Source organism: Zootoca vivipara, chromosome Z1 (assembly GCF_965207765.1).
Source record: "Zootoca vivipara chromosome Z1, rZooViv2.hap1.1, whole genome shotgun sequence".
Classification (NCBI taxonomy): domain Eukaryota; kingdom Metazoa; phylum Chordata; class Lepidosauria; order Squamata; family Lacertidae; genus Zootoca; species Zootoca vivipara.
Genome location: NC_142583.1, coordinates 46,975,967 through 47,191,800, shown reverse-complemented (window position 1 = coordinate 47,191,800; position 215,834 = coordinate 46,975,967). Strand labels below are relative to the sequence as shown.

Sequence of the window (215,834 nt, the reverse complement as noted above, 5' to 3'; positions counted from 1 at the left end):
AACGTATGTATGTAAGCTGGTATATAAAGCCAACAGAAGAAGGGTCTAAATTGAACAGCCCAAAGCCATCTTCACATCTGAGCAGGGATTTTGAACATGGGACGACTATCTGAGATTTCCAGAGTTGTTTTTGTTTTTGTTACATTTGTATCCCACATTTATTTATGTTTTTTTGTTACATTTTTTATCCCACATTTATTTTGGGTTTTTTTTGTTGTTACATTTTTATCCACATTTGTTGCATTTATATCTCAGTTGTTACATTTGCAACCGTGTATGGTACATTTTTTTTTTTTTTGCATTTGTATCCCATCAATTGTAGTTGGATCTTAAATGCTGTAAAGGCAGCAAAGGATTGACCTGCAAGGAACTCAAAGCAATGGTTTTGCCTCATAGTAAACCTTAGTCTATACAGTATTGTTTTGGGCCAAGAGACAATTGCATGTGCAGGACCACGCTGCAAGCTTCCTGTAATAAGTCTTGAAGAATTTGAATCTGGATTTTCCATCTACAAAACCGTGAAATTAATTATTATTATTATTATTATTATTATTTATTTATTTATTTATTTCTACCCCACTCATCTGGCTGGGTTTCCCCAGCCATTCTGGGCGGCTCCCAATGAATATTAAAAGCACACTACAGCATTAAACTTTAAAAAATTCCCTAAACAGGGCTGCCTTCAGGTGTCTTTTAAAAGTTAGGTGCTTATTGCCTTGACATCTGATGGGAGGGCGTTCCACAGGGAGGCACCACTACCGAGAAGGCCCTCTGCCTGGTTCCCTGTAACCTCACTCCTTGCAACAAACCCACTTTAATGAGTTCACCAGAGTGCAACTGAACCCCGCCCATAAAATAACAATACTGTAGTCTGGAAGTGACCCTAAAGTCCACAAAGTTTATGCCAAAATAAAATCTAGTAGTCTTTTAGGCACAAGACTCTTGGCTGTGTTTGTGACAACAGAGAAACATCTGTGTCTCTCTGGAAAAAGTTAGAAAGGGCACTAACCACTGTCTCTTTTCCTCTACATTGGCTGTACAGTATAGTTCTCACATCAGCCCCCCCCAACCTACCTTAACTTTTGCATCTTTGTAGACAATATGGCATCTCACAGTGGACACATTTCAGCAGGTGTAAGGCAACAGAAAAGATACATAGACATGTTTGCCAGACAGATGCTTGAGCTTTTTAGCTTCTGTTCCTACAATATCCAGTATTCCAGATTCTTCTCTACAGAGTTAGTGCATTCAGTTTCAGTGATGATAGAATCTGCATATAGTCGCTGTTGCCTGAAATAGCCCTGTGCATGGAAATCTCCAAAGTTAACATATTAGCACAAGCATTCCAATAAGTTTTCTATGATTTCAAAACAAAATAAAAAAAATTCCTTCCAGTAGCACCTTAGAGACCAACTAAGTTTGTCATTGGTATGAGCTCTCGTGTGCATGCACACTTCTTCAGATACACTGAAACAGAAGTCACCAGACCCTTATATATAGTGAGAGGGGAGGGGGTATTACTCAGAAGGGTGGTGGGAATGGGTGATTGGCTGATAGGTGTGGCAAACCTGTTGATGACTGTTAACGACTGCAATTGGTCTTACAGGAAAAAGCAAGGGGTGAGATGGCTAAAAATAGTTTTATCATGTATAATGAGATAAGAATCCAATGTCTCTATTCAGACCAGGTCTCTCCATGGTTTTAAGTTTGGTAATAAGTTGCAATTCAGCAACTTTCCAGTCTATTTCCGAAAGTGTGCAGTACCTTTAAAAAATAAAAAATAAGACCTGTCAATTTTATTTATTGTTAATTACCTGGATACCTTAGAAAAATGGGCTCCTTTGTTGTTATTTAAATAGAAAAGCAGGCCATTAATGAATACAAGGGAAGTTAGTGCCAAGTCCTTATGGGGAATAGTGGCAAAGCAGGGGGTCTTGGCCAGTGCCTCATCTGGCCAATAACTGGGGCCAGGCCTTCATGCACAGGATTGTAATCTACTAATGCATCTTGAACATGTTTATCTAAGCTATTTTGATGAATATTTCATATTCCCAAATTTGGGAAGGAAACATATTGACAATTGTTTCCCCTCTAGCAGTCATTTAAACAGATGCATTAAATCGTCAGTACTTTGCAAGCTCTTTCCTTACAGGATCCGCACCAAAGGCCCTTCAATGGTGCCTTGGAGCATGTACATTTTATTTCATAGAATCAAAGAACTGTAGAGTTAGAAGGGGCCCGGAGGATCATCTAGTCCAACCCCCTGCAATGCAGGAATGTCTAGTAAAGCATCCATGACAGATGGCCACCCAACCTCTGCTTAAAACAGAGGAGTTTTTTAATGCTCACATCAAACCAAGTTTTACAACAACAAGAAGATGACTTGGTAAAGGTGAGCTGCATTTTTGCTCTTTGGTTGCTGAATTGCTAAGGTTCCATTTTCCAGAAGGCATAACAGATAATCCCAGGCTTCAGTGGTGTCAGAAAACATATGAGGAGGAGGAGACCCAAAGAAAACCTTTTTGCCAAATACTCCTCTACGTAGTAAAACTAAATACATCATTAAAGACAAAGTGCACCCAGTTGGAACATTACATTTAGAATAATACTATACCTTGTCCCAGTTTGAACACCAAGCTGTAAATCACATTTGGTTATTTTGCTAATATTGTATAGTATCCACTAGCAGTTTTCTGAATGACAGGGGGACCTGAAAGTGAACTCACTCTATTAAACAGATTAATTTAAGATGGGAATTCAATCCAGAGTGCTCGTATTATTCCTGGGTTCGTTTATACACAGTTTATCAAAGTGCAGATTGTAGCTGGCCAAAGATTGTTCTTTTCCCAGCGGAGAGATGTATTTGTTTAAATCTGATTATAAAGCTGAAAGAAAAACAATGCATTTGGGGGAAGGCAGAGAGAGAGAGAGAGAGAGAGAGAGAGAGAAAGAAAGAGAGAGAGAGAGAAAGAAAGAGTGGGGGAAGGGAGGTGAGGAGAAACTGACAAACCTGTAGTATTTAAAATTTTAAATTTAACACTGTGGGCTTACATCTTATAATTTTAATTACTAGGCTGCTCCAGATTTGTTCTTTTGGCTTATGCTTTGTTACATACGCCCTCCTTTGACATGGCTACCCTTTCAAGCACACCAAAGGGTGCAATTACTTCATTCTCTTTGCTGTCATTTTGAGACAACTGCAGATAAAGTTACGCCTGGTACAACTGGGGGGCTTGAAGAGCCTTGTAACTCCTTCTGAAGTCAAAAGATAAGGAAAAGGGCATACAAGCTGGCCTTAAAATGCAAACCCTTTCAGGCTTTCAGCAAACCAAATACAGCGGGTTACAGACGCTTCAGGTTACAGACTCCCCTAACCTAGAAATAGTACCTTGGGTTAAGAACTTTGCTTCAGGATGAGAACAGAATGGTGGCGTTGCGGCAGCAGCGGGATGCCGCAGTAGCTAAAGTGGTACCTCAGGTTAAGAACAGTTTCAGGTTAAGACCAGACCTCCAGAACGAATTAAGTTCTTAACCCAAGGTACCACTGTATACAGACTGTGGTATCCAGGTGTATTTAAAAAGGGTATGTTTGGATGCATGTAGATAGATAATCTAGGGTGCATATGGTGGCTAAGTTTGGACTTCCAGGCCGTATGTCAAGCCTTTGGGACTCTCCCCAAGCCACACCCTTCAATGACCCAATGTCTTCCCCTCCTGGGTGTTGCTGTCTGGCTGAAATGTGTCCTTTAACTCCCAGAAAGCATCTTGCTGTGACTGCATTTAGGAATTAACCAATGGTATAAAAGTAAAAGTATAAAAGTCCCAGTAGTGATGTATAGAAGTGAGAGCTGGACCATAAAGAAGGCTGATCACCAAAGAACTGATGCTTTTGAATTATGGTGCTGGAGGAGACTCTTGAGAGTCCCATGGACTGCAAGAAGATCAAACCTATCCATTCTGAAGGAAATCAGCCCTGAGTGCTCACTGGAAGGACAGATCCTGAAGCTGAGGCTCCAATACTTTGGCCACCTCATGAGGCGAGAAGACTCCCTGGAAAAGACCCTGATGCTGGGAAAGACTGAGGGCACTAGGAGAAGGGGACAACAGAGGACGAGATGGTTGGACAGTGTTCTCGAAGCTACGAACATGAGTTTGACCAAACTGCGGGAGGCAGTGGAAGACAGGAGTGCCTGGCGTGCTCTGGTCCATGGGGTCACGAAGAGTCGGACACGACTAAACGACTATACAACAACAAATATTCGTAGGATTAGGCCTGTGCCCCAGAGAGGCCACTTTGTGCTAATGCAGCAAAAACAACATGGGAGGCAGCAGTTGTGAGTTACTGGTCTCTGCAGCCACAGCAGGCACTGTGATTCTCCAGCGGTTCGACTTCACCCCTGGAGGAATATTCCATTGTCTCTTGAGACAGGTGGATGACAAGAACAACAATGATTCATAGGATCAAGGTACCTGATACATTAAACAGTGAGATCTAAACCTGTCCACTAAGAAGTAAGTTCCATGTGGCCTGTTCCCAGGTTATTAGTACAAGCTATCCACTTAAATGAGAAAAATAGCCTTGCCTACTCTCTGGGTGACATACACACAAATGGATTTGCAAAACATTAAATACCAGCCAAGTGTAAGAATAACTATGGCATACAGTACAATAATGGTATACATTACAATAATGAGACATAGAACAGATTCTTTATGCGTTTTGTGAGCTACCAAAATGAGTCTGACCAAACTGCAGGAGGCAGTGGAAGACAGGAGTGCCTGGCGTGCTCTGGTCCATGGGGTCACGAAGAGTCGGACACGACTAAACGATTAAACAACAAATAAAAGTAAAATTTGCATTCACTGCTGCACCCTCTTTTGCCACTGGCACAGTCCGCTGTTTACATGTTTGCGCCCAGAAGAAATGCATGGGGCTGAAACACTTGCCAGTGTGATTGTTCCTGCCCAAAGACAGCACCACAAGGCAAAAAGCAAGCAGTTTTATTGGGGTCAGTAAGCAACTATAAGGGTGGTAAATGGGACACTTGGAGAGCCTCCCACAATAACAGCTGTTCCAGGACCAAAGCTCAGGACTGGAACCAGGACTGGCTGCCCATGGACTGCCGAGCAAAGCAACTGCAAAGGAGCCTTTGGGGATCTGCTTGCAATTGGCGTAATGAGAAGGATGCTTGCCAAGCTGACCGACTGCTTTGAGCTTTCTAATTGCCTCTCCTGATATGCAGCCCTGCATCTATCCTGATGAACAATGTTTGGTTTGGCCAGGAGCAGCAGCAGACACAATGCATCCTTTTCCAATTTACTTTTTTTTGAGTGGAGGAAGAAGGAATCTCGATAATATTCAGGTCATCCATTATAGCCAATATTCCTGACAGTATTTAATATTGCAGGAGTGTTCCTGATAACTCTCTACATAATAGCTCTGTAAATGTGAAAATAATCCTTGTGTGTCGAGTTGTATTGTCCCCCAAGAAGAAGAAGAAAAATTTAACAATTTGCTCTGTGTGTTATGCATATGCACACAATTTTACTGAACTGTTAGGGAAACAGTTTTAGATCACTTGGCCATCTGACAAAGAGGAGGAAATGGAGAGGGGAAGAGGGGAATACACTTGTTGGAGAGCAAGGCTAAATTGTAGCATGCCAAGGACAAAAGCTATGATCACATTGGCTGAGGACAGTGCACTCTCTCTCTCTCTCTCTCTCTCTCTCTCTCTCTCTCTCTCTCTCTCTCTCTCTCTCTCTCACTCACACACACACACATCTCATTCCCTCAACATTTTTAGATCACCTCTCTTTGAGGATAGCTGCTTCATCTTCTTCTCCTACAACATGAAGATATGAGATCATTTCTGGTTACCTGAAGCCACCAATGTCCTTGTGCTGCCATTCTTTCCTTTTCTTGGCTGTTTCAGGTTCCCTTTTGCAAATGGGAAACATTCCAGGAAGTTTTTTTGTTTGTTTTTTAGGATACTAAGAGTTGGTGTTTAAGGTGTAGCATAGAACCTAGGCACGTACTCCATTGCTCAATTTGCCACATCTCTTGGCAGGTCTGATTCCTCAGGAACAGTTCTATTAAAGAAAAAAGCATATGAAAATTAGTATTTCAGAGTTCCTGCAAGGAGCAGAGAAGTCCACGTCATGTTCCTCCAAATTGCTTCATGCACTTTAAAATGAGCCTTCTGTATCCATTCCTAAAACATTTTCCTTGCGCCAGGATTGATGGAGCTCAGGACATTTGGAAGCAAATTTTGTTAAAATGAACTCAATATAAAGCACATGCTGTGCTACTGATTTTGAACTTAAAATCCTTAACAAGAAACCGAAGACTTGCCTAAACAATTAAGCAGCCCCTTTGGCATATTAAATGCAAAATTAAGCAGCCCATCCAAAAGACAAGTGAGTTGTGTTCTTTTACCACCCCTCCTATCATGTTATTTGCTTTATCCTCAGTTCTGGTGATTTTGGAAACATATGTTACTCATCCTTTAATATACGTTGACTTGCTGGAAGCAAATTTCTTCTACAGCTTTGAAAATGGCTGGCATTTGTTAGATAAAAGTAGCTTTCCCCAAACCTTTTGGCATTAATTAGCATTTCCATTTAGGTTGTCGCTCTAAAAAATATTTCCCCTGCCATCCTTCAATTGCTTTGTTATGGAGAATTAACAAGCAATTAAATATGTAATTGTTCCTTAGAGGAATTTTGTGACAGATTGATTGTTTGTTTTTCAGTTTACACAGTTCATGGCATATCTTTATTTTATTTTTAAAAATGAATAATGTAAAAATTTACGGCTCACTCCAATCAGCCACTGCACCAGAAAATCAAAGTGTTGAATCACAAATGACATTCCAAGCTGACACAAAATGTTTGGTACAGAAGAGTGGATCAGTTTTAGTTGGTTGGCAGCAGTCTCTATTGCCAAATCCAAGGCAATGAGATGGCACAAAGACAGAATACAGTGGAGAAACAGATACACAAAAGGGTTTGTGAGGTCTATACTCCATCGGCAGCAGCCAATTTTGCATCTCACCTATACCTTGCACGTGATGGGTACCACTCTCATTATGCTACTGAGAAATGCCCATCAGTCAACTGACTACGTACATCAACAAAGAGTACTTGCTTGCAGTTAAGCAGACACAGTATACCATATGCTAAGAGCTATTCATTTAGAAATAAATTCCACCAATGCTGATGGAATTTACTTCCAGTTCCAAATAAGCATGTTAAGAATTCTAGCTTTAGGCTGAGTTCAATTAGACTTTTCCCCAGCTGTTGAATTCAGAACAAACTGAAATGAAAGCAGTAGATTAAATAAGAATATCCTGTTTTAATTGAACAATACTTTGTTGCCAATGGCTTGGGATTTTAAGCAGCTTTCACAAGTGACATTAAGTGACTTTTTGTCTGGGATACATTACTTTTGAACACTGTTAATGCTCCACATAAAACTGAAGGAAGCTGTTTTGAAGCTGAAAGTACTCTCTGATCAATGATGTTCTTCCAGATTATTTACAGACATATGCAATTCAAAAACCAATTTTAGAGTCCCCTGTGGAAATTCCATCAACCCAAGAAAGAAAATAGTTTAGGTACTGTCATCTACGAGTAACAGATTTTTTCTCTTAAAAGTTTGTTTTGAAAAGTGCAGCAACATTAAACTCAAGAGATTTAATTATGACTTTTGTATACTACTTATACAGTGTGAACATTTGTTCCACTTTTTGTTTATCATATTGTTTCAACCTCATGGCAGATTCTTGGTCTAGCTGTGGATTGACTGGTTCAATGAAAATCAGATTTAAATGGTTTGTGGAAAATCGAGTTATATTGCTCTTTGGCTGGAACCAATGCCCTACAAAACTCTAGTCAGTCTGAAGCTACAGAAGCTTGCTTGCTTCCACCAACAGAAAACTTTTAAAATAAAACATGGTGCAGAAAGCTTGTTCAAAAACGAAAACACAAGGCACACTTCAGAGCTGTTTTCCATCAGTTTCTGCAAAGCAATGGCTCTCATGGTGTGGAAATAATACTTTCCTGGGCACTGTATTAACGGTGTCAGAGCCATAATTGAAAATGGTGTTCCCAGGGTGCCAATACTTTTCCAGGGCTTGGTTTCCTTGGAATGGAGACCAGTGGAGACTGTGGGATCTTGAAGATATATGGTTTTATTTACACATATATACAACCTGAGCATAGGATGTACGGACTCCCAGCATTAACACTCCCTTAGATATTGCTTCCCCATTAGGTTTCCAGGGGAGCACCAAAGTCCAGCACAGAGCAAGACATACTTTTGTCTCTACAACTCACAGCATCCATCCTCCAGCAACTCTGACTATTGTTCTTCTATCTAGGATCACAGGACATCCAGCCTGGTAAGGGGAGTGAGGGAAAGAGCCACCCATTTGTTTCCATGGCATAGAGCAACTTTGTTGGATATGTTAAATTGCGGTAGCTAACTACGTAGCTCAGGCATCCCCAAACTGAGGCCCTCCAGAGGTTTTGGCCTACAACTCCCATGATCCCTAGCTAACAGGACCAGTGGTCAGGGATGATGGGAATTGTAGTCCAAAACATCTGGAGGGCCAAAGTTTGGGGAGGCCTGTGGTAGATCATCAGAGGCATTGCCTGGCAAAGGAAGTGGTTTGGCCAGCTTCCTCTTATACATTCTACCCTTACAGGTGCAGGATCTCACACTGGGCTCAGGGTTTCATCCAACTCAGAACAATATTTTTATTATCATGGTGGCATAAAGGAGCATATTAAGCTGCAAGCCCTGTGAGTTCTCGTGCCATTTCAGCTATTGTTTATGAGCTCTGGAGGTGAAGGTGAGGGGGTGGTGTATTGTATTCATAATTTACTTCTTGGCATTGCTATTGTCTTTTCAAAGGCTCTGAAATGGATGTGGAAGTCAGGCCGGAATATTTTTATTTAAGACAATTGTTGAAATTCCATGTTGTTAAAGTTCTCATTTAAATCGAGATAATGTAACATGAGGGGACAAGCATTTGAAAATGAGCAAAAATGGCATATGACACCAATGAAATTGTTTCAAATGAAGATATATAATTTGAGACTATTGTGGAGCAAATGTTAGGAACTAGGGTCATTCCAGTGTATGTAATGGGCTTGTGAAAAATGTGTTGCAGTTTTGGTCTTTGGATAAATTGCTAAAATGACTGGACAGCAAGCACTGAAATCTCTGGAGCTGCCCCTGTTAAGCATTTTTCAAAACAACAATGGGCTATCTTCTTGCAGTTGCCCAGCTAGTTGTTGCTCAATATTGGAAGGATCTAAAGAGCACCACTTTACCTAATTGGTATAAAATGGTTTGGTGAGTCAGTTTGGTGAAAAAATTAAAAAATAATCTATGGCTGGCTTAAGGAAGGAAATATAAAGATTCTTTTGTGGCAGATTGGCACTCTTTTACTGTTTATGCAAACAAAGATGAAATACAAAGACCTCTCCTAGCAGCATACAAAACTTTCTGGCTGCTATGAATATTGTGGACTTAATTTTGATACTTCATGGTGGGTTGTTCTGACAGATTAATGGTTTGGGTTCCCTTTTTTTTTTACTTTAGACTTTCCTTGCCTCGTCTACAAGATGAGGAGAGGTTTGTTCTGTACTATGAAACATGTGTTAATGAAAAAATCTTTTAAGAATAAAAAAAAACATAACTGAAAGGCAACAATGGGACTGGAAAAAAGAAAGAGACAGTGAATTGACTGGATATACTGTATAGGAGGGAAAGCCAAGATAGGTTGGGGGGAAGAGAAGAAAAAAAGAGAAGGAGAGGGGGCCATGTGTGAGAAAAAGAAGTACGATACCAGAGAAAAAGAGAAGTTGGTTCCAGTAAATGGATCTTTTTGAAACTGCATAGTTTTCCCCCAGGATTACCCTCTCCCCTAAAAAACCAAGAGCAAGACTACATCTGTCTCCATTGACTGAACCATAAAAATCAGAAATCCAGTAGCACAAAAACATGAATGGGGGACGCTTTCGGATCCTCAGCCCCCACCCTGAAGAGATCTCCTCAAAATCACCAACAACACATAAGTCAGCTCTTTGTTTACAGATGTATCCTGGGACTTCTTGGTGGTTTTGTGGTCAACTTATGTAAAAATTAGGGACGCAGGTGGCGCTGTGGGTTAAACCACTGAGCCTAGGGCTTGCCGATCAGAAGGTCGGCGGTTCAAATCCCTGCGACAGGGTGAGCGAGCTCCCGTTGCTTGGTCCCAGCTCCTGCCAACCTAGCAGTTCGAAAGCACGTCAAAGTGCAAGTAGATAAATAGGTACCGCTCCGGCGGGAAGGTAAACGGCGTTTCTGTGTGCTGCTCTGGTTCGCCAGAAGCGGCTTTGTCATGCTGGCCACATGACCTGGAAGCTGTACACCGGCTCCCTCGGCCAGTAAAGCAAGATGAGCGCCACAACCCTGGAGTCAGTCACGACTGGACCTAATGGTCAGGGGTCCCTTTACCTTTACCTATGTAAAAATTAAGAAGGTCTGTGCCTTGGATCAATGTGTTTTTTTGTAGTTTGGGGGCCCAGCCGGCCTGGCCAATGCACCACGGCGGGGGGCTGGTAAGCTGGGCGCCGGCCTGGCAAGGAGGGCGCCGCGCAGCAAAGCCGCGCGGAAACCAATTGCGCCCTGCGAGGGCGGGGCGGGCAGCGGAGCGATCTCCGCCCCTCAGCACCAGGGCGCGCGATCTGCTGAAGACTGCCCTGAGGATGATGGGAGTTGTTGTCCAAACCATCTGGTTGGCACTAGATTGGGAAAGGGGATGAGGAGTAGTGGCTTGAACAAAACATATCACTTATCAAGTCTAAAATGGTGCAATTATGTGAGATCTAAATTTAAAACATGCCTATTTGCAATGCTTCTTGAGGAAATGTTGGCTTCAGGAAGAGAATGTGGACTGGTGCACTGGAAAATCTGGCAGAGTCTTCTTTAGAAGGGGAAATGTAATTGTGCCAAATGCAACTGTCTGCTAGAGTTATTAATATTTCACTCCTCCTATTAGCATGAGTTCTACATCCATGTGTGTGCCATGAATTAAACATTTACCTTTAGGAGCTATTGGCCTCATCTTTATTGTTAATAGCTCATGCAGACATATGGCTTATAGCTTGAGTAAAAACACTTAAGACATGGTGTTCAAAATCTACCCCAAAGCAAAAGTCTGCTTTAGCATCTTTCACAGCAGCTACATCACGTTTGTTGAGACCTTTATGGAAATCACTGTTCATGCTCTGATTTATGGAAGCTCACCATTTCACCTCACCAAGGCCAAATGAAGGGAAGTGTTAGCCTGTCAGCCGAGTAATCCATTTAACCCATTGCTGGCTTCCCGTTCTTATTAATAGACGACAAATTCCTTAACTGTTCTTAAATTCCTTTGCAGTAGTGCAGACCACATGGACACAGCCACTTGCAAAGTTTTTGGCTGAGGGCTTCTCTTGGTCACTGTGCGATGTGGAGGAGTAATGATGAATGCCAAATAGGTTCAATTTCATGAATGAGATCGTTTCAGAATGGCAAGCTTTTGAAGCAAAGTTTATAGGCTTCAAACTCCAAAGAAGATGAGTCGCATAGTCAAAAATTAATCTGCTTACTAATAAAACACACACATATACACACCCTTTCAGACATATGTACTGTTGCAGGATTTAATAAGGTTGTAGGCAGATGCCTGTGGCCTCTTTGAAAGGGGAGTTTCTGCTTATTTCATTTGCAGGAGAAGAAACCGTTTTTTGGCATCGAGGTTTCTTTTCAAACAGTTAAAGAGAACACTTGAATAAAGTAACCATCAAAGCAGCCACAACACTGCAAGGAAAGGAACATTGCATGTGCTACCCATGCCCTCCTCAATGCTATGAAAGACTCCAGCACCAGTGATCCCAAGACTGAGAGTCTACTTGTTATGTTTAATATGTAGCCTGTATGCGTGTGTTTTTTAACTCAAAAGAAAGTCCACAAGCAGCATACGACCACAAAAGTACACAGCCTCCCCACCCCACATTGGCGGTGGGCTGCAGGAGGCTGGCCAGTGGCTGTGCTAAGGAGCACATTTTGAGACAGGGCTGGGGCATCCCATTTCGCCGCTTGATGTGAAACACAGGAAGTGCTGCCTTGCTCTGCCACTGTCACCACGCCTGCCACCACCTGTCTGCTGCTGCCGCCGCTGCTACTGCTGCTACATGCCCTGCCACATCCACTGCTGGTGGAGAAGCACCACCACCATTGGCACCCATTATGGGCAAGATCATGCCGATTTGGGGTGAGATCTCACACAAAAGGGACACCATCTTGCACAAAATTGGCGCTGATGGGAGCGGTGCTTCTCTGCTGATGCTGGGGGCTCTGATCTGAGGCCATCAGACTCTTTTGAGGGTTTGTGAACATTTGCCAGCATAGTTAGTTTCTGCGTCAAACTCTGTTGTGATCAACCATCACCATTCTTTTTTTTATAAAAAAAAAATCTAATTACAACAAAATTACACAAAACCCATTAAAATATGCAAATAGTGAATGAGTACATTTGACACATGTGTAAAAAAATCAATATATATTAGTTGAATTAATATTACAACACAGAAAAGGCTTAATTTCATCTTGAAATGTGTTATTGTTAACAATAATAGTAAATATTATTAATAATAATGTCTGCCATTGAGAGGTATTTCAGACATTACTTAGAGAGGCAGTAGAAAAATCTCCATTTTAAAAAATTAATTAAATGGGATTGTTTTCTAGCGTCGATCTTTAAGTGACTCTTACCATATTTAGAAATACAATGTATGGTTCTTGAACATTCAAGCTTGGGGATTTGAACTAGATTGCATAACTTAATGCCCTGTTAAGTAGCAATTTCTTAAAAGAAGCATGACTGAATGTTTAAGACCCAGAAATAACATCTCCCCAAACTCATTAAAATGCAGTCGAGGGAGGCTTGAAACAGATGGTATTTGTGTTTTTTTCTATTGTTTTCTCAATCGCCCATTACAAGCTTCTAAAAAGCAGAAGAAAAGTGAAATCCAGTCATTTTGCTTCAAAAGAAGGGGTGCGGAGAGAGGCTGAATGACACACCCATTGGCCTACAACACATAATATATGACCCAAAGGAGAAAGAGGTGTGCCTTATAATAACAGCGTCTTAATTCCCAAATAGCCATAGGTATAAATCTTTCCCATATCTATTTATTATTTTTTGTCATGGAAAAGAAAAGAGCACTCAATAGCAATAGCAGAAGAAATAGAAATGTATCCCTACCATCACCAGGGCTAACCCAAAATAGTTTTGCTGCCTCAGGTGTAGCAGAACATTGTTCCCCCCCTTCCTTATTTCATGGTGCCCAGGGGCAGAAAATCCTCCAAGCACCTCTTCCCTCTCCCTTGCAGACAAAAATACAATAATCATGAATCAAATAGTTAGCAATTTGCTCTCTTCTTGTGATACCCACAATCAGATGCCTGAGGAGGCTGCCTTGCTCTGTCCCAGGCCTGTCCAATACATTTTGCAGCCTGAGGCAAAGGAGGACGGCCATTCCTATTCCACGAATAGAAGCTGACTCGCACAACTAGCAGCTGAATTTTATTCAACACTGGTGATGCGATAGCATCTTCTATCACACCTAAGGCAGCAAGTTGATTTGTGGCCTTGGCCCAGTATACCTGAAGGAGCGTCTCCACCCCCCATCGCTCAGCCAGGACACAGAGGTCCTTCTCTGAGGGTCTTCTGCTGGTTCTCTCACTACGAGAAGCAAAGTTACAGGGAACCAGGCAGAGGGTATTTTCGGTAGTGGCGCCCTCCCTTTGGAATACTCTCCCTTCAGATGTCAAGGAGATAAAGAATTACACGACTTTTAGAAGACATTTGAAGGCAGCTCTGTATCAGGAGGTTTTAAACGCTCGGTGTTTCTGTTATGTTTTTAGATATGCTGTAAGCCACCCAGAGTGGCTGGGGAAACCTAGCCAGATGGAGGTGTTGTTGTTGTTGTTGCTGCTGCTGCTGCTGCTGCTGCTGCTGCTGTTGTTTTATGGCCAGTAATGCCATGTGACTTACATAGCTCACCTTCCAACAGAGGGAAATGGTCAGGGGACCTTAGGAAGAGCAGTCAGGGTATGGCAGCTGTTGAACCCCCCAGCATTCGCCAGTCCAGCTGGGCAGTGTCACCTCACTTTGCCTCAAGGAAAAGCCTGCTCTGTCTAGTCGAAGGGAAGCCCTGTCCTCCATGAGTGGTGATTATAGCCATTAAGGATACTGGAGGGAATTGTTCATTACTTAATATCAACGAGCCACTATATTTAGTGGCAGTCCCATAGCTGAGTAACACATGCTGTAGCTCTAATACAGTCACACCTCGGTTTAAGTACACCTCGGTTTGAGTATTTACAGTTTAAGTACTCCGCGGACCTGTCTGGAATGGATTAATCCACTTTCCATTACTTTCAATGGGAAAGTTCGCTTCAGGTTAAGTACGCTTCAGGTTAAGTAGAGATTTCCGGAACCAATTGTGTTTGTAAACCGAGGTACCACTGTACATACCAGAATTCCACTTCCTTTCTTGCAGCACTTAAGTGGCTTATGGTTATCTATAAAGTCCCACAAAGTTTGGCCACCTCTTTCCCCCTCTGTCTTTTTCCATTGGTGAATCCTTAAGCAGATTGCAAAAGTGCTTCATGGACTTACACAGTTTCTTAAATCCATCTATTTCTCTTATTCAAGTTCTTTGTATAACTATCAGTCCTTTGCACCAGATGCATTCAAGTCAAGTCTTCAGAATTTGTTTGACATTATTGAAGTTTTATAAAAACAATGATTTTTTCTCTCTCGAATCCTGGACGTCAAAAGGACGTCAATACAAGTTGCTTGCGCAACTCTGGGCTAAATGCAGCCATACACATAACCGTGGATAGATGATGCATACTTGAAATGTGGAATGACAATCTGGGACCAAAATATTTTATTATTTCATGCAAAGCATGAATTTGTAACACAAGCTGGACTGACACTGGATGTTTATAAACCACTTTAAAGACTGCTTTGTGGAGGAAGCTGAATCGTTTCCAAATTGTCCCACTTGTTAACCGAAGCAGACATTTGCTTTTGTCCCAAGCTATTAAATGTCCTGTAAAATCTGTGTTGTAGCCAAAGAAGAGTAATGAAAGACTTTTCGCAAGAACCATAATAAACATTAGAATACCGGGGGGGGGCATTGTAGGAACAGGAGGAAAATAGTAAGAATCACTAGAATTAAAATACGTATCAAAAATGGTTGATGGTGTTGTTTGCATACTACACAGAATGAAACAACAGTTAGAGAGAACAAGTAAACAGAATGAAATGTTGTACAAACAATTTTTTTAAAAAAAAAATCTAAGCCCTTTCTATCTATTTTTTCCTATGTTCAAATGCTGAGAAACTTTTGTTCTGTATGCATGCATTCAAATGATTTAAAATAACCCCAAGCTCAATAGCTTGCTTACATCCCTGCCATCGATTTCTACTCTTTTGCTAGAAAAGTGAGATTGGAAAAGTGAGAAAACTGATAGAAACAGGAATTGGCAGATTCATCCATCCCTACTTGGGACTTGGGATTTCATTTTATACTCAGGCATCATATTCATTTTCAACAAAGGTATTGGAATTCTAGTCAAATTGCTCAAATGGCATGCTAACTGCAAAGAGATTTCACATTCCCCAGCCCTATTTCAATATTAACCGAAGCCTAGAAACAATATTTGAAGCAATAGCAAACATTGTGAAATTGAAGAAGTTATAAAAGAAGTTAATCCCTCAGAGGTACTCTTGTCCTTCTTAACTTTCCATAGTGGTCGATGAAGCTTCTGTAAACAGCAGCACCCCGAGGCTTATCAAATATTTTCTTTGCAAGCCCAAGGAATTTCTGTGTGCATTTTAACTGTGACCTCCAAGAATGCTTCCACTGTAAAACTTGGAAGAAGGAGGAAATTGAGAAGACAAATGGTGTTCAGTGGTTGTTTTTGTCACCCAGAAAGCAAATGATGGCTAGAAATAATATTTAAGAATTCAGAGCTTGCTTAGAAAATGCAATGTAACTTTCATAGAGATCTGCTGTTGTTAAAAGCCGTGCATCTGAATATAATGAGTAAAATATACACATTTTGAAAGTTTTCAATGTTCATATAAAACTATTTATTGGAATTGAATTCCTAGATGAAATATGAGCAAATTGTGACTTCCCCTGCACCCCCACAAATGTCCCCCACTATTGCCACAGGCCAAGCAGTGGGCCCATTGACAATGTCAATGCCCCCTGATGTTGCTCCACCTCCTTATGAGTGTCACTTTTGCTACCTTTCCCCCTCCAAGTGAGTAAGCAGTGGCAGAAGCGAGGAGGAGAAGCAGCAGTCTCTAGTCACTTTTCCCTCACCTTCTGGGTGGAGCTGCATATTGGGCACCAAACAGCAGGACAAATGAATGGAGAGCAGCAACAGTGAGGAGAAGGAGGTGGAGATACTTGGAGAGGGGGACCTGAAGAGCATTTTCTTAAGGGCGCATCAATACCTACTGGGATTTGACACTTAACCATGTCCTGCACATTTACGCAGTCACAACACGCTTGATAATAACATCTGAATTCTTGGTAACATTATTTAGTAGAGAAATTCCATTGTTTTAGGGGGGACCTTGGCAAAAACACATACTGTACTTTCATTGCCAAATGTTGCTATCAGCATATTTTGATGTAAAAGAAGTGCTGTTTGGGATTACTCTTATTAAATAGTGATGAATTATACACAGATGAAATATATTGCCTACTGCTGTTTGTGATGCCCACTGTATAAGGATGCTTAAGATATATTAATTATGGAATTGCTTACAGTTTTTTCTGTGATGACTCATTGTGACAGGCTTACTTATTGATTGATGTTCATGGAGATGTTACTAACAATACAGCAACTAAAAAAATGGGGACAGGTAAATTAATGGGTGATCAGTTACATTAGTATGTTAAGAATGATTCCAATATATTTGATTTACAGGTTAATTTGAACTATACATCTTTAAATAGGGTACTGAATCACACTTGAATTTCATTTCTCCATATTAATAGTCCCCCTCCTTTAATGATTGCCTTTCATTTTAACAAATAAAATATTAATTGACAGATTTCCCCAGAAATGAAATATTGTGCTGGAAAATCAGGGCTGAAAAAATGTGACTGCTCAACAGTAGAAACTGGATTAAGATTATTGCCTTATTCTCCTTTAACAAATTAAAGCTACCATGATATTGAGGCTAAACTGTTGGGTGTAGATCAAGGAAGTGGGTCCAGATTTTTGTTTAACCATGAAGTTTACCATGTAACTTTGGGTCAGTAATTCTTTATCAGCTTAACGTATTTAATAAGAGTACTGTGAGGATTAAATGAAATGAACTCTTAAGGACTTGTCCAGGCAACCTGCTCATTCAGCATTTATCTGGATTTGCTTACACGATAGTTAGACTATGTCCAGTCTTTACTGAGCATTCATTCTGATTTGTTTGCTGGGAGACAATTAGCATTCATCTTGCTTGGGTTGTGGGTTGTTTATAAGTCTTCCATTAATCATTTGCTTATCCCACACTTTTAAATGCATTTCCCTGTCACTTTCTAAACTGCAAAAATTCTACACTTTTTTTAAAAAGTGGATTTGTTGTGCTAGGACAACAAAACACTCCAATTGACTTTGTGCAAACCTAAAGTTCTGGTATGCACTTGAGCCCTTCCCACAAAATAGTGAGTCTGGAGGCAACCTCAGACAAAGCTTGCAACATAAATGAGATTGAGTACAACCCTACGCATGTCTGCTCAGACATATGTCCTATTGAGTTCAATTATACACACACACACACACACACACAACACACACACACACACACACACGATAGCAACCTAAATATGCACACAAAAGGGAACTGCCTTGAAAGACCCTTTTTATTGTCAAAAAAAAGTGCTACACTACACCACTGCTAGTTTCATCAGAGCCAAGTGTTAATGATTCTTGGTTATTTGTCCAACCTTCACACTATCTCATAACTAAGTAACTACAGTTATGAAGAAAAAGCAGACATTTGCACTACTGCGCTATGGTCAGCTATAAATATTAGAAGTTCTGCCAAGTAATATAAAAGGAAACTCAGAGAAAACTTGGAGGATCTCCCATCACATGTGCTGGATTGAGTACAAATATTTGCTGTGGGGAAAACAATCTATTGATCTATGGTAATGATTTTTGAACTACAACAAATGGAGTAATGATGCCATTATTAATCTATATATGACCAAAACTGCTTTCATAGCCATCCTTAAACTTTTCTAATTCATGAGCCGTTTTCTCTTATGCACTTAAAACTTGAAAATGTAAGGTTGCAAATAAGCTTTCCTCAACCCGGTGCCCTCAGTGTTTTGGCAATAGCAGGTGCACAGTGGGGTGCTGGCACTCACCTGGACTTAAGTTGGTCATGTCACTGCTGCTTACGGGGAGGTGGCAAGGTCAGTGAGGAGCGCTGCGTTGGCTCTGCTAGGTTGTTTGCACTGAGCCAACCTTGCCAACGCCTCGCAACTGAAGCTGCTCATAGTCTCTTTTCTTTTCATTTGCAGTAATTGGTATTGGTTTCATTTCATTTGCAGCAATTGATATTAGCTGGGGAGGGTAATGCTTTTCGCTTATGCCATGGAAGCTGGAATGTGCATATGAATAGGTGCATGTAGGCCCCTCCATTAGTCATAACACCATCAAGACATGCACACTAAGCAGTGAACAAGGTGGAGCGGTGGAGAGGACATTGGCTGAGCCATACTGTACCTGAGGAACAGACTCAAGCAACTAACAGACAGGAACTAATGGTGTAGACCTATATTTGTCAATGAAAACCACTGTATCTTTTGATTTGGTCTAATTCATCTAAGTTTTGTGGCCTGTTCCTGCCTTATGTGCTGTGAGTTGTAGAAACTGATTCATTTTAACCATACCCGTCCAAACCCCACAGCAGACTTTACATGCAACTCATGTTGTATGCCATGTGAAACCATCCTCCCAACAAAATAGTAGTGTCTTGAAACCCTCAACAGCAAGATTGCTTAATAAAAACTGTTTAAATGTCACAGTCATTTCCCTTTTATTTGAAAAGTGCCCTATTGACCATTATATGCTTTATAGAAACAGTATGTCACATCCTGGCTGCAGTGTGTATGTTCGAACGCTGAACTCATTCCCGAAGATGAACTGGAGCATGTTCAGATTCTGAGCTCATTCCCAGTGATGAAATCCATGGGTAAGATTTTGGCGCTATTAAAATTAATGGGAAATTTGCCACCAACTTCAAGGGACTGGAATTCCATATACATGATGCTAGTATTTACACCAGATGTCACACATGATAACCACAGCAGTCAGATATGATATCAGCATGATAAAGTGAAGTGCTTGCTACTTTGGCAGCAAGGGGCTATTCTAAAAACCAATATATCCTTCCTTCCCATCAATTCATAACTGCAGCTGGAACCTAAATTAGGCCAGCAAGGGAAAAAAACTCCATGCCTACTACATTTTTGAGCTGTACAATTTTAGATGACTGAAGAGCACCTGTAATGGCTTGACACAACCTAGCTAGACAAGGTTTATGGTTCCCAGTGACTATAAAGTTTTTAATTTTTAATTTATTTATTAAATTTGTATAACACCTTTCATCCGCAGATCTCAGGACGGTTCAAGAATTGCACCTTTACTTAAGGTTAGAAAGGACACTAACTATCAGGAAAAATGGTAGCTGCTCACCTTAGTCAAGATTTCTAAATTTATTTATTTCATATAATTTATACACTGCTTGATTGTGGGTGGGTGGTGAGGGGGAACCCTCAAAATGGTTTACAAAGATTTTGCTTTTTGCAATTCAGTATGTGGGGATGTGCTCAAGTTGCTTTGATATTTTTCTTGACTTTATGAATTTGTACCTGCTCTTCTTTCCAGAACTACTTTTTGAACCCCATAATACTCAATAAAATACTCACACTAAACCCTGCTGGATCCACATCATAATTCATGTTAAATGTCAATAAGAAATGGCGTATTTCAGCCATAGTGAAGTGCATTTTTAAACCAATGGAAAATAATATATAAGGTGAGCTTAATTGTCTCACTGAAATAAATGGGATTTAAAAGTGCCCAACTTTGGCACATCAAGCTCAAGTTAATTATGAAATCGTAATTGGTATAACTGAAATCTAATTCATGAGTAAACACTTGAAGCAGAAGCATTACAGCCCCCAAATTTGTATCTAATTTTAACTTAAATATTTCATTACTAAGAAATATATAACACATAATAGCTCAAAACTCTATTACATTTAAGGGAAACCCACGTATTTGAATCACAAAAGTTTGAATTAAGGTAAAGTCCTCTGATTTACAAAACACACACAAAATACTCAGAAGTGCAACTTTTTGAATCCAGACAATTTTTCTGCTCCTAGGCTTCAGCCTGCAATCCTATACTCACACCTGGGAGTAAGTCCCAATGAGACTTAATTCTAAATCATTTGTTCTAAAATGTTTCTAAAATGTTTCAAAAAGCAGATGTTGAAACTATTTTTTAGAAAAATAAATGAAAACAAAAAGGGTTATGTCCCACAAGCATGTTAATTTTAATCAAACTGATTTCTGTGGAAATGCAAAAAATAAAACTGTTATAAAATGCATTTTTTGCCTAACCTTCACTTGTGAATTGCACCTACAAATTGTCCTTCAGAGTATAAGCCACTAGGTACAATCCAAAATTGAAAATAAAAGGACATAAATTGAATTGTGTTCAATCAAATTTGAGTTGATTATTTACTCTGGATTTTGCCCAGCGTATAAGGGCAAGTAATTGTTGTGTTATTGTTATAAGTTAAAGAAGAAAGGAATCTACCAACCCCAAACGAATGATTGATCCTATTATTTGTAAAAGCCTCCATTTTTAAAAGCTTCCATTTTCAGGATGCTAGTAGCTGAAACAGATTTTCAGATATAAAAGTTTTACAAATTTATTAATGATGCTCAAAATGCATTGGAATGGATGAAAAGGAACATATAATCTAATATTTAAATTTTATGTACAGGAATATAATGTCTGACAATTTTGTACATGAAATACATACAGTATTTAAACATTTAAAATTTATGAGATAGGAATTTACATTAGCAATAAAACTGACTTCTGCGTAGTCCAGTTAATACTTAGTTTAGATCTGTGTTCTAAGAGGGGGAAGATATTTTAATAGTTTACAATCATGGAAACATAGACATTTCAAACAAGACTTTATAAAATAATTTACATGACCCTATAGCCTACTAAGAGATAGAGGTTGTGTGGGAGTTTTGTTTCTGTGTGCATAAGAATAAGGTAACTGAATGACTGTTCTTAGCCTTTGAAGTAATAAAATAATTTAGAAGCACTTCATGCAATATGGAAGCGAAAAAGGCAGTTCCTTCAATATTTCCTGCTACTTTCGTTATCTACTGAACTTGGACCACCAGACGCATGATAATGCAACTGTCCGATACCAACGAAGAGCACCAGCCTCAGTCCCTTCATTTGCTCTTGTAAACATAAATATAGATGTTAATATCTTCTCTACATAGTACCAATACAGTTCACAACTCCTCTGCTGTGTAAGTAGTCAGTCCATATGCTTAATGTTCTGCTGATTTTCACATGGGAAGTGTCACTAACATAATTTCCTTGTTTTCACAATTTTACTTTGATACTTGACGGAGTTCCCTCCATGTCCTATGACATAAACATCCAGAAGGTAGGATTTGCCAGGCTGTAGACCTTTAATTGTCTCTGTGGTAACTGCTTTTTGTAAGTTTTGGCTGTGGAAATATTTACAGAGGACTTTTTCTGATTTCTTCCTCAAGTCTGGCCCCAGGCACTGATTTTGTTCCCTTTTCTTTTGTTCCTCATTATAGTTGTCACCCACTTCCTTTCTGTATATGCAAAATTTGTTCCTTTCCTGTGTACCTAGCCATGCAACTGTGACTGAAGAACACGTGCGAAGTTTATCAAAGGCTTTAATTCGTGTGTCCTCGGGAAGAGATGGAAACGACTGTTTATTAGGCCTTGTGGTAGCCAAAATCTTCAGCATGGAAGCACCTCTTTTATTTCCTTTCAGTCGAATGAGGTATTTAGCTTTCGGCTTTCCTCTAAGTTGGAACTGACGGACGCCTTCAACATTTTGAGACAACAGAAGTTTCCCATCTCTTCTGACTTGGATCTGTACGGCATCGAGGCATGAATGGACAAAAAACGTAACCTTTTGGTGTGATGAAACAGGAGCAAACCGCAAAAATTTAGAGCCTTTTCTCTTGACAAACACGTCTGTAACTTTCCCATCTTTGAGATCAACTGTTTTCTGCTTGGCCTCTTCTTTGGTTCTTTCAAAAGTGCCAACATAGGCAGTACTCATATTGGTGTTGACATTCACGGCAAATATGTCAAAGTAGTACTGTGTATCAGGTTTCAGGTCAGACACAGTAAAGATGTTCTTGTTCCCAATGCATATCTTTTCAAGGTCAACTCTAGGCTTTGAGTAGATCTGTCGCCCAAACTTTGATGGCGATTTTAAGAAGCTGCGCTCTTTCCCAGAATTACTGTTGGATGAAAACCCAAAATGGGCAAAGTCAAATGGGCTGAAGTCCAGACCAGGTTTGGGAGCTCTCATAAAGGCATCATCAGCACTCTGCTTAGCTTCAACAGCACAGAGGCTTTTGAAATTGTGCTCTTTATTAATGACCACACAATATTGCATAGGTTGTTTCAGTAACGAAGCTGTAGGGCTTGGTTTCCATGCCAAAGTGACAGTTGTGCGGCCAAGAGAAGTGACATCAACTCTTGGGTCATAAGGCAGTTCAGGATATGGTTGATCTGACTCTGGAGTTGTTGTGGCATACACTTTAAAGTGTGTGTCTTTCTCTGTTGACAGGAGTTCCAGCTGGTACAAACCAGAAGGTGAACTAGAGGACACAAAATACTCAACATCGTTTCCTCTGTAGGAGAACAGCTCTGTACCTTCTTCATTGAGAATCTGTTGTTTCTGCTGTTCGAGTGGCTCAGGTTCACCTAAAAGACACACAAAGGGATTTTTTTTTAGGAAAGGTGGTCTCAGAGGAAACTAATATATATGTTTAAGTACTAAAATCAATGATTGCTTGGTGGAAACAATCACAAAACAATATGGTTTATGGTTTACAATCCATTCAACTTTTGAATAAGTAACACTGCAATTCTATTGCTATATTGCATTCATATATAGAAGAATAAATTACTATATTCTGCTGCTTTAGTAAGAAAATTTAAGGGCATTTAAGACTAAACTTTCCTTCATTGAAGCTTAGTTCTATGCTGGATTCATATTTAACCATCTCTCAATGTTCCCATTCCTGTTCTCTTTATAAACTGCTTAATGTGTGTGAGAAAGAGAGTTAGAGAGGGAGTGTGATAATCTTAATGCATTATTTTGCTATTACAAGCCCTGTTCATAGAAGCAACCATTCTATGTAGCAGAGTCTAATTTATCAAACTAATTCTAACACACAACTGGTCAGGATTCCTTTAAGGCAGTCACTGTAGATGGAAAGTAAACATTAATCACTCCAGCTGATTCATATCTGTCATAAAAACTAGAATTTTATCTGAAATTTACCTGAGCCATCTCCACTGGACTCTTCTGGAAGCTCTTGCAAACTCAGCTTCCATTCCAAAGGAGCATCACAAGGTGTTACTGTAACTGCTAAAGGTGTGTTATCTTCCTCAACTACAAAAAAAAACCTAGGGAAAAATTAACAAATCCATTAATTTTTTTAAACTTTCAGTACCTTCCAATCAAAATAAATGGATGTATATTTCACATCCTACCATAAAAGACAATCAATTAGCAAACCCTGGCATTTCATTTCCTTAGGGCTTTTATTTAAGGTTACTGTGACATATCTGAGTGGGGTCACTGGCTGAAGTTTTGGGGTGTGTTGGCAGCAGTATACTGATGACACACAACTCTATTTCGCCTCTATATCTGCAGTTAAGGCAGTGGATGTGCTAGACTAATGTCTGGCTTCGGCAATGGATTGGATGAGTCAATAAACTGAAACTCCATCCATATAAGACTGAGGCACTGTTAGTGGGTGGTTCCCTAGACTGGATGAATGGGAGACTGCCAGTTCTTGAGGGGGTTATGTTCTCTCTAAAGGAGCAGGTACGTAGCTTGGGGGTACTCCTGGACTCATTTCTGTTGCTTGAGGCCCAGGTGGCCTTGGTGGAGTCAAGTGCCTTCTGTCAGCTTTGGTTGGTGGCAGAACTATAGATAGCCCTATCTGGACATGGGTAGCCTAACTTATGTGGCCTATGCTCTGCTAACTTCTAGGTTAGATTACTACCATGCTATACATGTGGGACTGCCTCTGAAGATGGTTTGGAACCTTCAGCTGGTGCAAAATTTGACAGCCAGGTTGCTCACCGGGGCAAGCCAAGTTGAGTATATAACACTGATCCTGGCCCAACTGCACTAACTGCCAATTAGTTTCTGGAGCCAGTTCAAAGCTGGTGTTGACCTATAAAGCCTTAGCCGGCCCAGGATCTCAGTACCTTAACGACCGCCTCTCTCAACCAAACCAACTTAGACCCTGCGCTTGTTATTATTATTATGTGATATAAATAATCTTTTAAAAGTTGTACACCACCCTGGGTTATTTGGATAAAGGGCAGTATATAAATTGAATAAATATGAAAAAAGAAATACATATCTGGCCATACATCCATTTCCTTAGTAGGAACTCTCTAGCTATATACACCTCATTATAATCCATCTGACTGAGCAACTTGATATTTTCACATACTGAGTAAGCATTTATCAATATTTTGGTTTCTTCTGAAGACAAGATATCAGATTAGCAGAACCTAGTAGTATATTCATCAATAATATATTTTGCTACCAAGCCAGGTTCAAAGTTGTTGTATCAATTTACAAAGTCCTGAACAACTTAGGTACAGGCACTTCAGGGATTCCCTAAACCCTTATATCCCAACATGATCACTGAGATCATCTGTAGGAGCATCATTGGTCATTCCCTGAGTTGGTGAGGCTTATTTGACATTTCATGTCATCAGCCCAGTCCTATGAAATAATCTGTCCAAAGAGCCAATCATACAAAACAGTTTACTCAGGATAAAGGAGATATTCAGCTGTGCCTGTGAATATCTCTTATGAAATAATCTGCCAATAAAGATTCAGCAGGTGCCTTCTGTTTCACCTTTTAAGCACCTGCTGAAAACTTCTATTCTGCCAAGCCTACACACAGGCAATTGAGAATACAGTGGTACTTTGGTTTACGAACTCAATCTGTTCCAGAAGTCCGTTCTTAAACCGAAACCGTTCTTAAACCGAGGCTTGTTTTCCCTAATGATGCCTCCCGCTGCCGGTGCCCTTCCATTGTTCAGATTCCTTTAAAGCCCTAAATGGTCTTGGTCCAGTATACCTGAAGGAGCGTCTCCACCTCCATCATTCTGCCTGGACACTGAGGTCCAGGACCGAGGGCCTTCTGTGGAATGCCCTCCCAACAGATGTCAAAGAGGAAAACAACTACCAGACTTTTAGAAGACATCTGAAGGCAGCCCTGTTCAGGGAGGCTTTTAATGTTTAATAGATTATTGTGTTTTATTTTTCTGTTGGAAGCTGCCCAGAGTGGCTGGGGAAACCCAGCCAGATGGGCGGGGTATGAATAAATTAATAATAATAATAATAATAATAATAATAATAATAATAATAATAAATATTAAACCGAATCGTTCTTAAAAAGGACTGTTCTTAAACTGAGGTACCATTGTACATATTTCCACAATGGTTAATTGATGCCTGTTTTTAACTTTCTATAAGTGTTTTATTGCATGTTTTATGTAGTATTGCTATAAACCACATATATTTTTTTCTTATTATGGTATAGTGGTTTATAAATATTCAAATAAATCAATAAGAAAGAAGGCCTGGAAAGGAAAAGGTCATTTCAGCCAGGAATATTTGAAAGAAACGTTGGTTTAAAAAGATATTTCTCTTCAGAACTCAACACTTACTATTGGGAATATGATTACATCTTTTGCTAGTCATTGAAATATTTGTACTTAAGTACGGTACTTTAATAGCACCAATGTCCTTTACAGTAATATTAAAATGAGATGTTGCTCATATTGTGACTGTTTAAAACATATGATGTCTTTCTCCACCTTATGCTTTTGAAATTTAAGCACGATTTCATTTCTAAGTAGAGAACTAATATTTCTATTCTCCATGCATGAACCCAAATTAAATTTAATTACAAATCCGTATAGCAGCTCCACCTGTAACTTCTGCCTCTCTCTGAAAATTTCATTAACCCAAATACCTTTTGGGTGTTTCTCTGAAGAGATAGCTGCTGATTTCAGCTCCATCTGGAAGAACTGATGTATCGTGGAAAAATGTTTTGTCCTGGATCTGCATCTGAAAAAGCTCTTCATCTCTAGTTGGCAGCTTCTGTGTCCAGGAGCTAAATGGTAGCAGCAGCAGAAGGTAGGACATGGAACAGTGCAGCAAGAGCATCCTAAAGCAAAAGGAAAGGAATGCATTGTAAATGACAGGGATAGTAAATTTTTGTTGTAAAAAAGGGGAAGTGTTATCTCTTATACTATAATTCAATTACATTCAGTATTTGTCTAAGTGATCCATCGAGTCAATAATCTTTATGATTGAATGAATAAAGCATTTTAAAATTTCCTGCTAGTGGTTTTCCCAACTGAGACATCTAAGCTTTAGGATCTAAAGGAAAAGGGCTATAGAGGGGAGCACTTCGCCAATGTCACCCGTTCCCACTGACAACAAGTTTCAGTTACTTTCTCCTGCCAGCCAGTTTTCAAGCAGGGCTGTTCAGAAGAATGGAAAGACAGACTCGTTTACAGACATGTGCAACAATATTACAGAAGATCAGGAGACGGCTAGTCTGTTGTCTATTGAGTCTTGTAATTAAACTCTATAGGAAGCCGAGAGAGAACATGTAGCTTAATTTGTACTTAATTTGCTTTGATGTTATAAAAGAAGGAGCGGTTTACAACATTCTGGTACTCTACAGTGTGTCCTCATTACAAAGTCTTTTTCCTTTGATCATATTTCATGAAGTGTGTATTTTTCTTTCCCCAGTCATTGAATTATTCTGTATAGAACAATGATCACCGCAAGACTAGGAGCAGCAGTGTAATGTAATCTATTTTTGCTTTCTTTCAGCTATATAAACACTCATCTCTCTCTCAGAGTATCAGAAGTATCTTCTTTCCCAAGATCAGGGTTGTATGTGGTAGACATTAGGGAGCTGATTTGCCATTGGTGCTAATAATTCAGGACCAACACCGCCATATCTCATGCTACAGAATTCCAGTAGAATCCCCTTATTCAATTGGACTTTCTCTGATGTAGGAAGGATTGCTGCCTCAGACATTTTTTCATAGAAATCAGTGTACTGTTTATAAGCCCAAAATAGGTTCAAGGTGTCTAAAGGATTGCTTGTTTACATATCAGTGAATACCTACCTATCAAGATACTTGGAGAAGGCTGTGCTCTATGTCCCACTATTAACTGAAAATAGGCTGGTGGGTACACAGGACAGTGGCTTCTGGGTGGTGTTATTTAAAGTACATGTAGATCCAGTGTGGTGTAGTGGTTCAAGTGTTGGAGTAGGACCTGGGAGGCCAGAGTCCAAATCCCCACTCAGCCAAGAAGTCCACTGGGTGACCTTGGGCCAGTCACTATCTCTTTGCTTAACCTACCACACAGAGTTGTTGTGGGGGTAAATGCAGAGGGGGAGAAAATGTATGCCACTTTCAGCTCCTTGGAGGAAAAGTGGGATATACAGTATATGTAACAATATTATAAATGAAATCCTGATACAGTAACAGCAACACAGTTGAAAATAAAGAAGGAAAGGAAATTTGAGCATAGAGATCACAAGTCAAAATATTTGATAATTTGATTTACAAAACTCATTGAAATATATTTTAAGTATCATTTAGGATAAATTATGACTAAAACAAGATACTTGTTCATTAATTTTTCAGTCAGTATTTGTCTGTGATTAATCAGAACTACAGCAAATTCTCTGGTGTTCTGAATGCTTATGATGATAGTGTCCTTTCAATGAACCACTATAAGATCTTAATAATGAATATTCTGAGTCCTGGATTCCAGTGCAATTTTGGTTTTAAAATAAAGGTTATAGGGTTTTCCAGATTAAGCTTTGTTTCTCAATTTTGTTTTTTAACCAGATCACCCACTTTATAGGCAGGCTTTTGGATCAAATTAACTACTATAAATTAGGTAGGTAGGATCTTGTTTTAATTTACTATAGCTACGGTAATTATCAGGTTATTCCTTCTGATAATAATAGCATAAGTCTTATATTAAGTCCAATCTTGCCTACTTATTTAGGCATAACACATAAGAAGTCACTTTAGATTTTGTTCAGTAAGTAAGCATACATCATAGATAAAGTGTTTGTTAGGTTCTTCACTTTCTCTCACTAACATTACACATGTAAACCTGCATATTAGTGAGTAGCCATCAGATATAACACATTTTAAGAGTTTCCACTTTAAGAGTTACCCCCCCTTTTTGCTGATCTCTAATTCAAAATTGCTCACTCCAATACAAAAATATTCATTAGTTGATTCTAAACTGCAGTACCATAGCTGCCAAGTTTTCCCTTTTCTCGCGAGGAAGCCTATTCAGCATAAGGGAATTTCCCTTTAAAAAAGGGAGAACTTGGCAGCTATGTGCAGTACACTGTTGTTACATAATGCTTTCATGCTGAATTTATTTTATTTATTTTTACAGCCCTTAATAACTTGCTGGCATGTGCATTCCACCCAACTTTTTAAAATAAAGTTCCTTGTTTGCAAGAAAACTAAGCTGTGAAACTTAGCCCCTGGTGTGAGAACTGGCACTTGGTCCACCATTGCAAAAAAATTGGTGGGACAGGTTTGGCCTTTTGTTTTAATTCCAATTAATCTCAGCTCTTCTTTCTTTTTAAAGCTAATACTTAGCCCTGAAAGTTGGAAGACAACTAGGAAAATATTACGGTACCGTAGAGTCTGCTTTTTGTTGTTTCTGCCTAAGCTGAAAACAAGCATGATGTTGGAGATCCTTGATCGAAACTCCCATGCATGTCTGTGAAGGTTTAAAGCAGCTGTGGTTGTGATGGTGGTTAGGGCTCAGTAATCGAATTATTTTATGCAAATGTATTTAATTAAAAAATTTATACCATTCTTCTTCTACACTCACTACACTGCAGTTTGCAAGATTTAAAAGCAATACAACCACATACACCTAAAACCAGGTATAAAATATGAGACCATGTGGGAGAAACAGTAGAGGATTGTGAACAAAATCCACAGCCCCCAGCTACCACGTCCCCTTATTTTAGTTACATTATGGGGCCCTCAACAGCCTTCTTTAAAAGAAAAAATTCAGTGGATTCTGCAAAAAAGTAAGGGGCCTGGTGCTCTTGGACCCTGTAATTCAACTTCATCAGAGGGATTGAAGAGAGGTAATGACACAAAGGCTCATTCATGTAACACCAAACCATAATTTAGTGTTAAAGTACAGACTGGGAGACATACACAGCCTTTGAGTCCTCCAGAATGGGGATTCTAGAATAACAAAACCATTACAGGGAATAAAATTCCCCTCTTGTACCAAGAAGGCAAAGGTAAAAGTAAAAGGTAAAGGACCCAATGCGTCAGTTTATTGCAGTTTTGTTTTTGCTTTCCCTTCTATATGCGCCAATATTTGTATTTAATATTTTGGTGGATACAAGCCCTTACCTTGGCTGCCACCTTGCATTGGTATCCAGTAAAGATGTGAGGTCTCCTTGACTATGCTCAGTAGTGAGCCTTAGGCACTGGGAAGAATCTTATGAAAATAAGAGCTCTTCAACAGTTGACCAGACTCCCTTGAGTGATGGTGGAGGTTTTTAAGCAGAGGTTGGGTAGCCATCTGTCAAGTATGATCCAATTGAGAGTTCTGCATTGCCGGGGACTAGATGACCCCCGAGGCCCCTTCCAAGGCTACAATTCTATGATCCCATGATTCTATAATCATGGCAGCTTTAAAGTGAATTTATTTTGCTGTGGCTCTTGCAACTGTATCTGTTGACAGGTAACAATATCCTGATTCAAGAGCAGGGCCGGCTCTAGGGGTAGGCTGGGTGGCACGGGGTCGGCAGGGGGGCGCTGCATGGCTAAGCCGTGTGGAAACCGCGCTGCGCCCACCCACCAGCCGTGGGAAGAAACGGGGCGGGGGCGCCGGAGCGATCTGTGCACCACGGCACCAGGGTGCCCGACCTGCTTAAGACAGCCCTGTTCAAGAGCACCAGTCACAAACTGATGACAGTGCCTCGTTCTCATTCTTGTACATATAATGACGATATCCTCATCTTCCCCAGCTGCCAGTTGCCTACCAGATTTCAATGTGGTCTCCACTAGGAACAAAGGAAGCTGCTTATACTGACTCAGGCCACTGGTCCATCTATGTCAGCATGTCTGCACCTACCAGCAGCAGCTGGCCATGATTTAAGGACCAGGGCCTCTTCTGGCCCTACCTGGAGATGCCAGGGACTGAACCTGGGATCTTCTGCGTACAAAGCAGAAGCTGCACAACTGAGCTATGGTGCTTCCTTTAATGAGTAGAAGAAATGGCTGTGAGTCCTTCTCCTGCCCTAGTAAGATTCATCTCTAAATAACATTTTACTCACTTCTAGATGTTTACCTTGTATCATCATCATAAATTTTAAATTTGTAGGGGGAGTAAAGAATTAATTGGAACATCACCACTGACTTGAAATACTTGCACATTGTTGATCCTGACTAAGTGAGAGCCAAAACAAACAGTCCAAAGTGAAAGAACACACATCTATCTTAAAAAAAAAATTTAGGATTACAAAAGTGCCCTCTAATGGCCTTTTCTCTCTCTTTCTCACTCCACCCCCACAAACTACTTGCTTTCTAGTCATTGTCTATCTAATAGTACAGTATAAATCTGAGCATGAATTTGAATGTCTGCTCACACTCTGTGGTTCTGGTCTATAGGTTTTGGACAAATAGAACTGTAAGAAAAAACTGAGTAGAAAACAAAGCACATTCCCTTGATCCTGGCTAGGTCAGGCTGCAAATTTCCTACTAACGTCTGAAAGAAAGAAATCCCATGGCCACCTCTGAAAAATTCTCTTTGCAATCTGCCTCATTTACACCAAAGGACCAAAAGAAAAATATAAAGAAAGCAGAAGAAAGCCACAAAAGTTTTACTTGACAATTCTAGACTGAATACACACAGAAGCACACACCCTGCCAGATGTAGCTCTTTCATAAGTACAGAGTAATGCCTTGAGTTTATGTTTTGCATGCTACTAAGATAGGTACATAGAAAACACAAACACGCAGCAACCATTCACAGAAAATAGCGGCTAACTTCCTACTTATAACTTTCTTATACCACACAAAGTGAATATGAACCTGCAGGGACTGCTACTTCTAGGCTTGCAATAGCAACTCTTGTTTATAAATCACCATCAGCAATCCAAAATTAGGAGCAAGCATGTTTGACTATAGCAGAAAAGACAACGATGCCATACCAGCAATCTTGGGTTTCTTGAATTATTGTTATTTACAATATACAATACAAGCTGCATTTTAGGGTAAATATGCTCACAAAGCAGCTTCTGTAGAATATTAAAATACATTAAATCAAATAACAGCAATACAAGAATCATCACACCATGGCAGGAGATATCTATTAATGAGGCCAGGTTTCATAATTGAGTACCAGAACAGACAACTCTGAAGCCTAATGTTTTTGTAAAGTAAGTATGGCCATTTGGTAGTAAACTGGTAGTAAACTGATGAGTGATGACCGCTAGTACATATTTTTAAAATGTGCTGCTGAAAATATCCAGTGTTTGCTTTTACAGCATCTATTTGCTGAAAACACAGTTTTAGTACTTTATACTTCATTGTCCACAAAGCATTCCCATTTATATATTAGTAGGTGGAAGCACTAAAGCAATAGCTTCTTGCACTATATTTTCACAAAACACAAATCTACTACTTTTTAAAGCTAACAGTTGCATCAGCCATTTTGTTCCTGAAGGAATCACAATACACACCACCTTCCAAAATTCCATAAGAAGCAGTCACCAGTGGATATGTTGCAATCCAAACCTAAGGAAACAATTCACTTTTATTTTCTGACAATTTTAGGTCCCTGAGACCTGTAAAAGATCTACTACAACAGCAGCAAAAGGTCTGGATTTACTTGAAGCAAATACATCTGGAATAAATAAAACTAAATGTTTAATTACAGAGAGTTGAAAGTGCATGATTGTAATTTAGTGAGGTTAATTTCAAAGAATGGCCTGCCACAGGCATTTGCACGTTGTATTTCTATAAATGGGTGGAGGGGTGTGTGTAATTTTGTATCCCTCAAATCTTATTTTTAAAATCAAAAGCACTGACTTTTATTTGAGTTACTCAGTGCCCCATTTGATAATAAATCTGCAGGATACTATTTAACTTTTGACTGTAGCCTTGGAGAAATCAAAGGGGATCATGTGAAGGTGGCAAATAATTGCTCAAACTAGGCTTTAGGGACTAGGTCTTATTCCATTAAGCAACCTCTAAGTCTTAAACTTAATGACTTTATCTGTACAGATGCAAACTTAGACGTCATTACTATAATTTAAAAGGAATACAGTTCATCTCACCATAGAGAACAAGATTGTCACTTGTGTATCTGCTTAGTCTGCTGTTCAGGTACTTGCTGTAGATGGGCAAAGTAAGGTGATTAAGGTTTATCTGAGATTAAGCCCCATTAATCTCAGTGGGACTTACTTCTTATTAGATATGCATAGGATTTCTTCATAAATTTGATTTACTTTTTTGAATATATTAGAACACAGGGAAGAAAGAAAAAAACCTGACTTTTTAAAAAAAGTTTGACCATGTGTATAAATTATTATTATATCAAACAATACAGTATAACTTTCTCCTTGCCCAGGACACACCTGCGACTTCTCACCCAGATGTGAATCATCATTATCTGTGGTTGTTGTCTTTTTTTTATTAACAAAAAAGTATATAATGTCTGCCCTTCCATTTGCCACTTGTATCCTACAGAGATGTTTGGCATCCCAACTCTAATTACTTAACTTGGTGTTCTAAAGCAGTTCTAGGTCTGCACTGGAAACATGTCGTGAGCATAAGCACTGCATCACACACACAGTAACAGCAAGCAACTAGTTCAATTTTAAAGAGAGTTAAATTCATCCATGTGCCAAAGAAAAAAAAAGGATTTTAAAAGTTCAAGACTTCAGTTGACTTCAGTGCCATGTAAGCAATAAAAAAGTTATACAGCAAGATGGTGAACCTGTGGCCTCCAGATGTTGCTGAACTTCCAATCAGAACATCCCTGATGACTGGCCATGGTGTTCCAACATCTGGAGGGCCACAGGTTAGCCTGCCTATAGTACAGTCCCATACACTGTGCTTTGTACAACTTAACCTCCATTTACCCTACACTTTATTTGGTTGTTTATTCCCAACCTTGTTCCTCAGTGGGTCAGGGGCAATAACAAGGCTGGAGCCAAAAGTACACATGATTTTAAATTTGAAACTAAATGTTGACAGCCAGCCTCTTATGTTGAATCAAAAGTAAGACCAGAAAATTAATTATTCAAGCCTGTTTCTGATTTTATGCTGTGTTATTTTTATGGGATTGCTTTGTTTTTAATTGTAAGCTGCCTTGAATGAAGCTAACATATTGGAGAGGCAAGGTATAAACTTTCAAACTAAATAAATCAGAATGTTGGTTCTGCAGGCCAGCACTACTGCACTGATAAATTCTAAACCAGGCATCCCCAAACTTCGGCCCTCCAGATGTTTTGGACTACAATTCCCATCATCCCTGACCACTGGTCCTCTTAGCTAGGGATCATGGGAGTTGTAGGCCAAAACATCTGGAGGGCCGCAGTTTGGGGATGCCTGTTCGAAACAGCTCCTTAATTCTTTTCACTGAAATCCAACTTGTTTCAAATTTATTCATGTATTTATTAACTAAATATATATAGCCAACCCACAATATAAGTGGCCCGCAAAACAAATATAAAAATTAAAATACGACAGAAAATGATTGATATCATTTAACATTAAAAACACAACTGAAACACATTTTTAAACTAGGAGGACCATATCCTCTTAAATAACACAAGTTATTTAAAAGGCCTGGATAAACAAGGAAATCTTTACTTGGGACTGAAAAGGCCAGAAAGATGGTGTCAGGTGAACCTCCTTTAGAAGGATGCTCCATAACTGGGGCCCTCTCTCCAATGGTTGCCCCATACCCCTCAACTGTCCCGCTTTGAGTGGGGCATCTTGGAATTACAGAAGCCACCCTGGCTTCCGATTGCACCCCAGGCACAGCCCCCAAAGGCACCAGTTTTGGGGGTCATGCTCTCAAGCGAGTTACCTGGCTTCCATGAGACTGCAGCCCCCAAAAGACACACATCCCAATTTTCCTCTGCAGCATGTTGGAGGGTATGTTACCTATCTCATGTTGTTTGGCAAGGGCACTTGGAGCAAGGATTCAGACCAGTTCCAGGTAGGGTGCAATGAAGAGTACGGTATCAGTGCAGAGCTATGGGATATATCCAACTAAGTTCCTTCAGAGTAGACCCATTGAAATTAATATAGCTTAGTCATGCTCATTTGTTTCAATGGGTCTGCTCTGAGTAGGGCTAGCACTGAATATAATGCAACCCCCCCCCCAAATAATAATAATAATAATTCTGGCATGACATATTATAAATGTGGGTGGGTATATATGTGCTACACTGTGCAATAAAATAACTGAAATTTAAGGATACAGGTAGGTAGCCGTGTTGGTCTGCCATAGTCGAAACAAAATTTTAAAAATACTGTTTCAGTGTATCTGAAAAAGTGTGCATGCACATGAAAGCTCATACCAATAACAAACTTAGTTGTTCTCTAAGGTGCTACTGGAAGGAATTTTTTTATTATGAAATTTAAGGAGTAACAATGGATCCTTTGACGATTTTAGAATCTTAATTTGTTCAAATACAGTATGGGTTAAATAGGACTTATTTTACCATTTATTTCAGAATGTGTATTTTCCTTTTGTTGAACAGATTATTGCAACAACGGAAATCACATCAGCATTTCAAAGAAATATTGTAAAATAAAATACCTTAACAATTGGATTTATTTTTCTAATCCATCCATAAGTATTACCATGGGGACCTGTGCTATAGCTACTAAGAAGTTTTGTCAAGACCACTTCTGGGAACACTCAGTTTAGTTATACTGAACAAGCCAAAGGTCAAAGAAAACACCATCTGATCATCTTGAAAAGGAATAGTTAGGTTCTGAAAGTCTTTCCCCCTTTTCTTTTGATGGCAATGTGTGTTTTGTTTTCAGTTTTAGCACTATATTGGAACACCCCATTTACCTCACTAGCCAGGTGGCACAGGTGCTTTTTATCTCAAAGTAGATTTAACAGCCAGTCTTTGTATTTAAACTTAGATTTGTCTCATTCATTTAATAAGTGGTGTGTGTGGCTCTGGATGATCCAGTTTCAAGAGCAAAGCAGGCATATGGCTAATGATTTCTAAACCCTCCCTCGCAAACCACTCATTTTCCTGAAGCCACTCTTCACAAGTCTTGTCCCATCAGAATAACTTCCAGGATTGGGCTTCTGTTGAAGGAAAAGTGAACGGCATGAGGTGCTCTGGGGAAGTGATATGTGAGTTGGGGAAGGGATCCAGTACCTCTCACCCTTTCTATCTCCTGTCTTCTACGTGACTGTGTAGTTTAAACATGCAAAGCTGCCACCATCTAGGTTTGATCCTATCTTAAATGACACAGATTCAGCATTATTTTTCATGTTAGAAGCACTTAAAAGAATTTACAATATGAACAAGAAACACATTGTGACTAAAGCTATACTTTTTGGTCTTTTCAGTTACCTTAATTGCCACCAGCCTCTTATCTTACTTCAACTGATCTGTTTACACAATCAATTCTGTAAACAAACTGAGTTTGTTTACCCAATTAAAGGGGTTAACCAAAGGCTGAAGATGGAAATGAGCCCTTGGATAAGCAGCTACAAAGGCACTGAAAAAGTAACAGTGGTTGGGGTTTTTTTTTTTTAGCTATCCTACTTGTGTGTAGGTATTACATCTGAATGCAAGGATGGATCTAGGGCATGGTTTTAAAAAATAAATGGCTGAAATAGGCAGAGGGAAAAACAACAACTGAATAATATCTCAGTGATTGCCTGGTAGCATATGATCAGGAACTCAACTATGGATGTTTTGCTGCTAAATTCTAGCACATTTTAAAAGAGATACTCTATTTTCTATATATTTTCTTAAATATTTTATTTAATCTCCCAGAAATGAAGAAGCAGAAAGATTACAAATTTTCTCCTTCATGGTTCCTACTAATAAAAGGAGTTTCAACATAACTGACTTAAAATCTCATTTTCCCTTGAGTTCCCTTTAGGTTTGTTGTTGTTGTTGTTGTAGTTTAGTCATGTCCGACTATTCATGACCCCATGGACCAGAGCACACCAGGCACTCCTGTCTTCCACTGCCTCTCGCAGTTTGGTCAAACTCATGTTAGTAGCTTCGAGAACACTGTCCAACCATCTCGTCCTCTGTCGTCCCCTTCTCCTTGTGCCCTCCATCTTTCCCAACATCAGGGTCTTTTCCAGGGAGTCTTCTCTTCTCATGAGGTGGCCAAAGTATTGGAGCCTCCAGTGAGCACTTCAGAATGGATAGGTTTGATCTTCTTGCAGTCCATGGGACTCTCAAGAGTCTCCTCCAGCACCATAATTCAAAAGCATCAATTCTTCGGTGATCAGTCCCTTTAGGTTACAGATCGACAAATCTTACAGCTTCCATTAATTTTGTCCTCCAGAAAGGAAAGCCCATGTGGAAAAAGTTTCATAAATACAAAAAAATAAAAGTAGATTTTGCAGGAAAGATATGTGAACAGAATACTAAATTCCTGCCAGCTACTATTCATTGATTTTCTCTGAAAGTTCCTATAGGATTTCGTTACAAAATACCCCCCCCCCTTAGGAGTAATGTAAGATTATGCATCAATTCCCCTATCTGCACACAGCTGGATACTGAGAAAGAACTTCTCTGCTGAGTACCTAATAAAATGACCAAATACCATAATGTATCCTGTTATATGACCAATCCCTGTTTTGAATGTATTTTAGGCTATTGTAATTAATTACAAAAAATTAATAGAAATAAGCTACATTTCTTTCTACACAGTAATTTAACTAAAATTTCAGAACAAATAGAACTAGAAGTGATTAAATTGTATAAATGGACACATATAAAACACCAAGAAAACATAAGCAACTACAGTACAGAAAGCATAAATATAAAACAGCAAAAACATTCAACAGCATCAAAACCATAAAACAGCAGTTGTCAGCCCAAAGCCTTCCTAAAAAGGAAAGTTTTAACCTGGTGATTAAGGTCATCACTGAAAATGCCTTTATAGGTCTGTTTGAGGTAGTTGTATCAATGGACAGGCAGCCCCCCCCCCGATTTATGTGTGTTTCCTGTGTGTGTGACCACGCATACGCACATTGCGCTGAACCCAGACGTGAATTTAAAAATTGCAAAAAACGGCCCTAGAAGAACCCAGAAAGGGCAAAAGGTGCCAAAACAGTGCCTAGCAATCCCATGAGCCCTTGCACTGACCATTGAGGCTTATGGAGAGTTGGATTTTGAGCAATGAGGTTTGGAGGGAGTGATAATGGTGGAGTTTAGTATATGCTGCTGGCTTTTTAAAGGGGTTTTCAAGAGTTTCGATAGTTTTTGAGATGCTTGCACGCTTTTCCAATGGTGTTTCAAATCTACACAATTTCACATATGTGCGTGATGCCTCGAAACATAACCCCCACGTAAATGGAGTGTGTGTGTTTTGCCTGTACTTATTTAAAGAGAGTCACATTTATTTCAACGGAACTTGCTTCCAAGGAAATATGCTCTGAATTACAGAATCAATTAGCAACTACATTTCATATTCCAGGGTCAAAGGTCCGGAAGCAAACAATTCTCTAGACCTCACCAAACAAATATGCACATATCAGATCTGAGTTTTCCTATCCCAAATCCAACCTCACCAACTCAATGTCAGAGGAATTCCTAAAAGACACATTCAAACAGGACTGGGGAAAATATTGTTACAGTGCAAGATTAAGAAGTGTGCTGGCTGTATTTAGTCTGCATGCTGGCTTACTCAATCAAGTGTGCTGCTTTCATTTATTATATTAGCTCTAACCAAGCATCTCATATTTCCTTAAATTTCTTCACCCTTTCACATCTTCCCTCATGAGGGTCTTTCAATTACAACACAATTTCTGTATAGGCTAAGTAGGCAGCTTCCGCATGCAGTGTTTCAACTTCAGTTCTTTCAAGGTATGTTCCCTTCTGTTAATTTCTTGCCTGCTGTTTGATATGATGCAAGTCTTCACCTATTTTTCAAAAATCATTTTTTATACAGTACCGTTCCTCTGATAAATATTTGAAAGGGACAGTACATCATAGCTGCCATTATCACATTCAGATTAGGGGTGAAATGCTAACCCTAGATTTGCTGGGATGGGTTAGATGTGGCAGATCTCTAGCTCAGCTGGCTGGTTCCAGACTCAGCTTGGCTATTCTGTCTAAGCTGGAGATATGCCAGTGTAACTCTTCCATCCTGTCTCAGCCAGGGTCCAGCCACCTGAGCCAAACTTGGCAAAATACTTGCCAGCTTAAGCCCTGAAAAAAATGGGTGTTCTGAGGGAGTGGTGGGGGACTCTGTTCTGCTTGGTCACTTGACCGGGGAACACCAGCAAACTATCTTGATTAAATTGGGACATCCCATTTTTGGGCCCCTGCTCTCACCCAAAAATGTGTGTTTTGGGGCTCCATACTGTGATGTGGGTCACATGACTTGCTCTGGTACATGGCCCAGTTTTTGGCTGCAACATGCTGGAGAGCATGAATGCATATCACTTTGATTGACTTGGGCAGGCTCAGGCAGCAGTAGCCCTGCCCCCTAGACAGAATGGATCTGCCATACTGTATGCCAGCGTAAGTTAAGACACTGTAATTTAAGGTGACTTCCCAAATTTAGAATTTCTTCCTAGATTACTGTACTGCAACATGCTCTAGCTAGCCTGGCCCCAAGTGCTCAAAAACTCCTGCTGGTACAAAATGTAGCAGCCAGGGTTTTATCTGGGCCCATCATTTCTATACCATTTAATCTGAACTCATTTACCTCAGACATATCTTTCTTTTTACTGCATTTACTGCATTGTAGTTACAGACCAGATTATTCTTTTCTTTGCGTTCAGCCCTGTGTTAAGAAACAGAAATCATGTGCAAATAAAATGAGATCAGATTTTGAACTCAGTGACTTCAAATACAAGGTAAAGCTAAAAATGGGGTAATGTTGCTTGGCCTACATGGCTTTTTGATTTCTAAAGCCAGCTGGTTCTATAGGTTGAAAACAACATGGGGCTATCTAGAATGTATATACTGTATATACTTTCTGATTTCCTCCCTGTTATTCTCACTTTGGGAACTTAATGTAGCATTAATTGTCGAAGCCCAGGGAAATTATCTGTAACTGACAAGTCAATGTGAAGAACAGTCAGAGTGGGTAACCATTGTCATTTTACTTCCCATTCACTCAGTTTGGAGAGATCCTTCAGAAGCTCTAAACAATCCCTTATTGTTTTAATCGCTCTGAACAATTTTGTATAGTCCACAAACCTGGATATTTCACTACTCACCCCTAACTCTAGAACATTTATGAACAAGTTGAGAAATACTGGTCCTTGGAGGACTCCATTTATACACCCCTCAATTGGGAAAACAGCTTCCTGTTCCTTAATCCATAAAACCACCTGTCTAATCCATAAAACAAACTGCTAAGCTTTACTGTGGCGCTTTCTCAAAAGATTTTTCCAAGGCTAAGTACACAATTATTATTATGTGCATTTGATCAAATGAAAGGTTTTAAAAGTTTAGAAGTGAGCTGGAATTCTGGACAGGAAGCTGTAAGTGGCAACCATGCTACTGTGCTTTTTGAGCTAATCTGAAGGCCCTTCTTTGGTGTTCCAGTTTGAGCCAGTCTAAACTTGTTTTGAACTAATCAGGGTATAATTTCACTTCACCTCCATCTTTCATTCTCTAGACCCAACCTAGCTATTAACTCTCTGCGATGTTATGGTTTCTAAACATTTCTTCTAATCATGTACAGAAAACAGTCTTATCTTGACCAAGAAATCATTTTTTGCAATGGTTTTCGTTTTTCAAAAATAATATGTCTTGGCTATGCATAAAACGGTGTGATTAAGAGCCATCAAAATCAAATGATCAAAGGCTTTATACTTGCTTGTTCTGTGTTTATTTGTCCATGGTAGGGGAAAGGTTAGTCCTTTAGCGAGCTACTCATGAAAAAAAGAAAGAGGGCATATAAACAGGCACATAGGTCAGCGTACCACAGATGAGTGACCATGACAACAATCTGGAAACCTTCAAATCCCCCAAACTTTTTAACGATGACTTTAAGAAAGAAGTACTAAAAGAAAACAATGTTTTGGCAGGGAGGGGGGTAATTAGTTCAAAGTTCAGGATCTTCATGCTTCTGGAGCTGTTGGGGGATTTGGAGGACATATGTAGAGACTAGGAGGTAGGAAGCTTGCTTGAGTTGCTTTCCTGTTCTTCATTATTATTTCCAGATTAAGTGGGGGTTGGAATGTACGTCAAGGGAATTCTATTTTTCAAAGGTAGAAGATAGACTGAGTTGTGTTGGGGGCCCAATTATCTGCTTCTGAGAAGCATCATGAGATTTAGCAAAGGTTTCTCAACCATCCTTAGATGAACATTACTCATAAACATAAAGCACTATTACTGAAGGCATTGCACCAAAAAGATGATAAAGAAGACACATATTTATTACTATTACTTTCCATGATTTTATCCAGAGACCTTAAGCATGTCAATGGCATGTTTTCAGGTTTTTAAATATCATGCACCATATTAAATAACGGATACCTTGCCAAGTAGGAATTATATTTAGTCAAATGATTTTTCAGATTTACTTTATAAATGTAATTAGAAAGGAATATGAGGAGACATGAGGCTCAATTAAGACATGGTGTAATCGCTGACCTCAGAGAATTTGCTTTTTACTTAAAGTAGAGCACATTGGTTTGGTTTGTCTTCAGAGCTACAAGGTACTTTTTCTCATGGAAGAATTTGAAAGTTAAATTAAATTAAATTCTATTGTGACCAAAGAGGAAGTAGTTAACACAGAAGTTTCATTAAAGACCATTAAAAACAAAAATAGAATTTTCCACTGACCTAACTATTTGTCAGAATTCCCTGTAATAAATGACATTTCAACACAGACTATGGGTTGAATCTAACATTTTAGTGGAGTTTGTACAATTCTAAATGCATTGAGTGTATCTAATGCTGTCCATCTGTGAAAAGAATGGACTTCCACTTATGGGAAGGGATTTCATGTTCCTCTCTACCCATTGCAGCCCCCTCCCATGCAACCCCAAAATATGCTCTGGGAAGCCTTCAATCCACAGAGCAGATTTTGAGGCTGCATGGAGGACTACAGGAGAAAGACAAGAATATGAAATTCCATTAAGTGAGTGGAAGTCCACTTTGCACATGCATGGACAGCCATGGATATATTGCTTAACACATTTATTCCCATGTAAATTCTGCCAAATTTGTCTTAATTATCTGTATCTATGTTATACAAATGTGTGCCAAGAAGTCATGCTATAATTAATTAAGAGGAAACTTTTCTTGTTGTTTTAATGTAGTTCAGAGGGTTTCTCCTCAAGTGGTACATAAATTTATTATGAGATCTTATTACTGTGTTATGAGATTTGTAAATTGAATAGATGAATCTGGATTAAGTAAATTGGCTGTATTGTTTACACAAAGAGCAGCATGGTTTCATTTTATGTTCTGTGCCAAAACAAAGGTGGAATGCATTTCACAAACTTTTAATGCCCCACAAAAATGAGCCCACCCCTTTCAGCACCTGTTTATGAGGGAACTAGTGCTGGATAAAGGAGAAACACATCCCTGTTGCTAACCAGGCTGAAGCCCAATCACACTAGGATGCAAATCCAAATCCAAATCTTATTTCAGTTAAAACAGTTCAGGGGAATAAATCAAAACTGTGCATGTGCACAATTAGTAGAATGTAGCGGGTTTTCTACAAGCATGTTTTTTGTCCCTTTCTGATCAAATGAGTCAAAACGTACATGGCTTAAAATGGCTCCTACCATGTTTTAGGGTTACCTTCTTCTCTGGGGAATCACTCATGGTTGCTCTTTACAGCCTGATGGTTTGTCTCAACAAAATGCAATCTAATTCCACAAAACGAGAGAGGTTTCTGCCTCCTTATGCAAAGCTGAATGAAAAAGGGGCTCTGATTTCCAAGGAAGATCTCCTGGTTTTTACAACCCTATCACCATTGTAATCACATTCATCATTACATTTCATCCAAGGAGCCCATGCCGACATACATGGTTTTCTTCCTCCCGATTTAACCTAACAACAACCTTGTGAGGTAGGCTAGGCTAAGATACTTTGACTGGTCCAAGATGCAGCTATTCAAGCACCACTTACATTTCCACCTGCTGGTAATTCTAAAACATCGTAAGTGTTCCACCACCATGTATTTAAAACAGCAACTAGTGGGAGAAAGACTAATATTTGTGGATACATGTCCAAACACATGGACTTGGATTGTAAATGTGCCTTCTGAGATGGGTTTCTTCTGTTCATGGAAGGCTAGTGGATGATCCCAGGGACAGGGGTAGAAGGGGGTAATTTTTGTTGATTGCCCCACTTCCTGCAGCCTCCTCATTGGTTGGATATTCAGAACTCTACCCACAGGATGCTCCAGCCAAGGGAAGGAAACACAGCATTATCACCACTTCAATTCTGTAAACAGTTTAATTTGCACCAGGTTTCTAGATTTCAACAAGTCAATTCAGACAGTCTGAATGCAAGCAAATTAGTGTATCTGAATTAAATAGGAAACAGCAAAGCACTTTCATATTCATAACAGCATGGACATTTTGCAAAATGATTTCATAACTTAAGCCTCTATTCTAGTCTATGGTGACCTGAAACCCTGTTATTCTCAGTTATTAGAGTGGATCCAGGTTTATAGTGCGATACTAACTATGCCCTATTTAATCCATTGGGGCTTATTCCCAGCTTGGTGGATTTAGAATTGCAGCCTTAGTTAATTTCAAGGGGTTTACTTGTAGCATGACTGACTAAAGTCCCACTGATTTCATTGGCCCTATAATGCGAGATGAGCGCGCAACCCCGAGTCGGTCACGACTGGACCTAATGGTCAGGGGTCCCTTTACCTTTATTCTAAGCATTACTAAGTCTGGATCTAAACCATTCTGTTCAATTGAGGTGCAGACCCTGATAATTGGAGTTTCTGGAAAGAGGAAAAGGGTTGTCTTGAGTATTCAATTGTTGGCTTAATTAATATTACAGCATTTATTTATTATTGTTGTTCATTCTTATTATTTATTCTTATTCTTATTATTTTCCAAAATGTATAGGAAAGCAATAATTTTCTCTTTAAATCAAATACAAATGTAAATAAAGCAGAAGAATGCTAAATGTACATACCTGAGAACAGCTAGGCTACAATAAAGCCCCAGAGAAATTGGGGCTACTGTGAATATCATCATTATAATGATGATGATGATGATGATAATGATAATGATCTGGTAAAAAATGTTCCTAAACTGTTCTCAGTGTTCTACTATTTAAAAATTCCAGATGATTCAGAACACCATGCTTGTTATTTTATTATATGACACAAAAGTGGTGGCCATGCTCCCTGTTGCAGGGAAATTTCAAACATTGTTAGTTTACACAGCATGAGGAGTATTCACCTGTGATGTATGGCAGGGGCAGCTTAGCAGTGCAAATGGAACAGAACCTGCTTCTTGTGTCTGTATATCTTATACTATGTGTCTACCAGCAGCAAACAAGGGTAACCTAGAAATTGTATCCAACTCCATCACAAAGCCTAGGGGTAAATTGTAACACAGTAAAAGTGTTTAAGAAGGCTATTCTACATAGCTACCTCCTCATCAGTTTATCATAGCTGCCAAGTTTTCCCTTTTCTCGCGAGGAAGCCTATTCAGCATAATGGAAAATCCCTTAAAAAAGGGGATAACTTGGCAGCTATGCAGTTTATCCGTCTAAAAGCTTTTTTTGCATAAAAAACACACAAGGCCAAAGAGTCAAATTTAACTGAAAATGGTAATCTATTGGACAGGCATTTCTTATCCATATTAATCTTATCAATAGCACAGGTAGTTTAACCAAAACGACCTCATTATTATCACAAACTAACAGCAATCACAGCACCACTGTTCAGTGTTCATTGTTCTGGAAGCCTAATCTATCTAATAACACACTACAGTTTTTTCTTCTTCTTCATATTCATATTTGTTAGGAACAGCAGGTCTTGGGAGAATGTAGACCAAAAATACTATTTTTGTTCATTTATGTTTCACTTATCTCTACTACTTATCACTACATCTTGTGTATTAAGGCCCTATCAGTTATTAGATTTTATTCACAATATGGTACGGTACTAATTCAATTAGGATAAACAGAAGTTACCACAATGCCCTTTAAGTAGCAATTATAATCAATTAGCTGAATTCATTCTGAGTTCCCTGTGGGACACAGATAATCAAGGAAGAATGTGTAAGCTCCATTAACAATTCTTAGTTAGCCATAGTGTATCCAAACACAAAAAATTTGATTCCCTGGGGAAGGAGGGCAACCTAGGTATTTAGAAACATACGGTATACCATCAGCGGCTGTGTGCTCCACAGAGAAAGAAAGCACATTGCCTCCAAACTGGGGTAGGAGGGAGAGAGATTAACGAGTCACACCATCTGGTAGGTGCTCAGCCATGGTCACCATCCAGGATCCATTTTCATGTAATAGCTTGTGGATGGCGGGCACATTTTTCTAGCATCTCAGTTCTGCAGTTCTGCAAACCAGCAGAACACCATGTTTATTTCCCCACAAACCTAGCAAATCTACTATACTCCAAAAAGCTCCTTTTATTTTTCTTCAACACAAACCAAGTGCTTGCTGATGATTACCAAACACAACTATCCCAATCTGTACCCTACTTTGCCATCATAATAATCAGTGCTTTTTTACCCCAGTTGCTCACTTACTGTAACAATTTCATGGTAAGTACTGGCACCAATTTTTCTATTTAAAAGCACTGGTAATACTCCGTAGTAATAAACTAATCTGTACTTACTCATTATGATGCATCAGAGCACTTTCCTTCCTTGCACAATTGCATACTTTATGCACGTGTAATTTGTGGTACAAGCTGCCATTTGTGTAAGAAGCTGAAAAAACTTCTGTGTAAGTTGGGGGGGAACTACCTCTACCTAACAGAGTAAAAAAAAGCTACCAGTATCTACTACCACCTTTTAGAAAAAATGAGGTGAAGTAGAAGTATCTAGATTCTTAAGAAACTCACCAATGGATAGCAAGGATTGCTGTGACCTTATTAATGAGGAATAAATCATTAAGGATTAATAATAAATTGCTCCTGGAATTCAGCTTAAACTCAGGGAGAGACTGCCTCTTCATTGGCAAGCCAGAAGCTTCAACAATCCATAGAAGTATTAAACTACCAATTGCTAATGTTTGGGTACCTGAATACATGCCATTTCATTAGCTGAATTAAATTGAGGTAAACCATTTACCCTAGCAAGTGCAGGGTAAATTTATTAGTTTGTAGGACACAAGATGTTACAGTGCAAAATGGCAATGTAAAATTGAAAAATGTATTCAAAGCTGTCATGTTCAATATAGAATAGTTATACATAAGTCTGTTCTCATACAATGTTAATCTTCTAGCGTATTGTTATTAAATTTATTTATATCCTGTCTTTTTCCTAGATTGAGATGCAAGGCTGCTTACAGATAATATTTTTTTAGTTTAATTTTTTTAAATCATTTATGTAATAAATATTAGGTTTTATTCTTTGTCATCTTCTGTAAGGATGCAGTATCTGAATTCCTCTGAATGCAAGGCATCCCCATTCTTTGGTTTTGATTTCCTCCCCTGGGCAGTTCATCAATTTCAAGAGCAAATACTTCTCCCTGCAGTAAGATACCCCACTACAGTTTTCTAAAATAATAAATCATCTCCTCTTGTTTCATGCTACTTTATAGTATCCTTTAGCTTAGTTTGATTCCAGCCAACTACCAGAAACTAGCAGTTTAAAACTCGTTAAATAGATCTGTGCATACAAAACATTCTCGTCTCAAAAAAATGCTCAAAGCAAGGCACTTCCTTCCAGTCATTAAAATCTATTGGCAAAAGGTGAAAGCATCCCAAGACAGCATGAAGCTTATGTGTTCTCTACACTATCAATCACTGCTCCAGTAAATATCCTCCAGATATGTGGCAGGCATTTTTCTCTTATGGCTGCAATCCTTAACTCATATTTATTCTGGTTCTATGCACATTATACTCAGAAAAAAGTCTCACTGAGTTCAGTGGGGCTTTCTTCTACGTTGTGTGCATACAGTTGTACTCCCAAAGCCAAACTACATGTGACATTAAAACAAGGACTTCACTTATTCATGAGTCCTCCGTAGAATTATTTGGGAATTCAGGTGGTCCCACTACCTTCTGTGATTTACTGGAGTGTCTTAGTAGATAGTTATCTCCCACAGTGCCTTGTGTCCCCTGCAAATTTTGCTTATGCATTGAGATTGCTTTCATGTCCAAACGGCTCTTCTGATGTATTATGGATAGAAGAGGACCCTAATGCGTATTGTCAAAAAATCATTTTTGCTTATCTCAAATACTCTAGGAGATGTTTTGCCTCCCAGTTTCATTTAGAGTGAAAGTAATCAGACCTAACTATTCTTCTTTCTAAGTGCATAACATTAGTCACATGTTTAAACAAGCATGCTTAATCTGGCTGCCTTTATTTTGGTGGGAAAGCAGACATTGGGCCCTGGAATGTGATCCTGACCTGGAATGTGTACCTGATGTCTCCTTCCTGGCTGGTTTTTGCCATCAAATACACTGTTTACTGCAAACAGCATCTATGAGAGAAAATAGGAGAGCAGCAGAATGAACTGGTGTGGGGCCCCAATCTGGATCAGGATCACATCCTGGATTTGGCCCTGCACTGCTTTTCCTCACTTATTCCACTCTTGGTAATAAGATGATACAGGCTAGACCCATTAAAATCAATGGGATTTGCTAATCAGGGCTAACTTAAGTTCCATTGATTTCAATGCATTTGCTTCATGATTAACAGTCAGAATCCTAACCATGTCCACTCAGAAGTAAGTCTTATTGAATTCAATGGAACTTACTGCCAGATAAGTGGCATTAGGATGCTAGGCTACTTAAATGCAAAGCTTTATGAAACCTTTGACATCCATTTGTACATGACAGTGTACAAGCCAGGCAAGTGTTAACTTAAGTGTAATACATGACAGGCTACATTGCAAAGTCCACCTAAACTTTTAGCATTTTAAAAAACCGAGTAATAAAAATAATGCTCCTCAAGAGCAGACTTGAACTTATATGTTCAACAGATAATGTATGAAAGTATGAATTATTTCTACTTCTATATGTATCAGTAACCAATCCCATCAGCAATGACATAAAAGATAACATACAAAACAAATATAAACACATATTTTTCAAAAAGTAGCTCCATAATAGTTTTCTGTGCATGAGATAAGTTAGAACATACTGTTTCTATTACCTTTAGTTTTAAAACCACACACATAAAAGTTGCAAAAAGAGTGTGAACGGCTAAATATAAATTTGGTAATGAATAGATTAATTAGTAAGTTCACCTTTTTTAAAAAAAAAAAAGCGCTGAGGAAAGGCATGATAAATACCTGCTTAGTAACCAAATTAGATTCAGCATCCACCAAAGTGGCAAAATTCAAACAGAATGCTGAAAATAGCCCCTTGAGAAGGGTGGCAGAAACTTTTTTAACCTTTAAAAACTAATGCAAAATCTAATGGCTCAAAATGAATGCACAGTCAAACAAGGCATGCTTTCCCCTTAAAAAGCTCTACTGTAACAGAAGCTAGGGCCCAGATGTTCTGTGGTTAAAGCTGTCGCTTCATTGCATGAAGGCACCGCAGGAGTGAAACATAGCCCTAGCATTCCTTCATCTAAAATTCATTTTTTGGCTTGTTTTTCTAACAGTTTCTTAAACTGACAAGCAAAGTCTAAAAGTTTTTCTTTTATATCATCATGAAGTGTATCCTTTTACAAAATAGGATTTCTGACGATGTGTTTATTCACTATTTTTCATAACATATTTGACACAAGATGTTGAGGAGAGAGAATAGAGCTTTCAGAAGTCAAGGGTAAATACTTTGACACCTTTCACATTCAAGAAGCTTCTGTGTCCAGGATCCAAACATGTTTTGCAGGGATCATGTTTAATATAATGTGTAACCGTAAGAATGTGGCAGCTTGTCCAACTGTATTTTTAAAGACCAGATCGAAAGCGTACTCTTCTATTGTCTCCCTAGCCAAAGAGATGCCAACAACAACAGCAGCAATATCTAAAACTATATTTCAGAGATATTCATCAGCCTATGGATGGTTTCCAGGGTGCCTCCAAAGTTGTCTAACAAATAAATCCAAACTCACATGTAAATTTGCCCCTTTGAATTAATGAATTTCTATTTCCAACCACCAGACTAAAAAAAACCTCTGTTAACTCAACATTATTTGGAATTACTTTTAATTTAATTTTTTCACAACCTAATTTTCCAAATTAAATATTAACTTTTCAATGGTAGTGCCAACAACAACAAAAAATAGGTACTAAAATCAATTAGCAATGTCAAGTTGCCAACACCAAATCCTGAGATATACTACCATATATAGTGCCTACATTCAAAATTGCACTTTTCTCGTCACTTTTCTCCATAGAACAATGCTCAATTGTCTCCAGACACACAGTCATATGGATAAACATAATGTACACACCAAGAGTATACATAGACATACTAATCAGCAATATTATCATTCTGGCAGCATTTTTGGAGCCGTTGTCATGAGAGGAATTGCATGCTAAACCTATTCGTGTATTATGGCAAGAATGGGCATATTCAGAACTGGAGAAAAGCAACCAAGAAAATGCTTGCCCTAAATGATGAACCCATTTCACAATGCAGTCGACATAAAGCACTAGAATTTAACCCCCTTCCAAGCGTGTTCATAATCAATAGAATTTACACAAGTTTAAATCCCCACATTCCAGTTTAACGGTGTCTGGTCATTATTATCAAAGCAGCATACAATAAGAAAAACAAAGGGAGAGATACAGATTCTAAAAGCAATAAAACCTTTCCTACTATTATCATGAGATAAATTATGTGTTTCCAAGTGGTTTAGGTACTAACAGCTTGCTCTTATTTTTGTCTGCACCAGTAATTACATGTTGAGGCTGAATAAGCGCTGTCCCAGTGCATCACAAAAATAATGCTATGTAATTGGCTTGGCAAGCAAATAGGCCTGTGATAAAAGTTTAGGATGCATTGGACCTGGAGCCTTCAATGTGATATCCATGAGCGCTGCAGCAACCTCATACATAATACTTAACACTCAACTAAGGTTTCCCTGCCCCTACCAATTTCTATTTTATTTTACAAATACTAGGTTTAGAGGGTTTGGTTCAGGGTTCAGGGAGTAGCCTTCTTCTTTTTTGTCTGTTTTATTTGTTCTGTGATGTGTGCAGGTGTTTTGCTTTTGCCTTTTTGGAGGAGGCATGGTTCTGAGCATCACCAGTTTTTCTTCTGCGAAACTGGCATGCTGTGGTACATACAACAGTTGCTTAGATTTCCAGCTGTGTCCCCAGGTGCCCAAAAGCTGGAGAGCTCTGATCTACACAACCCACATTGGGTCATACCAGAGTTGCAGTTCTGCACCTTCGAATTGGCAAGCAAGGCTTACTTTTCTTCTTGAGTTATTTAAACAGCTCCTATTGAAAGCTGTACCTTTTCACAAGCACAATAGTGTTCAAAATAGTGTTCAAAGGTCCATTAGATTCTAGACCCTAAATTTGCCAAGTGCATGTCTGAACAATGAACAAGCATGCAAAAAGCATCTCTGGGGACCATGTGAAAAATTTGTTTGCACAAAAGTTCATCGTCAGCTGTACTGACATGCAACAGACATAATGGCCATGTCCTGGATTAAAAACCTGTGTTCTTGTTTTTCCGGAAATGTAAGTGGCATAATTTAACTCAACTTCAATTTGGGACATTTTCTAACATAGTATATTGCCTTATGTTGAATCAGCCCATTGGTCCATCTAGTCCAGTACTCATTACACTGACTAGCATCAGCTCCCCAAAGTTTCAGACAGGTGTCCTTCAGAGCCCTACTTGCAGAAGTCAAGGACTGAACCTTGGGTCTTGTGCATGCCACAAATGAGCTACAGCTGATAGCCCAGGAGTTATGCTGATTAGCCACCATACCTTCAACAGATGTTGTGGGACAGATTTACATCAAACCCTCATTATATCGAAAGACATATGGTGCATAATGCAGCAGGGCAACCAAACCCTGAGGTCCATAGGGCAGAAATGCTTATCGGACTTGTTTGTTGTGTCTTGAGTTTAATTTTATCGTAATAGCTACTTACTGCATTCATCTGACTCGTGTCAGGTTTTTAAAGCATGTACACATAATTAGCATGTACACACAGTACACCAGCTTCAAGAACTGTGTGCCTCAGACTCATATCTGACTAGCTGGGAGTATTAAGATAGAATGCAGCTCTGAGTGTGTTTAGAATCGCCGGGACACATAGTGTTATATATAGAGAATATCTGAGAGGTTTAAGATATGCAAAAGGGGGCACTTCATTCAACATCATGTTGCTTGTGTGCCCTCGGAGCATCTGTTACATAGCACCTAGAGTCATTAAATGCTACTTCTGTGCTGCCATAAAGGTCTGGTTTTTTTTGTGGGGGGGGGGTTAAACCCCTGTCATCTACAAACTAACATCTGTCTAACATGCATGTGACAAATTTAAACCCTCAAATTAGAAAAATATGTCTTATTATGTTGTATGCTTTACTAAGTGTACTTTTTACCCCAAACCAGTGATGAAAACACTACAGCCATCATGTTCTTCACAGAAAGCTGACATATCTATAGATGATGCCAACTATTTTCTCATATATATTATGGAATTTGTTCAGTGTGAGAAACCATAATCTTTTGAAATATCAGAATGTCAGAATTAAGGAAAAATTGGTACGCCGCAGTATTTTAAAAACAACATACAGAAACAAAAATCTGCGAATGGTATTTCCCACTTTAAGTTTCTGTTGGTTTTAAAATCAAAATACAAAGCAGAAAAGAGTAGCAAACATGCGCCAGCTTTTAACAATCTTACTTGCTTTGCAATCACAGAAAAACCTAGTGAGTTTCAAATCTATAAACCAGCTTTCTGTTTAACATATATATTTTTCTTCACATCTATCTTAAGTAGACCAGAGAAGAGGAGTTAATCTTGTCCTCCACTGTTCTGTAACTTGAATTTTTTTATTCTTCCTTATACTGAAAATTGCATTCCTCTTACACTGGACACACTGGTTCAAAATACTCATAAAATAAGAGCCTGGTAAAATCAGTTATTAGTCATTTTCTCTCTCTCTCTCTCTCTCACACACACACACACACACACACACACAGGGGGGGCAGGGGGGAGGGGGAAAGAGATGATGTTTCTCCCAATACATGAAAAGGCTGGTAGGAACTACAAATGGTAGAGTTTAATACACTACCACACGGTGAAGTTGAGTAGGATTCCTGTGGAAATTAGTGGGTGTAGGTGTAAAAGATTGAAGCAATAATCAAAAATGGTTGTGGGAGCTGGACGTAGGATCACTGATATGTCCAGATCCAGGTCCCATGAACACCTTTGAGAAAGTTGTACTACATATTCAGCAAGGGTTGAAATGTTTCTCTACAACATGTACGCCAAAAGCTATTCTTTGGATGTAAAATGTTGTGTCATATACGGTCATGAACAGACTAATTTATATTGTTATTTATCTGTTTATTCAATTTATCTCCCATCCTTCTTCCTCAAGGAGCCCAGGGAGGCAATTACCATATACTTTATATATTTTATTATAGTATCCGTCATTGTGACTAAGCACATCACTGAAAAGTTATTTTATGTAGTGCAAAGATCAAACTGGCAACCCAATCCTATATATGTTTACTCAAAAATGATCACAGGATTGCAGCCTAAAACCTATGCAGACTTATATGGGAAGGAAGCACCCTTGTGCACAACATCAATCTACTTCTGAGTAGACATGCACTGGCCTGAGCAAGACTTATGAAGATGATGTATACATAAAATAATCTATATCAGATAAAGAAGCTGATACTATCAGCCTGCTGCAAATTTTTATTGCAGGTTCCCCACCAAGTTAAATTTCTGAAAATGTGAAAGAACTCTGAAATGTGAAACAACTCTGGAAAGATTGGTTTCATTAGATCTGAAATCTGTGGCACATAGCTGGATGTAAGTACTAGTGAATCAGGTCCCTGGTGGAGATTCTCTGACTTGATCCCATTATTATTACAACCCTTTTGTTTGGGGACTGAATCATAAACAAGCAAGTTCTGTACTGAGCAGAAATTATGCCATTTTGGTCCCGCCTTCCTTCCTACTGAGCATCTCAACAAAGCACAGTAAACAAATCATACAAGAGCTGTGATTTTGTAGGATCATTTCAAATGACTATCTGATTTGTAAACATATACTTTACTCACAATTGCCACATGCTACTATATACTTTACTTTTGGGGGATTTTTTTAAAAAATGGCATAGCAGGGAAGTGGAGATACCAAGAACAGAATCATCTGGTCCCTTGACTCAATAGTCAGCTCCCCTTTTCCAGGGTGACCCACAGTGGTTGATTCAAAGGCAGCGTCCTCTTTCTGTGGCATTGGCAAGGATATTGCATTTATATATAACAAAAAGCTAACCAGCTTGAGGAAGGCATAATACTTTCCCAGAGGAGTGTTAAATGGGTCCAGAACAAATAAACTTGTGGTGAGGGCTGTTTTTTAGAGCAGGGATACCCTTCAATTATATGCTCTTTGAGTGATAAAAGGCTGTATCTGTAAGTGATTAAGAGTTACTTTATAGTCATAGTTTCAGCTCTGTTGAAATAAATGTGTAATACAAGCCACACATATTTCATCTTCATTCCATCCAGTAACATCTTTCTTGTTTTGTTCCTTTAATTGCTGTGAACTGCCAGACCCCATTGCTAGACTAATCCACTGAATTTTCCAAAAGGTGCAGTAATAAAAGCAAACAAAACCATCTGGAAACACACATTTGTTTCTCTAGAATATTTTGTTTAAAATATTACTAGTTTTAAAGACTTATGGGGAGTTTAAAAGAAACTTGCTAATAATAATATAACATCGATCATGAGCAGTTCTTAAAGAAGAAAATAGTTTAATTACCCCCTCCCCCTTCTGATCCTTATATAAGAAGTATAACAACTTTTTAAAACGCACACAAACTAAAACTGAAATTCATCTCTAACTCCAATTTGGAAAAGGTAACCAAATCAATGAAGTCAATTAAGATGTTTAAACTTCAGCTTGAAAGAGCTTGTTTGAGTTTTGCTTTGGTTAAACTGTGGTGGTGATGTGGGTGGGGACAAATGCCAGAGCCCCATATCCTGCAAGTGGTTAGGCTGCAGGAAAACTTTGGAGGAGACTACAGGATCACAAGCTGGAAGAGGGAGAAAAGAAGCTATTTTTAAGTAATAGGCAGCCTCTGGGTTATTTCCAGCCTTCTTCCTTCTCCTGGTCTCCCTTAGCCTCTCCCACAATTACCGTCTTCCAGAAGATCACTGTGCCACTACAAGGAGAGGTTTCAGGGGTGCTGCGGCAGCAGGTAGATTAGAATAACCGAATGCTCCTTCTTTGGAGTAATGAGAGGGTCCATAACTTTGGATAGAAGGGGAGGAAAGGAGAAGGGGAACCCACCTAAGAACCAAACTGTCATGCCATGCGAGAACAGGCTTCAAACAGGAGCCCTCCCGAAAACTCATCGCGGGTGGGGAACTTCTCCTGACGCGGTTCCGCCAGCCAGAGGAGATTTGCTCAGCCCCTCAGACGCTGCCCCTTTGGAGCGACGGAGGCGAAAGGAAACCTTGTGGGCAAGTCTTGTGAAGTTGCGCCGCTCCCCCGCCCTCACCCCGGCGCAGAAAAAGAAAAGCAAGTTGGCTTGATCTCAGGTTCATGCCTCTCTTTCCCCTCCAACAGCACGAAGAACCCTTCCCAAAGTAAAGAGGATAATGGGAAGATCAGACACGGGATGAAGCAGACTGGCAGCAGGCAGATTTGCCTCATCAGATGACGAGAGAGAGAGAGAGAGAGAGAGAGAGAGAGAGAGAGAGAGAGAGAGAGAGAGAGAGAGAGAGAGAGAGAGAGAGAGAGAGAGAGAGAGAAACGGGGGTGCAGACTAGTATTTGGCCAACCTGAACTTACAAAAATCAAGGTCAAAACCCCCAGATTTTAATGGGTGAGATTGCCTTAGCCATTCGTCACCTCAGATTCGGCGTGAGTGCGTGTGTGAGACAACAATCTACTCTGCTAACTTTAGTCCTGTCCCCAAATTTAATATCACTGCTTTAATTAATCCGGCACGAGGAGTTATCTCGATATCTTTCACAGCAGCTACCGTACTAACTTGCATTGGATCTTGCGCTGAAACTGGGGCTCTGGGCTGGTGTGTGTGTGTGTGTGTGTGTGTGTTAAATCGGAGAGCTGGATTTAAAAGGTGCCGAGAGGTAACTAATCCGCTTTAACTGATCTGACATCAGACAGCAAAGCAGATTCGAGGCTATTGCGCTCCAGTCATCTACCCCCCCTCCTCCCGCGCGCTTTTTTTCTCCGGTACGGATGCTCGACCTGGGTGCATTTTGGAGCCAAGGAGTTGGACTGTCTGGCTCCACAAACAGGTGGAGAGGGAAGTGAAGACGGGGCGGGGAAGGCAGCTTTCCAAGAGCCAGCCTGTCCCAGGATCTCTCGCAGAGGGCGCTGGATCGTAAGGCTGGGCTTGCGCGCGCACAGCTGAGTTCGGCATGTGTGGGGCACGGCAGCCACCGCTGCCCGAGGCACGGGCTGCCCTTACCCGCTGCTCTCCCCTCTCCGAGTGTCCCACCTCAAGTGTCCGTTGCGCGCCATCACCCCCAAACCTGCTCTGCCCCCGCTTAGGCTGCTTCTGTCTGAGCTCCTCAGCCCGGCGAGAGCCGAGAGCACAGGGCGCCCCTCCATGGTGCGAAGCCTCCAGTCGCGCAGCGCAGAAAGCCCCGCGCGCCAACCTCTCCGCTTTCGGCTTCTGCTTACCTGAACGGGTCAGCCTTGATTGGCCCGCGCCGACTTTGCCCCAAGTTCTTCGCGCGCGCTTCTGAGGCGAACCAAGAGGCTAGGCGGGCTCTGAGGAGAACCGAGCGCGACCGAGGCTCCTCGTTGCCCGCGAAAGAGCGCGAGGAGAGGGATTTAAACTTCCCTCGAAGTCGCGTTGCCCCGATGCTAGAGTTCCTTCGTCCGTTCCCTTTTTCCGTTTTTCAGCGGGAAGAAGAACGGCAGGCAAAGCCCGGGCAGGTCCTTCCCATTCTTCAGGAGGAGGAGAGGAGACCAAGTCAAGAGGGGCGAGGGGCGAAATTGCCTGGCTGGAGAGGCTCCCTTCGCTTCTCCCACAGTTGTCTTTCTCGTGTAATGTTTCAAAAACGAGCGAACAGCTCAGCGCCGAGGAGCTGAGGGGGATGGCGCCTGTGTGCGACTCGCTCGCTGCCTGCCCGGCTGAGTTAGGAGTGTGTTGTTCGCGCTGAATGTCACTTGAGTGCAGCCTGGGAGAGCCGCTCCCCCCCCTACACCCCCCCCTACACCCCGCCCGCTACTTTCCCTCCCTGGCCCTGCCGCCGCCGCCACACACGCGCTCTCGCGCACACACAGCGCGCGCGGGGCCACCAAGCACCAACCAGGCGCCTGGGCAACGCCAGGCAAAAGCCTATCGCGCGGCCGCCTCCCCTCCTCCCCTAAGCCTTGCCAATTGTCCCGGAGGGAGCGCACGCGGCAGCCCACCCCTCTCTCTCTCGCGCGCGCGCCGCTCTCTCCTCGGCAGGCTTTGCCCTCAGCCGGGGAAAGCGGGCAGGCGGCGAAAGCGGCGGAGGGGATTCACGATTCCTTCTCGCCTGCTGCCTGAGCTTAAACTCTCTCAGGGACGACGGTTCCCTCAGACCTGGGATGGCCGAAGTCATTCAAGCTGAGGCAGGTGCGGTAGAGACACACAGGCACAACCGGACCCACACAACTCGGGGGCAGAACTTGAAAGCAAAACGAGGCTGCCCTAGAGAGAAACAGGCCATTCGTGTCTCTGTCACAGGATGGCCTGCTGAGGGCGGCAGAAGCAGCTCCCTAAGAGTATCTTCATCCCCTGTTAAGGTACATGATCCTTTTAAGGTGAGATTCCAGGGAGGAGCCTGGTGTGCGTTATTGGGTCTTCTACAAATATAAAAAGTGTGTTTGAGCTGCTTCACGCGCTTTGGGCCACGTGGGAGTGTGGCTAATGTCAGAATGTAGAAGAGAACGTCAGGTATGTTCTAAGACTGACGTATACATTTAGACATATACACACACAAACCAATTAGCCACCTATGATATCTGGACGTGTCTACAAAGATAGTTCAGTCTGGTTCAGCCTCCTAGCAGACTTCAGTTTCTTTCACAGCATGAGGGTTTTTGTTGTTGTTAATTACCTTCTAAACTGTCTCAACGCAATTTACCCATAAGATAATTTAAAACAATTAAAAACCCCAAAACAACAAATATACCTGTATGCTTAGGGTGCATATAAAGATATAAAAGCAGCATGTTAATATAATTTAAGATTTGGATTTTATATTAAGGAGTAACAACTCCCAGATTTCTTCCCAACAGTTTGTGAAAATAACATGTTAATATAGGGGCAGACAATGGTGTCAAGGTGATTGAAAGTGGTTTGAGAGAGGCTCTGTTTTCCATGATGTTCACACTTTTTGGGGGATTCAGACTGTCATATAAACTGCGGTCAAACAGACTTTTCTCGATTTTGAAATTATACAAGAACCCACAGATTTGCTTACCAGAGGTACAGATTGCCACTCCCTTCTTAAAACAACCCTCAACTATCTGGTGATGGAGTCTGTTTTCCAAAAGACAGTACATTAAAATTTTAAGTTTCAGCTGCTTGAATTGTAGTGAAACCACCCTCACAGTTTCACTTATTCTCCCTTCCCCTCCCCTCCCCACACAGTGTACACACTTCTGGCATTACATGTTCTTAGCTTTACTACATTTTGAAATCCACTTGGAGAAGTAGCTAGGAAATTAGCATGTCGTATAATTTTTGATACAACTGCATTGTGTGATGCAATTTTATTGTTTTCTGCTTCAGTAGTACTGTGGTGTTTTCTGCCCTGGGAAGAAGGGCTGATAGAAATTTAATTATTAACAACAATAATAATTTTCAACATTCCTCCCCTAACAATTTACAGACCAAACCTTAAGCTTTAAAGGATTACAATGCCACTCTTCTGATTCTGAAAGTTTAAAAAGAAGAGTTAGAATATAAAAAGAAATATGGCATAAAACACATTTTTAAAATTACGTATCTGTATATATTTATCAATATGTTAAGCACCATCTGTGCCTATCAGGCCACTGTACCTTTGGGCTTATTTTTGAGTTTCTTGAATAATCTCCAGCATATCTGCACCCCTGCTTTTTTTCATGAAGTAGGGAAGGATGGACAGCGGTACTAGCGTAGTAAGTAGAATTAAAAGTAGAGTGGAAAAAAGTGCTTGCCTTATTTACAGCTGTGCATAATCTCCATGTGGCAACTTGGCAACCACCCAAAAGCAACAGTCGTCAATATTCATACATACCTGAAAGCAATGGAACTTCCTTCTAAGTAAAGGATCAGGCTGCAAGTCTTACAGGACTGGCCACCAGCTTTAGCATTGAATTACACTTACTAAGGCAGAATCTATTTGGAAACATGCAGGTCCTTGTGAAACGCAAGTGCAGGAGAATTTCCAGATGGATTTTGCTTGATGTCTTGATACCATGCCCCTTGGTTTACATGCAAATCATGAAAGCCAATTAGTAAATAATTTTTTAAAAAAAATGTGGGTGTGGGGTTTTAAATCTGGTTACTTTTACAGTAAATTTTCAGGGGGTTAGTTTTTGTTGGGACAAATGTTGACAAAAGGAGATAATTCTAGTGTGTGCAAGCAGTTGCACAAGTTTTGGAGTGCACATCCATTCAAACAAGGAATAGTAAGTAGAAATTATGTCACAAGGCCCATGTCTAAAATCAAAACCATTTTACACACAGCTCTTTCATGTCTCTCCCCACGTCCCCCAGATGAATGTCTTGCTTAGCAAACAAGGTTGGTCTCTGTGTTATAGCAAATCAGATGGCACCACAGCTCAGGCTATATGTGTATTGGTCATTATATCACATTTGTTTTGTTTTATTCATGCTATCATTTATAATGACAAGGAGAGTAAAAGTTCTGAGTGTCCTAATAACAATATCAATTAAATAAAAACAAATGGTAATCTGTTTTGGCTTTATAGAAGCAGGGAAAAGGCACTATTCATTAAAAAACCCAATTCATTGTGAAGTATTTGATCCAATGCACCTTTAATGAATGTTCCAGATTTTTGTTATGTACATATAGCACAGCACAAATGTCACTGCCTATAACATTCAAAATGCACCAAGGCTCCTTTGGAACCTAAACAAGTATTTGCAAGTTTTAGTATGAGAAAAAGCCACAGATGGGGAATTCCTCAAGATGTCTCTTACCAGAAAAGAACCAGTCTGTTGTTGCTCCTGTGGAAAATAAAATCAAACAAGCCACCACAGCAAGAGCAGCCTGAAACAATTTAAGAACACTGGCTAATTAGAAGATTATAATCTTGGGAACTTTTCCTTCTAAAGAACTGCTAATTGAAAATATCCACAACTCCACAACACCATCTCATCTGTCTCACACATAAAATTCCTCCTCAGAACTAATTTTTGCTGCAGTACCTACAAACATATCAGAAAAGGTAGTTGGTACCTTCATCTGAGATCATGCCCACTGGTTATTGGCGTGCAAACAAACCCTTCGTGCATCCAGAGTTTCAATCTGACCTGTTTCTTTCTCACCTGCTTCTTTACATTTAAGCCCACTTCATAACAACAACCCTCCTGTATGGGGGGGGCACAGGTGGTGCTGTGGTCTAAACCACTGAGCCTCTTCAGCTTGCCAGTCAGAAAGTTGGCAGTTTGAATCCTCTGTCCCAGCTCCTGCTGACCTAGCAGTCTGAAAGCATGCCAATGCACGTATATAAGTAGGTAAGGTAAACAGGATTTCTGTGTGCTCTGGCTTCTGTCACGGTGTTCCATCATTGTTCCAGAAGTGGTCTAGTCATGCTGGCCACATGACCCAGAAAGCTGTCTGTGGACAAACGCAGGTTCCCTTGGCCTGAAAGCGAGATGAGCGCTGCAACCTATTAGTCAACTTTGGCTGAACTTAACCATCCAGAGGTCCTTTACCTTTACCTTACCTTCTGGGGCTGATGGGAGTGGTAATCCAAAACACCAAGAAAGCTATGGGTAGGTGAATGATGAGCTGCAGACTGTTGACTGTAACTTGGGCAAAAGCATATTGTGGAGAGGGGAACAGAATGCCCTCCTCCTTAACAGCTTCTAGTACAGTGGTACCTCAGGTTAATAATTAAATTCGTTCTTGAGGTCTGTCCATAACCAGAAACTCTTCTTAACCTGAGGTACCACTTTAGCTAATGGGGCCTCTCGCTGCTGCCGTGCTGCGATTTCTGTTCTCATCCTGAAGCAAAGTTCTTAACCTGAGGTACTATTTCTGGGTTAGCAGAGTCTGTAACCTGAAGCATCTGTAACCTGAAGCGTCTGTAACCCAAGGTACCACTGAACTTTGGAGGAGTGCATGACTGGTTGTCAGGAAGGGACCCTGAGTAAGGAGCGGTCTTATGAAGAGGTGACTATATGCTACCACATTTTGTTGCAGGTTCCACTTGTCTTTCCTTATCTTAAATGTAATTAATAACTCTTATTTATTTGCAGCCAATCTGTATTAATACTTAATAAATGCAGTCTTTGCATGGTAAACACTCCTTCTTTTTGTTGGACACAAGGCCAGCCCTTGCTGTAGTGATATCATATTCCTGTAACCTTGATGATTTTTATTTTAAACAGGAGAGTTTGTCGCATTACTATTGAAAAGTGCTAGCATTTGTTTTAGTCTGCCAAATCTGATTATGATGTTATAAAATTAGATCAAAGATGAATGGCTTTACAGTAAAAATCCAAAAGCTGCATGTGCAAAATAATGAGAAACAGGGTTCCCTTTCCTTGCTACAAACACAATTTCTGAAGTTCTAATTATACCCTGTTGTGGGGAGAAAGGGGGAGGGGGGAGATTAAAACTGTGTTGTTTGGGGTTATTTAAAGATGGCTTGAAACCACTTTCACAGCCAGAACCTACACATGCTTACTCAGAAATAGACCCCACTGATTTCAATGGGACATTTCCAAGTATGTGCATATAGGGAGGGTTGTAGCCATGCTGCAGTACCTCTGTATGTACATTAAGAAGTTTCACTAAATTCATAGGGACTAAATCCAACTCCAGGGTACATGTCATGGATAGGGCAATAGCTTGTTTATCTGACAATGAAATGGCTTAAGAGTTAAGCTCCTCCCAGAGAAATTGCAAGTAGGAATGTCTCTAAAAAATTAAGAGAGTTTGTCAGATATAAGATGGGCTCCCTATTGGGTAGAAAGATGTACCAGTACTTTTGAAAGTGGCACACACACTTAATCTGATCTGACCTGAGTGAAATTGTCATGTGATCTTTACACAAAATAAAAAATAAAAATCCCACATCACTTGTTTCTGAAAATGTGCATAATACCTCAAACTGAATCTTTTCCCTAAAGAAATCTGAAAGCAAAGTGCCGCTGAATGTATGGCTTCCTTGTGAACTCTACTTCCCCATTAGTAACTGGCAAAATTATTTGGACATCCTGGTAGTCCCGTCACTTTTTGGAATTAAATAGAATGTATTGGGGAGGGGGCTGTTCCTTGCAGTGTTATGTGGCCCTTGAGTTTTGTTTTCATGCTGGGGCTGCCCTGAAATATATACCTTATTGGCCCGAATATAAGCCACACTCCCCCCCCCCAAATTTGTGAAAAGTTAAAGTGTGGCCTATATTTGTGACCTTATGCCGTCGGCAAAGCGGCATGGCTCCCCTCCAGGAAGCAGCCTGGGTATTGTCTTTTTTTCTCCCCCCCCTTTCAATTTTAAAAGTGTGGCTTATTTGCGGGTGCGGACCAATACAGTAAAACAAATATTGTCAAATATCCTTCAAAATGTTTCGCCTGAATAGAATCCTCCAGAATTGCTTCCGTTTTATCTTTCAGGGACCACTACTTCACCTAACAACACTTCTTTCCAGGTGATCACTTGCCTGCGGTTCAAACAAGCCTGCTTAACCTGGCTGCTTCTATTTTGGAGAAAAAGTAGCCATGGTCGTCCTGCTTGAAATACATCCAGATCAGGGCCCTGTGCTGGTTTTCTCGTGGGAATTGCTCCCTTCTGGCTCCTTCCTGTTCTTGAATGTGCTATTTAATGGGTGCAAGCATGGTTGTTTAAACACCTGACAAATGTCCTCATGAGAGGGAAAGAGGCTCCATTTCTGTTCTGGGCTGGCTGGATCATCTGCACAGCAGCTGTGAGGAGATCAACACACGCACACATTTCATGCAATGTGGCATTGGCGCCTGTGTCCCTCTTCAAGGAAGAAGGGATCTACAAGGAACGGCAGGAGGCAAGCATTTTTGTTCACAGTACACACTATTCACAGCAGAAACATCTGCTCTACATGACACATGAGGTCACCACAAACACATGAAGACTCAATATGCATGTATGTGCCGACATAGTTTACTTGCATGCAATAGCAACTGCTCTGGCTGGGAATTGTTCTATACAATTCTGGCTGGCTAGCCAGTGCTCTTGAGAAGCAGCAGCATTACCTAGGTCAAGGACAGGGCACTGTTTTCAACCTGATGAGTGAAAAGACTTGGTTCACATATAATAATACTTAGCTTAGGGCTGGCCCTAACTATGAGGGATAGTGAGGCAACAGCAACAGGTGGTTGACACTTGGAGTAGCGGTAGCAGCCTCTAAGCTCTTCCTCCTGGGTGCCCAGCTGTTCCCTTCAGTTGTCACATTCCTTTCCTGAGCCCCTGAACCTGGCCTGCTTTGTCAGGTGTGCTGGTGGATGCTAGTCCATCATTAGTGAGAAGAATGCTCAGTCGGCTTCTAGCAGTGGAATTGAGAGAGGGTGCCATTTTGTCCTTATCAAGCAGCAACATGTATTGGGCTGGCCCTGGCTAAATCATGTTTAGCAAGTGACAAATTAAGTTGTTCCACGGATGATCAAGCAAACCATGAGCACCTGGGGTGCGATGGCCAAATAAACCATGGTTAAATTTGAGTTCTGGGTTCACACATAACACTAGTCCACATAGGCACCAACTCTTAGGGGTTGAGGCAGTGATTTATGTGCTGCCCTAGTATAGGGACAGCCACCGGTTATTTAATGATGAGAGAAATACTTTCTGCAAATGCCCAATATACCCTCTTGGCTTTATTGCTGCAGGCTTAGAACCAAGTCCTGAAAAGCAAAATCATTCCTAGTGTTCAGAGCTTCAACAGCACCGTGAAATAGTCAAGGTAAGTTGAATTTAAAACACATATATTTCTTTTTGTGTATGTGCACATGTATAATAGCATTGTGCTAGATTCTGTTCTCTTATAGCAATTCCTTATGTGGATCACCTTTGTTTGTGTCAAGGGCGTACCCACCACGGGGCAAGTTAGGGCAGCTGCCCTACTCTAGAAGCAGGGCTGGTGGGCAGAGGCGGAGCACAGCCCGGCGGAGCGCGAGTTCGCCATTCCCGCCGCGCTGCGCGGCACCCTCCCTCCAGCTCCCCGGTGCGCCCTCAGGCAAGGCCAAGCGCGGCGGGGAACCAGGGAGCGCGGCGCGGTGGGCGGGAACGCCGAACTCGCGCTCCGCTGGGCTGGGCTCCGCCTCCGCCCACCAGCCCTGCTTCTAGGGAGGGGCACAGCCCGGCGGAGCGCGAGTTCGCCGTTCCCGCCCACTTTGTGGCCCCTCCCCTTCTGTGCCTTGGCCCCTCCCCTTGCCCCCCCCCTAGTTTTGATCCTGGGTACGCCCATGGTTTGTGTGAATAAAATTACAAGCAGGAAGTTTCATTTTGCACACCTAAGCAATCTGGCAAAGTAAGGCGTTAAGAACTAATTTTATGTGGTGCAAATTCATGTATGCAGCGTGTAGAACTGACAAAAAAGGCACAGGGAACAAAAGTATGACATAGTACTTGTTAGCAAATAATAAAAATACATTTTTGAGTTTGCATTTATCCAGATTCATTTCAATCTGCTGCAATGTTTTAGCTCTTTTATGTTATTTTAGTATGTATGAGGTGAGCTACCCCACTTTCTATGAGGAAAACCAGATTCTTTTTACCGCTGCTGATTCACCAAGTGTGTGGAGCGGTTTCTGTTTGAATCCCACTTCCACCATGGTACATTTATTTTGAAACCTTCTTACTGCTGCCACCATATATCTATACCATCTCTTAAACTATGACCCAGTAGCTGTGGTACTTTTGAGGTGGTACAAAACCAGACAGGCATTTATTGTTTCTTTTGGGGTGTTATACATTTAGCCTACTGTTGTTACAAATGGACATTAAGTTCAACAGACAGGCTCCTGTTTCTATCCCCTGGCCCTACCTTTCTGCTGTGCCCAAGGGGAGCCAGCTATGATTAATATATTGTTGCACGCCACCCCAGTCTCCAAGCGGTGTGAGATTCCAGGGGTTCCAGGTGCTTACTCTAGGAACTTTTTTATATCTGTGTTGTTTTAAATGAGACCATCTTGGCTGTGAGCCCTGGAAGACCTGCAGCCTGCCTTGCTGCCCCTTTCCTATCTGGCCTGGGAGAGTGGAGTGTTGACTGACTCCAGCTACAAAAGCTGAAGCTGTTGAACAGATTCTTGGGCTGGAGTATTGTTTATGGGAGGTTGAGAGAGCTGTTGCTGTTATTGATATTACTGTTGTATCTTTAGTTTTAGCTCTTACGATTTACGTGGAAATTGTTTCCACTTGGTTGTGTACTCTCTGATGTGTACTTTTTATTGTTTCTGATTTCTGTTATGTTTGTAATTATGTAAATCTTGCCATGTTGTAAGCCACCTTGAGCATAGTTTCAACTATGGAAAGGTGACATACAATTAAAATGATGATGATGATGATGATGATGCTCAGGGTTTGTTTTTCCTTCAGAATGCAGTGTCTTCATGATATGTGGCTTATTTACACATATATACAACCTGAGCCTGTGATGGAGGGGTTCCCAGCATTAACATGCCAAGAGAGCCTTGCTTCTTCCATAGCCACAGCCTTGGATCTGAACAGAAGCCAAACATCATTCTGTCTAACTTGGTTTGCAAACTCTCTACTCTCAACTCCAGCTTTGTCCTTCTATCTGTCTGTGAGTTGAGGGAGGGGGCCATGCCCATTTACCATTTCACACGGATCCACTTACTTTGTTCCCCTTAATGGCCCATCTCCACTGGCGATCACCTCACTAGGAAACTAACCTGTCGTATATTTTCACACTGGCTGGATCCAGGGGTTAGAAGGATCTCAGCATGTAGCCGACTTTCTTCCCCCAACTCACAACAATATAAAACTGGGTGATACTAGTGTTGGACCACTGGTCGATCTAGCCAGTATTGTCTATTCTGATAGGCACTAGGTCTTCAAAGTATTAGGCAGAGATCTTTCTTCCCAGAACTTTCCTGGGATGCTCTGCATAGAATCATAGAATCATAGAGTTGGAAGAGACCACAAGGGCCATCCAGTCCAACCCCCTGCCAAGCAGGAAACACCGTCAAAGCATTCTTGACATATGGCTGTCAAGCCTCTGCTTAAAGACCTCCAAAGAAGGAGACTCCACCACACTCCTTGGTAGCAAATTCCACTGCCTAACAGCTCTTACTGTCAGGAAGTTCTTGCACTATGCATGCAAAGCATAGTGTTGTGTATCTGCCACAGAGTTATGGTTCCTCCTGTACAGTAGTTCTACCAGATTGTTTGTTTCATACTTAGTCTGTCTACAAAGATGGAACTTCTGATGTACTGGGAACCACGTGTGCAAAAGGGCACCTGTGCACCTGATTCCTAAGACTAAGTTTCTGCATCTAACACTTCTGAGGGGAAATGTCTAATTTCCAGCATTGGATCTGGAACTGCATGACAGGCACAGAACATTGGATAATGCTGCCAACTTGGACACCGTATGGAAAACGGGATAATTAATGCTGCCCCTTGTTATCCTTGACAGGGTGAAAGAGTAGCCTGGAGTTAGATTTCACACCCTTCCAAGTCTGAGACCTGCATTTTCAAAACTGACAGCATTAACGGACTCCTGAGTGGGCAGGAATGTTCAAATACATATACATTTAGCCTTGTTGAAAGGCCATTGCATATCACGGGATGAAAGAAAAGTGCAGCTGAGCCGAATAGTGACCTTAGGTTTTGTTAGAAGGGTGGATAAACACAGCCAGGATTCCAAATTAAAAATGTTACAACAAATGCAACACAGCTTTTGCAAGATACATTTTAACATTTTCACTGTCAAAATTGGCATTTCCTTAAGAAAGAGAAAGGCCATACCTTAACTGAGTAGATTTTCACAGAAAGTCTGTAGATCCTGAGAACAAAATACAGCCTTAATTACGGATAACATGCAATGTGAACTTCTTGACAAGCTAAAGTTAGCAAGAAACATACAAATGAAAAACAGAGTGTCGCACGCACAACGGGTGACCAGCAAGACCCTTTGAAGCCCTTGTGTTTGTTACTGAGTTTACCAGATGGCAGCACCCTTTAATATCTCTCCGAGGTGCTGACTTGCATTGCATCATTCCATCAGGGAACTGAAGCACTGTTATTTTGATTTCTTTTTGCAGATTTTTCACATGATAATTTCACTTTTGTGTCAAATGCCACAAACACTGAGATTGCCTGTAATGGCTGAAAGAAACTTAGAAGAGCCTGTTTTTAGGAAAAGAAACTTTTATAACATTTGCGTTTTCAGCTTTGTATTTAATGTGGTATACAGGTGTTTGTTAATAAGTAGAAGGGTCAGGCTGTTTACTAGTATTATTTTCTGATCTTCACTGAGTGGGATTTTTCTAGCCATACCACCCATGTTGATAATTGCAGTTATCTTGGGTAAGCTGTTATAAGAATAATTATGAATCACCAATTCACTCAAAAGTATCATGGTGGTGTGCAATGAAATAAAGAAAACATAGTAAAATTATAAGTTCCTGGCTTCCTGTTTCCGGTGGTGAGAAATGGCTGACTCCCACATGATTGCACCTCAGCCGTGCGAGTAAATTAGGGTTGATATGGGGGTAATTAGCCCTGGCAGTCTCCCCATGGTGGGGGAGGACTGTCTCATAGACCCGCTGACCGTTCGAGATTGTCAGCTTGCATCAAGGTGCAAGTGGCAGGACGCTGGGTCCCAGAGCACGACATGGCTGGCACTCTCCAAAGTCACTCTCATAGCCAGAAATATCTGTTTGATAAAATAATTAGATTTGGACAATAAAAAGACATAGTCTGGACCGAAGAAGACTGAGAAAAAAACCTGCAGAACTGCACAGTCCCTGTCTTTAAGCTCAGACTTCAAAGAGATTCTCCTCATGGTGTTTGGATTACGGAGGTGATTGGTACGTTCTTTTTTCTTCTTCTCAATACCTAAAATTGTTTTTCTATGCCAAGCCTTATTAAGCAACCTTTCTCTTTTTTTGAAAAGTACAGATGGACCTCTATTTATAATTAAGTATTCAATTTTGCGCAGCTTTACTTAGACTTGAAAGACTTGATAAAGATAAAAGAAGAAACAAGATGGCACTTGTTAATATGATGCAGCACGGAAAAATGAGAATTCCTCCCTTTTTCGAGGGAAGTGGAAAATATTTGCTAGCTGACTTTATAATGACTTGAGACAACAATTTGGGATAACATACAGTGCACCTGTTTGCAGAATTTCTTCATTATGAGTGAGAAAGAAGGCTAAATGGATGTCTAGCAACCCCCCTTCTAGGGCCCAGAGGGGGGGGACTGTGTGGGCTCCGGGAAAGCTGATCGATTGCCAAATGACTTATATCTGTGGAATACAGTTCATTTACATTGTAAACAGTATGCTTAAAAATTAAAGATTAGAACAAATTAGAAATATATACAGATAGAATATACAAATACAATGTATAGCAAAAAAGTAAACAAATACACACACACACACACACACACACACACACACACACGGAGGAAGTAAGAGGATATAGGAACAAAAGAAAGATGATCAAGGTTTAATAATGATATGAAGAAAGACGAAAATAGACTGAAACTATAAGGAATGTTATACCGTGTAACTAGACATATGAATTTAAAAATAGCAGAGGAAAGTAATGTGGAAGTTGATTTTGGTAATTTTGGTAATTTTAGGTTTGAAGTTTAAGTTTTTCAATATTAAGTTGAATTTCTATCTGAGAATTACAGACAAATTGTAAAGATAATAAATGTAATGAGACAAAATGTTTGATTATGTAATATGCTGTATGTGAAAATCAATAAAAATCAATTTTTTTAAAAAAATTAAAGATGGGAAATCAGTAACAACTTAACAATGTGGAAGTTACCACGTCATTAAATTTTAAATGACAGGCTTGGACAACAGCCTGGATTGGAATATTTTAACAACTTGGGAGTTGCTGCATCATTAAACTTCAAACGATAGACTTGGACAACAGCCCAGATTGGAATTAAGTCAGGAAAAGCTGTACTGGCAAATAGACAGTTGAATACACACACACACACACACACACACACACACACACACACACACACACAAATAAAGCTGTACTCGATGGATGAAGGGATATATGATTTCTGACATGATTGAGAATTGCATAGCCAGGGGCGAAGAACTTTAAAGCATTAAGATCGGAATGTGGAAAATATGAGAACAAGAAGAGGAAGGCAGTTTTCTTCCCAATGTCTCAACAAATGAAACTGATTCGTAAAGATGTTACAAGAGACGTTGCACATATTTTTGTAACTCAAGAAAATCTTTAATAATAATAGAACAAAGATATTGGAGATGTACTTTGAGGTCCAGACTATGGGAAGCCCGGAAAAATTAATAATTAATAATTTGGTTGTTTTTTTATTTTAGTTTATTGATTTTAATTGAGTTATGATTATAATTCGATGGATATGTTAATTGGCTGTTTATATTGGAAAATCAATAAAAATGATTAAAATAAAAGTTCCCAAAATACAGAAGAAATGATGGACACCAAATCAAGTTAATTTTGTAAAAACACTTGTGGAAATGACCATGAGAATTGTAGGTGCCTCTCTGATTTCAATATCAACAGGGCCCCCAAAGCCTTAGATAGCATAGAGATTAAATGGATATTGTTAGGCACGTTTAAATAAGTTTATGATACATTAACATGTTTGTATAGTTACATAGGCTACAAATGGGGTCTGAAATAGGAGTTTCAGAGGAGGGAAAAACTAGTTGTACGAGAAAGTATACACCAACAGGGAACTTCGAAAGATATATGGTGTCCGTGGTGTGTCAGCATTTGTGGAAAAAGCTGACAGGCAGGCCTAAAAGTCATTCAGCTCTAAACCTTGTTTTCTTTGCCACACTTGAAGGTTTTATTAGCTTTCTGTCAGACGCTGCAGGTTTAAGGCTGAGGGCTTTGCCCTCCCTGCAAATTATACATTTTCCTCTCTCACCCATTAAGCAAGCGGTCTGACTTCTGTCAACTTTCATAATTAAGGTGTTTTTAACTCCTTTACATCTGTGATGCATAAAGAAGGGGGGGGCTTTCAATGAAAAAAAATGACCTCTGGAAACATTCAGCAAAACTGAAACCCATACAAAATAGAGATTAAAGGATCAAGAAAGTTTGAAAATGTCACTTAAGAGTGTGACAAAGTATTTATTTTTTCAGACCCTAAACTTTAAAGTAAGCAGCGAGGTCTGCAGAAAACCGACATCACAGACAAGTGATCAAAAACTGCTGAGTTCCATATACAGAGAGAGACATGTTCTCTGAGAACCCAGCCTGAAAGTTCCAGCAGTTCATTTAGACAGCATCATTTAAAACAACACCTCCATCTAGTGGTTTTATAACAAAAAAAAAGTTAGTAAATTCTTACATAGGCTTTCCTGAGTGTTTTCACCCATGGACCTCCGTCATACATAGTGTCCTATCACCTGATCATTGTTCACTAGAAAATAAAAAGTGGAAGAGAGGCTTTTGTAATGCAGATGAGTGTTCTGGCCAGTTTAGTTTGCAGTCCTGTAACAAACTTAGAGCAAAGTTACACATAATGTTAAATGTGGGTCTTTGCATCTAATGTAGGGATGGCAAATCTTCCAATTACTGTTTCTCTCAGTTTTGAATTTCTTTTATGTCTTAAGTTCAGTTTCCCATATTTGCACATCGGTTTGCACTTTAAAAGAATTTTCCTAATATCTGCACACTTGCCACAATGTATGCATTTCTCTACACATTACTCAACATTGCAAAATTCAAAGAAGGTCCAGTTCTCATGTTCCATTACCTCCAGATATAGGCAAATAATTCAAATCTATAAGGTTTTCATCAGTGTTTGGTTTTGGAGAACCTTTATCTTTGCACTCAACAGCTACATCACCAAGAAGAGAGGCCACTGGTGCTTGGTTTTCAAAAAATATTATAATTTCTAAGGTATCTTTTATGAAAAACTCACTGAATTTATAAATAAAAAGCAATAACAAACCTAGACAGCATCTTAAAAAGCAGAGGCATCACCTTGCCGACCAAGGTCTGTATAGTTAAAGGTATGGTTTTCCCAGTAGTGATGTATGGAAGTGAGAGTTGGACCATAAAGAAGGCTGATCACCAAAGAATTGATGCTTTTGAATTATGATGCTGGAGGAGACTCTTGAGAGTCCCATGGACTGCAAGAAGATCAAACCTATCCATTCTGAAGTGAGCTGAGTGCTCCCTGGAAGGACAGATTGTGAAGCTGAGGCTCCGATACTTTGGCCACCTCATGAGAAGAGAAGACTCCTTGGAAAAGACCCTGATGTTGGGAAAGATGGAGGGCACAAGGAGAAGGGGACGACAGAGGATGAGATGGCTGGACAGTGTTCTCAAAGCTACTAACATGAGTTTGACCAAACTGTGGGAATCAGTGGAAGACAGGAGTGCCTGGCGTGCTCTGGTTCATGGGGTCACAAAGAGTCAGACATGACTAAACAACAACAGATCTGGGCCCTTGAAGGTAACCACTGTATGGGCAAATAACAACAAGTGAACATTTTGGATTTAACATCAAGACATCAGGAATGGGGGTGGGGGTCTGTTTCTGCAATAGGCCACTAGCCCAGACATTTTTATAGACACCACTGTAATTGCTACTTTTTGTTTATATTGTTATAGTTTGGGTGTTGAGTTTTTTTAAAAAATATACCTTTCTTTCAACAATATTTCCTGCCATATTAAGCAGGTTATTCTAATGTCAGAGCAAAATGCACATCAGCATGCTTCCAAAATCTGCCTCCCCTACTAGCTGGAGAAAATGACACCAGCACAATCACTTTTTACAATACCTAGTAAGAGAGCAATTGGAAGCATTTGAGAAACCTGGTCCATATTTTCAGTACCTCATAACTTTATTTCATAATGCAACAGACAGCATTCATAAATAAAAGGTGCTTTACCACAAATTATACTTGTTCACACCCTTAGCCAGGAGCAAATATAAAAACAGCTAGAATCACATCATTCCCCACCCCCTCCCTTACTGATTTCATGTTTCACAATGTGGTCTCTTGGCCCTGAAAGCAGGAGCACCTGTGGGTTCCCTGTTTATAGAGCAGGTGACAGCAGCCCAGAGCAGGCAATGGATGCTGTAAAGGGGAAGAGTCGACCAGCAAGCCATTGGTTCATATTGGGAAAAGGATTTATTTATTAAGAAGACTTTGTGATGTTAGTGATGTCTGTTGAATTAAGGTCACATCCTCACCATAACTATGGAAACCATACCTGGCTTTTTCCAAAGAATCCTGGGGAATGTAGTTACAGGTAGGTAGCCGTGTTGGTCTGACGTAGTCGAAACAAAATAAAAAAATTCATTCCAGCAGCACCTTAAAGACCAACTAAGTTTTTATTTTGGTATGAGCTTTCATGTGCATGCAACTTAGTTGGTCTTTAAGGTGCTGCTGGAAGGAATTTTTTTATTTTGTTTCGACTGGGGAATGTAGTTTAAGGGTGTTGAGAATTGTAGCTCTGCTGAGGGGTAAACTACAGTTTCCAGGCTTATTTGGCAGAAGCCATGACTGTTAAAGTGCTCTAAATGCATGGTGTGGGTGTGGCCAAGGAGTCTGGTGACTAAAGTTGTGCCTCCACTGACACAAGGCGCTTTGATCCTCCAAAGGTTTCCATCAGTGAAATTGGGAAGGAGGCAGTTTTTGCAGATGCCCATCTCTCCTGAACCCCACACCTCTAGGTGTCTGGAGGACCTCTCAGCACAAGGTAAGAGGTGGTATGGGAGACTGCTAGATCAAAAATTATTTACGCAGTGGAGAGACACCATTGGATGCAACCATATAGACGGAGTTGCTATAAATTTATAAAAGAAGGTCAAAACTGGATTCTTAATTGCTAAAAGTGTTCCCGCAGCCACTAGAAATGACCTATTATGTTTGGTGTACAGTTACTTTAAAAAAGAGAGTTTGCTATCTTTAAAAACAAACAAACACTAACATGGCAAACTGTATTCATTAATGCAACCTTTGACAACCTAGTGCCCTCCAGATGTTGTGGACAGAAACTCCCACCAGTTGTAGTCTGGAGGGTACCAGGATAGGCAAATACAGTGGTACCTCTACTTACGAATTTAATGCGTTCCGAACACACATTCGTAAGTCGAAAAAATTGTAAGTCGAATCCCATAGGAATGCATTGGGAGAAAAAATTCGTAAGTAGAAGCAACTCTATCTAAAAATTCGTAAGTAGAAAAAATCCTATCTAAACCGCATCCAAGATGGCGGATGGAGCTCCATTCGTAAGTAGAAACATTCGTAAGTAGAGTTATTCGTAAGTAGAGGTACCACTGTATAGGAAAGTAGGAAGCCACCTTCTTGCTCAGTATCATACACACTGACTTGGCATCAGCTCTCCAAGGTTTTAGGCAGGGGTCCTTCCCAGCCCACCTTGGAGATGCCAGGGGTTCAATTTGGCTGATGCTCTGCCACTAAGCTATACCTTTCCTCTAAGAAGTCCTTATACATGTTCTGCTCTGGCTACATTACTTTAGCTGTAGAGCTAAAATTACATATAATTAATGCATTATTCCATAATGGAGGGGTGTGGGGGGGAGCTCTCCCCTCCAAACCCATTGATGTCTTCAACCTCACCAGTTTCTCACAATTTGTCTCACTAGGATTTAGGTGACTAAATATTTGCTGGGTCAGATGTTTGGCAGCAAAACATTAAAAGGCAGGTGCTGACACTAAGAAAAGAAAAGCACCCTGAGGCTGCAATATGCCTGCATTTCTCCTCCCCTCCCCTAGTTACTCCAAGTAGCTGGCATATATTCATCTCTGTTTTCATGAACCCTAATGATAATGAGTTAAGCTTCACAAATGGAAGACGAAACCCTCATAATTAGTTGAGCTGAAGTGTTGAAAGGAATGAAATGGGGTTTGTTGGCTCTAACATTGGATACACAGAGGCCTGTCTGTTTGGTGTATTCACGACAATCCTGAGTCTGGGGTGCTCTTCCCACAAACACTGGTCACCTGCTGAGAGCCTGAATTGAATTAGGTTACATTATAATTGGATTTTCCTAAGGCGCTGCATTAGCATTTTCCATGATCTCACCCTTATTAGCCAAATCACTAATCAGGAATAGCACAGTTACACTGCCTGCTAGTTAAATTATCTGCTGCTATAGTGACTATTTAATCCAACTTCCAACCCATGCATAGAGACCAATCTTTCCCATCTTCCTTTAGAGGGAATTCACATTATTCTCTCATGGCTGAAAGTACAATGTGGTTTTGAGTTCCACAAATACATTTTTTTAAAAAAAAAAAATACTCTGGAGAATTGTAAGTTTTAAGGCTTGTTGTACAGGTTCCATTATACGGTGTGATAAGGTCAGGGTGATTTGTCTCCTTGATAAATGAATGTAAAAATGAAGCTGTTGAGGGAATTTGTTTAATTGCAAAGAAATCCCTAACCATGAATTGTATTCCATTGTGGCTCAAATACTTAACACACCTAATCCTTTAAGATTATTCTTTTAATGCTACAAACTCCATCCATTAACTGGAATACAAATGACTTAAAAAAATAAAAATAAAGTGGCAATTATGTCCAGTATAGTGGTACCTCGGGTTACAGACGCTTCAGGTTACAGACTCCGCTAAGCCAGAAATAGTACCTCGGGTTAAGAACTTTGCTTCAGGATGAGAACAGAAATCGCTTGGCACTTGAACACTCCTTGGCAGCGGTGCGGCAGCAGTGGGAGGCCCCATTAGCTAAAGTGGTACCTCAGGTTAACAACAGTTTCAGGTTAAGAACGGACCTCCAGAACGAATTCTTAACCCAAGTTCTTAACCCAAGGTACCACTGTAGGAAAGTACTGTAGATGTGTCTTCCACAACTGGACAAGTCCTGACAGTAAGAGCTGTTCGACAGTGGAATTTGCTGCCAAGGAGTGTGGCGGAGTCTCCTTCTTTGGAGGTCTTTAAGCGGAGGCTTGACTGCCATCTGTCAGGAATGCTTTGATGGTGTTTCCTGCTTGGCAGGGGGTTGGACTGGATGGCCCTTGTGGTCTCTTCCAACTCTATGATTCTATGATTCTAAGTCTACTATAGGGCGGTTGGTGGAGTCCAGAAGGATATTGCTGCATAAAGTTAGATACAGACATAGAAAAATTCCTCATTTGGTAAGATGGTCCAATGACTATCTGGCCGATACAGTGCCTGAGACCAACTACGCTAGAAGTCTAAGCTCTGATAGAATCCTGCAAGGACTACCCCATTAGGAGAAGAAAAGGTAATGCCATAAGCAGATTAAAATCTGCAGTATTTCCTCAAACATCTGTCATGCTTATTTCTTTCACATTTTAAAATGCAATTACATTTAGGTGCATTACATTTGTTCTCAAATTGTATTTCAAGGGAAATTATGATTAATGTTATTAAAGTGGGTAAAGCAAAGCCGAGCTGCTGACCCAGTCTTGTGTGCTTAAATCACATTTAAACCATTGTAGGGGTTAAACTTGCCAAACTCTGTTCTGGCCTTAATCTTCAGCTCAAAATATTACAGTAATTCTAGAAATATTTCATTTACACATATATCACCAATATGGTTTTAATTCTATATCATACATTCAGATTTCCATCTGCATTCAGTGTAAATGCAAGCAAGTTCAGGATGCATGTGGGTTGTTTGTTGTTGTTGTTCTCTTTTTTTTTACCATAAATTTTAATTCTGGCAATAGAAGACAAGGTGTTATTGGGTATTTAGGTTGCAATATTGAACCTTACCAGTAGCTATACTGATATGGATTAGACTGTTCTGAAGATTTGGCTAGAGGAGACAGCAAGCATTGTCACAATCAATACAGCCCAACGTGACTACTGACTATAATAAACGGTTGATGGATTGCTACTGACCCACCAAATCAATTGCTGCCCAATCACCCTCTAAGGTGGCCCAGCAGGACTTCCATGAAACACATTTGTTCTTCTGTCTGCAAAGGGTTGCCTAAGTACAGAGACTGTTAATCCTCCAGCAAAGCAACAGTGCATGTCTGGTTGGCTACGTTTGAAGTGGTGGATCACACACACTGTGCAGGCCAGTTTAGCAGACTAACGTACTCAAAGCGATGCACTTTCAGAATGACGACGAGATGATTCTTAAACTAAAAATGGGGACTGAAACGCAGCCCAACCCAATAGCAGTAAAACCAAATACAAACATTTGCTGCAGCAGCCAGTGAGGCAGGTTGCTCACAAAAATGCTGGATTGCCATGTGGTGGCCGTAGAATCTTACAGTGAGTAGGAAGTTTAAAGGTCATCTGCTCTGACTCCCTAGCTCAGGGCAGGAATCTGACAATTAAAGCATATCTAAAACATAGAGGGTGACAGAGAAAAAAGAACCCCCACTTGCTTTACTTTTAGGCACTGAGTGACGGTGAAGTGAGGGGGTTACTACAGTCAACCCTGATCAAATGCAGGGTTATAGACTACACAGTAAGCTCCATGTGGATAGGACAAACATCCCATTAGCCCCATTTTATATGCACAACTCTGCTTGCAATACCTCACAGCTCCTCTGGTGCCCAAAGGTAAGGACAGGATTCCCCTCCCCTTGATCCACATACAGACGTTTTGCCTTGAAACCACCATAACACCACTCACTTGCACATTTCCTAAAACCCTTCAGACATTTATTTATAATTGAACAGTTGCAACTTGTTTGGTACAGTCTATTTTAAAAGAAAGGGATGAGGGAGGAAGTCTTTCCACAACAACAACTATAGCTGGAAGTGAATCTGTCTCTTTGCCACAGTCATAGAAATCTCCCATTGTGTGTATGTTATATAATGGTATATCATATAAAACAGAGTGCAATAGGACATGAAAATGTAACGGTGGTTACAAGGTGATGTCAGGATGGCTCTTTGTCTTTGCTTCGGTTCTTTCTCTTTGTATGGTACAAGTGGGGACCTTCGTTTTCTGAGGAGGCATCTATAAATAAATGGATACATATGTGAAAGAAAATTAGACACCTTTAGTTCTCCAGCTTCACTGTCTTAGTAAGTATACCCTGAGCTGATTTTTTTTTCCAGGACTAAAAAATATCAATAAACTAATATTATGCTACAACAGCAACAACAACAACAACAACAACAACAACAACAGGAATCATTAATATTCTAAAATAAACCAAAAAGAGAAACAAGGACAAATTGGCTCGAATCCAGACTAAGTCAGTCACACTTATTCCCATTAAAATCTGGAGAGATGCTACCAGCCAGCGTAGGCAATACTAAGCTTGATGTTCCAATGGTGTGACTCAGTATAAGGCAGTTTCCTTAGTTGTACTTATTTCTCATTGATACCAGTGGGACTTAAGTCATGACTAAAATTGTTCCACTGATTTCAGTGGGACCTACATCCAACTGATGTAACTTGGATCCAACCCACTGACTTTCTGGATTAGGTTAATTTCTGTTTAGAAGAACCTGTCACAAGAACTTGATTCAACCTGATGATATTCTTAGTCGCCCCACCTCATTATTATAGGCAATTTCCCTGTGATATTGCTAGTATAAAATATAAATCCTTTCCTAAGAATTCGTCTAAGATGCTACTGTAAACATGGCAGTGGTGTCTTTACCTCTCATGGAAGCAAAAGATTAAATGAAAAACGTGAAATATTTCAAGGAGTCCTGGTTTTGCCCATGAGAACAGTTTACATCTCCAGAATGTTACATCTATATAAGCTTGCTGCTCAACATGTGGATTTACAGCCACAATGATATATGTTGCACTCCAAGCAGAATAAGCAACCAAGCATTGCAATCTGAAAAAGGTTATACTTTAATCAGCTGAAGAAACATATTCATTTTTCCTTTGAGGTATGTGTACATCATGTCTTCTTATAAAATGTATAGGAGATATAATGTATTCCATCCATTTTCAACCCAAAAATGCTGCATCAACTGAATTTATATTATTACAAGGAGAAGGAGAATTAATAGACCAATTAATACTCTGCACAATCACTATCTAGGGCTGAGCCAAGAAGGGTGCCATTTCCACTGGTGTGAATTCATTCCTTTATTTTAGTTTTTTAAAAATTTATTCCCCCCAATACTTTAATAATTTGTTTTTGTTCATGCAGATTAATAAAATATAATCAAAAAAATTAAAATAGGGATGCTGCAAAAAGGGACCAAAGTGTTCAATCCTTTGGAGTGAAGGTAGGAAACATTCTGTTTCTTCTCATTCTGATTTGGCTTCCTTGTACATATAACCAAAATTGACTGGTGACATGGTTATCATGGATTCTACATGACTGGCTGGCTGGGTTCATATTCCCAGGAAAGAAAAGAACACATATAACACTGAAGCAGCAGCCCACCAAGAAACAACCCCCAAAGTTTGGGTAGCAAATAGTTAATTGAAAGGGAATTCAGAGACACTTTGCCTATGTCCACAATTGCACACTTCACCCTGAAATATTCCTAAGTGAACACTTGGCACAACCCTGTTGAAACCTACCTAGTCCTGAGGCAGGTTCGTTGTCACTGGTGTTGTGCAAGTTAATATGGACTTATAGTACATGAGAATGAAAAAGCAAAGTCTCAAAAAGGAGCATATCGGTTAGTTTAAGGCCCAAAGCATCTTGAGTCAAGTGACCAGTTTCTTCAGAAAAACTCCAACAGTCTTACATGCCAAATAGGCTTCTTGTACTGGTGCCTTCATCCCCCCCCCCAACCTTCTCAGTTTCTGATACATTAGAGAGTTGGGAGCAGAGTTAATCCTGTGCTAGAAACTCAGAAATCTCTTGCATAATCCTGGTTGGATTGTCCATTTATTTCACATCTTTTGGCTGCTTAAATCAGCCAAGTATGAGGAAACACTGCCATAAATGAATGTCACACAAGCAAAATGGATCTGTGCAATGCAAGCCATTGGTGGCAGTTTGCCAGGCTTCTATTGACAGAGGCAGAAAAGGAATTTTTAGGTGAATAACAGTTACAAAAGTATGTGTTTTCCAGTGCCAGCTTAGCATACAAACAAAACCTAAGGCCTGCCCTATCCAAACCACATTCAAAATGGGAATTGGAATGGGATACCGGTAATGACTGAATCAATACTGTACATCCACGTTGCTCGTCCTGTCCAGAGGCATTTAACTAATTCCTCTAGGCCAGTGTTTCTCAACCTTGGGCCCCCAGCTGTTTTTGTACTACAACTCCCACCATCCCCGGCCACTGGTCCTGCTAGCTAAGGATGATGGAAGTTGTAGTCCCAAAACAGCTGGAGACCCAAAGTTGAGAAACACTGCTCTAGGCTGTTGCAAACAGACCACTGGTCACATTGCATGACTTGCTCACTTGCATTCTGAAGACTTCGTTCATTTTGTAGATGGTTAAGTAGACACCTTATGTGCCATTGCTGCTGAACTGGGAAAGGAGCAGTACAGATGCAGGGGCCAGACACAAAAGAGACAAGGAACGGAAAGGTGGAGCTGAAAGAGGGGTTCTATGGGATAGAGAAGTAAAGTATGGGATACGGAAAGAGAAAACAGAGGGGCAATGTAGATTGTGGTGCAGAGAGAAGCATGGTGCTGCAGGGAGTAAAGAGAGAAAGTGATTGTGTAGAGGGGAGGGGAGGGGAGCAGATGGGGTGTGGGGGAGGAAACACAAGCACAACACATGGGAGAGATAAATAACACTTCCAGACTGTCACTATTTTGGGATAGGATTCAAAAAACATACCAGCAAATTTAGGTTGCACAATTGAAGTTGATTTGGCACTCTTGTGCAAAAATCCTCCCACTTTCCCCCAGAATTGAACTTTTTGCAATAAGGAATTGGGTGGTGGGAGAGCATTGAAAAATGTGGGATATCAATGGCTTGATGCAACAACGTATATACTCCCCACAAACAAATGGCAATAAATGCTCAATAAACATGACATCTGGACGTGACCGAAGACACGGTGAGCTCTATGGAGTACAGAGGAAGAAGAAAGATAATGATAATGTTTTTTTAAGAAAGGGAGAGCACAAAAGAAGAAAGGTTAAAAGAGAAATGGGTACAGAGAATCCACTGGTGACACAGAGACAGAAGGGGAAGCACACTGTGAGTGAGGAAAGAACCAGGAGGATTGAAAAATGGCTTTTCATCTAAAGTAGTGAGGCAACCTTCCTGAGTTAACAGAAATGTAAAGGTGATTGAGTTGCATGTGCCCCTAGTATAGAGAGAGCCACCAGTTATTTAATGATGAGAGAAATGCATTTTGCAAATACTCAAGAGTCCCTCTTGCCTTTATTGCTTCAGGTTTAAAACCAAGTCCTGAAAAGCAAAATTGTTCCTACGGCTGCATTCTGAGCATTAATGGCACAGCCCTCATTTAGTTAAAGACAGCTGAAGACTAGAGTATTGCATATATGGATTCCTTGGCCCTCAGAGTTTCTTGAACCCAGTTGGTACTGGCTTATTTTGAAGTATCTTTAAGAGAGTAGGACTTGGAAGGGAGAATTGCACATGACCACAGCTGGAAGTGAAGGTACAGCTCCCATGCTAAACATATCTACCATGAAGTACGGCTCATTGAATTCAGTGGGACTTGCTTGAAAAAAAATGTTTAGGATATTAGGATCAGGCTTCAACTATGGAGGAGAGAAGAATTTAAATATTCAATTCAATTCACATTTAAAAGTGATCCTACCAAAAAAACTGGGGGGGGGGGCGCGACGGACAAAATTGACATTTGATCTATCTCTAGCTGCAACAAATCTTTGTTGCTGTCCTCAGATCCAGATACATTTGGAACACTGGCAAAGTCAGAAACAGATGAGAGAAAGATGGGGGAAAGGCTAGTCTTTACTTAAGCAGCAATTGCAACTGTTTCAATTTAAAAGGTTAAACAAATCAAACACTCACAACTTCAACTCTTTCAAGGTTGTGGCATCTATATTAGTGAACAAATAGCATGGAACTAATTTTGTATCCCCTCTCCAGATAATGGATGAGAAGGCAAAGACTTTCCATATGTTAAATGAATGCCTCATGAAATCAACGGGGGAAAATACAGCCCATTAACATCTGGGAATTTGAAGTATATTACTAGAATACCAGGATTACCAATGCCATATGCAATTTCAATGCAAACCAGAGAAAGACATGTTCGTATAAAGATGCTTTGATATCTTCCCTAGGCATCCTGAGTCTCATACCAGATAATCATTATACTTGAAACTTTTTACATTCACCTTGACCATTAACTGTTAAACAGGAAAATAATAAATCTTAGAACATTCAATTCCAAAGGATGCATTTCTGAAACCATACTACTGTTTAAACTGGGGGTACTGTTGTTATTTTTTTATTGTTGAGCTTCCTTTTGGGGGCACTTCCTTCAGCAAAACTATGACTGTAACATCAAAGCTATTTTTGAATGCAAAAAAGTGTGGTATTCAAGGAAGTACAGTTTCAAACACATGGGTAGAATAAAAGTAGATTTAGCAGTGGAAAAGATAATGGATTTAAGTATAAAGCAAGCCTTTTTTGTGTTGTTTATCTCATTCACTAATGGTTGTTTTTAAACTATTTTGATTCAAAGGGTGTGGATCATGGGTTTCTTGGCTCTGGAATTGTATCTAGGAGGAGATAAAGTGTGAGATCAGGGCATGTGCAATTCCTCTCTGGCTCTGGATGGCTACCTCAGGCAGAAATGGAAACCTGAGCTGGGAGATAGTTCCTGAGTTTATCTGAAAATCTACTTACCCCATTACATTGAACTATCTTTCGTTTTATTTATTTATATTTATATCCCACCTCTTTTTCCATAATGGTATTAAAGGTGGTCTCTCATCCAGGTATGGGCCAGACCAAGACTTGCTTTAGCTTCAAGGAAGCAGACAACGTCACATGCCCTCATGCCCTGGGGACATCCAAAGTCAAGGATATCCCACAGACAGCTGCCTTTGCCCCTAACACCATGAGGAGAGTGATGGCCAAGAAAAGCAGTGTGCAAAGCTAAGGCCAATGCCTAATCTTTGTTTGGATTAAAACCTGGTGGCTAAGCAAGAAGTGTGTCTACCCTTTGTACAGGGGGTAGAACAAGGTGGCACCTTCTTTCCATTCCACATGCAGAAAACTGACCAGACTGGCAGCTCAGTGGTGATGAGACAGCAGTACCTGACAGCAACAGGCAAGCTGAGGGAGTGCAAGGCAAGACACATAGAGCTGTGTGGCCTATCTTCTAACACGTTCTCACCCTCTAGCACAGTGTTTCTCAACCAGTGTGCCTCCAGATGTTTTGGGACTACAACTCCCATCATTCCTGACCACTGGTCTTGCTAGCTAGGGATGATGGGAGTTGTAGTCCCGAAACATCTGGAGGCACACTGGTTGAGAAACACTGCTCTAGCATATGCTGCCTGAGTTTGGATTTGATATTCTGCTTTATCACTACCCGAAGGAGTCTCAAAGTGGCTAACATTCTCCTTTCCCTTCCTCCCCCACAACAAACACTCTGTGAGGTGAGGGGGGCTGAGAGACTTTAGAGAAGTGTGACTAGCCCAAGGTCACCCAGCAGCTGCATGTGGAGGAGCGGAGACGGGAACCCAGTTCCCCAGATTACGAGTCTACCGGCCCCTCTCTGCCTAACAATAATGCCATCCCTGGGTGCTACCAAGTAAGAGACTATTTTCAAACCACAGTGACTTTATGCATATGCCCCTGAAATTTGATGTTGGCTCTTTTTTGAGGTACCTTTCACCCACTTCTGGTTCAATGTACAGCAATAAATCAGTATGGAGGACGTAGCTCTACTATGGCCACAGCATAATGAAAGCTGCCATCATAACTAATGATGTCAAGGGATAGATCAAGTCTCCCTCCACTGTCTATTAGGAGCTTGGCATTCATCTTGATTCTTTTTACAGAAGCTGCTGGGAGGCTGTGCTTAATGAGACTAGAAAACTAATTAGTCCCAGCTAAGTTTAATGAAAATCAGGAGGGTAACATAGGAGTGCATTGTGACTCTATTGTTGTAGGTTAGATAATGTACAAAGAGCCTCGCCAGCTTTCAGGCAACCTAACTTCAATAGCAGATGTGCTGAAAGTTTTGTGCTTTATCTTTAACTGAAAGTTTTGCGCTTTATCAGAGGCATCCAATGTGGCCTTTGAAATCTCTTTAATCCCTGCCACAAATTTGCACCAACACTATGATGGTCTATGGGCAATCCTCCCACCCCTTCTTTTTTGCTTTCATATCCTGAATATCCTTCCTATACTACATTGTGACTTTTCTCTTGCACCAATACATCATTTTTTTACACAGTTACCCACCTGTAACCAATACATCAGTGATGGTTTCTGCAGTTGCACTAGGACACATGTAGACCCTGCCATGGCTCAACAATAAAATATGTGATCAGATTTAGTGCCCTGTGATCAAACTTTATTGGCTCTTCTTGGATGCACTATAATTATTTTGAAGGAAGATCCTGTTGGCTTATGTTGATCTTCCATTCTTCACCTCAACTTGACAAAAGAAAATTAAAATTCTTTAACTGAATTTTGAATCAGAATTCACCTGCAGAAATCAATATGTGCGCATGTATATTATATTATGTAGTCCAGCTATGGAACCAAAGTTATCTGGTAAGAAGACAGCTGGAGTGAACTTTAAAGGTCCCGCTACGAACTTGAAATATTTTTGCAACATCAGAACTGCTCCTTAGCTCTTCTGATTTTCCCCATTTGTAATCCCACTCCTAACTCACTAGGCTTGTATAGGCAAAATAAGTCACTAACGCCCTTGAAAAGATGTGTTTAGAGGAGAGATTAGTGGTATCCCTTCATCTGCGCACTGTGAGCTATATACTAGCCTTAAATAATAATAAAATGACACATAGTCAAATATTTAGCAATAAGACACCCAGTCATTGAATTAAGGTTTTCATGGAATAACTGTGGTTCCCAAATATAAGTGCTGGGGGAACCGATCTTATTGTACGCCCCCCACTAAATGGACTTTTGGAAGCAAAACTGACATTGCTTGCCAGAATCACAAGTATGCAAAGAAAGCCCTGAGCAATAAAACCTCTTTCCCAGAGAATTTTTTTTTATTAAAAGTAGGTTCAGGGGAAAGCTCCAGCCCAATTTTTAAGCTGTCTCGTCAATTTTGCACAGTTGGAAAAGAAAGGAAATCATACTATCCCACCTGCCAAAATAAGCTGATACTCATAACACTAGTTGGAATTCTCTTGTCCTTTGTTCCTGAATCCTTTGTCTCCCCCCCCCCCTAAAAAAAGGGAAGCCATTGTCAAGGAAGGGTGATCACTAGCTAGACTAAAAGAAAGTCAGTTAACTTTTAGATCTTGTACCCACCAAAATATATGTGCAGGAAGGATAATACGGGCCAAGGAAAGAGTGGGTGAGATGTATAAGTAAGCATGACTCAGAAACCACACTTGTGATACCAGTATCCTCTTGCCCTTTGTTTGAACCCACATCTCTCACCCACAAACAGATCCCATAGATCTTTCTCCACATTTCTCTATTTTTCAGCTGCATAGGCAGCACACATTTAAAGCACAACACTTGCCCCAGAGAATCCTGGGAACCATAGCTTGTCAAGGGTGCTGAGAACTGTAGCTTTGTGGGTAGCACACTACAAGTCCCAGAACTGTACTTCACATGAAGCCATGTACTACATATGTGCAGCATGTATGCAGCCTTTATTTCACACACCGTTGCAGGAAAGGTGGAAGGCAACAAGTGGGGAAACCTCTTTCAACATATCTAGATTTCCTTTTCAAAATCTCTCCCCTAACCCTGCGTGGTGAATAAGAACACCCTACTACAGTATATGCTAATAAAAAAAATAGTAAAAGAATGGAATAATATACAATGTCCAGACACTCCCATGATTGCTATGGAAGGCAGCCAGTTCCCTAGCAGCAGCTGTGTGCAAAGACTGTCTAGGCTGTAGGGATCAGAAGGGAGTGACACAGACACCCTGTCCCCCACATCCTAGCCACCAGGATGTGCCTGGGGTTGTCTCTTTATGACGCAGTAGCCTAAAGTAGGAAGGCAGGAGGAAGATAAAGGGAACGGACCAGGGAGAGCAGTTTTATGGCTTGCATTCATCAGCATGCCTTAAAAGAGCCCCCATAGCATGACACCGTACGCTACCCAAAGCCATGGAAATGCCTTTGAGTTAATATCCTGCATATGTGAAGGGCAGTAAGTGGATAACATGCATCATTAGAGAAGAGGAGGAAATAATGGTGCTTAAAAAAAAAAAAACTTTAAAGTGGTTGTTAAATTGTCTCCATAGCCAAAAGCTGGAGACAGCTAATGCTCACTCCTACACTTTCTGCTGGGAGGGTGTGTATTTAATTTCTGGATCTTATTAAAACACTTGTTTCGAGTGGGCCATGAGCTGAGTACATGGATAACTACTGATAATATCTTAAAATGAAACCTTAGCTTGACTGTTCCTGCCTCTCTAGCCACCATCCTGATCTGAGTTGTGCTGCCTCTCCCTTCCCAAATGAGTAGTGCAGAGTCAAAAGACCTCTTTAGCCACATCAATTGGAACAGTAATAAACCTTGATACATGCATGGATAACACAGAGACACACTTCTTTCAAATCATGTTCCTCATATTCCTAGCAATTTTTTGAAGTCTGCCTCGTTGTGTGCTTCTGTTAAGAAAACAGAATATGCATCAAAACCCGAGTTTAGACGCCTCAGTTATTATACTGGTCAAGGAGGGCAGTAGAGATGGGGATTAAATTTGATTTAAACTGTTGTGAAGAGGGGAAAGAACTGCTGCATTATTCACTCATGCAGCATTTACTACCAATATGCTGCATATGAGCATTCAGATGCTTCTTTCAAAAAGGATTTAAGAACAAACTTTTGAAAATCATGCAAGCCCAAGTAAAATTAATTACTGACAGTAGGCAACACGTTGCCTCTTTTCATACATTGGGATCAGCTGCTGGCTTCATATTGTAGTCTGTAGTCCAATATTAAACAGTTTCCAAGTTCAGTTGCAACAGGAAACTGTGGTTTGCCAAGTGCAAGAAGTTTTCTTTGTATTGCATAAGAGGAGTGTGTGAGGAGGGGTGTAATGGCATGAGACCTTGTGGGGTTAAACCTTTCCTTCCCAACTTATTCCCAGTGAAATTCACCTACCCCAAAGCTGATAATACTGTGAGAATCATCCTGTATACACTAACCTGGACTCTGCAATCATAATAGAATCATAAAACTGTAGAGCTGGAAGGGATCACAAGGGTCATCTAGTCCAACCCCTTGCAATGCAGGAATCTTTGGCACAGTTTAGGACTTGAACCCATGGCCCTGAGATTAAGAGTCTCATGCTCTACCAGCTGAGCTATCCCAGGATAATAATAGCCACCTGAGGCCTTTCTTGTGATTCCTCCATGAGAGGTCCAAAGAGTGGTAACATAAGAACAGGCCTTTTCTGCAGTTGCTCCCCATTTGTGGAATGCTCTCTCTAGGGAAATAAAAAAATTCCTTCAGTAGCACCTTAAAGACCAACTAAGTTTTTATTTTGGTATGAGCTTTCGTGTGCATGCACTCTCTAGGGAGATTCAGCTGGAACCTTCATTATACATCTTTAGATGTCCAGTGAAAACTTTCCTCTTCTATGTCCTTTTAAATATGTCGCGCGGGGGGGGGGATTATTGGTTTGTTTTGTTCTTGTTATGTATTTTCTGGTTTTGTTTTGTATTTTTATGCTGTGAACTGCCCTGATATCTTTGGATGAAGGATGGTATAAAAATTTAATAAGTAATAATAAATAAATAATAGTAATTCCTCCAGGAGGAAAATTCAAATGGTACCAGTGAAACCATCCTCTCAGAAACTAATAGCAGCGTCAAGGGGTAGGGAGTGAGACTACAGTAGGGGAGAAAAGGAATGTTCTGGTCCTGCTCATCCTCTGCACCTGCTAATGTAATTTCCAATGAACTATTTTAAATACTAAGTGAAAAGTTGAGTGTATTGTGGCCCTGAAAGGTTACTGAATCTAGGTTGTTCCCCTTTCCAAATCAGAACTCCTTGTTTACGTCTACTAAATCCTTTTCCTCACTCCTTTGGATTGTCCACAACTTGGTTCATCCCTGTATGCCAGAGATAACAATTCTAAGGGGGCTTTCAAAGGGAGGCTTAATATAATGGATTGTTCGTGTATTGCAAATGGCTTTCTGGCAACAGAGTATTGTTGTTTTAAAATACTGGGTTTTTCATGGACAGGGCAAATCTGGATTAAATTGGGGGAGGGAGGATATACAAGTTGCCATTTTGCTGCCACTGATGTGAAAAACATGCATGCATTAGGATTACAGATTCGACAATAACTACCCTTCTATATGTACACTTATTTACTTGGTCACTTATTCCAAGATTTTCTCCCCTTTCTTCAGGCTCTCATTTGCAGATTGAACATGTAAACAAATCAAAAGGTCAAAGGAAATTCCATGCACTTTTCCAAATGCCTTTTCCCAAAGCTGAAGATTGCTTTTCCTTGTCAAAGTCATCATGTGTTTCCCCGGGGACAGCTGGCCCCCCAAACCACAACAACTTTATAAACTGAAGCTTTTAAGCACTTAAAGGCTTCAATGCATGCAGCCAGCCAACTTGATCTCCTAGGTTAGCTGGCTCAGCAAGGCTAAGCTTTACGCTCTCAAGTTATTAAGTACTTATAAGGGCTGCAGAGTTTTCATATGGAGAGCTTACCAGGCAATCTTATGGCTAACCAATTCATGGCTTGTAAGGAGCTTTAGTTCTAAGAACAACAGGCAGTTTTCTGGATATCTCATGCTTCATTTGTGAAACAATCTGCAAGGGACTGTTGTAAAATTCTGAGCAAGTGGGACTCATCAAAATACATTTGCACAAGGTCACAGAAGGGTTTGGAAGTGCATAAAATTTCACTTTCTAACCATCTACACGTTGGGGTATTGCACCGATATCCTTTCAATGACAGTCTGTGCCTCTATAAGGAATCACTCCAGCATGTTTTAGCCATGCAGTCTTCACAATTGGATTTCCATTATCAAAGTGAGAGATCTGGCAATCCCAAGGCTATCTAATGTCTGCAGTACAAAATTGTGCATGGCTCTAATCCCATCTTCTCTCCCCGTTTGCTGTCCTATAAGCAACTCAAAATAAATGCCTCTTGCGCCTTCTAGTACAGAACCTACTTTTGCAATTCTCAGACTTAAGTGACTCTGATAGACTCCCACCCCACAACTAGTTTAGTATGATCCCAACAAGCCTACAAATGTCCCAAACTGCAAATCCATTTGTCCTGCCCATGACAGTTGCTTATGCTTCCTGCATTTCTTCCTGTTCTGATAAGATGAGGGATAGCAAAATATGTCCTTCACACTCACAGAAGAGGTGGGTTACTATCAGTCTAGCATGTTCTACTTTTAACTGTATGGACCAACAGTTGCCTAATGCAGCTGCCACCTTGCTCCAAATGGTAGGGCTTGCTTTGCTGGGAGGCAATACCAAGTAAAGAAGGACTGGCATGCAAATGAGCAGTAGTGAGCAGGTGGTGGCCTGTTATGGGGAGAGTCCACTGGAACAATCTTGCTCATGTGCCATGCCACATACCCCGCTCCATTTGAACCTGGAATCCATGCTGATTAGGATATTTTATCAGTTAATGCGCAACTAGCCCATTTTACCTGTTAATACTCCATGTTGAAAGAGCCTGAATTCTTGTTTAAGACTTTTAGAAAACATCTGAAGGCAGCCCTGTTTAGGGAAGCTTTTAATGTTTAATAGATTATTGCATTTTAATGTTCTGTTGCAAGCCGCCCAGAGTGGCTGGGGAAACTCAGCCAGATGGGCGGGGTATAAATAAATTATTATTATTATTATTATTATTATTATTATTATTATTATTATTATTATCATTATTATTATAATATAAGTGGTTCCTGTATAAGATCAAACTCCACCTAATTCAGTATTCTTTGCAAGCATCCCAGCAACCACCAAGCATTCAGTCAGTCAATGTTTATTAAGGCAAACAGCCAGCATAGACCACCAAGTGTTAACTGGCCCACCATAAAGTGGCCAAGGGTTTATTGGTGTACCAAATTCTACTTCTGTCCACCCCTACCATACAGCCTCTGAAACAAAAACATTTTCCTTCTCCAGGGGTGTTTACAACAAACAGGAAAGAGTAGGAAAGGAATGTGCAAACAGAGAGGAAAATGTATTAAGATAGTGTGCAAATGCTTCAGAACTAATTGTACAATTACTTGACAAGCAAACAAACAAATTAAGTTGCCCAGGAGCTTCAGCTTAGCCTAAGAGAAGCCAAAATGCTTTGTGTTTCTAAGGAAAACATGTTCCTTATTCTATAGGGTTGAGCTGAGGCTGAACCAGCTACGCACTTGAGAATGCAACAAATAGAATTGGGTAAGATATATTGGAAATCGTTTCTCCAGGATTTTGGGGGACCCTCAGATATGACGTCATCTGTGGGTCCCTTAAACCAGAAGAGTTGAGGTGTGTGGACTAATAATTATCTTGCATGGCCTTTGAACTTATTTGGTGTGAAGACAGAATGGTGGCAGTGTTACGGTAGCAAAGTCTTAGCTAGCTTTGACGTCAGTCACTGTCCTCTCTACTGGCTGTAGGAAAGCCCCACGGTGGCTAGACTGAGCTCCTTAGAGACCATAGATTAGACACACCATTTGCTCAACTGTCAACCAAGTTATGAATGGAGCACTTCAATTCCAATATCCTTCATTTTTCTTAGGTGTTCAGTAAGAGATTTATATGATTCTTTAAGGCATGTTAGATGGTTTAAAGTAGTTTTGGCAATACCAAAAACTGTACACAAATGCATTATATTTAGAATCCACAGCCTTGGCTGCATGCATGTATTGCAGTTGTACAAAATAGAGCTGTAAACAAATCACACACTGGTTACTTATGAAAGTTTACTACCGATGAGAGAGAGAGAGAGAGAGAGAGAGAGAGAGAGAGAGAGAGAGAGAGAGAGAGAGAGAGAGAGACTCCATTAAAAAGAAACTCTTAAAAAGTGTGTTCAGTACAGCTGTTGCCTTACCATTTGCCTTGTGCGGCACATCTGGCGGAAACCGGTTGGGAACATACCATTGATAGTCTGGCTGCGCAGAACAATAAAACATTATTACAGCAATATGGACTTCATAGACACTTCAAACAAAAGAATAGCAGCATGGTAAATATAATTATACTGTGAAGCCTTTCATTAGTCATACCAAAGTAATTTACCCCCAAAATCTCCTTCTTATTTTGATCAAATAATTTTTTTTCTGATTAAGTTATTCAGCTGTTTTTTCCCCTTTTTATTGCTGTGTCTTTTGGATGGGTGAGCACAATATTAAAGAGTTGTGTGAAACCTCCTAGATCCCACAAATCAAAACAAACTTTATTAACATTAACAAACCAGATTTCCGAGAGCCTCGTGAACCTTGAAAAAGAGCAGGAGAAGACAGGGTGAGATGGAATGCACCTGATTCTATCATAAACAGTTAGGTCTCTAACTACAGCCAATGTCAGCTGTTAAGAGGCTAAGAGAAACCTGGTGTGCATCAACATGACAGGTGAACGTGTTCCAAAGGGAACTTGCTCACAGTTTGCTAGGATTCTTTTAAAACCCTGGTGACCTCACAAAACAGAATTCTAATCTTCCACTCTAATGGCAGCACGTCAGCATTTGAACTTTAAAATGATTTTTTGGGGGGGGGGAGGATATTATTGTAAGAAAAAAATGCTTTTTACAAAAACATGCAACGTTTCAATCAAATTCTTATAGACTTTGACAGCTCCTAATTACAAAACTGGAATAATTTTTGCAAGGCAGATTTTCAAAATTAAAAAAGAATAATACAGCATGCCCATTGAAATGTCACCTTAGCTCTCCAGTAGTTCAAGGATTGGGGACCTGCAAGCCTCTAGATGCTGCTGAATAAATTACTATCATCCCAATGGCCATGCTGACTAGGGCTGATGGCGTGTGGGTAGAGGGCTGTATAGAATAAATAAATTTTTATTTATTTTTAAAACGAGAGTTGGTGGTCCAACAATATTTGGAGGGCCACAGGTTCCCTCCTCCTGCTATACTGAGCGTCTGAAAAAAGAATGGAAAACTGTTATTGGGATTATATTTTTAATATTCTTGATCTGTTTACAGAAGAAAGTCATTATTGCAGCTGATCCTTCCTCTACACTTCCTTATCGAAATCATTTAATCCAAATTGTAAATCACCCTGCTCTTCTCTAGTTCACAGGCCAAGGAAACCCTATGTTGATGCTTACGTCACCAAAGCTTGATGCAGGACTCCAGTGCATTCCACACACAAAGCTTCTCCTTCTTTTGAGATTGGGTAGGCGGAACATTTCTGGTTGCTTAACCATGGTTAGACAATCAAGAGCAGGCCACAAAAGGCCCACCTCTCTCTATTATGGAGCACCATTTCCCCCTTAGGTTCTAACTATTGTAAACTATTACACCTGCAGTGGTGTTATTTTTGTGGTTATAGAGGGCGAGGTCTCCAGAACAGGAAACAATGTTTTAAATATGGTTTCTGTTGTGTATTGAGTCAAAGGATTTTATATCTGTATTATTATTGTCTGTATTTGCATTAGGATAAAGTAACTGCCTTTTGGTTCCAGAGGGTACAGCTACTATTGGTTCATTTAAGCTGCTGTATTTGGATCCTCTGTCTTATTGGTTTCCTCCAAAAGGCAACACTGTGATTGCTTGATATTGTTCCCTCCAAAATGTATCCCTTCCTAGCTAGTCCCCTGTCCCTATAAATGTAGCTTTCCTCTCCTCAGTCTTCAGTCTTGTTCACTTTAATAAAGAGCTGTTACTAGAGAACTGTCTCCAGCATGTTTTGTCAAGAGAGCTGAAATCACAAACCCCACGTCACAACAACTGGCGACGAGGATGGGATCCGGAATGCTGAGGAGCGGTTAAACACAACCCTGCCTCAGAGTCCGGATTGCAGCTGAGAACAAGACTCACTGGCCAGCTGAGAAGACGACCCTGCCCGCTAGGACAATGGAGAGTCCAAGGGTATTGGAGCCCTTCCAGCCATCAGAGCCCCACACCTGGGAAGACTACGTCGAACGCTTCGAGTTCTTTGCAGTGGCTCAAGGGATCACCGATGCCAGCAAAAGAAGGGCCACATTCCTGAGCTACTGTGGGCCCGAGACCTTCAAGCTGGCCAAGGCATTACTTGCTCCAGCGAAGCTGAGTGAGACATCTCTCAAAGATATTCTTGCCTGCCTAACAAGCCACTTGGCGCCTACTGAGACCAAGATGGCCCGGCGGATGGAGTTCCATAAGAGGCAGCAGCATGCTGGGGAGTCTGTATCCACATTTCTGGCTGAACTCCGGAAGCTCGCTCAGCACTGCGGCTTCCAAAATCTGGAAGAGACTCTCCTGGATCGGTTTATTGGTGGTCTGAGCAGCAAGAAAGCCAGAAGACGCATCGTGGCTAAAGAAGAGGTTACCCTTGCTTCAGCCTTGAAAGAGGCCACCGCCACGGAGAATTATGAAAGAGAGGAGCTTGATGCCAGTCGCAAGGCCACTAAGCCACAGATAGAAGTTGCGCATGCCATGGACGAGCTAGAGGCTACTCCGAGCCAGAGCCCAGTCCGTGGGGTCGAGTCGGTGCGTCAGGCCTGCACAGTGCACAGAGATCGCCGAGGCAGTTGCCCAGGTTGTGGCGGAAACCATGAAAGGAAGAGTTGTCGTTTCAGGGATGCTATCTGCCGGACGTGCGGAAAGACGGGTCACATCGCCAGGGTCTGTAGATCGGCGGCGTCGGGAGCGACAGGAGCACCTAGACTGGAGCATCGCAGACCGCCCACAGCAACTCGTTTTCTAAAGGACTGCCACTACGTAACGGAGATCAACGGGAGGGCCGTGCAGTTTCCAGCGCAAGGCAAGGCACACGTCAAGGTGAAGATTGAGGGTCAGCAGTGCGACATGGAGGTGGACTCCGGATCCGCATTCACCATCGTGTCGGACCAGACCGCGAAGACATTCTTCCCCAGGGGTAAGTTGCCCCCTCTGGAGCCCTTTCCGGCAACCTTGCAGTCGTACTCAGCAGGCCGCATCCATGTTATGGGAATGTGTGCCGTGAGAGTACAGTTCCGGGACAAACAGGCTGTACTCAAACTGGTGATTGCGAAGGGCAGTCGCCCCAGTCTCCTGGGCACTGACTGGTTCCCTGCCCTGGGACTGAGTATCTCAGGGCTTAATTCAATCCAAACCTGCCCTGAGATGAGTGAGGTATTATGCAAGGAATTTGCTGGTCTCTTTAATGGAAAACTGGGTTGTTATAAAGGGCCCCCAGTTGACTTCGAGTTGGACCCCGGGGTGGCTCCAATCCGACTCAAACCAAGGCGAGTGCCATTTGCACTGCAACCCAAGATCGAGGCAGAGCTGGATAAATTGGTCAAGCAGGGAGTTCTCTCACCCGTGGACTCTGCTAAGTGGGAGACTCCAATCGTCACACCCCTTAAAGCAAATGGGGAAGTCAGGATATGTGCAGATTACAAATGTACTATCAATAAGGCACTCAGGGGAAACTCATACCCCATTCCAGTCGTATCACATCTGTTGGCTAAACTGGCTGGGGGCAAGGTGTTCGCCAAAATTGACCTGGCACAAGCTTACCAACAGCTGCCAGTAACCCCACAATCAGCGGAAGCACAGACTATTGTCACACATAAAGGGGCGTTCAGAGTTAACAGATTACAGTTCGGAGTTTGTGTGGCCCCAGGGATTTTTCAAGGGCTCATGGAACGCCTGTTAAGAGGTCTGCCGGGGGTCTTGCCATTTTTTGATGATGTTTTGATTGCTGGAAAAGACCCACAGGAACTGGTTGCGCGTGTCCGTGCAGTGTTGCTCAAGTTCAAGGAGGTGGGGTTGCAACTGAAAAAAGAAAAATGCAGTTTTGGGGTGCCAACTGTGGATTTCTTGGGGTTTAAAATTGATGCATCAGGCATCCACCCCACAGATGCTAAGATTAAGGCCATCATCGAGGCACCACGACCACAGAACAAGACGGAGTTGCAGTCATTCCTGGGACTTATTAACTTTTATCATTCGTTCTTACCCCAGAAAGCTTCGGTAGCTGAACCATTACATAGACTATTGCAGAAAAAGAATGTGTGGCGATGGGGGCGGGAGCAGCAGAAGGCTTTTGACTCCTTGCGAGGAATGCTGAGTAGCAGGAGCGTCCTTGCTCATTATGATGAGTCAAAGCCGCTGGTCCTGGCATGTGATGCCTCTCAATACGGTCTGGGGGCTGTGCTGAGTCATAGGGAACCGGATGGGTCGGAAAAGCCCATCTCTTTCTATTCCCGTACGTTGTCGCCCACAGAGCGCAACTATGCTCAAATTGATAAAGAGGCACTGGCTATTGTGTCCGGAATCAAAAGGTTCTATGATTATTTGTACGGTCGCCATTTCTCCATTGAAACGGACCACAAACCACTGTTAGGGTTGTTCAACCCAAACAAACAAACGCCACAAATTCTCTCCCCCAGAATGTTGCGTTGGTCAATATTCCTGAATGGGTTCCAGTACACCTTGACCCATGTGCCGGGGAAACAGTTGTGCCATGCTGATGCGCTGAGTCGATTGCCCCTTCCTGGCGGGAGCAATGAGGATCCTGCTCCGGCGGAGCACATTATGATGCTAGAAACACTTCCGGGGGCTCCTGTAACAGCTACGGATATAGCTGAGAAAACTAGGAAAGATGCTGTTCTCTCCCGTGTGCTCACTTGGGTGGGGAGGGGGTGGCCAGGTGGTCCGCATGAAGAAAAATTCAGGCCTTATGCGACAAGGCAGCACGAATTGTCCATGCATAAGGGTTGTCTCCTATGGGGAGATAGGGTGATAATCCCAGCACCACTGAGAAACAGGGTTCTTGAGACGCTTCACATGGGACACCCGGGAATGGTCAGGATGAAGTCGCTAGCCCGATGTTATGTGTGGTGGCCTGGAATGGACCAGAACATAGAACAATGGGTACGAACATGCAAGGCATGCCAAGAGGTGCGGCCAGAAGTGGCCAGAGCACCAGTCCACTGGTGGGAGCAGTCCAGGACTCCCTGGAGCCGGCTGCACATAGATTTTGCTGGGCCATTCCAAGGGAAGGTCTTTTTGGTTATCGTTGATGCATATTCCAAATGGTTAGAAGTGGCGATGGTCCCTAGCATGGCATCAGCTGCCGTAATCAAGGTGTTGAGGCAGCTGTTTGCTACCCACGGGTTACCTGAGACCATTGTATCAGATAATGGGGCAGCTTTTGTATCCCAAGAATTCAGGGCATTCTTGGCTGATAACTTTATAAGAGGGGTCACATCCGCGCCCTTTCACCCATCCTCCAATGGGCAGGCTGAGCGCATGGTAAGAACAGCCAAAGAATCCATTGCGCGCTTAATGGAGGGTAACTGGTCAGCTCGCATTGCGCGAATGTTATTTTTGCAGCATGCGACGCCGTGTACTGCGACGGGCAAGTCGCCAGCCGAGCTGCTCTTAGGTAGAAGACTGGTAACGGTGCTGGATTATGTCCACCCAGATAAAATGCCAAACCGTAATTCAAGAGCAACCCCCCAGGCTGAGACTGACACAACAAGGTATCTCGCCCCTGAAGATCTGGTCTGGGTGAGGAACTATTCACGAGGTCCGCGGTGGGTGGCCGGTGTGATCACCCGGGCTAGTGGACCTGTGTCCTATTATGTGACCTTGGAAAATGGGCAAGTTTGGAAGAGACATATAGATCAGCTGAGGCGCCGGGTGCTCAGCAGGGAGGAGTCAGATAATTCATCCCTGGCTAATGACCCACAGCTGCAAGACCAGAGTGAAAATGGTCCAGAGGTACAGTCTCCAGGGGCTTCAGCAAATGAACCAGGGTCTGCTAGTCCTCATGATGACGAGGTACAGGTCGGGGACCCTGAGATGTCTGGGACTCCATCTGTTCCTGATGAAACCCCTATAGCAGCCCCTCCACCACAGGTAACACCCAATCCAGAACCTGCAACACCTGTTGTCAGGAGATCAGGTAGAAGTTGTAGGACCCCACAGTACCTGAGGGATTACGTCTGCTGTGCTCACTAGGGGGGGAGGGGTGTTGTGTATTGAGTCAAAGGATTTTATATCTGTATTATTATTGTCTGTATTTGCATTAGGATAAAGTAACTGCCTTTTGGTTCCAGAGGGTACAGCTACTATTGGTTCATTTAAGCTGCTGTATTTGGATCCTCTGTCTTATTGGTTTCCTCCAAAAGGCAGCACTGTGATTGCTTGATATTGTTCCCTCCAAAATGTATCCCTTCCTAGCTAGTCCCCTGTCCCTATAAATGTAGCTTTCCTCTCCTCAGTCTTCAGTCTTGTTCACTTTAATAAAGAGCTGTTACTAGAGAACTGTCTCCAGCATGTTTTGTCAAGAGAGCTGAAATCACAAACCCCACGTCACAACAGTTTCAGTTCCTGGATGGAGAAGTAACCACAATTAGGTAGCACTGCTGCAGATATAATGGTTAATGTAACTGGGTTGTTGATGTAATAGTTAAGTGTTTGGGAGTTTTATGACCTGGTTCATATGCAATGCTAAAGCATAGCATCTTATTATGTGCACAAGCCTTCTTCCCATTTCTCCAGCACACTCACAATGGGAAGATCAGAAGCATCAGCTTCCATGTTAAAATACCTGCAGGTTGTCATTTCATCTGGGAACTGGGAGGGAATCACAGTTAATTTTAACTATGGATATCTAAACAAGCCAGAAACCAAAGTTTGATATCTCTTTGGACAAGCCATAATTTAAACAAATCACACCTTTTCCCAGAATAAATGCTCAATAAACAGGTTGTCTGGAGGAGACCTTATTGAGATGTTTTACAAGGAGAAAAAAATGGAGTCAAATCCAACCTTGCTTTTTGTTTACACTGGCATGGAGAAGTGGTTACACCTCATGGGGAACCACTGAATTCCAGCAGCTTGCTATCAAATAAACCATGTTACACAAGCACCTGAAACTTAATTTTAAAAAGGGTATCATATAACAGAGCCAGGCTAGATGGCCCAATGGACTAACTTAGTTTGTATTATAAATTATATTAAATATATTATCTCTTAACTTTTTATTTTAAGCCTCTACCCAAAGACATCAGGGCATGGACGGGATAAATATTCAATTAAACATGCAAAACGCTCCCTAGTAAAATAAGCCATACTCAACTACAAACATATGATGTATTCTCAGAGACCCAAAGAACAATGTGTGAACACTACTGCAAGGCAGTTAACATAATTTTTCACAATTATGATCTTGAAAGTATTCCAAAGGATAAAGAGACATGATTCACAATCAGACTAAACAAAAGATTTCTCGGATGATTGAAAAGTAAACAGTAAATGTGAGTTAGGGGGGGGAAAGGAGTAGAAAGTCAAAATAAAACGAAGTATCTGTACTATATTCCATACGCTGAATCTACACACTCACTCAATTCTAACACCTTTCACATTTGATGACAAATAGCTTGGGAATTATTATTTTTTTAAAAAAAAAAAAACCTGCTGGAGCCAGCTACACTTATATAAGAAAACAATCACAAAAGAACTTGGGAATAGATTTCAAAACAACCAATCAGCAAAGGACTCCACCCTTCCAGCGGTCTTCTAAAGGAAGGCAAAATTTATAAACCCCCAGGATGCACTGCACAGCTAGAAACCCAGATGGTGAAAGCTCTAGGACAGCGGCCAAAATTAATTGGGCCTCAGTTTTAAACTTTAGTGAGAAACTCCTTCCCCCCACAAGCTCATATAAGAGAAGAGAAACAGGAGGGAAAATACTTAAATGAAAGCTCTGCTTATGTATGGCTCTTTCCTTGCTTTATCTAAGCTTAAGTATGTGTGGTCCTTGGCAGGTTCTATTCACTTCCATGGTGGTTTATGCAAGAGATTGTCCTGGAGAAATAAGATTATGCCAACTCCATCCATGTTGCATTCTTCATCATAATGTGAAGGAATGCAATTGTGGCAACCCGTTTGCACAACCATTATACCCCTAGCAGTAGCCTCAATCTCAGCACAGTGTAGCTGTCGAATCTAATGTGTGTCTTGCCCTTGCACAAGGTGGTGTACAACTGCTAGAGTTATTATACATGGTGACAGCTTGTGAGTTACAATGCTACTTTTGCTAACATTACCTTAGGTGCCAGCGTATAAAAATAACTAAAACTATTTCCGGCAAATGAACAATCGGTTTATAAACAGCAAAACCCAGTTATCAGTCCAAGATAAAACAACTCGAAGCAAAGTTATTCAGAGCCCATTTGAAGACCTGAATTGATGGGGTCTCAGTTAGGATAGAATTCCACAAATTGATGTGGGGTCAACCCTATAGCGCTCACTGAAGCACACACAAGCAGGTCCTCAGGGGCTGATCTCAAAGGACAGGCAGGTTTGTACAGGTGAAGATGATCCTTCAACCAGTGTGGCCCCCAACTCATTAATAGTTTTAAAGATTATTACTTGGAATTGGGCCCTAAAGCATACCAAGAATGCAGTAAAATATATTTTGTTCTGGTCAGAGAGAAAAAATGGAGGGTGTTTTTTTTAAAAAAACCAACTCAGCAGGAGATGTGAGCTATTTGAAAGATGATGGGAATATGTACATTAAGAGTTACAAAAACAGTTATTTGAGAAAAATCAAAAGAGAAAAATCAAAATGACAAGGCAAGAAAGAGAGGCGAGTATTTACATTTTACAATGCACACATTATTCTACTCCTGCAGAATCCTTGCATTTGTGGTTGTACAATGTTGATTTCTGTTTTGTGAAATGGAGGCTGACAGAAGTATTACTTACTGGGCACTGCTGCTTTCTGTGAATGCTGCACGAAGCCAACCTTATTTGAGGTTCATGGTATGGGTGAAGTAACCCACAGTTCCTGCAACTAAAACATGCAGGAACAAACATCTGATGTGGAAAGCCATGTTTTTCTGTAAGTGCTTGGAGGTCTCTTGCCTATACAGTACAAACATTGAATGAATGATTGATTGATTGATTGATTGATTGAATGAATGAATGAATGAATGAATGAATGAATGAATACTTCCCCATTAAAACAGTAACATCTTAGTATTTCCTGTACTCCTGGTTTAATACTGCAATGTCCAACTGGTAGCTGGTGCCTTTCCATTCTGGTAGTTGCACCCTTAGTTCTAAGTACCGTCTATTCTGGTGTATAAGACGACCCCCAACTTTTCCAGTTAAAATATAGAGTTTGGTATATACTCGCTGTATAAGAAATACGACCTGGCATATAAGATGACCCCCGACTTTTGAGAAGATTTTCCTGGGTTAAAAAGTAGTCTTATACGCAGGAATATACAGTAAGCTACACAAGACTGATAACAAGTTTGCCAGTAGTGGGACTACAGCCTGATACACTATGAAGCATTAAAATTTAGCACAACAAAAGGGGGGGGGGAATCTAACCTGGATGAATTAGGCACAAAAAAATTTGCATAAATTTGCTTAATCAACATAATCTGTTTTGGATGGTCACAGCGAGGGATAAGGCCCTTCCCTGGGCTACTGGAAATTGTATGGAGTCCACCATTAGCTTAGAGATTTCACCAGATATTGTCCACTTAACATGCAATTTGGTCAAAGCAGCCAAATTAGCTGGAACCTTTAATCTTCAAAAAAAAAAATATTAGCTGCAATTTAGGACCATGTTTTGCACTTTGTATTTGCACAAAATCATGGCATGCACTGAGTCCTGTAGAATAATTCTTTGTTCATCACATTAGCAAAATTAGTTTGGTTGGATTGAAAGTAGCATGTACTGTGTGTCGTTTGAGCCTCCTAGAAAAAACAATATCTGAAGTACAACACACACCTGTTGCTTTACTTTCTTCTCAAGTAGTTCCCTTTCTTCCTGGCAGTCTTTAACCTGTGTAGGGGAAATTAATTGCATACTGAAAAAGTGCATGCATGTATGCATAGAAGCACGGTATGTTATCAAAAATCAATTGCTGAAATCAAGAACTCTCATGCCCCCTTGTGGAAGCTTGGTGAGCTAAGTTAACAGGTTCATTAGGCGACAATTCTTTTATGCTCCAAAGTCAACGGTGAGGGAAACAGTGAGGGAAATTGTTTTGGGTCAGGTCAACAGGACGTCTCTTCCTTGTTAAAGCCAAAGCCCTCATTCATGAGAAGGATATTGTGGGGGGGCACAAATTATACCAGCCATTGCCAGCAGCTGAAGTTGTGGTTGACAACATATTTATTCTTACAGTCCGGTCTGAATTCACTTGATGAAGATTAGGCTAAATATTTGGGGGGGGGGATCTAAACTTAAAGGGCAGTTAAATCATAGCACAAGCTGCCCAGTAATGCCATGGGTCTCCTTTACAAATAGTTCTAGGAAATAGTTGCACAAGCATTGGCCGGGTATCCTGTGTTAGTTCACAGAATTGGCCAATAAGATTTTGTTGTTCGCTCTATGGTCCCATATTAAGCTTCTTTGCATCATTCCAACACCTGACAAGTGAGAAATTACATTTTGATCTTTCCTTTCCGATTCCTGCAAGAAAAGTTGACCAGCAGAGCCCCAAACAAACCTGATAACTGCATTTATGTATTACTTATATAACAGTTAAGCATGTCAAATCACACCATACGATATACACAACGATAATGTAATGTTCTGATTTTATAGGAAGGCACCATGGCTGCAGAAGGATAAAATGCTTAATGAGCAGGGATGCCAGATGGAGGTAGAAAATAACAGAGTGGAACCACTTTGGCCACCTCATGAGAAGAGAAGACTCCCTGGAAAAGACCCTGATGTTGGGAAAGATGGAGGGCACTAGGAGAAGGGGACAACATGAGATGAGATGGTTGGACAGTGTTCTCGAAGCTACGAACATGAGTTTGACCAAACTGCGGGAGGCAGTGGAAGACAGGAGTGCCTGGCGTGCTCTGGTCCATGGGGTCACGAAGAGTCGGACACGACTGAATGACTAAACAACAACAACAACAACAAGGATTCCCAATAGACCACAGGCTATTGTATTTCATCCAGCAGAGCTTTACTGCTACTGAAGGCAAATGAGCACAATGGTCACAAATACAATAGATTCAGGATTGGCACTGTTCATAAGAAATCCAGTTGCAACAGGCTTAACTTAAACTTACAATAACTTATAATAAGACTAAACTATACATACTATGTACAGAACTCTACACCAGAAGGAAGGAGAGGCAGAAGGACAAAGTGAAACCCAGGCTCCTTCTGGCCCTACTTTTATAGTCAGCATGACCTTGACAGAAAAGATAACAGAGCCAATTTAAGCCAGATTTTCTGAAGGTGTAACCTAAACATCATAAAGCTTCTGCTTGTCTCTTTCACACAGAGAAGCTTCCAGAACCCTCTTGAATTAAGTAGAATAGGAAAGATCTCTACACATCAGATCAATAATTTCTGCACTAAGAAATGCAAACTGTCAAGGCTTACCTAAACAAAAATGTTTTAAGAAGGCACCAAAAAGAATACTGTGAAGGTGCCCGTCTTATTTCAATAGACAGGGAGTTCCAAAGGGCAGTTGCTGCCACATTAAAGGTAATTGGGTGGCATTTGTAACAGTGACAGTTTTGCAGACGGAAGTGACTGAACAGGCGCCCATGGGTAAGGTGATCCTGCAAATAAACTGGTCCCCAGCTGTTAAGGGCTTTATATATTAATAGTAACACCTTGAACTTGGCCCAGTAGCCAATGGTTGCTCAGTGCTGATCTCTGAGCAGAGGTGTAATATGCAGAATAGGTCTCACTTCTGCCAGCATTTGGCACTAACTTCCAGAGCAAGTGCAAGGGAAGCCCCACATAAAATACATTGCAGTAATTCTATTTTGTCAATAATGCCTGGACTGATGTGGTCAAGCTCTCCTGGTCCAGGAACAGTTGTAGCTGCCGCATAAGTCAGAGCTGGCAAAGGGCACTTCTAGCCACTGATGTTACCTGGCCCTCCAGTGTCAGAGCTGGATCCAGAAGCACACCCAACCTTTATACCTGTTCCTTCAGGAGGAGTGCCATCCTGTTGGGCACAGGCAATTGACTGATTTCTTGGGCACAGAGACCACTCATCCACAGTGCCCCCATCTTGCCAGGATTCAAATTCAGCTTATCATGTTTCCTCTCTAGCACTTCCAGGATACAAGGGCCTAACCTGATGAGATCCTAGCAGAACAAGGATTTGAACTTAGTCTTCCGAAATCTATTCACGGGTTGACTGTCACTTATAGCTCTTTAGATGCAGATGATTAGCGGAGCAATCCTATGTGATATTTATATAGTAAATTTCTTCAGGATACCTGAAGAAATTGCTTTCTCCAGGATACCTGAAGAAATTGCTTTCTCCGTTGTATGCAAATAGAGCTTAGGCGAGCATATATAAGATGCAGCCTTAGTTGCAGAAATCATACAGAATAGCCAGAAAATGTTATTCTGCTTAATTCCCTTGAAACTATCTGGGATCTGAAGCAAGAGGTCAAAAAAAGAACTTTGGTGCTTGCTACAAAATATTTGATGAGCCACTGCATTTGTCACAAGTCACTCCATTTAGTTAGTGTGTGATTTGTGTGCGTTCAGGGTGTGGGTTTCAAATTATTCCTCATTTCATAACCAACATTACTCCAGAATGATTTCATCCCAGATGGTGACCTCATATAAAATCTGTGTCAATTAACGGAAGCTAAAATAGAATGGAAGCCAGAATTGGGTTGAATGGAAAGCGAGAAAATAAGAAGAAAATGCACATGTTTTGGCAATGATTACATTTGTTTTTATTCATACCTGTGAATTTAGGGTGTCCAACTGAAACTGTATTCTCTCATTAATTCTCAGCAGTGCTTCTTTTTCTTCGTTAAGTCTCTCTCTATCAGATCTTTCCTTTTTAAAGTCTTCTTCATAAATCTGAACCTACAAATGAGGATAATGTAATATCTATTCAGTAGAGGTAATGCCCCAAATCTTAATTTTATAAAAGGTACAAAATAGGCAAGTCTATCCATTTACATGAAAAATGCTTTAAAAGGAAATGTCATGGTGGGTTTTGACATTTTGGTAATTAAAAAAAGTTATTTGTTCTCACAAACCTTCTCCTCTAATTTATTTATTGAATTTATATACCACCCTATACCCGGAGGTTTCAGGGCGGTTCACAGAATTTTACATGATTTTTATATTTGGTGTGGATATAAGAATTAATAATCAAAGAATCCATAATCACATAATTAATAACAATTAACAATCACAGAAAGATTATAGGGATTTCTGGCTTCAATTTGTTTTTTTCCTATAAATTCTACTTAACACAGGCTTTTAAACAACTCTGGATGGAACAAGAACAGCAGCACATTGGAGAATGAGATTCTATTTTCAAAAAACTATCCATGCCCAACTGTGGCAAATATTTTACAAAATGTATGATTATGGCTTGACTGTGGCTTGACACAATTGCTGGCAATTTATCAGATTACACACTCACTTTATACACTGTGTTAAGCTACACCACCTTAGGTGGCAATCTCTGAGACAGTCCAGGGCAGAGGTGGGCAAAAGATACCATAGATTGGAACTAGATTGTTTTATCCTTGGGTCATTTGCAGTAGATTGGCAAGGGTTTCTAACACCTAATTATTTAACAAGAAATTTACTTTTTCCACTCAAATTAGGCTGCTGAAATGAAGAAAGCTAGCCAGATGTGGATTTGTTTGTTAAAGGATTGTGGGTCCAGCTCATTTCTGGTTTAGTACTGAAAACAAACTCCTATGCTTAGACTTCACTAGGAGTCACCCTGTTCTTTGATTCTGTCTGTTGCATCTTTCCCACATAGCTATTGCTGAAGTTCCAGTAAATTGGGTCCTCCCTAACAATAGGTCACGTGTTGCAGTGTGGCCTGGCAACCAAACCCTGTGTTGTGGGTGGGAATGTTTGAATGGCCACAACACCCTATTGGAGGTCCCTTGATGCTGGGTGCAATTAGACCAATGGGATGCCAACTAAATTCTACCAAGGAACCTCTATTTAAGCCCATGAACGTGTCCCTGAGCTTCCTCTTTGGGGCCAGTGCATCGGAACACCTGCCTACCTCTCCCTATATTTAGGGCTTGCACGCATGACCTTGCTATGCTGTCATGTGTCGTCTGTCATTGGGACAGGGGCATGGCAGGAATTTTCCCCACTTGGCAGATTGGCTGGTGCCATTTGGGTTTCGCCTGCCACGTAGCAAATTGTCACAACTTGTAAGGTTGCAGATAGGCTCTGGTTCAGGTGATAGGGGTGGCAGAACGGTCTGGCCATCCCTATGCGATGGATATTCCATTAAAGGAATCCAGGGACTCATTGGTTGGTCAACCCTGAGAGGGGTTGTGCCCTAAGCCGGAGTTCAGGGGGACATCTGGCTGGTGGACTGGCTTGACCCCGCTTTCCACTGTGCCGGGTGTTTCACCCAAGGCTGACCTATGGTGTGCCCTGGGTCAGTGCTGCCTGCAACGGTGCAGGGAGCTAGTCAAACCAGAGCCTATGCAACCACTCATTTGATTGTAATCAATAAAGTTGTGGCCTAAATTCTGCCAAAAACTAAACCAAAAATTTGAGTCTTGTCTGAATTTATTTGGGGGTGGTTAAAAGGTCTACAACAAGTCTGATGCCTGGTCCAGCACCCTCCCTATTCCTCCCTCAAAAAACTTTCTTAGAGCAGCTGCTCTGTTTGTGCCAAGAACTGTTTAAAAATAATAATAATTAAAATCAGCAGTAAACAAAAAAGATGTCAATGTCTATGCGTCTGGATAGGCTTGCATCAGTCATGATATTTCCCCCCATGAGTATGTACTTGTAAGGAGCAAATCACTGGCAGCTAGTGCATGAGAAGTCAGGAAGACTTCAATTAAAAATCATTAGGAACAACCACATTCCCAGGGAATTCTATTTGATGTGCTCATAATCCAAGAATTTAGAAATACCACTTTCAGAACCTTAAAGCCAAAGTTAGTCAATTCTGAATTTCAACGACAAAACAGAGGCTGTGCATCCCTTACAGAGCTACCATTCCCAGCACCCTTAACAAAATACAATTCCCAGGATTCTTTGAGAGGGGAAATTTGTGCTGTGTATTGCTTTAAAAGTATAGTATTGATGTAGCTTAGGACTCCTTGGCGCTGCTGATTCATGGTTCTTCCACATTAATTCTGGAAGCAGTATTAGAACTGTAGTTCCACACAGGACTGTATACTCCTGTCAGCAGTCCTGCAGTGTCTTCTCCCCACAGCAGATGGAAAAGTAGTCAGGCACTACTGATGTGTTAATGCAGCCTCAAAGGGAGATCAAAAACACGTTTATCCAGAAGCATTTGCTTTAACCGAACCTACTCCCTAGAATAGCATTCCTGCTCAGGAATAGAGATGCAATTGCATCACAGCTTCTGCTTTGTTTTAAGATCACCACCAACCTGGTATTTAAAAAGAGGTGAGGGTAACAGGGAAAACATTGTATAAATCACATTGGCAATAACTTCTCAAATTATTTGTAATAATTGAACAAATAAATGACTACAGTGTGGAAGCAATTCAGGGCTGGTGAAGCCATAAAGCAAGTAGATAATCTGCTCTAGATGTTCAGTTGATACTGATCAGCCAGTGGGCATACATACACTATCTGCTTTTCCCCCCACAGCTGGCTGCCATCCTGGTTTTCTTTGGGAAAGAGTGGAGTCCTTTGTGTTTGGCTAAGCTTCCTCTATTTTTGAGTCTTGGGGAATGTTGTGACCTCTCCTACCCTTTCCATACAAAGAGATATGATAAGTCCATGGGCCCTGCTGTTGCTTCCCCTTATTATATCATCCCCACAACCCTTATTATAATTACTGCAAGTTTATAAGACATGAAGGAGGCTTAGAAAACTAAAGGAGGTAGTGCAAAATGTCCTTCTAACATGGAATTGGAACCTTCTGTCCTCCAATATGCAGTGTGAACTCCACAGCGTCTCAACGGATGCATAAAATGAAATGATACAAAAAAGAAAAAAAGACTCTAGATTTAAGTGCCCTCTGAAGTATAGGGGGAAGGGGGGAGGGAATGATATCCTCTGTTTTATTGTGTGTACAATCCATTATTGAACAATCAAATTCAATGTTTTACCCTTCCACATGTGGCATGCATTACGTGAGAGTAAAATCTGGCTCAGCCCTTCAAACGTGACAGAAACAAGTATTTTAGTCCACGGGCCTTCCCATCCTACACATTTGTATTTCAGCAACTGACTCTAACAGTGTCCAGAATGACAGACTTTAAACCTAAGGTTAACGGGAAAGCAACATAATTTTAAACGGATGGGTTCCTGTCTTAAAAGGAAAGGGGGGTGGAGAAGGTAGCAGCACATCTTTTCCTGAGGCTCTGCAACACTGATTAAATCAATCTTCCGTTCCACAGATAATGGAGTTTATTTGAGCCAGTTGGGGACACTTTATATGTTTTTAATTTATCTGTCCACTTAGGATATTGAACTAAAGAAAAGCCTTGCACTAAGACGAACATGATTCATGAGCAACGTATAGTCTCACAAAAATGGGAAAAGGGCTTGTGGCTTGTTGATTATCAACTCCCATCAGTGGCTTTTGATAGGTGAGTTGAGTAGGAGTATTGCAACTAAAATAGCAGTATGAAAACAAAACGTAAATATACATCAACCGATTGGGGAGCATGTGTGAGCTGATCTGGCTGTTTGTTATTGAGGTTTTCTAGTATAAATGGTAGTACTACATCTGAAAACCAGACTTTATACTGAAAATGTCAACCTTCATTTATAATGGTTCTGAGCTCACCGTGGAATTCATGCACATGAATGTATGCGGAATTACATGTTCATGTTAAAACCCAGGATTTCTACCTTTAGAATTAAATGAATTACAACACTACTGCTCAGGTTCATATGCAATCCATTCATACCTGTTGCCTGAGAACTTCCACTTGCATTTTCATCTCTTCATGGTTGCAGTTCACCTCCTGGGCATTTACAGGAGCCACAGGCAAGGGGGCACTTTGATTTTTCAGGGCATCCTGAAGCGCCTGTAGCCAAAAAGGAAGAAAAGAAAAGAAAAGTACTGTACTTTACACATGGAGTTCACCTCATAAAAATCATTGCTTTTTAAGCAGTACAATCTTCATTAGCCTTTCTAACTAACATATTTATAATCCCTAGTAAAGGTTGGGGAATCTGCATTACAGGAGGAGTTCTCCATTCCTTGGAGGTGCAAAGACACCTGAAGAGAAAATAATATTACGGTCTTGAATAAAGTGGCAGCTTCCAACATCCCCAACACACACAGCAAAGATATGTGTGCATCAGTGGGATCAATGCCCCCCTCAGTCCCATTAGCCCAACCTAAAGGTGGTAGCATATTTAAGGCACCTTTATGCCACTTTAATATCTATGGCTTCCCCCAAAGAATTCCGGGAAGTGTAGTTTACTCCTCACAGAGCTATATTTCCCAGGATTCTTGGGGGGGGGGAACCATGTCTACTAGTTTTTTGAGGGAGTCAAATACCTCATTTTCTAGCTTTTTTTTAAAAAAAAACTTAGTGCTAGATTAGTATTATTGCCACAGTCCAGAGACTCTCACCAGGCTGCATTCAACTTAAATTAGAATTTAAGCATGTTCACCTGCAGAGCCCTTTATTGTGGTTGGGCTGGCCATGGCAGTGGAGCCCACACAACAAGGTAGTCCTATGGTGGTTTACCTACATGCAAGTCCCACTGTGTTCAATGGGACTTTCCTCCCAGTAAGTGTGTTTGGGATTGCACCCTCTACTGAGAAGGTTGAGAAACACTTTCGTGAGAATTTCTCCTACTAAGCACACCCTTCTATGCAGTTTTGACTAAAGATATGGCTTTAAATTTGAACTGAATTGAATTTCTCCTCCATCACTACTTAGGATTGTGAAGTACATACACCTGCCCCTGATATGCTGGCTTTAACTGATAAATAGAACACTGTGTAATTCTTTATAGCAACTATAAAAGGAAATAACTCTTACATACATATGGCCAGCATATTATATCATTAAAATCACATTAGACAACAGTACTATTCAGACTGCAATCCCAACCCCACTTCCTTAGGTGTAAGCCCATTGAACACACAGGACTTCTGAGTGGACATGGTTAGGATTGTGCTCTAAGTTATCAGAAAACCAAACTTCTAGTCCTAGCTGGGCAGGTGAGGCTCATCAACTTAGAAAGGTAGCCCATCTAGGAGAAGGGAAACTGATCTGAAGCCTTGCAGGCTATCTTCAGAAGAAGAAAAGACTGAGGGGTAAACCCTACACAAACCTGGAGTGGATGGCGCCTTGTATGCCTCCTCCAAGCAATTCCTGCAGCTAAACTGGTGCCAAACATATTGCTCTATTTTCCTTTTGACCACATCAGTGAGGCTGAGAGCAGGGTCTTGTCATTTGGGCAGCCCAGGGCCTCCATACACACTGCCCAGGCTTTTGTGCCCTGGAGAGGTTGCTCCAGTGCTGCTAACACAGCAGTTTAACTTCACCCCTGGGTATATACTCCATTGCCTCTTGAGACAGACGGATGCCAACGCAATGCAGTCCTATCTATCTAATTCCTCAAAATTAGAAATAACTTAAAAACTGATAGCTTTAAATTAGACATATTATTGTAACTAAGCACAAATTAGATGAGGAATGGAACTAAGGCAAAAAAAACCCTTACATTCTAACAAACTCAAAGTGCATTTACATTTAAGAGTCCCTCTAATTGGTTCCAAATCGTAACCTGACTTCAATATGTTTTGTTAACCATGCAATAAATGTGCACGAGATCTCATTTGGCTTTTCTTGTTACCATGTGGCTTACACCTGTGGGGATGACAATACGTTTGCGTGCTGTATTCAAGGCTCTCTTATCCAAAGATGACCTTATGTCATTTTTTCTTCATGATGAGAGCTGTTTCCCCCACTTCCAGATCTCTCTTTTGCCATATGTTAAGTCTCCTTGCATTTGAAACATGTCATTCTTTCAGCACAATCCTGGACATCTATTTGGGAATCAGTGGACCAGGTAAGTGTGCACAGGATTGCACAGCAGGAAGTACATATAAACTTTCCAGGAAGTACATATAAACAGACATGTATAGCATTGTGTTGTAAATGTATCAGTTGCCCTACAGATTCTTGCATCATTTGTTCCTATAAAACAAAATTTAAAAAATCACTCCAGTGCATGCACATGAAAGCTCATACCAATAACAAACTTAGTTGGTCTCTAAGGTGCTACTGGAAGGATTTTTGTTTTGTTTTGTTTTGTATGGCAGACCAACACGGCTACCTACCTGTAAGTTCCTATAGCACTTCTTTAGTCAGTCACTGTGATGTAAAGGTTAGAGTACTGAACCAGGAAACTGGAGACCAGGGTTTGAATCCCCACCCAACCATGATGCTCACTGGGTGACCTTGGGCCGACTTTGCTCTTAGTCTTCTTGCGACGATTAAATGGGAAGGAGGAGAACTATGTTTGCCACCTTGAGCTCCTTGGAGTAAAGGCAGGATATTAAAATTAAATAAATTTCCTGCCCTATCCAAGTAAGCTGCAACAATGCCATTGAGGGTAGGGCATCTCCACCATACTGCTCCACTACACTGGTAGTTCCCAATTACTTCTCAATTCAAGATATCATGAAAGTTAAAACCATAGGTAAACATCTGGGTGGTGAGGAGGCATTTAAGCTGTAAATGCTGAGGTGTTTTCTATAACTTTCCACTAGTGTGCAATGAAAAATACTGTTGGCAGTTTTGCCACCCTCAGATTCTCACAATTTATGTCATGACTCAAAAATCTTGGGTTGTAAATAACAACAATAAGCTTCTTGAAAGTCAATATTTATTTGCATGCTAGCCTATGACATTTCATTTTGTTTCTCCACCTGTAATTAATTGCAGGATTCAAGTGGACCAGAGCTAACATTTTTATTTTAATGACAGTGTATTTTTCATGCTTGAAGTTTTGTGTTTTGACGCTTAGCTTAAAGCTAGATAGAACTATTTTTCAGAGAAATGTGTTTCCTCAGGAAGTGTTCGTGGTTTACCAGGAGATATGGTTAAAAGGAAATACCCTCATTGCTTTATGTAGCCTCTTGATGGAAATATGCTTTATGCCTCTCCAGCAATTGCCTTCTACAGTATTCTTCTTTTGCAACATTTTTGAAGCTGGCTATATACCTGGAGTATCCAGCCAGGGCTGGTTTGTGTGCAGAAGCTCGGTGTGGATCTGCATGTACAAACAGCTGCTGCTTGTATGATTTTCCTTTCCCTGCTCCAAGAACTGGAGTGTGATGCATAGCCCCTGTTGAATACTTTAATTCTGCCTATCATAGTTTCAAGACCAGGGAGGGGCACTGGATTTATTATTCCTGCTTTCCCTTCCCCAAACAACTTCTTCTTGGTGTTCCGAGTATCTAAGTGGGTTACGTACACCTAGTTCCAGCTGCTTAAAGATGCGGAGATTTGGATCCGGGCCATATTCCCCAAATAATCAAGAGAGACATACATTATCCCATTTCTCTTGTACATGAGAAAGGGAGGAAGAGACACCGGCAGGGGGAGACCATCATTTTGGCACACAGCCTCTTGAGTACAAGGCAAAAAAGTACAGATAAACTATAACATACATGGGGGTCTTGTAACAAAATGTTGCAGCATTGAGTGTTCCTGTTCAAAATTCCAGTCCATATTATTTATTCCCTCGCCATGCCCTAGTTTTCTGTTTGTTTTCACCCTTTCAGCAGTCACCCCACATTCCTCTTCCCTTTGGGCTTAAAAAAAGTATCTGTATCTATCTCTTGTGTATCTATCTCTTGTGTGAGCGCACCACCATTTGATTGCATAAGGACGGCAGTTCAGAGAACTGAGATGACTCTTAGTAGATATGATATGATATAAACTATAAATCAGAATTTGTGGCATTCAGAAAGTAAACATAAAAAGTAGGAGCTAAGGGGATTTAGTTGCACTTTACCAAACAGCCACAATAGGCGGCAATGTCTGGAAGGCCACAGATTCCCCATTTCTATGATATTTACAGCATTTGTTGCATCATGCAAGATCAGTTAGAACATCAAAAAGATCATATGGATCAGCCTCTCTCAGGGGCTGAGAACATCTTGCAGCTCAGGGACCACATTCCCTTCCAGTGACTGCATGCCAGGGGTGGTCAGGGCCAGAGCCAAAAGTGGATGGGCATGACTCCTACTGTCACAGTGGCCGGAGTGGGCTACTTCAGAGTAACGACGCTACGCAGCTCTGCATTTTATTCTTTTATTGGTGCTGCGTATTTACAGTGCTGAAGTCATTGCTATTTACACGGAGTGATGTGGTCAGTCGGTTTCAGAACCTCCGAATGGCTTTTGGCGCGTCTTTCTCCAACACAAAAGCTTTGGCAGACCCATCCTCTTTCCCCTCCTCTTTCTGCGTAATTCCGGAGTTGGGGGGATGGGTCTCCCCCCTTATTCGCCCCTTCCTGTCCCACCTGGGACCCTGGCTCCTCTACCTTGCCTGAGCCTCGGACACGACTTCCTGCTTCCCCACTGGCATCGGAACTCTCTCTGCTTTCCCCTGTGCTCGGGGATGGGCTTGAACTCAGGAGGGGAGGGACTTCGCGATATCCCCTGTCCCTCACATCCACCCCCCTCCCAAGCTCTCCTTCACCCCTCCCCAGGTCCCCCCCAGGTGTCGGTGACGACTGGAAGCCTAAGAACTCAGTGCTTTCCGAGCCCGTTGGTGTGAACACCTCCCCCCAGTCCTGCGAGCCCCCCCCCTTCCGCCTGGGAGGACGGGAATCCCAAAAAGTCCGTGGCATCAGAGCTGGTAGGGGTAAAAATGTTCTGCCAATCTGCTCCTTCCTCTGACTGGGTGGATCTCGGTGACACCCATACCTCATCCTCTGGTTCCTCAAACTCCGCTTCCCAGCGCCATGGTGAACTGCTCTCCCGTGCTTCCTCCCCCTCCCCCTCCCTTTCCATGTGCCAGGGCTTGGGTCTGTGGGGAAAGAGGGCGTGAAATTCTTCTACCAGGAATTCCTCCTGTATCTGAGTGGCTGGGACCCATTCATTCTGGGACGGTGGAGCATCCTCCCATGCCATGAGGTACTCCAGGCCCCCCACCCCTCTCCGTGAATCAAGGATGGCCGTGGCCTCATTGAGTTGCTCCCTGCCTTCCCTCTGCCCCCCTCCCTCGGGGGTTTGTTCGCTGTCTCGGAGCCTGCTGCTTTCCCTGTACGGCGACAGCAGCGATCTATGAAACACTGGATGCACCCTCATGTCCTCTGGCAGTGCCAGCCTGTATGCCACCGGGTTTACCTGCTGCGTGACCGTGAAAGGGCCCAACCTTCTGGGTGCCAGCTTCTTGCACCTCCCTCTGGTGGGAAGGCCCTCCGAGGACAACCAAACCTTGTCCCCCACCCTGATGACCTCCCCCGGTCGCCTGTGGCGATCTGCCCCCTTTTTGTACGCTTCCTTGGCCCTCTCCATGTGTTCTCTGAGCTGCTGGTGCACCGTCTCCAGCTCCTCTGCCCAATCCTCTGCCTGCGGGCCCTCCTCCTCCTCCTCCCCCTCCCTCTCCGGGAAAGATCTGAGGTCGCGCCCGTAGTTGGCCTTAAAGGGCGACACCCCTGTGGAGACGTGCACTGCATTATTGTAGGCAAATTCTGCCAGTGGCAGGCGATCCACCCAGTCCGTTTGCCTCTGGCTGACGTAGCATCTCAGGTACTGCTGCAGAATGGCGTTGACCCTCTCTGCCTGTCCATTGGTCTGCGGGTGCCGAGCCGTCGACAAGCTGACCTCCACCTGCAGGAGGTTCATGAGCCGCCTCCAGAACCTGGAAACAAATTGGCGGCCACGATCCGAAATAACCCTTAAAGGTAATCCATGCAGTCTGAATACGTGATCCACAAACAGTTTGGCTGTCTCTTCTGCAGAGACCGCCCTGGCACACGGTATAAAGTGGCACATTTTGGACATGAGGTCCACCACCACCAACACTGCGGTCTTGCCCCTGGAAGAAGGCAGATCTGTGATAAAGTCCATGGACACCACTTCCCACGGCCTGTGTGGCGTGGCTAAGGGCTCCAGCAATCCCGGTGGCGCTGCTCTGACCACCTTTGCCCGCTGGCAGGTGTCACAGCCCCGTACATAGTCTCAAACATCTTCCCGCACCCCCGGCCACCAGAAGTGTCTCATGACTAAGTGTGTGGTCTTGTCCCTCCCAAAATGACCCGCCTTTGGGTTGTCGTGCATCTGCTTGAGGACCGTACGTCGAAGCTGGGTGGTGGGCAGGTACAGTGCACCCTTGTAGAAAAGCAGCCCCCTGCGTTCTGCAAAGTCTTTTGCGTGCTCCCCCCCCTCTCAGTTCTCTGAAGATGCGGTTGGCAAATTCATCCGCTGCCGTCAGTGCTGTGAGTTCTGCCTCGCTCACCACTGCTGCTCCGCAGGACCATGCTGACGGGGGGAAAATGTGCCTGGGTGCCGGTGGCGCCTCCTCCTCCATGTACTCTGGCTTGCGGGATAGGGCATCCGCCCTGACATTCTGCTCTCCCGGGATGTAGTGTATGGAGAAGTTGAAGTTCGAGAAGAACTCTGCCCACCGTATCTGCCGCTGGTTGAGCACCCTGGCCGTTCTCCAGAACTCCAGGTTCTTGTGGTCTGTGCACACCTGGATGGGGTGCCTGGCGCCCACCAGGAAGTGTCTCCAGTGCTGGAACGCAGCGTGGATCGCAAGAAGTTCCCGATCAAACACCGTGTAGTTTCGCTCTGGCTGGGTCAACTTCCTGGAGAAGAAGGCACAGGGTCTCCACTCTCTGTTGGCGTCCAGTTGCAACAGAATGGCGCCCACAGCTTTATCAGAAGCATCTGTCTCCACGCGTAGGGGCGCGTCCTGAACCACGTGGAACAGGTTCTGGTCTGAGGCGAACACCCTCTTGAGGCTTTCGAACGCTGCTTGCGCCTCTGGTGTCCACCTGAACTTCTGCATGCCTCTCAGGCAGTCAGTGATGGGAGCCGTAACGCGAGAGAAGTTCTTGATGAACTTCCTGTAGAAGTTGGCGAAGCCTAGTAGGCGTTGGGCATCTTTGCGCGTCCTGGGGCTGTGCCAGTCCAGGATGGCCTGCACCTTGTCCTTGTCCATCGCCAGCCCCTTGTCTGACAGCTTGTAGCCCAGGAAGTCCACCTCCTTGGTGTGAAACTTGCACTTCTCCAGCTTCACATACAGGTGGTTCTCCTTCAGGCGCTGCAACACCTCCCTGACATCTTTCACATGCTGCACTGGGTCATCGGAATAGATAAGGATGTCATCCAGGAAGACCAAGCATTTCCTGAAGAGGAGGGACCCCAGGACGTGGTGCATGAAGGCCTGGAAGCATGCTGAGCCCCCTTGCAACCCGAAGGGCATCACCAGATATTCAAAAGAGCCCAGAGGCGTGAACATCGTGGTTTTCCATTCATCGCCTTCCCGGATCCTGATCAAGTTGTACGCCCCCCTCAGGTCTAGCTTGGTGAAAATCTTGCCCCTGCGTGCCGCTGTCAGGAGATCGTCCACTCTGGGCATGGGGAAAGCCACTGGCTCTGTCACTGAATTCAGCCGTCTAAAATCCACCACAAGACGGCGCTGTTGCGTGTCTTTCTTGTCCACCCAGAAGACCGGGCTGCCCCCTGCTGCCTTGCTTTCTCTGATGAACCCCCGCTTGAGGTTCTTGTCGATGAAAGCGCGCAGATCCTCCAGTTCCTGGTCTGACATGGCGTACAGCTTGGCTGGGGGTATAGTTGCCCCTGGCACCAGGTTGATCTGGCAGTCAAAAGGCCTGTGTGGGGGTAGGTGGTCGGACTCCGCTTCGCTGAAGACCTCCTGCAGGTCCCAGTACGGCTTGGGTATCGCCTCACCCCCTTTGATGTGCATGGTGGCCACCGTGGCTATTGGAGGCCCCTCCCCTGGTTGGTGCTGCATGCAGTGTTCCAGGCAAAAGTCCGATCCAAAAGTGATGCATCTCTGGTGCCAACTGATGGAGGGGTCGTGGCGCGCCAGCCAGCTCATGCCCAAGACGATGGGGGGGGTCTGAGATGGTGGTGACGTTGAATGCCAGTGTCTCTGAGTGCCTTCCCACCGTCATTCTCATGGGGGGGGTTGATGGGTGATGGCCCCTCCCAGCAACTCTCTGCCGTCAATGGTTGCCACGTGCAGAGGAAAATCCAGCTGCAGAAGCTGGATCTGGTGCTGTTCTGCAAAGTTCCTCGAGAAGAAGTTCGCTGACGCCCCACTGTCAATTAGGGCGAGGACCGTCAGGGGATAGCCATTTGGGAGCGTGAGCGTCACTTCTAGAACCACTCCTGCTCTGGGAGGGGTGGGCTGGCTCTGCTCCTCTCTGTGCGGGTGGGTGGGCTGGGGCTGTTGTCTGCTGACTGTGCCTGGCTGCTGCCCCTTGTCTCCTGCAGCCAGGCTTTCCCGTTTCCCTGCTGTGGTGCTGCTTCAGTGGGGGAGGGCACAACCGTTCCCGCCTTTCCTTGCCACTCTCTGCGATGAGGGCAGTCTCTGACGAGATGCTGGGGGGAGTTGCAGAGAAAGCAATTCCCACCCCTTCCCTCCTTGCGTCTTGGCGCCGCTGGGGTTTGAAAAGCCCGCGCGCGCGCGCTATCAATCTGCATGGGTTCCTGGTCCTGGCTGGCCCCAGGCGTGGCTTGAAAGGGTTGTTGGGGGAGTGGCTTCTCCTGCGACCGTGGGAACCAAGCCCGCTTTGCGCGCGTTGCTTGCTTGTCGCTCCACCGGGATTCCTGTCTCACCCCCACCGCCAGAGCCGCTTTGCTCAGCTGATCCATATTACTGGGCTTTGGACCTCTCGAGAGCTCATCCTTCACCTCCTCATGCAACCCCAAGTAGAACGCCGCTTGCATTGGGGGTGACTCTAGTTCCCACCCCAATCTGTGCACCAGCATGGTGAATTTCGCCCAATACGCGCGAACTGTCATATTTCCTTGGCGTAAATTATGAAGTTCCTCCTTAGTCTGGTCCATATGACTATCGGACGAATACATCGTTTTCAAACCTTCTAGAAATAGTTTGACATTCTTCATGCAAGGATTCTTTGTTGCGATTAACAGTCTTAGCCACTCCCTGGCTGCCCCGGTAAGGTGCTCCACAATAAACGCTACCCTGTGCTCATCATCAGGGAACTCATCGTGGTGCAGCTCAAGAGCATACACAATCTCAGTCTCAAAGCCCTGATATTCCCTCGGGTCTCCATTGAACTTGCTTACTAGGGTCCCGGCTCTCCTTCCTGGCAGCACTTGGACTTGCGGTGCCCCTCCCGCCTTGTTTTTCTCTGCATCCAGCTTGTTTTGGAGGTCTACCGCCACCGCCCTTAATTCCTGCTCTCTTTCCTGTAGCGCTCTCACCTGTTCCGCAAGTTGTAGCCGGTCGTCCTGGACCTTCTTAGTCTCTTCTTTAGCTGCCTTCAATTCCCCCTGCGCCTGCAGCGACAGCTGCTGCAGTTCTTGCTGGGCTTGCTCCGCGATCTGCCGCCATCTCTCCGCCTCTGACACGCTCATCCCGGCAACTCCAAAGTAGCCCAAAAAGGATTCGGAGGTTGCTGTCACAGTGGCCGGAGTGGGCTACTTCAGAGTAACGACGCTACGCAGCTCTGCATTTTATTCTTTTATTGGTGCTGCGTATTTACAGTGCTGAAGTCATTGCTATTTACACGGAGTGATGTGGTCAGTCGGTTTCAGAACCTCCGAATGGCTTTTGGCGCGTCTTTCTCCAACACAAAAGCTTTGGCAGACCCATCCTCTTTCCCCTCCTCTTTCTGCGTAATTCCGGAGTTGGGGGGATGGGTCTCCCCCCTTATTCGCCCCTTCCTGTCCCACCTGGGACCCTGGCTCCTCTACCTTGCCTGAGCCTCGGACACGACTTCCTGCTTCCCCACTGGCATCGGAACTCTCTCTGCTTTCCCCTGTGCTCGGGGATGGGCTTGAACTCAGGAGGGGAGGGACTTCGCGATATCCCCTGTCCCTCACACCTACCTTCGTTCAGTAGGCTACATTCCAGCCACACAGAAGCCACAGGTTTCCACACACACAAACACACCTTACATCTCTCCATCCCCCATCAAGGTGAGTACAATTCAAGGAAACAATCCAGTCAGGCACAAGGACACGAGGAGAGAGTGGAGCATAGCCAGAGAGAAGTGTGGCTTGGAGAGACGAGACATGATATGGACAGTGTCCCAAGAGTCAGATATAGAGGGCTGGAGAGTTGCATTTTGGAGCTTCCCCATCTCCTCAAAACTTAAGTTCAGCATTCTGTCTCACAGAAGCCAACCAGATGTCCATGGGAACCCACAAGCAAATGCATTAGCACAACAGCTCTCTCCTGTTTGTGTTCCCCAGCATTCACATCAAGTGCAACACAAATGGTGTTTCCTCAGAGTAAACATGCAATAATGTAGGTTGTTGTTATAATAGTCTTCACGTCACCTAGAGTGAAGGGGGGACAAACTACAAGCTCGGTTCAAACATGTTTCCCCATACCAACCCCCCCCTTCCTGACCTGGTTTCTCCTTTAAAATCTCATATGCAAATGCACAGCTGCTATTTGCCACTGAAGGTGCTACTTGCTACAAACAGCAGCTGGGGGAGCAAATAGCATTAGGGATCATTTTCAGTGGGGTACTGGTCTAGCCCCCAATCTGGACCAGCAACATAATAAGGATCGGGACCCTGCATGGCTGTGTTTCTGTTAAAATAAAGACAGCCACCTTAAGCATGCTCTTTGAAAATAATGTTCTTGTGTAATTTATTACCTTGTGTTCTCAGAAGCTATTAGTGCAGCAGGTGACAAAAAGAATGCTTACCAACTTTACAATCAATAGCTGCCAAATGGATAAACGTCTTTACCTGAGCAGGTAAAGATTTCAAAGCAAAGAGATAAATATTCTGAAACAAGAATATCCTTACTTTGTTAAGCCAACTTATTTCACATTCATAATGAATCTTTTTTGTATTTGCTAAGGACGTTTCTTCTTTCAGAAGTCTATTCTCTTACTTTAGTATTTTTTTGTCTCTCTGGAATGTAAAAACACATAGATTGTTGATAAAGTGCAGATGGTTGCAATTTTTTTTGGTCTGACAGATGTGCTGTATTTTTTTATTATTATTCCAAGGAAGTATGCCAAACTTCTCGGGAAGAAAATAGCAGCAAAACTGATGGATAGCTCATCCCAGAGTCTGATGAAATTCTATTGACTACCTTTTGGGCTCTCATGTGGCACATATAGGTCATAAAACTACATGAGGTAGCTGAAGAAATATAGAGCTTACCCCTTCACATCTATAAATACCACCCTGAAGGCCTTGTTGTTGGACGATGTGTCTGTCGAGGAGGCAGCAGAGGTCATGGCTGTAGCACTAGAGTAGCCCCACAATCCCCAGCCAAAGCAATGACATCTTAGGAAGGGGATTTAATTGTATTTTATCTTGAATTTGTTCCACCCTACAGTTTCAAGGCAGACAGCACTTACTGGGGGGGGGGACAAAGCAGGAGGAGATCCCCCCAGATTTATTTGAAATATTTCTGGCCGCCCTTCATCATATGATTCCAGGGTAGGTTACAACATAATTAAAACAAGAACAATTCCAGACACAAAGTCCAGACAAGAGGAAGTAAAAACACAGCATGAAAAGCTATGGGTGAATCTCAAAAGTGGCTCTTCCCCAATTGTCTGCCCCTTCATGACACCAAAAATCAGCTGCTTGAGGGTGGACCCCACATTTTGCCTAATGGTAAAACTGGCTGTGCTTCAATGACAGCTTAGCCTAAGACTTTCTCCAACTTGAAATGTAAACGGAATACTTCAGTTTTCTCTAAAGTCAACTGACTTCCGAGGTCAAGAGCTATAAATAAATGAAATTAACAGTCTTAGTCACTCCAGTGATACCTGCCTAACATCAAACGTGCCAGATTCTGTAAGGAAAAGGGTAGTTTCACTCTGTCTGAAAGACCAGTCGTCTGCTAGAAAATAGATTAATAATTTGTTTTTGAAAACCAGAAAAGAGGAAGATACATCTAGATGAAGTTAGATGATTTGTCCATATAGCCCAGTATTGCCAACTTTGGCCAATAGTGGCTTTTCGGGGTCTCAGGCAAAGGTCCTTTCCCATCATGTGCAACTTGATTTATTTTCTTACATTTATTTTCTGTTTTTCTTTCATTGTGCAACCCAAGCTAACACACATGTGATTCCCATGTCACCTTTACAAGACACTGACTAGACCCAGACCTGCTTAGCTTCCGCAAGGAGATGGTCTCATGTGCCTTCAGACCACACTTGAAATAACAGAGACTAAATCTGGAACCTTCCATATAGAAAGTGTGTACATCAATGGACCATGGTCCCTCCTAAGGCCACCGATATACGTGGCTTCTCCATTGCAAATGCTTTTTCTGCCTCTAGTTAGTCAAAACTAGCATGCGAATTAGATTTTCTTACATTCTAATATTTTAATTTCACATATTTCTGAATTTATGGCCCTTGGGGAGTTATGGAGAACCCTGTTGGATCAGACCAAAGGTCCATCTAGTGCAGCATTCTGTTTGCACATGCTTATGGGAAGCACATAAGCAGGACATGAGCACAACAGCTCTCTGATATTGACCTACAAAAGCCTTCATCTGTTTGGTCCTATGCTACTTAGAAAACATTGAGGGGGGGGAATCTGTGAGATTGCAAAGCTCCTGTTATTAAAGAGTTGGTTGAAACTGAACCCAAGTGATAGCTCAACATATATAAATGCATTGCTGTTGGCATTTTTCTTTCTTGAGAGGCAATGGAGTGCTCCTCCAGGGATGAAGTCAAACCTCTGGAGAATCACAGCACCTGCTGTGGCTGCAGAGACTTTTAACTGCTTTCTCCTGAATTGTTTTTGCTGCATTGGCAGCACCAAAGTGACCTCTCTGGGGTGCAAGCCTGGGCAATGTATGTGCTGATGAGGTCCAAAGGAAAACAGGGCAATGCATTTGTCACCAGCTTGGCTGCAGGAATTGCCAAAAGAAGGCATACAAAACACCATCCAACTGCCTTAGGGACTCCACTCCAGACTTGTGTAGGGTTTACTCCTTAGCATTTTCTTCTCCCGAAGAAAGGCAGTGGGTATGGATTTTTCCTCATTCTCATGAATGAGAATAGCTGCATATATATAAATGCATATATAACATCTATAGAAGCATTTGTTCTCTTTTTCTTTGTCTAAGAGTAACACAAACTGTAAGCTAGATAACCTTTCTACTACTATAGGGCTCAGTCATTTTTGAACTGCAAACACAACTTGTAACTAGACCAATGAATACTGAAATCCCCACCCCCACCGTGTTGAGAGTAAAACAACCGTTTCCTACCATTTCCTGTAGGAGGTTGTTTGTAGCCAGGGCTTCCAGCCTTCTACACTCCTGCTGCATTTGGTGCCTTTCTTTTTCCAGTTCCTTCACACTCTTCTGCATTGTTTCCAGTTGTGCTTTCACATCTGTGACCTGCAATGTGACACAAGGATAATTGAAGTAAGATAGATCCCTTTCTTTCACCAGGAAGCAGCGGCTGGGCAACACAATGGTCAATGTGGGGGGAATGCAGGGACTGCCGCATGCTGTAAAATACATTTCAGGACAAAGATGTATGACTAAGCTTATGAGATTTAGAATTCAAAAGCTGCTGGGCCTCTGAAGCTTGTGATGAGCTGTCCCATGGGGAATGATAAACCTATATAGAACAGGTATAATAGTTAGCTGTGCTGCATGAGGGGAAATCCCTGATCTAAATCTTACTTCAGGTAACTAAAAATGAAAAAGTCAAGTTGCTGATTCTAATCTTCAGCCACTGACCCACATTCCTATTGGTTATATAAGGTTAATACTAGCCAACCTTACAGGACTGTTATACAGATCACAGTCATACCTCGGTTTACAACCACCTCGGTTTACAAACACCGCGGACCCATCTGGAATGGATTAATTCACTTTCCATTACTTTCAATGGGAAAGTTTGCTTCAGGTTAAGTACGCTTCAGTTTAAGTACAGACTTCCAGAACCAATTACACTCATACTTCGGGTTAAGTACGCTTCAGGTTGAGTACTCCACAGACCCGTCTGGAACGGATTAATCCACTTTACATTACTTTCAATGGGAAAGTTCGCTTCAGGTTAAGTATGCTTCAGGTTAAGTACAGACTTCCGGAACCAATTGTGGTTGTAAACTGAGGTACCACTGTATTGAAAGGCTGTGTGCAAAGTACTTTTAAAACTTGCTATTATTATTATTATTATTATTATTATTATTATTATTATTATTATTATTATTATTATTTATACCCCACCCATCTGGCTGGGTTTCCCTAGCCACCCTGGGCGGCTTTCAACATAAAAATAAAATACAATAATCTATTAAACATTGAAAGCCTCCCTAAACAGGGCTGCCTTCAGATGTCTTCTAAAAATCTGGTAACTGTTTTTCTCTTTGACATCTGATGGGAGGGCGTTCTACAGGGCAGGCACCACTACCAAGAAGGCCCTCTGCCTGGTTCCCTGTAACTTGGGAACCAAGTTACCAAGTGCTAGATCACAACTTCTTCTTCTTCTTCTTCTTCTTCTTCTTATTATTATTATTATGTTCTAAAACACTAACCTTTTCAGACCCAGACCTCAGCTTTACCCAACTTAAACAAAGGACTAGAGCAAAGACCAGATAACCTCCTGAGCTCACAACCCCATTCATAAGCAGCAAACATTTTGGGGTGGGAAATAGAAGAGCACGGGACAGCTCAGCCTTAACCGCAGTATCATGCTCTTCTCATTTCCATTACCTTTGGCAACAGCTTCAAGACTAGTTCTCTTCTTCCATAGGTCCCATTGCCACTTTCTTTTCTCCAAACTACCTGAACCTAGAATCATTTGGCGTGGCCATTTTACTGTAGTAGCCACCATCTTTTACCCCACAGTGCTCCAGGGCAACACCAAATCCATCTGGAGATCCTCTTGGGTGTTAAGATCAGCAGAAGCTCAGGGCGGTGGAGGCACTGCGGCAGTCCCTAAATTGTAAAACTCACACCTCACCAAAAATGCATCCGGCATCTTCACCATAGTTTTCATTATATGCTGAAGGTGCACATGCAGTAGCAAAGGGAGTGGGGGAGGAAGACCACCACAATTAATGGTAAACAGTGCCAGCCATCTCTGAATTTCACTACCTAACTAGGCATAGGCAAACTCCAGCCCTCCAGATGTTTGGGACTACAATTCCCATCCTCCCTAGCTAACAGGATCAGTGGTCAGGGATGATGGGAATTGTAGTCCCAAACATTTGGAGGGACGGACTTTGCCGATGCCTGCCCTAACCTGTGGTATAGTGGTTAAGAGCGGTAGACTCGTAATCTGCAAAAGATTGCATCACCTCAAACCTACATCGGATGCACTTGCTAGGTTTTCAAAATCAGTATATGTTTTTGTTCCTTGCCCACCCTTTCTGTACTCTACCTTCCCCTTCTTAAAAATGAGACAAGACAAAAACAAAAACAAATTAAAAGTATAGAAAGGTAGCCTCCACTTCTGTCACACTTAAATAGAAATTTACCTTTTTTCCATACTGCTGTTTCATTCGCCTGAACTGCTGATCCCATTGATGGTTCACTGCCAGCAGCTGAAATTATTAACTAATTGTGTTAGGTACATTATTTATTCTCACAAGTGTGAAACGTGCAGTGGTTTTATATTTTAATCTTGGAACTGGCATATTATTTTAGAGATTTCATTTGCCTTATTTCCTGCTTCTCAGAACAGGGATAGTGATAAAACGTAAATATTTTAAATTTTAATATAACCAAATGTAAGTAAAATAATGCTCAATCAGCCATCATGAGAGAAAACATTTCAGAAGAAACAGAGGACAGGACTTTGGTAGATTCTTAAATGTGGGAAGTTTCAAAGCTGCTGTGAGCTGTGACCTACAGGGCCTTCTTCCCCAACACTGGTATTTCCTGAGATATGCAAGAGTCATTGAAAGAATGTGGCTCCTAAAGCATGGAAGCCTCAGGTCATTTAAGGTTTTATTGATTATATCTGCTTCCAACCTCTTAACTACACTACTTACAGCTGTTTTGTATTACCGTTCAAAACATTTACAATAAGATTTTATCCCGTTTGCCTTGTATGATATATAAATCATAGGTATGAATGCTAGGGCAAGAGGAATGGGGAGTGGAAGCTGACTGAGGCTTAATGCTGTGGAAATGCAAATGTTAAAACACAAAACTTCCTGCAGGGATTTCTAAGATGAGCAGACTTCCCTCACAGCTCTGAAAGTTCACTTAGTTCACAGCAGCATGAAACGTGCTTCTTTCCCATCCTTATTTATCATGTAAGCATTCCCGACAGATAGCCCCTTACAACACACTACCAAGAAAAAGGGCAAAAGAGGCCATAGATTTGCATAACATTTGCATATACGGTACTAATTTATATGTATACATGAAAATTTAGAGGGAAAAGATCAACAGAAATACATTACAATACATCATAGTGGGGATATTGTAACCTAGTGAACTGTGTGCCTGCTCATTCTGCCTTTTAGGTGATGTCAATAGGCAACTTCAAGGCACAATTTCCTTCTTAAGTCTCTATATTTAAACCAGGCTTGGACCACACAATACTTCAAATAGATGGCTACTTCAAATAGACAACTGTACAGGTGGATATATGCCACCTTGATTCCAAAATCTTTTTTGTCAACACGTGAGGCCAGACCTATTGGTCATAATGCGTAGGGAAAGCCTAGCAAAGCTGCTTCAAAGACTAGGTTTTATTATGGCATCTATACCTGATACATTTTACATGGACATATAAACATGAACCATAATTATGCACACAATTTTCAACCACATGCATGATGCAATTCATGCATAGGAGAACCAAGATTAGCCACTACTTCCTCCAGAAAGATTAATGTGCATTTACAACAATGAATTTACAACCCAAAACTCCAAGTGAACAACCCATTGCAGGGCATCAGCTTGTCCAAAACAATGCTTAAAAATTACCTCTTGCCTCTGTTTTTCCAATGATATAATCTGTTGTTCCAGTGCACCTACTGGCATCTTCTTTGTCAATATATCCTATGAAAAGAAAAGAAAACATATGTCTATTAGGTACTGTTTCGGTGTGAATTAGGAGCCCCCTGAAAAATGTAACTTAAGCAAACTACCAGAATATAAGTTTCGAGAGTGCACAGCAATAATAGATATATAGTATTAGATACTTTTTATATCTTACATTAACAAAGAACAACCTTTAAAAAAATAAAGAAAGAAGCCCTTTTGATTTTGTTGTTTGTCAATAGTTTATTATTATTTTTAAACTTATTGTAGCAGAAGCTTGTGCATCTTTTCATAGCAGGAAGATGAAAAAGTTCTACATATGTGACAAAGAAGCAGAGAAATCGGGGTGCCTTTAAGACAGTACCCTCTACATTAGAGTACTGCAACAATTACAGCCTGATATAAGATAAAATATTACTGGTCCTAGCACAAAATGAAAAGTCCAATTGCCACAGACACATATGTCCAGCCAGTGCACTCCTTTACCTGTGACAGGCTGCTTGAAGTTCTCTTCTCATCCTCCATGTCCACCTGCATCTGTCGGGTGTTGTGTTCACTAAAGGCCTTTAAAGCAGATGAAGGAAAATAAGTCACATACGTTGTGTGGGAGAATTAATTCAAGACAAGCAGAAGACCACCAACACTTCACAAAAGCATCACAGAAAACGCATCCATTTCTTTCTCTCTGTGATGCGGAATACAGCAAGTGATGGAACTTGTATTTGAATCCTTCACAGAATAGGGGGCTTCCCAAAATGTCTCAAGTTATGTAGCCTATGATTCAGGTGAAAAGATAGCCGGCTGTTTCATGTGGTATGTAAACTGCAGCTTCCTTGTTGTCGCCCAGCTGTTCTCTGGGAGGGGAAGCTGTACAGACAAGAAAGGGGGAGTAAACTGACTAGGTCACACACCCCTCCCGCCTGCCACTGATAAGCATTTCCTATTGGATCTCTCTCCCCCTCCCCTCCATATGTCCTTGCACGTTCAGAGAACTTTTCAGATGGGATGTTAAGACATACTGTATATTTGCCCATGACAGGGAAATAAGTGAGTCATGTTTCATGTAAAATATGAGCAATGCTTCTGAAAACAATCGGGAAGGAAATGTCCAGCATAAAGAACAATATGTACCAGGTAGCACAAAACCTATACAAACTGGGTGTGAATTTTTATTGTCGCAGTTAAACAAACCTAAACATATTCTGCCTCTTCAAATACTTGTTGGCTAGTAACAAAGTAATAAAGTAGTGAAACAATTTTTTTAAAAAAATCCTTCCAGTAGCACCTTAGAGACCAATTAGGTTTGTCATTGGTATGAGCTTTCGTGTGCATGCACACTTCTTCAGATACACTGAAACAGAAGTCACCAGACCCTTATATATAGTGGGAGGGGTATTACTCAGAAGGGTGGTGGGGATGGGTGATTGACTGATAGGTGTGGTAAACCTGTTGGCGACTGTTAACGATTGCAATTGGTCTTACAGGGAAAAGCAAGGGGTGAGATGGCTAAAAAAGCTTTATCATATACAGTGGTACCTCACAAGACGAAATTAATTCATTCCACGAGTCATTTTGTATTGCGGAAATTTCATCTTGCGAAGCGCAGTTTCCCATAGGAATGCATTGAAATTTAATTAATGCGTTCCTATGGGCAAAAAAAAAAAGCGCCAAAAAAGGCGCCAACTCACCCGCCGCAGCCGGAAGTTTTTAAGGCTCTGGGGAGGGGGAAGCAGGAGGAGGGCCAGCAGGGGTCTCCTCCCGCCGCAGCCTTTGCTCCTTCAGGCGCCGCCGCTGTTGCCACCAAGGGCTGTCTGGTGAGCCCCGCTGCTGCTCCTGCCGGATCGCCAAGGGAGAGAAGCAGCCCGTGCTTGCCTGACAGCCCACCGGGGAGGAGCTGCGGAGGCCGCCATGACCGCCGAGGAGGCCAAGGCTGAGGCAATGAGTGCCGTGCCACCACAGGAGGCAGAAGCGGGGGCCGTGGACGTCACCCCCGGTCGCGATGGCGGAGTTCTCAAGGTAAGCGGCGCCAGCCGGCTGGTGGGAGTGGCCGCTGTGGAAAGGGGCGAAGTGGGCATGCGGTGGTGGGGAGGCACGGACGAGGCCTGCTGCCGGCTGCGCTGCCCACCCGGGCCAGACTGAGGGCCAGCGGCTACTTCTTCTTGCGAAGAAGTCTTTTAAAAAATCGCAAAACGCTTTCGTCTTGCGATTTTTCCACTGCGCGAGGCGTTCCTCTTGCAAGGTACCACTGTATAATGAGATAAGAATCCAATGTCTCTATTCAGACCAGGTCTCTCCATGGTTTTAAGTTTGGTAATAAGTTGCAATTCAGCAACTTCTCTGTCCAGACTATTTCTGAAATTCTTTTGTAATAAGACAGCTACTTTGAGATCTTGTATAGAATGTCCTGGGAGATTGACGTATTCTCCTACTGGTTTCTCTGATGGCTCATCTAACATTGTGTATGCCATCAAATGCCAACAGTGCCCTTCATCTCTCCATATTGGACAAACAGGCCAAACCCTACACCAAAGTAGTGAGTTCACAAGGAAATGAATCAAGGTGTGTGTTCCTATTAAGACTGAATATTACAGAATTGTGATTTTCTAATTACACTAGTAGCAAGTGATTGACAACAATTTCAAGTCACATATAATAGTTAAAGTAATTAGAAAGTTCTGGGTTTTAGTTAAGTTGGCCTTTTCCTGTTGTTGTTTTTGCAGGCGTAGAGGGTGGGAATCAGAGGATTCAAAAGAAGTATAAAGCCTTAAATCTACTGGGGTGGGGTAGGGAAATCATGATTGGTAGGTTCAGGGTGTGATGTCAGAGTTGGCCCATGGCAGGGAAAAGAGATAAGGATCAGGCCCACTGGGGCAAAATTGTTTCCTACCAGACACAAACAAATGAAGGTATTTTCAACAAGTTTTTCCACCAGGGTGAAAAGGTGTTTGTTCTAGGTGTTTATTTTCTATTTTTTTAAACTGCCTTTTGTTTTCTTTCTACTTAAAAATACAGGATATACTTGCAATATAGCTGTTTTTATGGTATATCTGTAAATCACCTGGGACGCAGGTAAAAGGTAATTCATAAATAAATTAATGATAACAACATCAAAAACTTGGTGGAGGGCAAAAATGATCTATCAAAAATGAATGGAGCTTGAAAATATATGAGTTTGGTATTGAATATTGATAATTTTTCAAAATGTCTGATGTTCTCAATTATCATGCATTATTTTAAAGCACCAACATATAATATATTAAAATGTAAACCATGCTTTGAGAAATGCCACACCTTTATGGGCAACATGCCCACTCATTTGGTTACTGTATTGATGAAATAATGGACTTTTCTGCAGCTGAATCCCAGACATCTGCATGACAACTTAATGAATAAACAGCGATTTTACCATTCTTTAGAAACTAATGTATAAGTCGGAACTTCCAGTAAGTGCAGTTCAAATCATAGCAACATTAAACTTTTAAATATTCAAGAATGAATTTCCCCCAGTTTTGGTTGGCCCACATTCAGTCCTATACATTTTGGCTATTACTCAGCACAAACACCCATCACTTTTAGTATCCTTGTCTGGCTCAGGTTACCTCAGTTACATCACAGTCAAATTCTACATTTTCAAATCATTGTATGTTCCTTCTTCATGGCAGCCTTGGATACGACCTGAAACCTACCGTACATAGCACCTAACCCAGGCTGTTTACACACTATACCTTTAAAGCACATTTGAATCACTTTCTTTCCTTCACAGAATTCTGGGCACTGTAGTTTATAAACCCTCACCCTCACCAGAGTGTCTGCTACATCCTTAAAAGGTAAAGGGACCCCTGACCATTAGGTCCAGTTGTGACCGACTCTGGGGTTGCGCGCTCATCTCGCATTATTGGCCGAGGGAGCCGGCGTACAGCTTCCAGGTCATGTGGCCAGCATGACAAAGCCGCTTCTGGCAAACCAGAGCAGCACATGGAAACGCCGTTTACCTTCCCGCTGTAGCAGTTCCTATTTATCTACTTGCATTTTGACGTGCTTTCGAACTGCTAGGTTGGCAGGAGCTGGGATCCTTAGATCGTGTTTAAATGCAGACTCCATGTCTTCACCACCCACCAACATATTTCCCCCTCTTCCTCTCCCAGCTGCATCTTTCCTCCTTTTTGCCATATAGCTTGATAAAGGGCTCTGGGGAATTTGAATGTTTGCACAGTGTTTTGTGGCATTTTGGTTCGCCTAATTTGGTTGCCCTGATATAGATTTTGGATTGAAAGTCAGTGTTGGTTACTCCCTACTGTTACCTAGGTAGGTTTAACAGACAGGAAACTTAAAAGGTAGAATACAGATAAAGAAAGCTGTGGTAATACTTTTACAACTATGGTATAGCGTGAACAGAAACCTCTTTCGTGGGCGTGTTATATTGCAAAGTATATATAGTTATTCACACATTTAAAATTGCACATTGCTGAAGGTGGGTGGGTTGTCAAAAGTGTGAATTGAGTAATAAGCATTGTGGACTGCACATGAATTCATTCATTCATTCAAAACTTTTATACCCAACGCTTCAACACAAAGTTTGCCCGGGAAAAGTATGTACTGGATTTTAGGTCTTTTCTTATCATCTCTGCATAAGAAAGTATCTGAGGAATCCCCATAAAATCTACATTTATCACCCTCTAAGCCAAAATAATGAAACAAAGCTGTGAAAAATGGCACATGCACCATGGACTTCCATGTTAGTTAGCTTAACTAAAACAATTACAAATCAGATGTGATTTAGTCAGTATGTGCGATGGCTTGCAAAGTATGTCAAGGAAGATTGCAGAGTATGTCAAGAATGAGAGTTGGTGAAAGAAAGGAAAAAAGCATGTTCATGCTATCCAGACAATGCATGACAGGAAAGTCCACCTTAGGAAACAAAGCAGGAAGACTGGACATATAAGGTAAAAATATGTAAACGTTTGCAATGAAGTGCAGTAATGCTCTTTACTCAGAAAGGAGGAGTGGCGGCATGGAATCACTGGAACAGCAATGGCAGATCAAATTAAAATGCAAACTAATGCTCAAAGTGCTTCTTCAACTTTACAGTATTTGTATAAACCGTCAGAAGCAGTTTTGTCACGCTGACCACATGACCCAGAAATCTGTCTGTGGACAAACGTCGGCTCCCTCAGCCTTAAGCAAGATGAGCACCACACCCCATAGTTGCCTTTGACCAGTCTTAACTGTCCAGGGGTCCTTTACCTTTATCTTTTATCTTAGTATTCATTTAATACTTTTCCTGAATTCTCAAAGTATTTCCACATCTATTATTTCTTTAATGTTTACCATGACCCTATAACGTAGGTCTAACATTATTTCCTCCATCTTAATTTGCAGACACAGAATATCTCAGAATATTTGCCATTGTTTTCCTGCAGCAGCAGCAGCATTTACAGTATTGGAGTGACTAAAAATGTATTATTTAACCTTCCCTGGCATTTTGTAGGAAGTTGCACTGAAAATAAGAGATATGAGGAAGGTGCCCCTCTGGTCTGCTCAGCTCTGGACTGGACTGGTGTTGCAGAGAGTACCCAGGTACAGAAGAACTGTGGTCTGGTTCATCCAGGTCTGGTCCACCCAGCTCCCCCAACCAGGTCTCAGTTATACAGACCCGCATCATGGAGCAACATGCCCTTATTATGTACCAACCTAGAATTCAATAACAACAACACCAGGCCACTGGGCACAATGGATGAAAGATGAACTTTCAGTGATACCAGGGGTGGGAAGGAAATCAAATGTGGATATTGGTGAAAATAAAATAAAAAATGCATTATATTAGGGGAAACTGCCTTGCAAAAAAGTGAGCATATTGGGCAATGTGTAACAAAAATTTCACACAAAAATGCTGAGAAATTTTCATGAGATTTGTTTTGAAAGAAATTTGCAAAATGGAAATGTTGAAAACTGAACTTAAGACTGGAAAAATTAAGAAACAAAATTGACAGATTTGCCTATCCCTAGTTGCAGTGATATCTTTCCTTTAAAAAAAAAAGCTGAAGAATTGTTTTTTTTTCCATTTGAGCCAGAATAGTTTCCACTCTGTTAAGAACATAAATAATAACTATATCACTGCTGCACATTACCCAAATAACCTTTTTACATTTTATTTTTGGCTCTTTCTATGAGTACACAAGGATGTGGAATGGCAACTCAAGCAGTGCTCAATATAGTTGAAAACCTTCATAAATCTTCTTCTGGCAGTTTTCAGATCATTGACCTTGGAGGACATTTCCACCCTCTCTGACCAAATTCATATGAAACACAACCAACCACATCAAAGTATTCAGAGAACTCATTTTACAATTTATGTTCCCTTTTAAGATTCCTTCCTAAAGTACAGACACTATGTTCCAAGCAAAACCCATGATCTTCAGACACTTTTCATATGGGCGCCCAAGTTCTTCTCTGTCTCCTTTCATCTCTACAAGCTGGGCTCTGCCTTTCATTATCATTTTTGCATTGCATCCCTTCCATTTCCAGGATTTCTCAAGTCTTTCTCTTCCTTGGGCTGTATTCCTTTCTTATGAAGAATCTGCATTTTTATAGCTGACTATTGCATACCCTTGTTCTAAAGCAGTACTGAAATGAAACATGTTGATCATTTGAAGCAAATGTGAGAGGTTGACCCTGCCCCCCCCCCAGCTTGGAAGAGAGATGGCCATCTAGTGGCTCACAAATGACATTTAAGTTTCCCAAAGGAAACCCAACAAGCTTAAAACAGCACCCTACCATGTCCCCTGGCTCACTGTCAACTGCTCAGCTTCAAATTCAGTGGCCAGCTTCTAAGGCTCTTTCTGGACATGGTTTCAACAGTTACGTTGGTGTTAACTTTACCCATCATATTTCTAGGCATCTTAAGTTGCTGGCGCATAGTGCCAAAAAGGTGCATTTCTTGAACTGTTTAGAATCAAACCAGTAATTCGTCCTTGCCAGGGTCGCCTCTCAACTGTCAGTATTTTGTGGGAGGGATGCAATCGCCTACCAAAAAATGTGTGTGCAATTCAAGTGGATGAAGGTTGACTAGTGCAGCATATCAGCTGTTTTAAAAATTGCATTTTTTGTAGTTAAGGAAAGGTAAAATGCATTTAAAAGAGTAGGATAAATGACTGACTGATGGGAAGACATATAACATATGCGCAAGTGGACCAGGATGAAGGTTCAATAAAGGGTGGGCATTGCATAATCCCCATGTACAATGTGTGCAAGCAAATCAAGATGAATCAAGGTCATCTGGAGGAGCCCCAGGATTCTAGAATATTCTCATTGAAAGCTGGTCCATCCAGATCTTCTACTGGACTAAGAGGATACAAGAAACTCTTGGGAAAGAAATTATGTTTTTGGCCTGCTTTGGATGCAACCATATCCTTATGGATGTGGGGAGGTATATCAGCCTGTACATTGTTATCTTCTAAAGTTTCAAGATATATCATCTAATGTTTCTAAGGTTCCATGTACACACACAAGTAAGATACATGAAAAGCCTTAACAGCATGTGTCAGGAATCAAATATAATATGAGAACAAATGTGCTTTTCTATTAGAGGAACTTTCCAATAGAGTTTGCTTGTGTATGTCTTGAAGGGAAACAAAGCTCACAGCATTTATCTTGTTCTCATAAGGATTAATAGCGGAATCTTCTCTTCAAGTTATACAATGGGCTTAACTTAAGGATGATTAAGATCACTACGCCCCAAGAAAGGACTGGGATATAGCAACACACTGTAATGAAAAACCATTACAGATGCAATTACTGGTGCATGAAGCAGATGTTCACAGTCTCATTAGCTTCTCACAGCAGATCACAGTCATGTGGTATCTTTTAAGCCTAGTTTTATTTTCCCTGTGAAGATCTCCTGGTTTGTATAAAAAAGGGGGAAGGAAGCAGAGGGAATTTGTTTACACATAAGTCCTGAAAACAGCTTTGAAAGAGCCTTTGGGTTACAAGATGTCAGTTTATGGGATGTCATCTGAATTCTCTGCTTCGGAAATTGTAAACATTATAGAAAGGCATGCAGACCCACTGCGCTCCCAAATGGGTTTGCGAAAAAGCACCTCAGAAGAAAATCAAGAAGACTCAGATAAACACTCCAGATCCCACCCTCAAAAACATGTAGCAAATTGTGTGAGTCACTTGCCTTCTGAGGGAAATTGAAGGCAGCCAGGTATTTTTGTACAGACAGAAGGCAGTACAGGTTTTGTTTTGTTTTGTTCCCCCACCCCCACCCCCAAAATATGATATGTTGTTAATTTTTTCTGAAGCAGATAGGAAACGTGTTGCTATATGAAATCTGATCTAAGTGAACTTCAAGCACACAGGGCATAGCACATTTTTGCAATCTATTAAACACTTTCCCCCATATATATATTCACTGGATTATATTCTCCCCCTCCCCACCTATTTTGCATTTCAGTTTATACTTCACATTTCTTCACTCTAATCTTTCCTGCTTTTTTAATATCTGAGGACTAAATGTGCAATTTTCAGTTCCTTCTGAGTTTAAAGAGATGCCTGAGGATGTTCAGCATATAACTGGCCCAATTTATATATCCTAGATTAATATGCAATCTGGAACACAGCTATCCTTCATTTGTCATACTTCCTGAATATTATGTCACAATAAAACCATTTTTAAACATGTGCACTGTATAAAAAATACATATTTTAGGTTTAGATGAACACAAAAATTCATAATATAGGCTAAAATATGTATTTTAGGTGAAAACATTTTGGATTAGGCCATTGGCCTGATCCAGCAAGTCTTCTTATGTTCTTATGTAAAAGCTTGTCTGCTTGTTTACTTCATGTGTATATGTCTTTGCCTTAAATATAAACATTGTTTCTTTTTAGAGTGAAGCACATTAAAATTTGCCTTTAATTTAAAAAGAACACTTAAATTAAACAGAAGATGGCAACATCAACCACTTTGTACCACCAGAGGGATAAGAAGCGACCCAGCTGCATCAATAGCAGTCAGGGGTAAATAGATACAGAAGGGAATCAAGGAACAATTATTCATTTCTTTATCTAAATATTTATGTCCCACATTTCAACCCCCAAGGTGGGTCATGACATCAATTCATAGAAATGAAGCAAGCAAACAAACAAACAAAAAGAGCTGAATCTCTCCTCTCCAAGCCATGTATTAAAGGCAAAGAAATGGGGGCGAGGGTTGGGGAATAAACTAAAGCAAAGCTGTGGCAGTACAAAAAGGGCCGAGCATTTATCTAATCCATTTTATCCCAAACTTCAGGACACTTTGCCCTTCACAACAATCCTATAAGGTTGAGCTGAGAGATCAGGGCTAAACAATGAAAAGTTAAAAAACTGTGAAGTGCAAATATTTAAATGTATATGCACCAACAACCTTCACATATACAAAGAGATTCAAAAATGTGTACAAAATCTCATGCTCAAAGTCTTAAAAGTCCAGTATAAAGTGCAATAATCAAGTCCGATAATAAAGTGCTATGATGTATCATGCGGTCTTATCTCTTCCCATGCGTTCTTATCTCATCCGACAGGCAGCTAGCTTCTTCCCCGTAGGAATGGTTTCCTCAGGGGGCGGACTCTAAGGTTCATGTGTAAAAGCTTAACAAGACTACCGAAGCTCACAATTCTCAAATATTGATGATAAGGGATGATAATTCTCAAAGATTGATGAGAGATAAGGGCTGGCTTAGGTTTGTTCACTTAGCGAGCTTCATGGTTGAGTTGAGATTTGAACCCAGGGCTGCCTGATCCTAGGGCTCTCTCTCAAATGACCTCTTTATTAAGCTTCCATCCTGATTTGCTTCCACTAAGTTTATGCACAGATTAGACTATGTCCAGTCTTTATTGAGTATTTATTCTAATTTGTTTGCAGGGGAGGTTATTAATCCTGATTTTCTTGTGAAATATTTGCATGCCTTCCCTTGCATCTTGGTACATCCCACACTTAGTACATTTCCCAGTCACTTTCATAATGACAAATAATAATAATGTCATGCGTTGTTGTTGTTATTATTATTATTATTATTATTATTATTATTATTATTATTATTATTAAGCGGATTTGTTGTCCTAGGACAACAGAGCATTTTAATCCACTTTAACTGCTCAAACTTAAATTTATGGTATGCAGTTGACTTTTTCCTGCAAAATACTGATAGATTTGAGGCAACCCTTGCTGGTTCCCCAGTTGGAAAGGAAGGATTAAGGAAGCATGAACGGCACCCAGTGAACTGAAAAATGAAGGGGAAGATTTAACAAGTCTTCTTGGCAAAGGGAGGGACAGCTACTAAACTGTGGCACTGGTGCTTGTAATTTAATATTTCTACCCTGTAATCATAGTTCTAAAATTATTTACAAGAATACAAATATTAGCAGAAAGAGAAAATAATTCAGATGTAAATAAAGCATAAACTTAAAAGCAAAATGATCCCAACAGTGGCATGAACAGCAATATTAAAATTGTATCTTAAAAGTTTGAGTGGAATACTAATGAATGCTCTCTGGGCAGAATGGCTGCTGTTTTCCCTTCTCTTATACAATTCCATTCAAAAAGAGTTACCTGACAACCATTGAGAAGAGACATGAGAAATGTAACATTGTGAAATGTTCAAATAACCTAAGTCAAGTATGTAACAGCATTTTAGTACAGTAATTGTGTTGCCTTGAAGATCTTTAAGGGAAAGTGCCATGATTTTTAAAAAGTACTTTCTCCTAGCAATACTGTATGTTGCTTCTTATCCAAAATATCATACATGCTCCATGTGTCGGTTTTTCAAGTTTCTGGAACCACTGGGCTCTTTTTCTTCTGGGTGAGAGGCAGGAATACATGAGCATGTGGTGTTACAGTGGTACCTCGGTTTAAGTACACAGAAGTCTGTACTTAACCTGAAGCATACTTAACCCATAGCTGCCAAGCATACTTAACCCATAGCTGCATGCACACGAAAGCTCATACCAAAGTATAAACTTAGTTGGTCTTTAAGGTGCTACTGAAGGAATTTTTCCATAGCTGCCAAGTTATCCCTTTTTTTAAGGGAAATTCACTTATGCTGAATAGGCTTCCTTGTGAGAAAAGGGGAAACTTGGCAGCTATGACTTAACCTGAAGTGAACTTTCCCATTGAAAGTAATGGAAAGTGGATTAATCCGTTCCAGATGGGTCTATGGAGTACTTAAACTGAAAGTACTCAAACCAAAGTGTATTTAAACCGAGGTATGACTGTATTTATGTGTCTAAGACAGAGAAGGGGAACCCATGCAGCTTCAGATGTTACTGGTTTACATCTCCCAAGCTGGCTGGGGCTGATAAAAATCAGGGTACCACACATGATCCATGCGATCCACCCATACTTCTGCAGGGATGAGACCAACAACTGCATCACCTATTCAGCCAGAGTGCCAAGATGAATAACCTTTATTCCAAGAAGAACTCCAAGCCACACCTGAGACCTACCTTCCTGTCTGCCACAGAAGGGAGGGAGAGAAATGATGACCCAGCATTGCCACCATTCCTAAAAATATGAAATACCAATGGGATAACAATCTTGCCATCAGTGACTGACACTGCTTTGTTAATTTTGAATCTCTGGCTTTGGATCATAGGCAAATGAGTAGCATAAAACTGATGTATCACTGCCCCATGGGAAAGCACTGATGTGGTCACAATGGCTTAAAGTCTAGAAAAGTAATGACATTTCATACAAGTGTTTCCCCTAAAATCAGGAAGCAACTACAGAGAGGAGATATAAGGAAGTGTTTGTTCCCATCATATAAGCAATAAAGGAAGTTGTATACAACTGCACAGGATAAGTCGTGATGATTAACAGGAGTTTGTCAAGAATGACAAAGTGGAAAGAAAGTTGCTTACGTTCAGGGGATGTGAGCTGCTCTCCAGCTTCTTACAGGACTCCCAAGCACCACTCTTCCCTATCAGAATCCTTATTTCCTCATCAAGCTCTCTGCTGTCGCATCTAGTTAAGGAAGAGGAAAAAACACTTTATCTTTTAAAACTGACAAATATGCATCAAGTATAGAAATGCTACTTGCTAAATCTGTTTTTTGGATTTTCATCAAGCTCCCCAAAGCTAATCTGCTAGGTAAAAGAAAAGCAACTCTGTAAAGCTCACCGTAAATTGGGGTTTATAAAAAGAGAACAAGGGGAAGGAAAGACTAAAAGCTCCTTCCTGGCCTTATGACTAAGGACATAGCCAAAGATATGCAATACAGCGGTACCTCGGTTTACAAACACAATTGGTTCCGGAAGTCTGTACTTAACCTGAAGTGAACTTTTCCATTGAAAGTAATGTAAAGTGGATTAATCTGTTCCAGGCAGTCCGCGGAGTACTTAAACTGAAGCGTACTTAACCCGAAGTATGAGTGTAATTGGTTCTGGAAGTCTGTACTTAACCTAAAGCGTACTTAACCTAAAGCGAACTTTCCCATTGAAAGTAATGGAAAGTGGATTAATCCGTTCCAAACGGTCTGCAGAGTACTTAAAATCATAGAGTTGGAAGAGACCACAAGGGCCATCCAGTCCAACCCCCTGCCAAGCAGGAAACACCATCAAAGCATTCCTGACATATGCCTGTCAAGCCTCTGCTTAAAGACCTCCAAAGAAGGAGACTCCACCACACTCCTTGGTAGCAAATTCCACTGCCGAACAGCTCTTACTGTCAGGGTTCTTCCTAATGTTCAGGTGGAATCTTCTTTCTTGTAGTTTGAATCCATTGCTCCGTGTCCACTTCTCTGGACACTTAAACTGAAGCGTACTTAACCTGAAGCAAACTTTCCCATTGAAAGTAATGGAAAGTGAATTAATCCATTCCAGATGGGTCCGCGGTGTTTGTAAACCGAGGCGGTTGTAAACCGAGGTATGACGGTATCATGAATGCTTTTGTTTTTAAAATGGATATAAACTATTACTAAACTGAATTAAAATGTTAAAATGTATATTAAAATATCCACTAAAATGAATAAACATATATAAGTATTGTAAGTTTTCTGATTTGGTGTATTTTTCTGTTAAAATTTTGCTAAATATACACACAGGTATATACACACACACTTGGATAAGAACTGCTTTCCAGCTTCTGTACGTGCAAACTGATTTGCTATGAAATAGTTTTGAAAGAGATGGCTATGGAAGCAGCTGGTGTTGCTGGCTCTTGAAATTATTAACAAAATATCTGGAACCTGGGACACAATCCATGACAGGACCACCAATGGAGCAAGGAGTAAAACCAAAGTTTCAATCAGTTTTATGAGATGGAAGTCTAGAGGCAGAAACCAGCCCCAAAATTTTCTGTTCACCTATGTTTGAGAGAAAAGAAACCAGGCTTTTAAAATCTTCCCCACCTTAATTGGAAACCCTAGGAAGAACTGAAGCACAGTGAGGAGATTTGTGGAGGCTGTTGGCATGAAGTTGCTTCTTCTAAATGAGTGCAACTAAATTATCCCCCAATCAATGTGCTAATTATTTTCAGGGGATATCACTGAAGTTTTTTTATCAAACTAGTTCAGAGTACAAATTTACCCAGCTCATATGGGTAAAAATTAAGAGGGCAGTGTAATTTTAAGCATGTATTATTAAGTGAAATATTAGATTGTGCTCAACTGACAATTGTGGTATGACCAGTAAAACTACAGTCTGGCATGTACCAAGTACCAGAGTCTAAAAAGCTGGATGTGGCTACAGAGGAAAAGCAAGGCAATCTGTAGAATGTGGCTATAGGAGGAAAAGGGGGAAACCAATCCAATCCCTTCCCATCACCTGGGACTGCTTCATACCTGAAAGGTTGAGGAAGGTGACAAAATAAAATTCAGATTAGAGGAAAAGATTTGAACCTGGCTTTCTGTAGCCAACGCTTTGTGCAATGGATTGCAATTCACGGGCAGTGCACTGTGAATACCTCTCTGTCATGAAAGTTACAGCTCAATCACACAAAGAGAGATATGGCACTCACCTACGGTTTTAACTTAACTTGACTAATAGAATTGCATGCCTGGGAACACTGCAAAAATAAATTGCAAGATAAACTTCAGAAACATATGTTTTAAGATCTCAGAGATTATATGTTTTGTGACTCGCTTTTTTATTCGTTAATTAGGATTTTTGCATGACTCTCAACATGCGCCAGGAGTACAGTCATCGTCGCTACTCTCTCATCCATGTCCATCAGAAGCATGTGGTTCAACTTCACCCAGCTTGTCAGCATGCCTAATGCACAAAATGTAATTCTACTGCACAGTATCATGTACTGTGCTGCATTAAGTAGGCCTGGTGACATTTGGAAGCAGTCAGAGGTTAAAATATGAAAGCAGTCGCTCAGATGAGATAGAACTGAACTGAACATTGTTTACATGATGAGTGAGCACAATTTGTAGACTGGCACCTTAATCCTATATGGATTTTTAAAATAAGCAATCCCTGATTATTTCCAACCTGTAGGTAGAATGGGGACACAGGAGCTTATGCAATGAAATGGCTAGGGCAATGAAATGGCAGGGAAGTTTCTGATTCCTCAAATCTTGCTCCAGTAATTCTGGTGTAGTGGTTAGAGTGTTGGACTAGGACCAGGGCCAGGGCAACCCAGGTTCAAATCCCCACTCAGCCATGAAGCTTGGGAGGTGAAATTGAGCCTCTCAGATGAGCTTCCATTATGTAGTTGATTTGAGGATAAAATGGAGGGTGAGGAATCATGCTGCTTTGAGCTCCATCAAGGAAAGGCAGGATGTAAATGTAGTAAATAAATAATTTGGTAGCCATAGCCAAGCTGCTTCTAGCCTCAGTTCTTGATCTGCAATGTGGGTACAATAATACTGATCTACATTACAGGAGTGTTGTATTATTTCTGATATAATATGAATGAGTTGAATTTGTTTTCACCCAGTTTGGTGTGTCCTATTTCATTTCATTTCATTTCGAATAGACAGACTGAAATAGATATAATATTTAATGACAACAGAAATTGAGTCAATATATTTAAAAACAAGGGTGGCATGAGAAACCTCGAAGTCTGAAGTTTTATTTTTTTTAATTAAAAATATCTTTATTTAATTTCATAAAATACAAATAAACAAATACAAATAAAAAAGGGGAAAACATATTAATTATAACATAAACAAATCATGACATAAACAAATCATAACATATTGAAGTTTTAACAACCTTAAGGGGATCCCCACCCCCAGAGATAGCCCAATGAAAACAGAATGTTCAGGAGCCATTGTGTATCAATAGAGAAACAACCATTGTGGAATGCTGTGCCATGTGTATGTGTTTGGAATGCTCAATTTGGGGGGAATCCTCAACGAGAGTACGTACCATTCTTAGGAGGTAAGAGAATATACAACAATATTTTGTTGCAGGCTCCACTTGTTTATTCTTCTAGGTTTTTATAGGTTCTGTTGTTGTTGTTTGTTGTTGTTGTTGTTTAGTCGTGTCCAACTCTTCGTGACCCCATGGACCATAGCACGCCAGGCACTCCTATCTTCCACTGCCTCCCGCAGTTTGGTCAAACTCATGTTCGTAGCTTCGAGAACACTGTCCAACCATCTCGTCCCTCTGTCGTCCCCTTCTCCTAGTGCCCTCAATCTTTCCCAGCATCAGGGTCTTTTCCAGGGAGTCTTCTCTTCTCATGAGGTGGCCAAAGTATTGGAGCCTCAGCTTCACGATCTGTCCTTCCAGTGAGCACTCAGGGCTGATTTCCTTCAGAATTGATAGTTTTGATCTCCATGGGACTCTCAAGAGTCTCCTCCAACACCATAATTCAAAAGCATCAATTCTTCGGCGATCAGCCTTCTTTATGGTCCAGCTCTCACTTCCATACATCACTACTGGGGAAACCATAGCTTTAACTATACGGACCTTTGTAGGCAAGGTGATGTCTCTGCTTTTTAAGATGCTGTCTAGGTTCAGTACCCTACCTTAAAAGGACAGGCCTGCCGGTAGCCTAAAACAAAATACACGTAATTTGGCAAAACAAAGCAAAATAAACAACAGGCCAATGCCTCAAAACTGTGCATGCCCACCTATCTTTTAACAGGAGCAAACATCTCCACTATGAATATATGGACGTTCCCTGATAAAAACAATGAGTAACAAAGAGGAGAGATTTGGGGTAGGGCACATAAATTGCACCAACAAAGACTGAAGAAAGGACAAGTTATGAGATTGCCATACTGCTGAAGTCTAGAGGACAGGGCAAATGCCATAGAGGAAGGCCAGCATTTTAAAGGGCCATGTCATTTCATGTGATCACTCCTGGGGAGGGGATGTGCAGCTAATAACTTTTTCATCCAATCTGAAAGAACGATTAAAAAGGCTTTCTCGATAAAGGAGATTGGAGTCCAGTCTGCAAGTAGGAATGACACTTCATTTACTTTCCTGATTACTTAATTTAACAGGTGTAATCCAGGAAATTCCCACTCTGCCTTGTAAAGGTTTGAATTGCGTAACACCTTCTCAACCAGGAAACGTTCCTTTCCTTCTCCAGGTAGCATTTTAAGGACTTCTGCCTTAGCAAATATACATGTAAATCATTTCCTTTACCAGACAGTCCTGAACTTTTTGAAGAGTGTCAGAACCACCAGCAAAACAATGTGTGGGGCACAATGGCTTCAACACAGTTCTCTAACATGGAACAAAAATAGGAGAAAATCCTACTATGCTGGCTGCAGCTGTCGTCCAAACCTCTGGCGCGTAAAATATTTGTGATGGGTGATCTAAAGATATGCCTTACAGAGCAATGGATCTGTTAGAACCACTACTGCTGCCTATGTGCTGCTGTCCCGGAGACCTCTTTTTTTACAGTGATCTAGACATGCAAAACATTTTTAATTACAATTTGAAATATTTTAAAGCTGCTTTTCTGGGCAAATGTCCAAAGTGACTTAAGCTAAAAATAAATAAATCATAAACATAAGGAGAATACATTTTTTTTTTTAAAAAAAACCTTATAACCAGTACTCTGCAACTCTCCCATTTAAAAAAAAAGTACAAAAGAACATAATTCAGGCCATCACCCACCTAAAAAATATCAGCCCTGGAAGGTCAGTTGGGGGAAAAAGTTACCTAAAAAGCTTTTGTAAAAAAGCTTTCTAAGAAAACTACAGTTGCTTGCACAATTCCAGTGTTTCAGTAAACCAGTTAAGATCAATTCAGATAACACTTTTTTTCTGCAGGGAAGTTACTTCCTTGTAGGAAACAACACAAAACCTACATATAGATAGCCACAGCTGACTACCAGGCATATATATTTTATACTGTTAGCTATGCAGAAACATTTTCTGGGCAAGTAACAGAACATGTGTGAAGCTGTTCTTAGTCTCTAAGTTTTCTTTAATTAAATGTACAGTGGTTCCTCGGGTTACAAACACCTTGTGTTACAAACACCTCGGATTACAAACACTTCGGGTTACAGACTCCACTAACTTGGAAATAGTACCTCAGGTTAAGAATTTTACCTCAGGATGAGAACAGAAATCGTGCAGTGGCAATGGGAGGCCCCATTAGCTAAAGTGGTACCTCAGGTAAAAAATGGTTTCAGGTTAAGAACGGACCTCCGGAACGAATTAAGTTTGTAACCAGAGGTACCACTGTATATGTAAAAACAATACTGCAGTACTTATTTTTAAAGTCTAGAGGGCACTCACAATTTAGTCAGGAAAGCACTTTACCTAAGCAACCAAACTATTATTTAAAGACATTCTAAGATGAATTAAAAAACAAAAGTATTTGCCTCTCAATTGCTGTGAGCAGATTTCTGCTTCATTATGTTTGTGACTAGATAACCAAACTCTATATTCATCAAAAAAAATTCAAAGATGGTTTCTGTCTGGGGATATGAGAACATATTCTTTTTTAAAGGCCTGACTTTCAGTGCAATTGAAAATATTTCTTAAAAGCCTTTGGACAATTGTGCACTATTTGAGTTGCAACTTTTTTCTAGCTGGGCTCCTCTGCTTGTAACAGCTGCATGACTAGTCAAAAATTTATAGGTGAAATGTCTCTCAAATGCAGTTATTACAGTAAGCTTCACCTCTTACTTTGTGCTTGTAATGCAACCATTGGTTTCAAACACTGGGATTACAGGGGTGGGTGGAACAAAACTACATAGGACTTTCTATTTTGGAAAAATCAGCCACGAAAGAGAGGAACTTTGGAAGTGATTGTCACCCCAAAACCAAACAAGTCTGTTTTTTTTTTCTAACATCCCAATCTTATGCATGCTTATCTGCATGTTCAGATGTTTCCGGATGGGATCAATAGTCCTCATTCATACAGGTTTTTGGAAAATCCATATAGCACAATTGACATCAGAATACCAGCTTGCATTTTTCACTCATTTAATCTGGATTTTTAAATTCCATCTCCACCTTTTCCGGGCAGGTCTGGGACATACTTCCTGCCTGAAACCCTGAAGAATCATAGAATCGAGGAGTTGGAAGGTACCCTGTGGATCATGTAATCCAACCCCCTGCAATGTAGGAGCCACTGCCAATCAATGTAGACAGTCAGTGCTGGTGCCAGGCTATTCTGTGCCCCGGGCAAGGCTAACTACTTGCACACATACACATACACACACACACACACACACACCCCTCAAAAAAATTCTAGTGCACAGTGTAGAGTCTACAGTGGTACCTCGGTTTGTGAACACAATCCGTTCTGCCGAGGTATTCGCTCGCCGAAGGTTTGCTTCTGTGCATGCACGAAGCACCGATAGAGAGCGTCTGCGCACATGTGCGCTGCGCAGATTCCTTCTGTGCATGCGCGAGCTGCACAGATCGCGTCTGCGCATCTGACGCCGCGGAACCCGGATGTAAACACTTCCGGGTCCGTGGCATTCGTAAACGGAGGTTTTCATAAATGTAGGTAGTCGTAAACCGAGGTTCCACTGTACAACTTTTTCAAAATATACAATAAAAGTAAATTATTATCATACATTTATGATATAACAAAAAACTAATCTGTATAAAACTGGACTCCTCAAAGGTCGGTACTGCACTCGTCTGAGGTCTGCATCATAGGTGGCTGCCTATTTGGCCTAATCGTAGCACCAACCCTGTAGACAATACAGAGCTAGATGGAACAACAGACTGAGTTGGAATAAGACAGTTTCCTAGGTTGCTATGTGCCCTTGTCTGAGAGAAACATGAAAAGTTAAGAAAAAATTTAAATATTGCAACTGACCCATTTGCAAGGTCTCAACATTTACAGTACTGAGTGGACATCTTGGAGCACTCTAAGTCCCTGTGACTGTGTCACAAATGCAGGGGAAAGCCTGCCTGCCTGCCTGCCTGCCTGCCTGCCTGCCTGCCTGCCTGCCTGCCTGCCTGCCTGCCTGCCACATGGTGCTTTTCGGCAGATGCAGTGGAAGAGCCATGGCAGCCTGTGTAGGTCAGAGATAGTAAAGGTGCAATCCAGTGCAATCATATACAGATGAATGTTTCACTGAGACTGATGGGTTTACTTGGACATGTACTTGCAAATATATTAGAAATCTCTTCAGTGACTCGTCTGCAAGTGAATTTGAGGTTGTTCTGGCAATGGCGCAGAAGACAAGTGACCAGTTTCTTACATCATCTGGGAGGTCATGAGTCTTAGCTCTCAGCTGCTTAGAAAAGCCAGCACAACAAGCAATAAAACAACGCAGGCCACTGCTACTGCTGCCAGATATGTACATGGGCTATCAATAAGAAATTAACAGGAAATGTTATTGCCAGGAGTGATACAGATTTTTATTCGCTGAAAATATTATAAATCTGATTTAAGAAGTTTGCCCATTTTATAAAATATACACGTCACAGTGTGTACACAGTTCCACTCCAGGAAGGTGATTTCCCACAGTGGCTGCTTATTAAAGTTGCAACCTCCACCTGAGTAATACTGTTACAACCTGACATCATCACTTCAGGCAAAGGCAGGCATCCAGGTGCAGCCCTACCTCCACCTGAGTGTGTGCTTACCTGCACGGAGAAACGTATGACCTGGAATCTAAATCTCAGATCTGCACTGAGATAAGAAGAGTTTGCAGCAATATTACAAGAGAAGTGGCAAGAGTATCCAAGGGGTGCGTAACTGAAGTTACATTTCAAACTACTGTACTACACCTCAAAGGTGCAGCTGTGTGAATGAACCAAAGAAAATGACATTTCCCTGCAGATTAATGGCAAAATAGAATCTTTATATTTAGCTATCCATACAACCTAAGTTCATCTGTGAAGACTGCTGAGTGCAGAAAATCGTGCAAGTTAAAGCCAATAGACTTCCACCCACCTTAAGTCCCAAACTGAAAAAAATTGCCCTTTTTAAAAAAATATATTTAACAATATGAGTCACCTCTCTCTCTCTCTCTCTCTCTCTCTCAATCTCTCTCTCTCGTCCCCCACCCTTGTTTTCTCTCTGGCTTTCTCCTCCTCCCAGAAACAAATAGGAACAAGCTGAGTATAGTGCTGCTACTACTACTACTACTACTAACACAACCCACCTTAATTTGGGGAACACAGCCTAATTGTAATTGTAATCATAACCATAACCTACCCATGATTTGAAGTGCAATGGACTAAGTTATCTTCATAGATTTCTCCCCACCACTTAATTTTGAAAACATCCTTAATGTAGAGAATGGTTGCTAACTGTATTTGGACTGTGCCCCCTGCCAGGACTTAACTGGTGACATGACTCATCTGGGGTCAGCTTCAATATCAAGTTTCAAAGCAAGGTTTTAATTTTGGAACATATTAAGTAAGAATACAGTATAGGGAGGGGTGTAGTAGTAGTAGTAGTAGTAGTACAGTAGTAGTAATAGTAATAAAGCACTCTGGGCAGCTTCCAACAAATTATAAAATCCACAGTAACCATTGAGTTACTTTACCACTGGGTAAATATGCAGAGCTCCTACATGCCTAGGATAAAGGGTAAAGGGTTTCCACATGAGAGAATGAGCCCTAGCATCTCCTTCTAGAATCTGACCACTGCTCTCAATACCCACTTTTCTGCCATGGTACCTGGGAAGACAAAATGGAGGTAGACTGTATATACCATCTTAAGCACTCTGGAGAAAAGGTTGGGGTATAAAATGGAGCTTGGTTGCATAGAGACAACTCTGTTCAAATAAGAAATGGGAAAGACTTGTTCTGTGCCATCCTTGTGATCAGCTCAGTCATGAAGTACCACAAGGTTTAATGATGAACAAGGCCTTCTAAAGAGGGCATACAGCTTTACTCACCCTGTGTCTCATCTTGAGAGGAAATTAATTCCAGAGACAAGGGGCCTGACACATGCTTTTGTCACTGTGGGTGGGCATTTCAGGCAAAGGATTCTTGAAGCTGTTATTACAGTGGTGGCAGAGGTGGTGGGACATAGAACAAAACAGATTTGTGGTTGCCTGCCTTGCAGGATTGTAAACCATTCTAGTCCAACCCCTTGTTTGAAACAGGAAATCCAGAACTAGAGCTTCCTCAACAGATGGCTATTCAGCCTGCTTGAAGCCATCCAGTAGCAGAAAGCTCACCTGCCACCTCCCTAGGTGGTTGCTTTCAATGTTGGACTGCTCTTTCCATCAATAGCTTGCTCCTAGTATTCAGCCCAAAACAACCCTCCTGTAATGTAAGCCCTTTAGGGCTACATCCTACTATACCTTTAAAGCAGCGTTTCTCAACCGCTGTTCCGCGGCACAGTACTGTGCTGCGAGATGCTGGCTAGTGTGCCGCGGCGTGCGGCGACGGGAAGGGCGATTTGTATTGTGACGTGCCTGGCGGCCGCCAATAATAAACACTGACCCGCCGGAAAGGAAGCCGGCCGGGTCACGACGCGACGCGAGGCGGGTTTATTTAAAACCCAGAAAAGCTGCTTTCTCCTCCGCGCACCCCCGCCCCGCATTCATATCCAGCGGCAGTTCCATTGCAGAGCAGGGACATCCGGCCCCTGCAGCTCCCTCCCTCCTTCCCTAGCGACTCGTCTCTGCAGCTGCGGCTCCGCCCGCCTTCCCGGAGACACCGAGAGAATCGCTCAAGGTCATTCCGGCAGACCGTCCTCTTCCTCTCCCCTCGGCGGTGGAGGAACATACCTGACCCACGCAAGGGCTCCTCGGGGCAGGATCTGTCGGCGTCTCCTGCCGCCGCAGTGCCGCCCAGGCCAGATTCACCAGGCGCCGCTCCTCCTTCTCCTTGCTGGCCACCCGGCGGGCTGGACGTGCCCAGGGGCGACGGGGAGCCGCCGCTGCTCTGGCTGCTGTCCTGCTCCCAGCCGTCCCAAAACCAGGCAAGTGTTTCTTACAGTCATAATTATGTCAATATAGGGCGGCACAGAGTTGGTGTGCCTCATGATTTTTTTCATGGAACAAGTGTGCCGTGGCCCAAAAAAGGTTGAGAAACACTGCTTTAAAGCACATTCTAAGTACATTCTCTCCATCTAAGAATTCTGGACACCGTAGCTTCTTGAGGGTTTCTAGGAATTGTAACTCTGTCAGACTTAAACTACAGTGCCAATAATTGCGGCAGGGAAGGAATGTGCTTTAAATGTGTACACATCCTAGGTCTACTCCTGCCTACTAGAGCAGCAGATAAAAGTTGTGTTTCATAGCTGCCAAGTTATCCCTTTTTTAAAGGGATTTTCCCTTATGCTGAATAGGCTTCCTCGCGAGAAAAGGGAAAACTTGGCAGCTATGGTGTTTGTGTTACTGATTTTCATAGAACTGACCTAATATTGTTGATAATCCTGTGATGTGTCTCCATGGAAGCTAAAATGACCCAAGAAGCTAGGTGATGGTCAGAGAAGATGGCTGATCCAGGTCCCCTGCTTCAAATCCAGCCAGGGAGAGGGGACAAGGTGCTTCTATGGCTGTGAACACTTCATACATTTAAAACCCACCCCCTCCCACACAATAAGAATCCTGTGAACTGTATTTTATTAAGGGTGCTGTGAATTGTAGCTCTGAGAGGGGTGAAATACAGTTACCACAATTCTTAAACACGAGATGTGCTTTAAATTATTGTGTGTACTCAGCCTGTCTGGAGGGAAACAGACTGGAGTTTGAGAGAGGCGGATAAAGGCAGAGAGCTGTATTGCTGTAAGCTAACAGCATTTTGGGGTGCTAACTGTTTTAGTAGCCTTTGGCTGGATATCAAAGCATCTAGGCTGTGTTCCTCCACCTAGGCTCAACCTGTATATCCGTAAACAAGTGCAAATATTGCAAATGTCCAAAAGCTTCCACCCCTAGAACTTCTCACTGCTTGGAGAAGTAGGGTGAGCACGACAATTAAGAATGTGATCTGCACAACAAAGAGAAAATAAGTGTTTCGTTCAATCCTGATTCAACCCTATAAACGCCTCCATGCTTCTGTTCCCCTTATGAAAAAAGGAATGATCCTTTTAAAGAACAGTTAATCGCCAGCAGCTGTTTAGCTGTGAAATGATACATTTGGAATGGAACAGTGCTGTTAATATGGACTGAACCAATTGTTTCTTAACAGCTTCTGCTTAATTTTCAAGAACCATATGACATGCTTTTCATGGAAAAATATGGTTTCCATAGCCTAAGTTCTGTTATCTATGCCCTGGTAACTTCTAGGTTAGTAGATTACTGCAATGTGTTATACGTGGGGCTGCGGATGGTTCAGAAAACTCAGCTGGGGCAGAATTCAGTGGCCTATTTCATTGCCAGTTAGAATATATAGCACCAATCCTGGCCCAGATGTACTAGCTGCCAGTTAGTTTCCAGGCCCAATCCAAAGTTCCAGTTTTGACCTATAAAGCCTTAAACAGCCCAGGACCACAATACCTCAGGGACCACCTCTCTCCATATGAACCTACCTGGACCCTGCAATCATCATTTGAAACCTTTTTTCGTGTGCCTTCACCACAAATGGTCTGGAGGGTGGCAACACAAGAACAAGCCTTTTCTGTGGTGGCTCCCTGTTTTTGGGATGCTCTCCCCAGGGAAGCCTTCTTGGTGCCTTCATTACATTTCTTTAGGCACCAGGCAAAAACATGCCTCCTCTCACAGGCCTTTAGCTAATTAAACAATCTATCGCCTTTTAAACTGTGGGGAAGGGGCTATTGCTTTTGTTTGTTACTATGTTTTTTGTGGTTTTTATCATCTAAACTGCCCTGTGATCCTCAAATGAAAGGTGCTATAGAAATTTCAATAATAATAATAATAATAATAATAATAATAATAATAATAATAATATGATAACAGTAGTAGCCAAAGAGCTCCCCCCCCCGCTGTGGCCTGGGGACAGTGACAAATAACCAAGGTGTATTGAATTCTGAAACACTGAGAGCTGCACTGTTTATGTTTTGTGTGTGTGTTGTGTTTTGTTTGTTGTTGTTCTATAAAATTCAATAAAAATTATTTTTTAAAAGGGGGGGGGCACTGAGAGCTTTTCAGCCAAGAGGAATAGCCTTCATTTGTGCACATTTGCTCAGTACATGCCTACTGTTGCTATAGCTGCTGTGGCTCCTGCCGTCTAAAGGAGCTATGCATAGAAGAGCAAGAAAGGACTACATTGGACTACTTTGAGGCTGGGAGATCATAAGAGATGACAGGCTAGAATACACAGGATTAATATAGATGGCGGCTAGTGTCCTGTGTGCGCTGCTTCCCCAAAACAGCAGTGAAGTGCAATGAATGCAGAGTTAATGAGAATGTGTATGCAGTCTAAGCCTTGACCTTTATCTGAAGATTCTATCGGAGTGGTGATTGACAGTTCACACCACAGTAGGGGGATTCCTGCATTGTGGTCTGCAAGGACTCTTCCTTCTTGATCTCTCTTGTTTTTCTCAGTTTAGAAGCTATTTTTAATCTTCTCTGGCTGACCTTTGCTGGAATATGTTGAGTTTATTCTGAAATACCATTTTTAAATATTTTTCTAGCTTTTATATATATATATATTTTAAAAATGGATATTTATTCCTGGAGTTCTGAAATACCATTTTTTAAAAATATTTTTCTAGATTTTAAATAAATAAATAAATGGCTATATTATAATTGTACAGTACTAGGAGTGAGTTTATATCTCCATCACAACTTAAGGCAATGCAATCTAGAACAGTTTTCTTCTTTCTGATGATACTTTAGAGCAGGCATCCCCAAACTGCGGCCCTCCAGATGTTTTGGCCTACAACTCCCATGATCCCTAGCTAACACAACCAGTGGTCAAGGATGATGGGAATTGTAGTCCAAAACATCTGGAGGGCCGAAGTTTGGGGATGCCTGCTTTAGAGGCAGGGCACATGTTCACAACACCACCTAACTAAATTGAGCATCAGAGTGACATTTCGTATTTCCAGCAGGGATGATAATTTCACAATAACATGAATGTTGCCTCTCTTATTTATTTATTTTTTATTGTATATTTTTAAAATTAATAATGTGGTGGTTAGTGCCTTGACGGCCATATTAGCAAAAAGGCAAGGTAAATCATTCTAATAAAATAATAAACATAAATAAACATAATCTCTTGCCTTGTTTATGATCTGTTCTACATAATTATGACCATTATGGCTAAAATAGTCATAATTCACGGTGAATAAGCCAGTCAGAAACAACTGTGCCCAACCAAAACAATTACCTCTTGCTCTCATCTTAAGCTACAAAACGAATTTTGATTGTTTCCTGAAAGTCTTCTTGAGAGGTGCTAACTGATAGGGGCTGAATTTTGCCATGCCAACGAGGTGTTACGTATTCAGGAGAGTGGAAAAATCAAATCACAAATGCAAACATTTAAACAAGCAAATTAGAGCTGCTTCAGATCTCCATATATGATGAAAGCAGTCAGGGAAGAGAATCTGTTCACAGATAATGGGAAACTAAGATGGAGGAAAAACCCAAAAGTGATCTAAGAAGTGCTTCTGTGTTAGTGATTTGAATCAAATGAGGAACCCCCTGCTATGAAGTCACCTTGACAATTGGTTCACATGCCCATGCACCTCAAATATATAATCTGATGAACAAAGCTATTTTGGAATAAAATCCCACTGAGATCAGTGGAGGCTAACACCAAGAAAACTTGCCCGGGATCAGGCTACATGTCACTTCAAATGTGAACAGACAGGATTAAGTACACTGGCACATGTGCTTTGTGCACTGCAGTCTCAGAAGCTGATAAATCAGGAACTGGTGTCTTTCAATCACACCCTTACATTAGTTTTGTTTTTCTTTTATTTCATTGATAAATCATGCAGAATCCATCCACTTCTTGGCACCTGTTGCAGTTAATCTAGTTTCACCAACATCTGATAGTTCAGGCTTTAGAATTTTTTGCCAGATTGAGCCATAATAGAATGATTTCTATTTAACAAAAATAGAGCAGTTTCAGCTTATTTGAGATGTCACAAGTCTTCACCAAAAAGCAAAGTAAAATGTGTAGAACTGTTAATACCTTTCTGAATCCGATGGATGACCGGTATGCATATCAAGAAACTTCCAAGAGTCTTGCTGTTCATTCTAATAATTAAAAAAGAGGGGAGAGGGTTTACTTACTTACTTACTTATTTTCTATATTGCCTTTCATCTGAGAATCACATGGTGGTTTACAATAAAAACCACAAAAATATCTAACATAGTAATAAACAGAAGCACTACCCCCCTAAACACAGTTTAAAAGTTCATATATTGTTAAATTTGCCCAAGGCCTGGTGCCTAACGATATATAATGCTTGTACCAAGCGAGCCTCTCCAGGGAGTGTATTCCACAAATGGGGAGCCACCACAGAAAAGGCCCATTCTTGTGTTGCCACCCTTCGGACTTCTCACTGGGGGAGGGGGGGAAATGAAGAAGGGCCCCCAATGATGATTGCAGGCTCTGTGTTGATTCACATAGGGAGAGGCAGTCCTTGAGCCATTTAGTATAGGTCAAAACCGGAACTTTGAATTGGGTCCAGAAACTAATCGGCAGCCAGTGCTCACACTTTCTTGCCCTGGTGAGCAAGCTGAGATTAGTGCTAATGTTAGAAAGAAATTGTTCCCCCCCCCCCCAAGGTTTTTTGCAGGACTTTAAATGTCAAAGAAGAAGACAAAAAGACAATCATGCTACTGCCACAATCACAAGAGAATGATAAACAGCTAGATCACAAGATTGTTAGCAAGATGTATACTTTTCAAGCTAAAATAACTCTTCTACAGAGGGTTCTGCTTTAAAAGTCTCCTTGTGCATGTCTAAAGTACATCTTGTTTGGTCTTGATTATCCTACTGGCGCATTTGATGTGAACACCGTCTTGCCCCCAATGAAGAATGTTACTTTGAAAGTTTAGTGCAAATCCACATTAAATTGCACCACTTCTCAATCAAAACAGTGATGAAAGCGACTGGAATTAAAAATGTGTGGTGTGGGGATAATGCAGTTGTAATCTTTTTTTACCTTCTTGTGACATGATTTTGTACTGCACTGAGTGAGAGAACCCTTTGCCCCTCCATCCCCATCCATTCCTGGGGATGCAAATAGCGGCAGCCACCTTGGGATCTGTGCCATGCTGCCTCCCACCCACATGATGAGGCCCTCCACTGCCTTTCTTCCTAGATCAAGCCATAGAGAGAGGTGGAACTGGCTTTGCTAAAGCAGTGCACAAAAGGTAAAGAAGAGGGAGAACAGAGGCCAGAATTACTAAAGTTGTGTGCATGCTCAAAAATAACACAACAAAAAGTAAGTTGCTGTAATCACCATTGCCATGAAAAGGATGAGGGATAGTAGAGATGCGGGTGGTGGTGGTGGTGAATGCATGGGGAGGTACACAGTGTGATTTGCCTTGGACCCCACTCTGGAATGGCCCTGGAATCACTGTATATTTGCACACCTTGCTATTTTAATGTTTTGAAAATCACTTTGTTTTGTTTTTATTTTGCAGCATTTACATACTGCTTGATTGAAAGTGAATAATAATAATAATAATATTAATAATATGATTGATAAAACACAGTTAAAATGAGATATTGAAAAAGCATTCAAAAGACAGTGAAAATAAACAGTACGCAAAATAGAGATTATATTACACACCAGCATTCTACATACGCAAAATAGAGATTATATTACACACCAGCATTCTACATGTCTGGATAGTGTTGCCTATCACATACAAAATGTTTTATGCAGGCATGAAAAGAATACAGTAAAGGAACGTGGTTGATGCCAATAGGCAGGGAGTTCCGGAGTTTGGTGCTGCCGCGGTAAATATAGCATTTTATTACAAATGCAGAAGTAGTATTATGTGGCAGTTCCCTGTGAGTTCCACAGATCCAAGTGGTCAAGTGGGGCATATGCAGGATAAGGGGATGTGTGTGCTTGTGCAGCACACTGGCTAAAATAATCAGAAAGTTCCCCATTCGAATTCTGCCTCCTTCTCCAGCTAGGTATAAAGCAAGCCACTCAGCATCACCCCACATTATTATATGGGCATAATTCTACATACATACCTTAATTATTGTTAGTAAAGATTACTGATATACTGTTTGTGAAGTTCTCAGACCAGTCCGTGAAATACAATTAGCATGAAAATCAAACCCAGGATAGTCCTTGCCTCACATGTAATTTTAGGTATGTTAAAATTTGCAAAAGTTTAAAACTATTTTCTGGTGAAGTAATGAAAACTACGTTTGAAATCTTTTTATCAAGCAGACAACAAGAAATGACAGCTGACTTCCCTAAGAATATGACATGAGAAATGCCACACAATTTAGCCAAAAAATCCAGCACAAAGTTTTTTAAAATTACATACTACCTAATAAGTGTAGCAACCAAAAACAAAAACCACATTACAGTACTGAAATTATTACTATATTATAATTAATAATAAACCATTATTGTTATTTGTTTAAAAGCAACAAATGAAGGGCCTCAGTCAACAAACAATCTGAACTGTTTGGATTTCAGCTAATTAAAACCTAGGGGCTCAACTGATTTTTTACTAGTGTGATGGTTTATTGAACAAAATATAGTCAGCTTGCTTATCCTCCTAACTCATCTCCAGCAGGTCTTATACATGTTTTATGGTGCAATTTTAAGCACACTTTCTTTGAAGTCAATTCTGTTTATATGTGTGCAAATACCTTCCAAGTTAATGGCCATAATCCAATTACAGAGCGAAGCTACAATTTTCTGAACACAGTTGGTCTTAAGTCTTAAGTAAAGGCCTATAGAACTGGAACTACTTCAGAGTAGATATGCATAGGATTTAACAACAAGTGCACCTAACTATGTATTTGATTATGGTTTATAGGTTTGGGGTAATCTTTATACTAAGTTTTGTTTGATCTTAAAAACTGTCTACACTACAGCTTCTACCCTGTTTCTCATATTTTAAGACATACCCATAAAATAAGCCATAGCAGGATTTTTAAGCATTCAAGGAATATAAGCCATACCCCGAAAATAAGACATAGTGATAGGCGCAGCAGCAATGCCGGCCACGGCAGAAGGAGGAGGAAAAAAATAAGACATCCCTTGAAAATAAGCCATAGTGTGTTTTTTTGAGGAAAAAATAAATATAAGACGTGTCTTATAATATGAGAAACACGGTACAGAGATGCATATCTGCTGATATTCCTTGACCATATTCATACATAGGTCTAAAAGGAAAAAAGAGAAGAAACTGAAAATCTAGCTAATAACTAACTCACAAACAAAACGAAATAATACCTTATCAGGACCAACCAATGATCAGAAAATGATGCATGGAAGAATTTTATTTATTTATTTTTTTGGTAAGGAATTTTTGTAAAGGTACATATATTTTCAAAGCAATTATTTAAAAACTTGAATATAAAAGGTTTTGATTGGAGCTAAACTATGTATCTAAGCAGAACTGAAGTAAAGAAAAAAGAAATCTTCCAAGTACTCACCATAGTCAAGATACTCACTGGTGCTACGATACATTGACCACAGCCTTAATCACAGGACAAAGTGCTTCGATGAGATACATATATATCTCAAAAGGTCACGTTCAGGGAAATCCATTTCTAAAATATCCACAGTTGAAAGACCGCTTAATCATATTGCACAGCACAACCTACATAGTTCAAACTGAAAGTACTCAAAACGAAAGAGCACAGAGGATTCCCTCTCGTTCTTCAGCCTACTGTGGAACAGAAGCAAAACATTACTCCCACGTCAAGTGGAGGGAACACCGTGGGAGAGTCCCCTGCCATGGAAAAAGGTTGCATCAACGCCCCCAGTCCAGAAATGGTATGGTACACAAATATTGATCTTGAAGTGGCACTGTTTACTGTAAAGTTGAATAAGTCACACTCTCATTTCGTGGAATGAACACGATGCTGGGTTTCATCTGATTAATGATTTGTCTAAATGCTGTATTCTACCATTCAGAAATAAACAGTAAATTGCAAGAACTCGGGGCCAGAAGAAAAATGGATTTCAAATACATCTTCACAAGGTTTTATTTGTGTGTTGAAGAGTTCAAGTAGGAATCAATCCCAGTATAGTAGGCAAATAAAAATAAATTCCAGAAAAAAAATCAGGACAAGGCCCTGTTTCGACAATTCTTCGTCAGCAAAGATTCACAGGTCAGAGTGTACCAAGTCTGTTTGCCTCCATTTTTCTTCTGGCCCGAGTTCTTGCAATTTACTGTTTATTTCTGGACTTTACCAAGAACTCCAATTTCTACTGTATTCTACCATTCATTCACATAGGCTTTTCAACACCCATGATATGACACTATAGGCAGCACTTGACAGTTTATTTTAAAGTTTCTGAAGGGAAAAGTACAGGGTGGTTGGTAGCTTTTGAACTACTGGTAGGAACTGGGTATGGGTGGGTTACTATTTTTCTTCTTTATGCGTGTGTGTGTTGTTGTTTTTTCAGTTCGTGGTTAATAAAACCATGTCCAGTCATGATAGAGGCTAACCTGCAAAATACCTGGATCAATTACAGAAATGTCACTCAGTGATAATAAGTGAAATAAACACACTCATAAGAACCACTTCATGAATATTTGATCACCACTGCATTGTGTAATATGAGATCCTTATAATTTCCAATCTCTGAGTAGACATGTTGGATTGCTTTGTTAGGTGACGCACACCCTTCAGGGCTCTAAAGCCTGTGTGAAGCATTTACAAAAGAAGAGGTGCAAAAAGGAAAGCAGAAATAGGCTTTGATCAAGCCACTGAATTATTACTCAATGAGTTTCAAGGGTCAAACTGTTCCACAATACCTGTAAGTGGTTATTCATTATGAAACAGATGACCTTTCCCTCACAGCAAAACTAAGAGACCACCCTACCCAACAAAGAAGTCAGGAAGGAAGTGGAGCTGCCTTTAAGAGCAGAACGGAGAAGGGAAATCCTCAAGTTGTGGGAGGAAAATATGAGCTCTCTAACAGGTTTCCTTTGTACAGTACTTCGCTACATATCGCCACACTTTTGTTACACAGAACAAACTAATTGGACAATAAAGCATTACATTATTTCTCATACATAACCAAGCCACTTAGAGAGAGACAGAGCAAAAATTGGATTTCTGCCATCCAAATTGTTTTACTGTCCACTGAAGACATGTTTGTTTAGGAATTTCCATTGGGGAATAATAAGGAAATGAGTTAGAGAAAATTTAATATAATTTTGAAGACAACAGCTTACAATAATTGCTCCCAAGTGCCTTGTAAATGGGTTAGGCTGCAATGCTATGGACATTTATCTGGGAGTAAACCCCAGCGAGCTTAATGGGATTTAATTCTGAGTAGAACTGTCTAGGATCATGCTGTTAATTAGCAGTTGACATGTTGCAATGGGAGTGGGGGAATCCTCTATGAGGAAGAGAGGGAAACTGGAAAGTAACACAGATATTTACTCATTTATCTGGAACTAGAGTTAAAACCAGTTTGAGAACTATATCTTCCAGGAAGGAACTTGGAGAAAAAGATATTTTTTTCTACCTTGAGCGGGTTTGAAGATTTCTCTCTGGGAATATAATAAAGCAAAAGCTTTGACACCACACTTTTGGACATTGGGGGGTGGGTGGGGGGGTGGGTAATCTAGAAAGAGATCCATTATTCAAGAAAAAGGATCTCCTGTTTCTCAGTGGGCAGTGTACAATATACTTCTTAACAGGCATCTTTTATTTGCAAGCATTTTTACCTTGCTCTTACAGACTACTCTTTCACCCATGGTGGCTGAAAATATATTAAAAAAATACAAAAATTAGGCACAAAAAATTAATACAATAAAGGGTGGGGATATAGCAGATAAAAGGAAAATAAAAACAGATGGTAGATAACAGTAACTTTAAAATACACTGACACTCCATTATCCTAAAACAAAAATGTAATCAACTGGCAGCAGGGCCGTCTTAAGCAGGTCCTGGTGCCATGGTGCACAGATCGCTCCGGCGCCCCCGCCCCGTTTCTTCCCGCGGTTGGTGGTTTCCGTGTGGCTTTGCCGCGCAGCGCCCCCCTTCCAACCCAGCACCCCACGCCACCCAGCCTAGAGCCAGCCCTGACTGGCAGCTAAAGGTCAATCCAGTTTGTCAATAGCCAATGCCAACATTGAGAAGCTACTTACATAAAAAACAAAAAAAGCACACTGTGTCCAGGAGACCATTTAAGAAGACAAATCATCAGAACAAGCAAATAACTTTCCTTAGTAGCCCAAGGCCACAGCTGTAACTTCTCTGTGCACCCATGTTTTATTGCATACTTAAAAACCTGCAATCCTAGATCAATTTGCAGTCATTTTCAGAACTGAAGAAGCGTATATCTTTAATATGGGGGGAAGGGATGCTTTTTCAGTATAAGTTATTAGCTTTATATTCTTCGTTACTGAAAGCTGCCATTATTTTTTGTAGGTTAGCCTTTCAAGCCTGTTCCATCTCAGGTGAGAATGTAGGACAGGGAAGGAGAAACCTGTGGACTTTCAGATGTTCCTGGACTGCAACTCCCATTGTCCCTGGACATTGATTGTGCTGCCTGAGGCTGATGGGCACTGGACTATGACAGCGTGGTGCTAACAATGCCAAGATTGTGTGTTCAATCCCTGTGTGGGCCAATTTCGACAAGCTGAAGAAGCTACTGGGTGTGATCCCGTAGTCAGAAACAGTGGCGGAGGAACCCTCTCCGGCACCCAGGGCGGGGCATCCCGTAAGGACTGCGCATGTGCGGCAGCCCGTACAGCCACCGTGCAAGTGGCAGCCCCTATGGATTGTGCATGTGCAACAGCCATACAGGCTGCCGGGTGAGTGACATCCTGTATAGACTGCGCATGTGCGGCATCCCGTGCGGAGGGCGCGCAAGAGCAGCAGCCCGTACGGACACCTATATGGACAGCATGCGAGAGCGGCAGCCCATACGGACTCTGCACATGCCCTTGGCCGCTCTACAGCTGGGAGGAGGCAGGGATCATTTGTCACCCCCCCCCCTGAGTAGCACTCGGGGCGGACCGCCCCCTACGTACCCCTTCCTACACCCCTGGTCAGAAATACTCAATGAGAAGCGATTCCAAGAAGGATGGTTTTGACCTTTAAAGCCCTATGCGGCTTAGGGCCCTCGGACCTACAGGACCGCCTATCCTGGTATGCCCCACGGAGGACCTTAAGGTCCACAAATAACAACATTCTGGAGATTCCGAGCCATAAGGTGGATAGATTGGTCTCAACTAGGGCCAGGGCCTTTTCAGTACTGGCCCCGACTTGGTGGAATGCTCTTTCACAGGAGACCAGGGCTCTGCGGGATTTGTCATATTTCCGCAGGGCCTGCAAGACAGAGCTGTTCCACCTGGCCTTTGGGTTGGATTCAGTCTGACCCCTGTGTTTTCCTCCCTCAGGGTTTTGATTTATGGACTACTTAAAATGAGGCTGCATTTTAAATTTTAAATTTTAATATCGTATTTTAATCTGTATTTTAATTAATTGTTTTCTTTTCTTTTATGTCTTATTGTAATTTTATTGGTGTTGGCCGCCCTGAACCTGGTTTTGACTGGGGAGGGCGGGGTATAAATAAAAAATTATTATTATTATTATTATTATTATGAGAAATACTGAAGGCCCAAATGCAGCGGACACTACCAACAAGAAAGAAAAGTAGGAGGCATCTAAGGAAACAGGTGTGGCTGCATAAAGAGCTTACAGATGAACTTGAGAGTTAAGAAGGGCATGTATAAGAAATAGAAGAAAGGGGAAAACCACAAAGGAGTACACCTGAGTAGCCAGCAGTTGCAGGGGGGGAGTCAGGCTGGCTAAAGCTCAGAATGAGCTCAGGCTTGCAAGAGAGGTTGAAAATAATAAATAAGATGATGACTAAACATTTTTTTAAAAAAAACTTTCTGACAGTAAGAGCTGTCCAGCAGTGGAGCAGACTCCCACAACAGGTGGTGGCGGTGGACTCTCCTTCCTTGGAGGTTTTTAAACAGAGGTTGGATAGCCATCTGCCATGGATGCTTTAGGTTGCATGGATGCTTTAGCATTGCATGGGCTGGACTAGATGACCCTTGGAACCCCTCCCAACTTCGATTCTATGATCTCTGGTGTGCTAACTGGCAACCCCACCTCACCCCCCCAAAAAAAAAGCCCTGCTTGGCTAGCCTCTGAGCCTTTGATATGCAGAAGTCAGCAGGTGAATGAAAGCAATTATTGTCAAGTACTTGCTGCAGATCAAGCTGCTGCAGTGACTTGCATGATGCAGTATTGTGCCATGTGGTAATATGCTTCAAGTTGTTATAGAGAGTTGCTCCTGCCAATAATAAGCTTCACAGCTCATTTCTATGGGACTCATAGATAGACATGGAGATGGTCCTAAAGAAAGGAGTGAGGAACCTTTATAACCAGCCCTCAGGTGTCTCCCAGGCTCTGCTGCTCTTCTCAGGCCACGCCTTCACCATCCTTGAGTGCTTTTACCTGGCTGGAATGTATCTTTGAACTGTGCCAATGCCTCTTGCTTGCCTGGTTGGAGATACTGGGTGGGGGGTATAGAAAGCTTTGATGTTTCCATGTCTTTCAGTCACAGCAGTCCTTCCAGAAAAAAGGTGGAGCATCTCTTGCCCTCCTGTTGCACTTGAGTACTACTAGCCAGGCATGACCAAGTCCTAGTTTCTGTTTCAATTTAACATGCTTCACTGAAGGGTTAGTCACCAAACTAATACAGAACAGGGTCTTCCCCCACCCCCCTCCCCCAGTTTGCTAGTTGTTGTTGTTGTTGTTTAGTCGTTTAGTCGTGTCCGACTCTTCGTGACCCCATGGACCAGAGCACGCCAGGCACTCCTGTCTTGCACTGCCTCCTGCAGTTTGGTCAAACTCATGTTCGTAGCTTCGAGAACACTGTCCAACCATCTCGTCCTCTGTCGTCCCCTTCTCCTAGTGCCCTCCATCTTTCCCATCATCAAGGTCTTTTCCAGGGATTCTTCTCTTCTCATGAGGTGGCCAAAGTATTGGAGCCTCAGCTTCACGATCTGTCCTTCCAGTGAGCACTCAGGGCTGATTTCCTTAAGAATGGATAGGTTTGATCTTCTTGCAGTCCATGGGACTCTCAAGAGTCTCCTCCAGCACCATAATTCAAAAGCATCAATTCTTCAGTGATCAGCCTTCTTTATCAGCCTTTCTTTGCTAGTTATGCCCCTATTTTCATGGAGAAATGTTGACGGGTATGTAGTTTATGATATATTATACACTCCCTCTTCATTTTCTTAGGGTTTTATTGTCTCTAGTCCCCACCAGCAGGTGCACAGAAAGGGGAGGGGGTTCATTACATATAGTTTTATTCATCATTTAGGATGGGGGGGAAATTCAATTCAGTTTGCATTTAAAGACAAATTCACACTTCCCAAAACAATATGTGAGCCAAAACAAAGCCATTTTTCAAAATTTGCACTTCTCTGAATTTTGAAATGTACCTCTCCAACATTGCTTAAAATGAACAAAAATGCATATACAGAGGTAAAGTGGGCATAAAAAGCATATAATGCATATATTAGTGAAAATAAGAAAAATGCCTTATATTACAGGAAACTGCTTTGAAAAATGTGTATATTGAGGGAAAATTGCATACAAAAACATGTATATTAGGGAGAATTTTCACTAGAATGCTGAATATTTTTTAAAAAATCAACTGGAAATGTAGAAAATTGAAATAAAAAATGGAAAAATGAGAAACTGTGAAAAGCTAAAATGGATAGGATTGCCCACCCCCATTGCCTTCTTGCAATGATGAGGAAGGAAAAGACGCACCTGGCTCCACCCACAATATCCCCATACCTGCCAGCTCCACTCTAAGACCTTCACGTGTTGGGCAGAAGGTATTAAGGGTGAACCTATGCACACTTGGAATGCACGTTTACCTGAATGCACACAGGCTTCTCCACAAAATCAGCAACACGGTGCAATTTAGGTTCTCCGTTGCATGGAGGAGCCTACGCACATTAAGCCAAATTCCCCTTCAGATAACGGGACAGGTCTAGGTCCATGCAGTGCCCTCTCTTCACACACAATCTTGAAATGTGTGGAGAGTAACTCCTGAAGGAGACTCCTGTTGCTCAGGGTAACAGGAGAACATGAAAGAACTGAGCAGGATTCTCATGCACAGCAGTGCTTTCCAGTCTTCCGCAACTGTAGCAAGGCAACAACAGGCACTGACTAGGCCTCAGAACTATTAAACTACTGTATTAACTATTAAATTGAACCCTAGCACCCACAATATCACAACTTCCTTCTCCATTCCCTGCCTTCAGCCCATAGACCTTTTTTTGTGAAGCTACAGGCCAACCTCGCTTTAATTTTGGACTCTCCCACCATTGTTTCTTCAGGTCTCTGCTTGTGCCCCTGTAATTTCTGCACTTTCTTTTGCTCCCCCAGATTTACAACCTTTTTTCATTGTTTCTTGTCAACAGCATACATTTTCTTTCCTTGGTTTTTCCACAGCAACCAACCCCACTCATTAGCCCGTCCTTTTAAACTCTCAGTCAGGTCTGTCATCCTTTCCCTCAGACGTCTGTTCCATCACCTTTTGTGTTTCTGTTTTTAAGAATACTGCCTGCTAGCTTCACTCAACTGTCCTGTCATTCCCTTTACATTTTCCCTCAGCCTTTGAATATTTACTTTGATTCACAAAGCCTGGAATGCTATGAAGGTTCAAAGACTGACAATTTCCCTCATTAGACAGAATGTTCTAGAACATCACATCAGCTCAGTCAATAGGTGTTAAGGCTCTTGCTGTTACAGTGTCAGCAGTTGTGACTAAATCCCTTTGTACCTTTCAATATAGATGAAGTTATGCACTTAAAATGTTCCAGAAACTGACATTTTCTTCTGAAAGTTTTTAACAGTTTGCAGTAGATATACATTATATATAGTATTATCCTGCTCTGTTGGTTATTGACCTTATGTCAACCAAAAATCAGAGAGGGGAAATGTTTTAAATAAAATATCATCCAACTGCCTGCACACAGAACAATAATGTTTCTTCCTGCTTCAAGAAATAATAATAAAAATAAACCAATATCATCATTGTTATCACCATTATCAATTACTCAACATTCACCCTAAGGTCCCAGGACCTGTTTCAGCAATTTAAAATACATGAAAAACAGTTCAAAATCTGTATAATGAAAGTTTGATGCACAATTCTTTGGGGAGGGAGTTCCTCAGCTTAGGGGCTGCCACAGACAATGTCCTTTCCTGGGTTGTTCCCCCAGCCCAGTTTCTGTATTCAATCTGAGAGGGTCAAAAGAAGGAAGTCTTTCAGATATTTGGGACCTGAGTTGTTTATACCTCAGGCAAGGTATAATAAAGCAAGCCAGGGCAACTAAACTCAGTAACAAGAGCCAAAGACCTGTGTAATTTCCAGCATTTGAAAGCTCAAGAGCAGGCATCCCCAAATTGCGGCCCTCCAGATGTTTTAGCCTACAACTCCCATGATCCCTAGCTAACAGGACCAGTGGTTGGGGAAGGTGGGAATTGTAGTCCAAAACATCTGGAGGGCCGATGTTTGGGGATGCCTGCTCAAGAGCTGAAATACTCTAGCCCCCTAGACCACACCATACCACAGTTGCTAGTAATGAAGGTGTTTCAGGAATACTTATTCATGACGAGACCCTTATGAGCCGGGCAATGTCTGTGCCTTCAAATGCCATGTCCCAAACTCCAGCCATTTTCTCCCTTGCCTGCTGCACACCTGCATAGCTATTGTGCCTGTATAATGTAATATCTGTTAAACAATATAACTTTGCTGACATAACTCTAACCATGCTGTATCTTTATATTCTATGGGTGCAAGGAGATTTATTAGTGGTCCTATTCTTGGCCAGTGGGTGTAATTTTATGATAGGATTGCAATGTTAGTCACTGAATAACTCAGGGGTAGCCAACATTGTGCCCTCCAGATGTGGGGCTACAACACTCATCAGCCCCAGACTACATGGCCAATGATGGAAGATTTTGAGAGTCCATCATCTGGACAGCACCACATTGGCTATATGTAGCCAATCTGTAAAATCTGGTAAAACCCTTTCCAGCACATCTCCTTCTCACTTATAAAATCCAGTATATCTGGGTAAAGGAGTTCCTTAGGTGTCTTTCCTGTTTTTCACTTGAGAAGACTATAAAAACAGAATCACTCTTGATCTCCGGCTGTGATTCTTAACGCACATGATTCCTGTTTAATGGGAATGGCACCCATCTGATCTTTGGATTTGTACTCATAAAATTATGTAGAGATATAGTTCTTAAGCACAGGGGAATAGGCAGGAAAAACAAAGACTGTTGAAGCAGAGGGGGAAAGGGTGTTAAAATGAATAATTTTGCTATGGTTTGTAGAAACAGTGATTCATCATGCTTTGGACAGCATGAGACTCACTTATTTACAAGCATTTGGGGTTTTGAAAGGATACAGCAGGGCTATATATTATTCTTCCATCACCTATAAATCCATAAAATAATTATTTATGTCCATTAACATTATATATTGCATATATGACACTCTCTATTTGTCAAGATAGAATCTAACTGTATCCCAGGCACACATCTGTCCACACAAACGATCTTAAAGAAAGTTAACACCTGGGATAGGAAACAGAATAATCTCGTTATCTTCCCATGAGTCTCAGGGCTGCCTGCTAATTAAGGAAATTTCATTTCATTGTTTGTTTAGTAAATGTTTTCCTTGCCCTTCCAAAGCATTTGCATCACTCAGGGTGGCTTACGACAATGAAAAACAAAACCATCCCATAGAAGAAATAAAATAACAGCAGCAAAAGAATAGGATTCAGCAAATAAAATAAGAGTCTGCCATATATAAAAACAATAACCTGCCCAGTGAGGCAAATGCTTACTCCAACAGCAAAAAATTAACTCACCAAACTAGTATTCTGGGTACTGCATTAACATAACCTGCATTGCTTCTGAGTTTGTAGGATTGTGCTGTATATTTAAATAACACTTGTGGTTTACCAAAAGCTCAGTATTAATGCCTTTGGGGGTATTGAAATGTGAAATAATTTATGATTTAATGAGGAAAAAACCTATGACTGAGTGTGGAAAGCAAAAAGCATATCTATTGTTTTCTTTTTTCTTTTCTATTACAGTAGCCTATCAGAATACATACAAGCTAAGAACAAAATAAGGCACATCAGTAAATCAATGCAATAAAACCGAACTAATTTAACACACTAATACTAAACAGGACAGAGAAAAACTTTCTCCCAACTCTCGCCAGCAATCTCTTTTCTCATTTTGTTCCCCACCTCTCATTGGGAAGAGTTTCTTTTAAAAAAGGACACCTCATAGGCACTAGGAAATATGGCTGGATTGAAAATTGTGTCCTAAAGCCACATCTAAGGCAACAATCTAGAGGAGAGCAGATTTCAGGCTTGTGGAATTCCTTTTGTGTTTTACTAAAGGTCTGACACCCACCACCAGAAGGCAGGTGGTAAAAGACATAGATGTCCCCATTTATTGTGCACTCATCATGGTTGGTACTCATGATGTTATGAGGACAGTTCACATGACCACCATTTCAACACTATTTGCACCAGCAAAAGTTTCAGGGCAATCACACTGCTTTACTTGCAGCAGGCTCATGCCCCATAGTTTCCAGTTGAAATCCTGTAACTTTTCAGAGCACAGACGTTCCTAGCGGTGCGGTGGGGGGTCCTGCCCTACTTTTGTTGCACTATAGCGAAAATGTGTGCCTCCAGACAGCAATAATATGGTAACATTGGGGAAGCACCACAGAACTACTAATAAAGAAGAATGGTGTGTGGATGGTCCAGAATAAATCCATCACTAATGTACTGTTATTGTATCAGTGACATGCTGCAGAAAAAAACTCTCTCACACACAAAAAATAAGACTGAAAGGGGCCATACACTTAGAAGTAATAAATGTGATGCTGAGCTGAGCTAAGCTCACAGTCCTTCCAAACAAAAATCCATTCCTGGTTACCCCATTTCAGCAATCGAATGTATATTCGGGCTGCTATTTTCTTCCTTGTGTTAAAACAATTGGGAGACAGAACGCCCCGGCCGATCTCCCTGCACATTAGTCAGTGTTGTGCCAGTAGATTCTGATCTATCCTCTTTTTTATCGGCACAATCTATTGGGGAAACCTCTGTGCAAATTCCCTCAAAGGTGCATAGGAACATAAAAGAATATTATTGTGCTTTTGAACTGCTCTGATACTGTTCCCTGGGCCTTCCACAGAAGAAACTTCCAAGTTATTGTTCCCATAGCGTTGGTGAAAATTCAGTCAGAACTAAAGCAAAAGCAATTACATGTCATTGTATTTTTAAATTGCTGTAACTCTTCCTGGAACCTCATGGTGAATGGCAGGAAAGTAATCTAAATGTAGCAGCCGTTACTATTACCAACAACATTATCAGATTAAAATAAATATTTTTTGAATTCCTTCAAAATGTCTATTGTATAACCAGTATGAGCCACAGAATTCAGGGATCATGTGTCTTAAGTGGACTCTTAATACGGTATGTGGATCACAAAATTCTAAGCATCTCACAAGATGCACATGAATGCATTAAAAAAAGAAAGAAAGAAGGCTACACAAGAATTGCTTCAGCTTGAGTGGTTGTTGGGCTACATTAAATGCCCCCAATTTGCCTTCCAATTTGCCCTGATATTTAAATATTTCCCTAGGGGGGGTGTTTGCTATTGCTAAAAGCCCCTCTTTCATTTGTCTTATTATAAAGCACAACCTCAGCCTGCGTCAGTGGTTCAGCATAAGGCTTTTAAGCAAAGGAAATCCCCATATCTTCCAACACGGTAAATGTTATAATTTGTTCAGAGGAAGAATTAGTCAAACAGTAAGGGAAGCTGTACATTTTTGTGGTTTGGGGTCACTTACTTCCCTTGTAGCACGATAATGCAGAAGAATCAGTTATTTTATTTGCTTTTTTTTAAATGATATTTATTCATTTTTCCCCATCACCAAACCTGAACATTGTTCTTCATGCTTGTATACATATACATATACATATACATACATATACATTTATGTTTGTTTGTTACAATTTTTCGTATCGTATTTCTAATCCTCCTTTCCCAGAGAAAAAAAGGGAAAGGAGAAAAAAAGAAAAAAAGAAAAGAAAAGAAAGTAAATTTTATCTTTGGACTTCCTGTTATCTCCATCAGCATACTCTCCTCTTTTTGTCGCAGAGTGTATATTCAATCCATGCTATTTCTGTTTTTACATATCGTTTGACACTCCTATTTCTTAAGGAAACTGATTTCTGCAAATATTTTATTTGCTTTCAGTGTCAAAGCACTTAAATGCCACAGCTTGTAAGGTGCTCTGTGCAGCTAATCTATTCCCCTGCAGTCACACAGTTAAATATTAATGAGGCCATGCTACTTTATGAACATGAATTATAACTGGAACCTTAAACTGCAGCATCTGGTGTTAATGTGATTTATTCCAATAAATGCTACTATGGTGCATCTGTTTCTTGTCCTGTGCCCGATCCTGCCCTTCTCCATTATTGGTATATTTAAGCACTAAAGTTAATGCCTTGTAAATGTACTGATACCTTTACTGCGATGCCATGTGAGTGGTTGTTGGGGCAAACTTCCTTGTGCAACTCATTGTCCTGTTGCATCTTGTCTTCTTCTTCTTTTAAATCTTCATTGAGGCTTCTTTCTTTTAATTATATCCAGATCTACTGATTCAGCCAAACCCCATCATACAGAGTTGCCCAGGTCTAGCTAAGGAAATCTGTGCATATAAGCAAGCTTCCATGCATATATTACTTACTGGATCAAGGTACAGATCGGGTGTGCATTCAAATGCACAGCTTTCATCCAAAGCACTCTCATACCACTTTAACAGGGATGGCTTCCCTCAAGGACTCTTGGGGACTGCAGACTGTTATGGCTGCTGAGAGTTGTTAGACCTACTGTTCCAGGCACACTTAACAAAGTACAGTTCCCAGGATGCTGTGGGAGAACCTATGACTATTAAAGTGGTATAAGAGCGACAACTAAGGAAATTTAATCTGCCCCAAGAATTGCTGGTCCAATTTTATAGAGGTACTATTGAAACTGTTCTCTGTAATTCCATTACTGTCTGGTATGGTACAGCCTCTCATCCCAGATTTAAAGCTTGTGATTAGTTATTAGTTCTACTCAGCTGCTCCATTGTTTCTATGCCTGTTTTATTGTGCGCTTTAAAAATCTTGTTATATAGCAGCTGTCTTGCAGATCATTAGGAAGGAAGGAAGGAAGGAAGGAAGGAAGGAAGGAAGGAAGGAATGTTTTGTTTGCACAGGCAAGAGATACAATGCTAACTTGAATAGGTGGAAGAGAATACTTGATCTGGCTTGTAATCAGAAACATCAGTATCCTTTCAGGCTGCAGTCTTAAACACACACACAGAGAGAGAGAGAGAGAGAGTCTAGAACCAGTCCTAACATTAGGCAGAATGAGGCAACTGCCTCAGGTAGCAGATGCTAGGGGCAGTTGTGGCAACCTTTCAGCAGTTTCTAAGCCTGCCTCTGGTAGAGAACAGAGCTGATTGGTCTGTGTTCCACCTGCATAACTGCCCTGCCACCCTCAGGGGCAGTGGAGGACACTAAGTTGATGAATGATTCAACTGTCAGCCCAGTTGGCCTCTGTACGTGGAATGGGGAGTGGCATCTTGTCCTTGCCTAAGGCAGTAATATGTCTGGGGCTGCACCCAAGCACAAAGTAGCATCCCACCCAAAATAAACATGCATAAAAGGTAAAGGGACCCCTGACCATTAGGTCCAGTCGTGACCGACTCTGGGGTTTCAGCGCTCATCTTGCTCTATTGGCCGAGGGAGCCGGCATACAGCTCCCAGGTCATGTGGCCAGCATGACTAAGCCGCTTCTGGCGAACCAGAGCAGCGCACGGAAATGCTGTTTACCTTCCTGACAGAGTGGTACCTATTTATCTACCGTACTTGCACTTTGATGTGCTTTCAAACTGCTAGGTTGGCAGGAGCAGGGACCAAGCAACGGGAGCTCACCCCGTCGTGGGGATTCAAACCGCCGACCTTCTGATCGGCAAGCCCTAGGCTCTGTGGTTTAACCCACAGCGCCACCCGCGTCCCGTAAACATGCATAGGATTGCACTATTAATAAATTATAAATCTGATTAGAGAAGTGCACAGGTTGATACTAAGTTTCTCCCCTTCACAGCACTGTGACACCACTAAGAGTTAAGTTTTAATTGCACAACACAACAGTGCTTCTGTGGCTACACCTTTACACTGAAAACAGGCTCAGAGCTGACCCGATTATGCTCTGCTCTCACTATCAAGACACTTGGCTATATGCAGCCTTCAACTTGCCCTGCACGTTCGCCTTAGGAGAAATACAGGTCTAATGAAGGGAGAATTAACAAAGTGTTCTGATATGAAAGCACTGCACAAGTCTAGATTTCTTAATGTCATTCCCTACCTCTGTCAGTTTTAGCCTATGAATCACAGTGTATCTCAGATTTTCAGTAAACAGAGAGGTCGTCTTTGGTAAGCGCTGTTTCTAGTAAAGAGAATAAAAACCTACATACCAAGAAGGTGGGTGGTAGGAACAGAAGCATGAGGTGCGTGGGCTGCTGGGTTAGGTATGCTCCTGGTTTAAAAATGATTCCCCCATCAGTCAAGATTTTAGTAGTAATGTAATCTGTTAAAGTCCTTGCTGAATGGCTCTTTGGAAATGTGATGCTTCAGAGGACACCTTACATTTGTACATTTAGCATTTTTGATAAGCAGCGCTCTCTAGTGGATCATGGAATAACAACTAAAAATTCAGATTCTTTTGACCTGGAATTGTAGGCTGTATTTAATGATATTTCAATGCAAAGTGGACCAGTTGAAATCAAGAAGCGTCAGTGGGCTTTTGATTTTTGATTTCTGCATCTGAACATAAATGGATTCTGGTTTATAAGTTTGTTAGTACACTGGTGATCTGGTAAGATTTAACTGTGTTATTTATGTACTTAGAACTGATTATAGCATCACAGAATCAATGAATTGTAGAGTTGATTATCTATTCCACCCCCCTGCAACGCAGAAATCTGAATCATCCATGACAAGTGGCCGTCCAATCTCTGCTTAAAAACCTCCAAGGAAGGGAAGTCTACCACCACATGGGAATCTGTTCCACTGTTCCAAGCAGGCCTCACCACCTGAAAGTTCTTCCTGATGTTTGGCTGGAATCCCCTTTCTTTGTAACTTGAAGCCATTGCTTTGGGTCCTCACCTACAGAGCAGGAGAAAACAAACTTGCTTCATCCTCCATGTAACGGCTCTTTAGATATTTGAAGATGGCTACCATTTCTCCACTCAGACTCCTTTTTTACCAGACTAAACATACCTATTTCTCTCAACTGTTCCTCATAAAGCTTGGTTTCCAAGCCCTAGATTACAACTGGACATTTTGGAAACTGGTTGGAAGGAATCTAAGAACATCTTTAGCAAAAGAAAGTGGTAAATAAATGAATATCTGATATATATATATATATATATATATATATATATATATATATATAATGATGGCTTTCCACCAGGTTAGTAGTCACTTTGATGTGATTCCCATCAGAAACCCACCCCGTTCTCTCTGTAGGAACAAAAGGGACAGTTTATGAGACAGCTATGTAATTGGGTAGTCTGTAAGGTAGGAGTTTCAGGGGATGCATGACTGCCCCTCGAGATCTGCTACGTAGTGGATTTGGCTGTCTGTTCTGTTATGAATTCAAATCTATGCTCATTTTGTATATTTGTAGATAATTACGAAATGCCTTTAAACCTTCCATTACCCCCTTCCATTCAAGAACAAACCCAGATAATTTGCCGGAACTTCTTGCCACTTGGAAAAGTGGTGCAAGCATAACAATGTTTACATAGAAAGGTATTGGATACAAAGAGAGTAAAACTAAGAAAATAAGTAATGTGAATCATCCTCATGCAACAGTCTTGCCTCTGAGCTAATAGATTTAACTGTAGCAAGATTGTGCCCAATAGGAATACTGCAGTCTCTTTCTCTTTTTTTCTGACTTCTGCCATTTTGATTTCCCAATGCAAAGCCAATAGGAGGACCAAAGCTTCAGTTTTCTGAATATTGCTTTGGATTAGGGGTCACCTCCCACCCTCAAATAATCCAAAGCAAACAGGGACCAAATCTGAAGCACCAAATATGATCCCAAAGTGCAGCTGGGGCTGTGGGGCTCAAACAATCCTAGTTTATCTTCCTTATCAGAAGCAGCAGTGATCTAACAATGCCTACGCACTAAACAGCTGCTAGTGCTAGCATAACATACTGGCACTTCTTTTACTTACTATAAACAACAGATCTACAAGGGCTTGGCTCATTTTGTCTTTTAAACCTCCTATGTTCATAATGATGCAGAAATCTTGGCAGTGAAAAGACAAGGCAATTAAAGCAAGACATATGTTTTTAAAGACATTTTAATAAGTTAGCAGTGTTTTTTATTGTACTCATTTATGCGCTTTCCATGCCAAGCACTCACGTATGTTCTCCCTTTGTAAGATGCCTTTAATGCTTCCAGTCAGCCTTTTAAGTAGAATCTCCATACATTTTCTTACATTTCTACAATATTGACCTCAGGTGCAGACCAGTCTTTAACGTCCTCAATGGAATATAAATCGGTAGTGAATGTTGTGAGTGAATACCAAACGTTCAGTTTAGGAAAGAGCTCTAAAGAGCAGCAGACAATGTTAGCTTTGGCACAAAGTTTGGTATTCCAACAAAGTTGGCTGAAGATGCCACGTCTGAGCCTGAGATCCCTAATCTCCTTGGAACTATAAGTAAGTGCTCAGCTGGGCCTCTGAAAGTGTGGGCTCAGATTGCAAGCGCATCCCAGGATCAGCACAGTGATGGATAAACCATCTCTGATACCCTGTGGCCTAAATAACAAAAGGTGTAAAAGAAAAAGGCATAAACAACAGGTCCCCTGGTAGCTGGGGAAAAGAGCACAAGAGCTAGGACAGAAGGCAACAAGAACTCTTACTCTACCTCAATGAGGAATCATAGAATCATAGAGTTGGAAGAGACCACAAGGGCCATCCAGTCCAACCCCCTGCCAAGCAGGAAACACCATCAAAGCATTCTTGACATATGCCTGTCAAGCCTCCGCTTAAAGACCTCCAATCTAATGCTACCATCTCATTATTTCTTAGACTGGCCATCTAACAGCCAGAGAACCTATCCCTGATAACTATAGCCCTGCAGAATATGGGTTACTGTATGAGTGTGTCAGGGTAAGTCCACCAGTGCACAAAGATATGTATTAGAGCTCTCACACTTTTTCTCTGAACTGTATTCAATAAATGTGGTGTTTTGCCTGTTCTTCTATATAAGTGTCTCCCTGAATTATTTCAGGTTGAGTATGCCCAACCTACTGCATGCCCAACCTACGGTTATATCAATACAGTTCTTATACACATGTGAAAAAGCCATACATACCGTATTATAAATGAGCCTTGGGAAATGTGTTTTCCAAATGGTACCACATGATGTCGCCAGACACACACCGATTCAAACCAATACCCCAAGCTGGTTTCAACTTTGGAAGTTTTTGGGATGGATGCCTTTTTAATGATAGAATATTCAGCAGCTTAGATGTGCTTAGAGTAACCAGCTGTGAAGAATTACGTTAGTCACCATTCTTGTACCTCTGTCCTCTAGGACAAAGCCATCTTAAGGGGAAGGTTGGATTCCAGGAAAAATGTATATGAAGACAAGTCAGCATCTTCCTTCGGTCTCCACTGAGCAAGATTGAATCAATCTTCATCCCTCCCACCTGCATAATCCCCACTACATGGAGAACTGCTTTGCAAGTAGGAAACAATTCTGACTGGCAATCTGCTAATAGCTCTGGTTTCTGGGTTGTGTGTGTGTGTGTGTGTGTGTGTGTGTGTGTGTGTGTGTTAAGGCCTATATATTCAAGCAAGGAAACTTTCAACCCATTCTCTGCTTCCTCCCAACTCCTAGCTTAAGTTGACATTTTAAATACAGGGGAGTGCCTCGCTATGAACACAGCTGGAGAGTCCAAGAAGGACAGACAACTTTAAAGATTATTTTACACAAGCTTCAGAAATATTAAGAAGCAAAGTTTGGTTTCCTCTTCCAGAAACACAATTCCAAATACATGCTTTCAGTTTTAACAGTGCCTTCTGTTTTTTTTTATAAATAGTGAATACTTTTTATATACATTTACATATTGCTCTACATTTAAAAATGTCAAAAAGTGTACAGAAATAGTCAAACCATACAATGAAAACAGTGTAAGCAATAATACATGATTCAGGATAGTATAAAATCAACAGTGATACAGTGACCACAGTCACTGGCCATATGCACAAAACAATGTCAATTGCCAGGAATATCGAACAAATAACAAACTTGAGTTCTTTTAACATTTTTTGTCAAACCTCCCAGCACTTCATTTGCCAGGTTCAATATCAGCACACAGTGTGGCTGGGCAAAAATGCCAGTGTGCTGAGGCCCTGGTCAAGGTGGACGCGAGCCTCTGCTGGTCCAGATGAACCCCTTTAAAATTTGTCCAAAAATTAAAATTAAAAAGAGGGTAAAGTAACCAAGTGCTGAGAGAAGCTTCCATTTAAATTTCCTTACAAGGTATACTTAAAGGTAAAGGTAAAGGGACCCCTGACCATTAGGTCCAGTCGTGACCGACTCTGGGGTTGCGCGCTCATCTCGCATTATTGGCCGAGGGAGCCAGCGTATAGCTTCCAGGTCATGTGGCCAGCATGACAAAGCCGCTTCTGGCAAACCAGAGCAGCACATGGAAACGCCGTTTACCTTCCCGCTGTAGCGGTTCCTATTTATCTACTTGCATTTTGACATGCTTTCGAACTGCTAGGTTGGCAGGAGCTGGGACCGAGCAACGGGAGCTCACCCTGTCGCAGGGATTCAAACCGCCGACCTTCTGATCAGCAAGCCCTAGGCTCAGTGGTTTAACCACAGCGCCACCTGGGTCCCTCTGCTGGTCCAGATGAACCCCTTTAAAATCATTGCACTGTTGTGCAGCAAATTTCTTATTTGGAGACTATCTGTTGTTCTTCCTGCAAATATGGCTAGCCTGTCCATATTCTAAGCCTCAATTGCAAGCATCTCAACCGACAATACTGAAAGGATGATAAGATGCAGAAACTGAGAGTCTCCCATAGCATTCATAGCTACTCAGATTCTCCTGCAATTCTGACAATGTCACCAGTCTGTAGCTACTAATTGCACAGGTAAAATACCATACACCGATACATCCAACCAACTCACATTTGCAGACAATGTTCAGTGAGTGGTGAAGGGACAGGGGAAAGCAGCCTTTCCCTCTGTAGTCCCCATCTACTGTAGTCCCATGGTAAGAGTACTGGAATAAAAAGAAATGGTTTTCTAGGCAGCAGAATGGGGGTCATCTCCCTAGCCACATAAATCACTATGTTTTTCTCAGTACAACAGTTTGTTGCAGTGACCCTAGCACACAAGGTGTGCACCTTTTATAAGAGGTACCGCAGCTCTAAAAACACTGTTCCACTTTTAAATGGGCACATAATTCCTGTCATGGCATGTATTGAAACTGCTGGGCAAGGACAAGTGAATTCATCTCAGAGCTGTGATGCAAATCCAGATCTCCAAGTTTAGTGCTCAAACAGGTGTCACAACTCAACAGTTGCTTAGGCAATCTCTGCAGTGAATAAAATTTTAAAGCATGATGTGGAATGATCATAGTGGCTCCATAATATGGCCAGTGAGTAATCCAGTCCTGCAAATTATACCTAGAAATGTGGGAAATACTGATGTCTTGAGGGTGCCTTTTTGGAGAAATCCAGATTTTCCAAGAGAATTCTAGAAGTTGGATCATATGTAATATAGTGGCCCATGGGGAAGATCCTTGTTCAGTTTTAGACACTTTAAAAATGAGGTGCATAATTAGATAAATGGAAATAGTCCACTTTTAATGCATATACAGGAGAAATTACCAGCATTTGAAAATGCAGCAAATGCTCAGTGTTTTGAAGGGCTGTTATTTGAATTAAAGAGTAATGGGGGTGGGAAACTATTACCGGTATGAATAAAAGTTGGGCATAAGGGCATGATGAAGGAAGAGAGATGACAGTATATAATCATTTTAAAAGGCAACAGTATTAAAATGTCTTCCTAAATTAAATTTCCGTTAGGAAATACATTGTAATAACAACTTTGCTAAAAAAAAATATTGGCCTTGTACACTGAATGAGTGCAAAACAAATTACATGTTATTTTGTTGTACTGTTTGATTATTTGGCAAGAATTTCAAGGCAAGAGTACATTTTATATACTGTAAAGTAAAACAGACTTCCTTTAGCAAAGCTGCATAAAAAATATTCCACTACAAGCCAGGCTTTGGAGAAACTGGCTTGTACTCAACTTTTATTCAGAGTAGACCCACTGAAATCAACGGGCATGACATACTTAGGTCAATTAATTTCAGTGTGTCTACCCTGAGATAAGTTAGTTAAATACAACCCTACCCACCACCCTTCTGAGTAATACCCCTCCCCACCCTCTGACTATACATAAGGGTCTGGTGACTTCTGTTTCAGTGTATCTGAAGAAGTGTGCATGCACACGAAAGCTCATACCTATGACAAACTTAGCTGGTCTCTAAGGTGCTACTGGAAGGATTTTTTTTTTTGACTATGTCAGACCAACACGGCTACCTACCTGTAACAAGTAACAAAACAGAGCATTAAACCATTGCACTGCTGTGAAGATCCTTCAATTTTAGGCAAAATCAAACAGTGCAATTTGTTTGCAATTGTCTGTTTCAAATGCATGCAAATAATCCTCAAATACCATTGGTGAGGATGCCATTTTCAAGGTTAACTAAACCATAGCAATTTGCCTTGCAATTAAGGAGATTATTGTTCTTAGATTGGAGAAGAACAGATAGAAAAGAAAAGAGTGAGCTTCCACATCAGTCCCCAGGAAGCATAACAAAGGAACAGGAGAAGGAATTGAAGAAAAGAAGAAAATGCTGCACATCACTTAGTCCAGTAGGGATTAACACCTATACTGTGCTAATTTTTAAGAGGTTGGTGAATAGGCTAGATTAGTTCTTGGCTCAGTGTCAGGCCCAGACTAGTGCCATGAAAAGGCACACACCAAATCTAGACTTAGAGGGCTCATGGTGGTTGGCTCAGTTGGTTACAGAATGGTGCTGATAATGCCAAGGTTGCAGGTTCAATTCCCATATGGAACAGCTGCATATTCCTGCATTGTAGGGGGTTGGACTAGACAGTCCTCAGGGTCTCTTCCAACTCTAGGATTCTATGGTCCCTGCGATCAGCAGCTTGAGCTGACAACTGAAGGAGCCAAAGCCTGAGATGCATTTCTTTGTTGACTATTTACATGAAGTCTTCAGGTTGGCCAGGCCTAGGATATGATGCAAGCATTCTCAAGTATCAAGGATCCAATGAGATGTCCATAATGCTAGTGTCCCAGTGAAGCATGCCCATTGAGTTCAGAGGTAAACAAAACAAGGGGCCTTCTGGAATTCCTTTTGGCAAAGGACTGATCACAGAGTTTTACTTCAATGTTCCCTTCGCTGAATGCTTCTCTTCTGTTCTCCCCCAAGGGGTTGGGTTGCCTCCGGCAGCCTTCATCCTTCTGCTGCTTCATTGTAATCCCTAAGTTTCCTAGTTGCCTGGATGGAGACAGGTTTTCCTTTATAATGCAAAAGCAAAGGGCAGCAAGGAAGTTTTTCTTGAAGTTCTCATTCATAAAGGCATACACAATGGGGTTGCAAATGGAATTGGAAAATCCAATGATCTGAACTATGCCGAAGATCATCTTAATGGTGACATCATCATACTCCCTTTCAAAATTACCTGGAGAGAAGAAAACACCCATTAAGAACTGGCTTTGTGTTGGTAAGCATTGCATGGTAATTTGATGATACAGTACATTAAGTGCTAAGCTGTAAACTTGCCTCAGATGAGGCACAAGTCTGAGGTGAGAATGCCCCCACCTTGGAGATATTCAGATTGGCGCTGAATCCAAGGCAACTTTGGTCTGAGGAAAAATGAGACAGTTCCAAGACTTCAGACCAACCCTCCAAGCCTCAAAAGAGAGGCTTTGGGGACCTTTTGCTAAAAATCCCAATCAGTTCTGAATCATGGAACGTTTGACAATTGAGAACGTCTATAGATGACATGAGTTTGACCAAACTGCGGGAGGCAGTGGAAGACAGGAGTGCCTGGCGTGCTATGGTCCATGGGGTCACGAAGAGTCGGACACAACTAAACAACAACATAGATGACTCTACAATGAAGCCCCATACCATTGCACCCTGGCATTCGCTTAACTTGTATTCTATCAGAGTATATAATGTTTTTCACCTCAAAATCAATAACAATACCAAAAAAAAAACCACCTTCAAACATCTATATTTCACAAGTGAAGCATCATAATTCTTGACAACACTGAACTGCCACGGTTTGTTCATTTACTTCAAGGACAAAGTTTAGCTGAGAGAGTGCACTATAATTCAAGATTGAGGGGGAAAAGAAAGGCTTTCAAGAAGCAATTCAGGTAACTAGAATAAAGGGAGATGGCTGATATAAAAAACCTACAAAGGTGTAGGAAGGAGAGAAAATGAAACACAAAAAAAGCAAAGAGACGCTACCTCAAAATGGTACTGGATAGCTGAATTTTATAAATGGTAAAATGTATTAAGGCATCTTTTTTTAAACCAAAATGGTTCTGATTATGATATATTAATTCTTTCTTTTCAGTGTCCCTGTAGACCTGTGGTTCCCAACGTGGGGCATATGCCCCACAGGGAGGCAATTTGATTTTTAAGTGGGGCAATTCGAAAATGAGTAATTAACAGTTATTAACATTGAGGTCCAGCACCGAGGGCCTTCTGGTGGTTCCCTCACTGCGAGAAGCAAAGCTACAGGGAACCAGGCAGAAAGCCTTCTCGGTAGTGGCACCCGCCCTGTGGAACGTCCTCCCATCAGATGTCAAAGAGATAAATAACTACATTTAGAAGACATTGGAAGGCAGCCCTGTTCAGGGAGGCTTTTAATGTTTAATAGATTATTGTATTTTATTTTTATGTTGGAAGCCGCCCAGGGTGGCTGGGGAAACCCAGCCAGATGGGCGGGATACAAATAAATTGTTGTTGTTGTTGTTGTTGTTGTTGTTGTTGTTGTTGTTGGTTAATGACCTTTTAGGCTTCCTCCATGTGAATAGGAGTTCATTTTTTTGAATAATAAGAATTATATGTCATTGGGGGGCATCAGGATTTTGAGAGATGCTATAGAACTTTAGTGAAATATATATGTGCTGGGTGTTTTATATGGTCATGCCATAAACACTTTTGAGTTTTGTGGGGTTTTATTGGCTACCTTGATCACAAAGCCAACTACAGTACTACAATTTCAAAAGAAAAACCTACTCACTGTATTCTATCATCATGTGCATTACATGAAAAGGAGCCCAGCAGATGGTGAATAAAACCACAACAGTTACCATCATAATGATTGCTCGCTTCTTCTTCCTGAAAGAGGAAAGAGAGCTTGTACTGCAAATTTCTGCACAGATATATAGATGACTCCTGGTGACTTGATAGGGAAGGACCAGAGCTCAGTAGCAAATCACATGTTTTCTCTGTAGAAGGCTCCAGGTTGACATCTCCACCTAAATGTAGGCAGTAGGTGTTGGGGAAGACCTTTGCCTGTAGCTAAGGGTGGAAGGATCTGACACTTTCCGTCCTCTCGGTTTCCCATTTTTCCAACCTTAAATTCAGTTCTCCACCTTTCTGCAGCGATTTGTGATTTTAAAACAACAACATTGAAATTCTTCAGCATTTCTCCTAATATGAACATTTTTTTTGGTATGCAGCTTTGACCTATGGACACAGTTGTGCAAACAAGTTCATAGAATCGGAACTGGAAGGGGTCCTGAGGATCATCTAGTCCAGTGTTTCCCAACCTTGTGCCTCCAGCTGTTTTGGGACTACAATTCCCATCATTCCTGACCACTGGTCTTGCTAGCTAGGGATGATGGGAATTGTAGTCTCAAAACATCTGGAGGCACAAGGTTGGGAAACACTGATCTAGTCAACCCACAGCAATGCAGGAATATGCAGCTGTCCCATATGGGGGGAATTGAACCTGCAACCTCAGCAGTATTAGCACCATGCCCTAACCAAATGAGCTATCCAGTTCATCTGATATAAAGCATTTTTGTTTATTTTCTCACATACTGTATATATGAGTGTGAGAAACCAGCAGATAATGCAATAGAAAAGGGAGTGTGAGCTTTAGAACCACGAAAGCTAATGCAATAATCCCCACACCTGATTCCACCCTTGGTGGAAACTGGATCAACATTGGCACAGGAAGAAAATGCAGCACAGATGCTTCCCAAGCAAAATGAGGTGCACTGAAATGGCTCCCACGTCAGAAATGCTTTGTAAAAAGTGGGGCTAAGTGCTACAGAAGTAATAAAATGATTACCTGTGCTGAGATTTTTATTTTTTTGCCATCAATTTCTAAAAACCCTAAAACCTGTTGTTAGGACTTTCTTTCGTCATTATTCACAGCTGCAGGGTAACTTCATGCAACTGTTGGGGGGGGGAATTACCGTATATACTCGAGTATATGCTGAGTTTTTCAGTCCCCAAAATGGGCTGAAAAAGCCGCCCTCAGCTTATACTCGAGTGAAGCAGCGGCTGCAGAGAAAGGAACAGGACTGGGCATTCGGAGAAAGCTGTGCTGCGCTTCTCCGAATGCCCGTCCTATCCCTGCTCTATGCGATCCTTCCTCTCAGCTTCCCCCCCCCCCCCCGCCGCCGCTGCCTCACAGCTGGGAAAGGACACCCGTCTTATCCCTGCTCTGTGCAAAACAGATCATCTACCCTTGAGCTATGGCCCTTATCAGCATGCCAGTTTATTATATGTAGCCAGTACATAGCTGCCAAGTCTCCCGTTTTTCGTGGGGAAATCCCCGGATTTTAATCCGTTTCCCGCTGTTATCCCGAATAGAAAATAATCCCGGAAATCCCCCAGATTTCCTACCTGCCAGGGACTGAATTCATGGATGAGTCTTGAGTAGACAGGGCTGGGCTTGCCTGGGCGCGCCCGCATGCAGCCCTTTCCTTTCTCCCCTGGGGAAGAAAAGAAAAGGGCAGGGGGTGGTTCCCAAACAAGCACGTGTGCCAGTCCCAGGCTGCATTGATGAGGGAAGGAAAGAGGGCGGCTTTGCTTGAGTGCAGGAAGGAGGCCTGGTCGCAGAGTCCCCGCCTCTCTGCCTTTCTCCTGGCCGGGAAGGAAGGAAGGGGCAGGAACCCGGAGGTTGCTGCTTGCGCCGGCACTGCCGCCTTTCGGTGCAGGTGGGCTGGGTGCTCCATTTGCCAAGCGTGTGTGTGTGTCGGGTTTGCCATGGTGCTGCGTCTGCTGCTGGCGCTGGCGGCAGTGGGGTGCCCGTGGGTGACCTGGTCCCTGGTGTGGTACACGGCCTAGGAGGCTCCATTTCGGGTGCCGCTCTGCCCATGTCTGGGCACCGGAAATCGGGCAGTGCCGGCACCGGAAATTGCTTCTATGTCCAGACATGCATACCGGTAGAAGCGACTTCCGGTGCCGCGCCACTGCTGATCCCACATTTTTCAGCGGGAGACTTGGCAGCTTTTATGTGGGAAACTATGCCATGTTCATGGCATAAAATGGTACAGTCCAGCAACAGAGCCAATCTGCTTGGGATTACTCCCTTTCAGCTAAGATTGTACACAATCTCTTTTTAAAAAACGCTATGGCCAGAGCAAAGCCTTAGTTTGTTCACTGATATGGCATCTCACTAGGCACTGCTGCAGTGCAACTTCCATTTATTTTAAGGGGTTTGGGCAGAAAGCTCATGATATCCAAAGTGACATGGAGGCTGGGCAACTAAAAGCCCTGGCAGACTATATCCATAAGCAACTGTAAAGCCCAAAGTGCTGTGCAAAGGCAGAATCCATCAAACTTTAAAAGGCTACCACTGGCAGACAGAACACTTGAAGGGTCAAGCTGAGAACACAGCATTGTAGTTTTCCTTTTGAGTCTTCCCACATTGTATATAAATAGCTTTACTGAGGACACAGGTTTTAATTACAAAACTTATCTCTCTCATGCAAAGAAACAAATGTTATGTTGACCCATAAAAGATCAGCAAATAGTATTTTATTTTAAGGTTGCTATAGAATGCAATTATTTTGAGTACCATATGCCAAGTAGAAGATACATATTCCTCCTCATGCTATTTGGGATAAAGGAATAATGCAGGCCTTAACAAATGGAAAGCTGTCCAAAGTGCACCTTCCGATATTTGATCATAAGAATGGCCAAGATATTTCACCTCTCAGTCACACAATATGGATGCAGCAGGAAAAATGATATTAGTAATTGTGCAATCCATGCAACAGAGGACATTGAAACCCTCTGGCTTCTGAAACTGAGGGGGAGTGTGGAGGCTATTAATTTGCAATCGGTGTGCAAAATATTCCTCATATAGGTTCTGAAGTAACCAGCTCACCTAATTGTAACACACAACGAAGCTGAACCAGTTTATCATGCACTAAAATGAAGTTTGAAAGTGCAACATTAAATTAAGTATTGGAGAGAATGTGGCCTTCTCCAACAACAAAAAGATGCCCCATAGTGTTTCAGATGCAGATACAGGAACAGTTGCAGTATTTTAAAAGAATAATCCATTTGTGATGATGACAATGTCTATGCTGATAACCTCACACCAGCTACAGCTGAAGCTCTTTTTGGAGATACAGATGATGAGGAATCCAGTTTTGAATGATTTTAACTGTTGTGATTTAACTTGGTTGCTGATTGAGCTAAGGTTTTTGTTTACTGTTTTTCTTTGAAATAAATATTCAAAAACATTTAACCTACTGACGCCTCAATTACCGGTAATGTAATTTTATTGGTATTTTTTTTTATTTTTGAAATTTACCAGTAGCTGCTGCATTTCCCACCCTCGGCTTATACTCGAGTCAATAAGTTTTCCCAGGTTTTTTGAGGTAAAATTAGGTACCTCAGCTTAAATTCGGGTCAGCTTATACTCGAAAATCTACAGTAATGGAGAAGGACTGGAGCTGCCCTTGTTGTTTGCTTAAAATATTTTAAAATCGCCTTTCCTCCAAAGGCGCTTGGGATTTTGAAGAACAAACATACAGACTTCAACATCATTAAAAATGCATCATGATATAAATAAGCACAAATAGTAAAATCATAATGCTGAGATTAATAATTAACAACTCATTAAAACACATTCAAATACTGCTGATGAGGACTGAACTTTGGTGGCAAAGTTGCTAGGTTTATCTTTTGATCTCAACATCAGGATCTTCTTTCTGAATGGGGTAAAAAGGTAACATACCTCCCCCACCATCTGAAGATGATATAATCCAGGTGTGTATTTAAAATAGAAAGGGGATACAGAGTGGGAGAGATGAGCCAAAGGTTTCTGATCCTTCATAACAAACATTTGTTTGTAACATGTAATTTGGGCCTGAATTATAACTTGTCTGATAGATAACTTCTGCCTACAGGTGATCATTGACACTCTCAAAAAAATTCAAGAAAAATTGAGAGCCAAGGGTTTCCTCAGGGTCGTGTCTAGGCCTGGGCTGGGTGGCGCAAGGCACCAGGGCGCCTGGCCACCAGGGGCGTGGAAGGGGCACCGAACGGCTGGTATCTGGGAGCAGCTGCTGCCGGCACCCCCACCCCACCCCCACGGTGACAGTAGTGCGCGGCCATTGAGCTTCCTCCATGAAGCAGAATCAGTGAGACTCCTGCCTAGAGTGGCACCATGAGCCTGCTACCACTCTAGGCAAGAGTCTTGCTGATTCTGCTTCATGGAGGAAGCTCAATGGCCGCGCGCCACCGCCGCATCCCAGAGCAGCTGCTGGAAGGAGGCGCCAAGGAGGGGCCGGTCCAGGGCGGGAGGCCAAGCAGCCCCCTCTGCGGGAGGTGGGCTCTGTGCCCAGGCCAGCCCCCTGCAAGGTGGTGTGCGCCATCCAGGCTCCGCCATCCTCCATCTCCACCCCTCAGCCGCGCGCTACTGCTGCCGTGGGGGGGGGATTCTTGCACCATGGCGCTGGATACCCTTAAGACATTACTGGGTTTCCTTTATAGATGCCAATAAAATAAAGTTACGTACATTTGGAGTTAAATACTGAATGCTAAAGACCGACTATACAAACCTTGCTATTTTGGACATCTCATTCCCATGAATAGTTTGCAGAACAGAAGCATCTCCAACTCTTTTCTTAATCCAGAGCTCATAAGCAATCTTGCTGTAGAGGAAGAGCATCAGTATCATTGGGAGCAGGAAGAGAATGACCAAAATGAAAGTAGCATATATCTTCTGGTGGACAGGACTGGCCCATTCTTCCAGGCAGCAAACGTACACTTTTTCGTAGAGGAAGTCATATTTATTCTGAAACAAATGAAGTTGAAGTCACACTCAGTACAGAAAAGAGAACTTACTCCTAGCTTATTGGCAAGGAAAGGAAAATGTGCATACTTTTTAATCAAATATGAGCAGAGGTTTAAGTGATGGCTGTGCAAAACCTGTATGGATTCGCTTGCCCTGACTCAGGGGTGGGCACTGGGTGATTTAGGCTAGCACTTTAGGATATCAAGCAGAGAGGTCTTTCCCAATCTTATTTACGGAAGACTCTGAGCTTAGTGTGAAGGACAGTGTGTGGTGTCCTGTAAGAGTATTTAGGCCAGGAATTAACTGGGAGGCTGAGGCTGAGCCAGGAGAAGTAGAAGCTGTGAGGATACAGTCTACTTAGGACTCATTCCAGTCAGGAGGGGAGAGATTCTTCTATAAAAAGAGAAGACTCCCAAACCAATTAAGAGGGGTGTGGAGATCCCTTGGGTCTGTTACTTGGGAGTACCTCAGGAGTAAGGTTGTCTAACAGGTGTGTAACTGACAGGAAGTACCACCTTGTTGCTGCAACAGCTGTGCAACAACTGAGAAAGAACTGAAGTGAAATAACATTATAATCTGAAGTATCCTATGTTTTACCCACTTTGTGCCACAAACTTCCTTTGTTAAATAAGATCTCTCTTGTTTATTTGATCAAATCCTGCCTGAGACTCCAAATTATTAAGTTTTTCCTCACACATGTCCCACACAAGATAATCTGGGGTAGTTTGTAGGAATTGGTGGAACTGGTGTTCTGTGAAGTGGGTGCATTATATTTATGTAAGGGCAGGCCGAATGGCCCCAGGGGGGAAAGTTCTGTTGCGCCGTTGCAGCCTGTACTGGTCTTTGTACATGTTTCTACAGCACATAATATTCATCTCCTGAAGGGTAGCCTTATTCATGCTGAAACTCAATGCAAAACTGACCTATAAAGATATAATTGCACAATGCAACAGACCATACCTCCAGACGCTGTACGTGCCACATGGGTGACCCAACAATAGCTGCCAACAGCCAGACTATGCCTGAAATAAATAAATATAATAATAATAATAATAATAATAATAATAATAATAATAATAATTGCTGGTTTTTAAGAGAAAAAACAGGGAATTTTGTTTTTGTTTTTGTTTCTAAACCACTGAGCCTCTTGGGCTTGCTAATTGGAAGGTCAGCTGTTTGAATCTGCACAATAGAATGAGCTCCTGCTGCTCTGTCCCAGCTCCTGCCAACCTAGCAGTTCGAAAGCACGCCAGTGCAAGTACAGTAGATAAATATGCCATGTGGTTTAGTCATGCTGGCTACATGACATGGAAAGCTGTCTGTGGACAAAAGTCGGCTCCCTCGGCCTGAAAGTGAGATGAGTGCCGCACCCCATAGTCACCTTTGACTGGACTTAACCATCCAGAGGTCCTTTACCTTTACCTTATATGGAATTTTACATGTACAAATCACAAAATGGACAAATACTGGGAAGGGAGAAGTTTGAAAGTGAATTCAGTGCCATCTCCAGGTTTGCCAGGGGGCTTAGGCGAGATGCACTCAGTAGGCGCCTTCTCTGATTAGACTTGCCACCTCTGCCCTTTCAGCTGCCTTCTTTTTCTGGAGGGGAGGGCACTTCTCCATCTTCTCGTGGTTGTCACCAACCACATGCTCAGACAAGGGTTGTGAACAAGCCACATTTGCAAAAAGGAGAGCAGGGCCTGGAGCTGTGGAGTTCAGCATACGGCTCCTGCAGAGGTGTGGGCATCAGCAGCTAGCCAACAATGCAATCCCTGAGTGAATCTGGGACCCGCCCCAGTCAGCGAGTCTTGAGACAGAGTCACATTCATTTTTGGTCTGAAAGATATCGGCCCACAAAGCATGCATATGGGCATCTAGGGTAAATCTCGTGTGTTGGATGCAACGGAGTCTCTCGAGGCATTCTGCCAACTATCTTGTTTCAAAGGATGCCTGTGAGTGCTTTTTCAATAATTCTGCACATATGGAAGTCAAGTCATGAGGGTTTCAGGAAGGAAGAAGTCCTTGTACAGCTCATGCACAAACAAAATGGATATTTTAATGCATCAACAAAACATTTTTGTCCTCCTACGGGTTTATCACCACCAACAGACAGAGCAGCAGAGAGAGAGGCAGGGAGGGGGAGCGAGAGGGAGAGAAAGCAATTTTACGTTGGGAATCAAATGGGACTAGGTCGTTTTTACAGTGAACATTAGCTGAAGAGGCTGCAAAATTGTAGCTTGTCCAAAGAGGGGTTTTTTTTGGTGTGTGTTTTTTGCACTGGGCCTGTTTATAAAATATTACTAGAGCTTTAGCAGGGTCCATTTGAAGGTGCATTTCCTCCCATTAGTCTGTCTACCCATTACAGGCTGTTCCATGTTCCTTTTCCTTCAGAGCATTACCTGGGTAGGACACACGGCAGGACCTTCTCAACAGTAGTGCCATGTTATGGAAGGCCCTTCTATAAGAAAGCCCAGTTGGCTCCCTCTCTCTTGTCTTTCAGTCAAGCAACGAACCCATTTGTTTATGCATTTCACCATTCTCATTGTGTTATTATTGCTCCAGTTTCTTCTTGGGTTTTTTATCAACTTGATTTTTTAAGATTGTGGTCTTTTTGTATCTTGTATGCTAAAATTATTGTAGGCTACCTTAAAAGACCCAGGTGGCGCTGTGGTTAAACCACTGAGCCTAGGGCTTGCTGATCAGAAGGTCGGCGGTTCGAATCCCTGTGACGGGGTGAGCTCCCGTTGCTCGGTCCCAGCTCCTGCCAACCTAGCAGTTCGAAAGCACGTCAAAATGCAAGTAGATAAATAGGAACCACTACAGCGGGAAGGTAAACGGCGTTTCCATGTGCTGCTCTGGTTTGCCAGAAGCGGCTTTGTCATGCTGGCCACATGACCTGGAAGCTATACGCCGGCTCCCTCGGCCAATAATGCGAGATGAGCGCGCAACCCCAGAGTCGGTCACGACTGGACCTAATGGTCAGGGGTCCCTTTACCTTTACCTTTACTTTAAAAGAACAGTTATTGAAAGGCAGGGTAGACCATATACAAATATATTAAACAACTAGTTCCATTTGATTCTGTATGTATGTTTGGAGTGAGGGAGGGGTTTTAATCTGTATGCATACCGTACAAAGTGGATTTTTCTTTTATATTCTTTAAAAAACTAATCTTCTCTGATAGCAACTGCATCCCCCTAAAGCAGAGGTGGGTAATCTGGGGCCCTCCAGATGTTGTTGAACTGCAACTCAAATCAGTTGCAACCAGCATGGCCAAAGGTCAGGTCCAACATCTGGAGATCCCCAGGTTCCTCACCACTGCTCTATAGCAGACATATCAAAAGTGAGAAATCACTAGCAACATGCTATGTCGTGCAATACCAAAGTTGCCCAGGACCTTACCAAGCATTGTGTATGCTCTTCGGTTAGTGTACTGCCATTTCATCTTAAGAGGGTGGACGATCCCATTATGCCTTTCTACCGCAATGCAGGTCATTGTAAGAATCTCAGTAACTATTGCAGTGGATTGAACAAAAGGCACCATCTTGCAAGCAAAAGCACCTAATAAAGGATTGAAACAAACAAAGCAAGTCATCAACAGGGTCTCATTATCTATACTATACCACAGAACAAAAGACGTCAATGGAGGCAACATACATATTTTCATTCAGTGCCTTGTGCCCAGAAGGATATTTTGTAACCCGAAGTGAAATGTTATTATCCAGAATCACATATTCCACCTAAACATTAGGAAGAACTTCCTGACAGTAAGAGCTGTTCAGCAGTGGAATTTGCTACCAAGGAGTGTGGTGGAGTCTCCTTCTCTGGAGGTCTTTAAGCAGAGGCTTGACAGGCATATGTCAAGAATGCTTTGATGGTGTTTCCTGCTTGGCAGGGGGTTGGACTGGATGGCCCTTGTGGTCTCTTCCAACTCTATGATTCTATGACATATAATATGCTGTTGAATTGCAATTTCAGGAGACTATGAACTAGGGAGGGCTATTGCACTCATGACCTGCTATAGGCATCACATAGGTATATGGTTGGCCAAAGTGGAAATAGAAAGCTGGACCATGTAGACCTCTGGTTTTATCTAGCATGCTTTTTCTTATGAGCTTATAAACCTTATTGTCTTCCTGTTGACTTCCTGCTTGTTTATTCTTGAAGCGGGTAATGTTTTAGCAACGCAACATGGATTGTGAGTGGAACCAATTCCTAAATCTTGAACTCTGGTGATGATGATAACCTTGCCCCACTTTTAGTCATATGCCTCTGCAACTTGGAACTGTCTTCAATGAGATTTGCTATCAGGGATAGTACCTGTAGCACCGCACTCCAAAAATTATTACACCATGGTCCAAACACCTAGCCAAAGAAAAATTACTTTAACTTTTCCCTAAACTGGCTGTGGGGAACCCATGGCCCTGCAGATTTTGTTGAACTCTGCCCTCCATTAGCCTCAGTCAGTATGACCAATGGTCAGGGATGACTTGGCTGGAATGATGGGTGTCTGGAGTTCAGGATATGGAGAGCCATTGCTTTCTCATCCTGTATTAAATATTGCTATGGTTGTGGCAGACAAACTGTCACTTGGGAGTTCCATAGGCAGGGGGCCACTACCAAGAATGCCCTATATTGCGGCATCACCCATCCAGCCCAGCCTCTGTTATGGGCAGAACCTCAGAATGCACAGGCTGGTTGGTAGTGGGGAAGATATGAGTTAGGGCAGAGAGCAGAGTGGTGTCCAAAATTCAGTTCCTTTTTCAGGCTGCCTCTGAATTCATCTGTGTTGAATTAGGAACAGGGAATCAGGAATCAACTTGGAATGGAAGAGGTTGAACTCAAATGTAGCTGAAGGACCTAGAAGGAAGAGGAAGAAGGTCTCACTCTGTCTTTATGGAATGATAGTTGGGCTATTTGTGGTTAACTACAAAACTTTGTGTATAGCTGTCCTTCAGAAGCACTTCCAGTCCTATTTTGAGAGCCATTTCTATTTTAGTCTTGATGGTTGAAAATGGAAATACTCTTTAAAAACACCATTTAAATGTCATCCACCAAAGCTTTAATTACCTTCCAGAATGCTGGCTCTTCAGTTCTTTTGAAAGCCTTGCTAAATTCCATGAAATATAGTTAGAGTACATGAATTAAATACATAAAGCCTTGCCAACTTTATATATTACTCAGAAGAAATGCTGAAAGCTTTAATGCTGTAGCTTTCAGTCAAAGCATGTTGAATTCATTTTACTGGGTAGAACATGCTCTTCATTGTGCTAAAGTTAAACATTTACCAGCAACACCTCTAAGTTTAATTTTTAAAGAGCACATTCTCAGCTTTATTTAGAAAAACATGAAAGTCAAGAAGCTTTAATACAAATAAAAGCAGAAAATTAGGAATAGAATATTTAGCTACATTGTACTAGGTTAAGGTAGTTTTCGGCACACAAGAACTTCAAGGCTACAGTTTTGTTTTTGTGTTTGCATTGAAATCCTAAAGATTTTACAAAGCCACAGCTGTCATTTTTCTGGACCAGGAACCCTCCTTTTAGAAGCCCTACCCCATGAAGCCTCACTGCCTAAAAGAAGCCGGCAGCTACAGAAAAGGGACACCAGCTATTTAACTGGATATATGATGCAGAGAGGAGGGCTTTCATTTCAACTACATAGCCCATATTATAATGCTCTGTCATCCGCTCCAAAATGCTGCTGAGACAACTTCCTTTTTGTGCTTCAACTGCAGGAAGCAAACTGGCTACCGTATAACCAGGCTCCTTGGCCGTTGTCCAAGGTCCTGACAATGCCTTTCCATAAGCTTCCAGTCTAGTCCAGAACTCTGGGCCTGCCATTTTCCATCTTCCCTTTGTGATGGATGTCACAATATTTTCTGAACCACATAATTTGAAAATCAATTTATGAGGTGTGGAATAGATTGTTGTTGTTGTTGTTTAGCCGTTTAGCAGTGTTTGACTCTTCGTGACCCCCTGGACCAGAGCACGCCAGGCACTCCTGTCTTCCACTGCCTCCCGTGGAATAGATACAAGCGTTTATTAGAACAGAAAACACCTAGGTGGCTCTCACTGCTAGAAGCGACAACTATCAAAAAGTTAAATATGGATGATAAGTGGGTCACCTATGGAAATTTGTTAATAGAAACAGACAATCAACAGAAATTGAAACCTTTTGAGGAGATAAAAGAATTAGTAAATGAATGGTTGCATTATTGTCAAATAAATGAAGTGTTTAGAGAAAATAAAAATAAAAATGGATTTGAATCTATAAGATCTAGATTTGAAATAGATTTATTAAGTAATAAAATAAAAATATTGTCAAAAATGTATACTGTAAGTTATTGTTGGAATGGCATACAAAGGATGAAGAAGTAAAATCTGTAATGATACATTGGGCAAAAGATATTGGGCATAATATAATGTTAGAAGATTGGGTAAGACTGTGGAAAGATGGAATAAATTTTACTGCTTGTAGTTCATGAAAAGAAAATATAATGAAAATGATGGACTTCAGGTCCACACCAGCAAAAATGTATAGAACAAATAATTCATGTTGGAAATGTAAAGAAAAAGAGGGAATTTTTTTAATCATATGTGGTGGGAATGTAAGGAGGTGAAAGCTTTCTGGGAAATGATATATAACAAACTTTTTCAAATGTTGAAATATACATTAATTTAAAAAACATAGAAGCTTTTCTATTAGGTATAGCAGATAGGGAAATACACAAGCAGGATAAAACATTATTTTTATATGCAACAACCACAGCAAGAATATTATTAGCCCAAAGATGGAAGGAAGAAGAGTTACCGATGAAAGAAGAGTGGCAGATGAAGTTATTAGACTTTGCAGAAATGGCGAAACTGACAGGAAAAATCCAGAACCAGCAGGACCAGGCATTTCAGAAAGATTGGAAGAAATTTATGATATATTTGGAAGACAACTGTAAACAGCTAACATCACTAGTAGGGTTATAAGAAGTTCTGTAAGGATGAATGTATCATTTATTGCTAAATACAGTTAATTAGGTAATGTTAAAAGGATATAATTTAATAACAATAAGAAATATAGGAAAATGCAGTATATTGAGTTTAAATTTGAAAACCAGTTGTCAGGAAGGAGGGAAGTCACAGACTCATTGAGCCAAATGTTTTTTGTGCAACATATAATGCCATGCAAGAAAATATTTGTAAAAACCAATAAAAACAATTATTATAAAAAAAGATGGATGTCGCAATAGATCAAGACAACAGCAAAAAAAGAGCATGTGGTGCAAGGAATACACAGTTCCCTTTCTCCCATTTCTACTCTAATGTGACACTCAAATATCTCCCTTGCATTGAGATGTGTGAACTCCAGAGAACGTCTGGATCTCTTCCATACATGCATGGGAAAACCACAGCTCCACTGTATCTCTAGTTGGCAAACCTACCAATGCTCTTTTACTGGACTTTGCTTTCGTTCCTTTTCTGGGTGCCAACAGCATTTTGACAAAACTAGAAAGAAAAAAACTCAAGACGGGGTTCATCACATGCTGAAATTGGACTTCAGGTCCACACAAATTTTGGTGCGCTATTCAGAAATCACATAAACAACCAGAAACATTAACACAAAGGACCGTGGTGATGTTCGGAATGGCCAAATGTGGATTTTCTGGCAAGATCCTAAGGGAGGGTAGGCTCCTTGAAAAACTGTTTGAAAGTTGCTGATCTGGGAGGAGAAGAATCTTCAGCTGCTTGGCTATGCAACCTCACCATTTTGTCAGCGGGGCAGAAGAAAGCAAGTGCAGGGTAGACTTCTGGGTCAAGAGTGAGCAATAACAAATTCCCAAAGGCGGCAGAGTCCAGCTCAGCTGTCTGCCTCCAGACCACTGCCTGCAGGATTGAGCTGAGGAAGTCAAAGGGAGTCAAAGAGAGCCATTGAAGGGGTGGACCTCTGGGTCAGACCTTCAACATCAAGCAGTGGGGGAGGGGGTGCTTTTGCACAAAAAATGGAATGCTAATTGGGATTCCAAGTGTGCCCTGAGTACTGCACTTGGGAGAAAAGAAGGTGAGCAGGATTCCTTTTTGCGTTGTTTTTATCTCAACTATGAAGATTAGCAGCATGGTGCAATGAGGCTCATGAGTCTGTATTTAGGGTTTTCTTCTGCATCTGGACCACATTAGCTTATTTTAAAATTTTAAACTGTAAACCACTCTAGGATTTTTGCATAAGGAAAGTATATAAAAGGGGTCGGCAACCTAAGGCCCATGGGCCACAAGCAGCCCACTGGGGTCATTTGACCGGCCCACAAGCCGCCCCCCAACCGAGCCGCCCACTCGGTGAGTCCCTGCGCACTGCACTAAACTGGCACACCGCGGCGCGGGGACTCGCTTCCGCAGTTCCAGAAAACGTGTCTGCGCAGACGCAGAAAAATGTGGGCACGCGCACTCACGATCCAGCCCACGGAGGGATCTCCACTGGAGTGAACCGGCCCAGGCGAGGTAAACCTTAGCGACCCCTGGTATATAAGGTGAATAAAGTAAATAAACACCACAGTTGAGGATAAGGATGCACAAGGGGAGGAGGGGGATATGGTTTCTTATGATCTAAACAGCAAGTGTTTCACAAGGAAGACAAAAATTAACATCCTAATGTTCCTCTTCATCCTCTTCTTTACAGGTACAGGGGTACCTCGGTTTACAAACACAATTGGTTCCAAAAGTCTGTACTTAACCTGAAGCGTACCTAACCTGAAGCGAACTTTCCCATTGAAAGTAATGGAAAGTGGATTAATCTGTTTCAGACAGGTCCGTGGAGTACTTAAACTGAAAAAACTCAAACCAAGGCGTACTTAAACCGAGGTATGACTGTATTTACATAAATTGTAAATTTTGTTGTATTTTTTTCTTGATTTTTCTGTTTTATCTTTTGCAAACCACTTTGTAAAAAAAAAAACCCTCAATCAAGTGGTGTGCAAATTTTATGGAAAAATAACTGGCTTCATTTTTTCTACTGTGCAGATGTAACAATTCACCACAATTTTTTAAATTAAAAAACCCCCTCTCTCAGCTCTTATCATTAGCACCTGGACTCTACCTTCATGACTCTTCGTTTGGATTCATTACCTCCTTTTCCCATTAAACTAAATAGTGCAAATGAACTGAGTTTCTCTATTGACTTGAACCCATTTCCTTTCTTCAGAACTAAATGAATGTAGAATACAGCAGCATAGAAGCTATTGCCTCTGTTGTGGACTTGGGGGAGAGGGAGATCAGAATTTAAATCACTTGCTGGACATGAAGTTTACTGTGATTAGTCAGTATCCATCAGCCTAATTGATCTCTCAGGGTTGCAATGAGGATTAAATGAAAGTGAAAACCATGTCTTCTGGGGTGAATTCTTTGGAAAAATTGCGAGATAAGAACAAACAAAACAGCTGTAACCCAGGACCACACAAACTGCTCCCCCCCCCAGTGATGGATCTAAAAGGCATTCTACTGTCAAAGTGACCAGCCAGATGCCCATGGATTTATGAAAGTGGACAAGCAGATGCTCTCCCATCAACTGGCAAACTGTCTCTCACAGTGGAGGGAGAACATTGTGGCTAGCAGCTATTAATAGCCTTGTTGTTGTTTAGTCGTCTTCTTCATGTTTGGCTCTCCGCGACCCCACAAACCGGAGCATGCCTTGGAAACTCTCACTTTCTTCTCAAAGCTTCTCCTTTTTTATGTCCATGGAGTTTTCATGGCAAAATACTGGAGTGGGTTGCCTTATCCGCAATTAATTTGTCTAATCCTCTTTGAAAGCCACTCAAGTTGGTTAAAGCCCTCCAATCTTTCAGTACCCCTAAAGCGGAAGTGCACACATGCTACAGTTTGGCTCAGCATTTCACTGAAATGAAATAAGTAAATTTGGCTAGTTCATACTTGCTCTTATTGTCACTAAAAGAGTTCCCGGGGGCTTCTTCTTCTTCTGCATGCAACTGTCTTTGTGCAGTAGTTATGCAGAAAGTCTGAAGATCCTTTCTTCTAACTCTTTGAATCTGTCAGCATGACAGTAGCAGCACATGGTGGAAAGTGATGCTAAATCTGATAAAATAAGTATCAAAAGATTTTGCGTGCTTCGATCCAGCCACTTTGTAGAATTTTTCTCCTCTGGTGCCTTCCGTGCTTCAGCCAGCTTGAACATTTCAATTTGACATCCCTAAATTATAATATATTGCACATTCAGTGCTTTGCCTCAAGTTTTATAACACTAGGAAGGATGCAGGGTTTTATTAGCATGAAGCAGTCCTTGCTCTTGTCAGGGTCCATATACATAGCTGTCAAGTTTTCCCTTTTCTCGCGAGGAAGCCTATTCAGCATAAGGGAATTTCCCTTTAAAAAGGGGAGAACTTGACAGCTACGGTATGTCCATATATATAGTTGTAATCCTATGCTTACTTAACGGTAAAAGTAAAGGAACCCCTGACCATTAGGTCCAGTCACGAACAACTCTGGGGTTGTGCCGCTCATCTCGCTTTACTGGCCGAGGGAGCCATCGTTTGTCCGCAGACAGCTTCCGGGTCATGTGGCCAGCATGACTAAGCCGCTTCTGGCGAACCAGAGCAGTGCATGGAAATGCCATTTACCTTCCCGCCGGAGTGGTACCTATTTATCTACTTGCACTCTGACATGCTTTCGAACTGCTAGGTTGGCAGGAGCAGGGACCGAGCCACGGGAGCTCACCCCGTCGCGGGGATTCGAACCACCAACCTTCTGATCGGCAAGACCTAGGCTCTGTGGTTTAGACCACAGTGCCACTTACTCAGTGTAAATGCCATTAAGTTCAATGGGTCATACACCAAAGTAAACATGCCTAGGACTGCAGCTGCTCTTCCTCAGGGAGACAATTAGCCTTTACTTCCCCCTCCCCAAAAAAAGTTCAAACTCTACATTCCACAATTTTATCTTTTCTTCTTCTTCATACTCTTAATGGAGCGACATCATTCTTCATCTTTCCGAGGTAATCAATCTGATGCAGTCAGCTTAATTATCAGTTTTTCCTCTAATTCAGCATGATTGAGCTTCTAGGATGCACAAAAAAAAAACCTGACAAGACATGAAAGGCCACTTGGTTGCATACAATTTTGTAGCAGCGGATCCTTTCTTCTAACTCATTCCCTTCGCCCTTCTCTTTCCTCAGACATCTTTATGGGTTTGAAAGTTAGCTTTTTTTTTCATTAGAGAAGGCATTCTGATACCCAAATTACCTAGCAACAGAACTGTGGTCTCTCTATCATCGCAGTTGTTTTGACAAAAATTGTATGCCGGCTCAAAGTACTGGAGTTTCAGCCAAGCATTCAAACTTAAGTACAGCTTTCAAACCGGCAGTGTTTTTCAACAGAAATCATTATGAATTAAAATAACCTCTCAGCAAAAACAAAACAAAAGCTAGCATGACAAGCTTATACTTAAAACACTTTTGGTTTCTTTGCGTGTGGAGACCTTTAAACCAGCCCTAGGAATAAATTCAGACAGGACTCAAATTTTTGGTTTGGTTTTTGGCAGAATTTAGGCCACAACTTTATTGATTACAAATCAAGTGAGTGGTTGCCTAGGCTCTAGCTACCTGCAGCCCTGCAGGCAGCGCTGACCCTGGGCACCAAACACAAGTCATCCTTGGGTGAACACCTGGGACAGAAGCAAGCAGGGGGGTCTGCCAGGCCTCCACCCAGACGAGCCCTGAATTCAGGCTCAGGGCACAACCCCACACGGGAAGACCAACCATGAGTCCATGGATTCCTTCTTAAAGGAATACCCAATGCATAGGGATGGCTAGGGATCCTGCTTCCCCTATCCACCTGAACCAGAGCCTATCCGCAACCTTACAAGTTGTGGCGGTTTGCTACGCAGCAGGCGAAACCCAAATGGCACCAGCCAATCAGCCAAGTGGGGAAAATTCCTGCCGTGCCCTGTCCCAATGACAGGTGACACACGCCGGCATAGCAAAGTCAAGTGCAAGCCCTAAATATAGGGAGAAGGAAGGTGGGCGGGTGTTCCGATGCACTGAGCCCAAAAGAGGAAGCTCAGGGACACGTGCATCAGCTTAAGTAATGGTCCCTCGGTCGCTTTGACTGGCGTCCCTCTAGCCCAATTGCTCCCAAGATCGAGGGACCACCAATAGGGTGTTGTGGCCGCTCCAATGTTCCCACCCACAACACAGGGCCTGATTGCCAGGTCCCACCGCAACACGTGCCCTCTTGTGAGGGAGGACCCGATTTGTCTCTTAATATCTGTTTTCACCCTTGTGTTTGTACAACTCAAAACCCATCATCATTTTCTACAAGGAAAAAAGATCCCTAGCTCGGAGCACTGTACTTTAATGTATTTGATTAAAAGGACTGTTCTATTGCATAATTATGAACATTTTATGATTGAAAGATATGGGCAGAGCAGTACTATACTATACTTACATTAGACAGAATGCTTTAAGGCAGACTGGATTTTTTTTCCTGGTATTTCCCCCCCCCCCCCCCAAAACAATAATCACACAAAAAGTCTTATAAAAAGTAAACATAACATTTACTCACTCAGAATACTTGTTGTAGAATAACAGATACAGTAGTTTTGTTCAGGCAGGCTTAAAATGGTAATTCAGTTACAAAGAAATACTTAAGTCTGGCTTAAAATGTAGTCTGAGCATGAAACATATAAAGCATATAAAGGCAGACAAGATGAGGAGGTGACACCTCCAGCTCTGGCATAATTCAGCAGTAGAGCACATGTCTTACATATAAAAGGTTTGATTCCTGGCATTTCCAGGTAGGTCTGGCCCTGACCACTGCACTGTTGTCTATCTCATGAATTTTAATCATCGGTCAAGCTTTGGTCAATCGGCAGGGTAGAAATACTCCAAATAAATAAAAAGCAAGAAGACTATTAATTTTACTTCAGTACAGCTTTAATGATCAACTTTGCCTCCATGTTATGAGCTTCACACAGCTGTCTGGTTAAGCTTTCCTTCACTTTCTCCCTGGACTTGCATTTTAAGAAAATGCATTTGGCCCAACTTTAGGGAAAAACTAAAGACCTATTTAGAATGTGGTCTAAACCTCCCTTTAAATCCATCTCAGCCAAGAAAAGGGAACTCACTCTGAAACTCACCTACAGGTGGTACTTAACACCATGGAAACTGGCGCTGATATGCCCAGGAACCTCACCAAAATATTGGAGTGGCTGCATCTCCACAGGCACGTATGTCCACATGTGTTGGGAATGCCCTAAAATCCAAGCCTTCTGGACAGCAGTCCCACAAGAAATATGCAAAATGACTAAACAGGTATTAGATCTCACCCCAGAACTGGCCCTACTGAACATCTTCCAAGATCATAATGACCACTCACATTATACAGAGCTTATAACCCACCTACTCTTAGCAGCCAGAGGCCTCATAGCCAGACACTGGAGAGACATGTCAGGGGTGAACATGAACCAGTGGTATCACAGAATCATAGAATCATAGCGTTGGAAGAGACCACAAGGGCCATCCAGTCCAACCCCCTGCCAAGCAGGAAACACCATCAAAGCATTCTTGACATATGCCTGTCAAGCCTCTGCTTAAAGACCTCCAAAGAAGGAGACTCCACCACACTCCACACTCAAATCATATGGGAAACAGCACTGCAAAAAATATAAATTTCACCACTACCCCTCCCCCCCTTCTTCCTGACCCTATACTATACTCAACACCAATGTCTCATAACAAATGTAACTGATCTGTAGAAAAGACTGTACAACTTGAGAAAAGAGACAAGGCATCTACTTTTGTAAACCAAGAAAAACTTTAATAATAGTAAAAACGTATAATTCATTAAGCAAACTGCTGTTAAACTTTGCTGAGTTACTCAGTCACCCATCCAGTCTGATGTGTAATGGATGGCATTTACATTTCATTAAATGTAACTGGAGCAAGATTTATTTTATCACCTGACTTGAGAGCAAGCCAAGCCAATTATCCACCTGTAGATGACATATTTTTAAACTCTCCCATTGTAAATATAAGTCAATACATGTAAATGTCAAGTGTTTAACAATGCCGCTCTGTTATAAAATAATGAAGCTAGGCAGAAGGGGAGAACCTCAGACAAATCACCTGAAGATATTTCAATCAAGATTGGTAACTGGTATATAGCAAGTCCCCATCAGAAGTAAATAAAATTGCATTAAAAATACAGAACTCACAGATCAAAACCTGATTATATTTTACTTTTACTTATTATTATGTATAAACCAATTAAAAATACATTATCTAATGCAAAACCTTTCAACACAATGACATAGTCAGCACCATTGCTGACAGGAGCGAGACCCTCAGCATATAGCACTTACAGCAAAAGACCTGCGCTGGTTGCCGATTTGCAACCAGGCCAAGTATACAACTTGGATCCAGTTTACCTGTGAGATCACTTTACCCCATATATGCCCACTCAGCTGCTTCAATCTGTGGAACTGGCATAGTATTATCAACCATTTTTCCTAAGCTTGCATGGAGCTCAGTCTCATCATCAACCTGATGAAGACCATTATCCTCAGTCACAACATTGCCAGCACTCCATGCATCAGAACTGGTGACCACATGCTTGAAGTGGAAGACAGTTTTGTCTACCTGGCCTCCACCATAGCCACCAACCTTTCCAATGATGCTGAACAGGACAAACGTATTGGCAAGGCAGCAACGGCAATGGCAATGGCTCACCTCTCCTAAAGGGTATGGGAGAATGTGATACTAACATCCAATACCAAGATGAAGGTCTACCAGGCTTGTGTGTTGAGCGCGCTGCTTTGTGGAAGTGAGTTGTTGGCAACTTACAATTGCCAGGAGCAACACCTCAACACCTTCCATATGCATTATGTCAGGCAGATTTTGGGTATCAAATGGCATGACAGAGTCTAAAATAAAGACGTGCTCTCCCAAGCCCATATTCCCAGTTTGTACACACTTCTGCTCAGCGGATATCCAAGGATATGCTCTATGGGGAGCTGGCTTCAGTTACTAGGCCTGTTGGCACACAAACACTGCCTTGCAAAGACATCTTCAAACATGGCGTGAAGGCTGGCAACATTAACCCTACTGTATGGAAACTCATTGCAGACAATCACAGTGACTGGAGACAGACAGTCAGGTAATGCATATGCAGCAGTGACCATGGTACACCTGTAGCAACAAAAGTGGACACCTTCATCTGCTCCACTTGCAATAAAGCATGACTCGCCCATATTGGTCTCTACAGCCACAGCAGGTGCTGTAACTCTCTTGACTACACTCCCAAAGATGCACTCTTCCATTCTCTCCTGAAAGACAGACAGATGCCAACGATTATTCTTGCTGTTCATAGAAAACTGCTATGAATTCTTCACAGATGTATTCACCTTGCCTTTATCCTGCTTTTCAGAAATAATAGTTTCCCAAAGCCCCTTGCATCAAACAAAGGCATGAAAAATAAAGACAGGCTGTGCCATCAGGCTCATGAGTAGGGCTGGGTGATATCTGGTGTTCAACCTCATGCTGTGTCACCAGCTAAACATTGTGATACACTGCTCAGAGCAACTAACAGGCAATTGAAATCAGCTATAAAAATACAATTCAACCTTCTCCCCAATAGAATAAACAGAGATAAGCAGCAGTTTATTTCAAAGACAACTTTTATTCTGAACGTCAATTCACTTCTTACAGATGCTTGCTTAAATTGCTTCCAGGTCATCTTAGATATGCATAAACACACCAAAGGCATTTGCTTTTATATGAAGCACTGTGGGGGATTATCTCTTGTTTTGGAGAGTAAAAGGCACAAGCAATCTTTCAGCTACAGTTGCTGAGGATAGTATTTAGTTCTTCAGAAAGGCATCAGCTGTGGAGTTACTGAAAGAAGATGTCTTCAAGCACATGCTGTGTCTATGCACAAAGAGACCAATAAGATTTTTTGATTTTTGATTTTTAAGAAGAAAGTTGCTTTTTTCTCTCCAACATTTTTCACTGCATAGCAATTGAGAAAGTACTGTATTCCATACATGACTATTAAAAAATAGGCTTTGTTCTCGCTCATGGGGTTTTTTTCAGACACAACACCAAACCATGATTTTGTATTACATCCACAAGCACAGTGCTTATATGTGCCCCAATTTCTCTTCTCAATTCTAGTTTAGTGGTTTGAACTGGGTTTGCAATCATGGTTTTGGGCAAATGATGGTTGGCATAAACCATCATTTGCCATTACATCTGAACTAGGCAAGTTACACTTTGCCCCCTAGTTCAAAGTGACAGATTAAATTGGAGCGTTCAAGGGAAGTAATGAGGGAATGATTCTTCACAAAGCACCAAACCATAGTTTGGTGTTACACTTTAACCAAGCCACTGTGAAGGCAAGTTCTGTAAAAATCCCCAGTAGGGGACCCTTAAAGTGAGGGACATCACCTGCTTGTATCTAAATAGGAAGAACAGGTTCGTGCCCCCCCACACACCCTGCTGTACTGCATAACCTGACACTCTTCCCCACCTTTTTTATGCTGGAATGATTTCACTTTAAGTTTGCTGTTGTTGTTGTTTAGTTGTTTAGTCGTGTCCGACTCTTCGTGACCCCATGGACCATAGCACGCCAGACACTCCTGTCTTCCACTGCCTTCTGCAATTTGGTCAAACTCATGTTGGTGGCTTCGAGAACACTGTCCAACCATCTCGTCCTCTGTCGTCCCCTTCTCCTTGTGCCCTCCATCTTTCCCAACATCAGGGTCTTTTCCAGGGAGTCTTCTCTTCTCATGAGGTGGCCAAAGTATTGGAGCCTCAGCTTCAGGATCTGTCCTTCCAGTGAGCACTGAGGGCTGATTTCCTTCAGAATGTATAGGTTTGATCTTCTTGCAGTCCATGGGACTTGACATATTTCAAGAGGTAACAATCCGTACACAAAAAGCCTGAACCCAAGCCTCTTGAGCACAACCCCCACTCCTCAAAACCCAGACATTTGCCTTAAATTGTAAAAATCCACCTGGATGGCCATGTAGCCCCCCCCCCAAAGAGGACATGTCCAGGATTTCCCTGAAGTACAGTCATTCCAGAAGATAAGTCTTGTTATAACCACTGTCTGCACCGGAACTCATTTATCCTAAATGCTTTAAGAAACTTTGTGAATGCATTGCCTTAGAGTAAAAATATATTTAAAACTAGAGGTTTTTCCCAATGTGGTTTTACATTAGGAAAGGTAATGTTAGAAGCATAGTCATCTGTTGAGATATTCAAGCATTACGCCTTATGTTTCATTGTGCTTGCCATTGAAATTTGATTTTACTTCCAAATTGGCCACAAATGCAGCTTTGAACTGGGGCTCCTGTTTCATTCTCTCATCCTTTGCAGCCATGGCTTGAATTGAAAGGCTGCAGCTGCGAAGGAAGAGCTGGAAGGGACTGCGAGGGTCATCTAGTCCAACCCCCTGCAGGAATCTTTTTGCCCAATGTGGGCAAAGAGATAAGAGTCTCATGCACTACCAAAAGAGATATCGCAGGCCCAGAAGATTTCTTCCTTTCCAACTGTAATTCAGCACCTTTTGAATCTGGCACCCTTTCTGTCACCGTCCAGTGACAAGAAAAGGCAACAAACTGAAAAAAAAGATAAATGTGACTAGAAAGGAAGAAGGGTTAACATGTTTAGAGTGTGTTCCCGATTCTTCCTTTTCAATTTAGCCCTACAGTTTTGCCTTTCCTGTGCCTGACATCATATGCAGGGGAGGCCCCTCTTGTGGGGTGTAGCCCTGTGAAGTTTCGGGGTGGGGAACACCCTCAAACCTCTGAAGCCATGGTCCAGTCTTTCTTCTGACACATGCAATAACATCAGTACATTTTCAATTACTGAGAGGCTTCCATCCTTCTTCTCTGCCTAGCCAGTCATTTAAAAACTAGCAGACTTCCACCCCTGCCTCCCAAGTTGAACACAAACCACCATCTCTTGTTTTCTCTTTCAGGAGCCTGGCCTTGAGGCACCAGACATGGACTGTGGCGTGCGCAGAGCTTTGTGACTGCCCTCCTAAGCCACCATGTGGCTTTTTGCTCTTCCCTGTTGGTACACATAATTTCCTCGAACAGCAGGATGCGTGCATCTTTTTGTGACAGGGTGTGTTAGGTTCTTGCTTCACCTTTCTTTATTATTATTTTTAAAAAAACATTTATTTTGTGAGAAAGCAAGGCATTAGTACCAGCCCAGTCAGGTTACTTTCCTCAGTGCAGGCAAAGAGGCAAAAAAAGAAAAATTCTTTCTTTCTTGGCTGCTGAAGGTCTTTCTTTTGTTTTAAAAGGTTGGGTCCCTCATGCAGCAGCTTGCTTTTCTGTTATAAAGGGCATGAGGTTGGGAGGGGGAGAAATTGTTCATCTACATCAGGGGGTGTTTTGTCCTTGGCTGGGGAAGAGACAGAAAGAGTAATAATTGTGAAGTGGCTTGTATAGTGAAGGGAGCTGGCTTAGAGGTGAGGGATGTGTTTTTCTTTAATTATTCTATTGCTCGTGAGAAATGGGGGCAACAGAACACAGATTTAATTCTGGAGACTGGATATGCTTATAATGTAATGCGGGGAGAGCGCTGGCTAGAGGAGGAGGTGGCTTTTATTTTTAAAGCAGTCTCTGACTTTCACAACAAAGCTTTCAAGCCTATCCCCACTTATCTGGGAGTAAGCTCCATTGAGCTCAATGGCACTTACTTCCGAGTAAACATGATTATTATTATTTAATATATTTCTGTCCCACCTTTCTCCCAAGCTGGGATTCAAGGTGGCATGTATAGGAATGCACTGTAAATGAATTCTTTTTTATAAAAAAAAACCCACACACTCAGAACCACTTTATATAACCCAAACTTAATACTGTATCACACAATTTTCTACTCCTTTTTGGAACTGTGAGTTCCATTTTTTTTGTTTTTATCTAACTGGAATCCACAAATGTTGTAATGTATTTAATTTTCTTTTTCAAAAAAATCCAGATTTGAGCTGTTCTGCAAAATCTCTTGGGCAACGGGAAGAGTGTGCATGGAGCCTCAACTGCACACACTAATTTAAAATTACCGCATTTTTCACGCCATAAGACGCACTTTTTCCCTCTTGAAAAGGAAGCAAAGATGTCTGTGCATCTTATGGAGCGAAGGCACCGGACGGCAGCAGGATCCCTTGGCTGCTGCTGCAGTGGCGGGCAGAGGGATGCCTCTGCCGCCGGAGCCATGGTTCCCGGCTCTCGCTCCACTTGCTTTACAGCGAGCTGGGAGGAGGACTCCCTTCTCCCAGATCGCTGTCAAGCAAGCGGACCGATGAGACCGCTATTCACAACGGTAACTGAAGAATGACAGGAGGAAGCAGGAGGCGGGATGGAAGTTGGCGTGCGGCGGCGGCAGTTGCGTGCGTGTGGGAGGGAAGGTGGACATGGAGGGAGGCGCTCATGCCCCTTTATCTCTCCCGCCTTTCCCCTGGGCTGAAGGCATGGGTAGCCATTTGCTGCTGCTGCCGCCGCCTCCGTGCCTCTTTGTGGGGGCGGAGCCATCCTAACATGCTCCCTTCAGTCTGGATGGGATGTGTCAAACAGGGTAATGGAAGATAATGGGCAGGCTGCAGTGGGTCAGGGCTGGCCTCTCCTGTCCTATGGGAACTAATATTAATATTAATAATAAAAGGACATGTGTCCTGGACACAGTGCAGCAGGCGAGGTAGGGGCATCTCCGGTGAGATGACTTGCCTTCGGTCCTTCTGCTCCTCTTGACTCCTTTGTGAGTGCAAACACATGGCTAACCCAAAGCCGCTCTTTTGTCCTCAGAGCTCAAGGAAGTGGCAGATAACTCAGCAGTGATTCACTTTACTTCCTTTCATGGCTGGGGGTGAAATGAGGCGCAGTCATGTCTCTTCCCTGCCACCCCACCCTGCCCCGCTTTTTAAAGTGGTACTAGGGGGGAAAAAACATTAATGGTTCATCACAGTTTATTATTATTATTATTGCCCCCTTGCGTTTTAGATGAGTTAGCCAGGATTTTTATTGAGTGTCTGTCCTGCTGCTAATGTTGCGCTCATTCCCACGGTTCCTTGCGACTGTGCCATGGCAGATAATCTAGTTTTAAATGGCACTAGGAGATGGAGAGCTCTTCTGATAGCAAACAAAGTTGGGAGAGTGAACAACCCAGTGTGTAAAAGCTTTCCCTCTCCTTCCTTCCTTCTCTCTCTCTTCCCTTCCTCCCTTCCTCTCTCTCTTTCCCTCTCTCACCCCTTCCTTCCTTCCTTCCTTCCTTCTCTCTTCCCTCCCTCCCTCTCCCCCCTCTCTCTTTCACCCCTTCCTTCCTTGTCTCTCTTTCTCTCTCTCTCACCCCTCCCTCCCTCCTTTCTTCTGAGCCATTGAAGGCTTTCTCCATTAAAAGTTGCCATTGGAATTGGGCCCAGCTAGTGCTGTCAAACCAGGATCCTTGCCAGATGCTCAACCCGTCTTGCCCCAGTGAGCAATCTGGCTGCCAGCTTCTGCACTGGCTGAAGTGTCCAAAGCGTCTTTGGAGGCAGCCCTCCGTAGAATGCATGGCAGGATGCGGACCTTGAGGCTGTCCTCAAAGTCTGCTTGCTTTACAGCGAGGCGAGAGAAGGGACGGATGGGAGTCCCTTCCACCCCTCCTCCCAGCTCACTGTAAAGCAAGCAAAGGGAAAGCCGCTTACACGGTCTGCGTGGCTCTCGCTAGAAAAGAAATTTTTTTCTTGTTTGCCTGCTCTAAAAACTAGATGTGTCTTATGGCCAGGTGCATCTTATGGAGCGAAAAATATGGTCCCAAATTCTTAGCTGGAACTGATGCCTTGGTTTCTCACAAATTCAGAGCCAGCAGAGTTCTTAGGTTAAAAGCTGAATAAAATACAACTCAAAGTCTGTGGAATGGCTGGAAATCTTAACCTAACATAACAAACAGCTAGACTGCCAAAGTGCATTCCAGCTACAAAATGGGCGGTATACATTTTTTTAAATAACAACAACAACAATATAATGGGTGCTACTATTGCTGGTTGTTTTTCCCTCCACACACTGTCTGTGTTAGTAATTGGAACAACAATGGGAGTGTACTAATATACCATCACCTCCAGCATTTGTCTTCCATTAAGCAAGTGATGCCAAATTTGCTTCTAGGCATGCTGTTTTCTGCAGAACCATGATCACCAGTTGTCACTCTAAAGAGCCTTGTTTGCTATCCATACTATATATAGACTCTAGCAGACTTTGCTTGAAAAGTGGTGTAAGACTGAAGATATGTTTGGCAGAACCCTAGGTCTCAGACATACTTTCACAAAGTTGCAAAAGCAAAGGATGATTTTTGAGGGGGAAACTGTGAGAGGAGAAGTGATGCTTAGATTTCCTCAAATGCTTTTCTTCCAGCTGGTGTTCCACGAATATAATTGCAGAGAAGCAAGTGTGTGAACAAGGACACCTTCTGAACCAAGGTTAGACACTTGGATACTAAGCATTTGTACAACTGTACAATTTAAGTGTCCACTATCTATTTGCCCAATGGGCTTAATTAGTTGCATGGGACACAGATTCCCCATTGCTGTCTTAAAGACTAAAATATATTATGACTACACAGGGAGGGGGGAGCTGTAAAGATGGTGTGGGGAACCTGTAGCTGTAAGGTTGATTTTATATGGCCTGTAAATATGATCTCTAGGGGACGCGGGTGGCGCTGTGGGTTAAACCACAGAGCCTAGGGCTTGCTGATCAGAAGGTCGGTGGTTTGAATCCCTGTGACAGGGTGAGCTCCCGTTGCTCAGTCCCAGCACCTGCCAACCTTGCAGTTCAAAAGCACGTCAAAGTGCAAGTACAGTGGTACCTCGGTTTATGAACACAATTGGTTCCGGAAGTCTGTTCATAAACTGAAGCGTTCATAAACTGAAGCGAACTTTCCCATTTAAAGTAATGGAAATTGGATTAATCTGTTCCAGACGGTCTGCGGAGTACTTAAACTGAAGTGTTCATATACTGAAGCGAACTTTCCCATTGAAAGTAATGGAAAGTGGATTAATCCATTCCAGACGGGTCCACGGAGTACTCAACCTGAAGCGTAATTAATCTGAAGCATGGGTGTAATTGGTTCCGGAAGTCTGTTCATAAACTGAAGCGTTCATAAACTGAAATGAACTTTCCTATTGAAAGTAATGGAAAGTGAATTAATCCATTCCAGATGGGTCCGTGGCGTTCGTAAACCGAAAATTCGTAAACCGAGGTGTTCATAAACCAAGATTCCACTGTAGATAAATAGGTACTGCTACAGCGGGAAGGTAAACGGCGTTTCCGTGTGCTGCTCTGGTTCGCCAGAAGTGGCTTTGTCATGCTGGCCACATGACCTGGAAGCTGTACGCCGGCTCCCTTGGCCAATAATGCAAGATGAGCGCCACAACCCCAGAGTCGGTCACGACTGGACCTAATGGTCAGGGGTCCTTTTTAAATATGATCTCTCCCTTAGGTCTAAACTAGGCATCCCCAAACTTCGGCCCTCCAGATGTTTTGGACTACAATTCCCATCATCCCCGACCACTGGTCCTGTTAGCTAGGGATCATGGGAGTTGTAGGCCAAAACATCTGGAGGGCCGCAGTTTGGGGATGCCTGGTCTAAACAACCATCTAGACTTTACTTCCTTTCTGTAATCTGCCTTATTCCTCACTGTATCTTTAAGACAGATTTTGTACCATTGCCTCTTTAAATCTTTGAGTCTTTATTAGAACACACCCAGTTTCCTTCCTATATATTACAAACACACTTTGGTTATCTAATTTGATCTACATGTACATGTTGACTCTAAGACTACTTGGTAAGAATATATTCTCATTGTTATATTTGCCTAGACATGTTAAAGATCCTTTAAGATAGTGATATAGATATGCTTGTATAATAATTCAATGTTCTTAGAGGGTCTCTAATGAATGTATACTTTAACTTATTCCAGCTGAAGAAGAATTGTCAAAACAGGGCTCTGTCCTGGTATATACACTTCATCTGACGTATAAACTTCTATAAATAAATCCAACTACAGAAGAGACTATTTGAAACTATCATTTGAACTACTATCAGGGATACATTACTACGGTGGCCTGAGTTCTTGCCTTTCTACTATTTCTGTGGGATCTTCAGTCAAGAACTCCAGCTTCTTTACTTATTCATTATGGTCAAATGGTCGGACACTTTCTCCTATGCTACTCAAGATAGAGAACAGATTTTTGGCTCTTTACCGTCTCTCATTAGTGACCCCACACCCAAACCCAACGATTGGAACTGTCTTCTCAATATTTTGAAAAGGAAAAGAAGATACAATTTACATGCCACCATAATGGCAGACTATACGAAGGTACAAAGTGTCCTTAGAGGCTTACGTATCCAAAAAAACACCTACGTACTTTATTTAATATTTATTTATTTTTTTAAATTTATTTTTTTCCTTTTTTTTTTAATTTGCATTTCAAATCATTACAAATTATATCGACACCAACAGAGGAAGACATGAAAAAGAAGAATAAGAAACCTATTATGAATTATAAGCTGTTATAAATCAAGAAATCATATAAAATGGTAAATCATATACATTTGACATATTATAGCAATATAAAAGTAAACTTCAACAAATTAATGACCAACAAAGGAAACTTAAAGAAAAACATAAATAAAAAGAATGAGATTAAAAGGTAACTAAAAGAAGAAAAATAAAGAGTTATATATAAAAAAGATATATATGTGTGTGTGTGTGTGTGTGTGTGTGTGTGTGTGTATGTATATATATACTTTACAATTTTCTAACCCCCACCATCCCACCCTCCACCCACCACACGTGAAAGTTGTGCTTCCAGCCATCTTTGTTCTGCGCCTTTTGTGTTTTTTTTTTTCAGTCATCTGTATACCTGAAACATTATTATTTATCTCTTAATAGGTCTTTCGTGCCTGAGTCATCAAATGGCTTCTGCAAATGAGGGTTTTTCCATCATTGTCATTATATAATTTCTGTATTTCTCCCAATCTTTATTTCTGGTTTCCTCATTAATTCCTTTAATTTCAGCATATTTCGTTGCTGAATTGTAGTATGTTAGCAATTTTTTCTGCCAATCATCTTTGGTTGGTACCTTATTGCTTTTCCAATTTAAACCAATCAAATTTCTGGCTGCTGTTGTAGCATACATTACGATGCTTCTATCTTTGGGCCGAATTTCATCATGTAGTATACCCAGGAGGAATAATTCTGGGTTCTTTTTAAATGAGTACTTAAGAATTTTTTTCATTTCTCTATAAATCATATCCCAGTAGGGCTTTATTTCATTACACCTCCACCATATATGGATGTAACTACCTATTTCTGTTTGACATCGCCAGCACTTCTCATCAGCTCCTTTATACATTTTGGATAATTTTTGTGGTGTTAGGTGCCATCTATGTTGCATTTTAATTAAGTTTTCTTTTAAATCGTAGCTTGGCGTGTAATTTATATCCCTGTTCCATAATTTCTCCCAGCTGTCTACCGTGATTGCCTTCCCCAAATCTTGTCCCCAACGGATCATTGAAGCTTTGGTTAATTCTTCTTTTGTTTCCCATTCCAATAATAAGCTGTATAGATTTTTTATATATTTGTTCCTGCCAATTGTTAAAAAATTTTCGAATTGGGAGATATCCTTATTGAATCCTATTTTTTTTATCTATTTGGAGTCTTTGATTTATTTGGAAGTACTGCAACCAGCTGCTTAGGAGATGTTTAAGTTCATTGTAGCTTTTTAATTTTAATTCAGCCCCGACTTCTTCTAATATGTTCTTATAATTTGGCCAATTTGTGCCCATATTACGTCTTTTGACTGCCACTACTTCCAGTGGCGATAACCATTTTGGGGTTTTTGTTTCTAGAATTCTACGATATTGTTTCCAAATTTTATAGATGGATTTCCTGATAATGTTGTTAAAGAATATATTTTGGGGTCTTAGGTTTTCTTGTATTAGATAAAAGTGCCAACCAAATCCGAGTCCTTCGCCTTCTAAATCTAATATTTCATCATTTTTAAGCTCCACCCATTCCTTCATCCAATATAAGGCAGCTGCATTATGATAAAGTTCCAGATCCGGTACGTCCAGGCCACCTCTGCTCTTATGGTCAATTAGCACTTTATATTTTATTCTAGGTTTTCTGCCTCCCCATATAAATTTGGTAATATCTTTTTTCCATTCATTAAAGCATTTGTTTCCGCCTAAGATGGGTAAATTTTGAAAATAATAATTCATCTTGGCTAACACTGCCATTTTGATCAGAGAGATGCGTCCCAATAATGATAATTTTAACTTCGTCCAAATTTCCATTTTCTTTTTAATCCCTTTCCAAATTTTTACATAATTTTCCTGATATAAATCGATGCTTTTTGCAGTTACTTGGATTCCCAAATAATTTATTTTCTTCTTAATTTGTATACCAGTCAATTTTTGTAATTGTTCTTTTTCCTCTAACTCTAGATTTTTTACCATCATATTCGTTTTTTTATAATTTATCTTAAATCCTGCCAATTTGCCATATTCTTCAATTTTTTGTAATGCCTTGGGGACGCTATTAATGGGATCTTCTGTTGTTATAATAACATCGTCGGCGTAGGCTTTAACTTTAAATCTTTTTTGTCCAATTACCACACCTTTAATATCTTCTTCATTTCTTATGCTTTGTAATAGTACTTCCAACACCATTATGTAAAGTAGGGGGGATAGGGGACACCCCTGTCGCGTCCCTCTTTTTATATCAATATTATCCGAGAGATTGCCATTTATTATCAATTTTGCTATTTGGGTTGTATAAATTGCTTCTATTGCCCTCCATAGATTATTGCCTAGTCCTAATTTTATTATTAGTCTCTTCATAAAGAGCCAGGAGACTCTATCAAAAGCTTTTTCAGCATCGATTGATATCACTGCTGCCTTCTTACCTCGGTTATTCTCAAGGCATTCAAAAATGTTTATAATATTCCTAATATTATCTTTTAGCTGCCTACCCTTTATAAATCCCACCTGGTCCGAATGTATAATATCCTTTAATATCAAATTTATTCTGTTGGCCAATATTTTTGCATATATTTTGTAGTCCGAATTTAATAATGAGATTGGTCTATAATTTTTTGGATTTTCTAAATCTGAATTTTGCTTAGGCAGCAGTGATACCAATGCTTCTTTCCATGTTTCTGGCAGTTTCCCGTGCTTCATAATATTATTCATAAGATCTTTTAATGGTTGTAATATTACTTCTTGTAAACATTTATAATATTCCGCTGGTAGGCCGTCCGGGCCAGGAGCTTTCCCCTTTTTTAGTTCCTGTAGCACTATTTTGATTTCATTTTCCGAGATTTCTTGATTTAATAATTTTATTTTCTCTGGTGATATTTGGGGCACTTTATATTTCTCTAAAAATTTCTCAATTTCTGGTATTGTCGGGTCCTCATTTTGATACAATATTCTATAATAATTTTCAAATTGTTTCACAATTTCTTGGGGCTTATCAATAATTTCTCCCTGATTTTTTAATCGGTTCATAAATTTTTGATTTTGTTGCTTCTTTATTTTCCAGGCTAATAATTTCCCTGGCTTGTTTGCCCATTTAAAATTTCTATATTTCCAATATTGGATTTGACGTTCCATTTCTTGGTCTACCATATTTTCATATTTTGTCCTTAATATAATCAGCTCTGGTTATACTCTGGTTTCTCTTCAGATCGTATAAATCTTTCGCCTTTTACTTTATTTAATATTGAAGTTGATCCGTCTAATTAAGTTGAGATGTTTTTTCGGCGATAACACATTCTAACAAACACATCTACGCATTCAGTCCTCCTTCAACCCCCCCCCCCCCTGTGTATAATGCATGCCTTAATGCATTTTACCAAAGGGTTTTAGAATATATTACAAAGATAGAAAAACATAGACCTCCAAAACTCAAACAGAACATTACAGTGCACGATAGAGAAATAATTTCCAGCTTGGCCAATGACACCAATATTACTATAAAACCTGCTGACAAAGGGGGTGCTATAGTGATTCTCAACACACAAGATTACCTCAATGAAATCAAAAGACAACTAAAGAACACATCATTCTATAAACCACTGAACAAAGACGCATATAATACGCATGGTGTTATCGGAAGGCATCATGTTTAACTACATTGACTCAAAAACTGCTAGCTTTCTTCTCAATCAGTATGCACGCACCCCTATCTTCTATACTTTACCAAAATTCATAAATCATTAGAGACACCTCCAGGAAGACCCATAGTATCAGGCAATGATTCTCTCCTTGAACCTCTTTGCCAATACTGTATATGGAGCAATACCTCCATCCATTTACTAGTATCACTCCTTCCTATGTTCAGGACACCAAGACATTTATAAAATCCGTTGAGAATGTCATCATACCAGAAGCAGCTTGTCTAGTCACACTGGACATGGAGTCCCAATATACCAATGTTCCATTATCTGAGGTTAGACAGATCATAGAAGAATTGTCAAATACCAGACCCATTCAGTAACCCCCAACTCATTTCCTCATGGATATACTGGATATTATATTCAACCACAATTTTTTTTGACACTTGGACCAATTCTACTTGCAAATAAAAGGGGTAGCCATGGGATCGGCCTGCGCACCATCTATCGCAAACATCTACATGATTAACTTTAAAAGAAATTACATTCTGAATGACTTTAACCCTTTTAGACCAAAAATACTTAAATACCTGCATTATGTAGATGACTTATTTATGATTGTAGAGGATCGACAAACAGCCATGGATTTCCTCCAATGGATCAACTTACAAGTTCCACATATTCACCTTTCTGGCCACATAAATCAGGACAGAATTAATTTTTTGGACACCATTGTATTTAGAGACCAACAAAGGCAACTTAAATTATGACCTTTTATAAGCCAACTAACCGCAATTCTCTCTTACATGCATCATTCTTCCATCCACCCCATCTTCTCAGGAATCTCCCTTATGGACAGTACCTGCGCCTTAAAAGGAATTCCTCCTTAGATAAAGATTACAAGAAATCTGCTGAAGCACTTACAGTTTCTCTTTCCCAACGCAGCTATTCCCATAAAGCATTATTCGAAGCACAACGCAGAGCAGAAAAGGTAACCAGACAAAATCTCTTAGCACCTACTTCGAGAAGTCAAGCAGTTAGTTGAATTGTTTCCACGCTGCAGTATACTACTTGCACCCCATCCTTAAAAGCAATCATATACAAACATTGGCACCTAATGTCAAATATTCCTGGATGCCAGAAACCACCACTTTTCGGCTTGAAAAGAACTAAATCTTTTAGAGATTTCCTAATAAAAACAGACATCACTGCATTAACAAAATCAGTTCATGAATCTCCAAAAGGCCATTTTAGATGTGGGGGGTGCACCATCTGCAAATACCCTCTACAAATCAATGAATTTTCCAATGAACAATCTGGGTTTAAATATCAAATCAGACATTTCAGTAATTGCAACACAAAAAACTGCATTTATGCATGGATATGTCCTTGCAGAATGATGTATATTGGTAAATGCTCCAGGCAAGTAAAACTTAGGATCAATGAACACCGATCCAGAATACACAACAAAATCGTGGAAGCACCGCTGGGAGAACACTGCATGCAATACAAACACACAGAAGATGACATGTTGTTTTTTGTTATTTGGAAGTTATCCCCAGATTGTTTCCATCGCAAGAATATTGATAAACTTTTGTTACAATGAGAGACTAAATTCATTCATCTGTTTAACACTATCTCTCCCATAGGTTTAAACAGCCATCAAGACTTTACTTCCTTTCTGTAATCTGCCTTATTCCTCATTGTATCTTTAAAACAGATTTTGTACCACTGCCTCTTTAAATCCTTACATCTTTGAGTCTTTATTAGAACACACCCAGTTTCCTTCCTATATATTACAAAAACACTTTGGTTATCTAATTTGATCTACATGTACACGTTGACTCTAAGACTACTTGGTAATAATATATTATCATTGTTATATTTGCCTAGACATGTTAAAGATTCTTTAAGATAGTGATATAGATATGCTTGTATAATAATTCAATGTTCTTAGAGGGTCTCTAATGAATGTATACTTAACTTATTCCAGCTGAAGAAGAATTGTCAAAACAGGGCCCTGTCCTGGTATCTACACTTCATCTGACGTATAAACTTCTATAAATAAATCCAACTACAGAAGAGACTATTTGAAACTATCATTTGAACTACTATCAGGGATACATTACTACGGTGGCCTGAGTTCTTGCCTTTCTACTATTTCTGTAAATATGATGGCAATGAGAAAGATTGTGCTATACAATCCTGCGTGGTTGTGAAGTCTGCCCACTTTTGGTTCTCGCTTTAGCCACCATCAGTTGTGGTCCCCACTTACTTTTTCTATAGACCAAGAGCCCTTGCTGGGGGAGAAAGAAGAAAATCCACCCCTGATTCAAAGAGGAAAAGATATAGGGGGTGGCAATAAAGGGCAGTGGAATGCAAAAGGTTAAATGGATGCAAAACAAACACACCCAACTCAAATTAAAAGAAAGAAAGAAAGAAAGAAAGAAAGAAAGAAAGAAAGAAAGAAAGAAAGAAAGAAAAACAAGCAATCCAGGGACAGAAAGTAGCTCTACAGAAAACACCAGATGGGATTCTGCATGAAATGTCTGCCATTTTAAAGCAAGTGCGCCTCAATTGCCACAACTGTGAACCAGGAAGTTTCAGATAGGAAATAAGTTTGCCCAGACTCTTACGGCACCACTATTTTCATTTGCCTCCAAGCCTTCACTGCTGTGTTGCTAGTCCACTCCCCTGACCTCACTTCCACTTGTTCCTCCTAAAAGCGCATGAAAATTTCAAGGACTCCAAAATGAGCTCGGCTAGTCTTTCTGCTGGTGACAATGACCTTCACTGATTCTAAGCATCATTTCCTTATTCTTGAAATATTAAGGTTGTTTTCTGCTGTCAATCAAAGCTACTTCAGTCTTGTGAAGGCAGCCTGCCTACACTATCCAAGCTGGGTAATGTTGCACAAGTAATCGTCAGTGACAGTAGCAGTAATAGACTGATTCCCTTCTCCATCAGCTTGCTATGTCCCTCCAACCTTCTGACTGAGGGTCTAGTCATATTTTAGTACCGGTAGCATGGAAGTCTGTTTTCCTAATTTGAAAAACATTATATTTCTGAATTTGTATACATTGCCCCTCATTGTGATTTTCAGATACTTTGTACTCATTGCTCTGATCAATTCATAACAAAATAAAAAATAAAAAAATCCTTCCAGTAGCACCTTTATGTCATTGAATCAGAATGGAATCTCAGTAGTACATGAAACCATGTAAAATATATAATGACAGGACAGCAAAGTGCTGGCACCATCAAAATGCCAAAGCTGACTTTATACTATTACACACCACCCCAATCTCCAAGAAGTGAGAGAGTCTAGGAGTGTCTTTGCTTTACCAAGGATTTGGCTTCCTTGTAATGAATGTGTGACTTTATGAATGTGTGGTGTCTTTAGGATACAGTATATAATTTTATTTACACATATATGCAATCTGGGCATTAGGCTGGAGAGTCTCACAGCATTAAGACAGTCCAAAATATCTTGCTTCCCCTCTAAGTTTCCAGGGGAACTCCAAGCCCAGCTTTGGATTCAGCACAAAGCAAGACATGTCTCTGTGTCTCCCAGCTGCTAACTCATACCCACAGCAATTCTGGCTCCAGATGGTTGAGAGGGGTGAGAGAAAGGCCCATCTGTTTTTTTGTATGGCACACAGAAACTTTTTAGGATATGTTAAAATCATGGTACTTAACTAGCCAGCCAAAGCCATTACCTCGACAAAGTAACTGGTTGGCAAGTTCCCCTTACAGTACACATTCTACCCGCACAGATTCAGTACACATTCTACCCACCCATGCTCTGTTGGTGACATTTAGTACTTGCAGCAATTGTAACAATAATCCCAACTTCCTAAATCTCATTAAAGACAACAGCTCTGAACATCTGGGATAGACCTGAGGCTCTGTACATTCTCCAATTTGTCAATCTCATAATAAATGCAAAAGACATAATTATTGTATTTATTAGTGCACAGTATGAAAAAGGCCTGAACGATGATGCTATGCTAGAATTATTATTATTATTTTTAGACTGGAGCTACATGCCTTTTCGGGAGACAGGTTTGGTGTGGCACAGCAGCTAAGACAGCTACAATTAGGAGGTTTAAATCCTACCTCCGCCATGAACTCATTACCAACTCCTCCTCCCATCTGCAGAACTATAGTAATACCTGCAGGGACTCCAAGGGTCATCTAGTCCAACCCTCTGCAGTGCAGGAATCTCAACACATGGTCCCCTGCATCCAATTTGAAACCATACCTGACCCAGCTTAGCTTTGCACAGGTATTAGCAATTTTACTGCTGCATCACTATGAATCTGCTTTCTTTTCCTCTGCACTCAATACTTCTAAAGTATTAGGGTTCTGTACCTCCACGAGGACTACAAACTTGTTCTTTTAAAAATAAAGAACCCCAACATTTCCCTTAATTTTAGGGGATCATTGTGATGTGTCGGAATGAAGTGGGGGTGAAACGCCCGTCTTCCTCCTCCCTGGAAGTAGGAGACCAGTCTCCTTCCCTCTAGCTCTGCCACTCACCCCCCAGCCAGTTGCTGGAGATGTTCTGCAGCATGGTGAAGGGGACGCAGAAGAAAGCGATGAGCAGGTCGCTGAGGGCCAGCGAGCAGATGAAGATGTTGGTGACGGTGCGCATGGCTTTGCGGCGGCTGACCACGTAGAGCACCAGGCCGTTGCCGAACAGCGCCAGGGCGAAGATGAGCACGCACGTCAGCACGAAGGCCAGCTTGGCGCGCCGCGGCAGCTCCGGGATGTAGACCAGTGGCTGCAGCCCGTAGAGCGCGATGAACTGCTCGCGGGTCACGTTGTTGTCGCGCAGCAGCTGCGCGAATTGCTCCGGGGTGATGTTCAGAGAGCGCATCTCGGCGACGGGGCGGGTCAGACGGCGATCCTCTGCAGCATGGCCGGACTAAGCGGGCGCTCCTCGCGGTAGGCTTATAAAACCAGGGAATTTTCTTTAAAATTTAAAATCCGGGGGGGGGGGGGCGACACTTCTCAGCCTTGCTCGACGGGGTCCACAGCTAAGGGCTGCAGCAAGATCTGCGCCTCAGCTCGCCTTTTATTCATTGTCCAAACGCCTCCACGAGGATCTGTCCTTCGTCTGGGAAAGGGAGCCGAAACGAAGAGCAAACGGGTGGCGCTTAATAAAAGCGGAGGTTTAAACTCGGGGTGGGTGAGGGTCTGAATCTAGGCTAGGCGAGAAACTTTTGAGAGCAGAGGCGCTGGTCCACCCGACCCGCGTGCCGCAACCTTCGCGTCTAGAATAAGGCGAGCAAAGAGCGAAAAGTCGAGCTTGGAAAAAGCAGCGAAGGGCTCCTATTGGAGGCTTCCTCCGAGCCGCTAGCCAATCGGTGAGCAGAAAGAGCGTCTTCTCGTCCTCCCGCCCTTCAAAGTTTTCAGGAGCGCCGGGGCTCGTCGGGGATTGGCTGGAGCTTGTTCAGGAACCGGAGGAGGGGCGCATCTGACGTTTCCTCGGACGGAGAGGAGTGCTTGGAACGCTGCTACGAGCGGGCGCAGCGAGGCTGCAAAGCCGCGGGAGGACTCACTGACCTCGCGGAGATCGGAGAGCGAGGGGAGCGCTGCGTCCTCAAAATTGAGGCTATGAAGCGGCACAGGGCAAGAGTCTGGAGCCTTGGAGGTCCAGGACGCCACTCTGCCAAATAAGCCGCAGAAGGATCCCCAGGCGCAGGCGGACTTACAGCTTTGCTCCACGCCGAAGTAAATGAAGGATTAGCTGTAATAAATTAACGATGGATCCCTGTGAGACCAGTACTTCTGGAATCTAATATAACCCAACTGTCAAATTGTATGTCTTTCCATGAATTACTTTGATCTGGAGCGGGGGGGGGGGCGGGATTAGAATTTTTATTTTAGTTTAGTTTACCAGGTTTTAAAGCAATTTAAGAAATATTTGCACATCAGTCTGAAACTTCTTTCTACAGTTAGAACTGGATATAGAACAACTGATTGGTTCAAAATTGGGAAAGGAGTACGACAAGGCTGTATATTGTCTCCCTGTTTATTTAACTTATATGCAGAATTCATCATGCGAAAGGCTGGGCTGGCTGAATCCCAAGCAGAAATTAAGTTTGCCAGAAGAAATATCAACAACCTCAGGGCCGTCTCAAGCATGTCGGGCACCCGGGCGCCGTGGTGTGGAGATCGCTCCGGCGCCCTCGCCCCGCGCCACCCAGCCTACAATTAGTGCCGGCCCTGATGCTGATAACACAACCTTGATGGCAGAAAGTGAGGTGGAATTAAAGAACCTTTTAATGAGGGTGAAAGAGGAGAGTGCAAAATATGGTCTGAAGCTCAACATCAAAAAATATAAGATCATGGCCACTGGTCCCATCACCTCCTGGCAAATAGAAGGGGAAGAAATGGAGGCAGTGGGAGATTTTACTTTCTTGGGCTCCTTGATCACTGCAGATGGTGACAACAGTCACGAAATTAAAAGACGCCTGCTTCTTGGGAGAAAAGCAATGACAAACCTAGACAGCATCTTAAAAAGCAGAGACATCACCTTGCCGACAAAGGTCCGTATAGTTAAAGCTATGGTTTTCCCAGTAGTGATGTATGGAAGTGAGAGATGGACCATAAAGAAGGCTGATCGCCAAAGAATTGATGCTTTTGAATTATGGCGCTGGAGGAGACTTGAGAGTCCCATGGACTGCAAGAAGATCAAACCTATCCATTCTGAAGGAAATCAGCCCTGAGTGCTCACTGGAAAGACAAATTCTGAAGCTGAGGCTACAATACTTTGGCCACCTCATGAGAAGAGAAGACTCCCTGGAAAAGACCCTGATGTTGGGAAAGATTGGGGGCACAAGAAGGGGGTGAGAGAGGACGAGATGGTTGGACAGTGTTCTCGAAGCTACCAACATGAGTTTGACCAAACTGCGGGAGGCAGTGGAAGACAGGAGTGCTTGGTGTGCTATCGTCCATGGGGTCACGAAGAGTCGGACACGACTAAACGACTAAACAACAACAACTGC

At 41.6% G+C, this 215,834-nt stretch overlaps 4 protein-coding genes across 6 annotated transcripts; 1 reads left to right on the top strand and 3 right to left on the bottom strand.

Annotated features, from left to right (window-relative positions):
- Positions 1–21,067: 21,067 nt before the first annotated feature.
- Positions 21,068–56,767, bottom strand: NDNF (neuron derived neurotrophic factor). 2 transcript variants are annotated; one of them, XM_035113180.3, is made up of 4 exons: positions 55,712–56,767; positions 26,471–26,665; positions 23,743–23,867; positions 21,068–23,159 (listed from the first exon to the last, which is right to left on the bottom strand). In XM_035113180.3, the coding sequence occupies exons 2-4, from the start codon at positions 26,662–26,664 to the stop codon at positions 21,766–21,768; spliced, it is 1,713 nt and encodes a 570-aa protein (XP_034969071.2). In that variant the 5' UTR covers position 26,665; positions 55,712–56,767; the 3' UTR covers positions 21,068–21,765. The 2 variants fall into 2 exon arrangements, with proteins under 2 accessions (XP_034969071.2, XP_088516499.1); XM_088660373.1 differs by lacking the exon at positions 55,712–56,767 and adding an exon at positions 54,347–54,512.
- Positions 56,768–71,269: 14,502 nt separating this feature from the next.
- Positions 71,270–167,830, bottom strand: TNIP3 (TNFAIP3 interacting protein 3). Of its 2 annotated transcripts, XM_088660371.1 has the most exons (13): positions 167,722–167,810; positions 150,135–150,199; positions 135,613–135,715; positions 124,198–124,275; positions 123,655–123,729; positions 122,193–122,258; positions 119,968–120,099; positions 106,474–106,593; positions 102,323–102,448; positions 99,368–99,421; positions 98,329–98,487; positions 89,515–89,575; positions 71,270–76,383 (listed from the first exon to the last, which is right to left on the bottom strand). In XM_088660371.1, the coding sequence occupies exons 1-13, from the start codon at positions 167,749–167,751 to the stop codon at positions 76,304–76,306; spliced, it is 1,149 nt and encodes a 382-aa protein (XP_088516497.1). In that variant the 5' UTR covers positions 167,752–167,810; the 3' UTR covers positions 71,270–76,303. The 2 variants fall into 2 exon arrangements, with proteins under 2 accessions (XP_088516497.1, XP_088516498.1); XM_088660372.1 differs by lacking the exons at positions 98,329–98,487; positions 99,368–99,421 and having other exon boundaries at positions 167,722–167,830.
- Positions 167,831–173,864: 6,034 nt separating this feature from the next.
- Positions 173,865–214,104, bottom strand: QRFPR (pyroglutamylated RFamide peptide receptor). The gene is made up of 6 exons (XM_035113291.3): positions 213,361–214,104; positions 185,066–185,224; positions 182,626–182,687; positions 181,430–181,665; positions 176,638–176,735; positions 173,865–175,059 (listed from the first exon to the last, which is right to left on the bottom strand). Exons 1-6 carry the CDS (start codon positions 213,698–213,700, stop codon positions 174,662–174,664), a joined length of 1,293 nt encoding a protein of 430 aa, XP_034969182.2. The 5' UTR covers positions 213,701–214,104; the 3' UTR covers positions 173,865–174,661.
- On the top strand, positions 196,175–210,716 carry LOC148687366 (uncharacterized). Its single transcript, XM_088660790.1, has 5 exons — positions 196,175–196,372; positions 196,639–196,811; positions 209,261–209,438; positions 209,600–209,809; positions 209,882–210,716. Exons 1-5 carry the CDS (start codon positions 196,175–196,177, stop codon positions 210,422–210,424), a joined length of 1,302 nt encoding a protein of 433 aa, XP_088516916.1. The 3' UTR covers positions 210,425–210,716.
- Positions 214,105–215,834: the final 1,730 nt, after the last annotated feature.

Bases quoted from the DNA above. Each gene is read 5' to 3' on its own strand.
- QRFPR (XM_035113291.3), bottom strand. From the start codon at position 213,700: ATGCGCTCTCTGAACATCACCCCGGAGCAATTCGCGCAGCTGCTGCGC. The intron at 185,225-213,360 runs GTGAGTGGCAGA...ATCCTTTATTAG, and splicing joins CTCCAGCAACTGGCTGGGGG to GTGCTTTTGCTTGCAAGATG. The intron at 176,736-181,429 runs GTTTGTATAGTC...TTCCTCTTTCAG, and splicing joins GAGATGTCCAAAATAGCAAG to GAAGAAGAAGCGAGCAATCA.
- TNIP3 (XM_088660371.1), bottom strand. From the start codon at position 167,751: ATGCTTCTGTTCCTACCACCCACCTTCTTG. The intron at 122,259-123,654 runs GTAATTTTTAAG...TAATAATTTCAG, and splicing joins TGGAAAAACAGAGGCAAGAG to CTGCTGGCAGTGAACCATCA. The intron at 76,384-89,514 runs GTAAGGCAACAG...ATTTATTTATAG, and splicing joins TGTGCCGCACAAGGCAAATG to ATGCCTCCTCAGAAAACGAA.
- NDNF (XM_088660373.1), bottom strand. From the start codon at position 54,411: ATGAGTTTTCGGGAGGGCTCCTGTTTGAAGCCTGTTCTCGCATGGCAT. The intron at 26,666-54,346 runs GTGGGTTCCCCT...CTTTTGCTTTAG, and splicing joins CATGACAGTTTGGTTCTTAG to GATGCTCTTGCTGCACTGTT. The intron at 23,160-23,742 runs GTAAATTTCAGA...TGTGTCTTTTAG, and splicing joins GTCCAGTGGAGATGGCTCAG to GTGAACCTGAGCCACTCGAA.
- LOC148687366 (XM_088660790.1), top strand. From the start codon at position 196,175: ATGGAGCTCAGTCTCATCATCAACCTGATGAAGACCATTATCCTCAGT. The intron at 196,812-209,260 runs GTAATGCATATG...CAATTTTTTTTG, and splicing joins GACTGGAGACAGACAGTCAG to ACACTTGGACCAATTCTACT. The intron at 209,439-209,599 runs GTAGAGGATCGA...ACCTTTTATAAG, and splicing joins TAGATGACTTATTTATGATT to CCAACTAACCGCAATTCTCT.